General features: G+C 38.5%; 2 protein-coding genes across 4 annotated transcripts; one reads left to right on the top strand and one right to left on the bottom strand.

The window, feature by feature from the left end:
- The first annotated feature begins 26,139 nt into the window (after positions 1–26,139).
- Positions 26,140–115,211, top strand: CFTR (CF transmembrane conductance regulator). 2 transcript variants are annotated; one of them, XM_086739999.1, is made up of 27 exons: positions 26,140–26,264; positions 38,899–39,009; positions 40,318–40,429; positions 45,624–45,839; positions 46,780–46,869; positions 48,237–48,400; positions 48,697–48,822; positions 51,547–51,793; positions 54,083–54,175; positions 54,699–54,881; positions 57,550–57,741; positions 68,903–68,997; positions 71,602–71,688; positions 72,565–73,297; positions 74,427–74,555; positions 77,518–77,555; positions 78,770–79,023; positions 80,064–80,143; positions 85,258–85,408; positions 86,509–86,736; positions 88,870–88,970; positions 96,934–97,176; positions 100,387–100,542; positions 108,570–108,659; positions 111,783–111,955; positions 112,310–112,415; positions 113,881–115,211. In XM_086739999.1, the coding sequence occupies exons 1-27, from the start codon at positions 26,212–26,214 to the stop codon at positions 114,085–114,087; spliced, it is 4,458 nt and encodes a 1,485-aa protein (XP_086596125.1). In that variant the 5' UTR covers positions 26,140–26,211; the 3' UTR covers positions 114,088–115,211. The 2 variants fall into 2 exon arrangements, with proteins under 2 accessions (XP_086596125.1, XP_086596126.1); XM_086740000.1 differs by lacking the exons at positions 26,140–26,264; positions 38,899–39,009; positions 40,318–40,429; positions 45,624–45,839; positions 48,237–48,400 and having other exon boundaries at positions 46,791–46,869.
- Positions 115,212–120,847: 5,636 nt separating this feature from the next.
- Positions 120,848–213,005, bottom strand: CTTNBP2 (cortactin binding protein 2). 2 transcript variants are annotated; one of them, XM_086747472.1, is made up of 24 exons: positions 212,757–213,005; positions 202,044–202,151; positions 174,007–174,231; positions 165,297–166,959; positions 158,673–158,876; positions 155,140–155,301; positions 153,100–153,199; positions 149,821–149,971; positions 148,433–148,687; positions 144,775–144,892; positions 142,112–142,387; positions 141,266–141,361; positions 140,780–140,859; positions 139,624–139,710; positions 139,444–139,543; positions 137,752–137,904; positions 137,309–137,496; positions 134,245–134,423; positions 130,652–130,857; positions 130,249–130,434; positions 128,718–128,778; positions 127,291–127,423; positions 125,238–125,339; positions 120,848–122,428 (listed from the first exon to the last, which is right to left on the bottom strand). In XM_086747472.1, exons 1-24 carry the CDS (start codon positions 212,823–212,825, stop codon positions 122,183–122,185), a joined length of 5,148 nt encoding a protein of 1,715 aa, XP_086603598.1. In that variant the 5' UTR covers positions 212,826–213,005; the 3' UTR covers positions 120,848–122,182. The 2 variants fall into 2 exon arrangements, with proteins under 2 accessions (XP_086603598.1, XP_086603589.1); XM_086747463.1 differs by lacking the exon at positions 155,140–155,301.
- Between the last annotated feature and the right edge of the window lie 48,967 nt (positions 213,006–261,972).

The following is a 261,972-nucleotide window of genomic DNA, read 5'->3' as shown; positions in this document are numbered from 1 at the left end:
AGCTGCACATTCACCCTGCTCCCTCCCACCTGGGTATATACACGTATAACTTTCAATTTTGAGATTTTGATTGATGACAGGTAGTAATGGCTCATCCATCACAAGGTCCACGTGAAACTCCTTGAAGAACAGATGAGGAACAACATTCTATATTTCATCCACAGGCAAAACTGCTCTTGGAGCTCTGTGCAGACCTTTCCCAGGTTTGAAATGAATGTGATCATCCACTGACCAAAAGCGATGAGAAGGGGGGAAACGTCTGGTCTTGGAGAGGCAGGTCCTAGTATGGGATGGTGAGTCTAGTCCTTGCACCTATGACAGTGTAAAAATTTAGTTTTTGGGTAGTTCATTTTAACAAAAATTGTACTCATCTTAATCAGAAGGTGACAGTGAAGCATTTCTTCCTTTTTTTTTCTCTTTTTTGTCTTTTTTTTTTTGGTGCAATGCAATGTGTAAGGCAACTTTCACGGTTTTGAGGACTTGCAGGTTAGCTAGAGCTGTGCTTTGAACATACTAAGTGCTGTAAAATTGCACTTATTAAGAAAAAAACTCCTGTGGTCAGGATATTTCAATTATGCACTCCTGACATTTTTAACAGCTTTTTTTTTTTTCCCCCTAGATTTTAGTTGGTTGTCTGTAAAATTTGACAATCTATTTGCATAAAAGTGTTATGAAAATCGGGTTATTAATAATGAAGAATTCTGGTGTAGAGCTAGCTGAACATTTTAAATGAACTCCCATGAATGAAACATCCAGTTCTGGAAACTTGATAGGAATGCAAAAACCTTTCTTTTCACACATCCTGACTAGAACAAAAGGTGCTAAAATTGAGTTAACTGTAATATATACCTCTATATAAAGGCTTAGCTTCATGTGCTTGTTTTGGATTTACCTACATATGCTAGATGTCTGTTTAAATTAATTTGATGAAAATATAACATTTACTTGATGTAATAATTAAATATTTTTGTAGCCATGTCAGTTCTTATGGAAGATATTAGGAAACACTTCTTTACTGGAAGAGTGATCACACACTGGAACAGGCCCAAGGAAGTGATGGAGTCACCATCCCTGGAGGTGTTCAAAGAATGTGTAGACTTGGCACTTCAGGACATGGTTTAGTAGGCATGGTGGTGTTAGGTTGACAGTTGGACTTGATGGTCTTGGAGGTCTCTTCCAACCTTAAAGATTCTATGATTCTGTGAAATTGTAACTTTTATTCTTAGTTTTCAGTTTTCTGATCACTGGCCTGAATATTTCTAGTGTCACTTTTGCCTGCAGAGAAGAAGTAGAATTTATGGCATTGTCATTTAACTTCTTTTTATCTATAGGGGTCTACCCATCCCCAACACTATAATCTCCATATCCAGGATCAAGATTCCATAATATTCTTTGTTTGGCTAAGCCGTATTACAGAACATGGGCTTGGTAGAAGATTTTATGTCCTTAGCTGCTGAACTCTAAGACAACCGAGCGTGATTTCTTACAGTTGACCTGATGTGGTGCAAGAGAGTTGTTTCTAACTGGTGATGCTACTATCTATAGATTCCTTACTTTTAATACACTACCAATTATTTAGTCTTTGACAATTGTGATTTATTTGTCCTAGTTCAGGTTTCAAAGTTTGAGATCGATTGTTTGTTTCTTTCTTTTCTTTCCTTTTCTCTGCACCATCTCATGCATAATGTAAAATGTCACAACAGACACTTCAAGTGCAACCTGCATGCTGCTGCTTTGTTCAAAGGCCATCTATCTTTAAAAAGATCACGTTCAGTAACAGTCCTGATAGTACCCCAGTACTACAAAAAAAAAACGCTTTCAAAACCTTGCAGTGTAGAAGTCAGTGTACCTGTTAGCTGTTTCGAATGTGAACATGCTGATCGTGTAGAAGTTGACAGCAGGTGATCTCTCTTTGTGTGTATACTTGGAACTCTAAGTCAGACATTATTGTTGATGTGAACTCTCCCTCTTTTTCACATTCTTGCTCCAGTTCCTTTGTGTCCTTGAAGTCTGTCTTCATTTTTCAGCTAAGCATAGTCTTCATTTTGGTTGACAATATGGTAAGTCCTGGCTTATTTGCCAAATATCCATATGATTTTAATTACTCTGGTAGGAGCAGTTCCCAACATCTTTTCCTCATCACTGAGCAGCACTCATTTTACATGCAGGAGGCAATTACAGAGTGGCTCAAGCTGGGAAGACATCTCAGAATAATTTCCTGTATCACAAGGGGCATCAGAACAAGCACTAAAAGCCAATTCTAAAATAAATGCCTAATCTATTTGTAGCCTGTACTTGCATGTCAGCCTATGCTAAACATACCTGTTAAAAGTACAGGTAAGGATAGCAATCACTGGATGCAGTAAATAACAGTATTCTTTCAAGAACCTATTTTTGCGCTAAATAATAGGACTTTCATAATACACTTTCCATCTGTCTTTAGCCATACTTGCATTAAGACTTCAGTTTGTTTTTATTCATCAAATGACTTTTAATCTTCTCTCATTTACTTTTGGTATTAAATAGATTTAATTAGTTGTCTGAATTCCTTCTGTGTTTTTATCTATACCTCATATCTTTATCTATATCTATATCTATACCTTTATCTCATACCTCATATCTATACCTCCTCTTGTACAGGACTTAAATATGTATTGCTAAACATTTTTATTTGAACATGGTTGCCAGAATATCCCAGAATATTTTAACTGGTTCAGTTTCCTCTATCTCAGACCAAAAGGCTGAATCAGCAGATAGTTAAGGGATTTGATGTAGGGAAAGTAATGTTCTTCGGAGGAAAATCAGAATCGGTAAGTGTTTAAAGAGAATGGCTCTGTAAACCTTAACTATTGCAATAATGTCCTACTAACAACACAGCAGCTAATATTTTAGAAGTTGAACAGCGGTAGCTGTACGTCTATGACCGCTACTAGTTTGACTAACAGTCTATGCCCTTTCATTATTATTTTTATGTAGTTTTCATCTGTGATAACATTACTTAGAGTAAAAACTCAGTGACTCTTTATCTTAATGTTAGCTAGATATTACTCTGACAAAACTTAATTGATCTGTGAGACAACTGATAAAAGGTCTTGAACCCATTCCTTTCATGTTCTTCTAATTTATTCATGCAGAGGAGGAAAGAAGTTCTTGTGCAAGTAATGGACACTCCAGAAAGAAGGGACTTAGCAATTGCAAGAAATTCTCATTCCCAGGGAGGATTAGTAGATCTGGGTCTGCTGAACTGACAAATTCAGTACCAGTTCCATGATTAAGAGCAGAACGTCGTACAGGAATTTGCGTAATTTGCAAAAAGTTCCATAAAGTAACATAGATGATTGCAATTTCACAGGTCACATTCATGAAACAGATAGGAAACAAAGTATTTCACAGTAGTTTCGTTTGTCCTGGATGAATTTTCCCCTGACTTGTGTATACCTGTAGCATCTCTTATTTTTAAGGTATTTCATGTATAAAGAAGACCTAATATTACAAACCTTCACTCCAAACTATAAGGCATTTATTCTGTAAAAAGCACTGAAGTGTCCTTTCTGTGACCTGTGAAATCACCCTTTGTGTCAAATCAGTTTTAGTTTTGCCGTCCTGAAATTTTGTAACGAGCTGCTGAGCTACAGCAAATTGAATTATTCGTAGCTACTTTGGTCACTGCTCTAATGGACTTACAATAGATGGAAAGCATTTAATTGCAGCTGTTTTGCTTCTGATAATTCATTTTTTGCAGCTGTGTTCATCCTGGCCGCTTTGCCAAATCTCTCTGGATAGTACATGATGTAAAACTTTCAATCTGCTGCCAAAAACTTGAGTATAAATTGCATACCAACTTTTCTCCTGTTCATAAAATTAGTTTATTTTCTGGTAGAAGCCTTCAACCGTTGTCAAAATAGACCAGATAAACTAATTAGTGGGGAATTCATGGGTGTGGTGTAAACCTGAGTCCTCTTCAGGACCTCCTCGGTGCCAGTGTCATGAATATATCTCTTATTATCATAGTAATGTATAAAAACCCTGGAAGAGGAATTAAGATGTTGAAGATAATTTTTTTTTCCTGTCAGACGGGTACATTTTTAGCTTCTTTGCATATAACCTAGAAGCTTTGATCTGCATAGCAAGTCCATGTCAGAATGATTCGTGCTATTACTAGATACATCCTTTCTGTTAAAAATTCCTCATTCCTCCACTATCTCTACTGCGTTCTACACTATTTCTTCCCCTTAATTTTGACTGGCAGTACTCCCACTTCGTTATCGTGTTGCTGAATGGTGAGTACCTTCTCTGTTGGAGCCTGTTCACTCTCTTCTGATCCTCAGGCAGATGCTTCTAATAGTAATGCCTATCTCTTAGAAACTCAAATGTTTGAGTATACTAATGGCTGTTTATATGATCAAGTGGTGCTTTGAACTTTCTACCCCATTTACCTTTTATTCTGAGATATCACTTTATCTTACCACTTTTATCAAGAATGAAGGTTATCCAGATATTTCAGTACATTCACATACATAATATTTTTGCTAGTCGTCACATTCTTATTTCATTCTGACCAATTTAGAAGGAATATGGCTTCTTGAAAAAGGAACGGAATCAAAAGCTCTTTTTACTTTATTGTGTGTGGTGGCTGGGTTTTTTTTTCCCCTTCTTTTCTTGGTAAAACCATTCTGAACCACCTTGCTATCGTAGGTTTACCACAAGATATTAAGTCTCTGATTATCTCTTATTTTTATGGCTGCTGAGGCTGCTCATCAGTAGTTGCTGGGCATTGTGGCAACTCTCAAACATATACCATCTTTTTGGACTTGTTTTGGTTGAGTTTATTTGAAGTCAGGATGGTGTTTTACATTACAGTCTGTGATGCTGGTTTTCCAAAGTGGTATCAGTAATTCAGAGCTCCTAAAGCTTCAGAGCTTCTCTTCTGAGAAGAACTGTTCAGCACCTCACTGAATTCCTAGGATGTACTAACTGGTCTTTGCTACTGATTCCTTTTATCTGATTCCTCTCTTCCAGCAAAGTCAGCATCTCCTTTACACTTGCTTTAAGCTCTTCTCTTCAAAGGTAATTGTGATGCCATCCACGTCCCCAGTGGTATGAATTAAAATTCTTACAAGTGCCAACACTTGGAACGTGCTCTGTGGGAAAACCATCCAAAGATGTCGCGCTGTTTTCCGTATGTCTTGTACTTGCATTCTTCTGCTGCTGTCCAAGCTTTTGTCCAGAAGTGTCTAACTGTGGAAGAGACTTTTGTGTTCACTTCTGGGTACTGTGTCATAGCTGGACAAGTAATGGGGAGCCCTAGGACTTCCTTATTGGTCAAGTGGGAGTAGTTATGCACTGGGGATGCCCTGACTGCTTGGCTGTCTAAAGCAATGACTACTGAGATTGCAGAGGAAGGTTCCTTCCCTGTAGTAAATCCTCAATATTGAAATGGCCATAGTCCAGTGTCCTGTGTGCCTGTATTGAATCATGTCATTTCATAAGGTCCTGTACCTGTATCTGCATCTTTTTCCCCCCAAGTTTCTAACCACTGACATAACTCCTTCATTCAAGCTACTTTTACTGTAGATATAATGATTCTCTTGTTAAAAAATCTTTTATTAGTTGCATTCGTTTCAGTGTGTGAAATCTCAGAACTACCAACAGACACTGGTATATTTAAAAACATACCTCCTGTCTAATTTGTGCAGTAGCATGCTCAACAGTTCCTGTCCACTTTGATACTGTAAAAATGCCCTAAGTCTTAATCATTCTATATACCAGAAGTATTCAGATTATCAGTGATCTGGTTTCTTCTCTGTTAATGCAGGTGTATAAGCTGCCAGAACAGCTATTCACTCTAGATTTCTTTCTCATAATGCTTTCCAACAAAATTTGTCTTGCATTAAACTTGTGGGATCCCAGTTGCTTGACTTTGCAAGGCTCTGCAATGAACAGATCAGCATCTGCCCCATACAGTTCTTTCCTATATTCCTCCTTGAAATAGCCATTCCTTTAACCAGATCATCCAAATTATCATGGAATGTATCTGAAATCCAGATGTATATGGGGAAAAATGGTGCCATGTGGCTTGCACTAATGATCTATGATCATAGATTTCCTTGGCCACATCAGCCAATTGTAACAAACCTCCTGTTAACCCCTTGGCTAACTTTCTGCAAAATCTACAGTCCCCTTTGGTAGCGAGCTCAGATTGGTAATTTCAGGTAGACAGATTTTTTTCTAATAGGCAACTGTCCCTCTGTGAGTTGAGCCACTTTCAGGTAGATAGCCTAGTAGTCAAGAGCATTGTCTCCCCACTGAGCTGTTTCATTGTTTGTTAGTATCTCTACTTAAAACAATGTATTAAGTAGCCTTTTTTTGGTTACCACTTGGCGTTATGTCAAAAGAAACTACGTATTGATTAACGTCATGGGAATAGTGTGAGGATTGTGGGACTACGATATGCATGTGTCTGTCATAAGTGGACGAGTGATGTTTATAACTTGGAGAAGAGAGGGGAATGGTAGTTTTCTGTGATGGAAACCTGTTTCTCTGATGTTGCTGTACCAGTTGGTCCTGTCAATGGGATGTTCCTCTGTGATAAATTCACAGTCATTTTCTTTTAACAGGAAAAACAATCCTTTGCTCCCCTCCATTGGGGTACTACTCTGTAGTAGTGTTTTTCCACTCTTGTAATCTACTATTGTCCTAAATTTTATGAATTGCTTTCTTAGGCTAAATACTTTATTGTCCTCTCCCATAAAATGAAAAAAAAAAGCCTTGAAGATGCTTCAGTATTTTGAATCAACTACTTATTCCTTCAGAAAAATTTTAAATTTTCGTCATAATTCAATTAGTTTGATTTTTAGAGGGGAGGAACAAAAATCCTCTCTTTCCAATTGGAGCTACTTACTGCATGCCTCATTGTCCTGGTTTTATTTAGTGAGGTGGGGCTACGGTGGCAGCTTCTGTAGGAAACTGCTAGAAGTTGCTCTTTGTTCAGTGGACTCGGCCGGGCCTACGGCGGACCCGCTGCTGGCCAGGGCCAAGCCAATTGGTAGCAGAATGTTCTGTGATAACGCCTCTGTGATAACATATTTAAGGGGAAAACAAAACAAAACAAAAAAAGTAGAGAAGATGTGAAGCAGCTGAGCAGGGGCAGAGAGGGGGAGGTGGATGCCTTGTGGGCCTTGCAGGCCTCACCCTCTGGCCTCCCGCTGGGCAGCCGACTGGGCCCAACTCGGCCCGACCTGGTTGCAAGAAGTGGAGAGGAGATGAGAAGTGAATGAGATGTAAAAAGGATCCTGAGAGACATCTGCCAGCCTGTTGTGAAGAATTTTTCTTCTGAGAGGAACAGCTGCAGAAGCCAAGGTCAGTTCAGAAGGAGGGGGAGGAGTAATGCGGCTCCTGGCCAAGATTCCCCTGCAGCCTGTGGTGACGACCATGGTGGAGCAGGTTGTCCCCCTGCAGCCCATGGTGGTCCATGGAGGGGCAGAGATTCACATGCAGCCTGTGGATGACCCCACGCCGGAGCAGGTGGAGGCCTGAAGGAGGCTGTGGCCCATGGAAAGCCTGCTGGGGCAGCTGTTCTGGAGGGACTGCACCCCGTGGAAGAGATGACCCACGCCGGAGCAGTTTCATGAAGGACTGTGGCGTATGGGTGGGACCCCACAACGGAGCAGAGGAGGAATGCAAGGAGTTCTTCCCCTGATGACGAAGTAGTGGCGTAAAACAACATGTGATGAACTGACCGTAACCCCCATTCCCTCTTCCCCTCTTTGCCGCTTGGGCGGGGAAGGTAGTAGAGATAATGTTAAGCCTGGGAAGAGGGAGAGGTGGGGGGGAGTTTATCTTGTTCCCTGTCTCATTCTCCTGCTAGTTTTAGAAATAAATGAATAGTTTTCCCCAAGTTGAGTCTGTTTTGCCTGTGACGGTAACTTTAAGGATTTCTCCCTGTCCTTATCTCAAACCTCGAGCCGTTTTTTCTTATATCATCTCCCCCTATTCTCTTGGAGGGTGGGGGGAGCGAGAGAGAGACTGCGTAGTCTGGTCCCCATCAGGGCTGAACTACGACACTCATTAATATCACAAGCTATAAAATCCTTCCTTTTTCCTGTGGGTTAGCAATTCCTAGCCATTTGTATTTATGCTGCTTACGGCAGTTGCTTGTTTACATGCAGAGTTTTGGCATCAGAAATTTTAGTTGATTTTAGTGATCCTATGTGAATGCAGACCTTCTACCAAACACGCAAAGCGTATGTTTGATGCTGAAGTTCAATACTCTGATCTTTACTTAAAATGATTGGATGCAACAGGATTAGAGAATACTGGCAAGCTGGTGGAATTCCCATCAAGCAGTAGCAAAGCTTAGGGAGTTTGTTGTTGTAGTTTACCTGGTTCTTGACTTAACATAATTAATTTGCAGCAGTGACACTTGTGGGATTCTTACCATTGTTATCATCTAGAAGAACAGGCACAAGACAGTGTGGTTTAAATCTTGTTTTCCTGGGAAGTTGAAATTTCATCTGAGTGTCATGAAATCTAATTTGTGATTCTGAGTCCAGGAAAGCCCTTAAGGAACTAATGATCCTAGCAAGACTCTTTTTTGTTGGTTTGGTTTGGTTTTCTGTTTGTTTGACTTTCTCCCTACTTGTCTGGTTTCTGTTGTCTGGAGTGGGACGGGCAGGTTTAGATACAAGTGACAATATAATTAAAGGCTGTATCATAATGGTGTATGGAAAAAGTGAAAAATAAAAGACTTCACTGTGATTGGTTTTTGAAATTTGGCTTTGCAGTGTTCACATTTTTAACATAATAGTTTTTAGAAGTGTTTATATTCTAATTCTTATTAGGTTTGGGATGTCTCAAAGTTAAACACTGTAGATCCAAATAGTGAAATGAAGTCTAAAGACTTCAGCAGAGATACAAATACACTGCTCTTTCATCTTCATTTTACCTAGTCTGCTGTCCTATTTATTCCTACTTTTAACCATCCTTTCCATACCGGCTCTGAAGACCAAGGCATACTATTTCCTTCCCTCCTTTTTGTGAGAGAGTCTGTTGCCTCTCCGTTTGATCTTGCTTAATTTTGCCAGGACCTGAAAGCATCACAGCAAGAAAGGAAGCTGTGTTAATTTTACAGTACCCATTAAGTTTCCACCTAGACTTATCCAAAAGAGGAAGAAGACAAGGTAAGAAAGGAAAGGAATTTGGTCTTTGTAGTGAGAGTAGAGGTAATATTTGATTTCTACCACACTGAAGGCAAAGACGGTTTCCTATGTCAGGAGGAGAAGAGGAGCCCAATGGATAAGGCAGACTCCTGTGCAGCTCAGTGGTACTGGCTGTTTGGAAAAGCTTTTGAGATTGTCTCAATTTTGTAGCAAGTTATCTCTTTTCCCTTGAGTCCTCTTTACATCAGTAGCTAACAAATTCGAAGAAATATAAATTCATGTAATCAACTTTTAGCACTTTTTGTTTCCTTGTTTATTTTTATTCCCTTTAAAATTTTTTTTCAATCTCTTAATTTCTAGTGATGAGACTGCTGCCAAACAGTTTTGATAGGGCTTTTGGAAATAAACAAGGAGTCGTGTTTACAGACTTTTTTCCCTACAAGATAACATTACAAACACAACATGCATCTCTAGGCATTGCTTTGGCTAAAGTGTATATTAAGAATGACATTTTTATGTTTTACTAAGCTGTGTTTATACTGAACTGAGGCGGCCTTTACACACTGAATTTTTAAAAAGGAGTACAGAAACTGCAATATTGAAAATATGTTTTAAAAAATGTTCACTAGATTGTAATAATAGGAATAGTATTGCAATTTGGAGTAGAAGAAAATGGGAACTGAGACTGCCACAGCAGGCAATTATTTTCTATTTAAAATGCTTGTAGTACTGTAAATATTTACAGAAAGCCAGTTGCATGGTGGTTAAATGTAATGAAAAATGTTTCCCATCGTTCCACAATAGCTTTTTCTAGAAAATATGTATAGTTCATGCTGAAGTTGTAGTATTATATGCTTAGTACTTTGGCGGGCAAAGGACACAAGTGAAGCAACATATAGGAAGAGGAAATGCTGTCAGCTATTTGCTAAGAATTATTATTTGCTGAACAGCTCAGCTTAAACCTGCTTCACTAAAGGCGTCAGCAAACTTGGACCTAGCCTATACCTCCAAGATAGCGCTTGCAGGCTGCCCAAATGATAATGAATGCCAGAAACATTCTAGTCTGAGACAACTCAAGAGCGTTGAGTACCAGTTATTGCTGCATAAGGTGGTTACTGTGCTGTATGTAAACACTGGTAAGTGGCTACTGATCTTTTACATTAGAATTTCTGTATTCACCTAGAAATAATATTCAGAGTCTTGAGTTTGATATATGGAGATATTTAGGTTTCTGTTGATTTCCGTAGAAGCCATGGATGCTTGCACATCAGAAATTTTTTTGTGTTCAAAAAACGTGTAGATGTGGCACTTCAGGACATAGTTTAGTGGACGTGGTGGTGTTAGGCTGATGGTTGGACTTGATCATCTTGGAGGTCTTTTCCAACCTTAAAGATTCAAATTCAAAGAAAGAGTGTTTAATACTAAATATTCAAGAGATGAACTTTTTTCAGCGGTGTTCAGCATGCTCCTTGTATGTACTTTACGTAAGCTGTTAACTTTTGCAAAGCGTCTTGAGATTTTCAAATTAAAGCAATTACATAATTCTGAGATACTAAATCAAATGCACTGAGTTTTATAACAAGTGGTAGATAAGAATCTGTTAGTAAGTAACATAGATTTCTCCTGAAGTGTATCACAGCAGGCTAATAAATGTCAACACATTCAGTTCTGGTAACTTTTTTTTTTTAGTGTTTTAGTAATTTTGTTGTTATTTTCTACAACATTTACCAATACTGTGGTATGAATTTAATGAGTCTTATTCATATTGGACCCATTCGTGTTACAGTGTTATGACAAAACTCACCTGTACTGCTTACAGTTTGGTTTCTATAAAGGTGATCTAATTTGAAGTCTTGTTGTTTACTTCTTAGTAAGATAATTTTGTCCTAGGCTTGCTTGCAGGAAAATCATGATTATTATTAATTTTACTGCATGAGGCAGATAGGTTGTGTGATGTAGCTTTGTGTTGTAGTACAACAGTCTAAAGGAATATATTATTTCTTTAGCCCCTAGTACAAAAAATGCCAGTATCTGAAGTCAGTGGAAATTTGGTTGTCAGCCATGGAGATGGCAGTAGTTGTCACAGTTGTACTGAGAACTCAAATTCCAAGAGAAAACAATGTTTAGTTTCTGTATTTGTAATATGATTGTGCCATTTTCTCATCTTCAGTCATCAGATAACTTTACAGTATATTACACTCATTCATCTAGAACAGCTCATAAGGTTTCTGCTGCTTTTTACACCCTGCCACATGTTTATTGAAAAAAACAGTGGAAGATGGTAGTCTGGTACACGTTCCCAAACGTGTGTTCTTCCGTACAGTGGTCTAAAACCATCAATAAGCCTGTTCAAAGACAGTAGAAGACATAGCAGGAAAGAAAATACATCATCGGACCTCATATGTTCTCAGCTAGTCATTTTTTTGTAGCAAAAATTGGCTGGTGCTAAAACTAACTCCTGAAATTAGACACTATGTATAGGTTTAGGTGGTGAGTATAGGAAAGTTCTGTTCTTCTGTAAGCCTCAACACCATTCAGGACTGTTAAATATGCTTGTAAACTCTTTTTGATCCTAATCAGTTTAAGTTAATGTTTGTAATTTTCTGTATGTATGTTTGATGTCCTATACAAAAAATACATACTGGAAAAACACATTTTCAAAAAAGTGCTAAATATGACGTTCAAACTTCATCTAAGCCTTGTCTATGTTACCTAAACAGCATAGCATGAGTATTTACAAATGAATGAGTAGGCAGCAGTGTTTATTGAAAGAAACTAATTTTCTAAGGAATTAACATGACCTTTTACGCGTGGTTTAGGCGTGAAGAGAGTTAGCCTAGAAAAAAAGGAATTAGATGTCTCTGTAATGTCTGTGATCAGATAGTGTAAAGGATGTTTATACTTTCAAATAATTTAGAATTAATTTATCATTTTTTTCCTGCATGCATTGTTTCTACTTTTGGTATGTAAATATGACTTCTGTTTAACAGCTGCTTGTTATTCAGGCCTTTTTATTTGTATGCACTAACAAAACAGTCTTTTGTTTTACTTGCCCCTGACATCCGCTGATCATTTTGTAACACTAACAAAGCTGATGTTATAGCTTTGAGGTGACAAAGCCACAAGACACTGTGTGGAAAAGACTGTATCACAGTCAACAGCAAAGAGGCATTTCATTTCATGTCATGTCATGTCGTGGCTACTAACTGACGATTTTAGCGTGACAGACCTCCAAATAACACAGGGACCACAATGCGTAAGAGTAGGTGTTGAGTATGCATATATTCACAGAATACACCATTACAACCCCGCCTTTTGCATGCTTGTTTAGACCTGTCAGAGGCACTTTCATCTTTCCTGGATTGGTACCAAGGTATTTTGCTTCCAACTATTCTCCACATCTCTGAGACAAAAGGTGGCATAGTGAATACAGTGTCAGGGCAAGGACAAAGAATTTCCTGTTGAGAGTGCATGGTGTGCTCGAAGGTCAGGATCCCTGTGAAATGATAGTTCCTACATGGTTTCTAGTGTGAGTGCTTGCGTCTAGTATCCATAAGGTCTAATTTCAGACTCTTTGTTTTCTATTGAGAAAAACCAATAAACAATCCTGTTGGATCAAGGAAAATTGTTGTATTTGTTGGTTTTGCTGACATAATTTAGCTTATTTAAGTGCTGCCAACAGAAAGTCTAGTGAGTCTTCTGCCTTATCTTACTCACATGTGAGTGGAATTTTTAATACAGAGGCACTTGGCTTAAATTCCTATACAAATTCTTTTTGTCTCGATCTCCCTGAAACTTAGAGCTATTGAGGAAAAGTTCACAACCTGAGAACTTAGAAAGCCCTGTTATTGTGCCACTAATTCAGTAAATCATAGAATCGTAGAATAGTTTGGGTTGGAAGGGACCTTTAAAGGTCATCTAGTCCAACCCCACTGCAAGGGGTGGGGAATGGGATATGTGAAAGCAGTAAATTGAGATGTGGTGGGCTAAATGTGCTCTGATGGGTGCATACTTGCAATTTTTGGATTTGTCCCACGGGTAAGAATGGAACCACATCTTTTTGTCTACTTTTCTTAAAGCTCCTAACAAGTTTATATCTGAGGATGAGCATGGGTTCATACACTTGACATAGAGTGGTAACTGACTCAGGGGAAGAATTCTTAAAATGCAGTGTTAACTTGTCATAACAGACCTCAAGAAGTCATCTAGCCCAACCCTTGCACTGAAACAAAATGCAGTGTACTTATAACTTTCTTGACAGATCTTTTGTGTAACTTGTCTTGAGAGGGAGACCTGCAGTGCTTCCCTACCCTTAGAAGGGGAAGACTTTTCTGGTCCTCTTTATTATAGGTTATTTTAGTTCTTGTCTTTGGTAGTGAGGGGAATCAACTGTCATTTTTTAGATTATTGGAAGATTTAGGTCTGACAGGTTAAAAAATTAAGCCCGTCACTCTTTAGGTCTTTTCCCAGGCCGCAATCTTTTTCTTACACTACTGCCCAATAAAAAGATTCAGTGGCTGAGCTGTAACTCCAGTGCCAAACGTAACAGCGTTAACTACCTTGCATGGGCTATATATCCCACTTCTATTAATACATTTCACTACTCAATTTGCATTTTTACCTTCACTTTGTTGAATTATTGAATCTGAATTCCCAGAGTATTTTCCACAGAACTAGTAGCGTGTTTGTGCTTCCTAGTTGTGCCCTTGTGTATTTATTTTTTTTTCCTTCCTACTTGGTGTTTCAGTCTTGCCTTGTTTCATGTTGTGTTATTTCACATCACTTATATGATGTCTTTTGTCTTGTGTATTTGTTATGTATACTTTCACACACTTCATCCTCTTTATCAAGATAATTTTGCTTGTATTACGGATTTATTGGTTCTGAAACTTTGGGTGTGACACTGAAGTTTGTCTTTCTATAAAACCCTGTTCCTGTTTGTAGCAGTGAACAAACAAGCAGATGTTCCTTTTTGTACCTTTTTTTGTCTATTCCTTTTCTTATATCTGAGTTTGTTAGTGTGTATTTTCCTATCTAGTCACAAGAACATCTTGTGCGGAAAGAATGGGAAAAAATAGGTATTCATGGTCTTGTAAATTTGAACCCACATCTGCCAACTTCAATAGCAACTGGTGATGTAGGTTCAAATGCAATGTATTCTGTGTAATGTTTTGGGGACGCAATTGTTAGACAATCAAGGTTTGCTACAGTGATTGTTCTGTAAATGCGGAGGAAGCACGTTGCTCAACACCATCAAGCAGTTGTGCCTTAATTTGTTACTTAATGAAATATACATTTTCCTAATTTATTACACTAGTTTTACAAAGATATAACTATGTAAGTGCAAAAAAGCCATTTTGACTACAACACTAAAATAGACTTTGACATGCCAGACTTCCTATAAATACAGAAGTCTTAGAAAGGTTTGATATTTTAAAACTTTTTACAAGGGGATAGAATGAATATTTTTGGACACGAACACATAACATTAATCGCCTAAACTGTTTCATGTCTAATGCATTACCAGCAGGTGTAGTGAGGAGCTATGTTAAATTTGAGAACAAGGTGATAAATACAGATCTTGGTTTCAGGAGTTTTCTGCAAAGCAGTGGTATATGTCTTATCACTGTTATTGGAGAGGACCTCTGGGAAGAGACTGCTTTTCATTACAGAAGGATTCTCGTGCTATGATCAAGCAACCTAAACATCTGATTACTCTGTTGAATTGTTGATCTCGCCGCTCTACTTGTTGCAGTGCTTTGGGGAGACTCTATTAAAACTGCAGCTCTCTCTTGAAATAGCATTAAAAGTTTTCAACAGGTGAGGATATGAAAAAGATTAATATTTTTTTTTCCAGAAAACCTGAGGAATAAGGAAGAATTTTGTACTAAGGCTTCTAGAAGCAATGAGTAATTATTAAGCCACTTCTAGTGATACAGTTAATGATCAAAACAGCAGTGACACAAGTATAATGAGAACAGTGGATTAAGTATAAAGAAAGGCAGTGTTTTCCATTTGGTAATGTAGTTTTCAGTTAAGAGCGTTGAAACTGCTGTTTGAAAATAAATTTAATCAAAGGCATGGTATGTAAGAGTAATAGATCTAATTGATCCAGAGATGATAAAAAGAAATTTTTTTATTGATTAGGCTGGGGTTTGCATCATGTGCTTTATCTGTTTCTGAGTTGCAACAGAAACTTAGGAAACAGCCCATTGGGTTTGGTTACATAGGCTATTGTTTACCTTTCTCTGCCTTCATTCTTTCAGTACTAAAAATATATATATAAAATTGCAGGAAGTAGGACCTAAGGGCCCTTTTTAGATAAATGATATCTGAAGCCTTCTGGGTTTTGCAACCTCTGACGGGTGTGGATCCTGGCTCCAGTGAGGCTGAATGGATCAGAAAAAATGTCAACCTCCTAGAAGAACACAAAGGATAATTTTTAATAGAAACTCGATGCCTGAAAATAATGGTTCAGGCAGGGAAATCTCATTCAGTAGTTGCTCCTCTGTTGGGGCGGCACTGATCCACACCTGTTTTAATTTAATTTCTCGTGGATATATTCCTGGGGGATGTCCCAAGTGGGAATCAGTTGGTGTCTATGCATTTACAACTGATACAGCTACAGAGAAAATGTCAGCGCTCTCTTCTTATGAGCTCTGTTATATGGAGGATATTCCTTCTTCACTGTTTTTTAGATCAACTTTTTATTCTGGTGTTAACAAAGTTCTTGCTGAGGGGCAGCTGCATCTGGATAGTGGTAAGTTACACTTTTTGTGTTTGATTTTAAAGAGCTCCCTTCTTTTTGCAGTGAAATCTGTTTGCTATTCCTGTCTACTGAAGCAGAGTATTTATGACAAGCTACCAACTCAGGTTCATTTGATACAGAGGACGTGTTATACTGGGTGTAGGCACTTGATGTTCTAGCCTCTTTTTTAGACTGAGTTTTCCCCCAGGCATTTGTAGTAGAATACAGATATTTGTAGTTAGACAAGAACGTGCTGGAATGGTAAGGAGATGTCTCATGAGCCTCTCTTCCTCATACGTCCAGTATTCTGAATTCAGACAGTTATGTTGGTTTCAGTTTTTTGAGAGTTTTAGCTGTATCTTTGAGCATGGTATCCATTAAAAAAAAATATATTTTCTTTTCCTGCCCTAATCTTTGAAGAATAAAAGTTAAATCTTTGTGTTACTCCCTTTCTTCTAGCCTTCCGTGTTTGTACTGTCCCCTGAGCATCTGCATGGAGTTCAGGGAACACAATCTTCAACTGTTTTTCTAGCCTTGGTCTTTTTACTGGTGTTCTTAGTTATCTTATTTCTTAAGGAAGGAGCTAAGAAATCACACCTCTGTTTAACCTTCTTTCTAAAAAATCACAAATCTCTACTTCTCTTTCTGACTTCTCTCTTCCTGTGCATCCCAGGTGTTGGATGCATATCTTACCCTCCCAGGTGTGCCCTGACTGGATGGACCTGCTCTTTCAAACCATGTTTGGTCTGCTTTAGTCAGAGAAGCAGAAAGCTGGCTGAGACTGGGAAAAGGGTAAGACGAAAGGGTGAGCTCTAGTATGCATAGTGCTGCCTCTTCTTGTTACAGGTTTTCTCACAATCTGAAAGCTTCTTTCATTTGTTGTATCTTACCTTCAAACTGGAAATAGTTTGAGGAAAGAAGGTATAATTTTCTATGTGTTTGTGTTCAGCAGAACTCAGTTTTGCCGTCTGTAGATAGTACCACAATAATAGGGTAAACAACTTAGTTTCAGTTTATTTACTTTATTGCCTTCTGTCTCTTACTTCTGATTTCAAAAATGAAGTTGTTGTGCGGCCAGTGGATGCATAAGTCTTCCTATTGTTTACTGGAGTGTTGTTCCTTATTTTCTAGGTCTGAAAGGAGAGTCTAAAGCAGTACTGTATTTCTGTCAGAATAAGATTGTCTTAATTTGTGGCAATAAAAACTTCTTTAGTTTCGTGCAGCCAAATGCGTATGACAGACCAATCTACTATGGTTGCCAACCTTAGCCAAGATCCTGTGGAGGATGCCAGAGCAAAGAGAGTAAAGCTACAGTAACAGAATGTTTTGTGATAGAGTGAATGTACCAGCTGTTGCCTCTTAAATTCATGTAGAGATTGTCTGAAGACAAAGGCGTTTCAAATTTTGATAAATAAGCAATGTAAATGTGTTAAAATTTCCCTTTCTGTGTAAATATCTGTTTGTGTGCTGAGTCCTTGTAAGCTTAGCAAGGCTGTGAGTCATTGACTTTCACAGCTTAATTATGTGTTGAATAACAAAAGGATTTCCTCTTATGTATTATGCGAAAGTATAAACAGAAATGCTTGATATTCTTTCTTTCCCATGTAGTATTTCCAATACATCATTTTTAATTGTTCTCTAAGTTCTACTCTGTTGTTGCATTATTTCTGAGAAAAGATGAGTGAGACTGAAACAAGTACTTGATGAGAAATCATTACATTTCTCTGTAATATAATGAAATATTTTTATTCTTAGTCTCTATCTCATACCTTAGGCTTACACCTTGTGTTGTCCACTCCTGTTTCATTGTGCTGTCTACAATTAAACCCACAGCTGGTTCTTTCCCTCAATGATTATACTAATTTATGACCCATTAACGTGCATGAATAGATCATATTGTTCCTTTCATATTCGCACAGGGAAGTGTAAATTAAGTTTTTTGTATACTAGCAAGGGAAAAGTCTATGCAAAGGTAGAGTATTAAATTCCTATTTTTAATTTCTGCGATAAATGCAGTCAGAAATAAAATTGTTATATCTGCAAATATTTTCCATTTCTTGCGTAATAAAACCAATGTGTGCTTTATAATTATTTTTGTGTCTACCTCGCTTTTCAAACACTACTTTAAAAATATTGCGAATATTAGCTCTTTTGGGGAGATAGTTATGAGCGTATTTGAGTAACATTTGCCCACTTAAAGCTGACACTAAGCAATATAGTAGTCCTTATTGTAGCTAGCTAATTATAAAAACTCCTAGGTAGGAAAATAAAAATGACTTTTTAAAAGAGCCTTTGTAGATTCCAGAGTCTAATCTGAAAATGCTTTCTCCAATAAAATCTTTAGAACTGTTTGAATCTGTCATTTCAATGCTCAATTCTGTTAAATTTATCTTTTTTTTCCCTTATTTTCTGTCAAAACCCATTGTTACTACCTCTCTCCAGTCACATACCAAAGAAAACAGTGAGATTGTCCATTCTCCCATTTTACTGTGTGAGAAAGCTGAGACACCTGACAAGTTTGAGGGTTTTATTTGTTTTTTTTTTCTTCTTCTTCTGTCAAATAATACCTTTCAGAAAACAAAACATCATTCCTCATTTGAAAGACAGAGTTATTGCAACTTGAGTTCCACTGCGCAGCTCATGACTGTGGGTGCTTGGCTGTCTTTGAGTTGAACAGCTTTAGCAGAGCAAAGGCAGGGAATTCGTTACTGAATGATCACCCAGGTAGGTCTCTTACAGTGTGAGAGATCGTGGTTCAAATTCATGGTCAGAACTTAGTGGAACATGGACTTCATCACCAGTTTTTTAAGTCTTTGCAAAACTCCTTAATCCTTGGTTGACAAGGTTTTTATTCCTTTACATATCAGCCTTTATATTCTCAGTATGCAAAGTTTGTTTCGTTAGTAAATAACTGAGTGAAAAGTGAGAGGCCTGAGTTGCTTTATATGCCCTTAATGTCCCTTGCTTCCTTATTTTTGCAATGTTAACTGTGGTAGCCAATATTTTATAATAAGCCTTAATTTTCCTAGAACACTGGGAAGTATTTTTTGGCTTGCAGCATCTGGAGGTGTGCAATATTGAACTACTCTGCAGGTTTACTTGCAACAGTGGCAGGCGGGGCTTGATGATCAAGCTTTACGATGCAGTGGTTTAGGCATTTTTATTTAAAAGTGTCGTTGGAATTCTTAAATGTCAGGGATTCCTTCTGAAGTGGAGGAATGCTTACTTCAACTACTTCTGTGGACAACTTCTTGAAGGCTGATACCTACTTTGTCACTGATAACACGGGGCTGTGATTGACTACAGTGATTCTTACCTTCTTCTAATGTAAGCTTTTTTTCTTGCAGGAAAGTCACAAAGTATTTTGTAAAGAAAAAAAAAGTCAGCTGTGTAATGGTGGGTTTCTTTTACTGTCACTTACGTAAATCACAGCTTTACATAAGTTTATACAAATTCAAAGGTCTTGCTTTTAGCCTCGGAAATCTTAACTGTTTAAAATACAGGTGCACCTGTTTGGCTTAGCACAACTCGCTGCGAGATCACATGATGAGAAACACTTTTTGCCTCCTATAAATTTTCCATTGTGTCCAATGTGAAAGGTTTTTAATTAAACTCATTAACGCATAATATTCTGCTGTCAGCTGCCATTTTTTAAAAAAAAAAAGACATCACTTCTCCTTTTGGCTGGGAGAAAATCCTTTGTGAAAATGTCAGTCGGCAAGCCGAATCCTTGTTCTTTTGTACTTGAAACCATTACAGGTTTTCTGAAGCCTGACTAAACAAGGGGCTTTAAACTACTAACTTGAATCTCAGCAAGTCCTCTGGAAATGGGATGGGCATGGGCTGAAAATGCTGAGAAAACTGCATGGAGAACAGGGATTGTATGCTGCCTGGCCCTTTGTCTTCATGTGAACTACTGTCTGCCTCCTTTTCCCCTACAGTGAGCTCGAGGTCCTTGGGTATCTTTAAGGGGGCGGTTATCCCTCCTTTATTTTTTATTTTTTGAATTTATTTTATTTTTATTTTGAAGGTTGCGGGACTTCCTTACTGAAGAGGCAATTGCAAAGGCAATTTTAGGCTATTTCAAGACTAGAAAAAAAGACCAGAACTTTCTCCGTTAAGATCAGAAAAATATTTGGACCCATATGGAATTGTTTTAGGCAAGAATAGCACACACCAAAGTAAGCACACTTTCCAAAAGCAGTGTGTTGAAGATTCATTGCACTGCATGGATTCACATGGCAGAGTTTATGCTGCATGGTCTCTGTGGTAAGATTTTAGTGAAGAAGATGCCAATCTCAGCGCTCTGTCGGGAACTCAAGCTCTTTCTCTTTTAAACGGTTGTAAATAATTAAGCAGTTTTTGTTATGCTTTGGGTGGTTCAATAATCTTGGTTGCTCAACTGCTTAAGATTGCCGGCATGTGCCTTCTATTGAGTCATAGAAGGTATCAGTCTTGGATTTTTGCCCTTTTAACCTCAATAATATCATTGTTCTAGGATTATTACATGACAGTATGAAGAGGAAGAAGTTAAAGCTATCTTTGGAAACATAAACCGTGCAAGCTTGTCAGACTTGGATTCTCGGGCTTCTCACACGTTTATTCTAGACTGAAAGCAAACAAACCCTGAAGTCTTCAGAAAACCTTCTCCAGCTTATTTTCTACTGTAGCTTCCAAAGAGCTAAATATGTTTTATTAAGTGTAAAGGGCAAGAGTGTGCCCATACATCTGATAACTGTTCTGTTATGTTGCTGCATCATATTGATTCAAAGTTGTTTTTTTTACTAGCTTCAATATTTGTTCACAGTGTCTCATTTATTTTTTATTTTTTCTTTTTTTTTTTTTAAATGCAGGTGCCCTATTCTCATTTCTGATTAACCTGTGTCCAAATGGCTGAAACACTCCACAAATCTTGGTATTATGAGGGTTACTAACAGCAGAGCTTGCACCATTTTAACAAATCTTTTAGAATTTGTGCTTAAAAATGAGTTGCATGACTTTCTTATGTAATCAAGGCCACAGTCTAAATTTCCTCTTCTCATATTCTAGTTCCTTTGGGATTTTATTTGACATAAGCTTAGTCAGCAAGACCTCGGTGAGTACTTTGATAGATCATGTAAGCAAGGCAGATCAAGATGACATTTCAGCAGATCTGAAAGTTTTTACTGGTTTTGGTGCACTGGGGTTCATGCATCAGTACAAATAGAAATGAATTATCACAGAATTCTGTGCTTCTGAATTAAATAATACATTTTCACTTCCCTTATTATGCATCAACAATTGCAAAAGGCTTAAAAATACCTTCCAGTTTAAAACAATATTCATGCAGCTATTTTTAAATTCATAGACCAAATGGCAGTGTATGAACATGTCAGACTTTTGTCTGATGGTTCTTTCTAGTGTGATGTTGTAATTTGTGTTGAAAATTATATGCAATTTGAAGTACTTTGAAGAAGTTGATCTGGAGTGTCTATAGAATCAACCTCTGCAAATTCAATATGAGTTGCACTAAATACCAACACACACTTATTCTTCTGTTGTTACATCAGGCCTGTCATGTATTCATAGCTGTTTTCCTTTCATGATTTGCATGTAAGAGCATATCAAAATGTGGTCTTCTGCCCATTTTGCCTGTCCAGAATGAAAAGTCTGGTACTTCCACAGTACTTCACCTCCCAGGTCCTTACCTATCACAGAAGTGCGTGCCTGGTAAAAGATCTGCTTAGTTTCCCTGGAATATTAAACTGTTTTCAGGATTTATTGAGACCATGCATTGAATTGACATAGTCAGGTACTGATGGTGCAGTGTGGGAAAGCATACATGACTCCGCTTGCCGAAAGTATCTGGTGCATGCAGATTAAGAATGTTAATCTGCAAATACTGAAACCATTGAAGCAATTTTAGCAGTATGAAGACAATGCATTGGGACACTGTTTTTGCTCATTTAAATGGATCCAGCAACTGTCAGGCTGGTATCTTCTGCATCTAAACATAAAATTTTCTGTCCATCTGTATTCTAAAAGTATTATGAATGTGCACTCAAAATCTATTTGTCTGGTAAATGTCTATGAATAGTTTACTTTTTTAAAATGAATGCTGCTGTATCTTTTATCTTGGTTATGATTCAGCTTTCATTATATATCCTGGGAATAGAGAAGCTCCTTGGAATTTATAGTAGTATAAGCGAAAAGTGACAAGCAAAATGAAAAGCAGGATGTTGCTAATTTATCCATAACTAGAGAGTAGTGTGGGGATTTCAACAACTGAAAATAGGTATTTGTAAGCCATCAGGTAGAATGCCTTTGTTGAATATTAAATTATACATATACTTATAATTCTAGTTGAGAATTTACCATTTTTAACCCTTTTTTTTAAGGTTGTCTCTATCTTGGTGTGTAAGCAGCTCTGAGACAGAGTAATAACTTTTTTTTTCTTTTGTAAACAAAAACTGTAGGGTAAAGTAAAGCCCTACCATATGGAAAGGTGGCCAGACTGCTTTCCCTGCTCCCGAGAATAGTTGGAAGTTAGATGAAGTTAAGCCATCTCACAAGAGATACTGAGGAGCTATACCTAACCCATATCTTAAGAGCATTCATCTACAAGTATTTGAAGCAAAGCCTCCCACCGTTATTTAAGTCACTTGGAATGAGGAAGTGAACTCAGGTGTGCCAGAGTCCAGCTGGGCACAGGGGAGCTTGAGGGAAAGACCGTTGTCAGATTTGTGGATCAAGTTCTCTGCTTTTATTAAAAAAATAATCTGGAGACTAGACCAGACTACTTTGGCATTGAATGAAATGTTGCAACTAGAATAGTTTCCAGTTAATAAAAAGATTCAGAAAAATTTGAGAGTTTGTTTAAAAATTTGGTTGATAGGTCTGGTTGCTTCAACCATGAACAAAGAAGAGACATCACCTTGGTACCTGTTTTCTCTCTCCTTATTGCTGCAAAGGACTTTTTTTTTTTTTGACAGGGCTATTTTAAAGAGTGAACTTTTCAGAAGTGTGAGACTGAACAAAACACTTTTTCATTTTAAGCAACAACAAAATATCAGTGTTACTTTTGGCAGCTTCATTTTCTATGGAGGTGATATTTAATATCATCATGCATTCTCTTCCTGCTGATAATTTGTACTCCTTTGTCCACTGATATTAGCTAATCAAATATTCAAATAATAGAATTAATTTATTCTACCCTTCTTGACAATCAGCAGTTGGATAAAAACCAAAACAAGCTCCAGACCCCTAATGTATTGCTCTGCCTAAGAAAGGGGATGCAAAACTCCACTGGTGACTCCATGGCTGCTAAAGCCAATCTTCTCCCTGCCCTGCCTTTCTTCTGCCTCACCCCTTGCCATAGGGTTTGTACCCTTACTTACCTTGGCACCAGTGTTAAGTGAGTTTCTCTCCTTTTAAGTTCAGATCCTGCTGAAAATGCACTGCTCCGGTGGGATTTTCAGCTAGACTAGGAGCTTTAAGGAGCTTTAAATGCAGTCTGGTCATCCTGGAGGGGAATGGGAATGTGTGCCCAAGGGCAGGAGAGAGGCCACGATTACAGCCCTCAGGGTATAAATCACTTTAAGTTACTGTGAACATGACAGTACCTAACCAGCCAGTCTGTTTCCCACGTGTGCAGCTTCAAATTGACCACGGCATGGTGGTTCTCGCCTGGTTGAGGAACCCCCGCTCAAGTGCGGTAGCCAGAATTACGGCAGTGATGGCGTGGGAAACCAGGCTCTACTCATCCTCCTGTTCACGTGCCACTTGGCTCTGTAACTCAGCCTCACTGGATTTTCTTCAGAAATACAGAGTAAAGTCAGATAGATGGTGGATGTGGATACAATTAAGGATAAAGTAGCCCTTGCCATACCAGGTTGCATTTCTGTAGAAATAAAAGAAGATCATGTAAATGAAATCCATAGATAATACTAAAATTGGAGGTATTTCAGTCCCTAGAGAGAATAGAAATATTAGGGTTTATTCCTACTCGCAGTAATGTTAATGACAAGTTTCACATTCATGTCAGGTGAGTACGTTCAAGATCCCTGAGAAGATTAGGAATAACAGTTGCTCCGAAACTACTAAATGCTTAGTTAAAAAAAAAAAAAAAAAAAAAAAGCAAGGAAATGTATCAGTGGAAACAGACAAGAAATAATTCTGTGAAACGCAACTAGTTAAGAGTTTGTGACTGGGGGCGGAGGGGGGCGGTGAATGAAAGTAGCTCAGTTATTTGCAAAACGATTGGATCACAGAGCAGAGAAATAATGACTCTCCGGATTCTGGTGGTGCTGAGCACAGCCATAGCTGGTACTTAAGGAAGTAGGCAAACCAATATTCTAAGTTTAGAGAAGAAAACTTCAAAATTGAGGATCTAGAGAACTTAGCATAGAAAAGGTTGTGGAATTTTTCATGTTAAAAAAATGGCATAATCAACAATGATTGATGAGATGTCTTGGTTAGTCCCAAGTTTGCTACAAATGCTGGCTCCGGTGGTAATAGCAACAGGGAGATACTGTTATGAAAAGCACTCCATTAGCCATTGACATTTTAAGCAGTTTGGACCTGATCCACGAAAGGTTTTAAATGACTAACATACCTCACTTTCTACTGTCAATTATGAAAAAGTCTAATCCCGTGCTCAGTTTCTGCCTCATTCACCTGCACCAGAGATCCTCAGGCTAGAAGGAGCCTGTAGCAGAGGGGTGCGCATTGCCCAGAAAACTTGGTTTCCAGTCTGTCTTTAAATTAGTGTTTCACCATTTTCTAACGAAGTTGAAGATTTTTCAAGACTTGGGTGATCTGTATGCCAAGGCCTTCCCAAAGAACTTCTTGCAGAGGTGGGATGGAGCTTGTGGGATGGTAGCTTCACCCTGAGCTCGACAGAGGAGGGATCCAAACCCACATCTGCATCCCAACACTTGAGCATCCCGGCCACTGAGCCTGGCGGGGCTGGGGCAGCTGCCACTGGCCGGTGCAGTGCGGGGGTCTAGGGGTGCGGGATTTGGAAGGTTTTGGGATTTGGGGGTTTTTGGGGGTTTTGGGGCCCCGGTCCCGCTAGGTGGCAGGATGCCGAAGGGCTCGGCGCCGCTGTCCCGGGTTTAAGCCCTGCCTCTGCGCTTTGTCTGAGGGCGTGATAAAGCGCCGACGGTTTCCTGGAGTCCTGCCTGCCCCCTGTTTCTGACTGGTTTTGTCATTAATAAAGCAGAATCGGGAAGGATCCGAGGGAGGTCTGAGACACAAAGGAGCCCAGTGCGGTGGCAGGGTGAAGAGGGTACCTCTCAGCTGTCCGCAGCCTGCGAGGGAGAATTGCCGGGGCAAAGAGAAATTCTTTATGAAAACACAGTGGGGTGTAGTGAGAGGCGATGAAACAATAATAATAATAATAAATGTCTGCAAAGTTTGCAAAGAGTAACAGCTGGTTAAATGGTAGCACGATGTGTAAGTCCATAGAGAAGCGCGTTTGCCTCCTTTCGGAGGCAGTGTGGGGGGAACGGCTGTGCGCTTAGGGGAGCGTGACCTTGTCCGTCCGCCTTTCTTTAGGTTATAGAAGTGAAAGAAAATTGGAGTGTGTAAATATCAGATAAAGCATTAAATAAAATTAAGCCTCATACAGAATTAAATCACAAGTTCTTTCTGCTGCTTCTTGTCATCTTTGTCTTCTGCTGTGCGCTCCGAAAGTGGGGATTTTAGTGGCACAGCGCGCGTGTAACTCTTCAGGAACATCTTTTGTGTGAAATCTGTGTGTTTGGGCTGAACCGCTCCCCTTCCCCTCGGGGCGGGTAGCTGTGCCTCCCAGAAAACTTGAAAAACTGAAGCAAGTGTGTTTGAGAGGGGGTGTGATCGCGCTTGCCGTTCGGCCTCACCGGCCGCCCTCCGCCACAAGCCCCCCGCGGGACCGCGCACAGGTGGAGGGGCAACCGAGGCGGGGTAGGGGGGGTACGGGAGCTTTTGGCTGGGGCCCGGGGTACCCCTCCCCTCGCTGCGTTCTCCCCGCCGTCCCGGAGCGGTGCTCGGGGGAAGCGGAGCCGGTGGGAGGAAGTAACGGGCTGGCCGAAAGGAGAGGGCGGCGGGGCGCGCCCGGTGCGGGGGGAGGCGGGAGGAGGAGGAGGAGGCAGCGGGGCCCCAGCCCTCCCTCCCGCTTTTTGAACCTGGGCAAAGCAGAGGCGGGGAGAGGGGCAGGGGCAGGAGGCAGGCGGTGACATCAGAGCCGGCAGGGCGGATAAGGTGGGAGAAAACCGCAGGAGCGGAGCTGGAGAGCCGGTCCCTCCGCACCGCACCGCACCGCACCGCACCGCAGCTCCGGGCACCATGCAGAGGTCTCCCCTGGAGAAGGCGAACATCTTCTCCAAACTTTTCTTCAGGTGGGAGCCCCGGCGCGGCGGGGTGCGGGAGGGGGCGGTTGCGGGGGGGCCTCCGCGGGGGCTCCGCTCCCCCCTGCTCAGCAAAGAAGGGGCCCGGGCGCCGAACAGCTCTGGCAAGCTCTGCGGGGAGAGCCGTGAGATCTCTCTCTCTTTTTTTTTTTTTTGTTGTAGTTGTTGCTCGGGTTTTAGCACCAGGAATGGGCTTTGTCTGTCAGGTGTCATAAAACCCTCGCTGGACACAGACAGATGAATTTATGGCATAATTTGAGCAACCTTTGGTAAATTGCTCAATCAGTTAATCTGTTATTTCACTGTAAACTGTGAGAACACGTCGGGGTGTGGGGGGAGCAGAGGGGACATGCTCTCAGAGCGAGGATTCCTTCTCTTTGGCTTTTCGGGTGTTCTGCATTTGCTCGGTGTGAGAGTGTAATACAGGATCTTACTGGAAACAGTTGCCTGTGAGCCTTGAAAGTGTTTTCTTAGGAGCAAAGTCCCTGGTGCCTTTTCTTTCCCACAACTTCAAATAAAAAGAGAAGAAGGAGCCAATACCAACGCTTGGGCACAGTGTACTTTATAGGACAATATAGAAGCCTGAACATGTTTTATGTGACATTGCTAGAAATGACACTGCCAACTAGAAAGAGCAAATAATCTTTCTGGCTTTGGCCCAGACGCCACTGTTTTCACCAAGGGGCTGGTTCCCCCTTTTGTTACTTGAGGGTCTTTTGTACGGCAGGGAGGGGAGGGAGGAATCTTGTGTGAGATGTGAACACGGTGACTGAAATGGGAGCACGTGATGTAAAACCATCACTTTGGCATGAGGTCTCTGCCTGAGCAACTGAGGGCTTTTAGCTCACTTTTAGCTCCTTTTAGAATAGCTTTCATTTTCAGCAGGTTGGCCTGGACCTTTTTAAAAAGTTTCTTAAGGGAAGTGGGTCTATGTGAATCACTCCATTTGCTTGCCTCCCCCACTTTGGCTCGTTTTAGCCAGGTGTGATGGTGGGGAAGGATCCCAAATGTAACCTGCTCTTAAAGTTTTATAAACATCCAGGTAAAGGTGAGGATCCTAGAGGTGTCCTCCAATGGTGCTGCAGCGGGAAGGAAGCCGTACCTGCTCTCAGATGCTGTTAGAGCCAGGGAGTGTGGATGATTGGGAGTGTAAGCCTTTGCAAATTCTCCACAGAAGAAGCTTCAGTCAGTGCTCCTGTCAAGACACAAATCTATACAAATACAAATCTATAGGAAATAAGGCTGAATATTAATGTCACTGCTCAAGGAGCCACTTGTTCCATTTCATTTTCATTTACTTGTAAACCTTCTATCAGAGTAGTGCCCTCCTAGAACCTGTGATGCTGAAAGTGTCAAGAAAAAACTCTCAAAAGATAAGGCAAATGTACTTCTGATTCCTACCTTAAAGTTCCTGTGGCTGAAACCAGATGCAGTTCATCTCATTAAGTGCGTAATTAACCATCCTTGGGCCTGACTTGGTATTTTAAAATCACAGTCTTTAAGTTAGTTAAGCGATATTTGAATCATGCTTATCACGCGTGATACATTATTATATTGTACCAGCTATCTGACTGTAACTGAAATGATAATAATTAAGTATATAAAGTTAAAGAGATGTTTATGACACCTATTGACTATTCAATGTTCATACATATTGACTACTGAGCAGAGAAATTTCTTTACAGAACTTTATAGTGACATTGTTTCATAGAAAAATCAGGCTATTAAAGTAAACCTTCAGTTCACTGGGTAAGAACAGCCAAAATTGTATATATACATCTACAGAGGATCTTATATGGTTCCAATACCTTTGGAATTATGTTTCTGTGAATGACAAAGTCTCTGCTTACTTGCGTTCTACCACATACACCATGAATGTCTTTGTTTCTTCACCAATATTATATGGAGTAGTTGAAAAGGTCACAAAAGTAAAAGCCACAAGATAAGACAATGCTTCACCTCCAAATTGACAGCAAGGATGTCTTTCTCCTAAACATAAATAAATAAATAAGCATTTAAAAATATATATGTTATTTATAGTGATGAAAAATGTTAGTTTGTTTTAAAACGTATCCTTTCAGTCTTCAAGGACTCAATCAGGTTCTGTCTCATTGAAAGTAGATCAGGACCAATGCTGAAGATTATTAAAAGGTAAGTTATTGCAGTCTAAAGATTCCTTGAGGTATAAGAATTTCATACCACTTTGAAGCAGCTTATTTGTGATGAGCTTTACAAAGTCAGAAGCATTTGCTACATATTGGTAACAAGAGACCTGTCCACTCAACTGGAAAAATGCACAATGTAGTGATTAATGAGTGAGATTGGAACAAAGTTTTCTAGGATGTCAGAATATTCTGTTAGTGTTTTAACTGAATCTACACACACCGTTGGTTTCTGATACTCATTGTATTTAGTAAAGCACTCCAGGACATGCCTGCATTTTAGTACATGCTTTACATCCATGACAAGGTGTGAGACAGAACTCAGGAGCATTATATCTGAAATAAGTAGTCAGTTCTTTCTTTTATAAAAAAAATGCAAACCAAAAAGGCATGTATCGGAAAAGATTGCTTTTTCTAATGATGATTAAATAGTTGCTTTCAAGTACAGCACTGCAGAATGCTTCAGTGAAGTAACTTTTATAGGAGGCTTCTGTGCAATTATGTGTGAAGTACTGGTCTGAATGTAATGCAATAAGTTGAAGGTCACATTAGCAGAAGCATTGCTAAAGTATTAGTTGTTATTATTCAGGGAAGTATTGCTAATTAAATGTAATATTATTATTTAATATTGTACAAGCTGTTATCAGCATCTTGATACCAATGTCTATAAAACTATTGGCAAGGTTTTATTGCTTCATATTGTGACCTGTTTGTGCTGGAGGGATAGATTTCAATGTGTTAAAGTCAGAATGGAGCTCCTTGCTCATAAGTGAATAATTTAGACATGTTCCAGTATCATTTGTAAATTTTTTCTTAATTCTTTGTGCCAAAAAGTGAGAAAGTGCCACGTGTATACCAGAAGTAGTAGGGAAAATGTTACCTTTTTTGTTGGTTTTCCAAGATCAACGACCCTGGTGGGGCAAAAAAAGATAATTGCTTGGGGTGGTCAGGATCAAAGTATTTGGACATTAGAAATCAACTTTCATCCTAAAATTTGAACAATTTTTGTTTAGAAACTGAGTTTTGATTATTAAGAAATGAGGTATGAAGAGGAGTGGTTTGAGATCATCCATTAGGATGACACTTACAAAACTGGATGGGGGGTTTCGGGGTTTCTTTTGTGTTTTATTTTCTTTATTTATTTTCCTTATTACACTTTCAAAGTTGATCCCTTTTGTTCCCAAGCACATGCAAGACACCTATGTATGCACTGGCAACGTTTGATCTTTTTTAAAGAAAATGGAGTTTTATGCAGAAGTGATCATATGCTTAACTTCATATTCATCATAAAGCTTCACTTTTGTCTTTATAGCAGTTACTTATGTTCTTGGAGTTTTGCAGGGTCAAGGCCATACCTTTTGTGGCAAACAACATCAGAGTACTTTGCAGTCATTTAGTTTTTATTGTAGAGTAACTGAGATCAGGAAGTATTGTTACGGTTTCATTAAGGCAAGTTAACAAATTAATTAATTTTTAGCTGCGTACTGGAAAACAAAGTTCCTGTTGGAGTTCCAGAAATGGCTGCAACTTTGACATAATTCAGATTTTTTTTTTTTAACATACTAATGTAGATATTTAGATACAAGTTTGGAAAAAGCAATCCTTAACTCCTGTCCAACTCTCTAAGCATAAACTTTTGCTTTGGTATGTACCAAATGTGACAACTCTCTTGGCAGGACCGAGTGGTTCAGTGCCCGATTTGTTATTAAATCCAAATGAGAAAGAAAAGCTAAGCCAGCTTTTGTGCCATGTCTTCTTGTGGACTCCATCCATCAGACTGTCTCTGGTTGCTTCTTGCCAAACTAGAGAAAAAGTAACCTCCCGCCTTTTTATACGGTTGTTCAGTGGTTCCAAGAACAATTTGGCATGTAGTGGATAAGCGCTGGATTCCTTCTTCTGCTATGTGTGTGCTGGGAGGGGTAGGAAAAGGAGTTCATTTCTACACCTCACCTCTTCTAGGAAGTAGGACCAGTGTTGCCAGCGTATAGTAGTGAAGGTGTTTCAGTTCTCTCTCTTTGGCTCAGCTAATCTTTGTGAAGCATAAGAGCAAGAGTGACTCTGTAGTCTACTGGGTAAAAAAACTTGTTTGCAAGTCCTGATTTCTGTTCTGAGTGCACTTTTAATGAAGCCTTTAGGGTGGATATCAGAATCCAGGGCTTAAGTTTTGAAAGTACCTAGCCCATGAGCTACAGTCATGGTTATTCTTTCACTCTATCTAGCTTATTTCAGTCATAATGGCAAGTTTGAGAGTGCGTTGACCAAGATACTTTCTGGTTTGAAATGGCATTCTCAAGAGAATTAGCCTGAATCCTTTCAGAGAAAGGAACTAAAGCCAGACCTGCCCTAGGCAGTCCCTGCTCTAACCTTGAACTGTGTATTTTAGGATTTAATACCAAAAGAGTACTTAGAATTTTGATTCCTGAATAGAGAGGGATTTATGTGCCTATTTTCCTGGAGAAGTTTGGGATTTAATGTGTAAATTTGTACTCAAAACTTCCCTGAAACTGTCTTGAGTTCCTAAAAATCCCAGGTATTGTACAGGAAGCTTAAAAACCTCATTCACATCTATAAATTTCACTCTGGAGGGCAGATGTCTGGAAATTGTAATATCAAACATATATTTGGAGCATCCCACGTCAATACCTAGGCGTAGCGTCTTGCTCATGTTTCCTCTCTGAGTAGGGAGCCTCTGTGTATGTTGGCAGCTGTGAGCAGGTGGATTGCGTTGCATGGTGTGAGGGCTAAGTTGCTGAGACAGCTGTCTTAGATACTTAAACAACGCAAATTTCTTATCATATATCCTTAAGGCCCTTTATGGCTCTAGTCCTGAGGACCTGCCTTTCACTGATTCCAGGTAATCATAAGTCCTGGCTGTCAGCGATAATCAAGCACAGATGCAGCCGCAGCACAGATTCTCTCCCCGTGAGGCTGCCTGGTCATTTGTCTGTTACCACAAGTGGTCCTTGGAGACCTGCTGGTCTGCCAGCCCTTCAGACCTGTTTGAAACAGCAAGCTTTTGGTACTTTTCCATACTATAGCCTCCAGATGTTTCAAAGATGTGTGTGCAAGTTTTGGACTCCTTTTGAAAATTTGACTTCTATTAATATTTCCGAGGTAAAATATGAAACTTGAAGTGAACTTGAGTCTCCTACTCTGAAATAATTTCAGCTGCAGGAATACCTTCTCTAATAATAAGGCTAAATTGTGTCCTTGGCTCAGCCTGATACTGCATCTTTGGTCTAATGAGCAGAAGTGCGAACCCTGCAGAGCGTAGTGTCCTTCTCTGGCTGCGTTATACCTCTAAAGCACGGTTGCCTGTACGAAGTTCCATCTGAGTTTCTGAAATATAGGTAAAGCTTCTTTTCCTCCTGCAGAAGGAAGACTTACCATCTTGATATTCAAAATGAAATGATCAAGCATTTGATTGTCTGTACCTTTTTGTTCTCCTCCATGCTTGTTTGATTTTGGTGGGATGGAAAATAATCCATCCAAATCCTTGAATTGTTTTTTAATACTGTAGTCAATAACATGGAAAGTAGTTTTATTATCTGTATTACAGAGGCTTCTAAATGCCCTAAAAGAAATTTGAAGTCTACTATTCTGGGCACTGGAAAACTTTTCGTAAGGAAGTTTGTTTTGAAGATCTTAAAGTCTAAGTAGATAGCACAAAGGATGGGCTAAAATGAAGTTTCATTTTTAGTTCTATAGAGAAGAAAGTGGGGTGTGCAAGGTTTGTGATTTGTCCTGGGATCATGTGGTGAAGTTGGTGCAGACTGCCTGAGATCTCCTGTCCAAGACTTTAATCGCACGAGGGTGTTTCTGGTGTGACAAAGTTACTTCAGAATATTTCTACAGTGAACAATATAATCTCTTTCATACCAAAGACACTAGGTCTCTGAATATATATCTTTTTGAAATATGCTAATTTCCAAGCTGATGAGAATAGTAGGAACTTATTGCAGGAGAGTTCAACAGGTTACTGTTATCTTGGTTTTGTTTTTTTTTTCCTTCACCCCCACTCCCCTGCTTTGCAGCATATGTATGTAGGTATAGTGGTTGTGGGACAGGATGACGCCAACCTGACATCTGGGTAATAACATGTCACATTATGTCCTCTACAATAAGTAAGTCAAAGGTCAAATTAAACTGTAACATATAATAAGACTTCAGTGATACACGTTGCAAAATTTTGCAATGTCAACTTGTAGATGCAATTCAACTGCCGTCCATGAGAGAGGGGGTACGCCTGGGTGACATGAGCAAGAACTCACAGGCTGTGTTTGCATATCGCTCCCTCTCCTATGAGCAGAGGGGTCTGCATGAGCATTCTCACAGCCAGCGAGCAGCTAAACCAAGGCTGCATTGTCATGAAGCTCCCAAAATTAGGAGAGAATAAGTAGGCTTTGAAGACATACTTTGAAACGGTATTGTTTTTCCCTAGAAACCAGAACCCTCCTGTCTGTCAGATGTGGGTAAGCATCCTTCCTTCAGGAGAGGGTAGATGGGGAGAGGATCGATCCTGAAAGGCAGTGCTGGGGGTGGCCTGCTGCAATACTAATGCCTTGACTCCGTGGGCAAGGTTGTGCCTTAGGAGCAAATCCTAAGTGACAGCTGGGAGAGGTACTTGGTTTCAGGTATATTCCCATGTTTTAATATTGGTATTTATCTTTTTATAAACCTCTTTTTCAGCTTCTAAAATAAAGGATGCGAACATTTATTGTATTGGAGACAATCTGATATTTCACTTTAATTTGTTTCAACTTAACTCAGTTCAAGGTTAATCTTTAAAATCTGGGATGCTTTTATTTCTCTGGAGGTAACAAATACAAAGAAAACAAAACAAAAAAATACCAATGTTGCTTTGCTGAAAGCCCAAGATCGTTTTGGAAATCAGAAGATATGAGACATTTTCTCATTAACTTGCAAGGGTCAGGCTGAGGAGTAGCAGCATCAAATACCAGAATTCAGAGAAGATGACAAAGAGCAAGTAGTAAGAGAAGCAGCCCCTAATTCAGGATTACTTCCATATTATTGTAGTGGCAATTAGCATTTTGATACTTGGTATTTAATTAATTAAAAAAAAAAATCTTCCCACCCTCTGCTTGCTCTGTTTGAACTGCCACAAATGCGTTCACCAGTTTGTGAAGGTGTTTATACCTGATCACATATCAGTCACTGGAAAGGGCCGTTGCACCTGATGTGCAACTGTATGCTAATTTGTTATGAAATGTATTTATAAATTCATGGCTAAGACAGTGGAGTGCTAAACTGGATGAAATTTGTTGCTGTCGCGTTAGTGACGCATCTGGGAGATTTAAAAATTCAGTGCGATCATGAATAGCACAGCTCTGCAATAGTTTTGCTGATGCAAACTTTCTGCAACATTCCTTGGTCTTTCAAAGGACTAGGAGAAAGAAATCTCTTATTCTTGCTATGCGATATATAACTGAGGAAAAGACTGAAGATGAAGAAACATCCTTTCCTAGCCAGGCTCACTGTAGGTACATGCTGAAGCAGCCTTCCAAACCCTGTTCACAGCACATCATCACCACTATGTTGTTTTGATAGCTTTGTTAAAGAAATATTTGAGACAAATATTACACTTTACTATCTAAACAATTGGCAGATTTGAATACATTGAATGTATTCTGTCCTTGCATCTTACACAACTTAAGTATCTTTGTATCCCTAATGTGCTTTGTTTTCTCTCAAAAATAGCTCTCAGTATTTCTGCAAACTGAAATACTTTGACTGTCTTACTAACTGTAAGGAAAAAGTATTGAATTTCTGTTAAAAATCTGAATCTCAAAAAGCATTTAGAGATTAGATAATAATCTGAATAAATGTCACTTTGGAAAAGCTGTACATAAAAAGGCAAGCCTTCCCCAGGAATTTCTGTGGAGTAATCTTAATTAAGATTCTCTATTGCAGTCCTGGGGTTTCAGCAGAACATTGATTATTCTGAAAATGATGCCGCTCACAGTCAGTGGCACAGTCAGTGATATTGCAGCTAAATATTTTCCATGTCAAATAACACCTCATGGGGAAGAATTGTTTATTAGCCAAGAAATTTAAATCTTAATTTTTGTGATCTAGGGGAAACAAAAAAAAAGGCAGAAATTAGTAGGGTCTGCATCTACCTTCCATTTTTGAAGCCCTGCAATAATTATGTGTAAATATGAAGCTCAGTGTTGCATTTGTTTGAAGGAGAAAATGCTAAAGGTTTAATGTAGTTTTGGAATATATAACATGCTATTTCATCAGATTATAATTTGAAGCAATATAATTGTAACCTCACTCTGTTCAGGGTAACCAAGGTGCAGGAATTAGGCTTTGGCGTCTGGCAGTTGTGCTCTGTGGGCACGCTGACTTGTCCCATCTGTTAACAAGGATCATGCAGAGCTGAGGTCACCCTTTCCAGCTGCACTGCAGGATGCTCAGAGAAGAGGGCTCGTGGTACAGACACTCTTCTGGAGAAACCATTTTAAGTGTAGTAGAGCTGCCACCTCCAGAATAAAGTAAGCAACAATTTATGGTTTGTTCTGCCACTGGAGTGATGGATATATTTTGGGAGAGCATGGGAGTGCAGATCCTCTGACAAAGTCCAGTCAGGTTGAACCCTTTGGGAATGTCTGAGATTTACGTGGTACCTCACTCTTTTCCTGCAGTCAGTAGGAATTTGTGTCTCAGTAAAACTTAGGCTCCAAAGCATCATCATCATGGCTTGAATGTATTCCCCCACCCTCCCTCCTGTTAACTGTTAAGATAAAACCAGAGGTACTTTTCTTGCTCTGTCTCTGTCAAGATTTAGGTCCAGTTCCTTAGGAGCTGCAGGCACTCTGCCCAACCATCTTGCATGCAGGTATCAATGCTTTGTAAGGGAAGGAAGTGAAGCCATGGTCGCGTTTGCACTGCTTAGTAGATACTCCCAACGCCCTGTGCTTTTTGACTGAGAACGTCTGGTGGAGCCGGTGAATCCCTGTGCCTGGGAGGAAGATCCGGGCAGTTAGCTTAGCGACAAGATGGCTCTTTCCGTCTTCAGTGACATGTAAAGCAGCCTTAAGGGAGAGTCAAATCCTATTGACAAGTTAACGGTCTGTGTTAATACTCTCTGGAAAGCCAAAGACATCTGTCCTATCGGTACAATTTGCTTGAGTGGGATGAGGCTGAAAGTGCTGGAGAAAGAAATAGCTGTGGTAAGAAATCTATTATATATCGCTAAAATGAATGATAAAGAAATAGTCATTAGAAATCTACCAAAAGAGAAGTTAAAACAGTATGTTATGTATATGATATTTACATACCAACCTCATAGGTATTTTTTGCTACAGGCAATCAATAATAGAGGTGGAACTTGTTTTCCTTCTTTTCTTCTTTCCTACTGCACACCCTTGAAACTTGTCCCCTGCTGGGTTTCATGTGTGTGTACCCATAATAACATTCCTAGTTAGTGGCAAAGCTCTGACAGCACTACAGGTTTCTCTGTGAAAGAGTTCATTAAATGCCAGCCAGTAATCCGGTGGCATTTGCTAACGTAATGCTGTAAAGCCAATCTGTTTCCCTTCCTTCTTGCTCTCTTCTTTTCGAGAGAAATTTCTTGTTCTCAGCAAACAAGAGAAGAAAAAACTCAGAATTAACACTGGCAAATAATTTGTATTAAGCAAAAAAATGGAAAAGCCATATTTACTGACAAACTCTGACTGAGCTGCGTTACCTGGTGATAAAGAAACGTTGATAACTACAGATTATATTGCCAGTTAAAATAAATTTGTAGCCATTTTGCATTTCAAAACTTTGCAAAGAATGCAGAACATAATGGTAAACTGGATGGTATAGGAATCTGGCAAAAGAATGGCTTTAGGAGATATTTATGTATTATAAATCTAGTATATTCCTTTTCATAAAATATATACTGTCTCCCACAGCTCTTGACAGCACAACTCAAGCAGCTGCTGAAAATCTGCCTTGAGACAAACAACACGTGACACGCCAGTTCCTCCCACGATTACCACTCCAACCCGAAGCCACTTGGCACCGCTTGCAAATTGGCCAGATCTAGCTAGGGTGGGACTTCCGAGCAGGGCCAGGGCAGCTGGAAGATGAACATCTCCGTGCAACCCCTGCCAGCGCCTGCAGTAGGAACCTGGCTGCAGACTAGTTTGTCCCTGGAGGAAGACGTCAGCACCTTAGCTGGCTGGAAGGGTTCATCCACCGTAGTTGCATCTACCCTGATGAGCAGAGATAGGAGGGCAAGAACTGCACTGAGTCTGTATCAAGCTTGTTCACTTGGGAGAGGAGGGTGGTTTAGGGACCACATGATTTAGGTGGCACTGATAAGTGCACCCAGTTAAGCACCGAGTAGAGACATTCCTAGGAGTACAGGAGATCTGCTAAGCATGCAGCCTTCCTTGAAAGATAAAACAGCCGCTCTGCTCGCTTTTGTTACTTCAGGCAGTGGCAAAATGCCAGGGTAGGTGCTAATCAAAAGTATAAATAAAATCAAATGTGTGGAGGGAAACAGTGCAATGAAAAGAATGTTTTCCCAAAACATATAAGACCTGAAACCTGAAAGAGTTTCTCTTTTGGCAAGACAAGTTGGGAATAGCTTATTGCAGTCTCAAAGAATTGCTCAGCAAGGCTATTACTTAGCTACAGTATTGGGAATTAAAGAGGTTGCTTAGAAAGCACTGTCACTTACTTGCATTAGCTGCAGTAGTGGTTTAGTGTCCAATAACTTGTATTCATTTTATCTTTGCCTAAATATCTGCGTATATGGAACTTTTGGTGAAACCAGTCCACGGGAATTTCTGTTCCTGAAGGACAGGGATTAGCCCTTTCTCCACAGTATGTGCACAAAACCAGTGGCAACTGGTCCTTTCTGCCACGAGGAGCTGACAAAATACAAATGAATACCTCATTTATGATTGCACTGGCCATTAAAGACTTTCACATAACAGTATTATTTTAAATTCAAAAATTTTCTTCTAATTATCTTATTACATCCCTGAAAACATTGGGCCCCTATTTCCAGTAGCAGTAAAGTTTATGGATGTTTTACGAATGATTGTCCAAAGTGGACTCTCCCAGCTGCCTTGCTGTAACATACGACGAATCGTGTGTTATTTCTCAGCTACAGTGGTGTCAAAAACTGAGATAAAGCCAGTGTGATTCATCTGAAACCGTGCTATGATTGCAGAAATTAAGGATAATATTTGAATTTCTTGGAACACAAGTATCTTTGTGCTGTACTGCATTATGGGGATTATAGACTGGTGTCTCATACAATTCATAATTTTGTAAATGTTAGAGTGTGCATGTGTGTGCACACAGTTGCACGCAAATAGGCTTTGACTGTTGTCTTTTTGCATGTGTGTAGTGTCTTATGATGTTCTTCTACCTTTGTATCAACCTCTTTGCACCATCAGAGGTTGCAATTGAGAATGAGGATTACTTTGTGTGTATGATACATGTTCTTACAGGCAGACCAGTAAGCATCTCCAGTAAGCTGTTTCTATTTTCTAAGTGACCATGGGAAACTTTATTGCATTTCTTTTGTAATTTGTTAACTGTTGTCTATAAAGAGGATTTAAAACAAAAAATTCTGAAATGATTGAAGTTTTGCAGATCATAACTTTTATCATAATCATAAATCATGCAGGTTTTTTTTTTTTTTTTTTTGCAAACTGTTTTTACATATGGAATCATGACAGCAACCAACCACAAGCTACTTCTTTTGCAAACGTTTTTGTTTTTTAAGGAAAGATTTTTTAACAATGACAATAAACCAGAAACTCAAATAGTTTCAAAATACATTATTAGTTCTTATGGTTGCTTGTTTATGTTTTGTTTTAGTCTTGTGCTTTCAAAAAGATTTCCAAACAGAATTTGCTGTAAAATTTTGTACAAGTTGGCACTTGGGGCCACAGGTAGGCCTTTCAGGAGCCAAATTGTTCAATAAAATTAGTACAGATTATAAAGATTTTCTCTGCAGAGTAGGCTTTCTATATTTTTTCCCTACTTTGGTTTAATTCAATGTGCCCTTTAAATTTGAAAAAAGAAATGCAAAGTGTTTACATGTGATGGGCACAATGAAGATTTTATGAGGAGTCCTGTGAAAGATCTTGTGTGTTGTTAAGGGCATACTACAATGTAAGCTGTCAAAGGAACACTCAAGCTATGTAAAGATTTTCTGTCCTATAGGAATTAAACTTATACATCCAATTTACTGGAGAACTGATTTATTACTCATTTATTTGGACTGAATAGGAAGTTTGTGCCATGATCCCACCCGAAAACTGATAAAATGCAACAATTTTGCAATTATTCTTTTAATGTTATGTTTGTCAATATAGTTTTGTAAATATAATGGGTGCTGTGGACAAAATATTCCGGGTGAAACAGTGCAATTCCAGAATTAACCTCAGAAATTGGTCATTTTTAATTTTTTTTTTTTTTCTGCTTAGATGGACAAAACCAATTTTGAAAAAGGGTTACAGACGACGGTTGGAGCTGTCAGATATTTATCAAATCCCTTCTGCAGACTCTGCTGATAATCTTTCTGAAAAACTAGAAAGGTATGGAAGATTCACAAAATAACTTTGTTTCAGGAATCACACTGAGATTTTCATTAAAAAGCTACTGGATAAGATGTTTAAATAGCATTGGGTGCAAGCTAGTTGCACTCATTGACTGGCTCAAGTGTGTCCTCATTCAGCACACAGTTGTCCTTTGGAGCTGACTGGGGTCCCTGGTGCAGATGTATCACCTAGATGCTCTAAATTACTGTATACAGGTACCTGTGATATCTGTCCATTGACTAGTGAGGCTAGACTCACAGTTTCAATGTTAGTTCCTTATTCTGCTGTTTTTTCTTCCCAAAATAAACTTGTTAAATCTTGTTTTATTATTTCTTCAACTAAATAACATTCTTAATTTCCTTTGATACCACTGCTGAGAGAGAAATTGCTTCTGCAGAAATCATGCTCTGACTTTCCTCATTTAGACTTCCTCTCTTCTCTGCTGTATTTCAGCGGATCCTAATTCAGAAACTGTGCTATGCTTGGGACTAACTCCTACAGACAAAAGTGCCTAAATCCAGTCACCGTCCCCCAGCCTCTGATGTAGCTTTCCCTGGCATGCCGGGGCAGCTCATGTCTACACTGTTGTGCCGATCCAATTAAACTTAATTGCAGTGTGACATATGTATTCAAAACTGGTGGAAAGTGTTGAGAACATCAGTGTGCTTAATGCATTTTGATAGTTTATAAATGGAATACTGTGATTATTTAATATTTTGTTGAGAAATGGAGAAAAGAGTTAGGTGAGGAAATTCTTACGAGTGCTTTACTCGGTGAGCTGAATTTTGACTAAACGTATGCTTTCTGTTTACAGCTTTGCTTCTGATCAGCAATTTATTGTCAAATAGAAAATTATTGACCCAGAAACACAGGTTAAAAATAATGCCGTGCAGTAGAAAAGTCACATTTTTGATGCTTTGTTGGTGTTTTCTTTTTTTTTGCAGACAAAAAAGAGCTGGAAGAGCTCCAAAACGTTTATTTGCCTATTATTTGTGCTTTGGTCTTAAGTGCAGCAGTTTTCTTTAAAACATACAGTGTGACCTTTTCATGAATTAATTCCCTGCGGGGTGATGTATTGCTGAGTATTTAACACTGCCAAATATGTGGCTGAACTGGGTTTGAACTTTTATTGATCTATCAAGTCAATGAAGGCCAGGTCTTCGGGGTCTGTGCAAAGATTTCTTTCTTCAGTCACCTTAGCTAAATCTCCTTGGATATACTTGAGTGAACTGAAGTATGTCAGAGCCACAGACCCATGTATTTGCTCACGCGACTTAATGATCTTGTTTTTCGGTTCCTTTTCAGAGAGTGGGACAGAGAGCTGGCAACTTCAAAGAAAAAACCCAAACTTATTAATGCTCTTCGACGATGCTTTTTCTGGAAATTTATGTTCTATGGAATAGTGTTATATTTAGCGGTAAGATTTGTTCTTCTTTTCAGTAAACTTTTAGTGTTCCATATATAGATTCAAGTCTTAGAGATGCTAAATTAATACAGAATCTTGTGAATAGCTGCAGATTTAGCTCTGTGTATTACTTATAAAGATGATAAATATGGAGACATACTCAGGGACCTTGATAAAAAAAAAGTATATTCTCATAAGGTGTTAATATTTTTAAAACATAGATATTAATGATTTTGAAATGTACGTAGTACTAGGTGATGGTGTATGCTTTGCCAAGTACAGGTAGAGCACCTGAATTTTTGTATCACTGCTGAACTAAAGTAATTATTTTCTCATGTTATGGTTTTTAAGAAGTTTCTAAAGAATTTTCTACCCTTACATTAAAACAAATGACAGTGCAATTTCAGGTGATTTTGTCAATTTTGTCAAAGTGACTATCAGTCAGTTTAATAGTTAAATGCTTTATTCAGGTTTATGTATGAAATAAACAAGTTGTCTTTGTTAGTGGTAACAATTCTGCATAATTAACTGTGTGAAATATGCTTGGATCTTGGTGCTGTTAGTGCTCCAAAATGTATGATCAGGACCTTGATGTGAAAGCCTGAACTAGTTATGTTTGTCACCTTTCCGACATGTTAGTTAGGATTACCCCGACTTACCAAATGCCACCTGTTTGACAGTCCTGTCACTGGGGAAAACATGTTCTTATGAACAACTCTGAAATTTCTCAGCACCAAGGTTTGGTTTTAAAAATAAAACCTAGAGTGAAAAAGTTCTTTACATTTTATCTTTTTGCTTCTTTCTTGCGCATAGATACACTCACATGTGTGTGTATACAAATTCTGATTAAAAACAGAGGAATCAAGAAATTAGCACCCAAGATGACTTTAGCTCTCTCCAACTTGCTGGGCTCTTGCAACTAGTGAAGAGCCCCAGGTCTCCTGTCACTCCCCCTCGCCTCAGTCTGAAGTCACCATTGCTGCAGGTCTGGTTTGAAGAGACGTGCTGCGGTTGCCTTCTGCTACACTGGGGCTGCACAAGGGGAAAAAGGAGAGGAGGTGATGGATACAGTGCTGGCTATGCTCGCTCTAGAGGGCTTTTCTGCATCAAATCCTGGGCTGTCTGACTGTTGTGCAGTGCTGGTGGGAGACAAGGTGGCTAGAGTGGAAGTTGATGCATCAATTAATTGTACAAGTAGGGCAGTTAATCATGGCAGTTAACAGGGCCTCTTGGTATCTACGAGGCTGTGGAATAACCCGTCTGTCTGTACCCTTCGCCTTGTTTGGCGACTTCTCTGGGACAAGACCCTGTCTTTGTGGATTCCTACACAATTCTGTCTTTTATTTGCTTCTGCCATCTCATTACTGCCTTTAATTTTTTAACCTTTTTCCTCACCAAGCCAGCAACTCCTTATCCATGTCAGGTTTGTATTTTTTTTTTTTTTAAAAACAGAAATTCTACAAATTTAGCCTGACATACACTATAATAGGTGCTCTTGCAGAGTGTGCCAGCTGAAACTATTGCAGTAATAGATTCCTGCTAGTAGTTAAGCAGTGTCTGAGGGCTTTTGTGGGCAGTTTTGAGGATAACTTCCCTTCCCAAAATCCCTGCAAGTGAAGTGTGCATGGGCATGCATGTGTGGGACTGTGCAGAGTTGATTTCTCTGTGTGGACTTTTTTTAATGGAGTACAATTTTAGACCAGGAGAGGCCAGAATAGGACTGCAGGATTTTTGAGTCATATTCTTTGTTTTTTTTTTTTTCTTTTTTTTAAAAATTGTTTAAGAAATCACAGATGTGCAATTCAGCACATAGGAAACAAAATTGCACCTTTCACGATGAACAGGGAAAGATTCATCTTAGTTTAAATTCTTGTTTCTGTTATCATTAGTCTTCATTTTATTGAAATCTGTAAGAGGAAAACCTCACTGCTAAAGCTGCTGGTGTTCTTTTCAAGCCCTGCTCACGGAAATTAATGGGAGCTTTGCCATTAATTTGAATGGGGACAGGATGTTGTGCCATATTGGCATAGGTGCAACAAAGTTGTGCGTTCTTTTGAACTTCACTTTCCTTTCAGCTCTTCACTAGTGCCTGAGCCATTTTCACGGTACCTCTCTTGGAGTGTGTTTTAAACTCTGCTGACATCCCCGCTGTTCGTGTAGTTGTTGTTGCAACTGGCATCACAGCTTTGCTCTCATTAGGTCTAGTAGTTTCTCCCTTTCCCCTCACACGCCGTAGGTAATGATGTTGTTGCAGGGTGGACACTTGTGCTGTGACTCCCTAGAGTGCTACGACTCTGCCTTGTAAATAGTGTTGTGTTGGGCACGTTGAGTTACTGCGCTTCGTGTGTCTGCTCCCCTGCTATTCAAAACAGCTTCCATGCTTCACCTGATCAGCAGACATGTCTTGCAATTTGAAGAAAAGGTGGTATGGTTGTGAAACAAAAATCTTGCTTTTTAGCACGATACTGGCTAACAAATTGGGTACTTCGCTGTGAGGATCAGTTTGATTCTACTTATATTTTTCTCTTATATTCATTCCCATTAAATGTATATTTCTACTCAGGCACAGCAGCTGCTAACATTAACTTAGAAATGGTTTTAGTATCATATCCCAAAGGACCCTAATGAGGATATCCTGAAGTTCTCGCATATAGGTCACGGGTGTAAGTGAGGAGACAAGGAGGGATATGAAAGTCCCAAAGCACTTCTTGGGCATATGCCAAAACAGAGATGTGCATTATTGTCCTCAAATGCAGAGTGATTGAGCATATGGGGGATACATGTAAGGTAAAAATTCTCATTGCGTAAGGATAGCCATATCAGGTCAGATTAGCACAATGTCCTTTGTCATACTCTCATTTATCTTCAGATCTTTGCTCTTTTAATTAAAGGTTTTTGGGGGTGTGGGGGAAGGGGGGGGGTGTTTCTGAGTTTCTCAATGGCCTATGATGAATGCAGAAGGAAGAGCAAGGATAGGAGAAGGAAAAACACAACTCTTGAAAACTGAATTTTCTGTTAGGTGCACAATTCCCATTTCTTTTTTTAGGCAGGTCATTCTAATAACTTTATTTATCCATGTTTATGTCAGTGGGTAATTTCAAGCCTCCAAAAGAAAAACGAAAAACAGCTAGTTCTACTTTCATTTGTATGTAGGCTAGATAATACTATCTTCAGTAAGTAAGCCGATAAATCTCCACTGTAAACCAGTGGATTTTTACGCCCCATGAGATAGCAAATAATTTGGCTTATTGCCAACCATTATGCTACCCTTAGTCTGTAAATCACCCTTTTTTTTTCCCAGGGAGCTAGGCATGTATGCAATACCTCTATAGTCACAACAAACACAGCAGCAGAGCATGGCATTTTCACTGGAATAAGAGTAAATAGTAAAAAAAAAATGTTGCTATTTTAAGTCTATATATAAAAGCTTATCTTGGAATCTATGAGGGTATGAAAGCACCACATTGTCCTTGAGAGGCGACTGTTTTGTATTTTGTGAGTTTTGGGGGAGTTTTGATTTGCTGCTTCGGGGTGCATGTGGTCTAAGCACAGCTGCCTTGGGTCATGTGTGTTTTAATAAACACTCCTCCCTTTGCCTGCTAATAACACTGAAGTCTTTGTCAAAGCTGCCTCCAGGTTTACAGCTTTTGTGTTGGAACAGAGTGGTGCTTAATTTGGGAAATATAGCACGTAGCACAGGTATGCTATTTGAAATGTATAATTTTGTCTCTTCTGTGGAAAAAGTGAATGACAACTATCAGCTCCACCAAAAGTGACATTCAAAAGGGATACAGGCCGTAGAAGTGCTTGGGATTGCTCTTACGTAAGAGACCAAAATTAACCAAAGGAGAAGGAAAGTAATTAAAGGGGATTTTCCCAATCTATTTATCACTGGAAAACATTAATTACAGCTGAAGTTTGCTAGTTCACTTTTCTCTGAGTCTCTGTGTGGTGGTCTCTGTGGGCTTCAGCTGGAAGGCCGTACTAATAACATTTTGGCAGAATTTAACACATCTATAAAAAAAAAATCAATAGTTTCTTGCTATTTTTGAAGTATCAGATGCTTTCTGCTGAGACAGAACAGAAAGAAGGATAAGGAGACACGCATAAATGTTCTTAGCACTAAGTATTTTATACTGAATATAACAATAAAGCAAAGGAGCACATACACCCTTCATACCTTTCAGAAGCTCATGCAGAAAATGAAGTAAATAGACCACAGCACACTGATGATTTCTGCAGTTCTTGGGAAGGATTGGGGAAGGAAAGAGGGAGCAAGAGGCAGAGATGAAATCGGATGAGGTTATAGGAGTGAAAGTAGGAGAATGATGGGGGTGTGAAGGGAAATGGAAGGCAAGGGTGAGGTGAAGCTAGTGGGGTTTAATTACAACAGAGAAGGAGGCTGAGGACAAATGTAATAGCAGGCTAAGGTAAAGTCAGGGTTATAGCAGATCGTTTGGATGCCTTGCAGTTTAGCAGTTTGGTATGGCTTCTTTTTCCTGTCCTACTCTGGTTCTCTACCATGTTGCTCATCGGGGAAGTGCTGGGGCTGACAATGCAGGAGGGATTGGTTTCTCTCTCGGACTTCTACGAAGCTTGCCTTGCGTGCAGTTTATGTCGTCTCATCCTGCTTTTGTTACAATCCTGGATACAATGTCTAGAACTGTTGAGTAGGATGATCCAAATGGTTTATACTTTTATTGCGTTCTTATTTCCATTTACTTGATGTTTTAGCTATGTCCTCACTGTGTTGTTCTAGTGGTGTTCATTTCAGGAGCTCTGATTCTTCCTGTGCCCTGTAAGTCCAGTAAAGTGCAGTGAGGACTGTTACCTAGAGGCCAAACCAGAGATCCAGCCTGCTAAACTGGATTCAGTCACATGATGTGGCTAATCCACTACAACTCTGAAAAGTAGATGTGGAAGCTAAGTTGTCACTTTTGTAGAAAGCAATCAAAATTTACAAACTAGATTTACTTTGGTGGAGTTGCGGGAGCATCACAGATTAAGACAGCAGTGAGTTGTCTGATCTCCTGTGCAATTACTGCAACTTTCTGTGGTTTGCACAGCAAACAGACCTGGCTTCCTCATGTAAGATATGAAGCTGTAAATCTCAGCTGGTTGGATTTGAAGTTAAAATGTTAAGCATTTTTTTTTTAAAAATGAACAAACTACTGACCAAAATTATTTTCCTTGTTTCCATCTGCAGGAAGTAACCAAATCTGTACAACCCCTTCTGCTGGGAAGAATAATAGCTTCCTACGATCCAGACAACTCTGATGAAAGATCCATAGCCTACTACCTAGGCATTGGCTTGTGCCTTCTCTTCCTTGTGAGAACACTACTCATACACCCTGCTATCTTTGGTCTTCATCATATAGGAATGCAAATGAGGATAGCTATGTTTAGCTTGATTTATAAGAAGGTAATTGTTTTATTTATTCTCAAAGCCAAACCTCTGTCTGTAGTCTACGTAACTTTTAGTCCGGTTCGTTGAAAGACTGATAGTTTTGTTAGTCAAAGTACACAAAGTACACAAAAGAGTAATGCAACTAACATCAGTTTCTGACAGCTCTCTTTTCCTAAGTCCAAAGAATTAAATACTTGTCTACAGCTGGTTTGACTGAAGTCAGCCTCTGTGTGAGTTCAGACTTACTGGATATGTGGTGAGATGCCTTAATTGTTTTGCCACCGTGCTCCTGTTATGCATGTGTATTGCAAAGGAAGAATAACATATGCTGGTGGCCAAAGAATATTTTCAGAAGAGGATTAGAGGTGAAGATTTAAACAATAAATATAATACAGAACGGACTGAGTTTAAATGAGACTGTGTGAGATCTCTATAGCATGAAGAATCAACAGGTACTGATGCATCACATGTTCACAAATCCAAAGATTTAAAAATATATTTGGTTTTACCAATACCAAAAGCAGCTAATTTAAACAAACATGTCAGTTACTCTAGTATAAAGCTCACTGTGAAAGCATCTCTCAAAAATATTTGTCAAGATAGGCACAGCAGGAGATTTTTGAGGGTGCACAGCATGCGTGATGCACACTAGCACACAGCATGCATGCTTAATTAAAACTTGTATTTGCATATATATCTATATACATAAAATATTCAACAGAAAGCAAGGACTAAGTCGATAAATCAATATTTGTAAAGCAATTTAATGGCTATATTAAATTCAAGTGACATAAATAACAAGTTTAATGAGACTTTCTTTATAGCATAAGCAGATAAGTGAATTGTTATTTATACTACTATACCATTGCCTATTATTTTTATCTGTATTTATTCTGTTTAATGGGGAGGAGTTACATGGCCGTTTTTCTATGTGGTTTTTTTTTTTCTTTTACAGATCTTAAAACTGTCAAGCCGAGTTCTAGATAAAATAAGTACTGGACAATTGGTCAGTCTTCTTTCCAACAATTTGAACAAATTTGATGAGGTACGTCACTGGTTGTTTAATCTACTTGGTGATCCATCAGATACAAATGCAATACTTCAGGTTGTTCAAGGCAAATATTAAGGAAGGAAGGAGCATAAATGATGCACTACACTGAGTGTTCATTGTAGATATAAAATGAATCACTACCTTAAGAAACTATGTTGGCACATGGTCATGGAAATGCTTGTTCTGATACTTTATCTCCTTTATCTCCTATGCTGATTAGCAGAGGAAACCTAAAAACCAGGTATATGATGAAAACATGCTTTTCAACAGTCCAGTGAGAACCTACCAGGAAGCCTCTGGGTTATGCAGTTGGTTTCATAGAGGTGAATGCTGGTTCAGTCCTCCGAAGCTCTTTTCCTGACCATTGTCCCTTTTTACTAAGGTGATGCAGTCTGTTCCTGCCATTGAACAAGTGACGATGTTAGCCTCCTGTTGCTACTATTACCCACTCTCCTAAAAGTCTGAATAAGTGTTGATACCTTATTAGGAATCATTCCCAACACATCCATCTTAGACAATACTTCCAGAGTCTCCTGTAAAGTTTCTCTTTCAGTAAAGACACAGAGGTAAATTCCTGCTAATGGCTTTAGGTACTGGACACTATGAACTTTTGTTCAGCATGTATATTTAATTGGCCCATTGGTAGCATGAGATTTGCTTCCTATGAAAGAAGCAAGATCAGAGAGGCTGTAGACACATGAATGGAACTGTAGGATGCATTTACTACATAGAGCAATGTCAGCTAGCACTGAATAAGCTAGGACAAGTGCCCTGCCATTGCAGCAGGGTAGCTGCAGTAACATAGACCCCTGTGCAGCCTGGTTGTAGGATTCAGTCCAAAATCTCCCCAGTGTGAAGGAACATGACTGAAGTAGGCAGCAATCTGTTTTGATTTAGTTGTGTTCACATAAGTCATCTCTTCACCAAAGTAATATTTGCCTCCTATATCGGATTAAATCAGTCTCAGAAGATTCTTCTGTGTTTTTTTTTCATATCTAGCAGTGGTTGAAAAAGCCAGCGTCAGTGGCAAATGTTGTTTACCTTCACAAAGCTGGGATTTTTCCTTGTGCATATACATAGAAAAGAGACAATTGCAGACTGAACTTTGCCTTACAAAAATCAAAGTTTAGGTGTGGAATGTGCATATACTGCTGTGCTGTCATCATAATGAACACCCAGAATGCTATGTGCTCAGGATCACAAATTCTCCTTTATAAACTTGTTTTGCTACTGGAAATACTTGTACCATTCTCCATTATATTTTTCAAAGTGTCACTTTAATGACTTCTTCCTTTTCATGTAGTTTTCAGAGCGCATCTGTAACTTGTATTATTATTATTTTCTGCTGTGGGCTTCCATAGGGTCTTGCTCTGGCTCATTTTGTATGGATTGCACCTTTACAAGTCACACTGCTGATGGGACTGCTCTGGGATATGTTAGAAGCTTCTGCATTTTGTGGACTTGCTCTTCTAATAGTCCTGGCTTTTTACCAAGCCTGGCTGGGACAAATGATGATGAAATACAGGTGATGAGACTGTTTTAATATATTTCAATACATTTTCCTGAAACATGTTGGTTTAAGAAGTTAATACCACTTGATTAAGAGTCTCTAGTTATGACAATGTCACAAAAGAGGAATCTAAAGAGTGTTGGCTGTGTCAGGAAACCGTGGACAAGCCTTACTAGATTTCTAATAATTCCTTTCACATTGTTCATAATGATTCTGTTAAAATAAATATTTTCATAAGATATAATTGGATACAAACTAACTATACAAAATGAAAAAGATGAAGATTGACCTACTGCCTTTTTACTTTGTAGGAATAAGAGGGCAGGAAAGATCAATGAGAGACTTGTCATCACCTCAGAAGTAATTGAAAATATACAGTCAGTTAAAGCCTATTGTTGGGAAGATGCAATGGAAAAAATGATTGAAAGCATCCGTGAGTAAGTGTTCTCATTTGTTAGTCAAATTTTTTATGTGCTCATAAAAAAAAAATATAGGTGGCTATGAACACCATCTGTGGTCTTGTTAGTTAACAAGTTAGGCATACAAATATTAATCCTCCGTAAACTAACTGTGCATTCCCACACTGCAGCTTGGGTTTTTTCACAAGTTGTCAAGTTCATTATGGAGGTGAGATTTAAATTTTTTTTTAATTTGCTTCCTCATTTGTTGTAATGATATTTCAGTGGTTAGCTTGCGCAGGTAAAACAATTGTGGCATCTGTGTTTGTTTCTGGCCAACCTTATCCTCATCTTACAATAAAAAGCCCTTTTGTGATGGTAGTTACTTAAGGCTTTACAGACTTTCCTATTCTTTGGTGGAGGAAACATTGAGTCCTCTGCAGCCATTTTCTGAGAAATGCACTAAAGCTGGTTTTAAATGTTACGTGCAATCTGTGAAAAGATTAAAATAGTGCAGTTTCATGTATTCATCCCAAACAATTGCATTAACATTTATTGTCTGTAGATAGCCTTGTATAATGCTTATCTCTTCAATTAATATTGAGATTGAACCGGAACAACCAGACCTGAAGCAGAAAGGAGGTAAAAGAGCTAACCTGGTTAGCTGAGAGCTATGAGAAGGAGGTCTTCCTTACTGACTGAGAGTAGTGGGGGAAGGGAGGAGAAGTGACATATTGATTGATGGGTGATGCTGCACTAAAGCTGTCCCGTGTGTTTAGCCCTTTATAGAGATTTAAAATTCTGTGCCAGGTGTGTGATTGGGAAAATAAAAGAAAAAAAAAAGAAATATAAGTGTCATATTATCATGTAAATAAAAGAGATGAAACAATATTATTACACAAACACGTTCTTGTTCAGCTGCTTTCTGAAAGACAATCCAGGGAAAGTGAGATGTTCTTTACCTTTAGGATAAGGAAGATCTTGAAATTTGTAATTATTTACTGTAAACAATGAGAGAAAACTCAGTCTGAATGCAGGCTGGGAGTTCCAGCTCCAAGACGGAACCAGGTTAGGATTCTCCTGGAGTCACTAGTCACATGAATTGCTTTTAGGAAATCTGAGACTACATCTTGTGATCAAATCCTGTAGAAATAAATTAAATAAATGTTAGTCCACAAAATGGTCACAGAAACCTGGAAAAAGGACTGTCATTTTAGGTTCTATATTTTCTATAATAATTTTTAGTGAATTTTATAATGCTAGAATTCAATTTTTATTGTATTATGCATGGCTTTTTAAAAGGCAAGAGTACAAGCAATATTACAAGGTTGAAGCATCTCTTTTACTTCTCTGGACCAAAATACCATGGTTTTTTGAGTGATCCAACAGGCCACTTGGTAGAGATATCACCAAGTTTCATAGAAGCTCTGGAGGGACTTACAGGGCCCTTTCTCCAGGGCAGCAGCTATTACTGTGACGGTGACCTGCATGCCTGGACACTTTCTTCAGGCCTCTCTTATGAAATACACACTTAACAAGTGCTAGGCACCCTGCTCCAAAACTGACTGAGCTCAGGTTTTCTGTCAGGGACTTTTAAGAACACTTTGGCTGACAAAAGTCGGTAAGGTGCCCGATGCATGTGGAAGTCTCATGCATGTGTAGTGTGGAGCTGAAAGGGGGTTCCACACAGCTCCAGAATCCTGGGTCGACTTTGCATGCAGACACTGTCTCAACGCCAGAAGACACATAAAGATTGTGGTGCTCATCCTGGCAGCACCAGGTGTTACCGTCACCAGTGGGACTGCGAACTTCTGCACAGTATTGCAGTGGTTAGAGCACTCACCCAGTCAGTCAGGACATTGGGGTCTAGCTCCATCTCTAGCCCCAGTTAATTGCTTTTGCAGCAGAGCAATTGCTCTTTCACTGCAGCAGAGGTGCCTCTGTTAAGGCAAAGCTGAGCTGCAGGGCACCCGGGGAATGTGAAGTGAATGGGGTCAAAATGAGAGCAGTCAATAGAAAGCTTCTGCACTGTGAATTAGGGCTCCCAACTCAGAAAATGAATTACACTCCCTGAACTGTTTCTTTTTTTTTATTTAATAGCTTGCTGTAAGATGCATAGACATTGTGGAAGCAGCTAAGAGTAATCACCAGTTGCATTCCTGACTGCACAGCAGTCAGTAACCTGCTCCATAGGCTGAGCTTGTACAGAGAGAGGAAAGGGGAGAGCAGAATCTCTGCCTTCCACCTCCTCAAGCTGAGGTTAACTGATACCTTACTTCATGGGTGAAGCTGTTAGTAGGGTGCTCTGCAAAAGGAGATGACACTGTAATCAGATTGTGCATTGTTCTTAGTTTTTTAATAGTCATGTATAGCAAATCTGGCATTTCAAAATATCTTATTTCTAGATATTTCTGTCTAGATGACCAGGGGTGTATGGGCTGGCGCTTCTGGAAATGTATAATATACCACAGTATTCTATTAAGGATGGTTGTGCCAGGAATTGTAGAGGCTTGTGGTTTATGAGATATCTAAATCATTACATAGATCATTGACATCTCTGAACATTGGTTCCAAAATTTGGCTCCAATTATTTTTTAGGTCCAAAAATTGTTTTGACTCTTCCTTTTAACCTACAGTCCTAGAAAATAACAAGGATGAATGAGCATTTGAGTTAAGTGTTTTACTAACAGTTCCATCCAAAATATTTGTAAGATGTAATCTGTGGAATTTTATACTAATTATTTGTATTTGTTTTTTTAACAGAACTGAACTGAAGCTTACCCGAAAAGCTGCTTATGTGAGATATTTCAACAGCTCAGCCTTCTTCTTTTCAGGCTTTTTTGTGGTGTTTTTAGCTGTGCTTCCATATGCCGTGATTAAAGGAATTATTCTCCGAAAAATATTTACCACTATATCCTTCTGCATTGTTCTTCGAATGACAGTGACCAGGCAGTTCCCCGGGTCCGTACAGACCTGGTATGACTCTATTGGAGCAATAAACAAAATACAGGTAGGGTACACACACTAAAATCTTCCCAAGTACGTAAGCTAATTCTTTACAGCATGTTATCTGGTCAGTTGATCAACAAAAGCTCAAAGCCTTTATGCAGACTTTTGGAATATACTATATGTTGCTTTGACTACACACCATGAAATGTCATTATAAATCTTGATATTGTTATATGGTTCCCCAGGCAGCATAACCACAGGCGTCTCATTCTCCCTGCACGCTGCTTTTTTGAAGCAGTGGCATTTAGTTTTTTCTTCCCATTGCAAAATAAGGAGCTTAATAAAAATGTTGTGGTGCTTAAGAGATGTTTTTTCTTCAGAGAAGGAAGTACAAAATTAGTACGTGTTTTATATAGCACAGCTTCCAGTAGCTGCAGTCGCAGATCTCCTGTTTTCCTAGCTATTAGTGGCAAGAACAGCAGGAGATTGTGCATCTTATGCAAATGTTCATCTCATTCATTATGAGTAGTAAATATAATTAAGGTACTGCTCAAATAATTATTACCTACCTTACCTACTGAGATCAATTGCTCATATACCAGCATGAGAGGCTTATCTGCAGAGTCAAATCAGGGCGAATTCTCATTAAGTCTATCTGGTTTATCTACTGTTTTGAAATCATTCCTCATTAAAAGAATTCTTATTCTATTTTAAGGTGAAATCTTAGGCTTTTTTTTTTTTTTACATATTTAGAGGGTTTTTTTCGGGGGTAAAACATACATTTTATTATTTTTAGTGTGATAAATATACCTAATATGGAACTTAAAGATCTTAATCAGAAATCTGAACTTTAATATAAAATAAGAAGCAGGTATTGGATTTTTATGATTTTCAACTGGGCAGGAAATTAAAGAAATCTAGCCATAAACCTTTCTATTCAACATTCAGAAGGCTGCCTTGTTGGATCCCAGTTTGGGCAGTCCTTATGTTCGCACATTCCCTGGGCATTAGTGGAGGTATCTGGTCTTTCCTGTTTCCCGGAAGAGCGTATCCAATGCCCTGTCACAGAAGTGGCAAACCCAGTTGTCATACCATTTCCCTCACCTTGCTGAACATTTATCTTTGGGGTATTAACTCTGTAGGTGCTCCAGAATCCATAAATAATCATCTCTTTGTGGCAGGTTCAGTATAGACCTCATAGACTGCACACAATCCCAGAACACCAATTCCCTTTACTTGTCACAAGAAACATAAACATAAGTAATAAACCACTCATACATTTATCTGATTTAATTTCCTCATCAATATAGAGAGTTCACTGGGTTAGATATGTCCAGTGGGTTATTGTATTTGCTGTTTAGCTATGCCCATGTTTTCTAGACCATGAAGACTTTCAGGATCAGTGTGCTTTCTCTATCACTGCTCCAGCAACTCCACTGGCTGACCCCACTGCCTTTGTTATGAAAGCCTAGCTATCATTTCCTTCTTTTGCATAAACTGTGTGTGTTTTGCCTTCCATTTTTTTTGGTTCCTGCCCTTTCAATATTCTGCTTTTCCTCTTCTACTTGTTGATAATTGGTAAATTTACAACTTTACTCTAGGGGACTGATTTTCCCCCTTACCATCTACTTAGTTTGTCCACTGTATTGCCCATGTAGACCTACTTGGCTCCACATAATTTGAAAAGACAATTTAGGGGAGATGGCACCTATAGACTGTAGGGATAGAAAAGTCATCTTTCCTATGTTAGCATAGGTTTATTCTTTTTTCATAGTATTATCCCAGAAGGTAACACAAGCATCAAGTCGCTGACTTGTGTCATATGAAATTACACTACTTCGGTGCTGCACTGGCCAGGATCATTATCTGCTTTTTTTTTTGTGTGATTGTTATTGGTAGAGTCATCATTCTAACTCTTTTAAACTCTTGCAGCTTTGGAATAGGGAGACAGCAGCATGTTTCACTGTTTACCAGAGTGCAACCTTCCACATCCTATTCCAAAACCAAAGGTTTACTTGAAAAGGATTAATTTTGGAGAAGTGATGCTGCCTGATACAAGTCCCAAAAGCAAAGGAAATGCCAAGTTTTTATATTATTTCTAAACCAGAATCAAATAAATATATGGTTGTTTTCACTAGCAGTGAAAGAATTGGTAGTTTCAAAAACATTTCCTTCTGCATCCAAAAGACGTTGTCTAAACTATATTTATGCCTCTCTCTAAGACACTGCAATGCAATAGCACCATCAGAAATATCAGCTAGTGCTCAGTGTTGGCAAGTCTGTGCTGCTTTGTGAGATATGGCCGTCGTCTCTTACCATTTTGTCTCATCTGCTTTCATGGTGTTTCTAGGATTTCTTGCTGAAAAAAGAATATAAAGCACTGGAGTATAATCTAACCACCACTGGGGTTGAGCTGGACAAAGTAACAGCTTTTTGGGATGAGGTTAGTACTTTTACCCAAACTAAATTAAAACACAGAGTGTATCTTTTTTACCAATATTTGCCTTGCTCTAAAAAGAGCAGCCTACATGCCTTCATTTTAACTAGCCTCAGCTATCAGCAGGCAGGGAATATATGGCAAGTAATTAATGTACGATATCAGATTATCCACGATTGAGAAACTTTGGAAGAGACCTTTTAATAAATGTTAAGACCTATAATAAGTAGTTATTTCTGATTTAAGCCAGCCTGAAAACATAATCAGGCTATGGCATGTATAAACATTGAAAAGCAGTTCTATAATAAGCAAATTCTGTTTGTGTCCACAAATTTAGGAGTAAGTACAATACATATATTAAAAAATGTGTATTTACAAATATAATTAATATGTTACAGATAGGAAAAGTAACACCAGAAAAATAAGTTTGTATGTTTTCGTAAGTCCTTAATATGATATACATGGCTACATATGCATGTTTTATTTATTTTTTTATGTACATACAAATACACATCTGTGTATGTTGCAGGGAATTGGAGAGCTGTTTGTAAAAGCAAACCAGGAAAACAACAACAGCAAAGCTCCTAGCACTGACAACAATCTCTTCTTCAGTAATTTTCCCCTTCATGCCTCTCCTGTTCTTCAGGACATAAATTTCAAGATTGAGAAGGGACAGTTATTAGCTGTTTCTGGATCTACTGGAGCAGGCAAGGTATTTCTATTTCTGTTGTTTCAACAAAAGTCCTAATAATTTTAAGGAATAATATTGTCTTGTTATCTGTGTTGTTACCTGTATTATTACGGTGTTCTTGCTGTCCTGTGCTCCGTGTAAAAATGATGGCTGCAGGAAAAAAGTATGAATAAGCAGTAAGTGCCAACAGAATGGCCAATTGTTATTTGAAATTTTCCTCTGTGGCTAGTAGGAGAAAGAGTTTTCTGGATATTCTTTGTGCATAGAAGGATACAGACTTAATAAGGAAATAGTAATTTAAATTACAAAACTGTTTTTCCATAGGAAGTAAAAGGAGATTTGCAGAAATAATTCAGACTGAAACCTAAAGTTAATGCTCATGGTGAGAATCTCCCTCCCTTTAAAACAATAAACCAGAGAACATAGCATAGATATCCAAATGGCCCCATGTGCTAGAAAGCAGATGTTTTGTTTTTTTTTTTTCCTACTTTGCTAACATTTTAAGGAAAAACTTTAACACAAGATGGTCAATAACCTGACAAGCCTGGCAGGGATTAGCCAGGTAACTAAAACGCGTGCCTTGGACATGTGGCAATACCTGGTCACTTGTGTTCCGGTTCCTACAGTGCCTCACTCAGACAGGCTCCCTAAGTCCTGTGTGAAAGCGTGGGGAGGTGCTGCTGAAACTGATGACTTTCTGAGAAAAGTTGTGGTTTAGATTAATCATTATTTTAGAACCCCAAAATGTTATCAATACATTTATTTTGCAGATAACACATCTGATTAACCTCATTAATATCAATTCAACTGTGATACTCTTATTCACTCTGAACAGCAAATAATTAGATGCATCTTTGATCTTGACTGGGTTTTCTGAGGAGATGTGAAAATCAAAACAAGCAATTGTTATGTGTTTGGCAACTTTTCCTGTTTAACAAATTATTGGTGAACATATTCTGATTTGTTTTATTTGCATTGGGTAAAATCTTTGGTCTGTTGGAGTCAATGGCAAAGGACTTATCCATTTCAATATGAACAAAGCTTCTATGTTATTTTTCAATAATTATAGCACTAGGAAAGAGTAAGGGACTCAGGACATGAGGTTGTCCTCAAGCTGATACGTTGAAGGTGCATTTTAGTGTGATACTTTTGAATTAACAGAATAGTTTTCCTATGTTGCTGATCATCTCAGATGGCTGTTGCTAAAGCTGATACTTGTAATACAAAAATGTCAACTAGAAAGCACTGAAGGATGTAAGTCTATCTCCTTTATTTAGCTACTTAGGAAACTGAGGAAAATTCAGATCACACTGAGCAGTTTATGTGAATATTTACATACAACAAATTTGTGCTTTTCAAAGCAACAAAGATAAAAGGCTTATAATAGTATCTGAAAGATTCACAAAAAATAAGATTTACCCCCCCCCCCCCCCAAAAAAAAAAAAAGAGTTTCTCTTTTCCTTACACCCTCTTAATTTAAGGTTTCCTTCATGTTGCTTGAGACTGTTACTGTATATTCCAGGAATTGTCAGGTGTGTGAAACAGACAGCACACTTATTTGCTATATAACAAGTATTAAGCCTGACACCAGCTCTTTAATAATGCTTCAATATTAGATAGGATTGGATTTGGATTTTTTTTTTCCATTTATGTTATATGGCACAAGATACAGTAGTTTAACATCCAGTGTGCAAAACATACTAAACGGCTGTCTTTTGCAAGATCAGAAACATCTTACTCAGCATTTTGGAAAATTCAGATTCTGGTATAATGGAAAGAATCTCGTGAGACTGCCCCCACATATTGAATAACTTGTCAAAGGATCTCTGGCCTTGACAGCATGAAACTGTGACTTAGACAGATTTTTAGATCTCTGGCTGTTACGTCCCAGCTTTGTTGACTGTTTATTAGTGATAAGAACACCACTGGAATGGCTTTGTAACATATTTTTCCTTGTATTTCTCAATTCTATTCTTTGATCTAGTAGTCAGTGATGTGTGACAAGGTTACTACAAGCTACTGATTAACTTTGAAATTATAACATGTCAGTACTGAAATTGCAATCAATTCTTTTATGAAGGGAAATAGTAAATATACTTAGGTCATGTATTCACGTAAATGATTTAACAGTTGCAGAGGAAAATTCAGATTGCACTGAGCAGTTTGTGAGTAATTGTATACACATACACAAAGAAATTGCATTTTTTCAAGGCAATACAGATAAAAGGCTTATGAACACTAGCAAAATTGTAAACATGAATTGTGTTGTGCAAAGAACAAACAAAATAGTCACTGATAAAGTTAAAAATCAAATTACATTCTTCATAAATACTAATACCTTGTGACTGTATGTGTCTTACAGATACTCACATTTTTAACTTGTAAAATTACTGGGAATTTAATTAAAAATATATACTTTTGCAGCAGTGTGCCTTTTATACAATGTATCTTACACATTTTTTATTGTTCATTGAATGCAATTTCTCTCATTTCAGAGGCCTTTCAGAACCATACATATCATGAAAATCTCCACTAATGCAGCTTGCACTAGATGAGTACTTACAGGGACACTCTTTACAAGACTAATGTACCATTTAAGTCACTTAACAGAGTGACTCTTATTTTGTTTAGCATTTCTTATGGTTGTGTGGGTCTCTGATATATTAACCAAGTGTTAATGATTTTTCAGACTTCTCTTCTGATGTTGATAATGGGAGAACTGGAGCCTTCGCAGGGCAAAATTAAACACAGTGGAAGGATATCCTTTTCACCTCAAGTCTCCTGGATAATGCCTGGAACAATAAAAGAAAACATAATTTTTGGTGTATCCTATGATGAATACCGATACAAGAGTGTCATCAAAGCCTGCCAACTAGAAGAGGTCAGTTATCTAGGACTGTTAAGACCTGTGACCCAACTCAAGTGAAAAACCCCAAAGAATAATCCAGGGAGTGGAGCTTTAAGTAAGCGAGATGTTTCTGAGATTTAAGGAACTCAGTCTGGTATCTCAATTTTGTGGAATTGCAAGTCAGCCTGTTGCCAGCTCCTTGGGAGATACACTGACAGTGCCAGTTTACACAACAGGAGCTAAATAAGCTGACTCAGATATTATAAGGTGTCTGCCTTCTCAGTCTTCCTTGCTAGTTAAAAACCTGGGTAAACATATCAATGTTAAGGAAATTATATAAGAAGTATTTTTTCTACACACTATTTTTTTTGTGTTTCCTCCCTATAAAGATGCTTTTCCTTACAATCTTGGAAATTAAACTATTTTCCTCCTTTCTTTTGCACTTCAAAAATGGCTCCAGGAATAATTAGAACTCTGTGCCAGAAACTCAAGTTATTTAGAGGAAAATCTTGACTGAAGTTGAGTTTTTCTGTGCGTACACTGAAAATTCTCATGCTGGAAATGATTGCAGGATCAATCTTTATGTGACATGCCCACAATTAGTACGATGACGTGAAAACGTCGTTATGTCTGTTTGATGTTGCCAGAGGGTAGTGTAGGTAAAGGTCTCTTTTCACATTGCAAGATAGAAAAGGAGCCAGCATTTTAGACCTTTCTACCCTTATTGCTGTGCCTTAAGATCAGGCATTTTGTCTGTAACATGTAGATGAAAACAATAAATATTTAACTGTGCTGAATAGGATCTGTCTTTAGGCCACACGGTGAAACATACTTTCCTTTAGCCCAGTCAAGCAAGAAAACAATAGCCAGTCTGTTTAAAAGTAAGATGAGGTTGCTGCGCTTTATCTCAGAGCAGGGTATAGTTAAGCGATAAAGTAATCTTTTCATATACGTTTATGGCCATTTCAGCTTGTGTTTGGATTGTGGTTTGCTGGAAATCTTCTTTGAAAGCTTCTGAAGAAAGGAGAATTAACAACTTCTGTGTCAGGCTTTCGAAGAGAGTAATTCTTAACCCCAGTCTTACAAGTGGTAGTTAATGCCAAAGCTCCAAGAACAGCTGGCTTCAGCAGTTCAAAACTGTCCTTGCCCAAAGAGGCTTCCCAGCCCAGGCTCTTCCTAGAGCAGAAGGTGGTTAATGATGACTCAGTGTCTTGGTGGGACGCCTTGGTGTTTCGGTGTCAGTGGGATGGCTTGGTGTCTCAGTAGGTTGCAGATCTTTTGTTCTCCAAACAGGCTCAATCGAGCCAGCTTTGATCTGTGTTGGTGCAGCTCTGTGCAGAATGATATGCTTCACCTCCTACCAGGGCTCATTATTTGAGACCAAGTTTGATACTTATGAGGATATTTTCTTCTGGGCTGAAGCTGAATAAATTGGGCTGGTCTGAAGAGAAGGCAGAATGGCCTGGAAGGAAGACAAATGCATTACCTTATTGCTATTATGCTTTCTATTCTCATTAGCTTTCACAACTTAGTTACTGAACAGGACTTGGTATGGCAGATTGAAGAATAGATTTCAAATGTTAACTACCTTTTTATTTCTCAGTGTGACCTTTTAGGGTTTTATTACGATAAAGGTTAGAGCTTTGTTGGATTCAGGTTGTGTATGTTCTAATTCCTCAGAAAGGAGAGGTACTGGAGAGTTTTTGCCTAAGGAAGTTTACCTTGCCCTCTTCTCTGCAACTTTCCTAGGTAGTTATGTAGTCCACCTGAATGAAAGCCCGTTGCTGAGTGTTTCTTGTGCGGGCTCTTCAAGGTGAACCAAGGATTGGTGATAAAAGAGAGTTTATTTCCTCGTTGCACATATACTGAAAGTCAGTTAACATACAGCTCTTAACAGTGGCTAAGTGAGATTTACTTCCAAGCTCTATGCTCACAAAAACTTTTTTGGAAGCACAAAGCCATCTTCTTTGACCCAGTGCACAAACAGATGTGTTACTGCTGCAAAAAGTAACATACCTGCAAAATGCCCCCTTTGCTTTGCCATCTCCACTATCACCCTGTAAAGGAAGCATGCTGAAGATCTAGTCCAATTCCGAAATTTGATGTCTTTTTCCCTTTGTCTTTGTTAATGCCAGTACAGTATGACAGGTTGCACTATGTGGGTCACGTCAGACCATATACATAGGTTTGAGGCTTCCTGAAACACCATAAATAGCCCGTTCTTGTCCGTCAGCAGAACAGGACACCGAAGCTGTATGACTTCATACAAGGTGCTCTGCACTTTGTTTTAGGTCTATCAAGATATGTAAATTATGTGAAGCAAGTGTAACTTAAATAATTTGGGGTGCATAAGAATTTTCCGAAAAGTCAGCGCTACATTTTTCTGCCTTTCTGCCTTCTGGCTTTTTGGATTGGTACACAGTTGATTTGCTAAGGAATTATCACTTATAGCCTCTTTAGAGTTGCAAAGTACTTAAGGTAAATTTATCTCAAACTAATTATGAAAGGTTGAACATGCAAGTAAATATTTCTCAGAGCTTTCCATATTTTTAGGTGTCCAAGAACAAATTTTTCACTGTATAGGAAATAAGATCTTTATTTAGAGCTTAGAATGTGTTATATGTTAGATTTTTATTCTGTAAGTCCTAAAGAATGGCAAATCTGGTTATATTCACCATTACCTAAAAAACAGGTGTTCTTTGGTATGCTTTTTTTTGGATAGAAGAAGGATTTTTGATGTTTTTCTAAAAGTATTCTTGCAGCTTTACATTTTGTTCTATTTATGTATGGAACCATCAAAAGAAAGGTTAAAAAGATGGTTTGTTCTCTAATAAATTTTGAATATTCACAATTAACATTACTGGAAAGCAATGAAACTATGAACAACAAAAATATTTTCTTTTATTTCTTTTATGAGCTTCCATAAGTTTATAGCAATTTAGAACACTAAAATGGGACGCTTCTTAGTCCGAAGAGGTTCAGGTTGCCACATGTTGTACTTCCTTGACTTGTATACTCAGCTTAAGAGATTTCTGCTTTCAGCTTCTTATTCTTGTTGCCTTGCTGCAATTCACCTACCCCTCAACTGTGCCAGTACACCTGTTTATAATGTCATACTGTGAAACAGAAGATTAAGATTAAAAAGAAAATTATTATGGTATATTGGAGGACTGCATCCCTCTTAAATACTCTGCTGGGGTAGTTTGACAAAAGTGTGTGTGTGTAGTGCAGAATGCATTAGGATCTCAGTCTGTGCCTGGGTTTACAGGCTCAGTTAGTGTGTACACGTCTCTCAAGTATCCTTTTTTCTCATGCCTAAGGTACTTTTTAAACTTCTGTTTGTACAGCTTATACATATATTTTTATGGTAGTGGAGCTTGCTTTATATGTGTAAAATGATTCAGGACTTGATTATAACTACATTTCTTGATTATATTTTTTTCTTTGAGGCTAAGTAAGGCATCAGGGGTGGTAAAATCATGTTTTACAATGTGGTTCTAATTACTGGAGTTTGGAAATGGGCAGAAGTTAAGAGGAGAGAAGTGGAAAGTGATAGAACAACAGAAAGACTGCTTTGGAGTTGAGCTGAAGAGACTGTAAATAAGAGCTACCTTAGCATTCTTGGTATCCTATAGAAACAGCCTTACTGGCAAAAATTATTTCTGAAAGCTCAGCACAAACTAATTATGGCTGTAGTGAGATGTAAGTGGTGGGTAGGCATCGGCTGTATTCTTGTGTGATGCTGAACTAAAGGGAATCCCAATACATTTAAATTCCATGATACATTCTGTGAAACATCACAGTAAAAAAAAGTTTTACAAAAAGGCATAGGAGAAGACCTGCTTGTTCCTTCTACTCTGCCTTCTTCCTCTTTTTTTTTTTTCTTAGAGAAATAGCAAATATTTTAGCAAGCAAGCAGGATGAGTACCTAATTTAAAATGTCTTCTAAAATGAAAGTCCCAGTTTGCAAATATGGAAGTGAAGGCTTTCAACTTCTAGATCAAAGCATTCCAGCACAGATCAGTAGTCCTTGCCATTTGTTCTTTATTCAGAAGCTTTTTTGAAATAAATTGTTGGAATGGGTTTAATTTTGAGTATGCAGGCATTATCACAAATCTATTACCTTTAAAATCTTAAATTGGCATGCTATAATATAGAGAAGCCAAGATGTAATTGCTACAGCTTCTGAACCATTTCCTAAAGACAGTTCCCATAGGCAAGCTTAAAGGTACTCGAAAAGTAAGATAAGATGAATTGATGCTGCCTTGGCTTATGCTACCTTTTTTTTTTTTTTTGGACAAGGTTTATTAACCTTTTTATCAAGTACTTTTCATCACATTCATGGTAAAAATCAATTAGCAAGAGAAGATGAACTTTTGCCTAGCACTTCAAATTAAGGATGAAGTATGAACAAATTTAACACTGAGAAACCATCCTGCATAATTAATTGATTTTTATTCTCATTGCTTAATAGCAGAAGCCACTGGGAGAAGTGAACTGGATGAGTTTATATGTCTATGGAAACTTGCTACTAAATTTGAAGTAATTCCACAAGCATAACTTCCCTGGAGCTTGAAGGGTTTTATTAATGTCATGGCAGGGATAACATGAATATAAATGGGCATTTATAGGAGTAGCCAATAGGTTTTGTAAAATCCATATTACTGATGTAATGAGAAATGGGGAAGGAATGTGGCTTGTTTTTCAGATTTTTAGGTTGAAAAATCAGTATTAATAGCCTACTATACACAAGGTATGGGATTTTTGTTTGGTTTTCACACTTGCTAAGTTGAAAAGCTAAAACCTTTGGACAGTTGAAATGGGAATCTTTGTGTCTAAATGCTGTTAACATTGAGCAAAATAATCCTAAGAGAATGCGTTCCTCCAGTAAAAACTGCAGAAGCCAGCCTCTTATAGTTATTCTTGTTAAAAAAATAAACAAGTGTCATCTCCCACGTGAAGTGGTGCAGTAATTCATTAGTTTCAAAACTATACTGCCACAACTTCTGTTTTTACCTTTTAGCAAAGTAAGATAGATATTTTTCCACCTAGTTAGTTCATTTGATCCTTCAACAGTTACCTAAGAGACCATAAACACATAATGGCAAACTACCTTTAAGAGATTACCACTCTCAAAGTAAACACATGTTCTGATTTGAGAGCCACCAGCTGCTCATAAACGTAATGTTTAACGTGGCATGCAAATGCAGGAAGTTTTTCCATGCAAAATCAAATAATATAATAGTACTAAATAAATTTGTGGCCAAATCCTGTGGTTTTTTGAGTTGGTTTTATAAAGAGTGCAGGAGATTAATTTTGATCTGAGAACTTAGATTATAGAGAGAATAACTAAAGAAAAAGACAGCCAATATGCCAAGCCCTGATTAGTGTTCCTGTGTGTTCAACATCTCCTTGCAAAGGATGGCATCCATCCCTGGGTGAGAAGTTCACTGCTTTGTCAAGGATACACTGAAACAGAAACACATATCCTTGCATCCCACTGTACTGCTCCAGCCCCTTTTATCTGTGCTGGTTTTGGTTTTGTTTGTTTTTTGTTGGTTGGTTGGTTTGGGGGTTTGTGTCAGTAAGTGAAATACTTTGTGCCCTGGTTTTGTGCCTGTTTTTCACAAGGGATATTGGCAGATTACAGTGTGGAAGAGAGGAACAATAAGGATTCAAGTCTGGAAAGAAGTGCTTTGTAGTAGGTCGTAGTCTAGAAGAGGATTTTAAGAGATATCTTGGTTACCTAATCAGGTACATGTCTACAGTGTAAACTATGTGAGAGCGTTACTTAGCCTGTCCTCACAGCTGGGGAGAGCAACAGGCATGTCAAGGTGAAGTTCATCTCATCCTAATGTAAACAGCCTAAATAGCATAAATGCCTCTTTCAGGCAGAAAGTCCACATAATCTGTCAAATCTCCCACTACAACCATGGCATCTCAGATGTGTGGGCCCAAAAGCTGGCTACCTTTAGACCTTTTCCACCTTGTACTGGTATGATCCACTGGCACGGGCAGATTCTTCTAAACAAAATTCTTGTCTGTAGCCCAAAATCATGGGCAGGTCAGCTGTGAAGATGCTGACACAGTGAGTTCCCTGGAGGAACTGGAAGTAAATAGACTAGCACAGTTTGTTTATAGCAGGGGAGCATCTTGATTACAGAGAAAAAAAGTAGACTCAAATTCCCAAATGCACTGACTTCAAGTTTCTCAGCGATCAAGTAAATATATTTAACAGAGCTTCTCTGCAATGTTCTGTGTTGATATCATTTAGTTAAGAACCTATTTCATAATCCTAGAATCATGGAATAGTTTGGGTTGGAAGGGACCTTTAAAGGTCATCTAGTCCACCCCCTCTGCAAGGAGCAGGGACGTCAGGTTGCTCAGAGCCCCCACCCCTTTCCCTGTCTTAGGCACAGGGCTCTGGACTGATTACCTTGGACGTTATCCTATCTTCTGTGTCACTTCTGGAATCATGTTTAATTCCCTTACCCTGCGTTTAACCTATCCACATGCAGCATACCGACTACTTCATGTTTGAAAAATCTGTTCCACGGGAATGTTTCACCATAGAGAAAGCGAGTTTTGCCAGCATACGTGTGAGTTTTGGGTGAGCCTGACACTCTGCTCAAGGTCACAAACTCTTGCAAAAACAAAGCTTATGCTTTTGGATCATGAATCCTTCATAAATGGTTCGGCTGAAATCTAACAAAAACTTCGGCTTCAGGAATCATAAGCAGAGAGAGGAGAGTTACCTAAATAAAATAAAGTTTTAAAAAGTCATTTCTGATTTGAAATACTTCTAAAATATCTGGTTTTCTGACTTCTGGCCCAGGAAAATGAGAGCCAAGATACAAAAAAAAATTACTGAAAATTCTTAATCTTATAAAATTAACAGAAACATTCACTAGTTGAACACAAAACTTGTTTTCAAAACTTTAAAACTTCAAATTTTGCAGTTTAGTTCATATTTATCTTACCTTTAAGATTTCTTTTCTGAAAATCAGGACAAATTAAAAGTTATGCTTTCTGCAAAAATGACATTTTCAAATTCATTATCTAAAGATTTTTAGTAATCCCTGAATTCAATTCTGGAGGATTGTTTCAGTTCCATTTTTACGTCATTGGTGTATTAGAATTGAATATAATTGCTTGGAAGTACAGAAATAATCATGCTAGTGAGAAGGCAGGTAACAGTAAATTTTCTTCTTATAACTAAAGAGAAAAATTATCAAATAGGATGGAATAGTATTGCAACTCCTGCTTGAAACCCTTGGTGCTGCTTCTGCTTAACTTACGTTCGGATTCATTTGGCAGATATATTCAGATTTACTTGTAATTTTCTATGATAAAGGCTTCAGTATTTTTTTCAAATTTAATTTATTGCAAATAGTGCATACTACAGAAAAGGAATTGCAAAATGTATTCAGAGGCAGCTTCTCTAAAACACAGAGAGAAAGAAGAAGGTGAAAAGGGGAGTACTTTGGTAGATAAGAAGGAGGTAGCAATGTGAATGGGGGTATTTTCTGGGAACTGTGAGAATAAACATCGGGAATGTTAATGGCAATGAAAAAGATGAAGGGGATAGAGATAGTAAAAGAAACTGGAACTGTAGAAAAAAATGAAATGAAATGGAGGAAGGTGTTAGTGACGATGAAATGGAGTAAAGACCGCTACTCTGTTCCATCAGCTTTATGACTGTTTTATCTTTTTGGAGGGGAGGCAGACGAGCGAAGATCAAAAGCCACATCATTAAGGACATATTTAAGGAAGAAAGAGGGGCCTCATAAGTAAAATACATATGCTCTATCATTAGAACTGCTTAAGTGGTTTAAGTAGCCTTGGATATATAAAACAACTATTTGCTGAGAGGCATGGTTTTTAGAAGCTATTCTCTGTCATGCTGTATTATAATAATTGTTGCTAATGATTTATCAAATAATTTTGATTACAAACACTTTCTACAAAAAAGACTTGGAGTGTGAAGTCCATTCTGAGGTTTCTTTTTTTCTAAGGAGACCATATTTCTTATTCACCCTGAAAAGAGATATTACTTTAAACTATCTCAGCTATATTCTTCCATACCAAGCCCAAAGGTATTGTGAGGGTCATCCCTGCTGAGGTAGATGAATATGACATTTACACTGTTAAAAATTCAAACAGATATTAAAAGGGATGCCTTCTCCTTGGGTGTGCAACTTGAGATTTGTTAGCTCCTGATATTAGAAGAACTCATGAAAGTAATGTTTGTGGGAACTGTGGGGGGTTTCTTTTCTAAATAGTTACCAGTAAGTTTCTCAATTTAAGCATTTAAATGTAGATATGTTAAAGAAAATCTAATGGTTACTTCATTAATATGCTGGGTTTTGTGCTGTTCAGCATCATTACATTAGATTTGTCCCTGGCTTGATTTCACTTCCTGCATAAAATGACAGCAAGGATGTGTTTGGACCAGCCCTACGTACTTTTTACAATAGGTAATGCATGTTCCAACAAATAGCATTGTGTGTCTATTGGACTTCATCACTCTGTTTACGCCTTTGAAATAAATTACTAAACATTTTTAATTATTATAATTACAGCCTGAAAAGTTCTTTGTCTGTTCCATGCCATGTATTATCCTGAGGTGAAGGGTAGAAGAGAGCAGAAGGGGAACTCATTAAAAGTCTGATTAAAATTCCATGTTGACACACCTGCAAAGAAATATATCTGACGAAATCCCACCACCATTTAAAACAATGGGAGCCCTGGAATTGATTTCAGTAGGGCTAGGATTTTACCCTGTTTGTAGAGAAAGACACACGGGGCACAGTTCTTCACCTGGGCTTTTTTTTGAAGAAGTAGAATCAGGGAACAGCAATGGCATCAGCATCATTGCAGGCAGCAGTACGGTAAAAAAGGGAAACAGTTGAAATCAGCTTAGATATCTAGATACTTAACCACACAAATTTCAATGTTTAGGTGAAGATATTGGGTAAATGTCAAAGTTACAGATGAATAACATGACTCCCACGTGCATAGTGAAACCCCAAGTGATCTGAGCAGGTCATCTCAAATAAATGCCAGAAAAACTTTTTTTTTTTGCCACAATTTCACATTTTCTCTCTAAATACTTCATGACCTATAGGAGCATGATTTTGTTATGTTGAGAAAGTCTGCCTTTCAATATGTTGCTGACTGTTTTTCACATGCCTCTTTCTGCAGGTACCTGAGCTGATACATTAGGACCAGGATTTGTTTGTGTCTCTTTCCCTTTACAAGAGGGAAATAACTAGTTAACCTGAGAAGAATTTAGAAATCACCTGCAATAGCTTTTCCATACATAAGAGCATATTGATTTTAAGGACAGAATCCTTTAAGTCAGGAAGTAAACGCTATTATCAAATTAAAGAGTTGGGAGAATCTCCCATTTCCTGACAGACCAGGCAGTCAATTTCTAGTCCTTGAGTGGCTGGACCTTTCATCTGTCACTGATCCAGGGCTGAACAGCATTGTTCACTCTTTTCCTGAGGTCAGGCCAATTTACAGGGGAGGAAGAAGGAAACATTTATCTGGAAGGTTATTTATTTATTTATTTGTTCTGCAAAACCTCAGAGGCTCAGCATAACAAAAGGCTGCCCAACAGAGAGTTATTAGCTGTCAAAATCACAGCAGGAGTGATCAAAATTGGATTATATCTGACTTTGTATGAAATGCAAACTTCTAGAGAGCAGCTTAATTTACAATCCCAGGTCATATTGCCCTAGAAGTGCTTCACGTGTCTTCCAGTCTTTTCCCCAGAAGCTGCAGGATTTCTGTGGGTGCTGCAGAGTGCATGCAGACAGCTGAGTTCCTGCATGCCCATCACCTGCTCCGGGGAAGAGAGATCCCAAAACATGCCACCTATGCCAGGAGGCTACCTAAAGCCTGCTCCCTGAAGCTCATTTTCTGAGGGATTTTGCATGCCACTTTTTATTCCCCTAGAATTTGCACTAAACAGAAAATGTTTGCAAAGCATGAGAGCACTGGAGCTGATTTTTTTTTCTGGTATCAGATGCCTCTGTCAGCTTTCCTGACTGTGGGAGATCCCTGCCTTGGGAGTGGGAGTGTGTGCACAGGCAGTGAGAGCGGCAGTTTGATGCTGCTGAGGGGGGAGTGCAGGCACTGGGAGCTTCTGGGGTGCTTGGGGCTTCCAGCTTGGCACATGGCAAACTGCCCTGGAGTCGTACCCACTGGAATTCTGGGAGTCCTGGGGTACAGGGAGGTCATCTGGCCTGTGTTTCTAGGGAAAAGTCTCTGGAAAATGCTGCCACCACAGTGATAGTGGTCTCACTATATTGGCTTAAGGTCATAGGCCAGGTAAGACTTGAAGGCAGAATTATTATTATTTTTTTTTGTCAGAGCAACTGTAAAAGTAGAAAAACTAGACAGCCTTCAGGCACACAAGCTATTCTCCATGTCTCCACTTCCTTGAATTATTGTGGTTTGCATGGATCTTCAGTTTTGGTGCTAAATACTGCTGTCAAGAAAATTTCTGGCCACCTCTGCCAGTGGTGCATGAGGATGTCCTTTTCTCCTTTTTCTGTCTTACATGAAAGTGAAATTGTATTTTCTGTTTTCATCACTGGCTAAAGATTATTTTTTAGCATAGTCATGAGTTATAAGCAACTTATAACCCAAGCAGTGGAACTTGGCTCCCAAACCTTTTGCAAACCTTGAGCATTCCTAGCATTCCTGGCTAGGAATTTTATGAAAGCCTTTTTTAATGAACCTACATGAAGTGTAAATTTCTCTGGGTTTTGAAGAGCTTAGATCCAGAGTTTACTTCTTGCTCTCCCTAACTTCAGTGGCAAGTGCATTTATCATTGTTATTTGGCAGAAAACTCAAATGGTTAATGTCTTGGATTGATATTGCATGAAGGTACATTCCTTGCTTTTATGGAGACGTAGCAATTAAGACAAATATTTGCTCTTGAGATCTTGCAGCTCATGATTGGTCTCTGTGATAGAATGATATGTTTTCTTTTATCACCATTTCTAATTACAGAAACAAATGAAAGAGGTAAACCTGTGTGGGACTTTTTTTTTTTTTTTTTAACAACTTCTCTCTAACTTGTCCGTACTCTGTTGTACACTATGCTTCCACCTGGTCTGTAGCTTGAGTTTCTTGGATATGGAAAATACGTGTCTGATTCTTTAAAAAAATTGTTAACAGGACATTTCCAAGTTCCCAGACAAAGATTATACAGTTCTGGGTGAAGGTGGAATCATTCTGAGCGGAGGGCAGCGAGCACGAATCTCACTAGCAAGGTGAGTATTTTGCTCTCTAAAAGTGGTGTACTGTTTCATGTATAAGGGAAGAATTTTGACTAAGGACTTAATACATATGGACCAAGTCCTGCTAAATAAATATCCTCCAGATGTATCAGGAGCTTAATTTTACTCTCAGAAATCTGAGTTTTGCTGTGCAATTATGTTTGCATATTTATTTATGGAATTCTAAGTTTGCTGTCAGATGCATGCTGTGGCTTAGCTGAATACAAATCTTACCCTCCCTGATGCAAAATGCCGTTTGGAGATTCAGACCTTTAAGTGTAGCTTTCTAAGTACCAAAGAAACGCGCACAAATATACCAATAAGAAACATTCCAGGATCTCTCCTTGCTATGACACTTCTACAAAGCAGTTTATATATTGATTAATGACATACTCCCTGTCTACAGGTAACTAAAATGAAAAAAATGCCGTTTTTCAAAAAGTAGTTTTGGTCTTTTTCTGTTTTAAAAAGAGAAAGTGGAGAGCAATGACTAGTCAGTACCTGTGAATAATGGCCTGGCCTTGTCTGTTTGACCTTCCAATGTTCGTAAGTAATTTTGAAGGTCTACAGAACAATAACATGTTTGTCATGTAAATTAGCTATGTGTTTCACAGAATCACTTAGCTATCGTCTGAAATCCAGTAATGATAGCTCTGATGTGTAAATGACCCCATTTATTTCTGTGCCAAGTGCAAATTGTGCTGGTTCCCATGCTGGGTTGAAGTAAAATCCCATTGTGGTGATCCACACTGGCATCCCAGGAAAGATGTGCATGTCTGTGTGAGGCTAAAAGATGAATTCATTAAAATAGAGAGGCTTTCAGTGTGGATGTCTAGCAGATTTGTGAGAGGGAAGAGGTATATGGATGGTTCTGTTTCAAGCAGTAAGATAAGAGAGGAGAGGGGGAGCAAAAGTTTTCAGAGCAAAAAAAAAAAAAAACCAACCAACTAAACCCACTTAAGTTTTAATTTAAAATGCAACATTTATGTGAAGTATTTCCCAGATTTTATGAATAATCATCTCTCTTACTTTTCAGATGGTCACAGCTCATTTACTGAGGGTTGCAGAACCGATATATTTATTGTCAGCTGTATAGTTATTGTTTTTGAACAAGTAAATGTCTCAAAGACAGTGGCTGCATCTGCTTTACATTTTGTTTGGGCTCCAGTCTAAGCTCAGCATTCAGCAAGGTGTGCAGGCGTTGAGGTGTGGGTTGCAGATGAAGCTCTGAGAAAAGTAGAGGAGAAAATTTAGGATTACAGCCCTGGCTTGTACCCATCCACACTGACAATAAGTTGACATTATTTGCCTGAACTGGCTGCCTACGTGCGTCTGGTGTACTCTGTGCAAAGTCATATGAAATGAGAATCCTGCTGGAAATGCCATCAACCAGCCATCATGAGAAGCAGATGGAGATTGCCTGAGTCCATCTTTCTTACGCAGCACTGTCAGTGCCTGCAGCTACAGCCAGGGGAAAGAAAGGACCAAGGGGAAAAAGCAGTGCGTGCCCTGGGTTCGAGCTAGCTCACTGGCCCAGTGCCCTAAAACCAGTCACGTATAGCTACTAAGTTCAACGTACAAATTATAGCAATAATTGGAGTGCTACCATTATTCCAGGAAAAAACCTGCAAACTTTTTGCTGATGAAAGCGCCAAAAGCAATATGAACTTTTTGTTGTTGTGCAGCCACTACTTCATAGTGTATGGTCAGTGAAATGCACTGTGACAGGATTTTTCAATAAAGTTACTTGGTTTATTAACATAATATACAATTATTGAGGGCTTTTTCTCCTGGTAGTTAAATATTTTCACATTGTTTAACGTAATTATTTTAAAACTAATTTTTAGAGTACTTTAAAAAGTACCAAAATGCAGCTGTGCAAATTTTCTTTACTAATTATACCCTGATTCATATCACATCATGTTTTTCATACTAACAGAGGAAGGCAAGGGGTCTTTTTGAACTTCTATTAAAATTGATTTTTAAAAAACCCCTTCTTAACCACAGGTTTAGATCTCAGTGAGCCATGTCCAGGCACATACAGCTTAAGGTCCTGATGCTACAAATAGATTTTCATGTCCTGAACTCCAAATATTGTGCAGTTCCATTTTAGATAATGTTTGCAAGATCGTGGCTCAGTAATACTCAATCTTTGCTCACCAGCTATTTCAAATTACTTTTAAAACTAAGCGCTGAGGCCTAAGTCTTTTCTCACACTTATTTACATGTATGTAATGTTCGCTCAGGCACCAGTAGACATTACAGTAGGTGCTAAATTCCCATTTAAATGGTCATTGTACAGTGATGGTGTCTGTCAGGTTCAGGCCACAAACAGATCTTTATAGAGTAACCTATGTAAAACACATCTGTATAGCTTCCTTTGATTGCACAGAAATTAATGGAAAAAGTTAGTTTGTAATGTGGTCTGCAGCAAGGAAAGGCTTTATTGAATGGTTTCAGCTCCATATTGATGCTGTAGAAAAGTCTATTGATTACGAGGTTTTGAGACAAAACTATAAAGGCACTTAAAAAAAATTGTATTTGTGTAAATTTATAAGACTAGTGAAAGCTAATGTCATTTCCATTTTCTCTGTTCAGAGCAGTGTACAAAGATGCGGATTTGTATCTCATGGATTCTCCTTTTGGACATTTAGACATTTTTACAGAAAAAGAGATATTTGAAAGGTACCGTATGTTTTGATAGACTGTATTTACGAATCCCACCAAGCAGCACAAAGTAAAACCAAGAATAGAAATTTAATAACCGTACAAAAATACTGAAGTGATCAAAGTTATACCTTTTGGGGATGTTTCTTTTTAGAGATTTTTGTGAGTGAGTATTTTGTGTTAGCAGTAAGACAGTGTATTGTGCTTGGGAATAAGCCTGGGCCAGTGTGAGCATTACTGCTCCCTCTTCCATCTCAATGTATTGAGCCTGCTATAGTCCGTTACTACCAGAGTGCATGGCTTTATATCTGATGTAGCTGTGTACCAGAAGGGCTTTACGTTTAAAACACCTGCTTTGTAAGTATAAATTTTTACAAAAAGCTATATTTTGTCTTGTTTTTCTGATCACTGAAAGCCTGGTCACCTGAAAGTGCCCACTGACCGAGAGATTGGCAGCAGGTTGGCCGAAGACAGAAACCTTTATCTTGTCCTGGTGGTATAGCTCAAAACAGTAAGGACACACACTGTCGTCCATGAGCTTTTCAGTCACGATGAGTTTGGAGTTTTGAAATTGAGATAATATTTTTAAGTTTGGTAGCAAAGATCTAAGTAACCCTAAGATGAAAAGAAATATTTCTTTTTCATGTTGAACTGTGCTTTATGGATTGACCTGAAAATCATTAAATTTTCCCTCTTTTTTGGCTCCTGAGATAAAGTATTCACTCTTTGCACATCTCAGCCTTACCACCTCCAGTGTAGTTTGAGGGACCACCCAAGACTGCTCATACTGGGAGAGGTGCAGGTAAAAGCAAATGGATTGAAAGTGAAAGGGATAAAAGCAACATTTAATCATAAAGAAAAAAATCTAATTTTTGACACTTTCTTATTTTATAGCTGTGTGTGCAAGTTGATGGCAAATAAAACTAGGATCTTGGTTACTTCAAAACTGGAGCATTTAAAGATTGCTGACAAAATATTAATTTTACATGAAGGGAGCTGCTATTTCTATGGAACATTTTCTGAACTTCAGGGTCAACGGCCAGACTTCAGCTCAGAACTGATGGGATTTGATTCTTTTGATCAGTTCAGTGCAGAGAGAAGAAATTCAATTCTAACTGAGACTCTCCGCCGATTTTCTATTGAAGGAGAAGGCATGGGATCACGAAATGAAATAAAGAAGCAGTCTTTTAAACAAACATCAGATTTTAATGACAAAAGGAAGAACTCTGTAATTATTAACCCACTTAATGTAAGTAGGAAGTTCTCAGTAGTGCAGAAGAATGGGATGCAGGTCAATGGAACAGAAGATGTCCATAGTGACCCACTAGAAAGGAGGCTTTCGCTGGTACCTGACTTGGAACAGGGAGATGTAGGTCTACTTCGGAGTAACATGCTAAACACTGACCATATGCTGCAAGGTCGGAGGAGGCAATCTGTGTTAGACCTGATGACGGGCACCTCTGTGAACTACGGACCAAACTTTTCCAAAAAGGGAAGTACAACATTTCGGAAAATGTCTATGGTGCCTCAGACAAACCTATCTTCTGAGATCGATATCTACACCAGACGCTTGTCTCGAGACAGTGTCTTGGACATAACTGATGAAATCAATGAAGAGGATTTGAAGGTGTGTGTTGATTTATATTCTTCTTGGTTTCCGATATGGTGATAGTTTAGTGCAATATACTCCTTATATATTTTTCTACCTGACTATGTCATTCCTAAGGCAGTACTTCTCTGGGGAATATCTTTTTGCAATATCTGTGGGTTTTTTTTAAAAAACTCAAATATCATCTGGAAACTGTTGAAATCCTCAAAAATTTATTTTGCCTGATTTCTTGTAGTTTTTGAATGCTATCTGTAGAGGATTTTGATACAGGATTTTAATCTCCTGCACTTTAATCTATCTTTAAGATTACTTACACTAAAATGAAATTTGAAGTTATAATATGGAAAACCATTGTTTTAAAACATTTATGTAAAATTAACATTTGAAACGTTAAGGCTTATGGGAGAAATAAAACACATGTGAAGTACTAGCACAGTTTTTCAAACTGAAATTTGATCAAATTTGACAAATTTGTGAGGCTGCTTAGCTCTTATTTTCTGATCCAGATAATAAACAGAGGAGTAATCTGGATTTTACTCTGTTTTTATGGATGTGCTGGAAATTATGCAATTGAGGTTGAGTTGTATACCAAGAACTGGACCAAAATACCTCCTTTTTCTGATCGCTATCAGTAGGTCTTTATGACCTACTTTCATTTTCAAAACAGACAGATGATTTTCACAGGATAGGAAAATTTTCTAAAGTAGTTTCTTAGGTAGAAAAAAAAACTACAAGAAATATTTAAACTTAGAATTTGCTGAAGCACTCCCTGGTTTTTTTTCTTGCGCTGTATCGATTTTAGCAGGAAAAAACCCTCTCAGAGTATTTACAAATTTACTCTAGTAGCACAATAATAATCTCAATTGAAAGAAAATAGCTATTGATTAATCATTTCTGGGCTTCTAGTAGTGCTGGACAAATCTTGGTTGTTTATTTCACTGTTGTCTGAAAATTTCAAATAATTTCTAAACTGTATTATTATATCAAAGATGACTTAACCAGTCAGTACCTTCCTCTCCAGCCGTTATCAGCCACTTTAATTATTTGGAGTGAGTTAGCAGAAGGAATGACAGCACCCATGTGTCAGAAATTCTCATGTATAGATATTATTATCATTCTGACTATGGTCTTATCAATTATTTGACAGGAATGCTTTACTGACGATGCTGAAGGCATGGGTACTGTTACCACATGGAATACCTATTTCAGATATGTTACCATCCACAAAAACTTGATTTTTGTTCTAATTTTGTGTGTGACTGTCTTCTTATTTGAGGTAAGAAAATCTGTGCTTGATGTCATGTTACTGCAAATGATGTTTGCCCAACTGTGTTGCTTGTGATAAAAGGGTAAATGGATAAAGCATCAAGACATTAGCTCATGTATGTATCGCTTATTGGCAACTGCTGTTAAATGATATTGCAATTACTTTTCTACTGTTTAGATGAGCATTTCTCACCAGAGAAAGTCATTAGTGCATGGCAGCAGAAGGCCCACCTTCTCAAATTATCTCGGGTTATTTTCTGCTATGTGGTACCATAAATAAGAATTGTTACCCTATGCAGGTCTCTTGTTCACAGGTGAATAATCTTCCATTTTCCATTAAAATATATCTTTGCAGAGCTTTGAGGGATTAACAGCAATAATTACTGGAATTTTTTTGATGAGCACATAAATTCTGGAGAATTGCTTTCAAAGATGAATTAGTAGCTTTGCTCCTAGTGACAGAAAAGTGGTGGGTAAGGCAGAGAGCTGAATGACTGTGGTGGCATTTAAAGGTGGATGGAGTATTCCTGCAGCATGCAAGAAGATTTTTTTTCCAAGTACAGTTGAAAATGCTGTCAGAAAAAGTGCTGAAGAACATCTGCCTGATCATGCAAGTCTGACTATTTTTCTTGTAACAGAAATTGCCTGCTTTTTGTCTTGTCTCCCAATTTGGGAAAGACTTTTAGCATATATACAGAATCTCATAGTGTCCTTTTTTACAATTAATATCCTAAATCCAGTGTTTTTCTGAGGGAAGGAACATGTTTCAGAGAGAAAACTGGGAGATTAATGAGACTGTATTCATATGTTAACTTATAAAATACGGTACCAATTTCTCTTGGCATTTTTCAACATGAACTGAAAGAAGAGAAGAATCCATTGGGAATATAGGACTAGTTTCTGGCTAATTGTGTCAGTGAAAGGTTTTTAGCAGTTCTGTGGTGGCATTCAAACTTCTAGTGTTACCAAATCTGGAAAAGGATACTATTGATTATAGCATCCTGAATTTACACTAATGTTATGTTGCAAGTGATTTAAATTAGTTCTTTTGGACCAGGAATAAGCCTGGAGCTTAGACCAAGGATAAAGCCTGGAGCTTGGATCTAGTTGGAGATCCCAAATTTTTGAACCACCTCCAGAAGCAAGACAGTATTTAGCTGTGTAGCTGTTCTTATCATGTAAGTTTTATTTTCATGGTACCAGTAAATGACTGAATATGAGTTGTAGGGGAAAAGGAAAATTTAACTTTGAGGTTTATTCCCCTATATTCAGCATACATTTCTAACCTTAATTACAAATTTTTGCTTTCAAATTAGACTAAAACTTTTAAAAATAATTCAAAAGCCTCATCTTCTAATTGAAGAATAAATCTTATGACAAAGAACATATTCATCTAAGTTAAACTTTCCAGTGTGACTATTGCTTACGTAAAAGCCTATTAATAAATTGATGGGCTGGAAGATATTCAGTCATAGCACAGACTATATAAACTTTAGCAAACCTCTGTGCATGGGATGAAATGCCATGCCAAGTGGTATGTGGCTGGTGCTAAGAGTTTGTACCCTTCTGACCTTAAACAATGAAGAGAGGCTAGCGATGAACTTCCAAGTGCTGAACTGAGAGAGCAGTGACAAGTAAAAAGTGGAGTTTTGACACCCTTCAGAGCTGGAAGGGACTATAATGGAAGTGCTGGAGATGCTATTTTAGATTTAGAATGGATTGTTTTGTACTGTAGGTCTCAAGGTGAGTCCACAGAGATCCCCATAAATAGGCCATTGTTTGTGCATTCTTCCTAGGCTTGCAGGGGCGAGAGTGTGTGTGTGTGTGTAGTTCACTTAAGTGGCTCAAAACTGTATTTCCTAGATTTAATACCCAGAGACTAGGGTTGCTGAATGGGAAGAGTAGCAATTGAATGGAAACATGTAGAAAGGCTTCATGAAGTTATTCTGTCACAGTATTGTCTGCCTTCATCTTCTCAGCTGAAAAAAAAAGATGGTCCTTTGTCGGGAGGAGTCAAGATCAGAACAGAATTCTGCTGGGAGGTGTAAAAATATTATTATGAAAGAAGCTGCCTAATCCTTACAAATGTGTAAATTCAGGGCATTATGGTCAAGCTTGAGTTATTTACTGTAAGACCCGTAAAAGTTAGTGGCTCCCAAGAAGACGACTTTAATTACGTGCTGAGGTATTATCATAATACATTCCTGTACCAGTGCCATAAAAAAAAAATATGGGAAAAGCATGCTGGAAACTGTGTTTAGACCCTTAGAAAACAGATCATAGGCAGAAATAGGGCAGATTGAAAAGTGGTGGTCTAGGTGAAGATCTCCAGTGTCTCAGTGAGGCAAGAAAATGTGTTCTAGAGGAAGCCTCTGTTGAGCATTGAAGCATCTCACAATAAAAAGCATTTAATTTCACATTTTAAAACTATTAAAATAGATTATTTGGAGAATTCTATAAAAGTAGCAGCCAAGCAATATCAGACAAATAGATTATCAAATGCAGATATCAGCTAGCAAGAACAACAATGCAAAAACAGCAGTGTTAAAGGTTTGACATTCATATTTGAATAGCTGACTTTGAAGATATTGATAGACTTACTCTTTAAGGCCATCAAGAAATATTAATCTTTAAAACTTAAAATATGTTAAAGCATACAGTGAATGTTCCTTGTCATTAGGAATGCATTAGCAAGCCTTTGTTAATAGTATGGTAAAAAACAATAAAAGAATATTTAGGCACTTGAGAGCCTGATTGTAATACAAGTCTAAATGTAGCTTTCCTGGTGGGATGCATTAAATGGTTTCTGTGGAAAGACGAGCAGATATGACAAGGTTTTTGATTCAGGGACGTTTGACTTCCATCCATTTATAATGCTCTCTCTACAAACAATTACAAAGTCAGTGAAAGAAGATAAGTAAGAAAAAGTACATAATGTGACAAAAAATTGACTCTGTTTTCTTTGGTCACAGGTAGCTGCTTCTCTTGCTGGGTTATGGTTTCTTAAAAAGTAAGTAGTGGTGATCATTTATTGAGAGATTGAGGTCTCCTTTATATTGATTTTTGCTATAAATAATTAAGAAATTCTGCCAGAAGTCTATGTGGATAGGTACTATCTTATATTCAACAAAATAGTTCATAGATGGTTGATCTAAATACCTCATGTAGGTGATATCTTAAGCTGCTCCTTCTTCAAGTACTAACAATCAAATGGTCTGTGCCTTGTTATTGAGTACATAACATATACAAGACTTTTCCTGGGTCAGCTCACTCTAGAGATACACTGACCTGATTATCCTGAATACACTGTGGTTTGCCACTGTCTTGCAGAGATGCCAGGTGAGACATTTTCTTAGGAACGTTTTAAGGGTGCAGTTTCTGTAAGACTCCCATTTGTACAATTTCCTGTGCTCACCTTTGAAATATTCCCAGAAGTTGCAAGGTCAGGCAGATGGAGGTTAAAACATACTGAGCATGGCTCAGTACTCATACTGAGTATGGCTTTTCCTGGGTTAACCTTAACACTTTTGATCCCTGTTTTCATCCTGTCTGTATGTTTGAGTACAGAAAGCATATGGTGACTTAGGTATGATCTGGAGGAGGAGGGATTTATGTTGATTCCCCCTTAAAATAGGTCACTAAGGCTTTTGATTTTTATAGTACATCTGAAGAGTTTTGCTGCCAAAATAATAATTTTTTTCAACACTTAAAACTATTTTTTTTTTCTGGTTAAAAGAAGTGGGTGTGTTTTCCTTGATTAGGCTAGTTTTGTCAATGATTAAACAGGCAGTAGATTTGTAAGAGACTACCAAAGCCGTACATTTTCACAGTAGTTTGGAGAAAAATGTTAGAGGAGTCATAGTTATATACCAATGGCTTAATTTCCATCTTGGTAAAAACCCTTCATTGCACAATTGTAACTTATTTCAGAAATTACTACAAATGCTGATGCAAAGGTATCTGGGGAGATGAGTGCCATTTATTGCCTTTACCCATGAACACACACAGAGTAACTTTGCCTCAGTGGAACATGGGGTAGTTCATAATTTATATTTCGTACATGCAGGACAATATTTTTAAAATGTCTGGAAATACGTATTATTAGCCATTAGCATAGTTTTAAAACATGTGAACATTGCAGTACCATTTGTTTAGTAGAGAAAATACAAGAGAAAAAAAAAGCAATTTCCAGTAATGCATTTATTTTTAACTTCCATCACACAGGACAGCTTTCAAAGCAAATGCAACACAATCAGAAAACAGTACCTCTGACAAACCTCCTGTGATTATCACTAAGACTAGCACCTACTACATCATTTATATCTACGTGGGAGTGGCAGATACCCTGCTTGCCATGGGGATCTTCAGAGGTTTGCCTCTTGTGCATACACTTATAACAGTGTCTAAAACTCTTCATCAAAAGATGGTGCATGCAGTTCTTCATGCACCTATGTCAACATTCAACTCTTGGAAAGCAGGTACCTGGGATGGGAACTGATTGACTCACCTATGGCTTTCATTTCAGTTAAACACTTTTCAGTCTGTTACAGGATACTGTTCCTTTCCATTTACATTTTCATTCAAGCTGAATGTTAAAAGTTTGCCACATAAAGTAATTTGTGAATCTTTTAATGAACCTCGATTGCACTTTAAGTGTGACATATTTCAGTTGTCAGTTTTGATTCTGAAATAACACCTTGTAAATTGGAGAAAATCAACTGTTAACTGCTTGAGGCAATAAAACTAGAATAATTTCTAATGAATAGACTTTGTCTAAAACTGCAGTAGAAAAGACACAGTCAACTATGTGGTGAGTGACAAGGAGTCAGGTGTGGATGATAAATAGTGCTTTATTTCATGAATAGTCCTACTAAAATGGCATAAACCATCAGTTAGTGTGAATAATGGCGTGAATATACAAATCTGGCTCTGGAGTTGGTACAGCGTTCGTTATATAACTGGTGTAGCAAGTTCCATCTCCCACTGTATGTGAAATTCCTACCCCGTACCCTTCTCACTGGTGCGTGCTGGATTACAGGAGGTACTGGTAAATGAGAATACAACATAAAGTTTCTCCTTCATTTTCCCATTATATTCTTAATTCTGTTACCTGGTGATTAATGTAGTAATTCTGCTCAGAAGCTAAGAAACTGATGTACAAATTCATACAAATGCTGCTGTGCAAATTATCTGTGTATCAGCAGAGCTTTCTGCATAAGGGATACAGATGTTATGGTTTGTGCCTCTGCTTCTGACCTGTTTAATTAAGTCTTTTTGGGTTTTTTACATTTTTTCTGATATTTTTCTGAGATTCCAAGCACTGAAACAGAAGTTGTCAAGCCAGATTCCTCCACAGGGAAAGCAGCTGTAGCTCCACTAAACTTATACTAGAAAAAATCTTGTACTTCTCCTTCATATTTTGTATTCAGAAAAAGTTGTACTTTTTGTTAAATTAATAAATGTAGGAATTTTGGGGTGTTAATTTTTTTCTTTTTTTTTTTTTTTTCTTAATCCATAGGTGGTATGCTTAACAGATTCTCAAAAGATACAGCAGTACTGGATGACTTACTTCCACTTACAGTATTTGACTTCATTCAGGTTTGTAGAATAAAAGTTCTAAATTTTGCTGTCTTACAGCACTGTAAGGCTTCAGTCGTACACCATGCAAAAGAAATTGTATTAATAAGAAGAAATAACAAATGGTATTAAATTCCTCTTCCTTTTTTTTTTTCAGTTTATATATCTGTTTACATAGCTGCTTATCTTTAAGTCAACTTCATTGCTTTTTTTTTATGAGTACTTGGCTATATGTGTACCTCCATTGTTTGTGCAAACCACGTTTAGTACTCAGGCTCAGAAACATTTTTGCCTGGCAGACCCCAACAGTATGAGTATCCCTGCTGCTGCACACATTCAACTTCAAAGGTGTAAAGAGCATTCCTTAGTTTATTTCAGTTATCTTGGCTCAATATTTTTTTATTTCATACTATCTATTGATTACATTCAGACATTTTCATGATTTTAAATGCTTAGCTTCTTCTGTTCCCAGTTTGCTAGCATCACCCTTAATTTAATTCTCTTTTGTTGAATATATTCTTGGTTTTTCTGTTTTTTTATCTTCCATGGAAACTCTGTCAGGCCTGCCTTATTGAGCAGTTTGACCCATGATGATGTGCTTTCAATTCTCAGTTGGGCAGTTCTGCTCTTTCCCCGCCCCCCCCCCCCCCCCCACAAGTTTGACTGCCTAATTTTGTCTTTCATCCTTCACATCTTTGTGGCTTCCCCTGAGTTTCTGGAGTTTAAGCTGAGTCTGTCAGGCACTGGATAACTATTTGTGATGGAGGAGAGCTTTAGATTACTCCTTAGAGTAATTTTACATCCCTAAAAGTTGTAGAATTGCAAACTTTTTAATTTTTTGATGGAAAGGCTTGTTTCCAGCATACTTTCTGGGAAAGTCTATGCATTGCAAAATGTTGAGTTTTGAATGACCTTCCAGTTCTTCCACACTGAAGGCAACATTGAAGAAATACAGAGATAGAGACAATTCTAGTATTTCTCAAGGACGATGCCTTTCTTTGCTCCCCATCCTGCCTATTCTGAGACTTTGTGGCTCTGTGTGAATCCCAGCACCCCTCATCAGTGTCCCACCACTAATGCTGCAACGCCAGCTTTTCCTCAGATAGAGCTGGTTCCCAGAACATTTGAAAAATAAAAGCAAATCTTCCCCAGCCCTCCTATTCCTCTCTACCTTTTAGGAGATATGCAGGCCTGACTTAATCAACCCAAACACTCTGCTGTGCAGATTGCTTGTCTCCATCTGTGAGTTTGCTTACAGTCCCTACCAACAGGACGATCTAATAAAAACTGAATCTCTTCCCTATATCTTTGTTGATATAGGGATTGATTGATAACCTTGGCTTATGACTTTAGAGAGGCCAGTTCAGCTCCACGTTAAGAGATTTAAGGACATTATAGCTCTACTTCATGTCCTGCTGACATCATGAAGATTTGCTGAATGAGTAAACATGGATATTGAGACCTTCTCTGAATCATTAATGTCATCTTTTCTGATGTGGCCATTTTGTTTCTGATATTTTGGATCTTCCATGGGGGTGTTATTCCAAAATTATTTTAGCTAGTCTGTCTCTGGGTTTCAAGCTCTCTACAAGAAACTGAGTAGTTTTTCATGTTTTCAAGAACAAGGAAAATCCCTAGATTTGGCTTTTCCATTCTGATGCCTTTCAGAGGCTAACCTATGCTCTAATGTCCAATAGGTTCACTTCTGTCTCCTCTATCTCAACCACAGAAGTTCCTGGACATACACGATAAACTGCCCTGTCTTTCCAGGTTCTTCTGGTGAAGATCATTTAACCTACCCACTGTCTTGAATGCTTTCTACCAGTCATCCCTTCATAAAAAGTGTATTCTGATCCTCCGTAGATTCAGACTTGTTTGGCAGCTTCAAACTTCCATGGACTCTGCTAATGAACAAAGTCAGATTCCTCTGAAAGATACAGAGAAGTTATACATATGACTTTCTCCTTCTGTGCTGATTATTGCAGAGTCACAGAATGTGAAAGGGACCTCTGGACTTAGGGTCTGGGACCTCTCCAACCCCTCTGCAAAGCAGGTTCTGCTAGAGCAAGTTGCTTAGGGCCATGTTGGATTTTGGCTGTCTCCAAGGGTGGAGACTCCACAGCTTCTCTGAGTAACCCACTCCAATGTTTGACCATCCCCAGAATGAAAAAGCTTTTTCTTATGTATAAATGGAATTTTGTGCATTTCAACTTGTGCCCATTGCCTCTTAACTTTCCACTGGGTGTCATTGAGAAGAATCTGGCTCAGGCTTATTTGCTGTTCACCAAATACCTAGTGATATTTATATAATATAAAATATTTTTAAATATAAATAGAATTTATGAAAATTATTTGCATCTATCACAAATTTATAATTTATATAAATATAATAAATACCATTAGTTACTTATAGAAAGTGATAAGATCCCTCTAAGCCTTCTCTCAAGGCTAAACAATCCCAGCTCTGTCAGCCTGTCCTTGTATGTGAGATACTCCAGTTCCTTTATAATCTTCAAGACTTTTCACTGGACTCAGTCCAGTATGTCTGTATCTCTCTAGTACTGGAGAGTCCACTCCAGAAACAGTGTCCCTGGTGCTGAGGAGAGAGGAAGGACCACCTTCCTTGATTGTCTGACAGTGCTGCCCCTGCTGGCCTCCCTTGCTGCAGGGGGGTGTTACTGCCTTCATGGTCCACCAGGACCCCAAAGACCTTCTCTGCAAAGCTGTTTGGTCAGCCTCCACCCTGTTCTGGTGCATGTGGTTATTCCTTCCCAGGTGCAGAGATCTGCGGAAAAGGTTAGCTTCTAAACGTACCGGGATGCTTAAATCTGAGTCTGGTGGAGATGGAGACTTGGTGTCGGCTAGCTTTCAGTTTATATTTCCATAAGTTCATCCTTCTGACTTCAGAGCTTCTCCCAAGAATTTGACACTGAATTTTAGAGCTGATTCTTACTCCCTCTTCTATGAGAATGAGCTGGTAGATGACTCTGGCTAAATCCTTGTTTAGGGACACTGCCTCCTTCTCTATTGCAGCTGTGGATGTCACAACATAGTTTTTCTTAGGACTTTTATGGGCATTAGGCATATCAGGAGCTCTTCCCTTTTAGAGAGCAGGACTTTTCATCCAGGATGAATGAGGCTTTAGGGTGAAAGAGGCCAGGGTTGCTCTCTAGTCACTGGGATATAGCCAGGTGCCCGTAAAAGAAGCAGCAGTATTAACCTTTACATCAATAACAAGAGATAGCATCTGTGATGTTCTCTCTGACAGCCATCTGACCTGCTTCTGTACATCTCGGGTATGAATTGTAGCCTGCTAATGACTGCGATAGCATTACCACTAGTTTAAACATCCATCTCCGTCTTCTACCAGTACTTACTGTGGAGTCATCATTTCTTGGAGATCCTTCATATGAGATGCTGCTAGCATATATTGCTTGTCCCTAGGGTTTCATATAGTCACACTCAAAAGGTCATAGTGAACTCACTGGACATGTATACCTATGGTCAAGACTGGTTTTCCCTAAGTGATAAACCCCCACTGGATAACCAGATTGGCTGCTGCAGTCATCACTACACAAATTTTCACGTTCAACTTTTCAGTGAAATAACTGTTGGACTAGCAGTGAGAACAAAAGTCATCATGGTGGCCTTTGCAAAATTTGAGTAAGTGATGGAAACAGGACTTGAAACGGTCCCTGTGTGACTATGTAATCTGAAGTAATGTGTGAGCTGTATAACTTGGATCAATATCAATTGAACAGCTCATTCACTTTTAACAATTAGAGATACAAGAGGTACTAAATTCTGCAGTGTGAAATAATGAGTAAACACAAATCCATTATTGCATTGCTACAGACCAGTGCTATACAGCCTGCACAAGCACAACCCACATGTATTGCCATTCTTTTAAAAGAAATAAATCTCTAACTAAATAAACAGCTAAATAAATCTTTAACTAGTTCAGCTGTTACAGTGATTTTTTTTCATAAACTTTGATGCTGCTGTTGCATTGCTCAGATTTCTGATTTTCCTTGAATTTATGTGGATGTAGTAGCAAAAGCATCAACTGCAAGTTTCTTCCTAATGTGAAATTAGTTTTGCTTTCCATCTATTTCTTTGCTGACTGGTCATTTGCACTGATGTTTCAATGTGATGTTCAGTATTTTGTCCAAAATGTCCATTTGCAGTGGCTTTAGACTGATAAGATTGCAGTTTGAAGTAGTTGTTTGGTGTGAATGGTAACACCCTGATACAAAGCAGAGCTTTGCTATTCTGTGTACACTGATATACTTGATTTTCATTAGATTTAGGTATGAGACAAAAACAGCATAAGTGCTTAAGATGCTTCTAGAGTAAAGACCAAGGCCTGATTTAGCTAAATCTATCTGGAGCTACTGAGAATGAGTTCTTATGAGAATGATTTCTTATGAGAATGGTAGTAGCCTCTAGTGGGTTAAATAGATTAACTCTGGAATGGTTTTGTTCCTCTTGAGTCATCTGTCACCTTGAAACATCTTTTTTTTTTCTCCTGAAACTGCTAATTTTTCATACCACAAGTCCTCTCACAACTCACTTAGTGTCTTCTGATCAGGATGAGTAGTGCTAGTTACATATGTGGGTTACAGTCCCATGAGCAAGTGATGACATGCGACTTGCCACTTTTTCTGACCCTCAGAAAAACTACTTGGCCCAGAACCTGCAGAAGATTGGCACTCAGGTCCTGACAGTCCGGCACACTTAGTCCAGACAAGACAGGGACAGCTCCGGTAGGTTTGGGAGCTGGCTGCAGATATTGCAAGTGTCGTTCTTACAGTTTTAACTGGAGAGTGAGTACCTAGCTGCCACTGGTTTTGTGTGGCTTCATCGTTTAGAAGCCTGCAATACTGGTTGTACTACAGAAAACACTTCTTCCATCTACTAGAAAAGACGGCGGCTTATTCCAACAGGTTATGGATCTGGTATCAGTTATTCATGACCCTTTCATGGAGGTTTGTTCTCAGCTGCAAATCCTACTTAGGTTAGCACTTTATGTTTGTTGAAACAATACATAGTTGCCACGGGAAGGAGATTCATCACCTCTAGTCTATAAAATGACAAGTTTACTATATCAATAGTATTTTTCTTTCATTCTACAGTTAATACTGATTGTGATTGGCGCTATAACAGTAGTCTCAATATTACAACCCTACATCTTCCTGGCATCAGTGCCTGTGATAGCAGCCTTTATTGTGTTAAGGGCATACTTCCTCCACACTTCTCAGCAGCTGAAACAACTGGAATCTGAAGGTAGGAGCAGCAAAATTGGTAGACTTCTAAATCCACAACAAATCAATTGAGAAGTGATTCACCCTTTCACCTCTTTTTTGCCTGTTCTCTTGCAAGATGCCATTGTCTCTGGGAGCAGAACACATAGTTCCTTAAAGACAGTGCTGTTACTGATCCAGCAAATAGTGAGTGGTCTGCTGCCAAAGAGCAATGGAGATCTTTTTAAAGCTGTTCTTTATCACCACTGCAGCTGAAAACAAAGTCCTGACATACAGTTTTCTTGAGAGTAAGCATAACTTGAAAAATTTTGGTCAGATTTGGTATGTGCCCTATGAGTTTGTTTCTCTATAAGAAAAAATTAGAATGGTTGTGTCTTGATTGCCAAGAATTCTTATTTCTGGATAAGTTATTTTACTAAATTTCTTATTTCTGAATAAGTTATTTGACTAAATTTCATTCCCCTGCCCCCATTAAGAGACTAACATGTTCAAGTAAAGTGGAAAACCTCATTTTGAAGTGTGGGTTTGTGGATCAGGCACTTTTGCCTGGCTTTACAACAAACTGGCAGATCCTCACCAAATCAGTCCTGAATCTTAAACATTGATGATCATCTTCCCTTTTACTTAAGTGTAATTCTGAACTTCCTCAGATCTAAATCTAAATTCCTTTGATGCTCACAGGGATATAGCATTGGCTTACCACTTTTTATGTAATGTAAGATCTGCTTAAAATTAGCATATCAGCACACTGGAATCCAGAGCATTGAAGTACTCTGTGCTAAAAAACCTTCACTTGGTGGAGTTACTAGAATTGCAGTTCATTTTGGCTGGGGAGGAGCCAGCAGGCCAGGAGCTCCCCCAACTAGTACGCTAACTGTGAAGGACTAATGTGATCCCTTCCTGGCAATGCACTGAATGGAATTTCATCCCATTCATGCAAAGATTGTTGTTGTATATCCTGTATGAGGATTACTTCAGTCATGTACTTCAACAACATACATAAATTAAACACTGACAACAGTTACGCTGCTGTGAGTTAGAGCATAGGGCTATGTATTTGCATTATATCAAAGGTATTTGCTTGTGAGTGTTTATGATATTTCTAATTTAAACACTTTACAGCTCGGAGTCCAATATTCACCCATCTTGTTACAAGCTTAAAAGGGCTGTGGACACTGAGAGCTTTTGGGCGGCAGCCGTATTTTGAGACCTTATTTCACAAAGCTCTGAACCTACACACGGCAAACTGGTTCCTCTACCTGTCAACGCTGCGCTGGTTCCAGATGAGGATAGAAATTATTTTTGTTGTCTTTTTTGTTGCTGTGGCGTTCATCTCTATCATAACTACAGGTACGGTGACTTTACTGGAGTACTGAAATGGAGGTCTTCTGTTCGGTTTAACAGCTGAGCTTCAGAAACTTCTGAGCAAAATAAACCATTTCAAAATTTAGCATACATTGGAGCCACTGATTTAAGTATGTCATAATAGTAAACATAATTTAATTAAAATAGAAAATACACCATTATTATCTGCAATTTGATGTTATAGAGGACTCATTAAAGGGATTAATCTGAAAATAATAGCTGAAGGGACAAAACTTTCCTTTTCTTGATCATAATTGCTGTAAAAAGTAATCTCATGTGTTTTAAACCACATTAATGTAACCAGGTTAATATACTGAAAAGCTGGGATGTGATTATCATTTGTATAGCTCAAAGTTTTTTAGTAAATAGAGGTTAATGTCCCTCTCATCTGCAAATGGCTAAGACATGCTGTTTTAATGATCTTTTAATGCAACACCAACAGCAGAAATAGTAATCCAATTCTCTAATTCCCAACCCACTGATTTATTTTCCAATGTGAAGTTTTACAAATTCCATTCAAAATTCCCTCAAAAATGGCTCACCACTCCTAGTAAACCCATTACAAGAATGAGAATTACTTTGTACCTTACTGTCTTACTTGTATTTGAAATGCTACCTGTGGCTGGCCAGGTGTAGCCAGTCTCCAACAAGCAGCGAGTAGGAGGTGAATGTCCTGAAAATGTTGGAATAATTCAGTTCTGTGGAAAAACTCAGCACGTTTAGCTACAGATGACTTCAAATTCCGTTTTTCATTCACTATGCTTTTGTTAAGTATGTTTTATATTTTAATTCTTAGGCATTATTCTCCCTCTCCCAAATTTTACACTGATCTTTATGTGCAAGATCTGGATGCAGGTTCAATACTATGGTTATTGATCAACAAGAATTTGCTGATTTTGTGAAGGAGGTTTTTGGTTCTAATAATATCCAAATTCCATTTGATCAAACTTCAGTGTTGAAAAGAAGTTATATAAAAATGTACATATCATTGAATTTTGTATTGTGTATTAAATGCTACCCTCTATTTCTTGTACAAGGAGCTCTCCTGATTCTTAGGGGAAAAAAAAAATCCAACCACAGAAATACTTCGTACTTAAAATATGCATCTATAGTGCTTTTGTTGTAAAGGAAACTTTTAATTCCCCTAAAATCCATAAGGAAACAGTATCTCCTGCTGCCCTTCTCGGTTTTTACTTTGTGCGCTTAGTAGTTTGGGTTTTTTTTAGGAGAACTGTTTCTTGTGTTACTGTTTTTTCTAGATGTGTTATTTGAGAAAAAGGGTTAGAAGCACTTTTTAAAAACATGAAAATTTGTTATCTTCCCTCCATTGTAAACTTTACTGTTACAGGTAATAGGTCCTTGGAGCAACACTAAATTTCTTTTCTTAATCTGTCAGCTTTCAGGAGGAATATTTTGCTTTTATTGGTGACTTCTATAATTACTCTGATAACAAACTGTCTATAAGCAAAACAGGCGGAAGTTTGTTGAAGAAAACTGTAGAAGAAATGGAGAAATCATAGAATGACATTTAATTTAAAATCTCAATTCCATTTAACACATAATGAGATTAAAAATCAAGAGTGGGTTAGTTTAAATGCTTGTATTGTGTTGCATGAACTTGTAAAGGAAAATCTTTGGAAAATCCCATGCTTGTTACAGCAGACAATTAAAGCAAAATAATTTATATCTGCATCTTTGTAGAACAGTATTTGTCCAAGGAATGAAAATGTAAACCAGCACAACTATTTTGAATTTTAAAGTTGTTAGCTGTGGTGTTTTAGTTAGATAAGAGTTGTTTCACAGATTCATGTGTGTTGGAAAAAGGAAATTGAAATCAAGATTCCAGAGGCCTGATTCTGTTCACAGCTTAAGTACCAAGGTTTATTTTTTTATTTCTGCCAAACCAAGATCAGGGTTGCTAGTTAGTTCAGTGCCAAAGCCAGATGTTTAATTGATGATTAAGCTCTCAGTCCTTTGTGTAATTGACAAATCCATGTTTTCTCCAATAAATAAAAGAGGAGAGAATGTGAATATGTATTTTGTGACACACATGCTAACTTTCTGTTTTCTATTGGCTTTTTACTTGCATATAAATTGAATGTGTTTTCCTCTCCGTAGGTGATGGTCCAGGTAGTGTTGGCATTACTCTTACTTTAGCTATGAACATCATGGGAACCTTGCAGTGGGCAGTAAACTCAAGCATTGATGTGGATAGTTTGGTAAGCATTAAATGCTCTGTGCTGTGCTTTTTTTTTTTTTTTTTTTTTTTTTTTTTTTTTTGAGGAGTTGCCTTATTTTGTTGATTATGGGTGTTCAGTGAGTTCTTTTCAGAGTTGGATATCAGGCAGATGTGTCAGATAATTTCCTCTCATACCTTTCATAGCAACCTACCAGCTTTGGCACAGTACAGATTGAATTTTTCTATAATAAAAAATTTTCCTGAACTAGAATAGGCAACAGCAAATAATTGCATTTGAGGATTCAGATTGCAGATGTAGCAATGATGGAAAAACTTCAAAGAGGCTTGGAGTTGTTTTGTTGTGATTTATACCTTACCAAGATATATAATATACCTTACTTGGTCTACTCAAGGGCTTTGCACAGCAGATCACAATGGATATTTTTAAGCTCCTTCCACGTAAAATCAACAGTGATTTAAAAATCTGTCCTAGACTTCCTCGGGACTCTTTTTCTGATTTTGTGTAAATAACCTCTGAGATAAGGCTTTGGAGTTGTACATGTTTACCCCTTTAATTTGTGTAGTTAGTCTGTTAGTTAGGATTGGCTTTAAAACAGAATATTTCATAAGGTTAACTCATCATCACCTATTTGTTGAGATACGGGAAGCAGACAGGAAACTCATAAAAGAATGTGTTTGTTCTTGCAGTTTTCACCATACCTTAGTTTAAATGTATGAAAGTTTTAGATGTTATTCTTACATGTAATAGTTACTTCTCTGTTTATACTTCAGATGTTCTAGGCTATATTTTAGACAGAATTCTTGTAACGAAATACAGTAGTCTTATAAACTAAAAAATATTTCAGAGAAAAAAAATCTCCCACATCCAGTTATACCTTCTTTGAACCCTAAATTAGCTTCTCAAGCCAACCATTTCAGTATTGGAAAACAAACAGCTTTTAGAGCAGATCTTGGAGACCATTAAATCCTGATTAGCTGAAATGAGTTGTCATTTAAAAAAAAATAATTGGGGCACATGGTGATAGTGAAGGAATGTTTGCCAACTCAACATATTTTTTAAAAATAAGTGATGCAACCAGCCTTGTCCTGAAGGAAATCCTTAAGAGCCCCAAAACTGGGAATTAACCACTCACAACATTTAATCTCGTGTTTATGCATGTGATTGGTGATAGTCCAGAAATCTGACTGCCAGTCAGGGACACATTTTTTCCCTATCCACCAATTGTTTTACACTGACTCTTTCTTCACTTGTTACAACAGCCTGTCTTGAAGGGCAAGAACTTTGTGAAAGGGATTCTTTGTGTAACTGCAAGACACGCCAAACAGCAGTTGTGTGACTGATAATGAAGTAAAACATGCCATTGTTAAGGCACTGACAGCGACAACAACGTTCAATCAGTTCTCATTTGTAAACTCCATCTTAGCCCTGTAAGGCACAATGTGATCATTTTAAGTATAACAACCTGTGTTAGAATCATTTGCTTGTATTGTATGGCTTAATACAAACTGAAAGTGTTTTCATAAGAGCAACAGAAAGTCTTACTGTAGGATTCAGAGGGTACAGGACACACTAGTGTTTTAATAAAGAACTTCCCCTTTTTAAAAATACATTGATGTTAACATGTCATCTATTAGTAGCTATAAGGAAGTAACTCCCTTTCCCCAAAAAGAAAGTTTCAAGTTTCTTTAGATGTTTGTGAGTACTTTTCTCTATATTAAGACCATCTACTGGCGCACTAGTTACATTATGTTAATGATACCCTTCTAAGGTGAGTGAATTTATAGGTACATCCTCTGGACTTCTTTTGGCTGTGAATAGCTCCCCACCACCACCCCATGGATTTTTAGGTATCCCAGATGACTAACAGATACTGCTGGCAGGGTGATTTTCCTGACATTCAAAAGCTGCTTCTGTGCACAAGCAAATAGGAATAGCTTCATGGTTTCAAGATAATGAAACTGCTTCACTGGGTGATGCAGATGTGTTCTTTCCCATTCTTTGTATTCTCTACATTTAGCACTTCCCTCTTTAAAGTCTTTTACAATTATTTAGATACAGGTATCCTGCAAAGGCTTGCATGGGTGCCTGACTTAGTACTCTATACTCATTTTTCCCTCAAGAGGTATTTTGAAGCTCCTCGCAGGACCAGATCGGCTAGAACTGACACATCTTCGTGTGTCTCCAATTACAGATGTGCACACACTCTTGCCCTTCCCTGAGCAGCTGTGACATCCGTGCCTACAAGCCTGCGCACGAGCATGCCTGAGTGTATAGCACATTTGTAGGTGGCAGTCTTTGGTTGTCAGATAAGCTGGAGTTTTCTGCAAGTGATTACAGCCCATGTCCAAAGGCTTAGGTGCTGCAATTAGTACATAATATTAAGGTTATTCTGAGTTGTTTTAAAAGATACGCAAGGTATGGGACATCAGTGAAATAAATGCAAGCAAAAGGACAGGAAGGCAGGACAATAGGGAAGCAGAATCACGTGAAGAAGGAAAAAAATATACCGGAAGAAATACTGACCAGACAGACGGATAGGTGTCAAATTTGACTTTATTCCACACAATATCCTTCTTGAGCTTTCTGTGACACTAGCATGCATATTGAAGAAATCTGGGTTGCTAGGTTGGATTTTGTTTTTACATGCACAGATATTCTCTTTGAAGCAACTTCTGTTGAACTGGTTTGGCTTTAACTGAAAAATCCCCACTGTCTTTTAATACCTCATAATGGTTTTGGCATTTCACTCTCTGCAGCCCTTATACTTTGTCTGCTCTGGTTTTTGTTTTTTCGGTTTGTGTTTTTTTGTGGTTTGTTTTTTTTTTTTTTTTAAACATATGTGGTCACTCTGACAGCTATCCATTGTTTCATTTGAAGCTACCAGTTAGGCTAGATTTATCTTTTCACTTTGATAATTTCTGCTAATATCCCTTTAGCTGGTTTTCAGTCTTTTTCTTATCCCTCCAGGCAGTCTCATAGTATTTTTAATTTTTTTCCTTCATAAGGAAATAGAAAATAAGTTTTCCAGTAAGTGCAGCTTTCACAGATAAACATTGGCTAGTCCCAGTGGACTGTTTTAATGCTTTATAACCTCCTCCTTCACTGATGTGTATCCTGCGGTAGCAGCGCTATAACTGGGAAGGACAGTTCCTTTTATCAGGGAACGAGAAAATGCCATGCTTTTACTGTTGCCAAGATTACTTATGTAAGGAGATATAAAAAGAATCCCCCAAAGAGATATTAAACCCACACTTGCTAAACCTCACAGTGCCCCACCCTGTACATCAGGGATGCTGAAGAATTAAAGTAGTACACTGTAGAGAAGAGGATGAAAGAAAAAATTAGTACTGTAAAAAATAATGTTGCTTTTACAGCTAGTTTTCATGCTTTTATTTTCCCATGCTATTTCACCTGCTCAAGGGTATTTTTTTTTTTTAACTAGTACATGATCTGAATATGCTTTTTACTACTATCAGCAGAAAACCTGAGAACACTCTTAATTTCCACAGTTTAAATAGACTAAATACTTGACTGTAAAATCTGCATCAGAATGACAATTCTCAAAGTGAGATGCTGGTCATCTGGAAGGGAACAGAATCAAGAAAAATCTGTAAGAACATTTCCTTTTCTGCCTGCAAAGCCGTGTGAGAAAGAGAAAAAAAATCAGTACAAGTCTGGCATGAACTAAATATTACATTTTTGCAGTTTGGAAGAGGAGTATATGTCCTGTAAGTGCACGCAAAATGTAAGAGCAGAAGATGTGAAACCTCAGTAACACTGCATGGTTCACCTTCATTGACCCAGTTTTTGCAGCGACTTAATGCAGAGGGTCTTTTCACAAGATGAGCCACTGGACCAAGCTCTCACAGGACCTCTCAGTTGCACACTATGCTTTCCAGAGAGTGTGTTATGGAGGAGGTGGTGCAACATGGTCACTGAATACTATGTGTGTCTGGTCTGGAGAGGGTAACTGCTCTCTTTCTAGCAGAGAGAACATAGGGCCTGATGAAATTAATCCTATTAGATTACTTGTATAAGAATTACTTCTTCCACTTTCTGGAAATATAGATTACATAATTATATTATGAATTCTCCTTCAACATTAAGAAGAGTTTAAGTGATATTAATGAGAAAGTAAATTAAAGAATTTGTAATGTTATTAAAATCTCAGTAAAATACAATTAGGCAAGACTAAAAATAGTGTATTATGCTCTAGACATTTTTAGATGAAAGTAGTAAATATACTCCTTTATTCTAAAGCATTAGTTAGGGAATATGAATATAGCAGGCACATTGCTGCTGGGAATAATGGATAAGAAACTTGCTGTCACCTACGCTATACCTGTCATTATGAATGACAGAAGATTTCTAGCTGTGAAAAGAAGAATGGATATCTTTGTAAAATGTAACTGACATTTATGCTACATTCTGCACAGATCTAAATCATAATGCAAATTACAGAACCAGGAAAGCATCCTTCTGAATTGATTTAATGTATTAAGCTGTCTAAAATATCTGCATATGTGATGTGACTGATAAATCTGTCAGGTGAGCTGGGACAGAGATTAAGTTTTCAGTTGTAAGGGAAGGCTCTTTGTCCAGCTGGCTTCATAGCAGATTTTAGCTAGTATAATGGTAGGATCTCTTGGGCAATTACAGGCGATCCCTGCCTGTACAAAAGTTCACAATTCTTGATGAAGCCAAGGAAAACCTTCATTTCTGAAGGTGCGGTATTTCTAAAAAGATAAGATTTGTGAAAACAAATGTACGATGAAACACTAATTAAAATAAATGCATGGTGCTCATTGTGGGGATTTACTAAAGACAGTCAGATAGAAAGAAAATTGTCAGTCTGATCCAAGTCTTTTGTATCACCAAAATGAGATGACATTCATGTATCAACATGATGATGACCATGCCTTTCCATCTTGCAGAAGAGTTGAAATGGAAATTGTAATTTATAGGTTTGGGTGTTAGCATGCTTTTCAAAACTTCTGTCACAGTTGGTTTCAAGATGCTGAGATGTATACAATTACCCTGGTATTTCCTTGCATTATATATAGATATTTGCTTCCACATGGAAAATGCACCTAACAGTATTTCAGTCTAGATCAAAAAGGAGGAAGAAATGGTAATATGTCAAGTATAATCACTTTGGAGAAGAAATTACAAAAGCAATTGAACAAGGTCAAAGATATACAAAGGGTTTTCCATAATGCCACTAAAGAGAGATACATTACTGGGAATATAGATTAAAGAACAAATGCTAAGAATAAGGCCCAGGTACTCCTGGATGCAGTAGCTATGAAGGTATCTATCTATTTATTTATTTTGCTAAATAATTTCTCACCAATAAGAATTGACAGTATCTTATAGTTTACTCTTGTTGTTTACAAAGGTCAAATTTTTGTAAAGTGAGGAATCTAATTAATTAAGTTTGTTAGACTAAGGTGTTTAGGGCCCTGAATATAGACTAAGGTCACGTCTTCTTCCAGACAGGGCTGAATTTTTTTTTTCTTCATAGCAGGAGAAAAACAGTAGGAAATTTTGGAGACTCTAGGACTACTAGGATGAATAACATTCTCCAAAAGTATGTTAGAAATTACAACCTCCACAGGATGGATTAGTTAACCAAAACAAGCCATGCATTGAAGGCCAAGAAGCAGAGAAGAGAGATGAAAAATCAGAGTTAGACTTGCAAATGACCCAAATTCTGGATGAATACTTGATCTCATTTTTAAGTAACAGGGCAGTGTTTAATCTGGGGAGTTGAAAGTGAAGCAGAAGGTAGAAATGTGATTTACAATATCTGAGGTGGAAATTATATGCAAAAAACAGCCTAGCTGTAGGCATGTAATTGAAGCTCCCAGTTTAGAATCCTGCTCTCACTAAATTTCCTGCACAGTCCCTGGAGGGACACATCTACCACCTGTGACTCAGTCCATCTAAAATGAGAGGCTTCACCTACAGAACCCTGTGACTGGGTTCTGCCGTTGGGCGTTTCAGTTAAACATGTGAAACTGGGCTGGAACAGTGCTACCCCAAGCATGCAGACCAGGTGGGATGAGATGTCCCATTGTAGGGTTCAGGAAGAACTGGCTGAGAAGCTGAAGATCTGGTAATTGCCACTTCAAATGAATCCACCAAGCTGGCAGGGGTGGTGACAGGTGATAGAATAACACCTGTCACTTTTGGTTAAGAAGGAAAAATGGGAAGTCATTGATGCCGTCATCAGTTTGTTAGTCTGATGGCAGCAGTCTTTAGAAACTAATTTGAAGAAGTAATCAAAGACGCAGTGCTTACAGAGTGAATTCACTCAGGTTTGCTGACATTAGGGTTGTGTCAGACTAACCTGATAACTGTGTTTGAGGATTTATTATCCAGACAAAAATTATGTTATAGATCTCATTTGTCTTAAGGAAAGCACTGGCTGTGGCTCTGTTTCAGAAATTATATAAATGAAGGGGATCAGGATTATTACAAGAACTGTAAACTAGTTAATGAGTTGGACAGAAAGGAAATGGCATTAAGCTGTAAGTATCAAGCTGTAGGGAGGCTACTCAACAAAGATTAGATTTCTGACTGAGCTTGTTTTAATCTTTTTTTAATGCTCTCACCAAAGAAAAAAAAATTGTGTTGAAGAAATCTGCCAAAGGCACAAAGCTGAAAGGCAATGTTAGCATGAAGGACGTTGGGAGCTGAAAGGTATTAGGTGACCTCAAACGGCTGATACAAAATGGATTTCAGTAGCCGAAGTATAGGCTTGAATTTAGGGGCTGCTAAGAATAACCTCTGTTCTAAGTAAGGATCTCATTGGTTAGAAATGGCTAAGATGGAGGAAAGCTGTGACTGTGAAGAAAGAGCATATGATCCTAGGATGTGTTCATCGAGATATTCTTAATATAGATAGGAAAGCATCAGTGCCTTTGTACCATGTCCTTGTGAAACACCATCCAAAATACTGTGTACATTCTGGTCAGACAGGAAAGATTAATTTGAACTGGGATGTTTGGAGAAGGAGAACATATGTTAAGAAAGAAGCTTAAACCTGGATTTTCTTTAGTCCTGGAGAACAAAGGGTGACGGGATCTAAGCTAGCCCTCCATAAATTAATGGGGAAAGCAGCTAGGAAAAAGAAATATTTAGAATTTAAAATTAATTAATTTACAAGAACAGACTGGTCCATAGACTTAAAAATATGTTTTCTGACCACCTGAGCAGTGAGGTTCTAGTGAAGGAGATGAATTAACTATTTATGAATTCACCCTTGACTCATTTAAAAAAAACCACCAAGATCAAGAGGATCCCTTCTAGTCCCATGCTACTTTGAAAATTCATGAAGACTGCTACTAGGAACTTCTGTCTCAAGTTTATAAACTACAGGACTTGATTACTTCACCTAATAGATATCATTACAGATATAAAATTAATTATCATGGAACTTCTTACTAATTTTTTGGTAAAGACTATAGATAATTTCTCATAAATACGCAGATGTTTATGTCTGATGATTGTTCCTCTTTACTTGATGCTACTACTTTACATCTTTCAAATTCCACACAGTCTGCTGATCTTTGGAGATCAATCATTATTCAAGGAATTCCAGTTTTTGTGTTCGGCAACCTCCTACAGGAGGAAGGAGTTGAAGACTCTGAGATTGTTTTCATGATTGTACTTTGTTTTCATAAATACGGGTCATCTACAGTTTTCAAAATACATTTTTAAAGGTAAAAAGAGCAACTGTGTCCATGTAAAAAGGAAGCAAGTGAAATCACATGTTGGACCAATGTAAGCAGTATAAGAGCAAAAGAATCTAGAGCTCGATACAAGAAGTATCCTACCTTTGAAAATTATGTCATGGTATAACTTACACAGAAAAGAGACTCACTGTTCTGGCTAGGAATTAGGAATAATTTAATTGAATTTGTTTTGATAGCAAAGTATTAATTACAATTAGAATACTGTTTGTTTTGATTCCTAGATGCGGTCTGTTGGACGAATATTTAAATTCATTGACTTGCCAACAGAAGAGACAAAAAACCTTAAACCAGAGAAGAATAACCAGCTTTCAGATGCCCTTGTAATTGAAAACAGGCATGCGAAGGGAGAGAAGAACTGGCCATCCGGGGGCCAAATGACTGTGAAGGATCTTACGGCCAAATACATTGAAGGAGGAGCTGCTGTGTTAGAAAACATTTCCTTTTCAATAAGTTCAGGGCAGAGGGTAAGACACTGTCTTGTTGTGTTTGATCTGACTTTTATTAAGCTCAGCTATAGAAGTGTCATTATAAATCTATTCATTGACTAAAGAGTAGGTTGAGTTCAGTAAGGTTCTGTAAATGAAATTGTCACAAAACAAAGTAATCATTGAAAGCACCTGAAGAAGAGAAATGTCTTGTGTCTCTTCTTAAAAATAGCTCATTTCTAGGATTATTGGCTACAAACAAAAAAAAAAAGGCAAGGAAAATCTGCCTCCATTTTCCTAGAAATCTTGAGGCTATTTACACCTCAGTGAAACACAGTGGGAATGTTTCCTGGCCATGAGGAGCAGCAGAATACACTGCTAAAATACATACGCAGCAGTTCCTCAAGTTATATTCCTGTGCCTGAAGTCGTCCGCCTTCTCCTCCTGCGAGAGGGAAGCTTGCTGGTAAGCGCAGGTGCTGGGGGCAGCCTGACCCAGGTGGAGCAGGGCATGAAGAATACAGGCCGCTGTGCCAAGGGTAATGCACTGCTGACTCCGGCAGCTGCGGGGTGGAGGTGCCATTTCACCTGTTCGATGAGGGCTCTACGCCACCCCGAATTCTTATATAACAAACCGTAAACACCTCTGTTCTTCAGAAGATTAACAGACCTCTAACTAATCTTCATATGTATTTGGGGTTGCATTCAAGAAAGAGCTTGTGTTTCAGGACAGCAATTAGGCAGAGGTTTTACACTTTGCTTTAAGTTCATGCTGAAGGACCATCCTTGGTGGGGTAGGAAAACAGACCCATCCAATGTCCTGAGCTGTAGCCATATTGACAAAGAGGAGATTTTAATTCTTCCACATAGATGAGAAAACAGGTTCAGTGACATCTCCCTGGCCTTGCCACGAGGCAGCTCTTTGCTCCTAGTTTGGATAGCACCAGTCTCTACCACATTTGGTAGATGTGTCTTGGTTTACACGAACTGAATGTTTCATCTACTAAGTTTGACGGCACCAAAATTTTGAAACTGGGGTCTGACTTCCAGTAACACCATCCTGAAACCACTCTGCCTTTGGAAGAGAGGCACCTGTGATTCCTGGAGCGTGGAGGTGCAGGTGCTGCTGCAGTCTGGTGGATTTACTTCCTGGAAAATCCCTTGAAGCAATGGAGTATGGAAAATGAAAGATACTTTTGTACTGTACAGAGAGAGGACAGAGCAATTACAACAAAGATCCTTTTTTCAATGGCTATGATTTAGGAACTCAGTCCAATTTCAGTGATGAACCCTGGACTCAGAAGTAGCATTTTCAGATTTGGAGCATTCTCCTTAAGCTGGAGAGGATTTGTCTCTGCCCTGGAGGGAAGCATGTGTAAAACAAGCAGGAAAGGGGAGAGCTCTCCTCTGCTAAGGGAGTAGAACAGAATGGAACAGAATAGAATAGAACACTATTTAAGTTGGAATGAACCTATAATGATCACCTAGTCCAACTGCCTGACCAATTCAAAGCTGACCAAGTTAAAGCATGTTATTAAGGGCATTGTCCAAATGCCTCTTAAAGACTGACAGGCCTGGGGCATCAACCATCTCTTGAGGAAGCCTGTTGCACTGTTTGACCACCCTCTTGGTAAAGAAATGCTTCCTGACATCCAGTCTAAACCTCCCTTGGCACAGCTTTGAAATATTCCCATGTGTCCTATCACTGGATACCAGGGAGAAGAGATCAGCACCTCCCTGTCCCTCCTCAGGACATTGTAGAGAGCAATGACGTTGCCCTTGTCCTCCTTTTTGCCAAACTAGACAAACCCAGAGTCCTTAGGCACTCCTCACAGGACGCACCTTCCAGCCCTTTCACCAGCTTCAGTGCTCTCCTTTGGACACATTCAGGGACCTTCACATCCTTCTCAAATTGTGGGGCCCAGAAGTGCACACAGTACTCCAGGTGAGGCTGTACCAACGCTGAATACAGCGGGACAATCACCTCTTTTGACCAGCTGGTTATGCTGTTTGATGCACCCCAGGATGTGATTTGCCCTCTTGGCTGCCAGGGCACACTGCTGACTCACATTGAGCCTGCTGCCAGCCAGCACCCCCAGATCCCTTTCTGCAGGGCTGCTCTCCCTCCACTCCTCTCCCAATTTATACTTGTGCCAGCCATTACTCCATCCTAGGTGCAGAATCCAGCATTTTGACTTGTTAAATTTCATCCCATTAATCATTGCCCAATGCTCCAGTCTATCTAGATCCCTCTGCAAGGCCTCTTGTCCCTCAAGAAAGTCAACAGCACCTCCCGGTTTGGTATTGTCAGCAAACTTGGTAATGGTGCATTCAACTCCTGCATCCAGATCATTGATAAATGTATTGAACAGAACTGGCCCTAGAATTGAACCCTGAGGAACACCACTGGTGACCGGCCGCCAGCCAGATGTCACCCCATTCACTACAACCCTTTGAGCTCTGCCATTTGTCCAGTTCTTCACCCAGTGCGCTGTGAACCAGGTAATCCCACAATTGGACAACTTGTCCAGAAGGATGCTGTGAGGGACAGTGTCAAAAGCCTTACTGAAATCTAGAAGAACTACATCCACCACCTTCCCTTCATCCACTGGGCAGGTGACCTTATCATAGAAGGACATCGAATTAATTAAACAGGACTTTCTCTTTGTGAAGCCATGTTGACTGTGCCTGACGATTGCATTATTTTTTAAATGCCTTTCAATAGTACATAGTATAATCTGCTCCATAATTTTTCCAGGAACTGAAGGTAGATTAACAGATCTGTAGTTCCCTGGGTCTTTCCTCACACTCTTTCTGTAGATTGGAATACAAATCTACCCAATCAGTAGATTGGGTCGGTGCAACAGAGCGCGGATGGCTCATCTGGTTCAGATGCCTGCAGCACTGTTATGGAATGGATGCCAGGCAGCAGGAAGAATCCCCTTCTTCACCTTCACATGTATATTGTCACCCTACCAGATAACATATAAGCAAATTTCTCTCCTTCAGCTAAGGGTAGACTAACACATTTTAGTCTTTGTTATTCTAACAACATGAAGAAGATTCTGGCCTAGTGTTTTGTTCAGCCCTTGCTGTAGGCTTTTATCATTCCCAAATGGATGACATTTGCTATCCTGTTGAGATCCATTTGGATTGTTCTCCACTGCTGAAATCTCTAAATGTTTTTGCTTTGGTCTGTGGTTAACATGTGAGCAGTATTAAGTGTTTGCTTTTACGATTTGCGTTGCAGGTGGGTCTTTTAGGAAGAACTGGTTCAGGAAAAAGCACTTTACTTTTTGCATTTTTAAGACTGCTAAATACAGAAGGGGATATCCGGATTGATGGAGTCTCCTGGAACACGGTCAGCGTGCAGCAATGGAGAAAGGCATTTGGAGTCATCCCTCAGGTAATGAGATTAGAATATATTTATGTGCCTTTATTTTCACTGGTTCTATATCCATGAGCGCATTGTTACCTTCAAGCTGAAAGTTAGTTGTTTTATGCTGAGAAACAGAAAATGCAAAGCTTTTGTGAAAAGGGGAGTGGGGTGGATGGATGCAATAATTTGCAGAAAATTCTACTTTTTGAGAGTTTCTTTGCCACTCACAAAAGAGCTCTTAGCTCTTCTAGAAATGGGAAGGTACAGCACACTCAAACAGAGGTGTTTGTAGCCTGCTTATCCCTGCACCTCTGAAACAGTTTGCATGTTGATTCAAAATAAGATGGCGCCACCTGAAGAAAAAACACAATCAGTGGTGTTCTCAGCTACTGTTTTCTAGAGCCCTACATCACATATTATGGTTCCCTGGCAGGCCGGTAGCAGAATTACTGCTTTTCTCATATTTACTAGATCACTAGCTGATCCCCAGCTTGAGCTCGTCACTTTTTTAACCGTCACCTCTCATTACGGTTTCAAGGTGCATGTATAAGGGAGCACTTCATGCTATTTATGCTTGCAGCAGTTCTGGCATATGGGAAGTAATACCATTTCAGAGATGAAAAAGGAAGCAGCTCCTCGCAGGGATTTAGGCACCCTAATACTCGCAAATAACCGGAACAAGAAAAATAGGCTGAGGAGGAGCAAACAACTAAACCTAAGGCTTCTGAGTCCCTTGCCAGTGTCCCCACCACTGGACCAATGTCCTATATTAGTTACAGCTCTGGATTATGTGTATCAAAAATGAACATTATTGGTTACATGCAGGAACACTAAAAAGTGATTGCTCGCTGTGAAGGTAGGAATGAAAACTGCATAACGAACTGCATAATTTTAATGCCATGTTCAGTATTTTTGTCACTGAAAGGTGTCGGTCCTTTCCTGCAACACTGATACAGGAGTAACACATACTGGCCTTCTCTTCTTTGAAAGCTATACACTGAATAGTTCTTCAGCTACTAAACATACACAATCTTTTCCTTAACAATGTTCATTCCTTTTGAAATCTTGTGAGTGTGGCAGGTTAATTCAAGTAAGTTGATTGCAATCTTAATAAAGTCGCTTGTGATATCGGGAGGCAGCGGGAAACCAGTTGTAGATCAGCCTCCCACACTGCGGGGGGCACATGCAGTCTGTCCTGCCTTCATCCGTCCTTGAAGGGTAGCTACTAGCCCCAGAGACTGATAAATATGGTTTGATCCTTGGTCACCCTGATTGGCCAACTCCTTGACAGGCCCACAAGAAGTGGGCCAACCAGGGTAACCAAGGATCTCCTTTTGACTGACAGCTGTCAAACTCTTTTTGTGCTATTCCCCCCACCGCATCCCCACTGTTAAGGAGTTTCCAGCAGCTTTCTTTGCATATTGGTTTGTTCCCAGATAGTCTACTGTCTTAGAAAGGTCGTTACTGTTTTAGAAAGCTGTTGAGCTGCAGAGAACTTATATGTGATATAAAGCTGTTGTGCACTGACTACATGAGGCACTTAATAGTTGGAGAGACTCTGGGACAGCCAGCCAATTTAATTAAAAACTATGCTGTCCGGTTTACATTTTCAAAAGAGCGGTTTTATTTTCTATAACCATCATAGTAGAGCAGGATCTGTCTTCACCTTCACTCTCAGTTGAGTATGTAGGCTAAATTCTGCTTTCTACCACAGTACAACAAACCAAACTAATTGTAGTGAAGTCATTAATACAACTGTCACTCAGTTGCTGTAGTCACTCCTGATCTATTTCAGTGTCATGGAGGTGGGATTTAACTCTGAGGTGTTCCTGATGGTAGTGTCTTGGCTTGGGCAGCTGTTAAAAGATGCTGAAATGCTCAGGCTGGAAACACAATGGCTTTGATTTTGCAAACACAAGAGGGACTCAAAATTTAATTTTTCTAGTTAATGATCAGTTTTTGAGTTGTGATGGATTCCCTTTCAAAAACAGTTATCCCACTGTAGTAGCCTGAGTGACATTTCTTTAAAGTAGGTATGCAAAGAAGGCACAACTCTCTCCTCTCTGTGCCTTTCCACAATCATTCTCTGAAATTTCCTCAAAGGCAGCAATTTTTTAGCACTTTGACCAGAACAAACCCTTTCTTCTCTGCCAAGTTACACCCTCAGCGAAACAGAACCAAGAGAGTGATGGTGAGTCCATTGGTTGGATTCTTTTCTTACCAGAGCTCTACCAGCAGCCTGGTTGGTCACATGCTGCCTGCTGAGCTGAAGCTTGCTTGGCAAGTTGCCCTTTGATAGCTGACCTGTCGTCACACTTCCTGTCCTCCCTTCAAGGTTTTCACATCTATCTACTCCTGTAAACTTTTATTTCTTTATTATTGCTGGTTCAGTTCTGCAGCGTAATTGTTGCTTGCAAGTATGAAAAAAAAAGTCACCCCTTCAGATCGAAGCAGCTGTGCAGCAAACTGCAAATGCAGCTCCACCTGTTTAGTCTGGAGGACAGGTGTGTTATACAGCTGTCTTCCAAACGATGGCTGCATAAGATGAAGGATGCTTTTACCAGTACAAGCTATGTCTCCATTGCAAAATTTTCTTATACAGCCAAGTATCAATTTCTGGGGCTTCCCTGTCTCTCCCATAATCATTGTTTCGGTCTCAGCTCTTTCTTCCTTTGGGATGGGGTTGCCCAGCAGGGTTTCTGCTTTCCATCTCCACCTGTCCTTGGGAACGCATGGACTGAGGAGAAAACTGAGTGCTTGGTAAAAAGTAGCCTCATTGTACTAGTGAAAAATACAATTAATAATTCTTATAGCTAAGTACTCAATATAGAGTCACTAATGGCATAGAAAACATCATTCTGCAGCCGTCAGCAAAATGTGAGAGAGGTTTATTACACCAGCAGCGTAACTTGCCCTTCTGCTGAGGCGCATTGTTAGCTCATTGTTAAAATTACACATTCAGTTCAGTTTGGAAGTCCCTGATACATGGATGAACGCCAAAAAAAATCCCAGCCTTCCATTTGCTGGAAGGTCATGAGAGTTGCCAGCCTGTTTGCACACTTCAGCTTGCAGCTCCTGTCCCACAGCCTTGCCAAAGAACTGCACATTATGCCTCAAAAGTTCCCACATTCAGAATGAAATGAAGTTTTCACCAGCGCTTTCCCAGCAGGGAAGAGAAATTGCATATGCCACCCTGCCTTTCCCGGCAGGACAAAGGGAGCCTTTTGTTCTTTACTGTTCACCTACGGCTTCAGAATGAAAAAAAAAAAAAATTGCCTGGGAAGCTGGCCTACAGCAACACCTGGATATTCACCGTCTCCAGGAGCAGTTTCGCTAACAAAAGGAGAATGGAGCTGTACCTGAGGCATGCTTCCTCATGAAAACTTTCCAATGCTCTCCTTCTCTTCCTTATCTCTAAATTTCACAATTTAGAAGAAAAGAAGAGCTTTTCCTCTATGGGAACCTCATTGATGCACGCTTGCATAGCATGTGCAGCATCCTAACGCACTGCTGTCCACTCCACGCAGGCGACGCTGGAATGGCCTGCGGTGTGGTCAAGGATCCTGCTGAGCTGGAGCAAAGGGAAAACCCTGTTTCTTTCAGTATCTCAAATCCAGCTGTCAGCACATTGCAGTGGCGTGAAGGGGTAAATCATATCAAACACATTTCCTGGAGCACCCACAAGGAAGTTCCTTCCTGTCGATCCTCACACGCCGCCGGCCCTGCTGAAGTACAGCCTGACCACAGCATTGCTCCTACAGGATGTTTGTCATTCTCATGCAAAGCAATTACTCCAGCGATAACAGGCTGTTTGAAGTATAATTGCAGCCTATCTTTCCTTCTTTCTGGGCAGTCCTTTCTGAGCTTCTTCTGCAAGAGGTTCCCCACCACATTTCCAAGGTGAGGGCATCCAGCTGCATCTGGTTTCAACACACTGAAGCCCTTTTGCATACAGGTCCTTGTGCAGTTTGCATCCTGAGATATTTAATGGATAATTAAATTGAGAAAATGCCTTCAGAAATTTGGCTTTGAATGGAGAACAGAAGACCTGCAGCCAGTTTTCCATTAAAATAAACGATGAGAAACCTGAGACCCATAAGGCGCTGCTAGCTGAAAGAAAGTGGATGACTTCTGGTGTCTTCTTGAGTGTTATTCCACTGCATTCTGGTGCATCTCACACCATTTTCTACGTGTAAATACTTCACACAGAGCTAAAACAAAGCTTAGCATGGAGAATGATATTACTACAGTTTGTGGGACTGCCAGCTAACAAAAAAAAAAAAAATCAAATCACTTTTGCTCCTTTATTTTACTTAAGATGAGAAATTTCACAACTTTTATCTTTGTAGTTCCCATTTTTCAGTAGCTATCTCACTTTGTTCCTTGTATCTGTCTGTCTCGCTGCCTGTCTGTCTCCAGCACTGTCTCATCGCCTCTCGCACCCTTCAGGGCTGTTCCCTTTCGGAGATGGCAGGGGTGTCTGTTTTGCAGTGTGCTGGGGTGCTCCTGCACGGTGCAGCCTGTTGGGCAGCGCAGCTCCCCGGAGGTGATCCCACAGAGGGTGCCGCAGAAGCTGAGCTCCTGCAGGGCATCGAGACCGGTCAGCATCACCACACCGGGGAGCATCTGCTGCACAAGCCCCATGCACAGAACACCTGGGGACATTAATTAACAACTCCACGTGTTCATTTTGGACAGTATATAGGTTGTTTTCTGCATCATGGCTTCAGTGTTGCCAGGAGGACAGCACTTGTGTTTACCAGTAAGCTCTACGGGAAGCAGAGGTTGTTTTAGCATCTTCGGAGGAGAACATTACAGAACTGGTCCCAAAAAACTTGCAGAAGGTCTTCGTTGCTCCCATGCTCTTATGCTTATCTAGAAATACTTTAATGTCAATGTAAAGTCATTAAAGGACACTTATGAAAACAAAACTGCTAACTCTGCATGGAATACTAAAGCATTCACATAGGAATTTGATTTTCTTTCATGGTGATATTGTGCCATAATATATACGAAGCAGAGGATGCTACATGAGGTCATACTGTTGTTACTCTAACTTCTCTGTGCATGGAGCTGGTGTCTGGTGTTGCATTTGCTCTCCAGCCTTGGAGTGTATGGGAGCAAGGGTCTGTGGATCTGGCTGAGGACCTGCACACGAGTTGTCTTTCCTTGCAACTGCAGCTACTCACAGCCAGGATACACTCACTCCTTAGCAGCCTTTTGTCAACTGGTCCTTTATTCTTCTGTATGCGTTTGCTTAGCTGCTCCAGGGTCTTGGTTCTCCACATAACACTTAAATCACTTAGGAAGCTTATCGCCACGAGCTGAGTGTATCCCGCACTGTAACCAGTACACAGAGGCTCTAGCCGCTGGAGGGGATTAATGTCCCTCAGAGGGGTTGATTTACAATATTTGGGATGGTGAGAACATAAACATGACCATATTTATATTCCTGAGTGTTTTACTTGTGGGTGGATGTCAGATTTGAGAAACTGTTTGTTGTGTGATCACACCCATTATCATCCTGGGTGAAATTGAACAAGTGACCAAGAAGGAAATGGTTCCAGATTTGCTGCTGGCCTCCCCAGCCATCCATTCCCTCTTCCAATGCTCTCGTAATTTCTCCTTCTTACATATTTATAAACAACACATAAATCCGTGGGATTAACTTTTTTTTTTTTTTTCACTTTAGACTTCTAGCTTTTAACAATTTTGGGGTTTTTTTTCTTCTTCTTTTTAAGTGGACTCTAAATTGCCCATGTGACTCACATGATATTTACTCAAATGAACCCTGTGTGGTTTCTAATGAGCTAGGAGGAAGGAGGTGTTGAATTGGAGAGAAAAGTAGCCGAATTGAGGACAATGAAATATTTACCTTGTGAAAAAAAAAAAAAAAAGTACTTTTGGGAATAGCTTGCTTTTAGTGCCCTGCTTCTTGAAAGCGCAGTTATTAGGACTAACAGCAATTTCTGAAGAAAGTAGTACCCTTTATTTCTCTACCTGCTGCACTTCAGCAGGAATGTTATTCAGCCCTATCTTCTTTAAAACTGGTTTGTTCAGTTAACTGTTCTTTACCACTGAGAAATGAAAATAGCCATTCCATTAGTGAAATGTACGGCGCTCAAAGTGTGAACAATCCCATGTCTGACACTGTTTCCACAGCGTTGTCATTTCTACCGCACCCACTACTTGTAAGAATCTAATTCTGCTGCAAGTAACCTTGCCTTGTTCACACCACCAAACCAGTGCAGGGCATGGGAAAAGGACCGTGCTGTACTTCACCGAAGCATTCATTGTCAATAACAGTCATGATTATAAAAGAAAGAGTCTACTCTTTCCCCTAGTCTCTCCCAAAAGTGCTTCGATGACTTTTATCTGTGTGCACTGCTGCCTCCCCTGCCGCTCGGTTGGGGTGTTGCTGGCAGTGTGGTGAAGGCAGTGTCGCCTTGAAATCCACCCCACTGAAAAGCAGCTGCTTTTCTCCTCTGGACCAGGTACTTCCTTCTCTCTTGCACCAAATAAGCTATTTGCAATAGCTTACATATCTTAATTAAGCAAATTAATTAATGTAATTTATTTTCTTTTGGCATGTTTAAACTTTTAATTAATCATAATTAAATGATTAGTGTAAATGTCTGTATAAATCACTTTGAAATCTAATGAAAGAATGCCAAGTTCCCAGGTTAGGTCAGATGGGAATTGTGGTAGACTGGCCAGACTCTGGGAAAGTACTTGCTAAGTGTATTCTCTCAGCCATTGTCTGCTGGTACAGCTAGTCCTTCACCGCTTTCGGTAGCATTTGACTACCAGCACTCCAAGAAATTATGTGGTTGTGAATCAGTGGCATTTCAATATATATTTTTTTCTAAATAAATATTTTCTTTAGGAAGACAAAAGAGAAGAAAATAAATTGTCTCAAATCTTTCCTCTCGGTATTTGTTCCGTATGTACAAGGAAAGAGCCAGCATTTCTCAACAAAGCGCTTGCATTCTTTGAGAGCAAGTTCTGCTTGCTGCAAGCAGCAGGTGTACCTCGCAGCACAGAAAGCAGCAGCTTGGGTTTATCTCATAAGAAATGTTGTGCAACCTCAGTGTCCCTTGAAGAACCTCATTTTCACCAGACTCTGACACACCTACCCTGTGTAAGAAGAGATTTAACAAATATTTAATTTTGTCTGAGTCATTGCTTTATCAGGCTACAAAAGGTGTATCTAAGGGATGTTCGTTTGGATCTACTTGCCTAAACTGATGAGAAGAGTAGAAATGAGTAGTGAACTTCAGTGCGAGAAGGATGCTCGCTCAGTGCCAGGAAATGTGCATCCTCTTCCTCTTGTGAGACGGAAGGAAGAGAGCATGGGCCGCAGCATCCATCAGGGAAGCCTCGTACACCAGCAAGGGGGTTGTTGCTGCTCCAGTCGTGAATCAGGTCGTGCTGTGTCACATTTCAGTGAGGGGACAGTGAGAGACAAAGGAAAAGCCCCTCTTCTGAGATAGGACTGGTGGGACATGGTGAAGTGTCAGGTAGGAGAATGATGCTGATATATATTTGGCTACAACTGATTAGAAAAAGAGAAATTGATTGATGAAAAACGACTTAGGACAGTGTCCCTGAATACTGACAAATATCCAACAGTTTTTTTTCTCTCAAAACAAAACTGTAGAAACACACACTTTGGCTTAGTGATTTTTTTGTTTGTTTGTTTGAATATGTTTCACGTTATAAAGAATCAAAAATAGTTTTAAAAAGGCTTATTCCAAGATGGAAATACAGGAAATCTTTTATTCTGAAAACTGCTGAAATTTCATTTTTAGTGTTTTTCAGACAAGTTTGGCTAAGTTTTTTTTTTTTTAAGACAATTGCCAAAAACTGAACGTAAGTATTTAAAAAATCACTTTTCTTGGAACATTGTTTTAAAAACATTTTAATAACCTGCAATAAGCTTTAGCTGGTAATGGCAGCAGGTTATTCTTTCTCTGTATGCTTTACAATTTACAATACTTTACACAGTGTTTCAGGGTATTTATCTACTTGTGTGTATATCTTTTTTCTTGTAGAAAGTGTTCATATTCTCTGGAACTTTTCGGATGAATTTGGATCCTTATGGGCAGTGGAACGATGAAGAAATATGGAAAGTTGCAGAGGAGGTAAAACTGATTAATTTTTTATCCCCTCTGGTGAAGTGGTTACAGCAGAGTGCAGTGTGGGTCAAATGACTGTCGGATGTGACTTTTATAGAGAGTCTTCAGAAAAAAAAGTTGAGGAAACATAATGCTATGCTATAAACCATGTTTCCTTATTGCCTAATAAAAAGGCGCCTTTGTCAGAGCTTAAAAAAAAAAAAAGATAAACTTCCTTACAGCACAGTCTGGGTTCCTCATGCAGTGATTTATCATAGGTGAGGTTTTACATTTGGCTCTGCTGGGCTGACCCTCAGAGAAAAAAAGTGGAGGAAGCTGATACAGGAAAACGTTCTGTATTCTTTTCTCATTTGAATGGTTTGGCAAATATATGAAATCTCTACAAGACATTTTTCTACCAGAATCTGTAAAAATTACTAGTAAGCATTTTGGTGTCCAGAAAAAAAAAAAAAAGAAAAATGCCTATAGCCTGTCCTAGAAATAAGACTGATGTTATTGCAATAGGAAATATTTATATTCAGCTTAGAAAAATCTTTCATCAAAATATTTTCCAGTTATTGTGATTCTCAGGCCAGAATAAAGCCAGCTGAGAAGGAGCGCTCACTGACACCGCAGTCAGGCTTAGGTATTGCTTGTGTCATGGGCAGCTGTCTCTTCCGTGGAAAATAAGAATCATGGCATATTAGATTTTATGAACGTGAAGGTTTTTTTCTAATTTTATGTTGAGATTTTATCAACTTTTAAAAATTCCAATATTAGGGGCCAGATTTTTGCAGTTCTGTTTCCGTGCTGAGCTGAACCCCACGCATTATGGTTGTCAGATGCCACCTATTGGCTCTGCCTGTCCCTAATAGGTTGCACAGGTGTGCAGGCTGCCAGGAGAAAAAGCAGGTGAGAGGCAAGGGAGGGAAGGAGCTGCAGCCTAGAAAGCAGATTTCTCTTTCCAGTGTAAGGATGACCTAATTAATACAGAATCAATAATGAATTGGTGCCATTTTCCTTCTTCAGAGCAAGTCTCAAGTATCAGAAGATGCTTACAAGAGTGGGACTTAATCTGAAAGGTTCCTCTTCTCCCATCCAGGAGACTAACTTTGTCTTTGCCCTCTCTCCCCTTTGGTTTTATTTAATTTATTCCCTATGTTTGGAAAAGAGGAAAGTAGATACTTTCTATGAGTAATTTACTGTCATATAAAAACATCATTACATCTTTGGTTAAATGATGTGACAGCAGCTTTTCAGCGTCTCCTAGCAGAGGCAAGAGGGTGCCCAGTGCTAGTGCTTCTCCACTTCTCTGAGACTGGGGAAAAACTGAAGCCTGGATTAACATCCCTTTTCTTGAAAAAGACAGGCTCTACTTCTGCTTTTAAGGATTGTTTTCAGTGTGTTTGTGTGAACCAAGGCTGGGATTTTAAAGAGCTAAAGCTCATTTAAAATGGCATGAAAAAAAATATTTTGAAGTGTTTATCATTAAGGAGTTTGGCAAATCCATATGTGATACAGAGGTTTTCATTGCACAGGCGAGAGTGCAAAGCAAATAGAAAAGAAAAAAAGCTGCAATACTTTTTACTAGGACTGATTGGATTGTTTAAAAAGTTCATGCTCTTGAAATCTGGCTTGTCAGTGACAGTGAGTCAGTGTAACTTTGGGAGCACAGCACAGAAAGAAAGTTACCTGTCAGCTTATCCCTGACCCATGTTGGCTGCTGAGGATTTAGAGAATCCTGCTGAGATCAGCATCAGCTTTTTATGCTCCTCGCAATCAGTTGCAGAGTGCAAGGTGTTGCCTCAACAGATGTCAGATGTTTCACTTTTTATTGCCCCCATATTTCAGCAGCCGAACCTGTCAGGCTTGTGTCAGCTTTTGAGGCTGAGTTTTACTCTTGCAGTCAGCTGTCTGGACCCCATAGGTACACGGAGAGGCTTTGTGTGGTTTTAAGAAGAAAGCACCTTTTCCAGCCATTAAATGCAAAATTTCTTTTAAAATACGGTGTGTATTGAAAAGAGGAGTGAGGAACAAAGCACTGGCCTTAATTTCCTTATAAATAAAAGCATGATTTCTTCCAAAATTCAACAGACGTACCCACACACCAGAGTTTAATATGGTTTCCATGTAAAATGGAAACACAAAGGGGGAATTCCAATTATTTTTCCCTGGAATGCAAATTAATTACAGATCAGTAATATCTTAAAAAAACCAAGAGGGGCTCTTCATAAACCACTGGTGTTGCGTTGCATTTTTATAACATCTTTTGGAGCAATGCAACTCACACGTGTTTCCTAGTTCTCAGATTTTACAAAGAATTATCTGTAAATGATGCCGAGTAGGCCAAGGAGCACAGTCAGTTTGGACCTGTAGAAGATGCAAAGCTTTGCTTTGAGGTGTACAAAGTGCACCTCCCAATGAGAGCAAAAAGGAGCACTGTAAGAAACAGTGAGAAAGCATCTGCTCCTTTTTGCTGTCATTGAGAGCTGGATTCCGATTGCTGGTCCAAGGGAAGCAGCATCCCTTGACATGGGCACCCCTCTAAACGTTTTGTCACCAGTGCTAGAGGGAAGCCTGTGATGCCATTACTGTGAACAAAGTGCACAGGATTTTTGGGGCAGCAAAAGGAGCAGATGGAGACACTCTCAGAGCCATGGAGACAACGGCCGTGGTGACCTGGGTTATCTTCTCTCTTGCTTTAATGTAGCATGTGAATTTTGGTTGTTTCTTTTTACTCTCCTAGTAAGTAAAGAGGCCTTCTTGCCTTTCAAAAATAATTTTTCTTAATACTTCCAATGATGTACATTGCTGCTGGATAAAAAGTTTCAAATACATTCCTCTCTCTAGCCTGCTAACTCAGAATGTTTTGGTCAAAATGCCAAAACTCACTGTACGTGACAAACAAATGAAGCATTAGCTCTCAGCTTCCCAAGATAAATCCTAGCATGTTGTAAGAGTCAAATACTTCAGTGCTTTTTGCATCCTTCAGTTACTACCTTGTAGGACAGATTCTCCTCTTCATCAATTTATGCTTTCTCTTTGCTGTCAGAAATGAAAGGCAAGGAAATTAAAGGCATAAGCTGCGATTCACACAGTCAGCAGTAACTGTATCTTACTGATTTTTCCTGTCCTTTTTCTTTCTGACAGGTTGGGCTGAAGTCTGTAATTGAGCAATTTCCAGGCAAGCTTGACTTTGTTCTTGTGGATGGAGGCTGCGTCCTCAGTCACGGCCACAAACAGCTGATGTGCCTTGCCCGCTCAGTTCTCAGCAAAGCCAAAATCCTGCTGCTGGATGAACCGAGTGCTCACCTGGACCCTGTGTATGTTTCATTCATTTGTTCTAGCTTTCTAATATGAAATAAGAAAATCAGTGAGGCAGCACGGCTGCAAGAGACCTTCTGTAACTTGTCTGGCCTGTTACTAAACCTGATTTCAGTAATATATGTTAGCAATTCTGCATGGGGGATCAGGGAAGCCTAGATACAACCTCAGCTTTATGGCTGACGCTCACTCCCACAGCAGACGTGCAGAACGCTGAGACGCTGCGGAGTGTTGGTGTCAATGCACGGGAGCTTTTCAACACGCAGCTAGACTATTAAATACCATCCATACAGATATCAGCTGGGCTGGCGTGTACATTGCAGTCTAAACACTGATGCTTGTTTGCCTTTCAGAACCTCCCAAGTGATCAGAAAGACCCTGAAGCACGCATTTGCCAACTGCACGGTGATACTCTCCGAACACAGGCTGGAGGCAATGCTGGAGTGCCAGCGATTTTTGGTGAGCGCTTCTCATAGTCTCACATCCCGTTATTTCATGACGTTTGATGAACATGCAAAACACATCCAGCTGAACTGATGAAGTTGGCTGGATTGATGGGGGTTGTTCAAGGCAGTTGCAGAAGAGCAGCAGGTTTCTGTTTGCTCTTTCACCTAATGAACAGCTCATTTGTGTTCAGATGAGCTAGGTCACATTGTGGAAGAGCTGGATTCCTTCTTTCAACCAGAACAGCAGCTGTGTAGGTTATCCAGCTGCTCATCCAGGGGCCTTATATTGCAAATTGGCTCAGGAGCTCCAGAAAAAACTCCCAGCGCCTCACAGGGCTTTACCATTGCAAATGCAGAAATGGCTGCACATGCCCTTGAGCAATAGGAGGCTGCATGGGGAAGAGAGGTTTCCTAAGCAAACATCTGATGGTCAGAATTGCTGATTTCTTTCATCAAGCCACTTCAATATTCCTTTCTTGTTTAATCAAGGTGACAAAATACTGAAGTCCTGGGGTATTTCCTTTGTTTTATAAAAAGGAAATAAAAGGCAAGTTATGTAATTGTTCTTAAAAATTAGGTTCCTTCCTCTGTATTTTCTTGATTCTTCCATAACAGGGAACCTTAATTTTATTAGCAGAGTAAAACATCGTTCTCCATGTATGTTTGCTTGGGTGTATTGGCACAGCAGGAGGAACACAGCCTGAAGTGGAAGCAGGCCAGTTGATAGGCAAGTTGTGCGTTCTTTGGATGTGCTGCACCTCTGCTCCCGCTGGACTTCAGCCTCACCTTCAGCCCATGCCATGCTTGGCTGTGCCGCAGAGCCCTGGCAGGCACGCAGCCTCTGCCCAGACCAGCTTTCCCATCCTTCAAACAACATTTTAGCAACAAAGCTGCTAAAATCTCTTTCCTGTCAGCCTTGTGCCCTCACCTGAGACATGCTGGCATTGCAGTGCCGGCAGAGGAGCCTGATTTTTCCCCTTCTGCTGACAGGGGAGGCTGGCATAGCTGTACAGGGCAAACCTGTTGTCTCCTTCAAACACCGGCCAACGGTGCTTCCTTGTTTGGAGAGAGGAAAGCAAAGAAGGTCTGGCATCTTGCTGGCAGCCACCGCCTTCTTGTGATATAACTCTGTTTTCTACAGTTAACACTTTCTTAACCTGGCAATTTAGCAGTGCTGGGGAAATGCCATGGTACCTGGAGACTTCAACAAATGATCTCAGAGGTAAAAATCACATTGGAAGGAGAAACCAGCAAAGCCCAAACGGCACTTTGAAACTTGAGCAACAGACGCCTTTTCCACATTAAAATTTTAACATTTATTTTTATGATTGTAATTAGAAATTGCAAACTGTAAACTGGGGTTTTGTGGTTAGAAGATCTCTGTTATGTGTTTGTCTCCTCCCTGCTCTGCTAGCTGTCTTAGCTGAATCCTGCCAGCACCACTGTTGCCCATCTAATGAAGTGATATCTTTCTTCAGGTAATTGAGGACAATAAATTGCGGCAGTATGAATCCATTCAGAAGCTGCTGAATGAAAAGAGCTCCTTCAGGCAAGCCATCAGCCACGCTGATCGCCTTAAGCTACTCCCGGTACACCACAGAAACTCCAGCAAACGCAAATCTCGCCCCAAAATCACTGCTTTGCAGGAGGAGACGGAGGAAGAAGTGCAGGAGACGAGGCTGTGAGACGTGGTGTGGCCGCTCGCTCTGTGGCATGAATCATCAGCAGTGCCCCGCGGTGACAGGACCAGCGCTTCTGAACCTGCGGGAGCCGTACACAAATTGAACCTTGCAGGAAGCGTACACTGCAACAACTACACGTGCATTTGGGAATTACTTCCCTTCCATGATTAGTCGTGTGCAAGTTAGTACACTCTTTGAAGTTTTGCCACTTTTAATGGTAAAACCAGACTTCCTTTGGAAAGTTGCTCTAATTCGGTACAAATGAGATGGCAAGCAGAAGTAACCTGCCTCGCCCGACATAATCATTTCAGAGAACTGTTAGAAATGTTCTTGCTGGGGTGAGAGGTCCAGACAGCAGAAAGAATGTGAGAAAAATGATCAAATCTGAGTGGAAAATAGAAAAATCAGAATGTAAAAAGCTTCTTTGGATTAACTTCCTGCAGACGAATTAAGGGACAATATCAGCAAGGCGCACACAAAACTTCCTCCTCTTTTTTTTTTTTTCATGCAGCAACTGTAATTTCAACTTAGCAGAAAAGGCCAAATGCCCTTTCCTAATAGCGCACCGCTCCGTGTGCACAGGTGAAAATGGAGGAAGAGCGGATCTTGACTCGCGAGCCAGTCAACATCTGTCACAACTCCACAGTTAAGGGAGAATCGGTATTTCCTCTTAAAACCTAGGAGGCACGCCACCCGACCCTGCACGCGCTCGCAGCGAGGTGAGCACAGGCTGACCTCAGCGTCTAGTGAAAGGTGGGACTCCTGGCAGCGGAACTGGAATAATCGGCATAGGTCTGGCACCTTTACGTGTTTTTTACTCTGGTGTAAAAAAAAAAAAGAAAAGAAGAAGCCTCTCTGAAGTTGACTTTAATAATGAGATTAATTTTTATACTCTTCTGGTTTGCAGTTTTATGATGAAACTGAACTTTCTCTAGGATATTTTATTTATTTTAATATTGTTGCAAACATTTACTAAGGAAATTATGTATTTTAAGAGTGATTATGTACTATAAAGAAAAATATATTTGTACAAAAAGTTTTCTATTCCTTGGATTGTTGGGGTTTTTTTTGCTACTGGTCTTTGATGTCACATTATGATAGAGCTGTTAATAACAAGGGCAGCCCCGGAGTTAGGCCAGGTACTGTCCAATGCTGTCTTTATGCACTAAAGTATTCTAGTGATACAGACATTTTAGATTTTTTTTTTCTTTAAATAAAAAAAAATATAAATCAAACTGCCTGTACGACATGTTACAACACCCCCTGGTGCAGACACCGCAGACCTGCTCTGCTACTTCCACTTCAGTCATTGCTGCCTATCGAAACGTGCATCATTTTTATTAAATGCATTTTATTTATGACAAAAGTGGCAATAAAAGCTGACACCCGTGCCCAGCCTGTAGCTGGGCGGGTGGCACTAGGGTGGTGCTGTGGCATCCAGAGCAGGACCTCGCCCCACCGGCTGGGCCTCTCCCAGGGACACAGCGTGCTGTGGCAGGTGAAAGCAGCCTGCTCCCTCACAGGCTCCTTTACTCCTGTGGGATAGGAATTTGGCAAAAGAAGGGTTCTAAGAGCTCTGGAGCTCACAGTGGAGCAGCGCTCACCCTGTCCCACTCTCATTTTCTTCTAGCTCTGTCTCACATTACACATTTTCTGTCCTGCATTATATATTTCCTTTGCAAATATGCTTTTTTTTCTCCTATCTTATTTTTTCCTACTCGATCCTTCATACTGTACTTTTATTCTTGTCTATCTTCTAGCGCTTACCCGGGTCTCTTTCCTTTCAGGCTGCGTGATCATCTCCTTGCTTTGCCTGATTTTCTCCATGAAGTGATGCCTCTTGGTCACAGAGAGTTCTGGATCCCCTTGAGTCTCGATTTTGCTGTGCCACTGTTTCTCCCCCACTACGCTCTGCCTGCTTTAGCCTTTATAAAAACAAAAAATCAACTGTATATTGAAGTAGCATCACTTTTGAATCCCATCTCCATTCCCCCCACTCCCTCAAATTGTTCACCTCACCCTGTGTATCACTTCTCCCACACAGCCAGCTCGCCATTCATACAAGTCCTCACAGCGTATGCAGCCAAGTCTGGCCGGGAAGCCAGGCCTGCTGCAGCACGGCCAAGCCCGAGGAGGAATGTCAAGGATCAAGGTCTTTTTCAAGACGTTACTCAGAGGAGCAGACATACCATTGGAGAGAGTTTATTATCTCAATAAACACGATGTTATGGAAAGCTCAGCAGAAAAGAACCACTGTGTCATCAGAATCAGTGCGTGCTTCAAAGCTTGCACAATTAGTAGCGTTAATTTTTTGGGGGTCATTGTTAAAGTTAGGAGGTGGCAAGTTTCACTAAGCAGACGAGGCGGCATTTCAAGAAAGGCAAAGGTAAAAACAGCAGGAGCACAGAGTAGAGGGGATGTATGTGGAAGCTGCTGATGCAAACAGCCAGAAGGAGCACTCAGAAGGAAAAAAAAAAAAAAAGTGTCAGTCAACTGACTGTCCCCAGTGCTGTAGGACAACACTCATCGAAACAGCTTCTGCCGTCAGTACCCAGCTGTCACCACCCTCCTGCCTGTGCCAAGGAGCCCAGGTAAGATGCTGCAGAAATTCTTCTCTCTCTGCCCTCCGAGGGCAAGTGGGAAAAGGCTGGAGGAGAACATGCTGTTTCTTTCAGTCCAAAAATACTGCTTCAGCTCCTTTGGGGCGCAGGTTGGAACAGGAGGTAAGTCAGTACCAGCCTCCATGAGGAGGAGAGCATCCGCTTCCCAACAAAGGTCAAGACGAGTACGTTACCTTCTAGAATAAGTGTGTTTGTACTTGCTGTTGCTGGGATAATAGCTCCCAGGGCAGTTTGCCTGAAGCTGGGCTGGGAAGTTGCACATGCTGTTCATGGTGGCAAATGGAGCACAGGGGTGGGGGGAGAAAGAACATGAGGTTGTAACCCAAACACAGTGGAAGAAAAGACCAATGGCCTGTGTAAACACAAGCTGAGCATTATTTATGAAGTTTTTTTCTTTTCATGGGCTTTACTTTGCCTATGTTTGATAAACCAAAACAGAAATTAAAAAAGAATACCCCCTCCCAAAGCACTGTGTTGTTAAAAACACACACTTGTAGCATAAAAAGGGGTGTGTGCGTGTGTGTAAAATATATGGCCAAAGAGAAGAGCGTGCTGACTCTAATACCACATACAAAGTCTTAATTTTACAGCCTGCTGAGAAGAAACCAAAAAAGTTGAAAAGAGTGAAATAATTACCCTGCAAAGGCTCTGTGGCTCTCCTTAAGTACAGAGGAGAAGGGTGGCCAAACTGCTCACACAGCATTAAGAAGCTCTTAGGACAGCAACGGCCAAGTAAAGTCAGCCTAAACAAACTTGAACTGTACACATTTAGCTATCTTCGTAAATCTTACATGCAAAACAGCTACACAAAGCAGCTTGATAATCATCATTAGTTGGAGTGGCTCACTATCTCACTGGGCTTAAACAAGCCTGCTGCTCCAAAAACCAATTTTGCTTTCACAGTTGCTTAACTGGTGTGTTACCAGCTTTAGCATTTTATTCCTGAAATATCTGTTTCCCCAGTCTTTCTTAAGAAGTTCCACCTCCTTCATTTCCACAAGCCTCACGTCCCTCAGCCGGCTGCACCAGTATCAGAGCTGCAAACACCCAATTGCCTCCACACATCTTGAATTCTACCCTGTTAGAATTAAAGCAACATGTTGAAGTTATTTCCCTGAAATGTGGCAGCTCTTGGAAAATGTGCCTTTTAAAACATTTCCTCATATTAGGATTAATTCTGAATTGGCATTAATTGATACTTTTAATACTTCTTACCAGTATGCTTTTTAGATAAAGTAAATAAAAAGCAAAAGTTACATAGTTCTGACTTGACCTTTTGGCATTTTATTTACTTTATCTAAAAAGTATTCTGGTAACTTTTTTTCCTCCTCTTTCTTACATAGATTTGGTATTTTAGCTCTGCCATTACTTGACCATGATTTAATATTTCGGAAAAAAGAGCACTTTAGAACTGTGTGTTCACTAACGGATAATTAGTTACTGCCTGAAAAATCTTTCAAATTAAGCAATATGTGCAATGCAGTACAATAACACATTTCCTTTACAAACCCTCGTGTTCTCAAAACCAATTTCCTTTTCCTACGATTAACAATATTACTACTAATTTTACTCACCAGGACCGAGACATTTCAAGTAATGTCTAACTTTCTTGCCCATTATTTTATCTTCTTTCTCAACAGGTTCCTTCTCATTGTGATCAAAGCTTTAACTTCTCAATGGGTTTTCATAGTTTCTTCTCCCCAAGCCTTTTGCACATACCACGTCAAAATGGATGTTGGTATCCTCCCTTATGTTCAGGGGCCTACAGTTACCCTTCCTGTCTCTGTGATGGGCCTGTGAGTTTGCTGCAACCTCTGCAGCTGCACTACTGCTGTGCTGAGAAAATGCTTCCCCTCTTCCAAACTTCCTTCTGTTTCTCTAAATCCTTGGAATTAAGTCCTTTCCGATATCTTAACTGCATGTAAAAGCAAACTGCTGCCTTCTGAGGCTGCCTTTGCTCCAGCCCAGCACAAACACACCTCCTGCTGCCTCGACAGTTGCTTTGACTTCAAGTTCCTGAAGAGCAGCCCACCTTGTAATTCTTAAGTCTCTTAATTATGGTTTGAACATCATAAACAACACTTTAGCCAGAGTTAGCACCAAGAAAGTGGTCCCTCATGCTTTCTCTAAATTGACTCCTTCCATAAGCATCTTCCACCTATAGAGGCTATTCTGCTTCTCCAGTTTTACTGGAAAGTTGTAGAGTTTTCATCTGTTTTGTAAATCACTTAAGCTGTATTACAGGAAGAGGCAAGCCTCGGAAATTCAGGCCTTCTGTGCTCTTGTTGATTGTGACTGTTGCTGCCTTTGCTGAATGATGGAGCACGTTTCTTCACACTTTTCATTTTTGAGCTCATGCTCAACAACTAAATAACTGAGGCAAATATTTTCTGATGGACTCAGACATTCTTTTAAGGAACTTATTATTATACTCTTTGCCAAGAAATAAGAACCGTAGGAGACATGCTGAAAGCTTTTATTTTCAGGACTAACTTGAAGTGGAGAGCTGGAATGTTTAGGATTTACCAAGGTCATTGGTGGATGAGAATGATCCTTCATGCTCCTGTGGCTGAAGAGATTGAACTGTGTATAAGGAGTGTAGTGTAGTCAGATAGGGGCTAAATTAAAAGCCTTTCCACTGACCTGCTGGCCTGTGGAATGGACACAACCTTAGAAGCTTCTCTATTTTTTTCTGAGATACTCCTCCACATAGACAGGGTATCTCTCTCTTCACTTGTCTCACTTCTTTTGAATGTGGAATGGATAATGAATGGGAGCAGAGCGCAGTGTGGAGCAGCGTGGTCCAGCATAGATAGCACACGTAAACCTCTCTGCTTAAGGCACAGGAAGGAATGAAGAAAAATGATTTTTCCCATTACTAACCCCAAATGACCGTAGTTGGTCTTACAAGTCATGTATGAGGAATGCTGTTTTGTAGCATCACAGAAAGAACCTGAAGATAGAGTGAAGCCCTGAACTCGTGAACAGAGCCTTGCCTTGCTTCTGCACAATCTATCACAATCCAAAGGATAAACCAACGGAGGAGCCAGTATGTTTGCAAGCAAATTTCACATGCAAACTACTTTATGGTTACGTGGTTTTCACCATTTGAGGGCAGGAACTGTTATGGCCTAACAAGAGAGCTTAACAGTTACTACAGAAGATAAGATTCAGTTAGGAGATCTGGAAAATACTGTGTGATTAAAGATATGTGAAGATCATAGATTGTGTTGAACTGAAAGACAGCCAAACAAAATGACAGCAGATGGAAGTCAACCAGGTAAAAGATACAGATGGAGGGAGATTAGGATAGCAGGCTGAAAAGAAAGGATAATGAGGGCACTGGAAGGCAATGCTAAATTTAGCAACAGGGACCTAACTTTCAAACCATGAACAGATGATTCACGTTAGCCTGTCTTCTGCAGATTTTCACTCAAAGCACCGAAGACTTTTGATTCTCACAGAAAATATAGAGAGTCTTAAAATATATGTCTCAAAACACGCTTTAGGACACTGTGCTAAGATCCTCCCACACAGAAACACACTGCTAACTCTTGATCTAAATGAGGTCTGACATTTCCAAGGTGTATTTTCAATGTAGAACAAATGTAGCTTAGAAGCATGTCAGATTTTTCTTCTTTTTTATACCTTTTTTTAAATGTTTATTGTTATTACAAATCTTGATGATGCAACTTGTGTGATCACTACAAAAAACGTTATCCATTTTGTATTCCTCCTCACCGTGAAATCCATGCCTGAGTGTTTCTCACAAGGAATCACACCGCTGCTCACGCCGCTTCAGCGCATAAGGGACTGTCATTGCTGAGATCCATTGCTCTGACCTACAGGGGTTTGCAGCTGACTCATTCTGCTGACAGCCAACTGCAAAAGTAGCATCCCATTTTTTCAGCACCAAAATTACTGTGGAAAAAAAAAATCAGCCTCTAGAAAAATCATTGGTATTTGGTTATATGTTACTATCACAAAATAAATCAAAGTTTTAATAAAACAGTAATTACCAAAAGATATTGTACCTTCTAAATACACTGTGCAGGAAATGATTACAGAAATAAGCTTCTAATATTCTGTATTGATAGAGTTGACACACACGTACAAACTAAGAGACAGAAAGACAGACAATATGCAGTACAAAATTTTATTGACATGAGTTTGGGATGAGGGTTTTACATATAAAGGTGAGGTGTTAGGAAACAGTTAGGTAATCCTTTCCTCTTCCAGGCTTATCTCGAGAAAAACGCTACTTCGGGAATTACAGGCACGACCATGTTACTGTCCATAGCTCTCAAAAGCACCTCCTGATTAGCCCATCAGGAGGAATTTAAGTCTGATCTCAAGAAAACTCTGCATTTTCCTCTGCCTGCCAGATGAGGTATTGAGACAGCGAGCGTTTCCGCATTATTACAATTCACAAGTTTGTAACTGCAGCTACCGTAAGGAGAGACTGGGGAAATATTCCCTTCACAGAAACTCTCCCTCGTGAACTTCATCTACCTCTGTAGCGGGGGGAAAAATGAAGAACACTTAATTTTTATCATTTCACAGCAATTACATCTTAAATCCACAATAGAAATTGATAATTACATAGTAACTCACGTTACTGCTACTACATTATCTCTGATAATACTGCAGTTAAGCTTGTGCTCAAATTCCTTTTCAGTAAAATCTGTTTCTGTAAAACTTTATTATTTCTCGGATACTTTTAAAACATTAATGAAGCATAAAAAAGTTTTTACAATATACAAGAAAAACTAAGTTAATAAATGATCACATTTTATTCAATTCTATCAAAGAATAAGAGTCTGAGAAAAATAAGTTTTATTGCATTTTAATTTCTCAATCTCTTTCCTTTTTTAAAAGTTAAAAGTTATAACGGAAATTCATGACATTTTAGATGAAGAGAAGCTTGGGAGAAACAAAATCACAATTCAGCAGGCAGATGATGGAGAAATCAAAGTATTTAATATGGCTTGTAGCTGAAAGTAATTGATCTGCGTTTCCAATCATTTTAGTTATTGCCACATTCCATTAATTTTTCATTAAGTGAAGATAAAAACATGACTTTAAAATGCATGTACAATAGCTTGAAGCCATTGCTGTACATATTGTGCAACTCATCTGAATGCAGTTTAACACGTGAACTTAATAGAATATATTTATGTACAGTATATACACAAATAGAATCCTGTGGTGATTCCCCTGAATATTATCAGTTAAACGAGTAATTTTCCTAATAAAAGAAGAAAAAAAAAACATTTATGAAGGTGGCAAAACTGCCCATTTCTGAAGTTTAAATCAATATAATTTCCAGTTGATTTACATAGAAATAAAACTGTGGTCCTGTACAAACTTTATATTACAGGGAAACAGTTTATTTTTTAAAAATATTTACATATTTGCGTACTTGGTTCTTTGCAATAGAGATTATATGAACACATAAAATTGTATGGTAAGCAGGTTTATTTATTAGATTTTTCTATTTGTTCTTTTTTGTGCAAATTCCAAATCTCTCTTTTAGTGTTATTATCTGCTTCTATTTGCCTTGTATTACTGCTGCTGCTTTTTTTAGTATTCTGAGAAGGCTGGGTGACTTTACTTCTAGGAACAGGAAGAAAAGACTTAACCCTTGAAACACCCAACTCTGTCTTTGATTTACTGTTGCTGCTTTCCACAGTTCGACTGCTGCTGAGAGGACACGTTCCATCCTATGAATAAAAAAAAAGCATTTTCTGTATAAATAAGTATTGCCACTTGACCAGAAAAACAACCAACGAACCCTACAAGTCCCATGGAACACTTGTTATTTACAATCTTGTGCAGTTTAACTTATAAGTAAAAAATTCAGCTTCAATACAGATACTCACTTATTTTGTACCATCAAGGCTATAAATAATAACAAAAAATAATAACAAAACCAACATTTCAAGAAAGGAAGTTGAAATGTTAGTTACATTTTAATCCATAATCTTATAGATTGCTTTCTTACAAATTAGATTTTAGCATCTCAAATTATTTATGCTAAGAAGCTACATTCTTTAAAACTGGATCATATTCACCTTGCCCAAATTTAGACACCTCAAGTGTCAAAGTCAGGTATGTTGTCACTTTTTGTTCCTTTATAGTCAAGTTGAAAGAGGTTAGTTAAGCCATTTTATGATGGTCACTCATATATATCTTTCCTGAGAGATGCCTATCTTTCCAGCGACAGGAAAGGAGAATTACGGCCTTAACTGCTGGCATCAGTGGAATCCGGATCATCCTCTGGGAAGCAGTATTAAAAAATTCATTTTCACCATCAACTATTGCTCTTCACATAAAGGTTGGTGGCATGAAAACAGACTGTTCATCACTGTCTGTTCTCTACTTGCTCCTAATCCTTGATTCCATCAATTTGTTTCTATCCTGGATCAAAGATTTTGCATCTCTTACCAGTTTTCTCTTTCTCCTTCACGCACTTGAAAGCATTTTTTCTTCCAGTCAATTAAAAAAAAATAATTATGGGTACATTGCCCTTTTAAGGAATTTGTCTCATTACTGTTCATAAGATCTCCTCTGCTTGTGCAGTATTGCTTTTGTTACCTACAGAACTCTATTTACTTTCGGAAAAGGATGTTTTCCTAATCTCAGACTCTTTTTCAGGCATCAGTTCTTGCAGCTGCATAGGTTCATCATGTTACAATTGCCTCTAAAAATTTGACTTCTGCTTCCAAACTGAGACAGTACTTTTCTAGATTTTTGATAAATTTGGTGCAGTAATGACTAAATCTAGGAACAAAGCTTGTCTTTCTATCAAAACTCTCTCCCCTCTAGCAAAAGGTTGGGTTGTGCTTCCTTCATTTTGGCGAAGATTTACCCACAAAGATATCGGAAATCTGTTTTTTTTTTAATTCTGTATGAAATCTTTTGACTAAGTTCTTAAAAAAACTCAAAGGTAGCTAAGCTTGTCTACCTCCAGAGTCAATACAGTTATACATTGTCAGAAGGAACTTTAAAAGGAAAAGAAAATAACTAGGAAAAATTTATGGTAGCAATGAGCAGGTCACATGACTTACCAAATTATCCAGTCATCACTACTATGTGAGGCTCTGATTTGGAATGTCTGACATTAATGTGTTTAGAGAAATATTCAAAAGCAGTGTATCTAAATGTGAATCTGCAATGTTAAAATTGTTTCTGTTCAACAGAGACTGTTCTCTGGATTGTAAGTGAAATTACAGAAAATATTCTAATACTCTGAATATTTGGCTGTGAAAAAATACGACGATAAGGGTCTCAACCAACTTTGGTTTTTTTAATGCTTAGGTGTGCAAGTTAAGCTACTTTCAGGGCTAATTCATTGTACTTGCAGAAAATAGACAGAGTATCTCTAAAAAACAATTTATTGCGGTCAGATAAAAGCATCTGGATTGAACTCTAGAGAACCCCTATTGAGGGAACATAGAGGGCCTAGTGAGGGAACATAAACAACAGATTCTGCCCTGGCTGAGGTCAATTGAGCTGTGTGCTCAGATGCTCTCTTCATGTTCAAAACCACAAGGAGCAAGAAAGAAAATGGATAAAGGCGGAACAATAGATAAAGCACAATTTTTACTTTATTGTTGAAAAAATGAAAACTAAGCAGGCTTAGTTCACATTTAGCAGGGAAGTTAGCACCCACAAACAATAATTGCAATTTCTGAAAAGAAGAAAAGATAGCGGGCCAACTGTATCTTTCAGTACCAGCTTATCTTCCCACTCAAACGGCTCTGAAGTTCGTAAAGTTTGTTTACTTTTAGACTATGTTTTCCCAGAATCACCAAACTTAAAACATAGGGTTTCTTTTGATTTCTTATAAATAATATGGCAATATAAAGGTATATTACAACAAATAACTAGGTAGAAAAAAGAAACGGAATCTCTTTTTTTTAAAAAAAGAAATTGCTATTCTTCACAAACTCCAGTAATATCATGTGTTCTCAGAATTTCTACCGCTGAGAGCTTTGACACCAGAGGAGCTCAATTCTACTTAAATAACCACACTTATGAAAACAGGGATTTGAAATTAAATATTTGGGTAATCACTGAAAAAAAAAACCAAACAGGTACAAAAATAAACCATGAGCCAGCAATTTCACATCAACAATCTAAAAAAGTTTTGCACTTTTGCAAACCTACTGAATAACATTAATTGGGGGAAAAAAATGAAGCCGGGGCTTTTATTTCTTTCAAAATCTGATGCAAATAACTTATAATGTCAAAATAATGTTAACAATACTTGGCCTAGGGAGACGGCTTTATGTAAACATGAACACTGAAGCAAATATATCCATTGTTTAATAAATCTTTAGTTTCCATTAAGACACATGGAAGAAACTTGGCATGGTGTGTCCAGCAAGTTTCCTAAGAATCATGACAGTTTATTTTTGTAATAAACAGGGCACTGGAATACTAATTATTTGTATCCAATCAGCAATTCAGAATTTGGAGAAACTGGAGACACCTTCTCTATCCTTCTACAAAACTTGTTTCGCCTACCTTTTGTGCTGTTGTTTTATTTGGGTTAGTACCACTTGCTGAAAACACAGGATTGTTCTGGGAGTTATTGAACATCAATAGCTCATCCTTAGAATCTGCAATCTAAAAAAGATAAGAAAATGGTGATTTTTTTAAATTATTCACAGCAGAGATTACGTTTCAATTTGCCAAATTTTGAAGTCTTGGTTTTATTCTCATGTAGTTTCTGTTCAATGCAATGCATAAGTATCCAAAGAACTATTACAATATCTTTCCTTTACTCTTAAGTGCATTTGTAGGAGATGGGAGTAAGGGAGATTTCACACTGATGGTTATCAGAGGAAGATTAAACATACATTTCCAAAGCAATACTATTCAGCGGAGCTGAACGGCAGTTTCCCATTAAATTTTATCCAGCTCCAGGAACATGACAGAAAGGAATGATCCTCTTCTCTGTCTCCTGCCCTATTTCTTCCCTACTATTTTCCATCAAACCTTGTGACCATGCAATAGCAGGTAACAGTCTGATCAGCCTTCTGTCCTCACTGAAAACTGGGTATTTTATCCTGGAGCAAGTAGACCCGATTCAACTACGCAACTGCAAAAGTACTTGATCCCAACAGAACAGAGGCAGCAGGAACATATTCGAGTGAAAGGGCAAATTAGAGAGTAGAAACACTTATTTTGATGGCAGCCTGAAATTACAGCGCACAAAGAAAACATGCAACAGCACCCTTATTTCTGTAAGGCTCTACTAGGCAGCTAGGGAATTAACAACAGAAATTCCAGCCATGGATGGTTCCACCCATGGTGAGGAAACTGAACAAAAGACAGTGACATCTATCTCCTTCCTTATCTAACCCGTATTTCCTTGAATTGTCAACAACGAGCAATTACATTTTACATGTTATTAAACACAATATTGAGTTGGTTACCATTTCTTCAAGCACATCCCATTCTTTCAAGGATAGAGATGGTGAATCTCCGCTAACTGACTAGGGATTAGCTTGCCAGCTTGACGCATGTGACTCATGCAAGTGCTGTAAGTACTTTAAAAAAAATCAACCCAAACCAAAACACCATAATAAAGGACTTCATTAAATAGGTTGAAAAATGTTCCCAAACACAGTATTTCTTTTTTCAATAAAAACTTGCTTGTCTTCTAAGAATAAACAGAATACTTAATAAAGCAAAACTAATGGAACTGCTGTTCAGAGAGATCACAGAGGATGCAAATGCCCAGCCTAAGTGGACAATAGCCTAAAACTGACTCTATCTGTGTTTCAAAAGATATGGAACATCTGCTCCGGTGAGAACACAGCCAGCTGTCACAGACATCTACTTCAGCTGTGCTAGGAAGAAAGAAGAAAAAGAATAAATAGCTACAGCTACAGGGAGAGCTGGATGCTTTTGGCGTAGAAGGAAAAATGAGAGAGATCCACAGCTCTGCCCTTGGCTCCACAGGCCTCCCATAACCACCCACAACCCATTCCAGCACAGAATTTAGCCCCAAACCTATAAGCCTTGCAAACAACTTCACCCTTTTCTGCCACTGTTAAAGACAAAGAATTAGGCCAAGCCATTCCTTCTTGCTTGTGGCAGCAAAAGTGCATTTTGCCTACACAGCAGAGGAGCTTTGAGCCAGTTCTGTGCCAGCTAATGGGATTACATTAAACAAACCAAATATGCAATGCATATTAGGAAAAACTTTCTGTGTCTTTAAGATTACAAAACAGTTTCCCAGTGGAAGCAACGGTAGCATGAAAAATAACATGGGGAATAATAATGCAGAGAAGGCTACTGTCTCTAGTATTTATGAACTTATAAATTTCAGCCTCCACTGCAAGAACCTCTACAAGAAAAAACAGTGACGGTGTAATTTAAAATAATGTATATTAAACCAGAACGCTTACCCTCAAATGTATAATTTATTAGTTGACTTTGGCTTATTCCCAAATACTTTAATAGTCTTATTCAGTTCAAGCAGTGCTTGTAAATTAAAAATTTATTTTAAACACGTAGCAAACAACTGCATATGGTAATGATGTAAATTATTTAAAAATCTTGTGTTTACCTTGCTTATATCAGGCTCTGATCTGCTGGAACACATACTTTGAAGTTCCTGCACAAGATCTACTTCATCATCTGAACCAAGGGACAGCCTTTGCTCCAGATTTAACGTTCTCAATTGATCCTTTTCTGAAGATCTGTTTTAAAAAAAAAACAATCCGAGAGGTAGCTAAATTAAAATTAAGCTATGATACAGAATTTAAAAATAAATATTATACACAACTGGAAATAGTAATTTCTTTCCAAATGACATTTACTATCACAAACAAAGAAAACAGCATCTAATTCAATGGCATCAATAGTTGTCAATAGTTGTTATATCAGATGATCAGAGGGCGGGAGCACCTCTCCTATGAGGACAGGCTGAGAGAGTTGGGGCTGTTCAGCCTGGAGAGGAGAAGGCTCTGGGGAGATGTTATTGTGGCCTTTCAATACTTAAAGGAGGCCTATCAGAAAGATGGGGACAAACTTTACTGTTGGGATAGGATTAAAGGTATGTTTTTAAACTAAAAGAGAGTAGATTTAGATTAGACATATGAAGAATTTTTTTACACTGAGGGTCGTAGAACACTGGAACAGGTTGCCCAGAAAGGTGGTGGATGCCCCATCCCTGGAAACATTCAAGGCCAGGTTGGATGGAGCTCTGAGCAGCCTGATCTGGTTGGAGATGTCCCTGCTCCTGTGAAGGTCCCTTCCAACCCCAAACTATTACATGATTCTATTATTCTTGCTATTCAAATTATTCTCTCCATTCTGAAATTCTAACAAAGGATTCTTCTGCCCGCTATCTCCAAAGATTCTCCTCTTTTTAAGATGGAGTAATCAATTTTATTCCACTCTCCTTTTTGGACTTAATTTCAAACATTTAAAAAAACCCTGGCATACTGGAAGCATAAGTATTCTGTGCTCTCTGTGCCTGTGAATACAGTAAAACCAAGGTTTCAGATCGAAGTACAGTCTCAAATGCAGTTCCCTCTGGCTAATTCATACACTTTCATAGAGAAATGTTGTATTATTTAGAGTAAAGTGCATGTACTATACCATTTTGAATGACCATTCTATAAACTAAAAGAGCCAGAGGAGTTTTTAAAATACAATACCAGGTGAAAAGAGCATAAGGTTGGCTTTTCATGGCAAAGTAAGTGTTACATAATATTCTTAAATCATAGACTATTTTCTTACATAAAAAGATACATAGTGCTGCACGGTCTGAGCTACAGCAATAGGTTCTAAATTTATATTGAAGTACACAAATTTTATTTTCTCTCAGAAATTAAAATGAAAAAAAAAGATTATTTTCTTCAGATGTAAAATCAAAACATTACCAAATACAAACTTGTTATTTATTCATTATAATGTATTGGTTTACAACACAATTTCAGCATCTTTATTGTTTGCTAAATGTTACAAATACCAGAAAGTAAAACTTACTTTGTGGCGAGAGAAGCTCTTTTCTTACCGTTTGGTTGCAACATAGTCTTAGACTTGATACCTGCACAAAATAAAGATTAATTATTTATTACTGTGTTATCACGTGCATTGATTTCTTCATTCTAAAATCTGTGATAAACAGGGAAAATGTGTTCCCATTCCCTGGCTAATTATATCAATAAAGTCTGTTAAAGATCAGAATACATCCCTTAAAATGGTTCAGAGTAGCATTAGGGCCACATGGAACTGCTAAAATGGCAAATGAGGTGTGAGTTGCCCAAGATTTTGTGGAAGACAGAACATGATTCTTAAATGCTCTTTGTGGGATTAGGTAAGTTCACATTTCAGAGAACTAGCAAGCAAAATCAGGACATTAGAGTTGCAGTTCAGCAAAAGCAGACTCCTTTCTGAACAGAAGCTGAAGAAATGAATAGCTCAATTTAACATTACAAAGTACCAGACATTAAGTATTTCAATCTTTTATATATGAGTGAGGCTAGAATCTTACTGTTTCTTCCTAACTCTTTTCTCCGAAGGAGTTACCTTCATTTTCTGAAAGCAAAAAAGTAATTTGATTTTGTACTCTAGAAGTTTTCCTGTTTGATATTTTATTCAGTTATGGTATCCCTAAATTTTCCTTGTAGACAGATGTGTGCTTTTATAAGAATGATATGTTGCTTCTGCACATATCCAGACATTATCCTTATAAACTGCTTGTTAGATGGCTTATGATCTTGAGGTGAAAAAAAGTTATTTCATAAATGTCAGCTACTAATAACACTTTCACATTTACATACACGCATACACTCAGTCATACAAAGCCTGCTTTATCAAGCAGCATACTGAAAATGTGAAAACCTCTCGAAAATTTTACAATATCTGTGACTACACAGGAATTTTTACACTTATTTTTTGCAATTGAAGTGAAAATCAAACAAAAATCTTCAATTTAAAACCAAAGATCTCTTCCTTCCATTACAGGGCTTCTAGATTATTCTACTCTATCTGAACAAGTTTGAACAAGGGATGCATGATCTGAGGATGCATGTATTCATTTATTTTTACTTGGATTCAAAAAACTGAAATTATTGTAGTGAAGCTAGAAAGTACATGTAAAACACCCCCCCAAGTAGGTATACTGTAAATTAGGTGCAGAACTAAGGAGTATCAATCAAGTAATGAAGCTTTCTCTCATCCAGTACTGAAGAAGAGAATGACAGAGTATTATTCCATGCAAAATGAGGTGGAACCACTGCTCAGTCTTCCACCATCTAAGGCAAAACCTGCCTCATTTCCAGACAGCAGAAAGGGCATTAGAACAAACAAACAAAAATTATCATTAGGATACTTCACAGTCACAAAGAAATAATTTGAGGGGGAAAAAAGTAAACATTTTTTTACTAGTAAACATAAACATGAGTGTCATTTAATTGACAGTTTTTAATTCATGATGTAGAAGAAAAGTTAGCTTTATGTCTATGCAGCTTAAACCCCCACACCTTCCTTCAGAACTGAAAATGGAAAGCTTTACCTTCAGTATTTGTCTCCTGCTTATTCCATGACTGGGCAGATAAATGGCCTGACTTTTTGCGAGGACTTGTGCTCACTTTTCTCCAAGAAGCATTCTCACCTCTTTTCTTACTACAATTTTTGTAGCTTGAAACCACAGATAAAGGAAAATTTCCTCCCTTAAAATCTGCTATATAATTATCTAGCTCTGAAACAAAAGTAGAACAATGTTAAGAAGAATTGACTACTGTAATTTGACTACCTTATACAACTAGTTAGTTTAGTGGCTGTAAATGTTTTTAACCACTCACCTCCCATCGTAACTACAGTTAAGTTTTGTGGAAGTTTTAAAAAAGGCATGACACAGTTAAAAGTCCCACTTTGGCAATGTACAACCACTTGTCTTTCAGACTGTTCACTGTTACCTGTTCTGGGTAGAGGACAGCCATGCAAAACTGCTTTATTTAGCAAGATACTGAGAGCAGCTTTAACAACAGCCTGTTGACCTTGGCTAGGATTTTTTTTGGCTATTGTTTGTCCTGGTACAGATGGTCTTTTCACAGAGGCTCTGGAGAGTATTGCTTCTTGAACTCTGGGAGCTATCACAGCATTCCATAACTTGGACATCCACCTGTAGGTACACAAACAGTCCCTTAATTTCAGAGACAATAATCAAACTCCAAGATTTTATACTTTGGGTAACATACTAGATTTTGCATTTTCAGGAAGTCCATGTATTTTGTACTTCCTATTGTACCCCATTTCAGAGAGGAACTGATTTTATTTAAGGTAGGGTGTATTTGTTTGTTTTACATTAAATTACTTGACCTAACTTTCTTTAGGTTGCTTTGGCAAACTGTTTACTGTCTGACACTTTTCCTCCTTCACAGAAGGACTACAAAACATCTTTTTAATTTTAAGGCTTGAAGAATGTCCCAGAAAGATGTGTGTTCATGTATACAGAAAAAAAAAGCCCCTTTCACCTTTGCCAGTGCAGGGAGAAGTTTCCATACTTGCAGGTGTTCATTCAAAGCCTATTTGCTGCCAGGGTGGGAAAAAAGGAGGTATTCAGTTATGATAGCACCCTTTCCAATATTCTTCCACTTCCAAACTTGTCCAGCTTACAAGACCTTTCTATTCATACAGCTGCCTTGCTCTCACTCTCCTTTTGTTTATTTGATTTATGGTGAACTGTGTTTCCAGGATGCTGTGGATACTCCAGATTGTCTGGTTTGGAGACTGGGTCTGATTACAAAAATTTGATTCAATGGGACATGGTTCTTGAGGGACCTTTGCTTTTCTAAGAATGAATTATTATGTTGTTTTAGCACATAAGTGAAAAAAATTTATTATTTCAGGCTTAAGGCTCAGCTTTTATCTATGACAGACACTGAGACAATCTCTTTTAGATTGAATCAAACCATTTTGTTGGTTACCTTGATACACAGAGGCCATCTTATTACCCAAAAGATTACAATGATTTTTTTCAGTTGGCTAAAAAAAAATGCAAGCTTTCTCTCTTTTTTTAAAATTTTTTTAAAGTAAGAATGCATAAACAATTTGATAAAAGTATTTTCAGTTTGTTATGAAGCATAAGATTGAGTTTTTAGGCTATATAACCATGCTACAAAGTGTTGGTATAAGCTTGATTAAGGTTAAATTACTTATAAAATTAATTAGTACAGTTTTTAAAACAAAATGTAAAATGCATATTGGAAATGTTTCTTGAAGCTTCCTTAGTGAGATGTTGTAGATATGATTCCATATAGACAGAGTTTGCTTCTACTAGTTGAGTAAGCTACCAAAATAAACAATTGCTTTCATTTTAATAATAAAGAACTCTTATCCCTTGATTTCTGCCTGTGTAAGCTTTTGACAATTTGCTGTATTGCTAGTATAAATGGTCAGAAATGAACACTGCAAAGATAAAATTAATCAAGCCCATTCTAATCTAACAGTTAACAATCAATGGGCTGTACAATGCCATCCTCTCTTAATAAAATTCCAACCTGGTGTTTAAATTCAGTCCTACATTTGCTTTTCATTTGTGCTCATCTTGATCAAGTCCCCAGTTCTTTAATATATCTGACACTTTGGAAAGGAATAGCACCTCCCTGACCCTGAAAAAGAGCTGTAAAGCAAAACTCCTTACTGTTGGAACATCATCTTTAATTCCCCAGATGAAAACCAAGAAAAAAAAGGTAGCTAAAATTTTCCTCATTTGCTCACTCTACTCTCCAAAACATGTGAAGCTACAGGAAAAAGCCTACAGCAGGCAAGAATATCCTGTTGCGCCTTCTCTCTCCCTCCCCAGCTGCCTGCTCCCCACTTGCCTCGTGCTAACAGCCCAGAACAAACCCAGTTTGTAAATAGCTGTCTACTGTCTTAATGAATTTAACTGACTCAGAGAAGCTTTAACAAATGCAAAAAGCAGCAGAATAGCACAGTGGAGAGGAGGGGCAAGAGCACAGGAGTGGTTAATTAGAATGAAATAACAGCAACCAGTGAGCTGCTAATTAAAGCTATTTATTGCTAGTTATATGACCACACTGTTAGCCATCACACTGCTAAACTAAAAGTGTCCAGTAAATGCTCACTGGAGCTGTGCTTTTTAACTATTTATTAGTGGACAAAAACTACATTCAAGTGAGGAGTCAGACGGGAAATTGCTACTATAAAAGACATTTCGGGGTTGTGCTCAAGATAAAGCACTGTGAATCCAGTCAAAGTTACACTTAGGAGAAATCCAAACTCAGAAGTGCACAATTAAAGTATCTAAAGAATAGTTTTCCTGTCCTCTACTAATGCCATTGCAATAAATAAATGATTAAGACATTTCAGAGGACATGGTTCAACAGGGAGACAGGAGACAGATGTGTGGTATACTTCATTCTTTTTTTTATTTTGCAGCACCCATAAAATTTCAAGTCAATTGACTTTGATAATTACTGTGGATATTAGATAAAATGTCCTTTTTTAAAAAAAAAGGACAATGAACAAGCAAAATGTATCAAGATCTGCAGACAGAACAAAAGATGAGAAAGCCAGTGCAGGGGCTAAGCAAAAGACCTTCCTGGAAGAAGGGTCAGTAGAAACTAGTACATGAGAGAAAAGTCAGAGAGGGAACAGAAGTGGTAATTCAGGAGAATGCTATGAAGCAAGGTGACAAAAGTAATGTCACATCTCCAGAAACCAAAGTTATTACTTGAATTCTGAATAAATTTGAATTCTAATTATGGGCTCATTACGTTTCTAATATAGCCAAGCAACATCTTAGCTACTATGAAGAAAATTAACTCTATCCCGGCCAAAACCAGCACAGCAAAAAATGAATATATTTTAAAAGTCTATAACTATTTCTTGTATCACTTGCTAGCATTTGCAGAGAAGTTGGGATGTAAGCAGATGTTCATGCAATTGTAGGCAAGAAAAGACAAAATTTTCATCATTGCTCTTTTATTTTACTGGACATCTAAGCATGTATATAGCTAAATGTGTATATCTGACTTATTTGCTAAGCTGTGAAATTGTATGCATGTTTAAACTGATACTAGATATTAAAAAGAGTGAGAAATAATTTTCCAAATTTCCCTCATCTACAACTTCTAAAGGAAACTTTACCAACACTTCAAACTCAGAATTTTTGAATCTTATTTTGGCCTGTTCAGTAATGAACAGCTTTCTTTACAGTGCTATCTTGAAATGAAGAACGAGACCTTTAAAGAGTTGAGCAATATTAGCCATTCCAGCACAAGTTTTGCAACCTCTGTGTCAGAAAATAACTGAAAGATGATCACAAGACTGACTTTCTACCAGTGCTAGATACCCAGTTCCCACTTGTGTCCTTCAGAATTTCCCTTCTAGTAATCAAATATGAAACAAAAGTTTAAAACTTTTAGTAACCCCGGCTAAAATACTTTCAAGGTTTTGGTGGGTTTTGGAAGAAACATAACTACTACACTTGTAATAAGTATCAAATTTGTACTGATGAGTGTCAAATAGGAAACAGAAATCTTACTTCACTGTCACTTGGCCATGCCCTGGCACCACAGGACAAGAGAAGAAATGTTTTGGCCCCATAAGTGCTTCAGGCGCTCCTAGACGTGATAAGCAAGAGTTCAGCTGGTGCCAAACAGCAAGAATCCAGTCTATGATCTTGCAGACAGGATCACACGGAGGAGGTACTTTGCCTCTGAACTGCAGAGAGAAAACATGTTTGACATGACCTCTGCTACAAACACTTTCCTTGAAAAAGTGTTTTTTTTTTTTCTGGTATATTGCTATTACAAAAATCAGGAACAGTCTAAAACTGGTCAAACTTTTAATGGAGTATACTGAAGTCTTGTTGTATTAAAACTTATTTCACCAACTACACTTTAAAAGAGATCTCCTTATCAATAAATCGATATGCCTCTACTTTCTTGTGGGAGACAGTAGACAGGAATTTGGTAACCGTGCTTTTTCTATGGTGTTTTAGATTAGGATTACAAGAGATAACTCCCATATCCTATGCAATGTATATGATATAAATAAAAGGCACATAAAAGAACATACAATCACACTGAACAGGAATGTCCGATCCAGGCACGTTCTCAGTCGATTTCCATATTGATTTTAGATTTAGTAACAATGAAGGAAAGATGCCTTCCTCTAAGACTTATATTTTTTAGTACTCCTTGTTAAAGGCAAATTATCTGGTGCCAGAAAAATCCTCTGTTTCATCTGACTCAAAATTACAGTCTTCATCATCCTAATCCTAGGATTATCCTCTGAATCAGTTTGAATTAAAAGAAACATTAAAAGATGCACTAGGTACAGTATCTACCAGCACTGAAGCTAGAGCTTCTTGACAGAGTAAACAGGTGAACAATATGAAGTTAATGCAGAAAAACATTTAAACTGTTCCCATACATCCTAATAGTCCAAAATAAGGGTAAAAGAGCTTTTAATCTGAAAACATGGATATTAAGACACAAACAAGGTATGAGAATACAGAGCAAGGATATTTGAAATAGTCTGTTGTTCAAACAATAAATGTGCTTTTACTTTCCCTTAGATTTTTATAACGGATTAATCTTTCTTCTGTTGTTAACTTTGGAATCCAATATTTTAAGCCACACACCAACTGGCATTTGAGTTTGCATATGACACATGTAAGTATTAAGAAAAAAATGTACTAGCACACTGGGCATATTTGTTCATTATTTAATTAAGGAAGATACAGGAAGACACATGACTTTTTTCCTCCAAATAGCCACCATCTGCATATATGCTTTAGAGAAAATAAATTTAGTAAGATTACTACCCGAATTCTGTTCAACTTCAGTCAGAGGCTGGAACTACTACTTACTACATTGCTAAACTCTAATCTGTAAGACCAAGCATTGCTTTTAAGCCTAAACAAAGTAGCCTGACAATGAGATCTGTCACATGATGTTGCAAGTTCTGGTAGCCAAAGCAGTTTGGCAGAATAAGTTTGATAGAACCTTTGTCTGTGAACAAGTCAGAATACCACTGCTTCTGCAACTGTCTGCATTGCTGTACTTCTTGGCCTTGTGCTCAACTGAAGACAGTCCTTCTCTTTGGTCTGGAATGATCTACGATCAAAGTGTTTAAAGGGGTTTAGATCACTAGACACTCTCCAGTGTAGGCTTGAGAATACAACCTTTCTTCTCAAGAGGATGAAGGAGAATTCTGCTACATAGCTCTATTGCACTGTCCTCTGGCCTTTACCTCATCCCAGCACTGTAGAGTATCTGCAAGATACTGGCTTCAACCAACACACCTGCTTGTTTACAGAGAACTGCTACCCTCCTCATCCTTTGCAAGGATTCTGGAAACCATTCATACTCTCAGCCAGACAACTGCCTGTCATGCTTCCGGCTTACTGTGTCTGTAGGGACTCAAAGATTTAAAGCACATGGGGAAAAATAGTAAACAATGTTCCATGCAGAGAAAAATACTTATAAATAACTATGCACCTGAAAAAGTAACCTAATAAAAGCAATCTATTAAGAGTTTCATCGATACATTTCACACAATTCTTTTTTTATATTCTGTACTCCTGTTCTTGCTATTAAAGAATACCTAGGAATGTTTCTAAATTTCCTCATTATCATAACTGAAACTTTCAGTTACCACACATTTCCTCTTCGGAATCTCTTTGAATGAGTAAGCTTTAATAGATGAGAACTGGGGCACAGGGTACAGGAGATGACATCTCCAAGGATAACCAAGATATATACAGCTAAACACTCAGAGCCGACAGTGGGTCTGTTGTACCAGACTAGGACTCTTTATTACTGACAGTTTTTTTTCTATTCCTAGAACAATCTCCCTTTTAAAGCCTGTTAAAAAACTCTGCTGCCAAGATTATTTTCCTTTGCAGCTGTTTCACTTAAACTCTCCCTCCCAACATTTAACACTGCCTGACTGTCTGCAATAGCTGCTATCACACTGGAACGGTTTTCTTCCAAATAACTTGAAAAATTCCACAATTCTGCTTTTGCCCACATCTTTCTTCTCATTTCCTATCCTGCATTTATTTATTCATGTTAAAACAGACTTCCCATCTTTATTCTCTTTTGGACTTTTTTTTTCAGCTCAAAACAACTTCCCTACGGAGATATTTTCACCCCTCTCTCTTCTTTGATTTGAAAATAACGAAAACTCTTTTTGCTGCTTAAAATTTAGACAATACTTACAGGACATAAAACTGTCTTATTTTAGATATATAGAATAAATTCCTCGAGAAAGGGATTTTATATTTGCTGAACAGATTCTTACTATCATGCTCACACAAAAGATTAAAAAAATGATTGAAGGGTGTTTTTATACAGTGGATAAGCAATTATCCACAGTATCATTATTTGCAGCCAACCTGTGCGTATATGCTAATCAGCCATGGCCACACACCTTCCTATATGAGGCCAAGCACAACATACACAACCTTTATCTTCCCAGAAATGAATGTTTTTTTCCTGAAACAACTTAGTTTTCTGCTCAGCTTTCGACAGTACCATTGTACATATTTCACGGATCTGGTGATGAACAAAATTGGTGAGGCTGATTCAAGTTCTTACCTTGTTTATAACTTTTCTTCTTAAAAACCTTTGAAGCAAGCCACGCATTGGCTCCCCATCCCACCTAAGTTGAACCCAACGGAAATGCTGCTGAACCAGCAGGTCAGAGCCATGAAGATGACACTTTGCGATCGTCCCCAGTAAAAAGCAGTTCTCATGAAAGTAAAAGGCACCAGAAACTCCATTTGCTAAAAATGAAGCATAAAAATTTTTACTGAAATACTCAAAGCTTTGACATGATTTTATATAAAAGCAAGAAGCTGTGACATAATTAGAAAATCTCACCATAAAACATGCTATACTTGGTGAAGAACAACAGTTTGCAATAAAATATAAAAACTGAACAAATTATATTTTTCTCCTCTAAGTTCCCTGTTTGTCATGTATTCTAATACAACTGTACTGTAGTAAAAACATTTCTCCATCCCAAATTCTTTAAATACCTCTTTGAATAGTGCATGGATTTTCCGAACTCCGATTCTCAAGAGGTGCCAGAAAATCTCCTAGTAATTCAGATAAAGAAGCTCTCTCCAGATTTTCTAAAATCACAATGGTTGTTTTGCGTACGGGAGGCTGTTTAACTGGGACCAGACAAGCTGAAATATAAAAATCCCATTAATGTCTACTTATGAAAATTGACTTTTATTCATGTATACAGCTCTTACTGCTACTAATGTAACGAAGGGGGTTTTTAAATTTTTTTGCCTTTTAACTTGTTCACAGAAGCAAACAGACTGTATAATGTGTTCAAAACTGGAAGCATAATATCAAACAATGGAAAGAACATTATACTGTATAATAATAATAAAAAATTAAAGCTATTATTAAAATAAATTCCTAAAATTGCTATAACGGGATCTTCATAGAGGGGAAGGATTTCATCACACTGAAAATAAACACACAGAAAAGATAGCAAAGATCTCTGGAAATATTTCTTTCATCTGCTGTAATAAATCTTAAACTTTCAGCATGTACTCTTTATACCATTTAGTGATAAAAATTTAGAATATTCCATATTTATAAGAAACTTAATCATTCTATGAGTTTGCCTATTTGTTTGCTACTACCCTCCCTTTAAAACCTCCTTCAATATCTTTTAGAATCACTCAAATAATCAGAGCTAGTTTGACACAAAACCAAACATTAATATATACTACATTATTACTGTATGGTTAATACTGTGACAAAATAAAATAAATTGGAGTTTGAATGAACATGGGCAAAATGCAGCACAATCTGCCCATGAAAATATTGCCTCTGCCCTCCACAGAAAATATTGCTCTTTCCTTCACTTTTAGCATTATTCTATTACTTTTTTTTAATGTTCTCCTTCCTACTTCTGCTGACCCATGTGCCCCTATTCTTCTGCTTCCATACTCAATTTGCCCGTTTTCACTGTCATTCATCTTTGGCTACTTTGTCCTTTTTTCACTCTTACCGATTATTTATTGTGAATTTATACAGGTACAGCCTACTGACCACGCTGAGAATACTTAATTGTGGAGCATCCAAGTAACAGAACTTTAATCTACGTGTAGCTATTCACATTCATGAAGAGAAAACTGTTCATTGTAACAGAAATTCAACTTTGTCCTGCAGTAATGGGTTGGAGTACACACATGCACTAACATTTGCCTGCCCAGTTGACAAAATTTGGCTCAGATCCACACACAAGTACCTAGTAAACAAGTATATATCAAAAGCAGGTGGTCTGGCTTTTTAAGAACTCTTTCACTGCTCCTTTTATTCCCAGAAAGGTAATAATTATAGCTTCCCGTCTCATATGTTTTTAAAAAAAAACCATTGGAACAGCTACAATAAGGCAACAATAGACCTTCATGTCTGATTCAGTAGATCTGAACCGTAGGAATCAACTTTTAAATGAATGAGACATAAAAAAAAATATTAAGAACTATTCATTTTACTTAAATGGCACCAACTTTTGACAGAGCTCCCTACTGGACTGTCACACTTAGTTCCACCTCATATTATTATTCCCCAAGCACCTGGAAAACTATGGGTTCTGTTAAGACATAACACCCACTACGTGAAATGTTGTAATGTATTTCTTTACTTTGTACCATTAAAAATTTTCCTACAAATTACCAAAATCAGTCCTGCTGAAATCACCTTACCACTAGTGATGAACAGTTCCGCAAGCTGCTCCTTGGAGAAATCAGCATCCACTTCAACTTTAACAATTTCACATGTGGATCCTGCAGCCACTTGCTTTTGCTGTGTTGAAAATTTATAGATTTGGTGAAATAGTGCAAACTCTAATTTATGAGCTAATTTACTTTAATTAGTGTTAATACCTTCATGCAGGCCGCTATCTGATTTGCGATATATTCTTGCAAACTTCCTTCTGGACCATGGAAAATGACGTTACGGTATTGTTCAACCTACAGACAGACAATAAATTATTCTTGAAAACTGGATATTTTTTTCCCTAGATGAGACAATCAGCACCTAACAGACAAAATTCTTTATTTTGCACTACTGGAGTTTATAATCCTTACTATATTAGTTTCTAAATAGGCAATATTTGCATACAGCATCTTGGAAATATATCGATAAATTTATATCCTAATTTTCAAAACTACATTAAAAGATATTTTGTCATTGTAACAATCATTAAAGCTTGAAAAAATCATGTAGGATGAGTTTAGGAGTCACAAATACCTTCCTGATTTTGAATTAAAATAGATAAACCAGAATGATGTTAAAATCATCAAAGAGTAGTTTAAGTCATTGCTAACTTAAGGACTTAGACTAAGGACTTTATTTCCAGCTGAAATGGGATCATGTTATCAATACAGTAGAATAAAAATGATTTACCTTAACTGTAAAATAACTTTATCTCTAAAAGGTCAGTAAGGGAATACACTCATATGATTGTGCAGTATTGTTCAATGCAACAGAAACCTATGGCACATAACTGTTCTTCTAACAACATGAAATACTATCCAAGGACACAGCAGGAACTATGCAGATTTTAAACTAAGTCTGATTTGATTAGCAATGTTAAAACAAATGATCTAGGAAAGTTAACTCATATTATCCAATTATCCTTACATTTTGAGTTACAGGGGACATAGATATAGAAACTAATAATAAAATTCAAGTCTCAAATAATTGCTTACATGAATGTTATCCTAATTTACTCTCCCCTCAAAAAGTGGAATGGAATAACTTTGGAAAGAAATAAGATACCACACGGCTTTTAATGTATTTTCTTAAGCAGTTCAGTTAAATCAGATGACAACTATTGAAAGAGAAAAAGTTAATGCTCTCACATGACCAAAGTTCTTGAGGCAAGATTCAGGAGGAACTTTATCCCATTTCATTTTTTAGAAGTCTTGACATTGTTTCACAGAGTAGAAGATTATTTTTTTTTTTTTTAGTAAATACTATTACAGAAGTATTGTCACATATAAAAAGCAAACAGACAGAAGCTAGCTTATTAGTTACCAGGCGGAGGTAATTCTGAAGTGTCTGAAGATGGATCATAGATGCATAAGTCACACTATTTAGGCAGCCTTCTTGAGGTCCTTTAAAAAGACAAAAACTCTTCTAAATCTCTCTCATGCTTATAAGCATGTATGATGGATATTTATGCTTTTCATGCAATATTCTATGGCAATCTCCTAAAATTACAGGCTATGCAAATTAAAATAGTGAAGAAAAAAAAGTAATTTCTCTAGCAACATAGGTTCACAGTTATGCATGTCATAAGTAAAACTGATACTACTATGTAACTGAAAAAGGCAGTAGGGCTTTTATGTGCCAGCATATTTTCTAAATGTCATAGACTCTAGTTAAACAATTAATTGGATATGATATTTCTGAATATCAAGGAACACTGAAGAATAAAACCAGTAGGAAATTATTCTCAAATTATCTATTTCATATGCAGTGTCTTAACGTTCAAAATGAAAATTATGAATTGAAAATTACCAAACAAAAACACTGTGATATGCTCAGCTCTGTTCTTCTTCAAAAAGTCCCATGGTGGCTGGGAAAAAATCTGACCTGTTGACCATGAAATGTTTCCTGTTAAAAAGAAAAAATGAGAGAGAGAGCTATTCCTTGTATCTATAGTGTCCTACGCTCAAGCATATTCAGTTGCTTACAGTGTGGGGATACACTGACAAATCTGACAAACAAACCAGTCCCATGTACTGAATCATACTATTATTATTTGATACTTGACTGAGAATACCAATGTTTTCTGCCAATTAAGACACAAGTTCAATAGCTAGCCTGTCTTTACATCTTTGCATGTCATATAAAGTAAAATAAGATAATTTACCCAGTTTAATGAGAATAGGGTTTTTTGGGGTGGTGGTCATGTGGAGAGGGGAAGGGGATTTAAGATGAAACACATACATAAAACAGGAGTAGTTCTGTTCTACTTATGCTGATGATGTACAGTCTGGATTTACTGTACATTACGGATGTACTGTAAAGACATAGTGTGGGCTTTGCTTCAACTTGCTTTGTTTCACCTGTAACACTGATCCTTCATCTGGAGTACTAAATTGAGTAAATGACTAATTAACATGGGACCTGATGGTCTCTGAGATGGTATTAAAATGCTTAATGAACTGTACCATACACACAGCTAAAAGTAAAGAATGCTTTCATGCCAGCACTCTTCAAAGTTTCATAGCTAGCACTGGTCTTTGTTAGTCTAAGCATTAAAAGATCAAGAAATCTAAAGATTTTTATCTTACTTAAAAGATCTCACAAACTCAAGAAAACCGCCAAATTTTGCTTTTCTTATTACATCGATATTGATACCTAGTTTGACAGATAATATACTGCTTGCACTGAGGCCAATGTTGGATTCTGCAGCACTATTAAATGACAGGTCTTCTAGGCTCCTCCATCCATCAGAAGCGATTGCTTGGAAATGGTTTGTCACTGCCTGACTCACTGCTTTTGAAAAATCATCCCATGATGTCTGTTTGCGGATATTTAAAGCACATATTGTGTTTTCTGTATCAAATTCCTCTGTACCACAATGAGCTGGTTCAATGCCACTGACTGAAATCTTTACAGGTACATTAAGAGCATCTGTTAGAAAACAGAAATCCAAGAATGAGAAAAACTGTAAAACTCAATTAAAAAATCCTATTATTAAAGATCAATAACATCTAATATTGCAAATGAAAGCTACAAAATAACTCCTGTTACAGAAAAGCAAGTGTTAAAGAGCAGCACAGATCACCACCACAAAATCAGAGCAGTGATGAAAATCAAATATCAAGGTATATCTCTTTATTTACATTACAAAAAATCAGTATTATTATGCTTAAATAACAGAAAGCAAGACAAAACTTACTTAATCTTTTATTTCCTCTTTACAGACTAATTTATTATAAATTAAGACAGATGGTAGGTAGTGTTTTAATGTTTCAGTTTATTGTGGTTGTGCACATTTTTATTATCAATGTAGAAAGGAATTTTCTGGCACTAGTGCACAAGTGGAAAACAGCTGAGCCAAATATCTTTAAACAAAAACCTAAGAGCTAAGACAGAAAATTCATTTGGAAGTGTATATTTAATTTGCTATAGAATAAATTGACAAAATATTAAAAAAAGAAAGTAGGAATTTACATACACATTCTAGAAACAAAATTAATTTATCAAAGTTAGTTTAAATCTTGCTCTTTGAAAAAGGAATATAACTTAACAGAAGTGGCAGCAGTCTGTACAGATCATCTGGATGACTAAAAGTGAACATGAAGCTATCTTCTAACTTTAATGCCAAAACAATACCTTTCAGAAATGATACTTGAAATTAAAAATAAGTGCACCACAAAAAAAAGGTACTAGCTTATTATGAAATCTTGCAACATGATCTTACTTTCGGTTTTGAGCTCAGAAGTCAAATTTTCAGCTGATACAAACCAATGAAGCTTTTCTGATTGGTTCAGAAAAGCCTACTGTAGAGAAAAGATCACTCAAAGGTGTCCTTCAGGTATGGGACTCTGAGAAATGTATCAAAAGCTTGCCCTTCTGAGGGCTGCACCTCAGGGAAATGAGCAATGCGTATAAGAAATACGGAGGGTTCTCTATGAGGAAACAGGCACCTAGGAGAGAGGTACAGTATATACCTAAATTTCAGTGCATGTGACCTTTACAGCATAGCTGGCAATCCTGGCCTCCACTCTTTCAGATCTGTTGGAGCACATCCTCCTATCCTACATGCATGTAATTCCTTACAGGACTGTGAGAAAGGTAGAGGATGGTACACACACAGTTTATTCTAAATGCAGTCTTGGCCTGTTGAGGTGTATACCCAGAAGAAAGAGTGGTGTTTCCAAGCTTCCAGATATTGCACTGATGTTAACTACAGGCTTAATGAATGAAAGAGAAGAGAAATGGCGTCCAAAGGTTCTGACCTGATAAAAGCAGTTGGGTTCATGATAAGCCTAACCAGAGAAACAAGGTACTAGGGCTGATGAAAATAATAAGAGTATCAGTTTAACAGGCTACAGATTCAGCCATCAGAAACTGGCTTCAGTCTGATAAAGAAGTAGACCACAGAGGAGTTTCTAATAGAAAGTGCATTGTGTTCCCCTCTGCACCTACAATCAAATGCTAAGAACCTAGACATTATAATAGCTAAAGAGGAAAATCAGAAGCAGCACACACAAAGCTTCCCTAATTTGTTGACAATCAGTGAAATTGACTACCCACATCCCTACATCCCACAACATAAACATTAAAAAGTGAATAAATATGAAGTATACAAACCTACAAAGACACTACTTCTGACTATATAGAGAAACAGAAAACACAGAGTGGATGGACTAAGTTCTAACTCAAGAAATACACGGGTCAGCCTGCTCCACTGAATTTTGAGAAAACTTACAGAGAAGGAAGAAGATGACAGGCTCCAAGAGAGGAATAATCTTCTAAGAGAAGTTATTGATGTTGGAAAAAAGAAGTTGTTTGATGTTGTCTCTAAGACTTTTTTTTTGAAGAATAAAACAAACAATCCTCTCAACAATAAAGAAGTGACAACTAGAACAATGCTTTAAAAAGAGATTCAGATATGACTAAACTATTGTTTTAGCCTGACGAAATCTGACAGCTATCTACCAAGTGATTTTTCTGCAAGAATTTGAAGAAAAGATAAGAGCAGGATATCTTTGGAAAAAGTAATTACTAATATTAATTCCAGAAATTTTAAGAGGATATGAATGTTTGCACATGTTCAATATATACTGTCTTTTCAAATGTTTTAAAAACAAAGACATAAGTCATTTAATAACCTTCAACAGAATTTTATCATATGCTTTTGCAAAATTAGGAGAATAGAAACTTGCTAGGTTAAGAAAACTTAATTTTGTGGTGCCAAAAAAGTGACGACTACGCTTTTAATTTTCCTCATTTTTATCCCACAAGCTTTTTACTAAAAACATTTTTATACAGTGCTGATAGCATTTACTTACTTAAGTTTTCTAGGAGATGTTTGCAATCATCAGTGGCAACATCATGCAATGTTCGATTACACTTATCTTTTCTCTCAGCCTCTAGTCCACCATGGCTACAAAGGATTTCTAGACAGTTCTGCAAAGGTAAGAACTGTATTATTTACTTGTCCATTTGCTGCATAAAAGAGTTCTACCAATATGCAGTTAGACTCCTAATTGAAATTCTTACACATGCATTTCCAAAGATAGTCAGCTATGGAGTTTCTATATATGAGCGTTCAAATGATGTTCCTCACAGAGCTGAAAACCAGGAGTAAAAATATTTAATTGCAGACTTGAAACTCTCAAATCAAGACTGTGAAAAAGCAGAACATAAGCAGCCAGGCTTCTAGAGTCTCAAAACGTAAAGAGCTGATCAGTTGAATTGAGAAATTCTTAACACTGGGCCACTAATTTACATATCCACGAAAAGAAACAAAAGCCCAGCTACGCACTCTGTTTTGAACATCTTGGCCTCAATGTTCAAGCAACACTGAAAAGGCAATTCTAAAGCTTAATATAGACTAATTAATGAATCTATTCAGATGGTAATCCATAAAACCAGTTTTCACTTTGCAATTCACCATGTATGAGTTTCCATCGTGCCCGACATCTGCGCTGCACACAGCAAAAGAAAAACAATTACTTTAAAATCACCTCGCAAGTCTCTTCTTTGGCAGGAAAATCTGAACTTCTGCAAGCATAGTAACAATGCAGTGAAATAAAAATGCATTTCTATTAAAGTCAAAGCATAATTCAAATGTTGGTTGATCAGTGATCAGAAGACTGATTAAGTCCTGATTTCTAATGATCACTGATTCAGCAGTGTCCTGGTTTTGGCTGGGACAGAGTTAATTTTCTTCCTAGTACCTGGTATAGTGCTGTGTTTTGGATTTAGTATGGGAACAATGTTGATAACACACTGATGGTTTAGTTGTTGTTGAGCACTGCTTACACTAAGACGAGGACTTTTCAGCTTCTCATGCCCTGCCAGTGAGACAGGTGGGGGTGCAAAAGAAGCTGGGAGGGGCCACAGCCAGGGCAGCTGACCCAAACTGGCCAAAGGAATATTCCATACCATATGATGTCATGCTGAACATATAAACTGGGGGCAGTTGGCTGGGGGGGTAATCGCTGCTTGGGGATGACCTGGGCATCGGTCAGTGGGTGGTGAGTAATTGCATCATGCATCGCTTGTGTTATATATTCAATAATAACAACAACAACAATAATAATATCTTCCTTTGCTGTCTTATTAAACTGTCTTTATCACAACCCATGGCTTTTACTCTTTTTTCAGTTCTCTCCCCCATCCCACTGGGTGGGGGGAGTGGTGTGAGCAAGCAGCTGTGGGGTGCTTGGCTGGTGACTGGGGTTAAACCATGACAAGCAACAATACAGGTGGCCTTCATGAAAGCATTGTCATCCTCAGACATGCCTTTCAAGGACAGATATCCATATTAAAAAAAGACACCATCAGAAACTATACTAGTTGATAATGTATTGATAAACTCAGGGGTTAATCATAGCAGAAAAATCAAACCTTGAAAACACACAAAAGCAGCTATTAAGTATTTAAATTCAGAACAGTGGCTTGTTACAGGTTTGGCTACTGTTACCTATTTTTTAGCTGTTCTAATAGAAAGACTTTTGTCAGTATATCTAATACTCCAACACCTTTCATAAACATAACAGCCATTCAAGCTATATTTCCCTGTGAGACAAAATTTTACCAGATTGTGGTTCCTGTACTTGTAAGACCTTTTAAAAAATCAGTTAGCTTACTTAACTTTGCTAGAAGAAAACTAATCAGAAAAAAAGCATTTTTTTCCTGTCAGGTTAGTAAACTAACTCTGTCTCTCAAATGGGGGCAGTAAGTAGAAAAGACAGCAGAAGGCAGAGGACTGAACTGTGAGACTGAAAGTCCGAAGTAAAGAGGGAAGAAAGAAGTGGGAGAGAACAAAGAAATGAGGCTTATTTCCTTAGTAAAATGAGAAGATTTGTTTGCTCTGTTGCCTATGAAATAGCAGCTAAGATGCCCTAGCATAATTTGTCTGTAAAGAATGGCACCTACCAATCTTGAAAGGAAGAGTGCAAGTGCCAGCACAGTTTATACGCAACTATCATGTAGTGTCACAAATGCAGTGCAGATAAAGGATTGGAGAATGAAGCTGAAGTGCTAACAGTACTTGAAGATGAGCATTAAGCTTTCTTTAGCTTCTTAATAGCCCAAACACCTCTTGAGTCAATAAGTGCATTTAATCTGATACAATTAAATAAAGTCTCTGTAACATCATAACCAGGAATCTGACTGCCAGCTATATATTGCCTTTATCACCTAGAGTACCTTCAACCCTCAATGGAGATCTTATCCAACAGCTGCCTTGGAATGTGCTCAGAAACTCAAAATAATGAGTTATTCACAAAAGGTATATGTGAAGACTTCCAGTGTCAGAGCCTTCAGAGAGAATACGTAGCCAAAGCCTCTTTTAGACAGTAAATAAAGCCTAGCTTCAAAGTTCCTGAGGATTATATTATTGCAGAAAGAAATAACATTTTGCACACTATTTAGGTATTTGCAGACTATAACAAATACCTTAAACTCCACCTAAATCGAGATGAGTGGAAACTGCAATAAGGATCTGTATCTCCATAACAGACACTGATAACGGAACATTGACTCTGTCTGTAATGCAAAATGCTGGGTAAACAGTAGCTGGTCCCTAAAAAAACATAACTTAATAAACTGAATCCTAAATCTGTGCCTATTTTGAATTTTTCACAGTAAATTTGTCAGGAAAAAAAGCAAACATAATGATAGATTTTTAATTAGGCATGTAATCACAGGCTAATTTTTGAAGTCTTCAACTGTATTTTCCTCAAACTCACTCTCTTCTGTGTTTTGTATCGCCTGTTTTCTCCCTGAGTAAAAGTTTCACAGTAAGATATGATTGACAGCTGTCATAAAAACCCCATAAAAATCCTTTAAAAGTCAGTGTTAGAAGTGTAAAGCTTCTTATGTCAAATCCTTCAAGTAATATTCAATTTCCAGAAATCTTCCTGTTTATCATCAGTAAGACCTGTCACATCATTCTCCATGTCATCAGTTATCCCAACCCCCAAAAAAACGTATTCATTGCCTGCTAAAAAGTCTGCTCAAAATAACAAATTAAACAATGTACTACTGCACAAATCTGATTCTCAAATTTCTTTTCCGTCCCTCCCTCCAACAGGAAAAACTGTTCGTAGTTAAATCATCCCTAACTGTAACTGGAAACTACATCCATCTAGTATCTATATTAAGTACATGACACTCAATGAATTGGCATTTAAGGTAGGATTTACCTCATCCTAACTTTGAAAATCTGAATCTCAAGTAATCATGTTTTCTCTTTGTATTGTTGTCCCAAAAGAAATAAGCATTTAAATATGACATTTCACCCCATTTGACACCTTGCTTCCAGGATAAATTGTCTGCTGTAAGTATCTCTCTGTCTCTGTTAAATCAAGTGTGACAGTAAACTAGATCACAAACTTAGATTTTACATCTATTTTTTAGTTCTTCAAAGATAAAAAAAGAAGGGTTTATCTTACCTAAATTCTATCAGGTTACTGTAACTTGTTCACATAGACTGACCTTAAAGCCTTTTGATGCTGCTATGTGGGCAGCAGTCCAGCCCTCTTTGTCAGCATGGTTGATGAGATCTGCAGAAATAACAGGCTTTACTCTACTGCTATAGTTGTCTTCTCTCTTCTCCAAACCAGAGCAGTCTAAATTAGACTCTGCATCAGCCAAAGAGTTCCCATTGTTTGGCTCTCCGTAGTACATAAGGAGCTTGAGACTGTCAACATTACCAGAATCCACTGCTGCGTGAATTGGTGACCAGCCATCCTAAAAAAAACCAAAAGCAAAAAGCACACTCCCACCAAACCCACAGAAAAATGTTTGCAGAACTTATATTAGCACTAGATATGAGTGGAAGGCTCTGTTTGGAAATTAAGAAGATAAGCAAGAGTGACATAATAATCCCTTGGGAAAACTGTTGCTTTTATGTGTTAGGGGTGGAAGAAAGGGAAGGATGAAAATGTAGCAGAAAGAAAATTTTACAGCTTTCTCCAAGGACAGTCCAACAGACAGAGACTTCAAAACTTTTAGAAGAGTCTAAGCGATATAGGACTTACATGTCATTAATAGATTGTCTCCTTATCATGTATCAAACTAACATGATTCTAACGATCAATAATTTGTTTCATGTTACATTAATCAGTCTACCAGTCAGATATTGTCATGGCTTTGACATCACAACTTTCTTTCATTTCAAGTCAAATACATTTACTTTCCAAGTCCAAAAGAAATGAAGCAAAAAAATTCAGTATTAATAGAGGAGCAGAATTCTCTGTGAACCTAATACTCTTTGTGCTTGTTTCTGGACAGCCTACATCCCACATTCATTATCATGTTTATGTCAAAGTCTTAATAAAAACTTCAGGAAAGTATCTGAAAAGGATAACACCTAGACATTAATTTTGAGACAGCCCTCCTCCCTTTCTGCTGTATATACAATTTTTTTTTCCATATTCTTCCATTTGCGATATATGAGACTTTACAATACTTGCTGGCAAATTTGGGGTGGGGGGTCCCCTCAAGGACAACAATAAAGCACACTAACACAAAAGCAGGAAGCAAAATCTCTATCTTCACTTCTGTGCCTTAAAAATAAGTCAAAACAGAAGACTTTTGTTTTGCAAATCCAGTGCTCATGAAAAGTCTGTAGCAAACTGCAGGAATCGGAAATAGTAAAATGATATAGAAGTGGAATAGTTCAGGACATTTTAAAGACAACACACAGCTTTAAAAAACCCCCAGAAACTATGATGAAAAGAACAAAATACTAATTTAAAATGACATAGTTTAGTCAAGTTTTAAAGAAAACTTTAAATATTTTAATGTACATATTGCCTAGCTGTTCACAGTTATTCAGTATTATACCAGATATTTCAACTTTACAAACTATTTTAACTTACACTGGTTTTTAGTGTTCGATCCGCTCCACCTTGCAACAATAGCTTAATACAATCATTATTTCCATTTTTACAGGCCAGGTACAAAGGTGTCTGTCCTCTCTCAGCAGCATGGTTAATATCAGCCTGATACATAATTAATAATTCTGCACACCTACAGCAAACAATAAGGTAGTAAAATTATCTTATATTCAACATCCCAAAACTTTTTATAACTTACATTTAAATATTTTTAATAAAGTACTGATTTTATAGATACAGATCTACCTGTGATTTTAGCCATCACCTATACACAATTACAAGGTATAGTTTATACATACACATAAAGACAGAAAATCAGGTTACTTTAAACCCGTAAATATTGAACTACTGTAGATGCATTTAAAAACTGTGACTATAAAACTCTTAATTCCAGAAAAATCTTAATTCTGGTCTATTCCCTCTGCAGTTCAAATAAGGGCTTTAAACAAAGGTAACTCCCCATCTCTCTGGCTCAAGATTTATTAGTCCATAAAAATAGAAGGATAGCAACAATAAAGCCTCAAAGCAATTAATGCAAGGCTATGTAACTACTGGTTAGGAGGTCATAGCATAGCAAACAGGATGACAAAATATTTAAAACCATGTAAGATATATATATATATATAAGAATATAAGCATATAAGACATTACAGATGAGAAAACCACAAGTATTCTTAAAAAAAAAATCTCCTTTTAGTAAGTTCTTATTTAGTCAGAAAATCAATCAAGTTCAAGATAAAATGATCAATTTTAGAAACAAGTAAACCAGATAACATTAATATGAATTACTTAGCTGCACTTTCTGAAAATGCTCAAATGAACAGAAAAAATACCAATAAAAGTAATGCTCTACCTTATCAAATGTTGAACATGTATCCTAACCACACAATCACAAAAGTAATCTTAAGATGGGCTCATAACAAGACACCTCCATAAAGCAACTATAGATTAAGTCTGCTATGTTAAAAACATCTGCTTTGTCATTCTGCATTGTATTCAATGACTCTGGAAATGCTACGCTGACTTTCCATCCCAAGGTCAGGTAAGGTCAGCCTGGCCTGGACTACATGGGAAATTATTTTTAAAGTTTTTCTTAAAAGCACTTTCTGAATGGGTGATATTACTGAACAGCCCTAAACAACTATCATTTCTTTCTGGAACTGGAACAACAGCATGGTGCCACTTTGGGAATAAGGTCAGCTAACATGTCACAGGACGGGCTAGCAAACCTGTCACAGACAAGTACTGTGTAACTGATAGCAGTTTAGTGCTCACATTATCCCCAGATTCTTAGTACAAATAACACGGACTACACAACACAACACTTGAAAGGGGACAGACTACACTACTGCCCCAAGTTCTGCCTACTACAGAATTTTTCTGAGCCAGAACTTTGAAGTGATTAACAAATCAAACAGCTTGAAGCATTCAGTCTCTCTAATATTTTTGATTGGCCCCATTATTATTCCCCTCACTTTTAAAATTTAGTTCATGTTTAGTACTTAAAAAAAGTGAAAGCCAAAAAAGTGTTAATAGACTTCATACTACATAAGTAACTCTAAGGGAAAAAGCATATAAAGTCTGCAATATTATAACAGCAGATGATATACAGCAAAGTGTTGTGAGGGTAAATCAGAGAAATAAATAGCTTCCTATTTAAACAAAGTCTAAGACATTTATATTAGGGAAAGAACATGAAGAGTGTATTTTTGGCTTGTCTTGTCAAGTCACATGTAATTTTTACAGATTTTACATAAAACATTGAAACATTTGACTTACATGACTTGATATAAGGAAAAAATTCTTTACAATGAGCGTGGCAGAACACTGAAACAGGTTGCCCAGAGAGGTGGTGGATGCCCCATCCCTGGAAACATTCAAGGCCAGGCTGGATGAGGCTCCGAGCAACCTGATCTGGTTGGAGATGTCCCTGCTTCTTGCAGGGGGTTGGACTAGACGACCTTTGAAGGTCCCTTCAAACCCAAACCATTCTATGATTCTATACATATTTCTGTGCTCAAAACACCTACTGGGAATCTGCTACCTCTGGATTAAGACTTCACGTAAAATATGCCCATTAGTTGATAAGCTTGAAGTCCTCTAAGAAGTGGCAAGAATGTCTGATGATCATTGTATGCTCACGGAAGACTGTGAGAAGGACAAGGATCCTACTCTTCCCCATTGCTGGGCCAGGACCTATCACAGTATAACAACACTCAAAGATTCTGACCCCTGTATGTTACTATATCAAAGTAAAATCCTTTAAAGTAGTAAAATGCAACATTAAGAGAACAAAAAAAATGAAAGATAAGCAAAACCAAATATACATAAAAAAAAAGGTAAAGTAATAAAGAGATTCCTCATCATGCTGTTTAAGACTTTTTGCATTTGTAAAATAGTTTTGTCTGGATAAGGATGCCCTGGACAAGGTTATCTAATGATTGCTTCCAACTTTCAGGTCTAATCCCAGTGGTTCTATGATACACAGTAAAGTTGCAGAACAGAAATGCAACATCAGCTTTCAGCTCCTCTGATGAAGAGAGGAAAAGGGAGGAAAAACCTAATCATCTGGATGAATTGTTGTGTGCTGGTTCTCAGTATAAAATGAAGACACAATTTTACAATCATGCTGTCATAAAACATCAATCTATAAAATTAGGAGCTTCAAAAATAAAAGGAAGTTATTCTAGCTACATTTTGAATAATGTTTTTAGAAATATTCTTTGACTCATACATAATTTTCTGTTTTTCAAAGTTACTGATACAAAAAACCTTAAATATTAAAAAGACCTGTTTTGTTGTTTAAAGTATTTGATTCTATATCAGTGGGGGCAATATTCAGATAAATGTTCTTTTTTTCTCTGAATATTATATTTATAGTTCTCTATGCTTTAAGAAATCAGTGTAAAAAGAATTCATTTCCTCCTTCCTCTGTTAATCCTGTATTATGGCTGACAACTTGAAGAAAATTAAGAAATTCAAAGGTATGACACCCATGTGGACCAATATAATATTGTAGTTACTAAGAATACACATTCAGCAACCTTAAGAGCTGCAATTGGAAACAAAACAAATGGAAAATATTAAAACCAGAATGGCATATGAATATGAGCTTCAGTAGATGCTTTGAATAAATGACAGTTAAATGCATTTATACCTAAGACTGCAACAGTAATGTAATCAAAAAAGTATACAATATAATGTAAAGAGAATATAAAATTGAGTAATAGCTGATGGGCAAAATCTTAAGACGTCACTTACTTGACATGTCCCTGAGCAACTGCGGAACACAAGGGTGTAAAGCCATTTCTATCAGCAGCATCAACTTGTGCTTTTGCAGTCAGCAGCAATCTCACACAGTCTGTAAATTGAGCATGAACATAGACTGATGCAACAAAAACAGGTGGTTAAAACTACCAGAAGTTAAAACCTACTCAAGGGGCAACAGCAACCAGTCTTTTTGACTATACATCACACACCTTAGCAAACAGAAGTAGAAGCTAAGGAAGTAGTTTGCAGGAGACAGGCGAGAATGACTCCCTGGGGGCACCGCCGCTCTCTTGCAAAAACGCTCTCTTGGGTTCTACTGAGATCCAAATACGTGCCCATTGCTGGCAGCTCCCACAGGGTTAGCTAATTCATGTATCTCCAAAGTGGGGAATATGAATTATCCAGCAGCCCCCAAAGGCAGCACAGTCCCACTGGCAGTCATGTGACACTTCCAAAATATGACAGCCATGGAGGAGATGCTTACAAGCCACATGGAAGTCAACAGGCTGGCCAGTCTTGTTTTAGGATAGTTTGACATGGGATTGCAATGACAAATAAGAAATGCTGGCAAACTCAAACCTCCCCAAACCATTCCCATTCATATATTTACAAAATTACATGCTAAAAATAGTACCAGCCTGATTCCACCATCCTACAGCTAAATTATGATAATTAATGACATAGTAATTAGGCTGCTTTTAATCCACAAATGAGAATATCATTTGATGCAATTAAGTTTGAAGAAAATACTTAATCTGCTCCATATTCTTGAAATTGGTTCTAGACCAAAATAAAACAAGTCTTTCGTAGCTGAAACTACTACTTTGAAAATAAGCTTAGCTAGAACACCAATTATAAACTTCTGACCTGATTTCTAAGCAAGCTTAATGCTCTCTGTTCCAGCACTGGGTAAGATCTTGAAGCTAAGCTTTGCTATTGAAGCTTATCTCTAGATATCAGAAACATAAATTTAGAATTACTTAGAAATCTGACTAATCTAAACCATTCCTGAACTTATTTACTCCTGCTACAATTCTTTCAAATATTAAAACAGATGTTGTGGAGTTGATGGAATAAATAATTTAACATTAAGAAATAAGATTTTAAAATACTGTAAATGATGATTCTTAAATAAGTAATCTGATCTGAAATGGCACTTTTTAAAAAAAAATTAGTTTGTCAGGATAAGCTACCAGGACTTAATCTGTAATAATTTTTTTTAAAGTCATAAAGAAGTTCTCAGCTAACTTATCTAGAATTTCCACTTGTAAGATAATACCAATTAAAAGAAAATTATATTTTCAATCACTTCATAACATAAAAAATACTCTGCTAACAATGACATCAGTTTTTCCCTCTTTCCATTGTCAATCCCAGGCATACATTAAACAGTTAACTTGAAAATACAGATTCTTGCTTGACATCCTAAAATATTTCTAAAGTTTATGAAGGATGTTGAAAAAATTTTCTTTCAGCAGTTTCAAGTATTTGGCTAGAATACTCTTTGGTTTCTTGACAAAGCATATGTTAGCCATGCAAAAGCCATGAACAACGCACAGAACAAGACCACCTTTCTAGAAAGGTATGGTTAACTCACAATCATTTAGGGACAGATCATTCAGGTGGTAGCTTATCTATGGGAAAATACCATTTCTGATGAAGATGACTGAAAAGAGTTGTTTATTCTCAGGGACAGGTGCAAGCATGAGGAAATACAGCTACTTTCATAAGGCATACCATGTGAGCTAGTAAACTGTACATGACCTGTTCTGGTGGCATATCAAGCAAAAGAGCAATAATCTCCAAGAAGCCTGGGTCCTCTGGATGGACTTTTGATTGAGATTTGGAGAAGGGTAATTTGGGTCAATCCAGGCTCATTAACTCCAGTTCACTGCTGTCTGCCACAGAAGTAGTCAGCAGTGGAGGGGACTGGGCGGAAGGGGAGGCACGAGACAGACATCAATGTTGTCATTCAGTTAAAGGCTTTGGTCAAAGCAAAAGCAAAACATAGAAGCTTATTAGCACAGACACCTGGAGACTTTACTGCTCTCCACCACAGCTGAGTAGTTAGTTCTTCCAGAGTGCTGGCAAACACCATGCAGATACATCCAGTGGCTCGGCAGAGCTGACTCCATGTAGCTGTATGTCTCTGCACCTCACTCCTTTCTACTTCCCATATAATTCCAGTTTTTCCTATCAATCAGGGTGCCACAGCCTCCAAATACTCAGGATAGAAGAGAATTGATTATATCATAAATGCATATGATTAGCACATAGCTCAGAAGGATATTATTATTATTATTATTATTATTATTATTATTATTATTCTCTTCACATCTCTCAGTTTCAGGAACTCTTATTCTCTTTCTCAGCCACCTCGTGTGTGGCAGAGAATGGTCAGAACTGGTAACACAATACAGATATTCAGATACATTAGGTAATGAACTACTGTATATGTTATCAAGGGCATAATGGACTGAAGCGGCTCGTGCTTTGTTGACGGATCAAACCAAGACGGCCTGACAAAACAATCTGTTCAGCTATCCCAATCTAGTGGTTAAATCATAAAGTCAACAATTTCCTTGTGTCCACTCAAACAAAGTGTTTATTTTATATTTTTAGGGGGAAGCTTGCTCTCTCAGACGTACAGAATTAGGGATAGTGTGTGCAGGAAACAAAGCAGCTGATATGAGCTTCATATGCTAGAAAAACCCTCAGCTGCAGCTCTCAAAAGGCAACTGTTCATGAACAGGAAGACTACACATTTTGCAAACAGGACAGATTAGGAAAGAATATTTGAGTGCTCTCTTTTCTTGTGTAACTTAATTTTCTCTACAGACTGGGCAGAGAGAACACAATAGCTGCTGCCACCATGCTGGTTACAGTGTGCTCTACCTTCCTCTAGTTGTCTACACATCTCAAATACTTTATTTCTTCACTGCAAATGTGTGGAGATCATTCACTTTCCACTCTTCCCAGGCTCTCTGCAACATGGTGTTTGTTTTTGAAGGGAAGCACTCACTATGCTGGGTCTTAACAAGGTAGAGCTACTCTTTTCTTCTGGCCAGCTGTTTCCCTGGAGAAATTGGAAAACCTGCTTAGTTGCCTTAGAAGAAATGAGGAGTCCTGGAAATCTCTGTATCTATTTAGTCACTTACTCCAGGTTGAAAGTATTCTCAATAAAGTAAATTATGGTGTGATCATCCACTAGAGTAAGCTTGAGTGTTGAGTCTTATGGTTGGACTCTATGATCTTAAGGGCCTTTTCCAACCTAAATGATTCTATGATTCTAAAAACCAGCCAAAAGACAGTAACTTACCATTGACAATCCTACTCAGCACAATGAAAAAACTTGTACAATGAATTATTTTATCCTTCTTAAAATTACATCAGTGTCATTTCTTTCCACCTAGTTAGTTAAAAAAACTAATAAAGAGGATTTTTTAAAATAAGCAATTTATTCCTATACTTCCTTTCTTAAGTCTATATATTTTTACATAAATTTGTTTTTAAATGTCTCCGTTCTGAAGAGATGCATCTATCCATGCACTTGGGAACAAACTGCAAGTAACAAAGAAAGGATTACATATTAAAATTAAGCACAAAAACCTTTCTTTAAAAATATTCCAAATCTACTACTCTGAATTTTCATATAATGCATTAAGGAGACAACAATAATGCTGTTGTGTGATTCTCTCATTCAGAATTCATACAATCCATTTAGTTGCTAAAATGCAATGATTTGTACAATGAAGTGTTTTTCGCATCCTGTCAACTATAAATAGAAGTGCAACATTAAAAACCTTTGTAATATATTTTTTTAAAATCTTAAAAAGTAAAAGATACTAAACAATTACAGGATGCATAGGCATGTGTTTGTTTTTATCGTGTTTTCATACTTCAGTCAAGTGCCTCTCTTATTTGAAATTTTGACAATAAAACAAGAAATGAAATTGCCTTTGCTGTCAGTAAGAGCTGCTCAGTAATTGTAACTGGAAATCAGGGCATTTGCTTGGAAACATAGTAGGAATCCAAGATGAGTAAAAAAAAATTGGGTCAATTATGGTTTCCCACAAACTCTAGCAATGATAAATCGATGTAAGCCTAGAAGAATACACAGAACATCCATTCTGTGAGGGTGGAAAAAAAACAATCCACACAATATAATAAACTTGGACTCTTAATACTGAAGACAAAAAGTTGTAAAAAAAAAAAAAAAAAAGATAAGTGCCAAAGGAAGAAAATAAAATAAAGGACTTTTCCAATATTTTAAGGGTCTTGGCAACAGCAAAGAACCTGTCAGATGAAAAGGCCCAGATGTTCCTATGAAGTAAACCATAGCAACTAGCAAGCAAAGACAAAATATACCATTCTGAATAAAGGGAAAATTCCTCCTAGCCTTTCCCTGGTAGGAAAATTAACCCTGAACATGTCAGAAAAATGTTCACTATCTGCCTAGCAATGGATTTTGGATCCTGACTGTACTTTGGTTTTTAAAATACTTGAGAAAAATAATGCAATAGTCTCTCTAAATACTATTCTGAACACTGGATCGGGGTTTTCTAATTGTGTAATTAACAAATACATTGTTAAATAAAATCACAAAGTACTCTTGAAAGCAATGGTTTTAAAGGCACTATGTTCCACTTTTTACTGTGAAATAAAATCTTGAATTTACTAAAAATTCATGGCATTTTATGTGATTGGTATTTGTGGATTTCATCTTTAGTGTCCAAAATAACATAATGATATTATTTGCAATATAAGAGTCTATGAGATTTTTACATCAGTAGAAAAAACTAGTGATGTGTACTGGACTTTTAAAGAAAGCTGCTTTTAGAAAGTCTTACGTTTAACAGCCTGAAAATTATCACTTGGAGTTTGTATCCATTAAATTTGTATCTGTTACTAACATATTTGCCTCATTTCATAAATATATTCATAAAATATGAAGACTGACTGTTGAAAGGTTTACAGATGCTACCTCCTTGAGACTGAGGGTTGGGATGGGGGGGAAAGAAAAAGAAGAATGTTAACTATCTCAGGTAGAGGCTAGAGAACAAACTAAGGCTATTTCATCTAGTTAAAAAATAAAGATAGTTCATTTTATTTCCCAAGTAACACACTACTCTGAAAGTTTCTTCCATCATTTTCACTGCTGCTGCCGAAGATCAAAACACTGGTGATGACCTGTTCTTTCCTGCTTACTCCCTGTAGAGGGAAGTTATTTCGTTCAAGTTGCCTTTGCTACAGAAGATCTTTAGTTTGTCATAGAACATAGGGTGATGATATCTGGTGGCTTTTTATAGGAAGGGAGTGGAGAATTAGAATGAATGTTCCTGCAGAATGTTATCACAAGAAAGAATACTTTCTGTGTTACAAAATTCTGCCTCCAGAAGTATTGATTATAAATACACTATACTATGACTTTTGTTATATAATCTATATATTTCAGTTTCACATTTTTAAAAAACATGCATCTGACCTAATTTAATATCTAAAACTTATGAAATAAGCTTTCACTATTTCAATTGACTGTCATAACAAAACTTAGAATCACTTACCTGTATGTCCGTTCGTAGCAGCAGAATACAAGGCAGAATAGCCATCTTCACAAGAGTAATTAATGTCCAGTCCTTCTTCATTAAGCAGCATTGATAATAAAGTGACATTTCCCTGGGCAGCAGCTTGGTGAAGAAGGGTGGGCCTGCCACCCAGGGGGACAGGACCACCACTTGTTAACAAAGGGGTTAGGGAGGAAGACCAGCCTGTGAGTCAAAGCAACAGAAGTTAGACGAAAGACACATAAATAAAGGTCTGTACTTTCTGTGTTCTTTTAAAAATTAAAAAGGATCTTTAAAATGACAGGATTTGTTAGTTTAGCACAGGTTTTGTGATGATGCTTTGTCTATATATCAGAAGGCATTCTGAAGAATAAAAATTGCATACAGGGGGACAATTATTAATGCAAATGAACAGGATTTCATTACAAAAGGTTAACATGAAACTTGTTATGAACTGTAGTAGCAGCTTGATGTCTCAAAAAAATTATATCATTAAAATTCAGAAACTACTGAAAATTTTATACAAGTTTTAATTTAATTGCTGATATGCTAGGAAAGTTTTTTAAAGTATCTAAAGAAAGGTTTCCAAAACAAAATACTTATTTTCATACAAAATTTCACCCTCCTTTACAGCTGTAGTGCAAACTTTAGTATTTATATCTCAGTTGCACTTATATAGATAAATCGCACAGACAGCCCATAATAAATTTAAGTGCCTTTCAATAGGTTTACCAAAAAATGTAGAAAACATTTACACAAACAATATAGAAATAAATATATTTATTCTTGAACTGTACCTTAAGGTAATGTTCCTTTTACTCAGCAACACTTAAACAATATATTATAAAGTGTTCTAGTGTGAATGAATAGGAAGTTATATAAAATTAATGAGTGAAAGCTTTCAGGTCACCCCATTAAAAATAACATTCAATTCAAAGCTTTGAAAGTTTAGAAGTTATCTTGGTTAAATGTCCTGTTCATTACTTATCAGCTTTAGTAGGGAGTTTGTTAAGAATATGAAGTTTGCTGCATAAGGCATAGAAAATTTTGTGCATTCTTCCTTGATCAAGGACTGCAAGAGAAAATAAAAATATTTTTTTTTCTTATTTTCCCTATTACCTTTAGAAAATCCACATTATATCTCTCTGTTGAATAAAAAACATTGTATTCTGTGGCCACACATAAGCTGTTACATGAGGCTGAAATCCTACAATACAAAGCAAGTTTATGCAGCTCTCACTGTGGTTCTGCAACACCCAAGACTGATGAGGAGTTGCAGAGCATTACCTGCAGCTCTGTCAAACCGGTCAAGTGCTATCCTACCTCCAACGCCTAGAACTGGAAACAGCAGTGTGTGGCAGTAGCTCTACCATGCTGGGATGATCTGCTCCGCATTTTTGAAATACAAAATTAAATATGGAAGTTCCCAATAGAATTCTATAGACGCAATAGATTTGGGAACCTTGCAAGATCTGTGCAAATTTTTAATTAAGGTTCGGACATACACAGGCATCCATCATCTGAGCAGCCCCAACAAAAAATACATGCTTGAGGTATTTTTGTATTTGTTTCTAAAGTAAGCTAAACCTGTCATTTCAAACTGTTTACTACCATAGTATGTAAAGAAAATGTATTTGCAGTATTTTCACAATGTTAGCTTATTATTCAACTTATTTATTTGAAATTGTCAGTAAGAAGTCCCTGCTACAGCTATAAAGTTACCTTATAAATCCATCTTTAAACCGATGATAAACTGTAAAGTTAACTCCATCCATCTTCATATAACTTCAATTCTGAAGCTACCTTCTGACTCTTACTACTTTTACTAATATTTGTTTCTCCGATATTTTTAATCAGAGGATTTTGAAGATTTTCTGACTTTTGTAAAAAAATTTTAAAAAGCAATATACAAAGTAAACCGCATCCTTTAAGTGGTTAAAAAATATATAAATGATTTCCATTTCCAATATTTGTGAACAGTTAACTCTTAGAAAATCCCCAAAGGTCTCGAGAATAACTTTTGTTCTTCCTTTCCATTATAAAAGTTTTTTTATTTTTCAGCCTTTTTCTTTGAAACTAACTGTGCTGCAGCTGTTGCTGTACACATCAGTGTTTTTAACATGGTACTTGTGTAGTTTTTACTAGTCTTGCCATGGTAGTTAACTGATAGTGGACATAGCTAGGGTGGCACTCTAGATGCTAACATTCTTTGTCCAAGTTACATTGGAATTATTTGGGGGAATTTGAGAAGCCTGACACTAAGCTTTAAGCATGAAGTTCACTTTGCCAAGCAGTTTTGTAATTGAAAATTATTCCTTATTGAAAACAGTGCAAGGTTTGTTTTATTTTGTTGGGTTTCTTTTTTTCCAAAGCATCATTAACAGAAATGCCAAAATAAAAGGAATTTTTTATACCATATGTGGTATCTTAACTTTCGTTTCTACTCCTTGACATGAAAAATATGTGATTCATATTTTTCATGTCAAGGATTCAGTGATTAAATTCATTATACTAGGTTATCATTTGATTAAAACCTTCTACTGAAAAATATACACATTCAGGTAATAACATAAACATAAATTTGGCTTCTATTATCAATTTACAGCAATATAATAAAGCTGCATTCATCCAACAAAATACACCAACGTTTGAAAATACCAGTAAATAAGGTACACCATGACAAATGCAAAAAGTTAGGAAACATGAAGCATCTGTGAAAGCCTGTAGGGCGTGCAGTGATGAAGGGCAGAGGGACAGACAAAAACAGCTTCTGGCATCAGCTTCAGAATGTGAGATGGTTAATTTCAGAGCCCAGATCAGTCCATTACCCCCCTACTTTTATCTTTGAAGCCAATTGTATAGAGAAAATAAATCAATCATTACAGAAATGAGCAAAATAAAAAACATACTTCATTGAAGAGTGACATAAAAAGCGCCAAACCAAGAAGAAAGTGAAAGCAGAAATCCCAGGGGTATGAAAATCCCACTGCCTACATTCGTTTTCATTTTGAAGCCTTACAGCCATTGAAATGTAGAAATCCAAACAGAGCAGAAGCATTCTGGCACCAGTTCAAAGGCTGCTGAAGTTAATGAAAACACTGTCGCAGATCTTGAATCAGGCCATAAATGTTCATTGTAATTTCTCTCTGTGCAGTCTGTTCAACATTAATGACAAAAGCTGGTGTCTTTTCCTACCAGGGATGAAAAGAGCAACACGCAGTACAATGCCCCATCTCTAAAAGAAGGTATCATCACATGAGTTCAGCAGAACGTGGAACTGAAACAATCAGTGCTCTCACTTTAAGTTTGCTCTTAATACTTGCTCTTTGTAGAACCAAGACACTGCCTTACTGAAAATCAGGCTGTTGATATGTTCTTAAAGCAATCTGAACTAACTAGGAAAAGTGATTAGGCTATGATCAATTCTTTTGACTCCACAGTAAGAAAGAAACATGAATTTACTGACAAACAAAATTCTTTCAATTTCTCTTTTAATGTTATATTTGTTTTGCACTGTTCTTTAAAAATATTAACAAATTCTGATTGAAGTTCACTACTTACTATACAATAAAATATGAATAAGATTTCACCATGCTCTGCTTTAACTGAAAGTAAAATTGAAATTCTAAACATTTTCTGAAAAAAAAAGTAAATAAAACAGATTAAAATCAACTAGAACATTAATAAAACTAACTGAATCTGTGCCTAGTGGGCATGAAAATGCAGCTATGGGAAGGTTTCAGTGGTATTTGTAGTTTGTTAGATGATGTTCACCTCACGAAAAGTCATACTTTAAAAAGAAACTGAAACAAGAAAGTGAATAAGTGACGTGAATTCAGGTATTACTGACATTATCTTAATGAAAACAGTGTTATCAAATTTGGCTTATATTTTCTTTTCTAAGACAAAGTTTATTTCAATATATATTTATAAAATCTATTTCTTTTCTTTTCTTAGCATAAAATTTTGAAGGAAATGTCTTTCCATACTTGCATAACATCTGTTGCTCAAAGTTTATTTAGTTCTGCAGTTTGCCAGAACACTTAGCCAAAATATATTAAGTTCTCTTAAAAAAAACCCATAAATAAAATGGGATTGAAGAATAAGTACAATAAAATAGAAGCACTAGTTTGGGTAAAAGACAAAGGAGCTCCTGAATATTTACCTGAATATTGCAAATAAGTTACTGAAGTTCTTTGAGCTGGTTTGTAGTCACTAAAGGAGGGATATTAAAATAACATCCCTGTATTAATAAAATAAAACAGCAGACCACTAACTAGAGTTTAAGCAATCTTTCTTTGCAGATTTCAGATTATGGGATACGTTTCCCATTTGCAATTGCAAAAATTCACAAAAAGCAGTGCCACTTACAAAATGCTAATAGCATCAAATGATCAGAGCAAGAATTATAGGGAGATTAAATGAACCCAAATGTTTCCATCCCTTCCAAAAGCAAGTTATTGGAGTGCAAATGAAGAAAGGCAATCTGAACACATAAATCAGTACAATTTTAAAAAACAACAGTTTTGGATAAAAGTCCTGTCTTTGAGGATTGCTTCTGAGAACTGTCACGAATTTCACAGGAAACACAAATTGACTGTTTGGTGGAGGAGTCCTATTTAAAAGGCTGATTGTTCTCCTAAGAAAAAAGTTTCTAATTCAAAGCACAAGCTAAAGTAATAACAATATATCACATTATGATGTTGAGTAGTGGTAATTTCAGTTTTAAGACAGAAAATACAGTCTTTTTAAGAATAAGCAAAGTCTGTCTTAAATCATTAGCAAACATCGTCTAGTTAACGTAACACTAACTGAAATATACAGCCTAACCCACACTGATAGGATTTGTGCAAGATAGCCTCTTGCCTACAAAAACTATTCACTTTGAAGATGATTTTGCCAATAATTAGTTGTAAGTTAATAAAATCTTAGATTTTTTTAAATTAAATTTTAATTCCTTTATGGAGCTTAATAGCACCTGAAGGCAAAGGAGGATTAGAGGATATTTGGAATACTGGGAGACTAATGATCTATCTGACATGGCAATCGGACTCAGCTATGAGTAAGAGTTTAAAATGAAAATTCAGGACATCCATATGAAAAACAGTGAACTTCTTTGTGGCAGCCATCAAATCCCACAGTTGTTAACTCTGGGAAGTAGCAGATAAATGGAAGATAAGATTTCTGAGCTCATATTTTTATGGCACAGTTCAGAAGGAGAGAGGATTCTGACAGTATGGTGCCACAAACAAATGTTAAAAACATGACTAGGTTACTCCAGAAACACATAGAAAGTCTTCAACGAAGTGGAATGGGAATAAAAATTCCCTAACGATGTGAATCCTGGAATCTCCTGTATATACAGATACAAGTCTGCCACGTATTGCTTTTTGAAACAGCTTCCCCAAGACTGGTAAGTGAGTTCAACTGCCTTATCAGACAGTGGTGCAGCTATCAAGAGAAAGTGGTTGGTTGTGTGATGGAAGCAGACCAGCTGTGTGGTGTTATATACCCTATAGATGATGATATAGGGGCTAAAGTTATGAGGGACTGAAGTACCAGAACTGAACTGAGAATAACTGTTGAAAGTTTTAGGCCATTCAAACATTCTTCGATGTTGATGAAGGTCTGAAGTGTTCCATAACTGTGTGTCCATCTTCCTCACTGCAGTGCAAGTCAGGCTAAAGTGGGGCTTCTACCTAATGTTCTAGTGCTATTGATCCCAGCAGGGAAATACACTGACAAAAAGATTTACAGGAGATCTACAGTTAACTGAAAGGTAGATCAGGGCTGTCTTTGTTCATTTAACTGCCATCAAGAAGATACTCTGAAGTTGGCAGCACATTAGGCACACAAATAAGTCCCTACCATAATGCAAAATGAATTGCAGATACACGCACTGACTCAAGACTTGGGAGTTATGTCAACAAAACATTTAGATTTTAATTATCCAACCGCAAACCTTTGCTGCTCTCTGTTGAAGTAAACCTGTGAGATGCCACACACAAGTACTAAGAAAGCCTACAATTAAAAACAGAAGAACTACAGAAAAATGGAAATAAAAATGAAATGTATTCTAGAAGTATGAAGTGATATATTTGAAACTGCACTGTTATCCAGGCAATTATATACCTTAACGTGCAACCATCTAATGCCATAGGAGACTACAGTAGGCCCAGCTATGACTTGTTTTCTAAAAGACTCACAAAGCATTGAAATACATATTCCATGGAAGATCACCAGCAGAGGTAATTTTCAAAACCTTATTTCAGACTGAGAGAGCATTTTGAAGTCCAAAATAATAGCATTCACAAAAAACCACCTTTATTTAATATATCATAATCTGCAGCCCATTTACCTTACACATTAGTTCTCTTTAACTTTAAAAAAAGCCTTAAATCTGAAGACCTCCTTGAGGAAGTAAACTAATTTACGACATTACTAAATCAGCAAAAGAATTTCCATACTCCTGGAATGTGGAAAAAATAAAGATGAAAATTTCAGCTTTTAGAAAGTAAAAAAAGAGAAAGGAATAAAATGATAAATAAAGCAAAGGAGAGATGTATATGAAAACCAAAATGTTATTTTAGAGGTAGACAGTTTGTAGCATATCAATCCCTTTACCTGATGCTGTTACCAGGAGGCTGTCTGAATCACATGGTCTACAGGATGAAGCACTAACAGGGTTTATGGAGGAGCTACAGGCAATGGTGGTGGGAATGACAAAGGAATTTTCTGAACATGCAGGCTGGTTCAGTCCAGGGAAGTGGGAAGGCCAGGCACCCACCTGAGAGGAGGCTATGGCTGGTATGGCACAGCCTGCAGGTGCCACAGATAAATCTATAGCAGGTTTTGGTGGCAGCTGAGGTGAGGACTTAGAAATAATTTCCTCATTTATTACCCTGATTCCTTGTGGTGAACTTGAAAGAGGTGAGGTCACGGTTTTGCTGTCAGTTTTTACACTTGTGTTTGAGGATCGACTGCTATCCATTAAAACTTTAAGCTGTGGGTGTGGTGGAGAAGGAGTTTGCGAAAGCCCTGGTTTTTTAGGAGGAATAGGTGGAGGATTTCCTCTGTCAATTCTTGATACACTGGGAGTCTTTAAACTCATTCTACCAACAGGGGGATAAGTGCCAACTTCCATTGAATGTGATGTCCCTGGCCGCGACGGAGTGCTGCTCTGCGGGCTTGTAAATCTCGAAAGGACTTGGGTAACGGTATTCCGAGCTACCTGTTTGGCAACTAGGTTGTCACGACTAGTAGGGGATACGTCCCTTGAGGGAGGGCTTTGGGTTGTGTTTCCATTTTGGTCTTGATCATTTGCATTTGCTTGAAATCTAAATCTAGCTGCTTGGATTCGCGGATTTAGGCCTGGATGCCCAGTAGTGTTGGCAGATGGCGAATGCAAACTGTGCATAGACGAAGTTAATGAGGAATTCGGAGCTGCGGCAGTCGGCGTTGCAGGGGTGCAAAGGGACGTACTATTTGAAAAAGGGGAAGTGCTACTTGGCAAATCAGGTGATGAGCCTGTACTTGGTCCATTTTCCTCAATTCTGTTTTGATTCTGTGTAAGAACAGGAGTTGTAGGAGGGACAAGTTCACTAGATGAAGATTGCCTATCAATGACAGGCTTCACAAGTGCTGCATTGGTGCACACATTCATTTTTGTATTGCCAGACACTAGTGGGTTCATTGTAGAAGGCTTTACAGATACAGTCAAAGGCAACTTCTTAACATTTTCTGTGCTACTATCCATCACTACAGTATCTGTTTGGCAGGCAACAGTTCTTAAACTTGTCTCTTCTGTTTCAACAGAAACAGAAACAAGACCCCTATCTTTATTTTTGTCTTTATTTTTAAGAGAAAGATTAGCTTTGCTTTCATTCTCCTTTTTTAATTGCTCAATCATTTTGATCATTTTATCTCTCTCTTCTCTGAGGTCACTGGTGTGTGCTTCCTCTCTATGAAGTTTGGCACGCAACTGCTCTCTCTCTGTGTCAAACTCAGACAGCTGCTTTTCCATTTGAGCTTCCATTTGTGTACTCCTTTGTTTCTCAGCTGCAAGAGACTCCTCCAATTCAGTAGCCTTTTTCTTTTCCTCTTCAAACTTTGACATCATTTCTTCCAGTTTCTGGGCTTCCTCTACAATTCGGCCAGACAACTGCTTACACTCTTTCACTAGCATCAATACTACATGCTTATTCTTTCCACGTTCTTCTTCAAGACGAGCAGATAGCTTTTTGTGCTCCAGCTCAAGACTCTGTAACTGAGATCTTTCCATTTCCAACTGTAAGAAAGCATAGAGAAAAATTCTCATTAATAAGATGAAAATTTTCAACATAACCTAGTATTAACCTGACATTGATATTTTAACCTTTGAGAGTATGCCTAAAATGAACCTGTCTTCCCCACGAAAGTGATTTGTGGTATCTAACACAAGTGCCTATAATCTTACACAAGCCAAAGAAAGAGACAGGCATGTCTGAAGAGTAATTCAGAAACTAAAACCATCTACTGTCCTACGTTGGCAACATAGAGAATCCCCAAAGTGATTAAATGCTTGTGATTCCTGAGTGAGGAGCTACCTGTTCTCCAGAAATTAGACATAAGACATCACAGAAAGTCCTCATCTCAGTAAAGCAACCAGACATAAGCAAGAGATAAGCTTTGCAAAAAAGGTGTAGGTTTTAGATCTTCCTCAGACTGAAGGAGATTAGGGTTGAAATGCAAAGTTCATCATGCCCATAATGGCTGTCTTATATCTTGTTTTAACATTTATAAATCAGATATTAATTTCTGAGACCAACTTTTTGGCACAGACACAAATATCTTCCTGTACTTACTAACAGCAGAAAGTCTCACTGACACTAGTGATGTATAAACTATATGTCGTGGCTTAACCTCAGCCAGCAACTAAGTACCATGCAGCCACTTGATCATCCTCCCTGCTCCCAGGTGGGATTGGGGAGAGAACTGGAAAGAAAGGAAAACTCATGGGTTGAGATAAAGACAGTTTACTAGGACAGCAAAGGAAAAGATAATAACAACAACAACAATAATAACAATAATAATATAAAATATATTAATAAAGATAATGATAATTTTAAATACTGTGATAACAGAATATACAAAATGAATGATGCACAGTTTCTCACTGCCTGACAACCTGATGACTGATACAGCTCGTCCCAAGCAGCAATCATGGAACAGAACCAAAAGCAATCCTGGAATGATCCCGAGCAGAGAAAAAGAGAGCTGCCCACTACCCAACTCCCTTATATATGGAGCGTGACGCCTATGGTATGGAATACTTCCTTTGGCCAGTTTGGGTCACCTGTACTGGCTATAATTCTCCCAGCTTCTTGCACCTGCACATTAACAAAACCTGGGAAGCTGGAAAGTGTCCTTGATCTCTCAGCAACAACTGACAACATCAGTGTATTATCAAAGTTCTTCACATACCAGATCCCATAGTAAATCTAAAACACAGCAGCTACTGGAAGAAAATTAGCTCTATTTCAGCTGCAACTAGGACATTATGTTATAAGCTAGAAACAAAAGACTACCTAGTACTTGCAGATAATGGATAAGAATAATTTTTCCTCTCATTCATATAGTCATTGCCTCTGATTCATCTTGCCTGCTGATTATGCTTTTATTCAAAGACTTTGTTCAAGAAAAGCAGTGGAAAAATATATGTTAATGTACTATTTTTTAAAATACCTACTAGGAATAATGCAACCCAAATTGCTTTGTGTTTTCTCAAGCAAATTTTTACACAAGTAAAACAACAACAAAAGAAAAATTGACTTCTTTCTTCCTACTCATCCTTTCATATACTGATGCAGTATGTTCCTACATGGCTTATCTGAATGACTGATAAAAAAAACCCAAAAGAACAAAACCCAAAAAACTGCTGAGCATTCCTTCTGTACTCTTTTTATTGGTTTAGCCTTGTCAGATCTGCTTCAATATAGATCAATATAGAAATAACAATTCAAAACTGTACCACTAAAGTACATTTTCTAAGTGTGCATTTTTTTTTCTGGAAAAATACTTTCAGGTATCTATGAAAAAAAATAAGCAAGTGCTCACAAACATGAACAGTTAATTTTGACTGCAACAGGAAACTGCTTCATGCTTCTACAATATAAGAACATTTCACAGTGCTCAAAAAATAGTCTAAGAAAAGCTGTGGCAAATAGCAGTACATTTATAATCTTACTTGGAATAAATATTTCACTTCAATAGACGATGGAAGAATCATAGATTATAGATTCAGATTATAGTGTCATGGTAAAATGCTACGAATTTCAGAGATTTAGACATACAGTGTAGGGAATATATTTACTGTAAACTGTAATGCGGGAAACAAGTTGGCCTAGGGGACTGGCAATAGCTATGGAACATCTCCTCTCTCAGTCAATGCTTAAAATATTGTCTTGGTTGCTAGAGGAAAACAAACAAACAGACACACAGGCAAAAGAACCCCCAGGCATTCCAATATAATAGCTTTTCAGAAACCTGTTGCTACAGCACACTATTCCCTGTCCTCTCCAATAGGAGATTAAATGTCTTCGCTCTGGAAGCTTTTTCCACATCACTGTAGATGTGTCTACAATTCATTTTTAATTAAACTGCATTTAAACAAAAGGTAATACAAATATAATTTTTACATAACTGTTTTGTTACTCTCCAGTTACACCACAAAGTAGAGTCGAAACTCATGCCATCAAGAGATAAGTACAAGAGGGACAGACTCTGCAGCTGTAACAGAAATCAATCCCACCTACTATAGCTCATCATCCTCAGGATAATTTTTTCCCATATAGCAAGTAGAATTCAAACACAAGAAAATGCTTTAAAAGGAAGGGAAGTGAAATGACATAGAGAGAACAAACAACAAATTTTGCATGAATTTACACTTAGAACGGACATGTGTCTCCGTCTCTCAACATTTCTAATCACGTTACCTGACTGTAAATTTCTCTTCCATTTTCTTCAGAAGAATGGGAAAAAGCATAAGAACATAGATGACAATATTGATATGATATGTTTTACAGTAAAATTTATTCCTGAAATCATACCATTATCATAAAAACAGTGAACTAAGAGGAAGAAATCACTACGGGGAATCATGCCTACATTGTAACATCATCTTGGCTTCAAATACCTCAAAACTTGTTTAGCAATGGAGTGGCTCCACTGGGGTTTTAGAGCTTCATCCTAGGTTAACCAGTGCACTCTTTTCAATGCGTTTCACAAAACCAAGTCCACTCTTTCTTAAAAACAGTGTTAATTGTATTACAAATAAGGTATGGCATTATCAGTCATTGCTAAACAAACAATATCAGCAACAACACCTCTTCAGTTATGTTAATGTTTGCAGTACAGCTGCAAATTAAATTAACAAACTATTAGGATGACACAGTATTTAGGAATGGTTCCATTTGCAGTTCTTCATATGCAGAAAAATTGTTATTTTTTTCTCAAGCATTTCATTGTTTTTTTCAAAGCGTCCAACAGCATTTGGATGCTTCACAAGCATTTCAAAGCAAGTGGAGCATCCAACAGTTTCTTTTTTGTTAAAACAGATATAAAAATAATGAGAACTGTAAACAATTTTTAAAGCTTAGAAATACAATAGTATTATAGTGAAAATGTTTTTGTCAAGAATTTCTATACTTTATTATTCCTCCATTTTGCTTTCACATGAGGGACTGTTTCTACAAATTAACTGTTGTGAAATTATATTACTTTCAAACAATTACAAGTAGATTTTAACATATAACTGCGATGAAATCAGCTTACCATACTATTATAGTATCTTCTTTGTAAGCATTGCATATAAATAAAGGATCCTCAATATATATATGTCCTCTATGTGATTTCAAATTGACAACAGCAGCATTAGTTTCTCATTTTATGTTGTCTCTTATGTCTATCTCTCCCCCCACCCCGCCGTTGTTTTGGCTGCATCACCTTGAATAAGAAAAACCTTGGAATATTTACACTGCATTTCTTTCCTTTAGATGACAGATTTGGAACTAGCTGTAATTATTCATGAGTTTATGAACTAACTACGACCTGATTTTTGTGAAGTGTACTACATGCATACACTAAATCATATCAGTAATGTAAACATCTGGAAATGTGTCCAAGAAGGAGTTGAAGAGGGGTAAAAAAGGATACTGAGAAAAATGATAGTGTCCCACAAAGAACTAACCAGCAAAGGCCCTTCAAAGGTGAGAGACAGAGTGCACGCCTTGTGATAAAAGGTCGAGGGAGCTTGGTCTGCTTAGTCTAGTGAAAAAAAGACTGAGGGATGATAGAACAGCAACACACCACTCCTTTTGAAGGGCACTTACATTGATGGCAGAGTCAAATTGTTCTTGGTAGTGGCAAGTGGGGCCCCATTACAAAAGGTTAACATGAAAAATTGCCCTTTAAGAGGCACAGTCTTGGAAAAAAGTTCTTCACAAGGATAGTAGTGCAGAAAGGCTGCAGTATTGCCATTTCTGGGGGTTTTCAGGACTCAGCTAAACAAATTCACAGATGACCAGATGTACTGCTGGTGATAATCTGCTTTAAGCACAAGGTTAAACTAAATCACTTCAACAGGCCTCTTCCAACCACCGTGTCTGTCTTTCTTTGAGCATGCATCCCAATAACTAACTTCTCCGCAAACACTTGACAAATCAAAAACTGTCATTTTGATTATCTGGTTTTGAGTTCCCAGGAAACTTCAGAATTAATTTTGATAGCACCTCCAGGAAAAGCATTCAAAGAGATGGAAGAGGATGGAGACTTAACACAAAGCAGATGATCTGGGGATTAGGTGTTTGGTATATGGTAAGCCTATGACTGACAGTCATTTGTGCACCTCTTTCATTTTTCTGCATTCTGGCACATTGTTATGCCTTGCTTTTTATGATAAAATAAAAATTTTATTCAAAGAATACTTTTAAGGCCACTATATTCACAGATAATAAGTCCCTAGGAATAAGAGTTCAGCCTAAGCCTGTTTAAAGTCCAGTAAATATCCAGAGAAAATAAACACAGCTGTGTACAGACTTACTAGAGTAAGAGTGAGACAGTGAGGCAATTCCAAACACGAAGACAGAGGCATCACACATTTAGAGAAGGAGAAGCCACTCTTGGAGAGAGGAGGTGCAGTTGGCTCTGTATTTAGGTCACGTTTGTCTAGGCTTAACTTTTTTTTTTCTTTTCTTCTCTTTCTGATAAACTTTTTTTTTTTCAAAGTAAGGTCACCCTACTTTGTCAAACATTTCTAGAAATCCCTCACAATACCTTCGTTACTATCTTCCACAGAGTGATTTGAGACATGGAGAGCAGAGAGAAAAATGTGGAACTAAGGGAAGGTAGAATACTGAATGAATGGTTTGTGAATGAGTAGAGATGGTTGAGAGATATGTTGCCACAAACCCATGAAGTTTAAGAGGGTTTCCTGTCCAAATAGCATTTCTAATTGGCTTTAAAAGAGGAAGATGCAAGTTCTGTAGAGAGCCATGCATGCAGCTGCCCAGCACGATGCAGTTTGTTTTCAAATCCTGTGTGAAGTTTCCTATTTGTTTCAAGGAGTAAAAATGGTAGAATCATAATGACACACTTTCAAAGCAACACAAGTTTTTTCAAGTGTAGTGCTTTAAAGTTTAGTGTGACAGTTACAGGCTTCAGAGTTGTGTGTACTAGAGGTTTAGGTACTTCTCAAGGTAAGAATCAAACTGCAAAATAAATTAAGATCAAACTACTTAAGATTTAAAGAAAAAACTTCATGCATTCTTCTAGGAAACAAAAGACAAGAGCATCCTTTCCTGCACATGCAGACTTGTAGATACAGACTTTGGTAATAAATCTGGGCCAAAAAAAAGGACAAAAATGCAATTTACATGCCAACAGCCTGACCTTGAGATGTACTCTTAATATGTAAGCCTATCTTAATGCATGTATCTGTCCACATGTTAAAAGCCAGAGACAGGTGAAGAATTTATGTAAAAGAAAAGACTTGTGGCCTGCATTGAAATAAGAAACAAATCAAACTGTCCAGGCAGACGTGTCAGAGTCTCTCTCAATGTCGTTCTTCAGTCAGAATAAGTAGATTTGCTTGCTCTTTTCTATGCTGAGGCAATCCCTGCCCCAAAATCTCAACTCATACTTAAAAAGCATATGAAAAAGAAAACACTTAAGAGTCCTCAAAAAGAAGTACTAGGTAAGTACAAGTAACAGTTCACTACATTACACTGTTTTAAGACTTACATATCATACATACAGTCTAGTATTATTCATTTTTTTTAATGTGGTGCCTGTTTTTCTGAAGTCTTAATAGAGCAGGGATGCTTAAACTAAACTAAACAACAGAGCTAAGATAACAATAAAAGGTTTACTGACTTAATTTAAGCATGTATTTTCAGTATACTTCCAGTATTTTTGTATGCATATCATTTCCCAAAGACCAATTATTACCAAAATCAATTTTATGTCAATTGTCTTAGCACTGTCTGGTGTTTTTTAAAAACACCAATATAAAGCCATCACCAAAAAGCTATTACACAGCTGCTAAAGACATTCTATCCATCTTATACCAAGTGAGGATGATTCAATGCTTACCAAGCATTTATTTTCTAATTATTGAAAAATACCTGGTCTAGATTAGTCTACTATATTACCATGCCCCTTCTTCCTCTCAGAAACCCCTCTCCAACATTTCCATATTTCGCTATGCTTTAGGAATGTATGGCTTATATATTAGTGGAATATGTGCAACGAACCAACCATTCACTTTCAAAATTACACTGTTTTATCTTCAACATGAGACTTTTTTTTTGCAATATACTTGTTCCAAAATAATTTTTTCTTTACAGCAAATGTTCTAAATATTCAAAAAAGTATTTTTAGAGTCATAATTTATTTTTACTGATTTATGAAACAGAGCCACCTAATAAATAATTTATTTTATGCTATTTAGGTTAGAACAAAAATAACAGTATCTCCTCTAGACTTCAGTGGTGTTGGTTTAAAAATATATTGTGATGATACTTTCTCAGCTCACACTGAGCTATCCAATTATTTACTGCATCGACTTGTACCAGTTATATTTTGGTTATTCCATAAGTAGAGGCGAATTCACTGAACAAATGAGGTGCGCACACAAAATATCACCAGAAAATCAGCACCTCACTATATATGACAATGAAGTGATAAAATTTTAACACACATAATGATAACCAAGTTAGACAAAGATGCAAATTTAAAAAGTGGCATGAAAGAACAAATGAGAAGAGGGAAAAGGAAAAAATAGTTGGTAGCAGGATACCTTCTTTTGTCTGTTTTCAGCTGCAGCCAACTGAGCCGACATTCTTTCTTGCATTTTCCTGCAGTGAGCCATAACAGCTTCTAAAATGGACAGAGGGTTCATGCATATTGGCTTCTTTTCTTTATCACCAGCACCTGCCTCAAAGTCCCTCTGAAGAGCCAGAAATGGGTCACTTAGATTAAATCTTCCATATCGTTCCTGGATAAAAACCTCTTTGCGCCGGGCCTAATAAAAAAAACAAACAAACAGACAAAGAAATAAAACTAAATGCATTCTTTGGAGTACATCCACACAAAGAAGAGACTTAAACCACAGGGAAAGTTATGTTACTTATTTGTGGTTTTAAAATATTTTCTTTAGGTATTTGTTTACAATCTCTCAAATAAATAGTCAGATACGTTGCACACAGATTTCATTATAGCCTATACACTTCACTACATAAAACAACCTCTTCCCCTCTTCACTTCAATACAGAACCATCAATGTGGAGCAGTTTCAGAAATACCACAAAAATAACATCTTGCAAATTGGCTGACAGACAGAGAGGAAAGGGAAGAAAAGCATTCTAAAATAAAGTTTTCTATTTCTATGTATTAAAATTATGCAAGTAAAACGCTTTGAGTGTTTACTGCAGTACCAAAATAAGTATTTTTCCAATAAAAAAAAACCTGATGGTATGTTTGCATATACTGAGATTTTAATAAGTAACAGCAGACAACCAGAGAGCAAAAATACCACCAAAGCTTTACTGAAATTAAGACACTTCTCTCTGTTCAGGAAGAACTTCATAATCTTATGTTTCTCTATACCACTATTTAAAAATATAATCATATTTCCAGATTACAGTACAACACTTTCTTGTCATAACAAAAATTACTACACCTTAAAGATCAAAGTTAGTTTTGTTTGACAAATTTTTGGTTCTTCAGCCCACCATGAAAACAAGATCAGTTTCAGAGAAGGTATTTTTATACTTTTAATATACAGCACACGGGAAGGCCACAGATAAGTACTGATTTCTAACAGTCTTCATAGAAAATATTGTTCCAAAATCTCAGGCTTAAGACCCATCTAATTTGGGGGTGTGGTGGGGTGGAGTGGAGAAAACCAAACAAAACCCACCACACCAAAAAGCCCCATCACAAAGATACAGTGATTTATAAAATTTTGTTCTGGTTTTGTTCTTGCACACATAACTGAAAGCAGAAGGAAGCAAGCCAAACGATTATAGCACAAATTTTGGAAGAAAATGAAGGCTTGTTACCTTAGAAATTATAACAGTCACCGGAGCAGCTCTTTAAAGAGGTATGTCTCAAAAAAATCAGAAAAAAAAAACCCCACAGTGCAGAAAACCACCACCAGAAAAAAGGAATTCCTCCAAAAATGGATAAAACAATTATCTATGATTTTGTTCAAATTCAGTTTTGAAGAATAACTCAAAAAAAAAAAAAAAAGAGGAAGAATAAGCCAATTCTGAGACACAAAAGAGGAGGAACAGGCCTAATGGTTACCAAATGGGTTAGCAGATCATTTGGAAAGCTTGAAGTTAAAATTGTAACATGAAAAGGTCATAAAAGGTAACACAAATTTCAGGGCATGAGAAACCAAAGAATAACATAAGAACTATGTTAGAAAAACTCTCCAGAGACTAACTACAAATAACATACCTTAGCGAATGCCCAACTTTTTCCTATATACTGTCTCCAAAATGGAAATGTTGTGGGAAATTAGAAGGCAACAGAGAATTTGACTGCAACAGAAATAAGTGTGCCTAGATACTGTGATGCTTGAAACACTTTTAGTCTATTCTTCAATCTGACAGTATAAATTAGAACTTGAAAATATTTATTAAAAAAAATAGGCTTTTGGGGCATAACTTCAGAAAAAGCTTGCAGAGTTCATTCAGATCTAAACTCTCGCTAGGCTTACAAAGTCAGGTAGTGGTTGGCTGAAGAGACAAAAGAAAGCTGCTAAAACCCAGTTGTTTTTTACAAATTACCTTGCAAATAACCCCTAATTAGTTTAATATTTTAATCCCTTAATATTTAACTTAGATTTTAAAATAAAACAAAACAAAATAGCTAGTTCCAAAGGTAATATCACAAAGCCAGATGGGGAGGGACTACAATTGTAGCTCCTGGTTCTGTATACTGAAGCTACAAGATGGTATGCAGTTTAGGAATTCAACCTTCTTGTGAGGGAAACAATCAAAACTAAAAACCTGACCCTAAATGGATTAAAGTGCTAAGCAGCCAAACAAGATGACAAACCCAAGCAGGTTAAGAATTTAAATGGAGGTTGAGGTACAATCCATACATAAATTATCAGCAGTGTAAAAGCACTTAGTTTATATAAAGAAAGTGAACTATCAAAGTAAAGGAAGTAACACTGATGTAGCCGTTCAGCTATAAATAATTAAAAAAAAAAAAGACCACCACAGCCTCCATCCCAACAGCAAAAAGAGATGTCAAGTAGATTAACTGATCTTAGATGCAAAGGCAACCACTGATGCCATTAAGGAAACACAGGTAGACAACCAGTGAAATAATGTGTATTTTCCAGTTTTTTGTGTGATCCACAACTCACTGTCCTCTTGGCACATACTGTATCTATGCAATGCAAACAGGTCATAATCTCAGACAGAGCTGAAACAGCAAAATTAGAAGAACTTCAAGATAGGGGATGCATCAATGATGCTCTCCTGCTAAGAGACTTTGCTCCTCCTTTTTAACAATTTTGGTGCTGCTACTTTGGAATTGGAGTTGTTTAATAATGGCCCTGAAAGTATCACGCAGATCAAGAGAAAAAATTATCCCAGAAGTGGGTTAGAATAGCTCTTCAGGGCCACTGACTTCAGCTAGAAGAAAAAAAAAGCAGTCAACAGTGGTGATCATCTGATTATCAGACACAGAGACAGTTGAGCTTGCGCTATCAGTCTGGACTGCACAGCAATGGTCCAGAGAATGAAGAACAACTACTAAGAAGAAAATTAGCTCCATCTCAGCTGACAGCAGGACAAATACCTTGCCAGGATACTCCCAGGCCCATCACAGAACCATCATCCCATCCCAGCCCTGTCTCTGCCAGCCCAGAGGATCACAGAGACACACCATGGCAAGCAGAGACCCAAACTGAGGACTCCTGAAGAATGAACACCTTGTCTTGGCTCTTCCCAAAGTGTCCCAGGAGAGCCTCAGATCCAATGATCTGAGAAAAGGTGAATAAGAACTGTCAGTTTAGTTATCTGACACAAGGTTTATGGGGCATCCAGTAACTCCATGTATCCACAGGATACTTGGCTAGATGGACCTCAGATATAAAGTGGTTTGGCTGTTATGTCCTTAAACATAGGTCACATAAAAACAAAAGACTGGACCAGAAAAGCAAGAGCAACAGCATTTTGACTATACTGAAGTCTCAACAGATAACATAACATCCATCAACATTTGTCTATATTCTCAATTTTTATTGTTCTCTCTTAGAAACCAGAGTGTTGGTCCTAAGACCCATCTCATAAAAGACACTACAGTGAACTCTGGCTATCTGTGCTCTGTACCCAAGAAGACTTTCTGATCAGGGCTGAATGTTAATATCACTTCATGCTCCCAATTAGCCTCAGACAAATTGGCAGGGGTGAACAGAACTACGTGTAATCTCCATCATCTCCTCCTAGTTGAACACATGTGTCAACAGGCATCAGGCACTGACACAGTCTTTCATTGTAAATGAGACTTAGTACTCTGTTAAACTGAAACCCAGTATTTCTTGGGTATTTCTGGAATTTAGTTGTCATGTCACAGAAAAATAAAAATACTGACTACTTTAAATAAAGATGTTTCGATTAAAATAACACAATAAAAATACATTGCAAAGAAAAGCACTGAACGGTGAATGTCAGAACACTAACTGAGGGTGTCAAGACAATAAAAGAAGTGCACCAAAGCATCACAGGCTTTCACAAGTATGGCATTGTACTGTTTTTACAGCAAGAATGGCAAACCAATAAATGAATATTCAGCACTGAGAATACCTGTAAACATATTTTTAATGCCTCTTTGGCTTTTCAAAAAAATATTCAATTGCTTTTATGTCGTAAGAGGTTAGGAAGCCAAACACAGTCTGACAGGAGAATGAAAAGGTTTGTTAACTTTAACATGAAAATTCTACTTAGATAATCCATTTTCCTGTTACCTTATTGATAACTGGTTTTTAAATTTAAAACTTTTAAAAGTTGGAGAAATAACACACCATAACATAGTTGAGTGGGGTTTTTTAAGTCAGAAGTAAATACAAAATCTTCTTATAAATCATGCTATTTTAATTTCTTCTGAATCATGCTAAACTTCTTCTACATACTTTACAATGTATTCTACTGACAATGCAAATAGCAAGGGATGTCAGAAGGTGATATTATATGACTATCCACAGTAAAATTTAAGCAGATTAATATTAATACTAAATGCTTAATATAGTAAATCAGTTCCTCATCAAAATGTAGTACATAAGCTTAAAAGAGTAAACATAAATAATGCACAGCCACTGAAAGTGAAAGCATCACAGCGCTTCTTGTACATCAATATCTATTTGTCATGGTTTAACCCCAGCTGGCAAATAAACAACACACAACTTCTCACTCGCTCCCCCGGGGTGGGATGAGGGAGAGAATCGAAAAAGTGAGAAAATTCCTGGGTTGAGATAAAAACAATTTAATAGGTAAAGCAAAAGCCGTGTGTGCAAGCAAAGGAAAATGAGGAATTAATTCACTACTTCCCACCAGCAGGCAGGGGTTCAGCCATCTCCAGGAAAGCAGGGCTCCATCATGCATAACAGTTACTTGGGAAGACAAACACGATCACTCCAAACGTGTCCCCGCCTCCCTTTCCTTCTTCTTCACCCAGCTTTATAGCTGAGCGTGATGTCATATGGTATGGAATATCCCTCTGGTCAGTTGGGGTCAGTTGTCCCAGTTGTGTCCCCTCCCAGCTTCTTGTGCACCCCCAGTCTACTCGCTGCTGGGGCGTTGAGGAACAGAAAAGGCCTTGACTCTGTGTAAGTGCAGCTCAGCAATAACTAAAACATCCCTGTGTTATCAACACTGTTTCCAGCACAAATCCAAAGCATAGCCCCATACTAGCTACTATCCCATCCAAAACCAGCACACTATTACAATCCCAACATTAAAATTTATGTCAAATTTGCAAAATGCCAAAAATGTACTTCAAAATGAAAACAAAGTATTTAAAAGAAAATGCAATCTGGGTATTTTGCAATGAACTACAGAACTTCATGGAGCATTGCTAAATCACAGGATATTCATTTGAAGTTTTCCAGAAATTATACCATTAGCATGAATGAGAACTGCTGTCATTTTAACATACATATAACATTATTATTAGAAATCTGGAGTTAGCCCCCCCAAAATAAATGTCCAGGCTACTACAGAAATTATCACACATAGACACTCACTTAAGTATTCTTTTTTAAAACAAAAGAAAGAATAGGAACAGAACTGAGACATCTCCACAGTAACTCTTCCTTTTCTGCTAGACCACTTTTAAGCTGAATTTTAAACTTAAATTTTCAGCTTAAAAGTGGCCTGACTTAGGCAAAGAATACCACCTCCACACTTGCCTGCCAGAAGGAGAGGTATAAAAAGAAAAGGAAACAAAAGGGAGCAACGAGTTTGAACACCATCAGTTTGACAATAAAACACAAGTCTGAATGTATATAAATTACATCTTCCTGCAGAAGGAAGTGGCACACTCACTTATTTCTCTTGCTGGCATGCTTTAGAGTGAAAATCATGTATTTTCAGAGGAACTGAAATGTTTTCAGTGCAACACTGTGTATGTCTAAAGGACATCTGTGGCATCTGGCTCTAAGAGACCACAGATGTAAAAACATGTAATTTGTGGATCCTGGAGCCAGGTGCTTATTCTTTTGGCTTAAGCAACGTGGTGGAGCCTTTGGGCATGCCTAAGAGCATAACTTCCCATATATGAATGAAATACATCGTAAAAATGTAGGCGCCTATTGACTCCACCAGGCCACAGTTCCACAAGGCAAAGTCTTCCACAGCAACAGCAGACTAAATTACTGATGTCCTGCTTGTCCACCCTCCATCAACACGCAGCATTCACTCTCTGATACTAGGAAAGCTCCCTGTGGGGCAACTCTGGTAACAGGGCAAAGGGAAGACACAAACAACAATCTTCTTTTCCTTGAAAATTTTTCTGCAGGATCCATTCCACAATCTTCTTCACAGGGCAGCCGACAAACAGATGTGCCAGCACATGTAAGAGAGAAGGATGTTGCAATGTGGTAACAAATTGTGGAAGAAAGGGAAAAAGAAGATAAATCAGAATACCTGAAGCTAGTATTGTTACCAAAGAGTATCTCTCATGAATCTAATGCTGGATATGTATAATCTTTTGGGTTTTTTTTTTACATGATTCCTCTAGCCCCTAAATAATACTTCTGTCACTTTGCACTTCACTAAAATACATCAGATGGGAGAAATAGAAATACTAGAATCAGAAAATCATCTGTCAGCACTGAATTTCAAGTCAAAAGAGCTAGTAGCAATATCAAGATATCTAGTTTTTATGGTGTCTATTATCTGGGGAATGTAGTCTAATGTCATATGGGTAATTAATTATTTAAAATAGTCCCTGCATAATTCGGTGCCTGTGCTAAAACAGCATTAGCAGTGCCTCATATATTAATTTCAATTGCAGAGCAATATATATATAAAATAATATTTTAAATTATTCATGAATAATTAACTGAATGCATTTTCAAACAGCATATTTTCAAAACCAGACAGAATACGCAGCCACTACAGCAGGTAATCATGACTGCTGCACTGCAAAAGTGGCTATATGAATTTATAAACCATCATCTTTATTTTTCTGTACATAGTCATCTGCAGAGCAACTAGTCTTTTAAGGGAAGGATTGAGATTCAAAGTATTTAAAGGTATAAAAAGATGTCCATGGGAAATGATAATTTTTGCAGCCTATGCTAGTGGTACACAAAATAATGACTTAAGCTAAATCCTCCAACAGGTAACTGCTAATGAAAACTGATAGTAAGCCTACATAAATCAAGCAAAATTTCTAAAAACAAAGAAGAAAACCCTTTAAATGGTTAATTAATGAAATTCACTATTGCAATATGGTAAAAGCTTAAATTTATTTACAACAGCTTTTGAATTCAGTCCAATAACATCACATTTATGCAGAGCTTTTAAATTCTTACACAGGCTCTGAAAGATTAAACAAGAAGACTAAAATAAGAGTGCAACTACTACTTAAAAGGAATTAAAACTCAAAGTTTATTTATGGACAGGCTGTTTTATAGCATTATGTTAGATCAAGGATGGACTAGAAGTTTTTACAAAAAAAAATACAGTAGAACTGAAAAACATCTTCAGAGAGAAGTGACAGATGATCAAAAAGGTACAATACAGCTTCTCTTCAAGGAAGAGCTGAGTAGAAATAGGATTTTTCACTGTGAAACAGAGACAAGCAGGGAGAAACACGCTAGAGGTCTGCACAGTGACTGGACCAGTAGGAATGATCCCATGATCTAATGAGGGAAATTTGAGTTGGACACAAATTCTTCTCAGTGAGAGCAGATAAGCACTGGAACGTGTTGCCTTCTGTCGTTGGGAGATTTTCAAAACTAGATTGGATAAGGCCATCAGCAACCTGATCCATGTTTGACGTTAGTCCTGCTTTAAGCAGAAGACTGGACTGAATGATCTCTCGAGGTGCCTTCCAACCTAAATTACTCTGATTAGTGACTTCTTCTAGGACTGCTGTTTTTTTATCTTGTAGATGCTAGCAATCTTCTCAAGTAACAAATGACAGAAATAACCTCTTAGAGGAAGGAAAATAACTGGTGGAAAAAGTCTTACGTCTTGCTTAGGATCATGAAAATAATTTTTATGACTTAGAAAACAGAACTTTTAGTTTGTGATATTTTCAAAAATAAAAAAATCAGCACTGAACAAATCCTAGGGATTATGTAGCTGTGCAATAAAAAGGGAAGGCTTACTCTCAGGTTTTCTCTCCTAAGTGTGCAGTCAACAATAATCTGGATGATCAGGCTGTAAGATAAACTGATTCTTTTATTACTCTCTCAAGGAGTCTGTCTCCTACCTCATACAGCAAGACACCTCATTCACCCCTACACCAACTTTTTTCACACTGTTCAAATCACCTCTGTGCATCTATCTGCCAGCTCCCTCCTGGAGACTTCCATCTCTCACACTGACCCTTTGCAGGCACTGACCCCATTTAGCTACTGGCAGATGAAGGCTGGCAGCGGGGTGTGCAGGGAGAGGAACACAAGGAGTGGAGGTATCTGGATGATGGGTTGTGGGAAAAGCTGCAAATCCAGTGTAAGAACTGGCCTGCAGTAACTTGTTTCTTGTGTTCCACTTCAAAAGAAGAAGAAAAAAAAATAAACCTATATCCAGTGACCAAACTGGGAATTATGAAGTCTAATTAGATTCCCCCGCCACCCCCACCCCGTTATTGAAACAGGAATGTAAGGGGGCAGGGAGTCCTTCACATAGCATCCATCTTACTGTGGACTTAAAGCTAAAAGTATAAAAAAATAAGGAAAAACAAATATGACCAATTAATATACAAGTCAGAAATACGCTCAATAAGGAAAAATGAAAAATTAATTATATAAGTTATACTGTTAGTTTTCTTTCTCTAATAATCTATATTGATCTTAGTTGCACACAGTTGCTGAAATGAGTTTTCATAATCAGCTTACATAATCAGTAACAGAATATAGAAGCAACAGTATTTTTAAGGTTAATATTGCATTTTTCCCTCAATGTATGTCAGAGTTTCCTCTTCATTTACCTGCCAAGTAAAGAGTTCAGCAAGTCCAAGTCTTCCATGCAGAAACTGATGATAAACATCAAAAATAGGACTGCATGTCCTACACTGCTGTGGAACAATGGAACTGAATTAAAGCTGCCCCACAACCCTTAAACAAAATTTCCTTCCTTTCAAGAGCATTTCTTCCTCCGATTAATTTCCTTTTCCACATATATTAAAATTGTTTCAACAGATGTTGATAAGTTCATACTAATATTTTCTCTTGACATATGTATTAAGAAGTGGTAAAAAGTTTTCTAAAATTAACCAGCAGAGAAAAGGAGGCAGTAAGAGCTTATATTATGTTACGTCAAAGACAGGAGTGAGCCCTTCATTCTAAATAAAACTGAAAGGTTAATTGATTTTTTAAGAGAGGAAGGTGACTGAATGAAAATTTGTTTATAAATTTTATTCAGTGGCATTATACCATATCTTAAAATTATTTACTGGAGCTATTCATTTAAGCAAAAGAGAATTATCAATGAGTACATACTCATAATAAAAGCAGTACTTTCAGAGATACCTGCAAAATACTGAGGTGGAGTGGGGGACTTGATGTCTAAGTATAATTAATTAAGAATGGCTCTTTAAAGAATGGTAGCAATTTTGTTACAAATAGCGCTTGGGGACTTTTTTGGCATTTCTTCATTTTTTTTTAATGCAGATGTAAATTAATATTTTCAAAGTATCATATAAGATGTTCCCTCCATAGAAAGTTTTACAGAACAAACTACAAATGGAAACGTAAACATCAATAACTGCTGAAGAACTGGTATTCTGCAGCATGATTTCTGTCAATGAACACGCAATGCTCAATTTCTCTTTATAACCTTAACTACTCTATAAATTCCTTTCTTCAGCACCATGACAGTGCTTTTCTGCCTTTGCTACCTATGCAAAGTCTGAGGGAATTAGATTTTAATGAACTCAATATTATGTGAAAAATATTTGAACAATATATTAAAACTGTGTGTTTCCATGATAAGTGTTAAGTACCATAAGACAAAAACTTGTGTGTACACTTTAAGGATGTTATTGAGGCTGAAAAAAAATGGAAATTCTCTGAAGAAGGTTGATGATCAAAACAGGCTGCTAGTTCAAGAAGGGTGAAAACAGTAGAAAGAATTGTGAAATAGGAGGATGCAATCAGCAAGTTAAACAAAACCAACAAACAGGTTGATTATGCTCTGACAGACCTATATAATTGTTTCATACTATTAAAAATGCTCTTTACAGATGACTGATCTTTCCTGATCGTGACTGTGAAAGAATTCAAGTCTTTTGGTAGAGGTACTAATAAAGAAAAGAAAATATACTTGTTTAATAATTTTAAATGTAAGGCACACATACTCATAAAAAGCATTCAAAACTATCTTTGAGCAGTATCTCGTAACAGTCATAAGCCATGCAAATATATCAGTGAAATTCATTACAATGAAGTAGGCTGCATGAAAGTGGAGATATAATCAGTTTTTCTAGAAAAGTTACCCCAAGCATGTACCATTAAAATAAGAGTAACAACAAAAAGTCGCATTATTCTCTTATTCACAACAACCCGTAGAACTTTTCCAAAAATTTGTAATTTGCAAAGTGTCCCTTTCAGAATCACATTGCTTTAAATCCAAGCTTTTAAAAAGCATTTTTCAAAGCAAAAAGAAAGCTCTGAATATAAGACTGTATGTTGTTTTACAAGGCTATCCTCAGTACTTTCCATTTAAGAAGATACACAAAACCATAATTTTAAGGCATAAAAGGTCAGATCTTACCCAGTAGTTGATGAAAACAACAGCAAACCAGATTTTTTTCTATTTCATGCAAAGTATGCGAATATTGCAAAAAGCTGTACAATTTCCTCTTCTCTGCACTAAAAAGCAGACTTTAAAAAGTACAACATGCCTAACAATTAATTCAAATCTCTCTGTGTATAGGAAGTCAAACATTTAATTAACACTTACACAATCCTGACTTACAAGATAACAGAAATCACCGAAGAAGAATTATACAACCACGCTAATAATCAAGCCTGAATTTCCTTAGGGTTCTGACTCCATAAAAGAGAATATCACCCAATAGCACCAGTTTACTATTACCTAAATACGGCTAAGTAGCACAATGTCCTTCCCTTTCTCCCTGTTACCTGACAAAAAAAACTCCATAAGAGAAAGAAGTACAGATAGGACAGACAGAAAAATACTTCCAATTCTTCATTACTAGTTTTTTTTTTTTTGCTTACAATAATGAAAATCTACTGTTTTGAGGCTGTGGTTTTAAAAATGAAAAGGTCATATTACAAAGCTAAGATCAGTTACTAACAGATCAGAACCAACCAGAAAAAACAATACAGCCAATGTAAAATATTCTTCACTTCTTATAGAACCATAGAATGGTTTGGGTTGGAAGGGACCTTCACAGGTCATCTAGTCCAACCCCCCTGCAAGGAGCAGGGACATCTCCAATCAGATGGGGTTGCCCAGAGCCCCATGCAACATGGCCTTGAATATTTGCAGGGATGGGGCATCAACCACCTCTCCGGGCAACCTGTTCCAGTGTTCTATCACCCTCATTGTAAAAATTTTTTTCCCAATATCAACTCTAAATCTACCTCCCTCTATTTTGAGACCTCTATTTTTTTTATATTTTTGCAGATATAAAAGGTGAAACTCAGGCCTTGCACGAAGTTTCTAAACTAGGAAGGAGAAAAAGCTCAAGTCATGAAACAACACGTGTTTTTAATTGAGAAGAGCCATACAGATGTTCTACATAAAGATGACATTACACCTGTTTTATGACAGCTTTGTTGTCTGATGCTTAAACATTTGAAAGTTATAGGCTAATGTTTTGTAAGGAAGTATGCCTGTTTGATGCTTTGATTATCTAACCACCCAGACATTTATTATTTCTGAAAAGAATACAGATTTTACTACTGATAATGAGTCTCAATGGATAGAAAAGACTTGAGCTTTCTGGTTATTTAAATAACCATTTGTCATATAGATTTTTTTTGCATGTCCAAATTTATAGTTCAAATTCATGCAAATCAATTCATAATTCTTTGCATGGAAATGTCAGCCATTCTTCTGAAGTACCAAAGGAAATCTGACCTCTAACAGAAAAGAGAGTACTTTAACCTCGATGCTAAGCAGTTTAAAAGTTTCTTCAACTTAGTAACAGACAAAACATACCAAAGGCACAACAGAAAAATTCTAACTAAATCAATCTGTGTTTCTTTTTCATTTACGGCATTTAGATTTTCCTATTTTCAAGCTATCAAAATCTCACTTAACATATCATCCCATTACTGCATGGACATTACATGATTACCAAATTTTAATTATTTTAATGAAAAGGCATGTAAATTATGAGTTTACAATGCAGCCACCAGGCACAGTCAACATGGCTTCACAAAGAGAAAGTCCTGTTTAATTAATTCGATGTCCTTCTATGATAAGGTCACCTGCCCAGTGGATGAAGGGAAGGTGGTGGATGTAGTTCTTCTAGATTTCAGTAAGGCTTTTGACACTGTCCCTCACAGCATCCTTCTGGACAAGTTGTCCAATTGTGGGATTACCTGGTTCACAGCGCACTGGGTGAAGAACTGGACAAATGGCAGAGCTCAAAGGGTTGTAGTGAATGGGGCGACATCTGGCTGGCAGCCGGTCACCAGCGGTGTTCCTCAGGGTTCAATTCTAGGGCCAGTTCTGTTCAATACATTTATCAATGATCTGGATGCAGGAGTTGAATGCACCATTACCAAGTTTGCTGACAATACCAAACTGGGAGGTGCTGTTGACTTTCTTGAGGGACAAGAGGCCTTGCAGAGGGATCTAGATAGACTGGAGCATTGGGCAATGATTAATGGGATGAAATTTAACAAGTCAAAATGCTGGATTCTGCACCTAGGATGGAGTAATGGCTGGCACAAGTATAAACTGGGAGAGGAGTGGAGGGAGAGCAGCCCTGCAGAAAGGGATCTGGGGGTGCTGGCTGGCAGCAGGCTCAATGTGAGTCAGCAGTGTGCCCTGGCAGCCAAGAGGGCAAATCACATCCTGGGGTGCATCAAACAGCATAACCAGCTGGTCAAAAGAGGTGATTGTCCTGCTGTATTCAGCATTGGTACAGCCTCACCTGGAGTACTATGCGCACTTCTGGGCCCCACAATTAAGAAGGATGTGAAGGTCCCTGAATGTGTCCAAAGGAGAGCACTGAAGCTGGTGAAAGGGCTGGAAGGTGCGTCCTGTGAGGAGTGCCTAAGGACTCTGGGTTTGTCTAGTTCGGAAAAAAGGAGGCCGAGGGCAACGTCATTGCTGTCTACAGCTTCCTGAGGAGGGACAGGGAGGTGCTGATCTCTTCTCCCTGGTATCCAGTGATAGGACACATGGGAATATTTCAGAGCTGAGCCAGGGGAGGTTTAGACTGGACACTAGTTTTTCATTTCTTTACCAAGAGGGTGGTCAAACAGTGGAACAAGCTTCCTAGAGAAATGGTCGATGCTCCATGTCTGTCAGTGCTTAAGAGGCATTTGGACAATGTCCTTAATAACATTTTTAAGCTTTTGGTCAGCCCTGAATTGGTCAGGCAGCTGGACTAGGTGATCATTGTAGGTCCCTTCCAACTTAACATATTCTATTTTATTCTATTAACAATATAGATTTTTTTTGAGGTATAGTAAGATAATCCAATGTTTTCAAATTTTTTCCAGTATTCACTTTGGAAGGTAAATTGTGAGAGTAACACATATGACCTCCAAGAAGAATTTTATTCTTATTACTACTTCTAGTGAAGAGGCTGAATAAATGAATGGACTTAACTAAATAAATCTGATTTCTAGTATGGAACATTTTAAAGTAAACAGAATACTCATCTGCATTGTATATTTTGGATTTTATGCCATTATTAAAATTTTAAAGCAATTTTCCAACTAGTACTCTCTTTACTGATCCCATTACTCAAAAGTTACCAATTTTTAAATTGTCCTATAACAGCTTGTATTTCCACAATATCTAGATAAAATTTTACTCTGCTATTTCAGCGAGAACTCATTGATCTCTGTGGCTGGCAAGGTCATCAAGCAGATTCTCCTGGAAACCACGGTAAAGCACATGGAGACCAAGGAGTTGACTGGTGACAGCCAACATGGCTTCACTAAGGGCAATCATGCCTGACCAATTTGGTGACCTTCTGTGACGGGGTTAAAACATTAGTAGACAAGGAACGACCAACTGGTGTCATCCACCTGGGCTTGCGCAAAGCATTTGACACTGTCCCACACAACATCCTTGTCTCTAAACTGAAGAGATATGGATTTGATGGATGGACCACTCAGTGGATCAGGAATTGGCTGGATGGCCACACTCAAAAGAGTTGTGGTCAATGGCTTGAGGTCCAGTGAAGACTGGTGAAGAATGGCGTTTCTCAGCGGTTAGTACTGGGACCAGCCCTGTTTAACATCTTTGTTGGTGACAAAGACAGTGGGATAGAGTGCAGCTTCAGCAAGTTTGCTGACAACACCAAGCTGTGTGGTGCTGTCGAAGGGCTGGAAGGTAGGGATGCCATCCAGAGGGACCCTGACAGCCTGGAGAGGTGGGCCCAGGCAAACCTCATGAAGTTCAATCAGGCCAAGTGCAAGGTCCTGCACAAGGGTCAGAGCAATCCCAGGCACAAATACAGGCTGGGCAGAGAATGGATTGAGAGCAGCCCTGAGGAGGACTTGGGAGTTATGGTGGACAAGAAGCTCAGCATGAACTCGCAATGCACGCTTGCAGCCCAGAAAGCCAACCATATACAGGGCTGCATCAAAAGAAGCATGCACAGCAGATCGAGAGAGGTGTTTCTGCCCCTCTACTCTGCTCTGCTCTGCTGAGACCTCACTTGGAGTACTGCATCCAGCTCTGGAGCCCCCAACATAAGAAGGACATGGACCAGTTGAAGATGGCCCAGAGGAGGGCCGTTAAGATGGAGCTGGAGCACCTCTCCTATGAGGACAGGCTGAGAGAGTTGAGGCTGTTCAGCCTGGAGAGGAGAGGGCTCTGGGGAGATCTTATAGTGGTTTTTCAATACCTCAAGGGGGCCTACAAGAAAGATGGGGAGAGGCTGTTCAGTAGGGCCTGTTGTGACAGGATGAGGGGTAATGGTTTTAAAATAGAGGGAGGCAGATTCAGACTTGATATAAGGAAGACATTTTTTACACTGAGGATAGTGGAATACTGGAGCATGTTACCCAGAGAGGTCGTGGATGCTCCATCCCTGGAAATTTTCAAGGCCAGGTTGGATGAGGCTCTGAGCAACCTGATCTGATTGGAGATATCCCTGCTCCTTGCAGGGGGGTTGGACTAGATGACCTTTAAAGGTCCCTTCCAACCCAAACCATTCTATGTTTCTTTAAACAGAACGCTGGCTTTTATAAGAGACCTAGTGCTAAATATTTTTAGTACACTGCTAGAGCTTCTAAGACAGATGTCTGGGAGAACTGCAGGTGGAAAGACCTATCCACGAGTCAGAACAGCATCAAAACAGAGTGGGAGGGAGAAAAGTACGGGAACACACACACCCAATCATAACAAAAGTAATTGCTGCTATAAGAGTATTTTCAGAAGTGCTGAATTTGAAAAGGACCTCAATCAAATCTCTTATTCATAATTAGCTTTTATAAATTACTATCATAATTTATTTGGAAGAACCAAGGACAAATCTTACACATTTTTTCCTCAGCAACAGTAATGTGAAGCAGCACACAAAGAGCAGAAAGAAGTGCTATGTTATCAGTTGCACTTTGGTGTTACCATCAACAAAATTAACTGTACCATTTATTGGCATAAAGGAAAAGTCCTGTGTATGCTCCCTCAACTAAAAATGGAAAAGTTCAGTTAACATAATAATACAGATTGGATGACCGAGTTAGATTTCTCATTGTCAGCAACATAAGTAATGATGGCAAACAGATAAAATACTTTAAATTAGTCACTAACAATGAAGTAACAGCTGTATTATTCATAAAGATCACAGAAACCGAGAAACAGTTACATCAACATGATGTTGGAATTTTTTATTATTATTTTTACAAATAGTGTGTGTATCTCCGCTCACTAGTTTATTCTGGATTACGCAGAAAGATCAAATTAAAGCAGGAGGAATCAAGTGGGAAAGGCACAGCAATTATCCAAATAAGCAACCAGCAGAATACTTTCAGCTAAATTAGTAGTTAAATGCCTGGCAACAATAAAGATATTCAGATCCTGTGTGAAAAACAAAAAGAGACTATTATCAATTTAACAGTCACTGCTGGAAAGGACAGAGTGAAAAGGATGTTTGCAATGCAAAGGCATAGATTTTTCATACTAGAAAACACCTCATAGTTTCATACTTTTAATCTCCAATTTTAGGAGGGCCTGGAATAAGAGTAGCTGCCTGAGTAGTGAAGCTTAAGCTTAGCAAAACAACACATATACGGGGCTGTTTTAATATGGTTTAACAAACGTTTTGCTTTGCTCAGCGCTTGATATCTCACTTTGGCAAACAGTAAATAACTACGATAAGAAGTGATGTAACACTATTGAAAACTTATTTTGTCAGTAGCTTCTAGAATAGGCCTTTATATCCACCAAAATACCAGAATTCTTCAGACCAACGAAGTTAATCAGTCCAGGGACTACTGCTGCTACATCTCCAACACCTATTGGAAAAGGTAAGACTTGTTCCCACACATAACGAAGTGCAAGAAATACAGGTGTTACTTGAAGGAGAATCCAAATACAGTTCACTTGATACCTTTCATCATGCAAAGAAAAGTTATTTATCGTTAGTTAAAGTATTTATTGTTAGTTATCCACTCTTACAGCATTATTATGACAAACCCACTGAATATAAGAAAAGTAAATATTTTCTGCCATACTTTTTTACGTCTCTGAGCAACCTGATCTAGTTGAAGGTGTCCCTGCTCCTTGCAAGGGAGTTGGACTAGAAGATCTTTAAAAGGTCCCTTCCAAGCCAAACTATTCTATGGTTCTATTAAAAAAAAAAATTAAAATGTCAACATGCTGTATCTAACAACACTATTTCAATTAGGTGAACAGAGAGCGTGCTGCATTATTTTGAAACTTTAAATAAACCACAAATAAATAAATCATTCCAAACTAAGCACTGAAAAATCATTTCATCTACTAACCTGTCTGAGGTTTATTCATATTTTATAGTTTCCTTGCAATTGATTTTAAATAGCTTGTAATAATGAAATAATACTTTTTGACAGCCACGTTAGAAAATTACAATAAACTACTATTAAGAAAGTAAAAGCTTTAATTGTAAGCAGAATCACTGGACAGGTAAAACCAAACTATATTTAAGAGCAGAGAAAATGCTCTATTTAAGAGCAGAGTCAATAAGTAAAAGTAGTGATCAGATGAGCAAGGACACAAACTGTAGATCATTACCTCCCAAAAAATTAGTAAAAATTAAATTTTTACAAAGAAATTGCAACATGCAAAAATGACAATGCAAACAAGGCATTATCTGACTTCTATTTCACAGTCCACTTCTGTCACCAAGGCCAACAACTGTCATGATACTGTCTACAACAATAACCTTCTGTTACAGACAGTTTAACATCTTCTGCTCCTCCTTCTACCTAATCACCATTTTTCAAAGACACCTGCTACAAAACAGGCTGTCTTACTGGCTGCCAGAAGCCTCTAAAGCTGCCTTCTGTATGCTTTTAGTTCCATTCTTTGGTATGAGAGTGCCATGGGATTCATACGTATAGAAGAAGTTCAGATTGCATTTTAAATTCACAACAACTTAGCACAATCAATGCAGGCAAAGGTCTTCAAAAGATTCCATATTTTGCATAGTTATTCCAGTATCATTCTCCATTACGCACCAAAATTCTAACATTGTTACATGGTATACTGTCATGATAAACTATGATATATTCAGGGGATTTTTAAAAATAATGTTTTATCTTCATATACACTTAAAGAATTGCAAAAGTGGTACAGAAATAAGTACACATGAAAGTTATCATCAAAATAGTGCATGTTTTCAATGACATTAAAATAAAACTATATTGTTCAGTGCTTAATCATTGCTGGCCAAAACTGAAAGAGAAGTTTGCTAATAATAGCCTTCACAATGCACAGCTCAGGACTTGAAATTAAACTAGCTTGAGCAGAAAATGCATTCTGCCCTTTGGGAAGAAAGAGACTCCAGAAGAGCGTTTGACAATGACCCATCTGGCAATTTCTCAAGCAAGGTCCATCTGTCTTAAATTCAAGAACGATCATAACGGCAGAAAGCATTGGGGAATTTCTGGTTTTAGAAATGGGGGATATGAAGTTGTTTTTTTTTTTTTTTAAATCTAGACCAAATCTACTCATATTTCCTACTATATTTACACAAACAACCCTGGAGAAGGGCATTTATAGGTATACAGTGACTATACCAACATTAGCAGGTAGTGCAGCAGCACAGGAACAAGTTTGTAGAGCAAGACAACTGGTGCTGTTCAGTTCTCACAGTCTGAGAGAGGCCTATGAGGCAAGTCAAAGCAAAGTTAGGTGGGGAGAATGGGGAAAGTTTCTTCAAAAGCATGCTCTTGATCTGAATGCTAGGACAGATTCACCTAGGTAGTTTGTTCACACACACATATATATAGATATGTAAAAAATGGCCTTAATCATAATGAACCCTGACATTTTATAAGCCATTCATACCAACAGAATTTTCTAATAGAATGTTAGTACAAAGAAACATTTATTTTGTTGTTCTAAAATGCAACACTTTGCAAAACCACATTCAATTTGATTATATATACTTTTAGAAAAAATGGAGGGCAACTTTGCAGAAGTAATGTTGGATTATACCATTCTAGTCTTGGAAACAGAGTGTCTCTTCATTGCAGCTAGTTATTTAAAAAAATTCTGAAACAATATGACCATTTCAAAACAAATGATCCTCCTAAAAATCTTATTTTTAAGACTTGCTTTAAACTACTTAATTTCTCATGGAATTTAATACTGATACCCTAGTATAGTTCTAAAATGACTAATAGGAGAGTGGAAACCTCAGAACTGGCACTCAACACACTATGCATTATCTATTTTAAAGAAACATTGTGTAACCTACACGGTAATAACTATATTTTCTAAAAGCTGTTTAACCTTATTTTAAAATCTTGTCTCTTTAAACTGGAAGCTTTTTAAGGTAAAGCTAATAGAATGGGTCATTAAACTTAAATGTGGCTATGAGGTATTACTACGTGATGCATCAACTTCTGTCTTTTGACCTCCCTGTTTCATTACATTAATAGCCACACATTCATTACAACATTCAACAACTGTTCTTCAAGAACTCACATGCATTGCTTGCTAGGGGAAGTCAGAAATTACCTTGTATGGATTTTCTACTCAGACATAATACAGAAAGTATGATTCATTTCCAGCTCTATTGATTAGCCTGCAGGCCTGTCAAAATGCCTCAGGATGATAGGCTGTGCTTACAATTTGGGCAGAACTAACTCCCATGGCAGAGATCTTTTCCTTCTGAACTTTTTATAAACTTACATAGTCTAACTTAAATTCCCTGAGCAGGTAAATTAACAAAGTCTGATTTTCCCTAACTCTGTATTCTACAGTTCATATACAGTGCCCAGTAACAGACATCACAAATCTCTGCCCTTCCTTCAACTCAGGCCCTAACAACAGTATGACATTTCTTACCCAGCTGCCTGGTTTTATGACACTGCCGATTTCTGAAATGCTTAGCATTTTGTTAGATTTTGCAGAAACTGCCTAAAAGATTCAACAGACATTGGTGCAAACACATGTACAGAAGATAAGTTTTCCTTCCTGAGGAAGTTATGGTAAAAATTAAATATAGTAGGGCTTTACAACACTCAAGAAACATACAATCAAATTCACTTTGCCATTCTCAGACTTTCCTCCTGACTTGGCCATTCCATACACAGAATCTGCTGATTTGGAGCTCGCTTAAGCTCAGAGGAAAGACATTACTCCATAGCAATGTCATTGATACTGTAGTCAATTTTAATTAAACAAAAATATTTACATTTTTGGTATTGACAATTCTTTTAGCCATTTTTTTATTTCATCGGTGATTTTTCTCAACAATCCAAGTAAGTTGTTCTAAATCTATGCAGTGTGGTATATTAAAGGATCTAGTATGATAAGAATTTGCAGGGTTTTTGTTCACACTTATTAATGCATACCATAGAAGCAAGAATAACATAAATTTTCATTTTACCATTTAACACCTAATGAAATTTACATAGGCAAATAAAATTATTTAAAAATAAACAAAAATCCCAAGTTGGGTTTTAAAATTTTAGATGAAAAATAACCTACTAATGATTAAAATTTATGAGAGAATCACCACTAAAAGCAGCATTTAGTATTTGTAGTTCCATGTTTGACAGCTAACACTAGCCCTTCAATTCATCATATGAGGGTCAATGCACTTTAAAAAAACCCTCTAGAAGGCAGGCAGATACAGCAACCACTTTATGGCTGGAAGAGAAAAAAAAAAAAAAGGGCTGCATTTGAGGTCATAGTTGTGGGAAGCCAGACCTATGCCTCGATTATGTGGCCACATTACCTCCACATTAGGAATATATTATCCCAGACAGCTTATTTGGATAATTGAGACAGATGAAGGCAGCAGCTATAGTTAAATCTCCCTCCTTTTTTAACTATATGCATTCCCAATAGCAATTAAACAAAATGTTATTTCTCATTCATGAAATAACTTTAATGATTTAAATGTTAATCTGAATTTAACTTTAATTGCAGTGCAACCCTGATCACGGACCTACTAAAATAAAGCACAGATTCACAAAGAACTCCCTTAAGTCATTTGGTTTAGTAGTTATACAAAATCAGGGCAATAATGAGACAGATTTACATAAAGATCACCTCCTTTGAGGTGAATCCTCATGCTGTCCTCCACAGCAAATTAACTGTTCACTCAGAGAATAAATCTGGACATTTGACCTGAAATGTGACAAAGGTCTGCTCTTCCAAGGCCGTTGGTCCTCACAGGGCTGAACAGAAATTGCTCTGGTTGGTAATTACTGTAATGTTTTCAAATCTGAATTCCTCTGACTTCGGAATTACAGACAGTCAATGTACTCCAAAAAAGAAATAACGTTCAAAGACAGATTAATTCAGCAAAATACTGTGAGCTCTGTATTGTACAAATCAGAGTATGCTACAACAGATTTATACATGCTACGGGCAAAAAAAACCCTCAGCTTTTTGTTTATATCAAAGCACGAAACTACTACTTATACAGCAGTAGCAGGAGACATTTCTAACTGGGTCAAAGTTTCAATTGCTGAAGCAGGAACCAACAGCCCTTTTTTAGAAACAGGAATGCCATGTGTCCTTATGTATCTGCAGTTATGCATATTGTAAAGGAACAACAATGTATCGTGAAAATATGGAAGTATACAGATGTCATCTGCATATTCTTATGAATGCAGTTACGTTTTGATTTTGTTTCAAAAGCAGACTTCAACATATCAAAACTTTATAGAAAATACAATGGAAACTCTACAATACCTTATGCACAGGAATGTACTAAAAAGATAATTACTTTATGTGACACTTCAAGTTTAGTTCTCTCTAATTTATCATGTGGGACAAATTCAACTGCCTTAATAAAAATCTATCACATCAACACTATTAACTTTACTAAGTAAACTTACCTTCCCTCCTCTGCCACCTCTGCACTTCAGGATGACTAGTTAATTTAACAAGATTTCTTCTCATAATCCCAAACCTTTCTCACTTTTTTTTTTTTAAATTTATTTACACAGAATAGACAGTCATACCCAGTTGTAGAGTGGAACCCACACTCAGTGGACAAACTTAAAATTCCCTAGTTCAATCTTTTCAAAGCAGAGTAAAAACCTCTGAAGCCTTTCTTCTTTATTCTCATTGGACTGCACAGTTTTGAAACTAAGCTTTAAATAAGCAGAAAAAGTTATGCCAAACCTTAAAAGTGCTAAACGAAGTGTAAGTAGCCATCTTCTCTGATGGCTACTAGTACGAAGAGAAATTAAACTGAAAGTCATAAAATACAAATTCATTTTACAAAACAATGAATACATTGTAAATGAACAGCCAGAAGACAAGCACCTGAAGACAATACAATTCTCAAATCCAAGGGTATTGTCTCACTGTTAAAAAAGCAATATTACAACAGTACTAACTGATACAGGATATAATTTTGGAGTTTTGTTTCTTTCACTGATCAAACTCTGCATATATACTTTACAGCTATTTTTTAAATAAGAGACTTAAAAAATGCAGAAGTCACAAAAACTCAACACATACAAATTATTATTTTAGATTTCTATGAGCTATTAAGTAGTAGAGTTTGCTCCATATATAGGACACAGGCTTAATCCACAAAGAGATCAGAAATGTTTTCTTCTTAATCTACCAGAACTCACACCAGCAAATTACATTTTTATAATATGTCAAGAGGCATTAAACTTCAATCCTGAAAAGCAAATTACTAAATGAAGCAAAAAGAATTAATTTAAACCAAGATTTTAAAAGTTATTTAAGTGAGAACTCCATAATACATAAATATAAAAACATGGTATAGGGGAAAAAAAATAAAAAAGTAAGGCACAAGTTCCAACTCCATATCTTATCCAAAAATACTGTTCCTGCTCCCTTGTTCTTACCCCTTAACTCTCTGTTAGATATCTCTGTTCCATTCCACCAGGGAATACTGCAGATAAGGTGTGGATTGCGATGCCATGACATGTATACCAAGAGAACATTTTGCACTGTGAGAACCATGCTCCTGTAAGAGTCAGTCTGAAAAGAAAGCCTGTCTAAGAACGTTGAAGGTGGATGTGTTTTTTTACATCACTGGCTTTATAGACAGAGAAAAAACATCAAATCTGTCTCAAATCTTCAATAAAGCACACAGTGTGGCTTCACACAAAATTAGTAATGTGGGAAACAAACAGGTCAATGTAAGACTTTCTACAGTGGGAAAAAGATACACTAACAGAGATGCATCAAACAGGTCTTGTTAAAATGAGAAACTTCATGCTAGGTGCAGATTAAGAGTAGTGCTATGCGAGTCAGTCTTTAATTAGATTCAGTATTATCAGTTCTTTTGTGATCAGTCAAGACTGAGTCACTTCAATGCCAGAACTTTCCAGGAGAGGTATTTCCCATAAATACATAAGTACTATTTATTGCACCAGTTTTACAAATGCTTAGTGAAACCCTGAAAAATGAGTACAGATAAGGGCACGCACATTAGGAATGATGTAGTTCAACTTAAGTGATTATAGAGAAAAACCTGAGATGACAACCACAAAAATGAACAGTTTATTTCTAAGACATTAAAAGATCCAGTTCTGTAGCCTTACAAAAAGACCAAGAACATATGCAACTGGAGTCATAAATGTATATAGAATCATAGAATCATAGAATGGCTAGGGTTGGAAGGGACCTTCAAAGGTCACCTAGTCCAACCCCCCTGCAAGAAGCAGGGACATCCCCAACTAGATCAGGTTGCTCAGAGCCTCATCCAGCCTGGCCTTGAACGTTTCCAGGGATGGGGCATCCACCACCTCTCTGGGCAACCTGTTCCAGTGTTCTACAACTCTCACTATAAAAAAAAAAATTCCTAATATCTAATCTAAATCTATCTCCCTCTATTTTAAAACTATTACCCCTCATCCTATCACAACAGGCCCTACTGAACAGCCTCTCCCCATCTTTCCTGTAGGTCCCCTTGAGGTACTGGAAGACTGCTATAAGGTCTCCCCGGAGCCTCCTCTTCTCCGGGCTGAACAGCCCCAACTCTCTCAGCCTGTCCTCATAGGAAAGGTGCTCCAGCCCTCTGATCATCTTCGTGGCCCTCCTCTGGACCCTCTCCAGTGACTCCATATATTCCACAGTGACTCAAAACTGACAGGAAGATCACTTAAGAGGAAAAGACAACACACACTTCATCTAATATAGGACTGGAAATTATCAGTCTTTGACCTATCAGAGAAATTAGGCTTTGAAACAGCCCTGCAGTTCTAGTAAGATAAAAAAAAAAAAAACCACAAAAAACCCCAAACAAAAACAAACAAACAAGCAAGCAAACAAAAAAAAAAAAAAAAACCAACCAAAAAAAGCCTCCCTAAACACACAAACACACACTCAGAAACTTTTCTAATTTTGATACAGAGCTTGATCAGCTTTTGAAATACTAGCATAAGAAGTCTTTTCTTTTATGTGAAAATCATTTCCTTCTTGCTTTAAGGGTACACGAAGTATGTATCCAATTTGTTGTTGAAACAAATCAAAGTACCAAATTTGACATAATTCCAATGGAATTCTCTCGTTATTCACTTTTATAAAAGACCTATATTTGGCTATCTAGTAGCTTGTTTTGTGCACTGCTTGGAGACTCCAGCTGCTAATACTGATGACTTGTGGCTTCCCAAATAAGACGCCAGAAGATCCGAATGTATCGTATTCCAAGATATCAAACTACAGTTCTTCAGCAGGTATACCTTCCAAGTTTTCAAATATCAGTACAGCTAACCAGGCAAGCTGCCTGGAAGATTTGAGTTCCAGGTGGATTTTGTTTAGAGGATTTTACTACAAAATACAGAAACTGGAAATTGAGACGCAGGACAAGAAAAAAACAAAACAAAAATAAATTTTCAACATTTATATAGCTTACGTGAAATTGAGCTATTTTTCATATTGATCTATATTAGTTGTCAAAAAACACTGTGTACATACTACCCATTTCAGCAGGTACATGGGAATCTGATGTAGACTTTTTCTCTCCTGGGACTGCACTATCCTCAATGTTTAATGTTTACTATCGTTAAATGTGTAATGCATTCTTCTTTTTATTTTCTTTTTAAAATTTTGTACAATTTCAATACATGCATTATTTGGTATGTAGTGTAGTAGCTTGTTCATTAATATGCATTAGAGAAAACTGTCCAAGTATTCTATTTGCATTTCTCCATTAACAAAACCCTAATTGGCAGTCAGGGAAAATAAAAAGTCCTAGTCTGGGCAAACAAGATGTGAAATTGTAGAACAGCTAGATGAAAAGGCAGTACATTTCAACATATGCATACACCTGAAGGCCAAACACCAAATGACTTCAAAGTTCAGTAATACCCCAGAAATATCTTGCTTCCAGTGCCTTATTGTCATTACAAAATGAAAATTGTATTTTTTGAGAGGTTTATAGGCATAAAGTCTTTAGTTATTAATGCAGGTACATCAATGACAGCTACTTTAAAGCTCTATTTGCATCCAGTGATCTGAAGCCATCACAAAACAAATTAAAATTGAACAAAAATGCATCTACAATTGTTACTGTGATATTACAAGTGGAAAACATTCCCATACTACTTGATAATCATTACACATGCTACTAAAACTAGTATTAGATATATTTTATTACAATGAGTTTTTCCTTTAAGAGACCTTAAAGGTCATAATTTCCCTCTATCCAGCTATAAAGCTATAAATATTTTCAAACCATGTAAGGCTGTTTTCCCTCCTAAACCTGCAGTCTGTTTGGCAGCTCTGTTAAATTTTATTCTGTTCTGGATCAATTTTAAAGTCATTACAGTCATAAAAATGTATCATGTTTTGCTTAAAATACAGTTTTGTTTGTATATTTCCAGTCAACTTTCTGTGTTGCCTTTCAGACTGCAACCTTCTAAAGCAGAAAATCAACCTTCACATGTGCCTAGCTCAGCAAAAATCTAATCAAGTACTTGTGAGTGCTGTTAAGAGTATACATCCTGTATTTCACTTTTTAAAAGCAAAACAAAAAAACACCACAAGACACTTTTCCCTAAGTGGACATGAACATCCAAATTTTGTCCTTCCTTCCATCTCACAGAAGATGAATGCATTGAATAGACTAGATACACAAAGATCATAGAATCATAGAATGGTTAGGGTTGGAAGGGACCTTCAAAGGTCATTTAGTCCAACCCCCCTGCAAGGAGCAGGGACATCCCCAACTAGATCACGTTGCTCAGAGCCTCATCCAGCCTGGCCTTGAACGTTTCCAGAGATGGGGCCTCCACCACCTTTCTGGGCAACCTGTTCCAGTGTTCTATAACTTGCATCGTAAAAATTTTTTTCCTAATTTCCAATCTAAATCTACCCCCCTCTATTTTAAAACCATTACCCCTCGTCCTATTGCAACAGGCCCTACTAAACAGCCTTTCCCCATCTTTCTTGTAGGCCCCCTTGAGGTACTGGAAGACCGCTATCAGGTCTCCCCGGAGCCTCCTCTTCTCCAGGCTGAACAGCCCCAACTCTCTCAGCCTGTCCTCATAAGAGAGGTGCTCCAGCCCTTTTATCATCTTCGTGGCCCTCCTCTGGACCTTCTCCAACTGGTCCATGTCCTTCTTGTGTTGGGGGCTCCAGAACTGGACACAGTACTCCAGGTGGGGTCTCACCAGGGCAGAGTAGAGGGGGAGAATCACCTCCCTCAACCTGCTGGCCACGCTTCTCTTGATGCAGCCCATGATGCGGTTGGCCTTCTGGGCCGCAAGGGTGCATTGCCTGCTCATATTAAGCTTCTCATCCACCAGCACTCCCAAGTCCTTCTCCTCAGGGCTGCTCTCAATCCATTCCCCGCCCAGCCTGTATTTGTGCTTGGGATTGTCATGACCCAGGTAGAGGACCTTGCACTTGGCCTGGTTGAACTTCATGAGGTTGGCACGGGCCCACCTCTCCAGCCTGTCCAGGTCCCTCTGGATGGCATCCCTCCCTTCCAGCATGTCGACGGCACCACACAACTTGGTGTAATCGGTGAACTTGCTGAGGGTGCACTCTATCCCACTGTCCATGTCGCCGACAAAGATGTTGAACAGGGCCGGGCCCAGCACGGACCACTGAGGGGCGCCACTCGTGACCGGTCTCCACATGGACACTGAGCCGTTGACCACCGCCTCTGAGTGTGGCCATCCAGCCAACTCCTTATCCACTGAGTGGTCCGTCCATCAAACCCATGTCTCTCTAGTTTAGAGAGAAGGATGTCGTGCAGGACAGTGTCAAAAGCTTTGCACAAGTCCAAGTAGACGATGTCAGTTGCTTGTCCCTTGTCCACTGATGCCGTCACCCCGTCATAGAAGGCCACCAAATTGGTCAGGCACGATCTGCCCTTGGTGAAGCCATGTTGGCTGTCACCAACCACCTCCTTGCTCTCCATGTGCCTTAGCATGGTTTCCAGGAGAATCTGCTCCATGACCTTGCCAGGCACAGAGGTGAGGCTGACCGGCCTGTAGTTACCTGGGTCTTCCTTATTCCCCTTTTTAAAAATGGGGGTTATGTTCCCTCTCTTCCAGTCATCGGGGACCTCACCAGACCGCCACGACTTCTCAAATACGATAGCCAGTGGCTTGGCAACTTCATCCGCCAGTTCCCTCAGGACCCGCGGATGGATCTCATCAGGTCCCATGGACTTGTGCACCTTTAGGTTCCTCAGATAATCCCGAACCTGCTCTTCGAGTACAATGGGCAGTTCTTCATTCTCGCAGTCCCTGCTTTCACCTTCTACAGCTTGGGTGGTGGGACAGGAACTCTTGTCGGTGAAGACTGAGGCAAAAAAGTCATTGAGAACCTCAGCCTTCTCCGTGTCCTGGTTACCCAGGACACCAGTTCCCTTTTGGAGGGGGCCTACATTTTCCCTGGACTTTCTTTTGTCCCCTACGTACCTATAAAAGCTCTTCTTGTTGCATTTTATATACGCCATTAGAACAAATGACGACTGGACTGAGTTTTCCTTTGAAGTTATTTCTACCTTTAACAAATAACAGACCCTACAATATGAAAGAATCTAAAGAGGAAGTAATTTTGCAGTTTTCACACTTATTTCTCTGAAATTTTGTTAGTATTTTATAGCAAAATTACATAGAATTACTGAGTGGGAACAATTAAACAAGAACATGTTTTGTGATTACCGAGGTTTAGTTAATCTAAAACTTAAAAACCACAATTTACTCTTCCACTAATAATATTCTATGCACAGTATAAAGGAAGTGGCAAAAGAGAATCGGAAAAAAAAAAAAAAAAAAAAAAGCAAACCACAACAACCAACCCAGTAACTTACCCGCAAGGCTTCAATTACAAGGTCTCGTGCTTCTAGTTCTCCTTCCATTATACTCAAAAGCATCCGCAATTCTGGCTTGCTCAAGTTATCCACATCAAACTCTCTTGTCTGCAAGAAACAAAACACTGATGAACACACTAACTAACTGACCGCAATAGTTACTGTAGATCTGAAACATAAACCTATCAGCATCCTAATTACGGGTTCCTCAAACAACTGTAACTGTCAAAAGTTGAGGTGGCTTTGTCATATATAAAGTCAAAACTAATAGCAAATAGTCTGAATCTTTTTATTTACGGTGAAGAAATTAGAAGTCCACCAGTATGACACAGTTTCAAACCCTACACTGTTGCAAAGAATCGATCTTGCAAAATCTTGTGAATGATAAGAGTGAAATTGTAAAGTTCCCATACGCAGCTTCACAAAGACCAAAAAACCCCCAACAGATCTGAAATAACACATCAGTGATGAAGGCAAGAGAGGGTGAAAGAACCTAGACCACAGTGCACCTAATCCAGTGTAACCTGTGCCTCACTTGCAAACAACTACCAAGTCATCACAGTATACTGGGCTGAATGTGAATTTTTGAAGCACAGCTTGTGAAAAGACATGAAAACTTATCTGCATGCTTTATTTGCAGTTTCATTTCTTTGCCTGGAGAGTACAGTTCAGGTTTAAGAGGCACTGACAAATAGCAGTTCATAGCAACATCATCTTCTCACTCCACAGTTACCAAGATCAGTGTGAGTCTGACTTCTAGAAGAGTGAAACGAGTTTATACTGAAGAATAAGATCACTGAGCACATGCCTAAACACCGTCTCCTGGGAATATCGGTAAGGCTTTGTAAAACCAAATTCACCTCACAAACTGTTACAGTTCTGTAACAATGTCAATAGACACATGGACAAAGGGGATCCACTAGATACTAATGTATTTGGATTTTCAAGAAGTTTTGGACAAGATTCTATACCAAATATTATTACAGAAACTCTTATCCAACAGTACTGGATAAAAAGACACTTCATGAATAGGAAGCAAAACCACTATGGGTAACAATCAGTTTTCAAGATGGAGACAGGTAAGCAGTGGGGCACCTCTGGGACCAGTTTCATTCAACCTCTTCATCAATAATCAGGAAAACAGATAGAGAAGTGGCAGGGACATCTACCTCATGTGAGAGCTGGCACATAATTCCTCCCTTACAAAGTTAACATCCTCATGCTGCCACTGTATAAAACACTGGTAAATCCACATCTCAAGTACTGCATAAAGTCCTCATCTAAAGGTACAGAACTGGATGAAGAGAGAAGGAGTAACTGCTATAAGAGGAAATACTGCAAGGCTGGAAGTCTTGATTTTGGAGGTGGGGTGGAATGTTATTAATATTTACAAAATCACTAAGATAGTAGATAAGATCTCTTGTTCACCAATATCCGCAATGCTAACACAAGTAGACTGGTGAAATTAGAAGGGGACCATTTTAAGGGAAAGAAAACAGTATTTATTCCATGTGCTAGATTCAGCTGACTTGATTTCCAGTCTGCTATTCACTGCAAGGGAAATACTACAGTCCTACAGTGTCTCCCAGCAAAGCCCTGAGATGAGGACCCTCAGCTATCTTCAGTATGAAGTAACCAGTTGCCAAATTAGCTGAACTGTGTATCTGGATATACTGTCTGTTTTCCCTGAAGGATGTAAAGTGTAAGAGTTCAGCTACCCAGGAGCTTAACTTCATTGCAGGAAAAATCAATAAAAACTAAATCAAGTAACATTTCTGCTTTCTTAAGGCAAGAAGAGGGCAAGACAGTTGTTCTTCCTTCAGGCTAGAAGGCCATAAATCAAAATTACCCCAAAGCTATAACTGTACCAGATTTACTCTGTCTTCCATTTTTACTTTTTAGTTAAAACACAGAGAGGTGTACAAATGGCTACTGAGAACTGTAAGCCAGAACTTCAGCTATTTGTATTTGATGTACATTGGATTGAGCTTCTTCTTTTATATGAACAGCATGGATCAACAAGAGGAGCAATGATTTCTATTAAGCATAACTGTTTTGAGGACAGGGCCATTCACTCAAACCGATATTTCTAGACTCAACAATAGTTATCCTCTATTTTGCTGCCTGGGTCTGCTATTTCTGTAATCCAAAATATACCTCTTATTCTCCATGCCAATGGATCAAGAAAAACAACCGGTTTCTCTGAAGGCTTTTTCCCAACATACACTGCAGTAGCCTCTCACAGTGCTCATCACAATTCTATACAGCACTTACCAATCTATGGACATGGATAAAGCAAAAACTTACTAAACACACACAGTTCCTCATGTAATCTAGTGCCAGTACACTAGATTTCACCTTCTAGGCTGTAGCAGATTTTACTTTCAGCACTTTTAACTACTAAATTTAATTCAGTCATATAGCCCACTTATCCACTCTCCTTCTTCTATGAACCACTTCCTAATATCTAATAGCTCAAGGACAGCAGTTGATTTAGTCATATAACTTCTTTTATAATAGACAAAAACTGTCTCAGTTTTTCACATGGAAAACTGATGCAGAGTTACCAAGTATTTTTTCCCAAACCACACAGAAAGCAAGTGGTGCAAAACACAATATTCAGTAACAGTCTTCCGAGTCTCCATTCAGTGGTTTAACCACTACATTAACTTCCCTTTCTAAAATAAGCTTGCCTCCTCTAATAAAAAAGGCACCCAAGGTTTCTCATAGACAGGAACAAGGTTAAGAGGGGCATCCACAAAAGTACAGTGCAAGAAACATGATCCTACTCTTTTCTTCAAGTCAATATGTTCAGCTTTTCAAGAGGTGCTACCACACCTTCTTCCCATGCAGATCTCTGAATCAGCACTTATGAAACCACAACATAGCTTACCCTAACTGGACCAAAATATATAGTTTAAAGATTTAATATATTCTCAAGCATTGTTGTAAAAATATTTGTATTATTTGAGTAGGTAAAGTACATGATGAGATAAAACTATCTTTCCTCTTAAACAGTCCCTGCCGCCTTCTGGGGATCAAGATGTCAGTCATGGCAGGCTTGCCTGAAGTTCTTATTCAGATGAAGCATTGTTTGAATCATAAAGAAAACTGTTGTTTAGATCTAGAAAAGTAATCTAACATCTTCCAGTGGAGCAATAAGTCTTGGATCTCCACAAAATAAAGACTGCATTAGTAGCTCATGGCTTATGTGTCATCCGGGGTTTAGCTGCAATACCTCTGGTAGAGTGCCAAGCTGTAACAATTTAACCAACAATTTAACAACTATGTAACCAAGCCATATATTATATTGGTTTTATAACAGAAATACATGAATATGTTGCCCTAGGGTGACATTTGGCATATGCAACCAAAACACAAGAGATTTTTTTTCTATACCTCTTTCAGATTTTAAAAAGTCTGGTTTATTTGATTTATTAGAATAAAGTACCTGAAAGACTACAACTTCAGTTCTCTATGTCTCTAAAACTCCACGTTATTTTTCAGATCAGTTTCATAAGGGGTGTGTGTTGCCTGGCAGCAAGTGCAGTGACAACAGAGCAAACAGCTAATTAGCTAAAATTCATTCAACTACCTGTGCATGCATCACAAAAAGACTACAGGCAAAATGATAACCTCCATGGCTAAAGATTAGAAGAAGCCATGAACCAAAAACAAGACAAAAGCATCTCTTCTGAACAAGAGAAGGATGACTTAGGACAGCAGTGATCAAACTGGACAGGTATTTTCCCATCTCCATCGTCTTTGGAAAAGACGGAAGAGGATGAAATTGGAAGGTCACCAACAGGTGCACGAACAGAAGGGTCTTGCTCCCACATGCAAAGCTATTTAAAGCAGAGATGGTAAAAGTCTTTAGCATTAAATTTATCCCACCATCCTCTCTTAAAAAAAAATATTAATAATAAAAAGAAAGAAATCTTGTGAGGGACTGGCAGTACCAATAGTTTGGTTTTGCTGACCTAGCCCAGTTGATAGTACCAGCCACTTCAGGAGCTAAGAGAGCCGTTCATTATGCTACCAGAGCAGCTGTTACAAACTCTGCTGCCTTCAGCTGAAGTCTGAATAGGTGAAGTATAAAAGCCACTGCTTTGTACTCTCCCTAAGAAGAACACGGGCAAAAAACAATGGAAAACATTGGACCATGGAAAACAAGCTCCTTCCTGTTCAGAAAGCAGCTACACAGCCTTTTTAAAGATGGAGCTGGGTAATAACCCAGGGCTTGGGAAAGAAACCTGTGGAGTGTAATTGAAGGCCGAAGTGGAAAGACAGGAAGGGAGAAGTATAAAAATGGTGTACAGGAAAATATACAGAGAAAAGCTGTCAAAAAAAAAAAAAGAAAAAGAGTCCTGTCAAAGATGAAGGGAAAGGTACATATCTACATTTGTTACATATTTTATATTGAGTTCCATTAAAAACACACAGGAATCCTCCTGAGGATTCAGAAAGCAGACTTCCAAGATGAAGTTCTAAAATAAAACGGTTAGCCATTACTTATTAGGCTATACAAAGTAAACTTTTAATGTCATAATGGCCTCACATCTGTCAGACCCATGAAACAACTACACCAGGGAAACACAACCCTGTTTCATACATTTTACAACATTAAGTATGTCCTCCAGGTACAATTCATCTGACCAAGTATAAAGATCTGTTTTGACTAATTCTATTTAGTCACCTGCATAGAAGTATCTAGTGCGATTTGAAATGTCTGGAGGATAAGAGATATCTTTTTGGGACAGGAAGATACGATGCAAGACTTAAGAGAATCATCCATGCCATCTGGACCAGTAGCAGAAGGGCAGCTGCGATACTCCAGAGTATCCCATACGGACCGCCAAAGGAAACCCTCAAGACAGGACTACGACACTTAAAGGTAGGTGTGAGCTATGTAAGCTAGGTACCTAATGTCCCTTTATTTTCAATGATCAGCCTAGTCAAAACAGCCAAGAAAGCTACTCAGCAAATCAGCCACTAGAATTATTTGCTCATGGCTCCACTGACTGTATTGGTCAGATTTCCATTGACTGTAATAGGATATTAAACACTCTGCATACATGTAGACACCTAAATTTAAGTGTCTTGAACCCCATCCATACCGCCAAGAGTAGGCTGCCTAAGCCACTTCACTCAAAAACAGAGAAGCTCACAAACCTGTTTCTAAACCAAGTTATTCCTTCTAACCACTTACTTCACTCCACCAAATATAAAAGGAAGTTTCAAGACCCAGCTCAACATAAACATGGGTATGTGGTTAAATGAACCCTAACCCTTTTCTAATAAAGAAAATTCTGCAAACAGAGAGAGTATTAAAAGAGGTGGTCCCACTAGCCATACAGTATTCATGAATACTTCAGAGAAAACCACAATTTATTGCTTTGGTTGTGGAAGGCTTGTTCTTTAGTCTAAAACTAGGGTAAGAATCTGTGACCTCATGCTTCTCCAGAAATTATCTGACACAAAAATACATGTCAATTTCCCACCCCATCCAAGATGAACTTAAGAAGTAAGATGTGACCTATAGGAATGTTCTTGGCAACAGAAACAAACAGGAAGGCAGAGAAATATCTTTCAAGGAAAAGCAATGCAGTGAAACTTGCTCCTCAACTAAGACCAAGTTTCTTGCTGAAGAGAATATTATCTGAGGTTAACATCCAGGACTTGTATAAAATTTCATGCAATGGTATCGGAGGGATCATGACGGGACGGTACATGCATTTATTCATGTCCAATCATTAGCTTAATGACTTTTATTGGATTGTTCACCACATGAAGTTACCTGGTTACTCTGCCCTCCTCCTCCCCAAGCACAGTTCCCTCGATTTCTGGGTTTTTCAAAGGTTTTCTTTAAAAGGCATGGGGGAGGTTTTGTTTAATTGCTGTGGGGTTTTTTTTGGCTTGAGGTAACTGCAAAACTTTTAACAGCTTAAAGATTAACCACAAATATACCTCAAAACTGGAAAATTTATTTTGGAAACAAAAAAAAAAGCCAGCCCCCAACCCCTCCAAAATCAGTAAGACAATGACCTTTACACATACCCAGATATTGTCATAGCTGTTAAAACATATTTGCAATCTATTAACAGCCACAAAGGTACTTAGTCATTTTTTATTTCAGTGCAAGTTAAGTAACTAAGTCTTTTTTATGGATCTAGGCCCACAACCCTTCAATAACAATGTTTAAACTCTTACTGAAATTTAACAGGTAATTTCTATTCAGAAACTTGCTTTCAGATAAGTCACTTCTAAGGCAAATGATATATGGTCAGATCCCAACACAGGTACACATTGTTGAAGCTATCTTTAGAAGTTCTGCAGAAGGAATCTTTAAGTCTTCCAGAATTTTACACCTTGCCCTGTGCTACAATAGAACAAAAATCAACGCTCAAGAAAGCTTTACTTCACTTACCATAGAGGCAGTACCTCTTCCCTAAGTCTACTTGACACCTTCCCATTTACATATTCAAGAATTACACAGGTATTGTAAATCAACTCCTCCCTTTCTTGGGTAAGAATGGGTGCGGAGGCAGACCTCAAACTGTTGTCTTCCTGAGCTCCTTCCTTCCTGTCCCAATTTCCATCTCTATTGGTATCTTGCTGTATCACTTCTGAGGCCAAAGCAACACTTACACAAATGAAGTCAAAGCTGTTTGAGAAAACAACAGGACATACAGCATCCTACAGGTTTGCACCTCCATGCCACTTTCACGCATCCGGCTCACAGCATTGCTCCTCTGCACTTCACCTTTAAAGATGGACAGTGTGACAAGTCCACATTTGGAAGAGAAAGGAACATTTATAAAGTGGACTACATTCAGTGGCTTTCTTTTCTCATTGCCCAGGACCTTCACAAGGGAAGAGAGGCTGTGCTGCAAGTTGTGGAGTAGAAGGCACGAAACAGCAAAGCTGTAGTTTGGAGTAGGGGGAGGAGAGGTAGAAAGGAGGTTTGAAGTGGATCACTGCAAGATGGATCAAGACCAATCTCTCATTGCAGAGGAGTAGCAGGACTAAGCTAGACAGAATTCTGCTGTCCCTGCATCTCACCCACATGTTGGAACACCACAACAGCATCATCCATCTGACTAAATGAAAGTAACTTCTCTGAGCAATAATGCTACACTGAGAACTTGTATTCAGATGACGATAGCGGTAGTTAAACCATGTCCTTTGGCAAGTGACCATTTTCCAGGATGCAGTCCCTAATAAGAGATATAGATTTTGCTTTTCAAGGGTTATGGTCACATTTTCTGCAAGAACAATATTTTTAATGTAAGAATCTTTCCAATTGACCCAAATCAGCCTGTATAATTGATCTGATAAAGCCATTATTTAGCATTTCACTATATTGACCAGAATGACAGTTCCGCTACAAGCATTCTTGTAGATCCATAGAAAATGAATATACCAAGCTAAGCATCAGATCCTACACAATGTCACCACAAAGTGTCATGGAATTGCTCTCCATTTTATCCATTTTTTGATGTTTTTTTCTACAGTGCAACTTTTTTCTACTGTTACTTGACCCACAGCAACCCAGACTGATCCTTTCAGGTATGTACACATCATTTGCAACAAAATTTTGATCGATGAAGACAGCTGTAAAATCCCTACCCACTTCAGAGGAGTCAAGATTCCACTCTACTAATATGCTCTATATGTACAGCTTTACAGACAGTGGGAGGTACTATCTTTCAGAAAAAAAAAATAAGGTTTATGCTTTTGATCACTGGTCAAGCAAAATCAAACCCAGAAATTTTACTGAATAATTTTAACAAACTTCATTATATAGCAGGCTTTTCATAGGCTTTGTTAAAGCTACACTGGAGCTATAGCATGTGAGAAGCCAGCCCTCTACGTGCAGTAGGCTGATGTTCAATGTTTCAACAAAAAAAACTGACAAATTGGATTATTTCTTGCTATTATGTAATCATTATTGGTAGACATTATGCAGATGGAAGTCATTCAAAGATGTTTGAAAATACACACATATGTGTTTTCTCTGAATTCTAGTCCAAATTGCACCAACACAATTTCACTGGCTTCAGTGCAATCAAGCTGTGCAGGTATGAAAAAGGACCAGAACCACTCCCTTGCCGTATTTCCTTGTTACCCTAACCACAATAAAAATACCAGTATTTTGTGGGAAAGAAGTGATGGGCTTACCAGACGCTGTGCTCCTTTCAAGGAAACTCAGAGTGACAAGATTGTCAGTTTTGCTCCTAAATGTAAGATTCTATAGAACAGTCTAGGCTTTTTCAGTCAAATTCCCTGGTGAATGTAAAAAAAAAAAAAAAGGAGGGATGGAGGCACTTTTAATCCTTTTCTACAGTGCTTCTAAAAGCAGCAAAAGAAATCTTATTTTCCAGTGATGTTACTGACAGCGTACCAAGATGCAATAACAGCATTTATTATCAAGAAACCCTACTATACCATCCTGTTATACATCTTCTGCTCACACCATAAAATTTATACATTAACATATTACTGTTAAAAATACTGTTCTTACAGTTCTCCACTGCACCATTTGTGCAATCAGAACTCTGAAAACTGAAAAAAAAAGATAGAAAATCTAAAACAGTACTGAAATAAATATTTCATCATAAGTTGAAGTTTAGTGTGACTTATAAGATCCTAAAAGTAAGCAGATGATCCAATTCGTAATTCTGTATCTTGAGTTTAAAGACGGAAAATAAGCTATTCATACTAAGCCTTCATAAGGAATACTGAAGTATTGTATAAATATTTTTTTAATCTTTTCATTGCACAGAGGTGTACTTTTTACTTTATTGTACAAGAGAGAAAATGAAAACAACAATACAACATTCATATTGTCAAGGAAGAAAAGATGAAAAGGAATATTAAATACTGACTGAAGGCAAATTAAAAGTAAAAAATTTTAAAATATTTTGTTATTGCTTAAGTATAGATATTACTTTTGTTAGGGAGCAACACACAGGTTACTTCCTAGCACCTCTTCAGCTTTAAAAAAATATTTTAAAAGCAGCATGCAGCATAGAGCTATTGCTCCTACCTTCCATAATGAGAACACCAAATTGCATGAGTGCCTTACACTGCACTGCCTACCAGGACAATACTGGAGTGCTACTCAATTATGAGCTACTTGTCTGAGTTCTTAAAACTGAAACTCAAGGTGGTAATAATATAAGTATACTAAATAATTTCATACAAATATTATTACTCAAAACTCGGGCTTTAAATTATTTCATGTTCTGCTTTTATGAATTCTTACCTCAATAGTCATTTATGTCATGGTTATGTCATTGTTTGAAAAGATAGTGATGTTATAAATATTCACTGTGTAAGGATTACATTTTTTAAGTAAAACTCAATTTCCACAACACTGCAGAAGTTAAAACACGCAAGGAAGATTTAAGTGCACAGTCGGAACAGGGTTTCAGATAAGAATTAGTGCCTGTTTGAAAGAAAATAAAATAGTAATAAAAGAAGAATGCCAGCAATACCCTCAGTTTCACAGAAACTGGTATCCCATCCCTTCGAGGGCCATCACCTTCAGAAACGAAGGTTTTGACAGCGGTTTTATCGCCCTAAACTTTGCATCCCGCTACGAGGCCGAGCGCTTACAGCCGTATTTTGGACCCAGCCACCCGGCTCTCGCGTCGTCTGTCAGCCAAGTGATTAACAGGGGCTGATCAGCCCCGGGAGGGTCCGCGGGCAGGTTTGACCACGCCAGGTCTAGGATGCTGCCGAGCTGCGAGAGCTCTACTGCCACACGGATGAGGGGCCGGGGGTCGCCTGAGGTGGGGGGTGAACCCCCGCCCTTCTGCCAGGGGCTCGGGCCGCTGAGCGGGAGGGGAGCCTCCAGCCGACACCGTTTGAACCGGTTGGCACCACACCGCGTCCCTCCGCCTGCCCACCCTCAGAGAGGACACGCCGCGGGGGAGGGGGGGGGGTGCGGGGTGTTCTTCTCGGTTTTGGGGGATATTTGAAGTGGGTAGACAAATCCCGCCCCTGGGGCGCAGCCCAGCCGCCGAGAGGCCCGGGGAGCGGAGACGGCTCCACACACCGGCGCTCGGGGCGGGGGCGGGAGGGGAAGGGACGCTGCCCCGGCGCCGAAAACGCCACACGGGAGGAAAGGAGAAAAATCAAGCTCTTTGCGGGCCTGGCAAAGGGTTAAAGACCAACATTTCCCACCCCCCCCCCTCCGCCTCGGTCTGACAGCTCCCACCGCCGCGGCCGCTGTCACCACCTCAGCCCGCCCGGAGAGACCGGGGCGCAGCCGCCCTCGCCGCGGCAAGCGGCGGGAAAAGGGGAGGTGGGTGGGTGGGTGTGAGAGAGGCGAGACCGAGGAGCAGACTCCCACCCCCTCTCCGTGCCCCCCTCACGGGCGCCTCACGCCGACCCCGCGCCGGGGCAGCCAGAAGGAACAATGGGGGAGAGAACCCGCCGCTCCCTTGGAAGGGAAGAGGGAGGCTGGCGGGGAGGGAAACCCCGCACCGCTCCCTCTTCTTCTCCGGGGCGGGACGGGGCTCGGCTGCAGCAGACCCGCCGCAGCCGAGCCCCGTCCCGTCCCGTCCCGCCCCGGGGGAGAAGGAGGGCGGAGGGACGGAGCCGGGGAGGCAGGTCTCCGAGCGCTGCTTCGTCCCGTCCCCACAGGGATCCCTTCTCGCCTCGGCTGGGTCGAACCCCTCGCCCCGCTCCCGCCAAGCCGGTTACCGCTGCCGTGGCCGCCGAGTCCTCCCGTCCGCCAGAGCCCGGCTCGCCGCTCGCGCCCTCCGTCGCCATCTTCCCGCTGTAACGGCTCCGGCGCGGAGAGCGGCGCGGAGCCGAGTGGCGACAGCCGCCGCCGCCGCCAGGCGCTTAACCCCCTCCCCGCCGGCAGCGAGCCCACCGCAAGCGGGGGCGCTTAACCCCTCCGGCGCCGCGCAGGCGGGGCTGCCGAAGCCGAGCCGCCCCCTTCGCCGAGCCGAGGCGAGCGACTCCCGCCGGCGGGCGCTCCGCTTTCCCCACCCACCCCCTTCTTCCCTGTCCGCCATCAGGCGGCCCCGAGCCAGGCGGAGGAGGGGGAGCGGGACCCCGCCGCGGGCTGCCGAGCGTGCAATGGTGGCTGAAGGGAGTGCCCCCCGCCACTGCGGTGCCCGGGCCCCACGCAGGGACCGCTCTCCTTCCCACCCCCGTGTCTTGGGAGCAGGAGAAGGAAAGGAGAGGTTATGGATGGGGCGAAAAAAAGAGGGTTTTCACAGTGGGCTTGGCTCACCTGGTGAGTGAGGTCCTTAAACCAGCCAAGGCTTTTGAGGGAAGGGCATTTCTTTGCCGCTTTCCTTTTGGGCGTGCTGACAGAGGGAGTCACCTCTCTCCCCGACCCCTGTGGAGGGGCTGGGGAAGGACATTTCGGCCACCAGCCCATGCTTCCTGGCTTATTTTCAAGGCAGGGTGGCTTCATAGCCTGCATGAGCGTGGACCTTCATCCAGGCTCAATGTGTCAGGCCCAACGCTTCAGTCCTCCTCAGCCCCAGCCCTGGAGCCCACCTTGGCCTGGGGCTGGCCTTTGCCGTTCCAGGCTGGTACTGAAGCTGCAGGCTGTTCTAACTCCTCCAGAAGAATGTTAAGGCTGCTGAGCTAAACCCCGCTACCACAACAGGCTAAATGTTCTCCCCAAGGGGCACCCCTCCATCTGTGTCCCACTGCCTGCCTCCAGGGAGTATTCCTCAAAGTCTTGGCTCACTGCTTTCCCCGGCAACGGGAACCTACCGGGTGAGCTATACACTGAAACCAAATCCAAACATAGCCTCCTCTGGAATCAACTTGCATCCATTATAAGCTGAATTTGCAACACTGTTTACTCTGCAGCCACATACAACTTCCACCAACAGCAGGCTCTTCTGAGCCTTGCCTGTCTCCTCGTTTCATTGGGCTGCTTCAGGTCTAGGTTCACACTGAGCTCCCTTGGCACCGCGACCAGACAGAAATGGGCCAATTCCTTCCCTTGATCAAAGACAGCAAATGTTCTCCTAAGCAGGCTGTACCTAAGAGTGGAAGTGAAAACATGCATGAACTTTTTCCCCCTTACCGACGAGCAATTAGTGGAATAAACTCCAACTCCAACATTCAGTGTAAATGTACACTGAACAGAGTGAGCAGAAGGCAGTGTATAGGATCCATTACAGGGAGCATACAATCCAGTCAAACAGATGCTTTTTGCCTTTAGGATTTGGTTTTCTTTTTCCTTAAAAATCAGCTAGCTTTCCTCCTACTCAAGCTTTACACTTTTTATAACTATAGTGAGTGCTTGCATCCTTTCCACTGCCAACACTGAGAAACTCCATTGATGACACAGAGCCTACACCAACTTGGTTTTCTTAGTTCCCATAACTCTAATACAATTTAATTGGGTTTAGGATATATTGTTGCTTGCTTACTTTATTGACAGCAAAGTACTGTACATTACTTATAATTATGATTTACATAAATCTTGAAGAGTATGTGGTGCTTTGCTATCAAGACACTCAATGAAAAGTCATTTGTTTCCGATGGACTTTGTCATACTTAATGCTCTCCAAAATGCTTTTAAACACTGTCTAAAACAATTTTTCAAACTGTTTTGAGAATATATTTTCTCTTATTGATTCATATATACCATTATAATTGCCAGTATTTTCCGGTTGCCTTAGAAGCATCTGCTGACCATCACAGTTACTTATGTGTCTTTCTAACTGAGTTGGTACAAAGCATGCACACAACATACTGTGCAAGTACTATTTTTTTAACTCCATCCACATGACAGCACTGATGTCGCAAAGACTGCACCATTTATCTCTTGCTCTGCTGAGATCATAAACTCTGGTTTAGCAGATATTTTACCAATTACCAAGCGTACATTTATCAAAATAACAATGAATATTAGATTAGTCATAGCTTTCCATCTCAGACTTGAGAACTAATCTCTCTTTCCTCATCTGAAGATAAATTTAGAATCATTTTTGAGAGAGATGGGGGTGCTCAGATCTCAGCCAGCAAAAAATTAATAGGATAGAAGGACCTGCAACACTTCAGTTAAAAGACCGCCTCCAGACAACTAATATCCAGCACATCATCCAAATGTTGGAAGCAATTTGACCTGCTGTTATGGTCAAAAAGATGACAGGCATGCTTTTGAAGGAGGAATTATCTATATTTCCTCTTTATGCCACGAAATTAATCATCACAACTTTTCAAAAACATTATTGATTTTTGTAATTGTATGAGCCTATATTGCATGTTTGTATTTCTTCACTATTTCCCCTAATGCCAGCAATGAGGCTTACTGTTGGCATGAGAGCACTAAAATCCATATTAGATCTTACCAGTCGCTACTGGGAGTAGATTCTCATGCTGCGTAGGAATCGTTGCTGCACCGTCAGTGATGGTGGTAGGGCCCAAATGTCTTTGAGGTTTTGCTGCATGAAGAACACCTTTGGACTTGGGATCATCTTCAAAGTAGGAAATTATTTTTCTTTGATTATTAGTACTGCATCACTGGATGGGATCCTACTTATTCTCTGGTTACTCTGTTTATGCTACTGACATCCTCTCTCAGTAACACAGCACCTACACACATAATGAATGAGTGCAGAGAGAGGGACAGCGTGACTGCTCCTACAGTGCACTGTCAATGCTATGCCTGTATTATACAGGGTAGAGGACCTCTTTAACGCATGGCTAAGCTAGAGCCCTTCTAGGAGAAGAAATTGCCTGTGCTTTTACTGATAATTTTATCACTGCAGTAAGGCAAAGGGGTTGCTTTTCTCAGAGGAAAGTGCTCACTGTTTTACTACTAGCACGTAGCTGGCAAACTGAATCCAGTTAACTCTTTTTCTGCTGTTCCAGTTTTATTTGACTTGAGTAACATAAAGGAAAGGTCAAGCCTAGGAGCAGGCCTTACAACCCAGCTTTAAATATATTTCTTTCCTACGAATAGAGAGCTGGCACACAGTGGTGGAATGTCCACACCTTACAGGATGCAGCTGCTGGACTGAACAGTGCTCATTCTCTCCATTAGCACACAACTGCTGTGAGAGAAAATGCATGCCTTGGCTTTACATTGGCAGGGAAGCAAACTGCTATGTATCTAAACTGTACAGTGTATTGAAGCTTTACCGTCTTGCTACTAACTATTTGCATGAAACAAACAAACAAACAAAAAGTAAAATGGTATTTTATTAACTCTTTTCTGAAAAAATAAGCTTGTGTTTGTATTTAAAGTGAGTAGGAGACGCTGAAGTCCCAGGATAAATTTTTACAGAGTATTGGATATCTGAGAAAAACTAATTAATCATTGTATCATTGCAATCTTTTCAAAGGTCACTCCAGTGCTAACTTAAGGCTTTTCTGCTGTCATCCTCATCTAGGACTCATCAAGCCAAGCCAAACAACATAATTCAAATACTGCACTGATTACCTCTTCAGGGAACTTTGGTCTTGGAGACCTATAAGCAATAAAGAGCACTCTGATAACTGAAACATTAGCTTGAGTTTTGTGAAGAAGGGGTTGCTTTCTCTGGAAGATGGCACACCACTGTCTGGGTGAAATTCAATAGAAAAAGAATCAATATTCTAGAAGGCATGTTGGCTGTTTCTGAGGGTGTTAAACTGACATAAAAATGAAAGGTGAAAAGGAGATAAAAATCAAAGCATTGAGAACAAAACTGAATCTCCAGTAGGCATCAACAGAAGAGATGCTTTAATTGACTATGCACAAGGAGCATAGCTAATAAATAAAAAGTGTTGGAATTGTTGATTTATAAGCATAAATTCAACAGTGCTGCCTATTACTATAAGCTAGTGATGTGATTCACATGACTAGAATGTTGAAAACTGGCTACAATCTGCCTAGAAAGGCACAAGTGGATGAAAAGAGGGAAAACTATCAAAATAAAGTGTTCTCTGTGTTAGCATTACTGACATCTCAGGAAAGGTTATTTGAATGTTTATGGATTGTGTTTTAATGTTTAAAACATAAAATGAAGTATTAGATAGTGCCTACTACAAAGCTCACATCATGCTGAAGAACAAAATGACAAGGTCCTTAAGTATCTTTTACATAGAAAGAGAAAACTGCTGTCACTGAGGCTTCACCTTGAATGACATTATTCTGCCAAAGTTGTAACATCCTGGAAATGTCTGAAAATTACAGGCAACAATTTTAAAAGTTAACCTTGAGTATTCTAAATGAGACCTCATTTTAACACATGAAGTTAGCTCCAACTGGAATCTAAAATTTAAGCATTTACTGTGCCTAACTTTTAGAAATCTGAGCCCAGAATGGAATCCAGAAAGTAAAAATGGGTACAGCCTATGAATCGGAAATGTTTATTTTAAAGCAGTCTTGCATTCTGAGTTATGCAAAAAAGAGAAGATCACACACTGATCTCCCTGAAGTTGAAATCCATAAGCTTCCATTAGAGTATCAATATATTCCAAGTCTATGCTGTAATGTCTGAAAAAGTAGGATATTTGTTTGTTTTGCATGTGTTTCCCTATGAGGAAGAAAATGATAACTCATTTGCTGTCAAGGCAAATGAAAGCATACAGCTTTTTAAATAATGGAAAGGTACAGGACAGTTAAAATTATCAGACTGAAAATGTAGGAAAATATTCAGAAAAGCTAAAAGCACGATCTTATTTCTCTCTTTCACTCATCTTCTCATGGGTACTGCTGAGGAATGTGAAGTAGATCCACAAGAGACTGCTACCTGAGGGAATAAAGGTGCAGGAATCAAGAATTCTCAGAACCAGTTTCCCTGAGCAGGCATGATGACTAATGTACTTTTACAGGCATCAGCACTTCCAAGCAAAAAACCACATTTTCTTCTGGACATAGGAGAAATGCATGCTGCTGTGATCATGTTGGCTGCAGTGGCAGCAGGCAAGGGAATTCAAGCTGCAACTGCCAGACATGGAAGAGTTTGTTCCTTCACTGGCAGGAGTTATGCAGTGATCTGCAGTGCTGGGAAGTACACTACCTCCTTTTGGAATTTAACCCTTAGCCCACAAATCACCACACTGTGAAATTATTTTTTTCAGTGATTGTTAATTTATTTTATTGCAGAATCACCTTTTTTTTTTCTTTTTTTTTTTCTTTTTTTTTTTTTTTCTGAGAAAGAATGCATTGATTGCTATCCCCACTGTTTTGGCATTTATCCCTTTTCATGATGCAAAAGGTTAATTTTGAAATTTTCTAATGCCACTGACATCCTATGAACAAAATTGGATCACTGAATGCCCCCCTGTAGGGATGAAACTGTACTACTGCCAAAATGGACCGCTGTATCTTAGAAGAAACTCGGCTGGAATTGAAATGATAGTGCACACAGTGGAGGCTTTCCTCTCTGCCAAAGCTCAACTCTTGCTCTGAGAGCTGACTGTACGAGTGCAGCACTGTATGCGGGCATTCAGCACATGAAACAGCTTCGAGAGGACCTTTACTCTGTAATTGTAGAAATAAAATCTCAAGGGAAGTTAATCAATTCGTTGCCAAGAAGGATCAGTCTCAGTAAGGTGGCAACTACCTTAGCACTTGGATTGAACTTCTAGATGGGGACTTGGTAATGAAATGTTGTTTGTATTGAAATACTCCACAAGGGAGAAATTCCCTTGCTAATGAAACAAAACTGCTTCAATCGGTTCGTAGCTCCATCACTGACACTGTAGAACCGCAGCCCAGGAGAATTAGCTCCTGTGCTGCTGACACAGAACAGAAATCATTGTGCTGAGGAGTTAAGTCCCTCCTGGAAAATAAGCACTTGCTAGAAAAAAGGAACAAATTTGCTTACCTGTAGGAAAGTGATGCACTTACTCACTAATGCAATTCAACTTTTGCAATGTAACTTCATTTATACTCTCAAAGTTGAAAAATAATTCTGTGAAAAGACAAGAGATCTGAGAGCGTGTGTTCCACAAACTGAACTAATGAGATCATATTGTCGAGACTCATAGTGACCTCAACTAAAGACAGGCAACTCCTGTAAGTCTGTGGTTCAAGTTTATGGATAATGCAAGTGCTGATGAATGTTTTAATAAGAAAATAAAAAAAAAATCAGTAAGACAGACTTTCATTGTGAAATCACAAGTAAAAAGGGTGACATTATAATTCAAGTGGCATTCAGTATGTGTGCAAAATTCACTTATTTACATGTAAATGAGGCAGACAGAGGAAATGCAATGAGCAGGAGAGAGATAACCCTGTCTAGTCTCCTGTCAAGCACAAGCATCTTTTAACATGCAGCTACACTGAAATATTTAAGTCATGGATTAGGGAATCTGCCTTTGCTGTACTGTTTAAATTCTGGATATCCATTAGATTATCTTTCATTAGAATTTTGCTCATCATGTCCCTCAAGATTGAGATGTTTTACACCATCACTTAGATTATAGGGGACTTTGGTCCCCAATGTGTCATCTGCCTACCTTACCAGGAATTAAGTGGGAATGAAATTCAAAAAATGAGTATGAGCTGGCTGTGTTGCAAAAATGGCAATAGTGTTTAGGCTCCTGAGTTTCATCAACTCTCAATGGATGCGGGGGACTCTCATGCCTTCTGTGCCTTGACAATTTCCTCTGAGATTTCAAGACGGAGCATGAATACAAAACCAAAGCTCTACAGAAGGTCTGCTGCAGCCAGAAATCTCTATGAATATAATGACTTTACAAAATATCTCAAAAGATGGAATAATCTTGCTGCAGGACAAAGGCAGGAAAGAAAAGGAAAGTCACTGGATTTAGAATGAGGAATATTTACGTAATATTTCATCTTTGTTATTTTAACACAACTACAAAATGCAATTCATAGCAACACAGGACTGGATTACCAATCAGTTAGTCTAACCTTTTCCAAATCCTAGCAAACATACTACACAGTCCTGTCAATAAAGTGATTAATTTAATATCATAATTTTTGCTATGTCTTTTTTATCCAAATAGTGCTGAATTTGTTAGCTTAAAACTATATAAATTCTGTATTATTTATGACAAAATTAAATATGTCCTGATACTGGTGACTTTTCCTTAAGGGCTATCAAATAACATAGTAGCTACTAGTTAAGCACCACAATATCTTTCTGAGTCTGAAGATATTTGAACAATTATTTCAATATAAAAACAAAAATAAAGGGAAGCTCAGTGATTTGCTAAGGACCACAGAACAGTTCAGAAATTGTAACTGAGAAAGGAAACTCTGGAGTACCGGTTTCCAGCCTCTTACTTTTATTGAAGTGGCCATCTGAGTAAACATATACATTTAATGAAATGAGATTTAGATGTCCTTGTGCCAAGATAAAGAGATTGCACTGGAATTGAACTGGTACTTAAAAAAAAAAGTCACTATCAAAAAGGAATGCTTTCACAGCTGGGAAAGACTGCATTTCAGTGAAGTTTGTTCTACTCTGCAATGTATATACCACTGAGATACAATAGTATGTGTATAAAAACACTTCACAGCCCAAGTCTTCTTTTACATTTAGTGTATGGTTTGTCCAAAAGACCAGCTGATTGTAAAAAATCAGTTCTGTCATGGAGGGGAAGCTATTCCAATTAGAAGTAGAAATGAACCCACTGAACGCTTCCTTTGGAAACAAGGCTCTGTTATTGGAGGTTAACGAGACGATAGTGGTTGTATTTCTGACCATAAAAGGTATCCCAAAGTCTAAAAAAAATCAGCATGTGCAGCATTTGGCTTCTGTTTAGCCTTTGAAAATGCTTTTCAGACATGCAGCCTCCAAAGAGAGATTTGTTTTGCAGAGATCACTCTAGAAACAACCAGAACAGAGCAGCAGCCCAGAACAAAGCTGCTTCTCACCCTTGGTGGTAGGAAAGGATCCCTCTCCTGCCTTTATTAGAGGGCCCTTAGGAAGTCTACGGGATGCTGGTTGCTAGGCAACACCCAAAGCAATGGTGTTTATAGCATTAGGTATTAATTATTGTCATGGGCCTTTTCCATGGAAGATCCTGAAAACATGCAATTAAACACGTCACAGGATAAGTCATTTTGCATTCTAATGGACAAGCATTATTAATCTGCAGAAAATTCAGAATTTGACAAATTGTTCAAAAGTGACTGACTGTGCCAAGCTTAGTATTTTTGTTTTGTCATGCTGGTTTTTTCTGTAATTGCATCAAGGGTATTTGAGCAACAATATGGTTACAGTAAGATGTTTAAAGATTGTGAACCAGAATATAATATTGCTTCATTTGTTTCCCTGATTAAAGTGCCTAGGCCTAAACTGATCTTTACCAGCATTTTATTCTGAGTAGTTCAGGCCAATGCTTGAGCGAAAAAAAAAGGTAGCCTTAGCATGTAAATATGAATATGAAAGCTATAAAATAAAATATTTAGTAGCAAAACCAACAAAGAAGTAGAAATAAACAACTCAACAAATCAAATCTTGTGAAAGAGGCAAGGTTTAGCCCGGTAGCGTTGTCCTTGAGATATGTTTCTTTGTATCATTCATGACACTGGACACATAATAGGCTCATATTTATGAGAAAGGAGTGTTAGTGTAAGGGTAGCTGCTCTTCCTTCTTGAGTGTTGCTTACTTAGGTAATCATCACTAGGATGACGGGATGCATACATGGTACATGTGTTCCATTTTTGAGGGGATGTTTATCCATCATGTGAGACACGTTATACCCCTTGAAATGTATCGGGGCAGCCAAGAAGAGCCTCCAGGTAGTGCAAAGAAAAATGGAATTCATGCTAAAGCAAGTCATTACCAAAGGTGAAAACATAACCAGCAGTGTATTGGAAACTCCTGTGAAGCGACAGTGACAAAATGTAACCAACACCAAAGCAAATAAATTACTGTCTCAGCACATGAACTGAGTAATAAGAAAATTAGAGAAATAAATGATTAATCTTTTATCAATTACTGCAAGAGAGAAAGTGCTAATTGTTTTCCAGCTGAAGAAAGAAGTTGAGACTGTGGATGGAAGAGGCTCAAGGAGACACTAATAAGAGGTTGTGTTGCTGTTAATATTTGTACACACAGGAATGCCTTCTCCCACATCTTGAACACAGTAATATTTGTGCAGAGGGAGAGTGAAACGTGGCAAAGGTGAATAGGAAGCACTTTGGTTTGTCCTGTCTGTAGATGAGATATATGATCTGTTTCCCAAGTCACATCTCTTTAGATGGATATGTGACAGAAAACTGTCATGAATATTGATGATTGATAATTTGCCTTGGGCTGCTTCAGAAAGTGGAATACTAGTCAGACTGGTACTGTGCTGCTTCAAATGCCCATAGAGCATGCTAGCAAGCAAAATTATGAGTCAGACAAGAAAAAAAATGATAAAATCAGAAAAAGTCTGAACCTGTCTTCTTCCAGTAGGCAGTGAAGAGTCTAGACATTCTATAGACAGATAGGAGCAGCCTCACAGGTGCAAGCCTCATGGTCTTCATGGGGGACTTCAACCACCTCAATATCTTTTGGAAGGACAACACAGCAGGGCCCAAGGAATCCAGGAAGTTCTTGGAATGTGTGGATGATAACTTCCTCCTGCAAGTGACAGAGGAGCCAATGAGGAGAGGTACTATGCTGGACCTTGTTCTTACCATCAAGGAGGGGTTGATGGGGAACGTGGAGCTCAAGGGCAGCCTTGGCTGCAGTGACCATGAAATGGTGGAGTTCAAGATCCTTAACTCAGTGAAGAGGGCATGCAGCAAGCCATCTACCCTGGACTTCAGAAGAGCAGACTTTGGACTCTTCAGGGATCTGCTGGGCACACTACCATGGGATAAAGCCTTGGAGGGAAGAAGGCCCCAGGAAAGTTGGTTGATATTCAAGGAGCACCTCCTCCAAGCTCAAGGAGCGATGCATCCCAATGAAGAGCAAGTCCAGCAAAAATGCCAGGCAGCCTGCATGGATGAACAAGGAGCTCCTGGACCAACTGGAAAAAAAAACAAAACAAAAAAGACACCTACAGAGGGTGGAAGCAAGGACAGGTAGCCTGGGAAGATTACAGAGAGATTGAGCATCCAGGGATCAAGTAAGGAAGGCTAAAGCCCTGACAGAATTAAATCTGGCCAGGGATGTCAAGGACAACAAGAAAAGCTTCTTTAGGTATGCCAAGGATAAAAGGAAGATCAGGGAGAATATGGGCCCTCTCTGGAAAGATACGGGAGACCTAGTTACTCCGGACATGGAGAAGGCTGAGGTACTCTAAGACTTTTTTGCCTCACTCTTCACCAGTGAGGGCTCTAGACACATTGCCCAAGTCACAGAAGGCAAAAGCAGGGACTGGAAGAATGAAGAATTGCCCACTGTAGCAGAGGATCAGGGTCAAGACCATCTAAGGCACCTAAAGGTGCACAACTCTATGGGACCTAATAAGATGCATCTGCTGATCCTGAGGGAACTGGCAGATGAAGTTGCCAAGCTGCTGTCCATCATATTTGAGAAGCCGTGGCAGTCTGGTGAGGTTCCCAATGACTGGAAAAGGGGAAAAAAACCCACCCCATTTTTAAAAAGGGAAACAAGGAAGACTCAGGGAACTACAGGTGAGTCAGTCTCACCTCTGTACCTGGCAAGGTCTTGGAGCAGATTCTCCTGGAAACTAGGCTAAGGCATATGGAAAATAAGGAGGTGATTGGTGACAGCCAACATGGCTTCACTAAGGGCAAATCATGCCTGACGAATTTGGTAGCCTTGTATGATGGGGTTACCTTTGAAGGTCTCTTCCAACCCAAACTATTCTATGATTCTGTGATTCTATGATTCTGTGGTTCAGTTTTGATCAAATGGGGGCAGAAGCCATGAAAATTTCACAGCTGTCTCCATAGCAGTTCTCAGCTCCAAAATGTGACTGCCCAGTTGTTGAGGCCTCTGGCTGTTTTTCTTTTCACTGCTCCCAACTGGAAAGGTATGAGGAGCAGCCATTTCATTCACCATTCTGATAGACACAGAAATGAGACAAAAATAATTTCTTTTGGCCATTCATAGTGACAAATGGTCTTCCAAGCCAACACTGTTTTTTTTCAAGCATAGCATCTTACCAATAGTATGTACACTTTTTAATGAAGTGGTATCTTAGGGAAATCGGTTACTTTAAAAAAGATTGTTCCAGAAAAGCATGCTACATGCAGAAAAATATGGAAATTAAATGTCTTCTTGAAAAAGAAAACTAACATACTGTAATTTCATAATGAATATGAGTGCATATGTTGATAACATCATATTCTCAAACATTTGTCATATGGAATATCTTTCTATCAGCTGGTCGAGATTTTTTTTTTCTTTGTAGCATTTCCAAAGCAGGTAGATTTTCTGTCACTGTCTAGTTCTGAGGAGCCACGATGCAGCCACAAATTTCAGGCTGGCTCAGAATGTGTCTGTACTAGAGCCTGACCAATACAGTTTGTTTATGTGACAGAACTCGCAAAACAACCTACAAATAAGTGTGACTCACATCCTGCCTTATTTTAACACTGATTTTTGTCTACCTGCTGCAATCTTATGAATCTTCATAAAAACCTCCTCCTTTTTTTCCTGATATTTGTTTGATCAACATGTTTGTCTTTTGTCTCACTTGTCTGGTTTGAAAACATTAGACAAAAATGGAAATGAACTGTGTATTGATGTTCTCTATTCTTCTTACATTTCAAGGTGTAGCTATACAACTTTGAATTGTTCTGCAGCACTGCTAGTCATCAAACACATTGAACCCTGAGTTTCAGGTCAAGATTTATTTATTTACTATTGTGTATCTTCTGTACTTCCTTCAATTTTTCTCAATAGAAATAGCTCAGATTTGTTTTATGATTCTTTAATCAGAAGTTTTCCTGAATCAGGTATTATATTTAGTAACAGACTGCCTAAAAACATTATCTCATTTCCACTTCAGTGTCTGTCTGTGATATCGTTATGCTTAATCCAGTTGTCTTCAGCAATGTTTTCTCTCAGGCCTAGATCCACAAAGAGACCTGGGTACTACATTGCTCAGCAAGCTAGAAGCTGGCTTTGAAGGTGCCTGGATCCAATAGGAAAGTTGCCTTGGGTTAGGAATTTACACTTATGAAACTGTTTTTTTTTTTTTCTGGAAAAGAGGCAGCAATGGCTGTGCTTTTTTCAAGGCTTTTTAAGATTCTGAAGCCTCAGTCCCATTTTGTGGATACGGAGTTTAGAGAATCTGAACATAAGCTGTTGTTCTAGGTGTAGAGCAATTTCACAGAATCATAGAATAGATTTCACCTTCTTCTGTATCCTTGAACTTTGTCAGAGTTAACATAATGAAATTTCATGTTTATTGGAGACCAAATTCTTGACTGTTGTACGAAATAAGGAGCCAAAAGAACAAAACAGTGCCAATGTACATCAGCTGCAAAGCTGACCCCAACCTGCAATTTGCTTAGGCCCAGTACAGTATTTTTCAGTGACCTATTTTTTAAAAAATAAGCCTATGAAACATTTCAATTCAGTATTCCACAGTGCTGGAAAATAAAAGCTTAAACCACTTGTCCCCTCTAGTTCACTTTTTCTTACAGCTTTCCTGAAGGTTCTATTACTATTTACCAAAAAGAACCATTCTAGCACAGTTTAGCCAGTAAGTTTGCAACAGGAAAGAAATCACTTGTTCCAAGGGCTGAGAGAAACACAAATGCAAATGATGACTGATCTCTGGCCTGACAATGCTAAAAGAAACCTTCTTCCTTCCATCAGAAATGTTGCTTTGGGGAGAGGCTTTGTAAAGTCCTGAAGTCTTTTTCTAGTGGATGTACCTCCTGTAAAACGGTTGGCAGCATTTGTGGCAGGGGTAGAGATGGACATGGGTTCAAAGTCAAATTACTCTCTCTGGGGTTTCAGATTGGTTGCATGGGTTCATATTAACTGAAATTATATAAACCTGACATTTAGTGGCTGTACCTCAATTTTTATTCCCGCAAATTCATTCTCATTACCATTATTCCCCCCACCCGCCCATGTCTATTACTGAAAAGTAGAGCACAATGATCATTAAGGAATACACTTTCTTTTGTATCTACCCATCTTCACTACAAAAATTGGCATTTTTCTAGTTGTCTTCCATTGAAATGGAAACTTTTGCTACTTGCTTTAATTTTGTTTGCAAAGATTTGGCTCAATATAATCTAGAATTCCAATACTTTTATTGAAAACATTATTTAAAATCAGAGGAACTCAAACATACGTTTGAAAAACGTTCAGAAACCATCTGAACAACATCCCTGTTTTCATACTCAGTCATAGCTAAGCTACATCAGTACATTTTGTATTACTTGTGCTACAAGAACAATAGATCATTTCTAGGGAAAGTTTTCTCTTTATCTACTAGCTGTCTCATTCAGTGACAAATTCTTGAATTCCCTCCTTGTTTGGAAACAGAGGCCTCCTTCATCATACACACTCATAATCCAAGGGAACAAAAAATCATTATAGTGGCTACTGAAGGCTAAAAAGACAGATTGGTGTAGACAATGGTGAAGTGTTTTCAGTACATAGAATTAGAAAAGCTCATTTATCTGATTTACAGCTGCCTTCTTAAAAGGTAGATCAGAACATGAGATCTGCCCTGTGCTATACACATGTTACAGTAAATAATAGCCAGAACCTCAACTAGGCAGGAACAATAATGGATTTCCTGCAGACTTTCTTAGCCTTCTGTTTTGCTCTTGCTGAGCCACTGTGTAGCTTTTAGGACTCAATACTTTGCCTTTGTAAAACTAGCATGCTCTGACTTCTAAATGTCCATATCTTTAGATTTTTATTTCTGAGTACTGTACTGAGTTTGTCTGATTTTTCTACCTGTTTTCCTAATTAGTGTTTCTGTATGCTCTGTTTTCCCAACATAATGGCTCATTAATAGGCAGAAACATAGTACAGTTTGTCAGACTGTTCCAAATATTCTGGAAATTTTAGAAACTTGTTGGTCTCATTGGCTGCATATAAATATAATGACCTACATGATGCAGGAATGAAAGAAACGCAGTTGAAAATAATGCGCTCATTGACGTAAGTAAACCATGACTGATAGGAAATGAGCCTACACTAGTGGTGCCAAGATCACTATAGAAACAGAATGATCTTGTGGCAAAATTCAAAATGCTAATCAACTGAAGAGAGGCACGAAGTCTATGAGTGCAACAGAGGAGAAAGAAAACAGCTACCAATGTCCCTACTGATAAGGCAGGAAGGAATCCTGCCACTTAAAATGCCATATCAATGTTTGTGGCTCCCATTGCTTCACATGGGTGGAACCAAAGGAGATAAAACTTTTCATGTTGGAATTACAGTCACTTACCCTTCTATATTTGTTCTAGCTGTACTGCCACAAAGCAGGTATTGTAAACCTTATGTGATCATCCAGAGAAGTTTGTGTGGTCCTTCTGTGTCCATGTCTGTTAAACCACAGGCCCCTCTGTGAACGTGGAACTTCTCAACCTCCTGTGCTTCCCTGTCACATGAGGTAATGGGAAAAATACTGTATCTTGTATGGAGATGAAAACATGTGGTCTCTGAATTTCTGTGATGATCCATTCAATGAGTGAAAGAAATGGTCACTACTCAAGACAGATTTTTCAAATCTAAACAGTGCAATGGATTTTTTTTTCATGAGAGCTTTGATCATTTCATGTGGCTGATCATAAAATCACCTGAAAAAGAGGTTTAGAAAATATACAAGGTCGATTTTCAACAGATTGCTTCAGAGGAAGCTTAATCAAGAAGGAAATGGATGGACTAACTAGAGGTGAAGCCAAGTATTAGAAACAGAAAAGGAATCAGATCCAAGCTTAGAGAGTGCTTACTCTGAGGAAGAAACTGAGGAACAGAAATACATCCTAGTAATTTGTTGTTTTATTTTATGTGCCAAGTAAAGGTTAATTATAACCAAAGTCCTGATTAGAAGAAACTTTTAGAAAGGGAAAGCAACTGGATAGTCAGTGATAGCCACCAATGGCTTTGGAGCCCTATGGCATGTGGACCAAAATGTCTTATAAGAACATTTAGCAGACAGAAAATCTGTTACTCAGGAATTGTTTCAGAGAGGCTAAAGAAAGACGCTGTGCTGGACCATACTTGCTCAGAGATGACCTAGATACTTTATGCTTAAATTTGTATTGTAAGCACCTTGAATTCTTAAGTAATGGAATACTAGGAAATTAATAATTAATGCTAGAAAAAAAACCTGCTCTGTTGCTTTATTGATCTATTTACTTTTCAAGTGAACTGTTGGTGAATAACGAGTGCTTGCTGGAAGGCAGATAACATGAATGCTCCCCAGCACTAAGCTATCATGTATGCACAGTGTTGAGAGTGAAATATTTAAATATGGACAAAAAAATATTACAAGTAGTAATATGACTTGACTTCAAATTACACAGCATGAAGCCAATCGCTTGACCTGCATCAGGAAAGATGCTGGCTGCCCACATCATCCTGTGGTACTATTAAATCTAATAAGAATAATTGCAAGTCTAGGAAAGCTTCCAAGTAAATTTGCTTAATGATCTTAAACTCTAAGGAAGAGATGTCCACCTATTGCTTAATTATTTAATCTATTAAAGAACATGTGCATAAGGCAGCAGCTTATCTGCCCATCAGTACAACTCAGCAGGAATGTGATTCTCTCTAATTGTTCTGTGCTGCTTTCCCTTTCGGCTGATGAATCCAACCAAGGGCTGTTACAGCCTGCTAAGACACTGGTCCTGCTCAGAGAAGCAATCGCCATCTCATCCTGTAATTCAGCTGCCCTGACAGATTACCTTCACAAACAGTAAAGCACCTTAACTGTGTGGAGCTAGACTTGTCCCAGTCTTGTGGCTTCCCCAGAGGCTGGGATGAGCAGGTGTCCAACCTCACTGCACTGGGAGCTGCATGCAAAAGCATTCGTTTTGACTTAGCTGTTCCGTAATCATACTTGCAAGCATGGCAACATTTTCAGAGTTTTGTGTATGCACATATCTGTATTTATATATGTACAGACACACACACAAACATGCATGTAATACACGTATGCATAAATAATATGAAAATTTTAAAAGCTTGCTTTTGATGGCAGGACTGGAAAGACAGTTTTTGCGGATTTTTATGTATCATACAGATAAGTGATCCATAAACAAGTTTTGTTCGTTTTGCATGTTTATATGCACACACTATATATTAAAGATCAAGCATTCATAAACTGCTACAAGCTTGGATCTGAATCCCTCTAAATGAACTCCTCTGGATGTTCAGGTGGTGATGCAGATCCCATGTGAACGCCCACATCACAGGGCTATTCCTGCATGAAAGTATAGGTTTTGCCTTGTTTTCTCAGACGTTTTTGAAAAACTACAATTTCAGTCAGATAAGTTGTGGGGGGAAGGCTGGGGATCCTGCAAGACTGGACAATAATTTTGTGTTCTGCTGTTCCATGTTTTCAATTCCGATCTACGGAAATTAAAAAGCAATATAGTTACACAAATTAAGATAGCAGAGAATCAAGCCATGAAATCGAAATGGAAAAGCAATGAGCCAGGTAAAATTTAGTCACGCAACAGAGAAGGTACACAATCTAGTCCCACATTGACTCGTCTGAACAGGGAAAATAAAAAGTGATTGTTTTTTTTGAGGTTTCTGGGATCTCTTTGAATCAGAATGGTTGGGGCTGCTCCTGAAATTGTTAGTGGGCCTTCTTGGTTCTGCTTGCTTGACAGCAGGAAGGCCCATACTGCAAACTCAATTGCCTGAGTTCTGCTGGGATCTCCAAACATGGACTGTTTTTCACTCCTGAAGTCCTGGGTAACTATGCCAAAACAGTTAATCCACAGCCAGTGGAACTAGTGAAACCCGGTTTCTTATGGATCTGTGCAGTATACCCTTTAAAATACTCAGCACAATACAGTCAGCTCACCCTTACGTTCCTTTGCCTCACCGCTGTGATACCTGTTGTCCTCCTGTTTTCCCCTGCAGTTCACGCAGCCTCTTCCCAAAGCCCCATACCTTCTCTTCCCCTTGCAGTAGTCCTCCAGCCTGCTGGTGTTAACCTAGCTCTCCCCTCACCAACGCTTCTTATGAGTCCAAGCTATTTTTTCAGCTGGTAAAATGTGCATGCTAACTGGTTGGTCAGGGCATGTCTGCTGATTGACCAGCTAGATGCTGCTAAAACAATCGCGCTGAATTCTCTCTGCCTTTACATCAGAGGAAGCACCAGCAGGATCTCTCCTCTTTAATCAGCATCTAGATTTCAGTGTAGATGTTTGTTGTATTTGAGATCTCTAACTATCTGTTATACAGGGCTGGAGTTGGTCAAGGAGTACCAAAAATAATGGGGGGGTTGGGAGGGAATCTGCCTGCCAGCCAGCTAAAAGAAGAAACAAAGGGTGTAATTTTGTAAACTTCAAGTCCTTGGAAAGATATGCTAGAAAACAAGGTGAGGATGCCTCAAAACAGACAGAACTAAGTCTACTGTACATTCAGAGTTGCTTAGGTGTGATTCTTTGGCTTTGCTCCAGCAGCCCTGCAGTAGAGAGCACAAATCTAGGGAGCCAATAGCTTATTCCCAAATAAAAGAGAGGACTGAGAGCAGACCTCCTCTATATCTTTCATATTTATGGAAGGACAATGAAATGGTTGCCTGCTGCCAAGAGAGCTATTCACCAACGTGTGCTATTATTTGAAGTGTCTCTTTAAAGCAACTGGTTTTTCTTTTGTGTGTAAGTTTGAAAAAAAGAAAGCCTAACTGCCACAGGAGCCAAAAAATCAATGACTAGGCTGTGTCTTCAGTGGTAGCTCTGGGCAAAGTGTGCTGGGTAACCTACTCCTTCCAGGAGCAGCACTCGGAGGTGTTATGTCTCTGATGCACTGTGCTCTCGTTCTTCCCCTTGAATGTGGGACAGAGAAAATTATCGCAAACATCTGTATCTAGTAGCTGCTCTGGTCTCTCCCATGAGGGAAAGGAATGAGATAAGGAGATTTTACTCTTGTGCAGCAGGCAGAGCCCAAGCAGAGAAGTTCTTCTGAGGTCAGAAAGAAGTCTTTTCCCATTGGTGTGGACAAGAGCTATGACAAGTAGGGTCAAAAAACTAGAATGTATGATAATAAAGAGGTTCTACAACATCTTGAGTTACATTTGTATTTTCATCTGAAACAAAATAACCTAATTGTCCGTTATAAGTGACCCCTGAGAATCATTTCACTATTTTCACTGCTGAATAAATGCATCTTCTTTTTCCTTTTGTTTTGCGTTTCCTTCTTTGTGTATTTTGCTTCCTGCTGTCTATTCATGATCTGAGCAGAATGCTCTTGTAGGGATTTAAGCTATGATTTTTCTGTTCCTTGGTCTTATATATTCTTCTAGAGCTGAGAGACTGTATTAAATCATTTGCATTTAGAGACTAGAGCTTGCCTTTGACTGTGAATGCATAGCATAAACCTGGCACTCCTGACAACAATTGCTTTCATTTTTGCTCTGACCAAAGAAAATTTTTGCACTTACTGTGAACCTCATGGGTGTTAGGGAAATGCTTTAGTGTTCCTTTTTTAAATGTGTTCTGTAACAAGTGGAAATAGTCAATTGGTCGGCAAAATATTATTCTAAGATTTATTGCAATATACAAAAAAAGAAGAACACATTTCAAAAATCAAAACGATCACTTGACTAGCAGAGAAACAGATGGGCATGAATTACACAACTAGCTAGAATGAAAAATAGACCCAAAGTGAATTAAATGCTGGTAGGATGAAAATTAAGCACTTCTTTTTCTGCTGAAGTGAAAAAACAGGCCTACTTATAATGGAAAATTATTCACTCTGTACTGTAGTGTAAGACAAAATCTATCATGCTGGAAGAAAATATTACTAGACTGTAGAAATACATGGTTTCACCGGTGGAATGGATTGTCTCACTGAAGGGAGAACTACAAATATAATTTAAAATTCAGCAGTTCTGGACAAAAAAAAAAGAATGCTTTCAGTACTTACATACTTAAAAGTTTTGCTGAACACGTAAAACAAACAAAACAAATGTTTTTAAAATGTGCTAATGTTGCAAATGTTTTTTTTTTTAAATTTAAACTTGCTATGAGATTTCATCACATTTTTGTCTCAATAGATCTTGTTGTTATCATTAATTACAGTCGCGTTTCCACAAGCACTGAATGTTCCTATAGAATTTATCACTTCATCTTCAGCTTTCAAAGGACAAGTGGTGTAATACAACTGAAATTGCTAAAGATCAGTTAATTCCCACAGTAATTTTTAAAGTATTATTTATATCACTGTAATCCAGAGAGATCTCAGCTGAGACTGAGGGCCTTTGTGCTAGATATTATCTAAGAGTAAGTTTAATATTCTTAACCACATTAATCTAGCTCAATTGAGAATGGCCACTTCACAAAGTATCAGCTGTGCTGCAATGATCAGATTTCTGTAAGAGCAGTTTATGGAGAATGACCTAATTGTTCTATGCGCTTGGGGCAGCTGAGCTGCCCTAAGTTCCCAGTGAATTGCAGGAAAACATCTTTGTTCTATCTGGGCACCTAGTGCTGACTGAAGGTGTGGGAAAAGCACTGGAGGGCTAACCATAGGACAGGACCACTTGCATGCCAAAGCACGATCATGTAACTTTCTGACAGATTGTTAGCTGTATTTTTCCACCTATTGGGGATCATGCTTGATTTTTAGAAACCTTTGGTACTGATGTCGTCACATGCTGACGTTACTTGACTTGGGGATGACACAGATTGTTACCAACATTAATTTTACAGAAGAGAAAAAATTAGCAAGAGTCTTTGTCCAAAGGGATTATGGTCTAAATAAAGAAACAATAGACAGATGTACTAGAAGAAATGAAATATCTTCTTTATTTACTAGATGAGGAACATGAAGATTAAGAATTAAAGTCTCTCTTTCTGCAGATCAGTGGGAATTTTGCCAGGGACAACAACTGGATTAGACCTCTACCCACAAGGGTGATACTGTAGTGGTACAGGAACTAAATGCATGTTTTTTGAATTCTGAATCAGAAAAGGGGCCATGGGAATGCTCGTCTCGATTGGAGTTTGGTAGGCATGTGACCTTCAGTACACCACCAATATAATTACATTTATACAGCAGCATGGTCCACTACAACCATTTCCATCCCAATATCGGCATCTCGAACTTGTACCACACCAGAAACTGCCCTAGGGAATGTGTGTATGCTTCAGGAGAACTGGTCTGCCATTTTAATAATCACCCAGCAAGCTCATCAGGGTGCCAGTTGCAATGCATTTTTTACCATCTGGTTCTAATCAATCTTTGTGTGGCACCATGCCTACCATGTGCAGGTTCCCTGCTGTAAAACGACATGTTACTGCACAGTGGCTACTCATTATTTTAGTCACTGTGTCCTCACAATGTCATGCAGTGCCTGGGGAGGTCTTGGAAATGTATGTGCTTCAGTGAGGAGTGTGGTGTAAGAGAAATGTTCGTAATGGACTTCACTTCATTACAGCTGGCTGCAGTGGTTTTAGACACATTCCCCACATTTTAACATTTGAGCATTACAGAGGACATTTCTTAGCAGAAGAATGACCACCACCCTGCAGCACAATGTGAAGGATGTGGAACGAAGAGCAGCAGGATGCAGTACTGTTCAAGGGAGGGGTGATGCTAGTGGAGTTACACAATTCACTTTTCCTGGGCAGATTTTTTTTGTTTTAATAGGGGATCATGTTGCTAATGCAGAAAGTTTAAGGAAAATGAGTTTCCTTATAAAGATGCACCGTATACACAGTGTTTGTCCATGAATGCTACAAGCTAAGCATGACAGAAGTTAAAATTTCATCTTGGAGCCCCTTAATTAAGATTCCGACAAAATCATCACCCGCATTGAAATACGCAAAAACTCATCTTTGTTGAATGTCAAGTACTGTGGACTAAGAAATTAAGAGAGAAAATCTCAAAACTATAGATTACTGACCTGAACATTAGACAAAATACTAAATGTACTGCATGCTTTGTGAGAAGGAGTATGCATAAACAGGAAAACCAGGCAATCTGCTGAGAACAATCTTTTTAGTTAGTGGAATTGTATGTCTAATGAATCTCTGAATGGTGAATCTTGCAAATATTTGAACCTTTCTGCATAGTTATTTCAAGCTTTCATTTCCACAGAGGCTGTTTATGGCCCTGTATACACAACATTTAAAACATGTAGAAAAAAGATGATCTGAATATTCCCAGTAAAAATTTTTATCCCACAAGATGTAAGGTCTCCTCCAAGATCACAATATTAAAATCTGTTGTAAGGGACCCACTCTGACCTCAGATGTTATGGTGTAAAATGTCTGCTGAAATGACTGCAATTACAACAGTATAAGCCAGAGATAAGCTAAATAATGTGTAAAGCAATACCAGAGGTTTTGTTCATGCAAGCAGATTTCAGATGCAGTAAATGCTTATGGATTTTCCTCTCTCCCCAGATAAAAGTATTTTAATAAGATAAATTAACCAAACACTGATTACACGTGGGGCTTGCAGGTCCATGCACAGAGCTGTTTATTATATTCAGACAGAGGCAGGGCACATTTTGGTACACCGGACACGTTTACTTTATTCCCCTCAGTGTTCTTTTCTCTGGAGCTCTTCCCCCCTGGTCTCGCTGCCCTCTCTGCTCCTCTCAGCTGCCAGATGCCTGCCCTGGACCTGCGGAACACCCCGGGGTGGTGGCCTTCACATCTGTCACCATCTGGTGCCTCTCTTGCCCCACTGCGGTCACAACCCTGATCGTAGCACACATCGCATGTGCTCGCACCTGACAATTCACATGGATATGGGTGTTCTGGACAAAAAATACCCTGTCTCCCAATCATGTTTGTCTTAACCTTTTAGGATCCTTTGCTTTATCAAGATAGTTTCACAGTGAGGATCAGGTTTAATCCTGGGTAAATACATCAAAAAGATTTTATGAAATCAGTTCTTGCTTATGCCCCTACAGAGGAGATGATTTCACAGTAATTACATCTGTGTCTGAGATTAGTACCAGGCTCTGAGTGCCATTAAGACATCACTATGGGATACATTTTCTATTTTATTTTCAGCAAAGTGGTCAGCTGCAAGGAGGCTATTACCTTTTGCCTTCTGGCTTACTTTTCCAGTATGGACAGAACCTTGCTCAGAAGAAGGAGAAGCCTTTTGTTCCAATGTTTTAAAATGTCTTCTGTAGTTACAGTAATAGTTTACAAAGAATGCAGAAATCTTTAATTTGTGCTTCAAATGTAATGTTGCCCTCAGACATAAATCAAGGACTTCGGTGGTAAGTATCAAATGCCAGGAACAACCACCCTCGTCCTGGAGTATTTAGGTCATTTGCACTACGTGATTCTGATGCTGTTACTACATTGGGTGGCACTTTATTCTGAAAAAAAAAAAAACCCTCGTTTGATTTATACAGGGCTTGTTGCAGAGGAAAGTGCCTAGAAATATACGGTTGTCTGAATACATTTCTTAAGATTATGAAAGCAGTTTGCGGATGTCAAACACTCTGTAAATATTGGGACAAAAACCACGAATCCTCAAAAAGATTTTACACGTATAGAGGTAGTCAGTGACAGTTCATGGTGGGAGCAGTAAAATCCTTCCCATTTAGAAAGCAAAGCCATTGGGAACATCTGAGCAGGGAATCTGTGCTGAGACACAGCACTGTCTGCTCTATCATTTGAAATACACTGCTCTGTAATCTTATGAAAATGAAACTCCAGGGAAACTTAAGTGCACAGCATTCATTTCACAGGCTTGCTAAGCGTTTTCACGTTATACAACAAGGCCGCTTTGGTTCCTCTGGGTTCTTGACTTACTGCAACCTTTCCCTGGGCCATCCAGATGCATCTGAAGTATTGTAGAAAGAGCAGAACTTAGGCAGAGATTGTCTCCAACTGAAGGAACTGAGGAAGAGGGAAAGTGTTGTTGTGGAGGTACCTCTCAGAGTCTAGTCTGTTAACAAGGGCCTGAAATTCAAATTTATGATTAACATTCCAGCAGAATCTGAACATGAAAGATAGCTATATATCAGCTGAGAAAATGACATTTCCATCTTTATTGCTTCCCAGTGTTAAATCTCATGTAGCCAGGTTAATTTAAATAAATCTGCTACCAGCAGTTCAGTAACTCTTGTAGAAAATGTAGTGAAATTTGCTATTCACACTATCTATGCATGCACAAACGTATTTCCCACATTTTATGTGTTCAGTTCGTTGATGTACTTTGCTGTTTCATTATATAATAAGGTCACAAAATATTCCAAACATATCAGTTTGTAAATGTAAATGGAAAGAGAAGGTACATGCCTATTACATTTCCAGTTGCTATAGAAAGTTATATTTCAAAGTGTCAGCAAGGAGAAAAACCCTTAGCACCCACTGATAGCCACAGGAGTTGTGCAAAGGTATGAAGGGCAAATTTCAAAGGTAAAAAGCTTTCCCTTCCCTTATAAACTGTCCCAGGCAAAGATTTAGTTGCAATGTTCTGCTAGTGTATCCTCTCCAGGCATTTGACCACGTAATTGCACCTGATTTGGGTCCGAATGTGAGAAGCAAAACCCACTAGCTTGCAGAAGCAGGCAGCCAACATCCACAGGTGAGGATGCGCCCCGGTGCTCACCATTCTCATTCTGGCTTCACATCCCCTATCAGTGCTGAGCTTTCAGGAGGCTGAGCTGTGGCAACTTCAGAGCAGACTTCGTCACCCACAGTTCACATGGAAGGGTGCCAAAAAGCTGCACAGGTAAAGCCTTTGAGAATGCCAATGGCATTGATTTTGAAGAAGCCAGTGCTCTTTGAAAGATGGACCTCCTGTCTGCCACCAGTGCTAGTGCAGAAGTCACTCTGGTCAGCATTCACCACTAACATTTTCAATGGAAAGAAACTCAAGATTCTTGTCCTGCTTTCTCTTATTCAAGGAGGTAAAAAAAAACCCTGGCAAATGTAAGAAATAGAAACAACAGCAGTTCTTTAAATCAGACTACCATGTATGTTAATTAGGAATTTTGTTCAGAAATGACACTAATTAAGTACATACATTCTGACTCCTTATTTTCTTTTCTGAACATAGAGCAGACAACCCCAAATATATTCTCTGCTGACAATTATGAATGCATAAGAAGGCTTCCACCATACCCTATTCTGTCTTATAGAACCTAGTGCAGAAATATGGAGTTAATTAAAAAACACAAACTACAGAAAGACGTCATCCTCTCCCATTTGTCCTCAGCAGTCAGCAGGTGGTGTGTCGTATACTCAGCATTGCGGCACAAAGGCGGACAAACCCCAAACTGGTCCCCAGACCAGGAGTTTCAGATCATTTCCTATGAGGATAACATTTACAAGTGTTCGTAGGATTTGGGACCCCTTCCTTGCTGCCAGAGCCCAGGACAGCTCATGGTCTGTGCTCTGTGGCAGGGCAGGAGCACCTACATTGCCCCAGCTACACCCAGCCCATGGCAGCTGCATCCCTGCCTGTTCAGATTCATCAGTTGCCTTCTCTTGGCACTGATCTGTGGTGAATGTTGTTCATATTCTACTCAGGTTCTCATAACTTGTCCATCACATTGCTTTCTGTGAGCCCATTACAGTGAAGCTTATTTTACAGTCTATGTCAGATGCTGGGTTTTTTTGCACATGTTATGGAAACGTATTTTTTGTTTGCTCAGTATGTGTGTGAATGATCACATGTGCAATAAACGGTTCTTGTTGCATGCTCCGCTTGTAACCACATCAAAGAGCCACATGTGTCTGCAGCAGTCAGGATGTGTGTTGTGGTTATTCTCTCTTCTGAGGTTTTTGGGGTTTGGGTTTCAGCGAATTTCTCAAGGTTTTGCTCTGAGGTTTTATTTTGTTGCCCATTTTGCATACAAAGGAATTTTTAATTATTGAAACCTTTTGTCCATACAGTCTTTCCGTGGAATAAAATTATATTGCACTGACCCATAATTTCCTTGATCGATGCAAGAAGATGGATTCAATAGTTTCTTGCAGCATTTCATTTCTGTAGCTCTGTGTTTTTACTGCTGTTGGGGTGTGGGAGCCATACGGGAGGTGTTGATCTGTGCTGAATGCTCGCCTGTGAATTATAGTCTGTATTTTGCCATCTGGCTGCCTGATAATTAGTTCATCTTTTTATCAAATGAATGGCACATGTCTTCCTTTCCTCAATACATATGCAAAGCTATATATTTTGGAAAGGATTGTTTTCAACTTTAAAAAAATAGCCAGAAAGCAGTGTCTTTCTGCAGTCACGTGTATGTCCTCAGACAAACCTCGCCCACGTTTGGACCTGGATTAGCCCCTGCATCACACTGTGGTATTATGCACTCCAAGTATTGGATTACTGATTATGTGATGTTTTGAATTTGCTACATACATACATATACAAGCTGAGAATTGGATGATATATAGTACTGCAATACTATATACAGCTGCAATATGCATCTATATTTTCCTACGTCCAATAAAGAAAAGAAATATTGCATTTGACAGTGTGTTCATTCTTCTGTATCCTCATCACTGCTCCACGTATGTTTCATGAGATCCATTCCTGATGGGACTCCATGGGTGTCCTCAGAAGAAGCAAGCTGAGCAGCAGGATAGTCTAAAGAGGAAAAGGGAAGCATGAAGTACCTGACCTCAGCTCCCGTGGTACTACTGCTAGAGAAATCTGCAGTTCATTAGGGCATGTGAAATCAGGAAATCATTAATTCAATGAAAATACATTTTATGAAACCTTTTTTCTTCTTGTTTATCAGGAAGCCCTTGGAAAAGGTTGACCAGAAGGAGATGGAAGGCATTTTCTCACTCTGTGGCTTTCCTCTCTATTTTGGGATGTTGACTATCCAAGTTGGTACTTAAGAGCTATAATTCATGAGTCACTAGCTATGTATTAAATGCACAGGAAAAATCTCTATTATTGAAATATATTTGGAAAAAGATATTTTTGATTTACAAAATTGAAGAAGCTGCCTATTTTTTAAGAAGTTAAATTTTTTAAATTTTTTGGTGATGCAACACGTTCCAAGTTAAAAGTGTGTGTTAGCTTGTGAATTATGGCAAATAATATTTTCCTGTCTAGAAATAATTTTTACCAGAAAATATATTCATTTATGCAACTTCCAACAGGTTGGCAACTGCCAAACTGCCTGAAAAGACAAGCTAAGGGACTACTTCTGCTCAGTCATTGTGATTTTGGTAGTGCGAAAATCAGCTGCTAGAAATTGGTTTGAGGCAACAATATCTGGAATCAAAAGGAAGTGAATAAGAATGTACCATAAAGTCAACATTTCTCACACATCTCACGCACTGAATGAGACTTTTAGCTGTAACCAGTCTAAGCCGCGTACAAGTTGACAGTATTAAATATATATAAAGAAAATAATTACCATTTTCCTGAACTACCTAGTCCTGTCTAATAGAAACGAATATGTATTAATTTTCTAGCAAATCTGACTGTACATCCCCTTTCCTTCGGAATACCTTTGCTTTTCTACTGCCATTCGCATTACCGTCTTTTGAAATCTAAAATATTACTTACACAGGAAGACTCTGTTTTGAAAAAAAAAAAAATTATCATGACCATACGGATCAGGGTAAACCCTTCTCCCCTCCGAACCTCTCCGAACCTCTCCAAACCTCTCCTCTCTGAACCTCTTCTCTCCTCTCTGAACCTCTTCTCTCCTCTCTGAACCTCTCCGAACCTCTCCTCTCCGAATCTCTCCAAACCTCTGCTCTCCTCTCTGTAATATGTACATACTAAAGTAGTAATACTTCTTTTTATCATTGGTATCACTGACAACAACTGACAGCCAGAAAGGGAAAATACATTTCTGAAGAGATTTCCTTTACCGGTGTACAAAACAGGGGTGTATGAAGGTAACAGAACCCTTTGCCTTGAGGAAGCACTGCAAGCTCAGTCTTTGGCTCAGTTCAGGTCGATGTCTATTACCCTGATTAAACTGATTCTGCATTTCTTCATTCTGCTCCAGCCTATTGTACCCACTGTTATCTCCCACTAACTGTGCAGATGGTAAGGTTTTGGGATAGGGCATGCTTTTTTGTTATAGATGTGTACAGCACATGCCAAGTAGGGGCCCCCATCTCCAGTTGGAATTGTAGGCACTACTGCAACACAAACAATATTCTTCGAAACAAGTATTAACTCCAATAAAAATAATGACTGTTTTTTTCCCAAGTTAGAAGAAATAAAAACAATTTGTCTTTTTTTTCACCCCGCCCACAAATGCACATACACAGATGCATACACACAGCTACACACACATACACAAATACATTAGTCTAGATGAAGATAATATTTTCATCTTCCATAAGATAATATCTTCAACTTCTATAAGTTCTGTATTTGATAAACCTATGTAATCAGACAGGAAAGGATAACCTCAATAAACTATAAAAGCAAAGGAAAAAAGTGCTCAGGATGCTACAGAAATATAATAAAATTATCATGTCCCCAGATACTTATAGATCACATTTTGCTATGAACCCCACTACCACCACCACAATTTTATCTCGTTCTGCTGATGTAAAATGCCTCTCAGGGGAGAATTCAAATGCAGTGCCTAAAACATGAAACAAAACTTCTTAGAAGCCAGTCAAATATCCAATCCTACTCATACATCTTCTTGTGTCCTGGTCTTCTGAGTAATAGCATGTCAAAGTGATGAATCTTAATATGTCATGTGGAGACCGAAGGGCATGGACCTTTTGTGGAAGGCTTTTTATAGAGCACTGTGAACGCTGCTGTGAAGCCTTTGCCCCCAGTTCCTTTGCCAGCACCTCTTCTCTCTGACTCCATTTCCCAGACAACCAGCTACCAGCAGTATCTGGGCACAGGGTACTTATTTTGCTGACTTCAGGTTTTGAAATGTCTCTTTAGACCAGTATTTAGTTCTGCAGAGATAAAATCTTCTCTTTTTTCCAGAGCAAGAAGTTACAGTTGCAGAAAACTCTTTGGAAAGCGATGCCTTCCAACACCCAACACAGCCTTGGACAGACATGAATCTTTGGGTCCAAGTCTCCAAGCAGTTTTGAAAGGAAGTTGGATCACTGCTTGCTCACGACATATATATCATATTATATTGATCCTGTGCTTCAGGGCATTCACTGGCTGCCTTTGGGCCAAGAAGGATTTTTTTTTTTCCTTTTCTGCCTTGATGTATAAATTGGCTCCTAATTTTTTTGGGTTTGACTTTTGTTTTGCTCCTCTAATAACCAGCCAACTGGAAACAGGCCACGTGTCTAGACACGATGCAAAAGCACAGTGCTGCATGGCTCCTGGTGCCGCTTGAGGTAAGCTTAGAGTTAAACTAGTAGCCAGATTTAGGACCAGGAAGATTTTTTCCCCTAATCCAAGTGGAATGGTTAGGGGTTTTTTTTTGCTTGTTTTGTTGTGTTCCTTTACACAGAAGGGCACAGTCTTTGTCCTAGATCCCCTGTGAATATGCAAAAGAAGAAAAATCCTGCTATGCTGGAACCTGTAATATTAGCAATACCTTTGATTTATCCCCCTTCCTTTCTGTAGGTCACTGTAGATCTTTAATATTTTTTTAATTGTAGATGTTGTTTGTTCTCAATAAAAACTTGGGCAGTATTATAGCAGAAGGCAGATTTTTTTTTTTTTTTAACCCATTCAGGGCTCTGCAGTGGCCTGCTAGTCCAGGGAAATGGATTTGTTGACTGAGGCTGCCATTTCAGACTGATGTTCCTACAGAAGTTGAATCCCACTTGCAGCACCATCATCACAATTCACCTTATATCCATTTATTGCAAAAGTGTGCGACAGAGCAGAATTCAGGCTCTCCATACAGAGATGCAAAATGAGTTTTTCAAGGCATGAGAATGTAACTCCCAACAGCCGAGCTGATCACCTTTCTATCAGCTTATTACTTAGAGTGACTGAAGGACATTTCTGTAAAGGAACAGTCATGAGTACTGTGTTAGACAAGACATTCAAGCAGTTAAGAAAGAAATGTTTGAAGGCACGTTCAGGTTTGTTGAGACCTTACATTTAATCCAGGCAGTTCTTCTAGAGTGTGTTTTTTGCATTGTATAAGATGCATTTAGCAAATAAAATGGACTTTTATGATTTGCTAAGGGGAAAAAAAAAAACCAGTGAGATCCTTGTCCTGTTCAAAATAAGCTTATCTGGTTTGTAATCCTCTTGTGCATACACTTACAGCTCTGTACTGTATTTTTTCAGCTTAAGGAAGATTTCCCCCTTGGAAATTCAGCACAATGGAAATGGCAATGTAGGTGCTCAAAAGGTATTTAGTATGTGTGGATTTTTGACATAAGAATGCCTCAGTTTTGAATACATAAGTTAACAGCTAGAATCTGTCTGAAAATAAGATCTTTCTGTCATATTTTTGCTTCATAAACATGCCTATTTTTCATTCACAATCTTATTCTGAGTTTCTATCAAGTCTGGAAATATTTCAAGTAAATTCCGCTAAACAAAGAAATAACTTTCATTTCAGATAAACAGAGATTTCTGCCAATATCAATCCTGTGCAGTCTCTGGCGGGGACACCACCCCTTGCGTCCATTTTCTGCAGCTAAAGCCTGTACAAACTCCTGGCAATTGGATAAAAGTGTTGTATATTTAAAAGTCTTTTGACAGAGGATTAGAATAATTAAGATCAGGCACTTCAAAATACATGTTTCCTGTTATGCCATTGGAGTTGCAGATGATCTCAGACATAAATCAGCACATGAAGTAGTCAGAAATGGTTAGTAAAAGCTGGAAGTCCATGGCACTTTTGAACTTCATCAAGGTATGAATTTTGTACCATCAGATTTTAACTGCTTTTATTCTAATTTTTTAATGAATTCTGTAAAAATATGAGGCTTCTTTTGATTTCATAAAGAAAGGTGTGGATCTCCTATTGTGAAAAAAAATGGAAACATGTATGCTACCAAATACACTACTTAGTTTTTCTTTCGCCATGACATGGGATATAAAAGCCGTGTCACTTAGTCACTTAATACTACAGTGCAGAAAGGCACGTTAGAACAGGGATCTGAACCTTTGATGCTAGTGCCCAACTTGACGTCAACAGAAAGCGTTGACGGTAACAGCAATGAGCTGTATGCTTTTAGAAATGTTCTTTAGATTAGAAACCCCAAAAGATTTCCCTTGGAGCCTGTCATCTATGGCTAGAATCTGCAGGCTGGCCTGGCAGGGAATGGGAACCTCTACCCCTTTTTCTCATGAGGGCAGTACAGTGTGAGACCTGAAGACATTTTTTCCTCCTTTAGGTGCTGTGACATTCCCGTCCTCAGCTTTGCTACAGCAGAAGTCTCCTTTTCAGAATACTATTTGCCACAACCTGTCATCTTTCAGGAAACCATCACTACCTGCAATGCATCTCCTTTTCAGTTCCTGACTTTTCTGAAATGGATGGCAAGCCTGGCATTGACTCTTCTGCAGCATGTAACAGAGTTTGTGGTGCACCACACTGTGCTAATATGGGGCTATAAATCTGCGTTTGCCCAGTAAATCCATGCCTGGCTGATGGTAGATATTATCCACAATATTTTAGGATGCCTATTATCGTGACTAGTTTCTGTCTTTGTAGTGGCTGCTAGGAGTACTATTTATGGAAATATGTCATTAACCCTAAAAGCGTTTATCAGAAGTGATTAATAGGAATAATTGCCTGTTAGGTAAACAAGAAGTTACAGCAGCTTGTGAACAGATTTCTAAGGATTCACAGCTCCTGCGCATTCAGACACAAAGCCAGAGATCAGACTAACTTGATGGTAACAACAAACTTTTCAAGTTTTGTGATGGTCTAATTTACTTTTTTTTTTAAAATGCAGTAGGTTCATCCTTCCTTACTTCCCTGCTCCTCCCTAAACCAGGTCACTGAGCAACACAACGAGACTGAGCACCCCATATCACTGTCCGTGACCTGCTTCAGACTGCGAACCGAAGTACCGCTTTCAGCACATACTGTCTCAGGATGTCCTGCTTTGCTCCCAGGCCAGGATCATTCCAAAACTGGAGACCCATGAGCCTAGGTAGCCCAGGTACAAACTCAGGGCTGATGTTCCCACCACATTTCACAGCTCCTCATCCAGACTTGGCTGCATCAAGCTGCTCCCTGCTTGGAGACCATCCTAGTGACCTTCATATCAGAGTTCAGCCTTCAAATGGCCAAATCGCAGGTAGCTAACCCTTTCCCTGTAAGCACTGTCCAGTACATAGATAATTTGTATTTAGTACCAGAAGGCATCCAGAGTTCACATATATAAAATACTTAGTTTTGTTACTTTAAAAAACCACTTAATATCCAGAACTGTGACAAGGATGAACAAGGGCCAATATAATGTTCCACTTTTTATTATGTCTCTGCCTTTGCTTAAACTTGAAACACCTGAAGTTGGATCCTCAGGTTACAACATTTTAATCCCATAAAATTCTGAAATCTAGCTAAAGGAAATTAAAAATGTAATCTTAAATTCTTTAGTTATCTCCCTGCTCTCTAAGCTGTCATTTCAAAACTGTCTAGGGCAAATCCCTCAGGAAAAACAGACTGGCAAATGACCAGGGTTTCTTTTTGTTCTGATTAAAGTCAAGTTTGAAAAGTGTTGCATTCGACTTTGTTAAGAGCCGGAGCTAAACATTGGATTGTGTATTCATCAGGAACACCTACTGGTCTTAATTGCTGCCCAGTCTCTTTAAAGGACATCTATTCTAGTCCCTGTGATGCAACACTTGGGTTTTCCTGATGCTGTATTTATGATGAGCACATTATTCATCACATAAAGCAGGGAAAACAAAGAGTCAGATTCTGATTTCCATTACAGTGACATAAATCCAGAAAGGCTAATGGAATTGTTGTAGATTTATGCTCTGATGAGTGCAGGATTTGGCCCAGCAGCTCTATAAATTCCCTAGTTTTCAGCACAGCAGAACAGCTATACACACCATATAAGTCCTGAACCATCTGGTTTCTCTGAGAGTGCAGAAGCTTTTTAGGGAATTCTTTCTCAATCTAATCGAATATGGGTAGTTGTTTCTTTTCCCATTCCTGCCATTGACTACAATGATCCCTTTCTTACAAATTTTAATTACTTCATTAGCTGTACAGCACTTGACTGGATGTTACTTCATTAAATTGAAGAGACTATATAAAAGGTTGAACTGATTGCAGCTTATGTGAAGAGAAGGAAGTAAAGCCACGAGATCTTCATTCGGCAGAACAGGAGAAAGATTTGTGGCAGCTGGGGACTGCTAGCAAAGGAAGGTCTTTGGAAGTAAAGGTAAAACACAAGATGAGATTGAAATTCTTGATTGTAAACCATCAGGGGAGCAATACAGTATAGCAATAATGATTGCTCTTAATAGGCACTCCCTTTTTGGCAAAATATAGCTGTATAGATCACGTATAGCTTGAATTACAAATGCTATTCACTTTTGCACAAACCTATAACCAAAACTGCACAAGTGGCAGGATTAAAAGAAAAAAAAAAAACCCAAGATATTTTTTACAACAGATGTTATTTCACTGGCATGTCAAGCCCATATAACTTTCCAGAGGTTCTTTGGGAAAGCAAAGAGACTTTTTTTCCAGGTAGTTTACTAGTCTTAGAAAGTTTTTTTTGTCAGCTTGAGGAAGTGCCATGTTTTAAAGGGCATTGAGCAGTTATTTCAGAAATATTTGCCTCGTTTGCAGTTAGGACTGTAGCAGGGCTCCTGATGTGTGTCGTTCTTTCATGGTTACAGTAATTCAGGGGAGGCTGAAGGGATCGACAAGTTCTGGAAAGTCAATAGAGTGCTCTAGCGTGTTAGCCAGTGTTCAGTCAACCAAACTCTTCGATTAGCTCAGCTTGCCAGTATTCTTTTTCCAGGATAAATTATTTGATGGCTCTGAACAGCTTTGACCTTGCTTTACCTTTAGGATAACTTAACCCTTCCATTGTTTATCTTCTAAAAAAAAAATTAAATGCTCTTTTCAAAAAGGAGACTTGTTTTTTTTATAATAATATCCATGAAGTATCTGGCACAAACAGTCTCAGCACATTTAGGAAAGTACGTGATGTTTTACAAGAGACCAATTTGGGTGACAAAACTAATAAAACTAATACACCAAACACATCATGCTTTACTAAGGAAAATCCTTTGTGTCAAAGGCAGTATTAATGTGATCATTGTCATATTTGTAATAGATGAAATAAACTCTTAGATTTCTAGCAGGAGCATGTCACACAGCACGAAGCAAAGAAACTAATGTTGATCTTGGTTACCCTTGTGAAACACTACAGACTTCAGAAGTATGATATAAAAATAGGAGCAGTGATTAGCACAAAGTCTTTGGCATACATTGTACAGAAGTTTATGAAACTAGTAGTTTTTCTTTATATAACAACTTTCATCAGTCTTTCATAGCATCAATAATTGAGTTATTTAGCCTCATTTTGTGGAGAGAGAGAATGGAAAAAAAAACCCACCAAGTTAAAGCATTCGTAAGAACTCACCTTATTGAGGAGAACAGTACCATAAAGCAGAGCTCAGAGCTTCTGTTTCTTCCCTTAATCTTTTGCCACTACAACATTATTCTAAATCTCACAAACACAAATCTTTATTTTAAAAGCATACTTCAGTGAACTCTAGCTGTGCTACCTGCCCCAGCCAGTGCTGAACCTTCCTCCCAAGTCAGCCATACCATTTAAGAGCCCAGCTGTGGAGACATCTGGAAGTCAGCAGCCTGAGTGTGAGGCTCCCTCGCTTCCTCCCTGCTGTGTGTCCTTCCAACAGCCCCCATCAGTCCACAAGACCGACATAATCCAACTGACTTTAGCTTTGTCTCTTCATTTTGCTTTGCAACAGAACTGCATTGGTAGCAAGTCACTGCTGATTTTGTATAGTTTCTTAACCGAATGTGCACTAGAAAGTTTGAAAGAAGTCCACTGTTCCAGTATATTGAGTTAGGCCAGAGTATATTAATGTTTCTCACAGTGGTATGCATTGGCAGACTGGAAATACTCAACAGAGATTGTGCTGGATAGTATTAGGAAATATGCTGATTAGATAGCGGTGTAACTTTGTTTTGGAAGTTAAACATACAGTCATATCTTTTTAAAAACATCATGTGGCAATCAAGACACATATATCCGGTTCTCAGTTACTTGTGGGCAGATGTCACAGTTGCTAATTGTGCTTTCTCTCAGTCACCCTCTTTCTCTCCTCCAGAAGAAGGACAATGCCACACCTTCCTCTCTTTGACAAAGCTGAAGGGTACATGCTGCCCACGAAGCCACAGTCTGCCTACGCTGCTTAAAGCTTCATCTCTTGTGTTCAGAGAGCTATATATACATTTTTCAAAAGTAAATACACTTCATATGCTGGTATAGCTTAATTTATGCTGCTTCTAGATTATCCATGGCTTTGCTGAACACAGGTTTTGTCCTCTGCTGCTCCTTTACACTGGGCAATTGCTATGTAATCACTGCTCACTTGTAATATACGTTGGTGTCTCGGTCAACAGTAGTCTCTCGGGGAGCAAATGGGACAGTACAGAATCAGCACAAAGAGAGAGGCCACGAGGACCCGCTCTGGTCCTTCATCTGGAGGCACTCGCCCAGGGCCCCATCTCTCCTTCATCTCTGGAAGGCCGTAGCACAGATTAGCCATGATGTGTGGGACATTTCAGGCCCTAGTTTCACGGTGGTGCATTTTTATCCTTTTGTACTTGTGTAAATGCTATAGGTTGAGCAATGTGAAAGAAGAGTGTTTGAAAGCACTCCAAAAAGGTGCTGGCAAATGATGAGCTATGCTATTTATTGCTTAGCTGTTTTGAAAACATCCAGAGCTTCTTGTTTGTCATTTTCGAATTGTAATATTGCTTTGTGTTTGTTATTTTGGCTCTTCCAAAACACTTTCCTTCTTCATCTTACTTTTGCTAGGATTTAAAATGTCATAGCTTTTTTTATTTATTGTGTTTCTGCCATTGAATGTAAATGTTATTCTGTCCCTCCAGACCAGACTTTATGCAAAACAGTTTTTGTCCTCTGATCTACTTTGCAGAGATGATGAGCCCAGAGAAGTCAGAAATATTTTGAAAACATGACAGAAACATTTTCCTTTGCTGGGACCCTTGCTTTGGTAAGAAGTGTTGAACTGACTACAGCAGATCAGGGTATCATCTCTCCCCTTGCACGCTCACAGATGCTAAGCTCTGATCTGTTGGTGTAACATCACAGACAGTTGCACCCTAGCCTGATTCTGTCAGTATGGCTTGGGTTAGGGGAAACAGTATATGTAAGCACTTTTTTTTTTTTTTTTTTAACCTACATCATCCAGACAGACTGCATCAGAGAGCAAGGGAGCAACTACTTGCATAGTCGTATCATTAACAGTTTAATCCAGGCTTGCTACAGAAGGAATCATTTGAGCAACTGGGCTTATTGAGCCAACGTGAGTTGCTCTAGCCCCTGAAACAGGAAATCTGTTGAAGGCAAGCAGAAGATGAAAAAGCTGAGAAAGCTGAAGTGCTCAGCTCCCATCTGGACAAGGTTAGAAATAGTTTTGTTCCACAGGAAAGTAGCAAGAGCGCATCTGATCTCATAATGCTAAACTCATTTTTTGCAGGTTTTTTTTTTCCAAATTTCAGTATGAATAAATAATCAAACTACCTTCACAGAAACCGGTGTAAAGAAATCTGAAGAGGAGTTATGCCACCAGCCCCCTCAGTAATGCTGTATTGTAACAGAATTTAGTGACAGCTTTGAATATAGAACAATTACTCCTCTTTCTTAAGAGGTACACCTTGAAATACTGTTATCTGCATTAACACATTTATTCAAATCAAGAAGATTTAATGTCAGCATTTTCTATACAAGGCTCTGAGGGGCTTTTGTGACTATGTCAGTGTTTTTTCCACCTGCATGAAGTGGTCTCAAACAACAGAAGAACAAACTAATACAAAACACATTTTGAAGATCTCAGTATCCTGAAACTTACTGCTCTGCTAATTAAATGTTTAGTCTGCGCTCCGTGTTTTTGTTAAATTTCTCTTTATTTAATCTCTCTCTACATAAATCCTCGTCGTATTAAGTAATTATAAACAGTGCAATTGGCTGGTCTCTAATTAGGAGAGGAAAAAACTCGGTGATGCATGAACTACAGGTTAATGTAGAGCAGTGTGTAGATCACTCTGCCCAGGCCTCAGCAGATTGTATTATACTCCTTCGGCAATGGCTTTAGAAAGCCTGTGTAACATAATGAAATCAAACCAGTGTATCATTACATGCATATTTGTAATTAATAAGAACAAAACAAACATTCGCTGAGCAAATCAGTGAAGTGATGTGCTGTTAAAACACCCCATGCCTGAGGTTTAGGAGAAGTTTTTTACAATACTGAATATTTAGTGTATTAAATGAACATGCAAAATCGTTGAAAACAGCAAAGAAAGAAAAGGATTCTGGCTTTAATATCTCCCATTGTAAGATAATGTAAGTTACATAATAATTCCTGGGGAATAGCTACTTCATTATCTCACCAATTAATTGAATCTTATCAAGGCAGAAATAATTGCATGTTAAAAGAAACCAGCAAAGGGTGCACACTAATGTTACATCTTAAATTAAGGAAATGCCTCATTTCACTTCTACTCTCTAAAAGGCAAAAACCAGAACCCTAAGGTGTGGCCATAATTTGGGGTGAAAATTAATAAAAACCATTTGTGTTTCATTACTGGGATCCTGCTCCAAATAACACCTGAGATGAGTTCACATAGGGGTGGATTTTCCACACAAACCTGGCAGCCGTTGAAACAGCCAGTGAACCGTGGGCTTTGTTTCTTCTTTCAGGATTACGATTTTGTTTTGCTTTGGTTTAATTCTAGGCTATTTGATGGGCATCATGCCCTCCATATGTTTGGGGGTTTTTTTTTGTTTTTGTTTTTGTTTTTTTGCTAATAATCCTCCCCTTTACAAATGGAGGAATTACTTCAGTGCTTCAGTTTCCCTTTCTGTAATAATTTTCTTCATTTTGAGATTTACAGTCAGAGCTGGGTATTGTTACCAAGGTCTCAGTTTGTGTGTCTGGTGTACAGAGATGGGGCTTATCCAGCCAGCTGGTGGGGCACCCAGTGAACTGAAGGCAGCTGGGGCAAATTACTTACGACCTTTGAAAAGAACGCTTGCTGGCCTTGATAATCCCTTACTTGGTTTTCTCCTCTGTCAGAGTTGTGATGGTGCCTTGTTTGTTATAACTTGACGTTTTCATAATTCATTTGCCATAAGATTGTTTTCTTTTTTTTTGGTCTTGATTCTAATGATGACTGGTGGTGATGAGTTCCACTAGTGTTTCTGGTGTCACTGACCCAGTTTTGAACCCTTTTTCTTCCTGTTTATATTTCTGCTGAGGCAAGCTGAGCAAAACTGAACACAGTATTCCAGGAAAGATTGATTTACACAATATTAGATTACTTTCAGTTGTATTTTCTACTGTGTTCCTTCAATATTCTAACTTTGTCTGCTTTTAGGATGTCACGTTGGATAGCAGTGACTCCACTGACCTGTCCTCCGTGGGGCCAAATGCTTTTTTTTTCAGTGCAGATACAATTCATTTAATATTCAGCCACACTGTATGAATAGTTAAGTACCTTTCTCTCCATGTATATTGCATTTCACTTCTTAGCTTTTTAAAAATATTATTGCTCCTAACTGTTTTTTTTTCTGATATTGCCTGATTTAAGTTTTGCTATCTCATTTTGCTATCTGAAAAATGAAATTTGTTAACTGTTTCATCTTATGCCTCTTACCTGATTTCTGATTCAGGATCATTCTTTTCCTCTTGCTTCAAATCATAGTGTGATGACCATATGGCTTATTTAACAGGGATTTCATTAGAGAATATGCGAATTCCCCACGCTGATTATAAACAACAAGGTTTTTAGCCATTACTTCAGAGTCTGCACACAGGGAATTCTACTGTATTAGAAACGTACGGTTTTTGTATGCAGCAGTTTTTCCTCTATAGGGCATTTATACTGTCAGTACTGAAACATATTGTAGACATTTAATATTTTGCAGCTTGAAATATTTTATTCAGTTCACCTGGCACTGAAGCAAAGCTTATCCCCAGATAATCTATTATGTTTTCTTTCAAAGGTTTCCTACACGCCAGCCCTCCACATCATTGAAGTACCACAGTAGCTGATTCTACTGCAAGTTCAACATTCATTTCAAATTCCTGGCACTACTCCCAGTGGAGCTATGTTAATTTGCAGCAGCTAAAAATATGGCCCAATAGTGCTGTTTTGCTGCATATCCTTTCCTCCCCAAACAAAACAAAGCATTTCAATGCTTAGAGAACATATTTGTCATGTATACAACACTATTTAATAACACATTGACAGAGAATGGTATGATATCTAGAATGCTGTGATGAGTGCCTTTAATCTATTTCAATAACAGCTTACAGTGCACTGAAATACCTGTTTGATTTTATATAAAGCATAGTAATACACTTCCTGAACTAAATTTAGTTGTATTCCGTTACTCCTGGCCTTCTTCCTCCTGCTTCAGAGGCAATAGTAGAAAGCATCTGGTATACCATTTCAGTATATCCTACTTATCAGTTTTCCAAAGTCAAAATAATGTTAACAAACTGGAAATCTTCACCTACTGAAAATCATCCTGTCAGGAATGGTTCATCATTGTGGTGTGAGCAAAGCACCATCCTAGTGTGTAACAAAGAAAGGGAACCTGGGTCTGGAAGCAAAAGATGACCTCAGTTGCTCATTATCCATCTCTACACAGGTCAGTCCTCAACTCTGTGAAGACTCGCTGTGTTGAACAGATGCTGCCTGTTTGTTGGGCCTGCCTAGTCAGAGAATACATATTTAAGTACCTTTGAATCCATAGACAAGTATAAAATTCATGAGTAGATGATATTGATATTGATATAAATATTGATGAGAATGAGGAAGATAATTACAACAAAGAACTTCATAATTAAAAGAAATATATATTTTTTGAGGAGTAACCTATTCCCAATGTGGTTCATTCCTATCCATTAGTTAAACCTTTGTACATTCTTCCCATTGATGGTCTTGTGATTTAAACAGATGCCCAAGTTCCCTTCTGAACAGGACAGTCTTCTTGGACAGGGACCGAGTAAATGTCATGTTGATATGAAATGAGATCTTTCATGGACAAGACAAAGGAGTATTTGGCTTAAACATATTGAATTTTGAAGTAGGACTACTCTCTGCTAAATATCAGATGGTATTTTATTAAGAATAAAATAGCACAAATATAAAAAATATACTCTCAGTGCATTGCTGACACTTGACTCAAAAACATCCTGAAGTTCACTCTACCTAAGTCTTGGTGGTGAGCACGGGAAATTCTCAAAGCTAAATAAAAAGCAGAAGGTCTGAATGCCTTTATGTAACAGTTTTGCAGTTGGAAACAGCGTCAGAGAACAAAATGACTCATTCATCCTACATGGAGAAGGAAGCAGAGGTAAATTCAGGTTTTCAGGCTAAGAACTTTAGGCATTTGTGTCATTAGAAGTAGAGGAGGAAAATGCCTCACAGGATTCTGTGTTGGTGGTAAATCTTCTATATTAAAGGGGAGAAGATAATTCCTGCATTTCTGGCTGCAAAATCACTGCCTCAAGGATAATATTATGTCTAAATCCTGCCCTTTGGTCAATCTGTGTAGCACAAAGTATGGGAAAGAGAGGTAGGTTTTAGGCTATGAAGCACATGTGAAGAACAGCCTAAACCGCAGATTCCTAAAACAGACTGGAGAGGTACTCCAGCAAGCATTCAAATTGGGTTAAATCCTTGCTCACATTTTCTTTCTCACCACCTACCATGTACCTATTTCCTTTGGCTGTTCGATAAATCGGTGCACTTTCTCACAGCAGTACTCTGCAGTCTTCACCTCATGAGAGATTTTGCCTGATTACTGGTAAGATGGGTGACATGGAGAACTGGCACACAAGGGAAAACATCTTTATTCTGAATCTGATCAATTGCTGCAGGACAGTGCACAGCTATTTGTAAAACGTGCATCTTGACTTATCAGGAGTCTGAAGTTCAACAGCAGCGTGCTCCATGTACAATAAATCACAACACTCCTCTTATCTCTTGGACTGCCCTGCAGCATCGTGGGATAACTACTATGCTTGTTGGACACTCTCTGGGCTCTGCTCACCCTCACAGAAGCTGGTACCACTGTTTGTGTTCAGTGACTATCCTTACTCCATTCAGCAAGCAGTACTCCATCTTTTCCCACAGACTTTTACAAAAGTTTTCCCAACAAAATGAATTCTCTGTCTTTTACAAGCCTGAGTTTCCAGCTGCTCTTATAGTTTCATCCACTTCCTCCACCCTTGTACAGAATGGGTTGTGAAAGTGTTGTGTCTGATTCTTACGCTTCTTTATGGTACCACAGACAAGCTAAAGCCATCTGCATTTTGGTCACATTGTTTGACCACTTATTGGCTCTTTCATGTTCTGGATGAGTTTAACCACTACTGCTTTCAAAGAGTCCCTCTTTTATTGTTCTTTCTGCATTTAATCTTCACCAATATTTTTTTTTTCTTTTGTCCTAAACTAATTTCCTTAAGTCATCCTGCTACAACTGCCCTCCCCCAAGAGCATACAACAAAGCTCACAGGTTTCATCTTAATTCTTCTACAGTACTCACGGCATGTAAGGTCCTAACAGACTTTTAAAAAAATCATTATAATTATGTAATACAGTGTAAAAATGTTCAGTCGTGTCTCTAATAGTACTTGAAGATGACTTGAATGATATAAAGGTAGTTGGGATATCATGCCATTCCCTGGACTTTTGCAATAGCTATATTGCTGAAACTTGGATTTAAGTGAGGATTTAAACAATTAAGTCTTCTGTAGTGCATATCACTATCTGAAAATATCTAAGTTACTTATTAAGGTAGGTTCAAATATTCAACCCATCTGCGACCTTTATGCAGGTAACTCAAGAGGAAGCCAAAATTTGTTTCAAAAATTTCTACAAATGCTGACAGGAGCAAAGACTCCTGGAAGTGCAGTGAGAGCCGATGGAGAGGTAAAAAGCTGATCTCCTTCAGGACTGCATATTAAGATATTAATGAAATAGTTTCACTTCATACTTAGCGCTCAATCCAGCACCCACAGCGTCTCCTGAAACCTCCTGGAAGAGTTTGTTCCAATGTTATCTGATGTTTTTATCAACAAACCATAGAACATATGGCTCATATCTGTAGAATAAAGATGCCACCAAGATAGGCAAGGCAGTAAATAATTAGATTAGGGACAAGTTATTGATCACAGTCCAGCAAAATGTACTCTGATATAGGCCAGTGCTGTGTGGTGCATTTGGGTACAAAGGACACCAGCTGTGCTTACAGAGCGAGAGACTCGTTGAAGCAGTCACTAGAAAAACACAAGTGCCTCTTCACGAACCTGTTTCAATGGTGAGGCCATGGCATTTAATAAATACTTGCATACGCACCAAGGGTAATACTAGAATAAACTGGAAAGGCACTTTGCCTCTGAGCACAGCATTGCTAGGGAGATTATCAGAATCCTGTTTCTAACTCTTGACAGTCCCGTTTGAGTAAAGATGTGGAAACTGCAGAGTTACAAAGGGGCCCACAAATAATTCAGGTCATGGAAGATACCATTTACAATGTGGAGACTGAGGAGTACTGCTGGGTTTTTTTAAGATCTGATCCATGACCAATGCTTTTGTTCACATCGTGGTGAGTTTTCTTGTCTTGCAGGCAGAAACATTGGAACATCCAATATGTGGAACTGAAGATAAAGGGAGAAAAAACAACTTTGAACCCTAAAATGAAATGTAACTACCTTTCTAGCTGGGAAGGTAGATAAACGTTGGATTAGCTTATCAGGATGCTGCAAGTTCATCACAACCTTACGTCTTCAAGAAATGATTATGTGTCTTCCTATAAAATACGCTTTAATCCAGCTTCTGAGCAAGAGTCTGCAGACAGAGAAGGTCAGACCAATTGATTATGCTGGTCCCTACTGGCCATCACCTCCATGAAAGAAATCTGTGAAAAGCAGAGCTGAGATTTAATTAATCATATTATTAAACAAAAAAGTCTTATTCATGTTGAGTTTTGCTTTTTTCTTTTGTTCACGAGAGCGATTACAAATTCCTTAGAGAAGAGTTTACAGTAAATATGAATTAGAGCTCAACAATAACAGTTTAAAGCTGAAGTATCATTTTACCATAAATACTTAGTGCGGAGCCTGTGGTGGAATTATGTCATTTGGAACAAGTAATGCCTATAATCCACTTACTCCCTTCATTTTTTGTTCCTTTTAGTATTAATTCAAAATTTAATAGTATTGGAAAAACACAGCTGCTTCTTGTTGGAAGGATAGTTATTTTCTCTATATTTACAGGAAAAATTGATTCAGTGAGATGTAATCTATAAATCTGGTTTTTAAAAATGAAATTATATAGCGAACCATGTTTGTCCAAGCTGTTTCCAGGGAAGATGTGTCATTAACCCTTTTTCTCATCCTGTGGATGGTTTTGTTCCAAATGTGATTAAAAGGCTGCTGTCAAGATTTAGACACGAGTATTAATCTTCATACAAATTGCTCAATTTCATTGCGGAAGTTTCCCACATTGTGTTCTGTGTGACCTGGAGCAGAACTTTTACTGATAGATGTTCATGCAGTGACTATCAAGGGACATTCATGGACAAAATTAAAGCCTAAAACAAGAGAGGAAACACATGCATATATATTCGTACATCATAGTTATTTTTTCAAATAAGTTATTAAGGAATTTCTGGTTCAATATAAAACTATCTGTAGTTCAATACAAAATTATCTGAAGACACATAGAACTAATATTAGCAGGATTTTGGATAGTTATCTACATGTAGGTGGCAAACCATGAATCAGTTACATAATTCATACAAAACTTATGTATGCAAAATTCTCACACCCCCTGCAGAGCATATGATGATGGGAGATGTCACATATATTACAAAGTGGGGGAAAAGCACAATATTTAAAGGGATTTTTAGAAATGCTACTGGAGCTACTTTTCATATCCTTCTCTTTATAAATTGAGATGATATATCCCTAACAGTACCACATAAAATATCTGAAAACAACATACTTCATGCCTTCTGGGTGCATTATCTTGAGAACTAGGCAGACAACTAGCTATGGGTTCAATTGCTAGGCTGCAAATTTCCTGTACTTAAAAGGATAAAGCTTCTATTTCTGGGTCTGTAATGTCGTAAGATATTACACTTTATTCATGGAAAAATTGTTAAAATTTTATGTACAGAAAATCTGCTGATAAGATTATGGTGTTTGCTGAGTATCTTTTTTTTTTTTTATGTGTGTTTGTAGGAAAAAGTGTTTGCTCTGGAAAGAGTTGTTGTTAGCTAATACCAGAAACAAACTAAGATGTGTGTGGCTATATGTTTAATTCTTATATTTACTAAGGCTGCAATGTAAGCAGATATGATTTACATTTACAGCTATGTATCTTTGGAATGACATTGTGAAATACTCTTAAAATTATTCCCCTAAGAAGACCCACTTACATCCATTCTAAACAGAACAAGCTCAAAGAAGACAAATCTGTTTTGGAGCATCCACTGGGGTCTTAAAACTTGGTTCTACTACACAGTAGAATGAAACTGAACCCTTTAAAAGAGATGCATTAAAGCCTAATTGAGTGAAAGGACTGACAATTCCAGCAAGAAGATGGATGTCAAAATGGTTAGGACATGGCCCAGGCTATGGGACAAAGCTTCAAATCTAGCTCTACATGCAGTGAGCGAAAGACAATCTTGAAGCAATTAAAAGGCCTTGGCTGGGCACCTCCCACTTCCTAGGGCCAGTACTTTGGCAACCATAGTGCTAAAATATTTCTCTTTTTCTCTCTCTTTTCTGTTTAAAATTATATTGACACATCTTTGCAAAGCATTTCCATTTGATAAATTGTCATATATTCATAAATATCCCATACAGTTCTAATACAAATTTGCTTCATAGACTCTACCAAAAGCAATAAAAAATTCCTCTACACTGCATTAAACACCTCCCACCCACACTTAACTTACATGCGTGCCCTGTTCCAAGACCTGCACTAACATCAGTGGTACCTGCCCTGGAGGATGGAGATTTTGCAGTGCCCATCCTCTTTGAAGACAGAACAGTCATTTCACCTCTTGTTGCAAAATACAGGTAACTAAATCAGTCAATGATTGTCAGAGAAAAAAAAGGAGGTGTTCAGAGCAGGAAAATAATAAAAAAAATTACATCAGAGCAATATTTTTAAAGTGTATCATATTTAAGATATCCAAACAATGATCGAAAACTATTTTTATCCCAGCTTTCCCATCACAGTGGAATGCTATACAAAACACAGTGATCAATATTAATTAGTACAACCTCACTGTGCACAAAAACATACAAAGCACAACAGCGTTAGAAAAATTCATACAAAAAAGCCTCTAGAGGCACTTTGAGGCAAAATGAAAAACCTGTAAAATCTAAGCAGCTTTTCCCAGTCTAACTCAATAGATGACACTGCTATTTTGCACAGGAATTCTGGAGGAATACTCCAGAATGGGGGCTTTTCTGGTGAGGGCACCTTCCCCTGCCCCCATGCCTCCCATGGGTCTCCCTGGGCTCTTGGCAATTGCAGCAGCAATGCTGGGGATTTGGGAAACTGGTACAAGCCAGAGCAGCCCTGAAGCTACTGTGTTGAAGCTGGAAAGTGGATCACCATACAGCTGGGTTAGGACCAAGCAACACTGACATGGCTTACGGCCACAGCTGCAAACTGTTCCTGAGTTATACTTTTGCCCTTCAGGTACCAGAGAGGATTTGGGCCATTAGCTCCTATTCTGAGATAACCAAACTGGTTAATAGCTCAACTTCCCAGTCTCAAACATCAGAATTCTTAAAAATATGGTTTTATAATTAGAGAAACATTTGAAAGCAAAAGTTTCTACACGAACTACGTGCATGATCTCCTTTCCCTCAGACATTAAAAATGTTATTTTAAAGTACCTTTGTGTATCCTTTAAAGCTATGAGAACTATCTGATAATAACATTAAATACTATCCAAAGAGTTAAACTGCAGTGAATACAACTGTTCCTAATATAGTAAGATCCTGCCGCTTTCAGCAGCCTTCTTTGCATCTTTATGGTACTGTAGCTCCCAGTGTTTTGTCTCATAGCGAGCGTATTGATCTGGTTACATGCCACAAGTACGGCTTCAGTGGGAAAGACAGCATAATCTCACAGCGCCTAAGGGATGAACAGCTTATGCAAGTGCGGTATCATTTTGCCCTTGAGTAAATCATTACATTCTTTTCGCATCCTACATATGTATAGATGCCTAGTTATGTCTGGAGAGTGTTGTAAAATACCCTCTTCTAAACTTCAAACACTGCAAAAGCTACAACCACATCATTTATCCTTCAGGACAGTCTGTCCATTGTGGCGTGTGTGTGCTAATGACCCTGGACCAGCATTTTCTCTGTTTCCTTTCAACTCCCATCTAAGTTGAATAAAAACATGCTGGCAGGGCTCAGTGTTTTATTATCCAGTACCTATAATGGAAGCAATTCTGACAGATTTTTAAATGAAAGCTCCTCAGAAAAATTAGCATCTGTGCAGTCTGGTAGGCGGTAGGCACTGAATACTGTCCACTGTGGATCATGTATGGACTACAATGGACCATATTCTGATGGAGTACTGTAGAAATGAGTGATATCCCACTCACCTTAACTCACCGAACAGTGAGATGCAGTTTGAATTAATGATGCAATCTCCCTAAGAAATCACTACAGAGAGACAGGCACTTGCAGATTCAGATAACATTAAACCAGGTATCTGAGATAGATGAGAACTGATCTCTGGAGGTACCTATGTGCCATCCCTGCACACAGAGACAGCTGAAATGATTAGTCAGGACCAAGCATCTATCTTCCAGATGGTCTAACGTGGGTGAGATGAATCCAACCCTCGCCTTCCAATTCAGATGTTGAAGTGATTAAAAGACAAACACTTCAGTGCAACAAACAGAGAGGTACCTCAGATGGCATCTTTAGCTCCTTCTCCTAACTCTATAGGGTGCTGAGGAACTTGTGTGATGATGGAGTGACCCTGAATGCTGTGCAGCAAGATGCCGAGGACTAACCCACAGGAAAGCCCAGGCACAGGCTCTTCCCTGATCTCTTGTGGGAATAGGTGCCAAACTAGCAATAAATTAGAGGACAGGAGGCAGCAATCACTCAGCCTGGTAGGATAAATATTTGGCCTAGAGAGAGCTCTATTCTAAGGATTCCTCAACCTAAATAGTTTCCAATCCACTTTCTGACTGTGGGTGGTGGCTCTATTGATACGACTGTGGTGGGGTTATTTTCCAGCTCCTTTTTTAAGCTGGGCCACTGTGCAGATAGGAGTGCAAGATGTGAACAGGTCCAAAGAGTCTAAATAAGAGGACTTAAATATACTTAAGTGTCGGGCCCTTTGGTTAAGACCCAGTCCCATCCCTGCTCCCAGGAGTCCTCGTGCATTGTCTGTTTAAGTCACTGGATGAAATACCAGCTCCAGTTGGGAGCTTGGATCAGAAGCAGTAATCCTGGTGTCTAAGATCAGAAACAAAACAAAAAAAACCCTCTCAGACCTTCTTTATACAGCTGGGAGGTATCAAAAAGAGCAATTTATGACAATTAACACAGACCTGGTAAAATTTAAATAGAATTGACAGTAAGATTTTTTTCTTGTCATTCTTTTGCGTTAAGGACTCACTTTGGGTCCAGTAAGTGGGCTGACAATAGCTCTAATAATGACAAGTTTGTGAAACAGGGGTATCAGGTGCTTCCTGACCCTGTTAGACATGTATGTTTTTGGCATACAAATCCCTTCAGTAATCTGGGAAGCACACCGATTACTGGGTAGTAAATCTTTCCCAGTTGCATTTGCTTGAGTCTTCTCCCACCCCACGACTTTTCATCCCATCTTTCCTGCAGGCCTGGCCCTGGGAATGCACAAGCGCTGTAACATCTGTTTCCGCACAGAGAGGCAATAGCGCCGGTGATGTGAGAACCCTGATGGTCTCCTCATCCTGTGCCATGGCCTTGTATGCATGGCAAAGCAGAAATTCCCAAAAAGACTCTTTAGGACAACAGAGGAACCAGGAAAGAATTTTGTTTGAAAAAAATGCCCTGGAACCTTTGAGAAAAGAAATAACTCAACCCAGAAGCACACCATTATATGTGGCAGCCTGTCAGATAAGTAAAATGATCCAAAAGATACTAATATAACCAAAGGCAAAGGAATGAAAAGAGACCCTCAAGAAAAACAACAACTGGGGCTTAGAGCTCAACTCCTCTTGTGCCTTTGAACATCTCCCACAACCCCTGTTCTGCAGCGAGAGGAAGTGTCAGTTCAAGGAGCAACCCTAAGCTCCTTCACCAGATTCCCCAAGAGAGCACTGTGGAGCACTAATGACAGTAAGATGGTGCCTTCAGTCAAGCTTGTGCTTTAGGGTGTTTGTCTTACACCCTTAACTTTACATCAAGGGACTTAAAGCAGACAATGTCTTCAGGGCAAGATGGTATCTGGATGTGTGTTTTGTCAAGCCCATTGCTCTGGGGCCTTAAAAATGATACAGGTCTCTCAAAATTACTGTGCTATAAATAATCTTTACCATTTTCTTCCCACTGTGGCCCTCACCTCCCCCTTATAACAGATTATTATTATTCTGTTATAAAGTAGCTGACCATTTCAAGCATTCATCTTCCTCTGTTGATGGATTGCAGAGCTCATACCCAGAAGAGGGCCTCACTGTGAACCAGCTCACCCAAGGTAACGTGACCCATTTCAACCTGTCTTACTAAACATTACAGATCCGGCTGAAGAACCAGCTCAGATGGAATTATATTCTCAAGACCTAAATAATACTTGTTTCACTCCTTGCCAGTGGAACCAACAGAGACTTGCTCTGATTCTTTAGCCCTTTGAAAAACTAATTGGTGGCATAAGCTCAGGTGACAACAATGTTTCTTTCAGACCTCATATCACCTTATTCAAAATAAGAAGTGCACTTTGGTCTGAAGGATAGAGAAGGTTTCCAGGCAGAGGGAGGAAACAACTGAAATGGAATAGTGGGCTTTTAAGTCACATCATGCTTGAGCAGGATTATAATGCTCCCAGGGCTGTGTCCCAAATCCCTTCTTCAAACACTTCAGCAAAATCAGCTTTTTAGGCCTTTCAGCTCCATGCCAAATGGCAACAATGCCAACGCTGTCCACGTGAGCCAAACCACCTCCAAATAAGACATAACAGTATTGTCATCACATCACTCCAGTAACAGAATGTGGCAACAAAGAAATCAGGTTTCTTTATCGCAAGGGGGCCTACAAAAAAGATGGGGAGAGACTGTTCAGCAGGGCCTGTTGCAACAGGACTAGGGGTAATGGTTTCAAAATAGAGGGTTGTAGAGCACTGGAACAGGTTGCCCAGAGAGGTGGTAGATGCTCCATCCCTGGAAACGTTCAAGGCCAGGCTGGATGAGGCTCTGAGCAACCTGATCTGGTTGGAGATGTCCCTGCTCCTTGCAGGGTGGTTGGACTAGATGACCTTTGACGATCCCTTCCAACCCTAACCATTCTATGATTCTATGATTCTATATATCCTGCATTGGAAGACAGTCTATCGTCATTCCCTTTTTAGAAGCAGATTTACCAAAGCCACAAGGTGAAAAAAACACAAATGGGAAATAAGCACCCCTGTCACAGGAGATCCTGATGTTTGTGGACACAGTGATATTACCAGAAGATTACCATCTGGCATTACGACACTGTGGAACCTGCTGTTGCTGCTGGGTGGGTGCACAGGGAATGGACAGAGGCTTTATCCTGAAGA

This window comes from Chlamydotis macqueenii, chromosome 1 (assembly GCF_036417535.1).
Source record: "Chlamydotis macqueenii isolate bChlMac1 chromosome 1, bChlMac1.mat, whole genome shotgun sequence".
Classification (NCBI taxonomy): domain Eukaryota; kingdom Metazoa; phylum Chordata; class Aves; order Otidiformes; family Otididae; genus Chlamydotis; species Chlamydotis macqueenii.
Note: the sequence above shows the minus strand (reverse complement) of the source record. Positions and strands in the feature narration are given on the sequence as shown.

Bases quoted from the DNA above. Each gene is read 5' to 3' on its own strand.
- CFTR (XM_086739999.1), top strand. From the start codon at position 26,212: ATGCAGAGGTCTCCCCTGGAGAAGGCGAACATCTTCTCCAAACTTTTC. The intron at 48,823-51,546 runs GTAAGTGTTCTC...TTTTTTTAACAG, and splicing joins ATGATTGAAAGCATCCGTGA to AACTGAACTGAAGCTTACCC. The intron at 71,689-72,564 runs GTACCGTATGTT...CTTATTTTATAG, and splicing joins GAAAAAGAGATATTTGAAAG to CTGTGTGTGCAAGTTGATGG.
- CTTNBP2 (XM_086747472.1), bottom strand. From the start codon at position 212,825: ATGGCGACGGAGGGCGCGAGCGGCGAGCCGGGCTCTGGCGGACGGGAG. The intron at 155,302-158,672 runs GTAAGTGATTCT...CCTGATTGATAG, and splicing joins TGCTACGAACGGACATACAG to GAAAAACTGGAATTATATGG. The intron at 130,858-134,244 runs GTAAGATTTCTG...GTGTACCTACAG, and splicing joins CATGGCCAAGTGACAGTGAA to GTGGATGTCCAAGTTATGGA.